The 246,704-nt window shown below is 29.6% G+C and overlaps 28 protein-coding genes, 4 long non-coding RNA genes, 2 other non-coding genes and 6 pseudogenes across 60 annotated transcripts; 25 read left to right on the top strand and 15 right to left on the bottom strand.

Annotated features, from left to right (window-relative positions):
- Positions 1-225: 225 nt before the first annotated feature.
- On the bottom strand, positions 226-3,935 carry LOC149885918 (uncharacterized). Of its 3 annotated transcripts, none has more exons than XR_016453831.1 (2): positions 3,588-3,935; positions 226-541 (listed from the first exon to the last, which is right to left on the bottom strand). It is a non-coding gene; the product is annotated as an uncharacterized LOC149885918 (long non-coding RNA). The 3 variants fall into 3 exon arrangements; XR_016453830.1 differs by having other exon boundaries at positions 237-541; positions 3,588-3,925; XR_016453829.1 differs by lacking the exon at positions 226-541 and adding an exon at positions 2,739-2,858 and having other exon boundaries at positions 3,588-3,830.
- Positions 802-4,981, top strand: LOC149885919 (uncharacterized). Of its 2 annotated transcripts, none has more exons than XM_090091980.1 (2): positions 802-1,418; positions 1,981-3,361. In XM_090091980.1, the coding sequence occupies exons 1-2, from the start codon at positions 1,401-1,403 to the stop codon at positions 2,701-2,703; spliced, it is 741 nt and encodes a 246-aa protein (XP_089948106.1). In that variant the 5' UTR covers positions 802-1,400; the 3' UTR covers positions 2,704-3,361. The 2 variants fall into 2 exon arrangements, with proteins under 2 accessions (XP_089948106.1, XP_089948105.1); XM_090091979.1 differs by having other exon boundaries at positions 1,119-1,496; positions 1,981-4,981.
- A 10,340-nt stretch (positions 4,982-15,321) lies between these two features.
- Trnal-uaa (transfer RNA leucine (anticodon UAA)) lies at positions 15,322-15,404 on the top strand. The gene has a single exon. It is a non-coding gene; the product is annotated as a tRNA-Leu (tRNA).
- A 3,468-nt stretch (positions 15,405-18,872) lies between these two features.
- LOC145184762 (uncharacterized) lies at positions 18,873-21,766 on the top strand (annotated as a pseudogene). Its single transcript, XR_016454468.1, has 6 exons — positions 18,873-19,466; positions 19,562-19,966; positions 20,088-20,265; positions 21,110-21,169; positions 21,285-21,379; positions 21,551-21,766. The product of XR_016454468.1 is annotated as an uncharacterized LOC145184762 (transcript).
- A 497-nt stretch (positions 21,767-22,263) lies between these two features.
- On the top strand, positions 22,264-25,258 carry LOC149885920 (uncharacterized). The gene is made up of 3 exons (XR_016454469.1): positions 22,264-22,437; positions 24,604-24,657; positions 25,148-25,258. It is a non-coding gene; the product is annotated as an uncharacterized LOC149885920 (long non-coding RNA).
- LOC145188636 (uncharacterized) lies at positions 22,444-24,596 on the top strand. The gene has a single exon (XM_080065112.2). The coding sequence runs from the start codon at positions 22,653-22,655 to the stop codon at positions 23,961-23,963; it is 1,311 nt and encodes a 436-aa protein (XP_079921238.2). The 5' UTR covers positions 22,444-22,652; the 3' UTR covers positions 23,964-24,596.
- A 2,164-nt stretch (positions 25,259-27,422) lies between the features above and the next one.
- On the bottom strand, positions 27,423-30,072 carry LOC145183894 (heat shock 70 kDa protein). Its single transcript, XM_080059387.2, has 4 exons — positions 29,787-30,072; positions 29,595-29,668; positions 27,900-29,396; positions 27,423-27,734 (listed from the first exon to the last, which is right to left on the bottom strand). Exons 1-4 carry the CDS (start codon positions 29,989-29,991, stop codon positions 27,546-27,548), a joined length of 1,965 nt encoding a protein of 654 aa, XP_079915513.2. The 5' UTR covers positions 29,992-30,072; the 3' UTR covers positions 27,423-27,545.
- A 3,634-nt stretch (positions 30,073-33,706) lies between these two features.
- LOC145188537 (uncharacterized) lies at positions 33,707-36,097 on the top strand. The gene has a single exon (XM_090094293.1). It carries the CDS (start codon positions 33,707-33,709, stop codon positions 36,095-36,097), a length of 2,391 nt encoding a protein of 796 aa, XP_089950419.1.
- A 3,453-nt stretch (positions 36,098-39,550) lies between these two features.
- On the top strand, positions 39,551-42,206 carry LOC149885921 (heat shock 70 kDa protein-like). Its single transcript, XM_090093036.1, has 4 exons — positions 39,551-39,842; positions 39,961-40,034; positions 40,233-41,729; positions 41,895-42,206. The coding sequence occupies exons 1-4, from the start codon at positions 39,638-39,640 to the stop codon at positions 42,081-42,083; spliced, it is 1,965 nt and encodes a 654-aa protein (XP_089949162.1). The 5' UTR covers positions 39,551-39,637; the 3' UTR covers positions 42,084-42,206.
- Positions 42,207-44,370: 2,164 nt separating this feature from the next.
- On the bottom strand, positions 44,371-47,355 carry LOC149885922 (uncharacterized). Its single transcript, XR_016454452.1, has 3 exons — positions 47,189-47,355; positions 44,969-45,022; positions 44,371-44,481 (listed from the first exon to the last, which is right to left on the bottom strand). It is a non-coding gene; the product is annotated as an uncharacterized LOC149885922 (long non-coding RNA).
- LOC149885923 (uncharacterized) lies at positions 45,031-47,182 on the bottom strand. Its single transcript, XM_090093939.1, has one exon. The coding sequence runs from the start codon at positions 46,971-46,973 to the stop codon at positions 45,663-45,665; it is 1,311 nt and encodes a 436-aa protein (XP_089950065.1). The 5' UTR covers positions 46,974-47,182; the 3' UTR covers positions 45,031-45,662.
- Positions 47,356-47,888: 533 nt separating the features above from the next.
- Positions 47,889-50,782, bottom strand: LOC149885924 (uncharacterized; annotated as a pseudogene). Its single transcript, XR_016454453.1, has 6 exons — positions 50,189-50,782; positions 49,689-50,093; positions 49,390-49,567; positions 48,486-48,545; positions 48,276-48,370; positions 47,889-48,104 (listed from the first exon to the last, which is right to left on the bottom strand). The product of XR_016454453.1 is annotated as an uncharacterized LOC149885924 (transcript).
- A 3,468-nt stretch (positions 50,783-54,250) lies between these two features.
- Positions 54,251-54,333, bottom strand: Trnal-uaa (transfer RNA leucine (anticodon UAA)). Its single transcript has one exon. It is a non-coding gene; the product is annotated as a tRNA-Leu (tRNA).
- Positions 54,334-57,785: 3,452 nt separating this feature from the next.
- On the top strand, positions 57,786-61,960 carry LOC145184756 (uncharacterized). 4 transcript variants are annotated; one of them, XM_090094097.1, is made up of 8 exons: positions 57,786-58,298; positions 58,402-58,540; positions 58,770-58,869; positions 59,168-59,822; positions 60,576-60,673; positions 60,893-61,162; positions 61,319-61,432; positions 61,530-61,960. In XM_090094097.1, exons 2-8 carry the CDS (start codon positions 58,461-58,463, stop codon positions 61,836-61,838), a joined length of 1,626 nt encoding a protein of 541 aa, XP_089950223.1. In that variant the 5' UTR covers positions 57,786-58,298; positions 58,402-58,460; the 3' UTR covers positions 61,839-61,960. The 4 variants fall into 4 exon arrangements, with proteins under 4 accessions (XP_089950223.1, XP_079916640.2, XP_089950226.1 ...); XM_080060514.2 differs by lacking the exon at positions 58,402-58,540 and having other exon boundaries at positions 57,789-58,298; XM_090094100.1 differs by lacking the exon at positions 58,402-58,540 and having other exon boundaries at positions 57,792-58,298; positions 59,199-59,822.
- Positions 61,961-66,024: 4,064 nt separating this feature from the next.
- Positions 66,025-74,247, top strand: LOC145184054 (hepatocyte growth factor-regulated tyrosine kinase substrate-like). 2 transcript variants are annotated; one of them, XM_090092445.1, is made up of 17 exons: positions 66,025-66,201; positions 66,462-66,546; positions 66,838-66,913; positions 67,041-67,133; positions 67,437-67,557; positions 68,214-68,266; positions 68,510-68,578; positions 68,826-68,953; positions 69,151-69,250; positions 69,367-69,453; positions 69,528-69,653; positions 70,066-70,104; positions 71,174-71,335; positions 71,474-71,599; positions 71,988-72,060; positions 72,160-72,435; positions 72,888-74,247. In XM_090092445.1, exons 1-17 carry the CDS (start codon positions 66,150-66,152, stop codon positions 74,102-74,104), a joined length of 2,883 nt encoding a protein of 960 aa, XP_089948571.1. In that variant the 5' UTR covers positions 66,025-66,149; the 3' UTR covers positions 74,105-74,247. The 2 variants fall into 2 exon arrangements, with proteins under 2 accessions (XP_089948571.1, XP_089948573.1); XM_090092447.1 differs by having other exon boundaries at positions 71,174-71,317.
- Positions 74,248-74,628: 381 nt separating this feature from the next.
- Positions 74,629-91,966, top strand: LOC145184094 (tectonin beta-propeller repeat-containing protein 1-like). 9 transcript variants are annotated; one of them, XM_090092437.1, is made up of 20 exons: positions 74,629-75,413; positions 75,580-75,720; positions 77,091-77,213; positions 77,381-77,428; positions 77,723-77,839; positions 78,361-78,538; positions 79,928-80,025; positions 81,317-81,418; positions 81,553-81,658; positions 82,105-82,310; positions 84,686-85,299; positions 85,549-85,719; positions 86,090-86,164; positions 86,288-86,344; positions 86,462-86,624; positions 86,809-86,944; positions 87,802-87,891; positions 87,982-88,088; positions 91,146-91,226; positions 91,459-91,966. In XM_090092437.1, exons 1-20 carry the CDS (start codon positions 75,138-75,140, stop codon positions 91,678-91,680), a joined length of 3,111 nt encoding a protein of 1,036 aa, XP_089948563.1. In that variant the 5' UTR covers positions 74,629-75,137; the 3' UTR covers positions 91,681-91,966. The 9 variants fall into 9 exon arrangements, 8 of the variants coding, with proteins under 8 accessions (XP_089948563.1, XP_089948564.1, XP_089948566.1 ...); XM_090092439.1 differs by having other exon boundaries at positions 75,086-75,413; positions 75,593-75,720; XR_016453960.1 differs by lacking the exon at positions 86,090-86,164 and having other exon boundaries at positions 87,462-87,891.
- A 2,067-nt stretch (positions 91,967-94,033) lies between these two features.
- Positions 94,034-225,925, top strand: LOC149885926 (E3 SUMO-protein ligase ZBED1-like). Its single transcript, XM_090092448.1, has 2 exons — positions 94,034-96,676; positions 225,585-225,925. Exon 1 carries the CDS (start codon positions 94,616-94,618, stop codon positions 96,662-96,664), a length of 2,049 nt encoding a protein of 682 aa, XP_089948574.1. The 5' UTR covers positions 94,034-94,615; the 3' UTR covers positions 96,665-96,676; positions 225,585-225,925.
- LOC149885927 (uncharacterized) lies at positions 98,132-99,197 on the top strand (annotated as a pseudogene).
- On the top strand, positions 99,099-100,093 carry LOC149885928 (uncharacterized; annotated as a pseudogene).
- LOC149885929 (uncharacterized) lies at positions 103,071-105,809 on the bottom strand. Of its 3 annotated transcripts, XM_090092450.1 has the most exons (3): positions 104,910-105,798; positions 104,643-104,704; positions 104,294-104,504 (listed from the first exon to the last, which is right to left on the bottom strand). In XM_090092450.1, the coding sequence occupies exons 1-3, from the start codon at positions 105,628-105,630 to the stop codon at positions 104,472-104,474; spliced, it is 816 nt and encodes a 271-aa protein (XP_089948576.1). In that variant the 5' UTR covers positions 105,631-105,798; the 3' UTR covers positions 104,294-104,471. The 3 variants fall into 3 exon arrangements, with proteins under 3 accessions (XP_089948575.1, XP_089948576.1, XP_089948577.1); XM_090092449.1 differs by lacking the exon at positions 104,910-105,798 and having other exon boundaries at positions 103,071-104,504; positions 104,643-104,893; XM_090092451.1 differs by having other exon boundaries at positions 104,385-104,704; positions 104,910-105,809.
- Positions 108,781-114,084, top strand: LOC145184408 (chitin deacetylase 8-like). The gene is made up of 8 exons (XM_090092452.1): positions 108,781-108,967; positions 110,706-111,044; positions 111,245-111,511; positions 111,621-111,679; positions 111,785-111,904; positions 112,132-112,252; positions 112,329-112,559; positions 113,724-114,084. The coding sequence occupies exons 1-8, from the start codon at positions 108,892-108,894 to the stop codon at positions 113,864-113,866; spliced, it is 1,356 nt and encodes a 451-aa protein (XP_089948578.1). The 5' UTR covers positions 108,781-108,891; the 3' UTR covers positions 113,867-114,084.
- Positions 110,887-113,778, bottom strand: LOC149885930 (uncharacterized). Of its 2 annotated transcripts, none has more exons than XR_016453962.1 (4): positions 113,684-113,778; positions 113,078-113,152; positions 111,240-111,325; positions 110,887-111,008 (listed from the first exon to the last, which is right to left on the bottom strand). It is a non-coding gene; the product is annotated as an uncharacterized LOC149885930 (long non-coding RNA). The 2 variants fall into 2 exon arrangements; XR_016453961.1 differs by lacking the exon at positions 113,684-113,778 and adding an exon at positions 113,298-113,444.
- On the top strand, positions 118,724-132,902 carry LOC145184398 (nucleosome-remodeling factor subunit BPTF-like). Its single transcript, XM_080060061.2, has 17 exons — positions 118,724-119,973; positions 120,107-120,279; positions 120,773-120,892; positions 121,043-121,408; positions 123,597-124,214; positions 124,350-126,782; positions 127,054-127,230; positions 127,936-128,072; positions 129,864-130,064; positions 130,162-130,357; positions 130,486-130,543; positions 130,687-130,957; positions 131,106-131,281; positions 131,563-131,739; positions 131,830-132,025; positions 132,184-132,268; positions 132,345-132,902. Exons 1-17 carry the CDS (start codon positions 118,868-118,870, stop codon positions 132,542-132,544), a joined length of 6,690 nt encoding a protein of 2,229 aa, XP_079916187.2. The 5' UTR covers positions 118,724-118,867; the 3' UTR covers positions 132,545-132,902.
- LOC145184915 (uncharacterized) lies at positions 134,504-162,031 on the bottom strand. 4 transcript variants are annotated; one of them, XM_090092432.1, is made up of 22 exons: positions 161,339-161,464; positions 157,570-157,724; positions 157,411-157,485; positions 149,242-149,333; positions 148,924-148,993; positions 148,330-148,468; positions 147,974-148,044; positions 147,599-147,744; positions 146,423-147,258; positions 145,589-145,679; positions 145,214-145,276; positions 144,946-145,073; positions 144,541-144,609; positions 144,356-144,442; positions 144,152-144,220; positions 140,780-140,893; positions 140,541-140,670; positions 139,977-140,029; positions 139,769-139,828; positions 139,446-139,610; positions 139,313-139,366; positions 134,504-138,623 (listed from the first exon to the last, which is right to left on the bottom strand). In XM_090092432.1, the coding sequence occupies exons 1-22, from the start codon at positions 161,342-161,344 to the stop codon at positions 134,673-134,675; spliced, it is 6,624 nt and encodes a 2,207-aa protein (XP_089948558.1). In that variant the 5' UTR covers positions 161,345-161,464; the 3' UTR covers positions 134,504-134,672. The 4 variants fall into 4 exon arrangements, with proteins under 4 accessions (XP_089948558.1, XP_089948559.1, XP_089948560.1 ...); XM_090092433.1 differs by lacking the exons at positions 148,330-148,468; positions 161,339-161,464 and adding an exon at positions 161,906-162,031; XM_090092434.1 differs by lacking the exons at positions 140,541-140,670; positions 140,780-140,893; positions 144,152-144,220; ... (12 more) ...; positions 157,570-157,724; positions 161,339-161,464 and adding an exon at positions 140,167-140,292.
- LOC149885931 (Na(+)/H(+) exchange regulatory cofactor NHE-RF3-like) lies at positions 161,339-162,764 on the bottom strand. 2 transcript variants are annotated; one of them, XM_090092454.1, is made up of 3 exons: positions 162,418-162,758; positions 162,062-162,147; positions 161,771-161,966 (listed from the first exon to the last, which is right to left on the bottom strand). In XM_090092454.1, exons 1-3 carry the CDS (start codon positions 162,707-162,709, stop codon positions 161,910-161,912), a joined length of 435 nt encoding a protein of 144 aa, XP_089948580.1. In that variant the 5' UTR covers positions 162,710-162,758; the 3' UTR covers positions 161,771-161,909. The 2 variants fall into 2 exon arrangements, with proteins under 2 accessions (XP_089948579.1, XP_089948580.1); XM_090092453.1 differs by having other exon boundaries at positions 161,339-162,147; positions 162,418-162,764.
- Positions 169,472-170,244, top strand: LOC145184174 (NHP2-like protein 1). The gene is made up of 3 exons (XM_080059789.2): positions 169,472-169,608; positions 169,709-169,930; positions 170,023-170,244. The coding sequence occupies exons 1-3, from the start codon at positions 169,606-169,608 to the stop codon at positions 170,179-170,181; spliced, it is 384 nt and encodes a 127-aa protein (XP_079915915.1). The 5' UTR covers positions 169,472-169,605; the 3' UTR covers positions 170,182-170,244.
- Positions 170,346-173,161, top strand: LOC145184173 (integrator complex subunit 15-like). Its single transcript, XM_080059788.2, has 7 exons — positions 170,346-170,506; positions 170,628-171,010; positions 171,192-171,459; positions 171,547-171,999; positions 172,379-172,471; positions 172,915-172,954; positions 173,028-173,161. Exons 1-7 carry the CDS (start codon positions 170,479-170,481, stop codon positions 173,056-173,058), a joined length of 1,296 nt encoding a protein of 431 aa, XP_079915914.2. The 5' UTR covers positions 170,346-170,478; the 3' UTR covers positions 173,059-173,161.
- LOC149885932 (uncharacterized) lies at positions 173,423-175,718 on the bottom strand (annotated as a pseudogene). Its single transcript, XR_016454248.1, has 4 exons — positions 175,470-175,718; positions 175,008-175,349; positions 174,667-174,859; positions 173,423-174,587 (listed from the first exon to the last, which is right to left on the bottom strand). The product of XR_016454248.1 is annotated as an uncharacterized LOC149885932 (transcript).
- Positions 184,831-185,446, top strand: LOC145184110 (anaphase-promoting complex subunit 10-like). The gene has a single exon (XM_080059693.2). The coding sequence runs from the start codon at positions 184,865-184,867 to the stop codon at positions 185,432-185,434; it is 570 nt and encodes a 189-aa protein (XP_079915819.2). The 5' UTR covers positions 184,831-184,864; the 3' UTR covers positions 185,435-185,446.
- LOC145184918 (GPN-loop GTPase 1-like) lies at positions 185,826-188,125 on the top strand. The gene is made up of 6 exons (XM_090093111.1): positions 185,826-186,042; positions 186,204-186,442; positions 186,588-186,807; positions 186,923-187,076; positions 187,249-187,338; positions 187,462-188,125. The coding sequence occupies exons 1-6, from the start codon at positions 185,911-185,913 to the stop codon at positions 187,695-187,697; spliced, it is 1,071 nt and encodes a 356-aa protein (XP_089949237.1). The 5' UTR covers positions 185,826-185,910; the 3' UTR covers positions 187,698-188,125.
- On the top strand, positions 189,507-199,508 carry LOC145184414 (cytosolic Fe-S cluster assembly factor NUBP2 homolog). Its single transcript, XM_090093112.1, has 8 exons — positions 189,507-189,686; positions 189,784-189,872; positions 189,949-190,058; positions 191,393-191,464; positions 191,593-191,675; positions 197,318-197,428; positions 198,431-198,500; positions 198,944-199,508. Exons 1-8 carry the CDS (start codon positions 189,579-189,581, stop codon positions 199,060-199,062), a joined length of 762 nt encoding a protein of 253 aa, XP_089949238.1. The 5' UTR covers positions 189,507-189,578; the 3' UTR covers positions 199,063-199,508.
- Positions 192,730-194,349, top strand: LOC149885933 (uncharacterized). The gene is made up of 3 exons (XM_090093213.1): positions 192,730-192,862; positions 193,224-193,276; positions 193,472-194,349. Exons 1-3 carry the CDS (start codon positions 192,730-192,732, stop codon positions 194,222-194,224), a joined length of 939 nt encoding a protein of 312 aa, XP_089949339.1. The 3' UTR covers positions 194,225-194,349.
- On the top strand, positions 203,907-209,753 carry LOC149885934 (uncharacterized). The gene is made up of 10 exons (XM_090094295.1): positions 203,907-205,948; positions 207,358-207,550; positions 207,704-207,814; positions 207,943-208,065; positions 208,153-208,218; positions 208,570-208,692; positions 208,873-209,045; positions 209,142-209,206; positions 209,351-209,445; positions 209,564-209,753. Exons 1-10 carry the CDS (start codon positions 204,059-204,061, stop codon positions 209,662-209,664), a joined length of 2,940 nt encoding a protein of 979 aa, XP_089950421.1. The 5' UTR covers positions 203,907-204,058; the 3' UTR covers positions 209,665-209,753.
- On the top strand, positions 212,505-220,603 carry LOC145184413 (uncharacterized). 2 transcript variants are annotated; one of them, XM_090093221.1, is made up of 6 exons: positions 212,505-212,627; positions 212,728-212,888; positions 213,111-213,300; positions 219,539-219,765; positions 219,916-220,067; positions 220,155-220,603. In XM_090093221.1, the coding sequence occupies exons 1-6, from the start codon at positions 212,621-212,623 to the stop codon at positions 220,231-220,233; spliced, it is 816 nt and encodes a 271-aa protein (XP_089949347.1). In that variant the 5' UTR covers positions 212,505-212,620; the 3' UTR covers positions 220,234-220,603. The 2 variants fall into 2 exon arrangements, with proteins under 2 accessions (XP_089949347.1, XP_089949348.1); XM_090093222.1 differs by lacking the exons at positions 219,539-219,765; positions 219,916-220,067; positions 220,155-220,603 and adding an exon at positions 213,459-213,555.
- Positions 213,541-219,135, bottom strand: LOC145184401 (metabotropic glutamate receptor 3-like). Its single transcript, XM_090093220.1, has 8 exons — positions 219,072-219,135; positions 218,947-218,994; positions 217,654-217,742; positions 217,354-217,463; positions 216,896-217,186; positions 216,092-216,226; positions 215,430-215,829; positions 213,541-215,293 (listed from the first exon to the last, which is right to left on the bottom strand). Exons 3-8 carry the CDS (start codon positions 217,730-217,732, stop codon positions 213,747-213,749), a joined length of 2,562 nt encoding a protein of 853 aa, XP_089949346.1. The 5' UTR covers positions 217,733-217,742; positions 218,947-218,994; positions 219,072-219,135; the 3' UTR covers positions 213,541-213,746.
- Positions 224,655-225,493, bottom strand: LOC149885935 (uncharacterized). Its single transcript, XM_090093895.1, has 2 exons — positions 225,114-225,493; positions 224,655-224,971 (listed from the first exon to the last, which is right to left on the bottom strand). Exons 1-2 carry the CDS (start codon positions 225,189-225,191, stop codon positions 224,690-224,692), a joined length of 360 nt encoding a protein of 119 aa, XP_089950021.1. The 5' UTR covers positions 225,192-225,493; the 3' UTR covers positions 224,655-224,689.
- Positions 225,926-227,273: 1,348 nt separating the features above from the next.
- Positions 227,274-228,894, bottom strand: LOC149885936 (uncharacterized; annotated as a pseudogene).
- Positions 228,895-229,490: 596 nt separating this feature from the next.
- LOC145185919 (protein ZBED8-like) lies at positions 229,491-230,237 on the top strand. The gene has a single exon (XM_080061961.2). It carries the CDS (start codon positions 229,491-229,493, stop codon positions 230,235-230,237), a length of 747 nt encoding a protein of 248 aa, XP_079918087.2.
- Positions 230,238-230,463: 226 nt separating this feature from the next.
- LOC145185920 (EPM2A-interacting protein 1-like) lies at positions 230,464-230,994 on the top strand. The gene has a single exon (XM_080061962.2). It carries the CDS (start codon positions 230,464-230,466, stop codon positions 230,992-230,994), a length of 531 nt encoding a protein of 176 aa, XP_079918088.2.
- A 2,788-nt stretch (positions 230,995-233,782) lies between these two features.
- LOC145184491 (large ribosomal subunit protein eL18-like) lies at positions 233,783-236,984 on the bottom strand. The gene is made up of 6 exons (XM_090092429.1): positions 236,751-236,984; positions 236,546-236,632; positions 236,235-236,342; positions 235,834-235,932; positions 234,091-234,284; positions 233,783-233,885 (listed from the first exon to the last, which is right to left on the bottom strand). The coding sequence occupies exons 1-6, from the start codon at positions 236,751-236,753 to the stop codon at positions 233,810-233,812; spliced, it is 567 nt and encodes a 188-aa protein (XP_089948555.1). The 5' UTR covers positions 236,754-236,984; the 3' UTR covers positions 233,783-233,809.
- Between the last annotated feature and the right edge of the window lie 9,720 nt (positions 236,985-246,704).

A 246,704-nucleotide genomic window follows, 5' to 3' on the forward strand; every position in this document is an offset into this window, starting at 1 on the left:
AGACCTAAATAATGAGTCATCTTACTTCTTATTTGACCCACTTCTCACAACTCAAAGAACCTAAAAATTATCTCATTCATAAAATATTGTAGGTCTTCGGAGAATTAGTCTTCTTTTAAGCTTTTGACATAAAGTAAGCAGACGTTTCAAAAGTTCTTCATTTGGTATTTTATAGTATACTATCAAATGGTGTAAACTATTTTAGACGATTGATAACTTTGAATTTTGTCTTGAACTAATCATTCAAAATTTTTTGGGAAATTTTCATCTATACACATTTATAACGATGAATTCTACAATATTTATTCAAAAGATCATAAACCATTTTTGCGATTAAGTTTTTGTACATTGCTTCCCATATAATAGCAATTAGCAGCTGTAGTTTCATCATCATCATTATCATCATCATCATCATCATCATCATCATCATCATCATCATCATCATCATCATCATCATCATCATCATCATCATCATCATCATCATCATCATCATCATTACTATTGGTGTTGTTGTTTTTAGGAGAATCTAAAGCGTTCATACCTAAATTCATTTTATAAAAACGAATGTCAATGAGCGTAAAAATATTAATTAATTTTCTAAATAAGCAGTTTGAGAAGGAAGTTCTTTTGCTTTAAATCTATTTAATTCATATTATGTAAGCCTCTTAGCTTAAAAATCACCGTAAGCAAATTTTAGATGCGACAAAAACTTTTTTATTCTAAAAGCGCATCAAAAAAAGGTTATTAAAAAGTAAAAAAAAGTTTAACATTTTATAAAGTAAAAAATGACTAAATAGGCGGGGAAAATTTAATAACTATTCACAGCAGGAAAGCTATATTCTTCCGTACAAATTCTCAAGAAAGATTGTTGCTTTTTGTTGCTTAACACGCCTAAATCTTAATTTGGAGAAATAAAGTATTATAGCAACTATTTGTTAGTTCATATAAAAGTTATGTTCTATCCAATTATTATTTCATTATTATCATGTAAGATTGATAAAGATTTGGTAACCTTTTTTTTTTTAAAATAAAAACTATGCAAAAAAGTATCAAAAAGATTGAATGTGTAAGAATTGATTGTGTGACACTAATATCCTTGTACAGTTACATTATCTTTATCATTACATTATGATTAAAAGATGTTTTCCACTCGTTCTTCGCATCACTGATGTGTTTTTGTCACCTTAAAGATGTGTTTTTGTCACAGAAAGCTTATCGGCAACATCTCAAGTCAAACAATCTTTGTTTCTTCACGGGAAATAGTCACCTTTTTACACAGTTGTTATTAAACATCGAAGACACTGCTTTAAAAGAAAATGTTTTAAGTAAAGAAAACTTGTTAAATTAAAGCAGCTGCAGTTCTTCAATAAAAAAATTAGATTCCAAGTATTGTGTGTGTGATGATGATGTCAATGAAGGTAAACACTTGTTGGATTTCTTGTTTTTATTATTTTTGTACTTTCAATTTTCATCATTCCAAGCTTACTTGGGAAAAGGTGGGGAGTATTTTTGTTTTAATTATTAGAATTTCAGAAAAACGTTTAATCTCTATATCTTTATTTAGATAACAAGCTTTTTTTTCTTTTTTAAAGCAAAATTCTTTTTTTACATAAGATTTTTCTTTTTACACATTGCTTTGTCCTGTTGTTCAAAACGTAACAAGGGGAGAAAAAAATTTGTGTTATCATAAAAGTTTCGACAGGCCAAAATAATGAAAGACTGAAAGTATATTTTCACGTTTTATCTAATTGTAATGTTGACTTAATAAATAGCACTTAGAGTGAATCAATAGAATTTTATCGATGTGTTTAATTAAACAAGAAACTTCTCAATAATCAACAATCAAAAAATGTAAAAATAAATATTTTTTTTTTTAACGTAAAAGTATTTTTTTATTGGTATACTGAGACTTTCTGTTAGGAGAACTTAAAACGTTGTTATTGTTTTACCTCAATTTTTGTATTTGATATTTTTCCATAGGAGTCCTCCTCTTTAAGGACACTTACAACCCCGCTTAAAACTTCTTTAAGCACGCATCTTACATCTAAACCAAAATTAACAACGCCAACAGCGATTTGTAAGAATTCATTGTTAAGGAATGATAAAAGTCTTCAAATAGAAGGAACATCCGGTTCAACAAAAAACATATTTAGTACTTCTTTTAATGAGGCTCGTAACTTATTTGTATCTCGGAATGCTCATAACATAATTCTAGAAAAAGCGCGACCACGATCGCGAACATGGACACAAGGTCAGACTGAGTTGAAAAAAGGTCAAACATCAAGTTTACTGTATACGCCTGTTGTATTTTCAACCAATTTCTCAGAAAAAATAAAACCTTTTAAGTTAAAAGTTGATCAAAAAACGAAGTGTCTTCGAAAACTCAACGAAATTGTCGGAAAAATATTAAAAAAGAATTTAGAACATTGGCGTTATGATCCAGATCTATCTAGAAAACGATGTACAGTGTTAAGTCAAATCATCGAGACAACGATAAAAACAACTTTAAATGTCGATCAAAATGTTTACAAAGTTGTTGCAATTATTTTTATAAGTGCTGTCCGCGGAGATGGAATGAAACATGCATGTCAATGCAGTTGGTACCCTGATACTGATTTATTTGTTACAGAAACCTTTCGTCGTGAAGACTTAACTGCAGTTGCAAATGTTTTTGCTACGTTAATTGAACGAGGAGATACTTGAACGCATTTTTTGAAAGAAAAAACAAAGCTATGTATGAGGGGTGTTTATCTAAACTAAAAGATCTTTGAGACAATTGTTTTTGTGAGCGAACTTCAGAACGAAATATTACAAGGTTTAACTTTGTTTAATTAAGATTTTAAAATCATCCGCGACAGCTAAAAAAATAGAAAGCAAAAAGTAATATAAAATCAGTATATCAGCGAATTAACGATTAACGTACGAAAAAGATCTCAGGGAAAAATCTTTCAAGGAAAAAAACTTTAAATGCGAAATTACTTTACTAACTTTATATAAAATATGAAGTTTGATGGGAATAAATAAAATCAAAAATCCTAATATCGGCTTCTATCAGCTGTATGTATGTATGTATGTATGTATGTATGTATGTATGTATGTATGTATGTATGTATGTATGTATGTATGTATGTATGTATGTATGTATGTATGTATGTATGTATGTATGTATGTATGTATGTATGTATGTATGTATGTATGTATGTATGTATGTATGTATGTATGTATGTATGTATGTATGTATGTATGTATGTATGTATGTATGTATGTATGTATGTATGTATGTATGTATGTATGTATGTATGTATGTATGTATGTATGTATGTATAAATTATATTCACATATAAGAAAGCACCTTGTTACTTAATCATAATAATATTTATTTTTGCTGCCGACTTTTAAAAAAAGATTTTTTCTAACGATTCCAAGTATGGTATGAGTTTCTTTAAACATTAGAAAAAACAATTTTTCTAATGTTTAACTACAAATATTCTAAGTATGAAAGTTATACTCTAGAAACATTATGTCCAATTCAGAATTTGAACAGCAAAGAAGAAGATGCAAAAATTTATATAGAAAATATTGTCTACCTGCAGTAGTAATCTCTTTAAGGTTTGTAATTCTTGTGATAAAAATCTATTTTTTTCAAGAAGTTCAATGTTACTTTTTCGATATTCTTGAGCTTTTTTCAAAAGATCTTCGTTACATAACTCAATCAAAGAGAATATTCTTCTATTTCCATTATCACCATAAACCTCCTGTTTTACAGAAAAACGTTGCTCGTCTCCCCAATTACTTTTAGGAGCAGGTTTTGATTGAGAGTAGACTTCCATTTCTTCTTTTAGTTTTTTACGTTTGCTTGAATTTACTTATGATAATAGTTTCTTAACTGAAAGCTTAACAAAAAAATTATCACTTGAAATATATTTTTTAAATACTTAGTTGTATATATATACTCATTTTTATAAAGTTAACCACAATGACGAGAAGTTTCGTCATTAAATTATGCAATAAGTCAAAGTTATTATAGGAATATTACATCACATAAGACTTTTAGTTGAAATATATAATTCCCGATAAATTACACATTTGACATGTTGAAACTTCTTTAATTTATTTAGATAATGTCACTGTAGATTTACTTTAAATTATTAACTAATAATTTAAAGTTCTGCCTCACAATCTTATATTCGTTGAAATTTTAAAAAACTAGGTTTAAAGTATTATAAGAAACGTTGCGCGGCAAAGTACAGTCAACAGCAACTTGAACAAATGCTTAGCAAGTGTCGAAAACTGCGAAGAAGTTTGGCAAAAAACACTTTATATTTTCAGATAACAACATTCCCGGAATGCCAGAATTTATTCATGCAAAAAACAAACCAGTTCACCAGATGCAAAATTTAAATGTAAGAAGTTTGCACCAAAGTTTCTTGGTTGACGTTATCCAGTTAAGGTTTTTCTCGCTATAAAGAAGACCAAAGATCCAGCAATCAATGCAGTATATATCGTCAAAATTCTTTGCCAAAGTTGTTAAAATTTATCAGCAAACATCATTTACAAGATAAATATTTTTTTGGCCTGACCTAACCATATCTCATTATGCAAAAACAACAAAGAATTGGCTAAATGAGCACTATACCTTTGGCTAAATTGAACAATATACCTTTTGTGCAAAAGCATATAAATCCAACGAATGTTCTAAAAGCCAGGCTAATCGAGGGCTTTTAGTCCATTTTGAGTGATATAGTTTATAAACAAGGTTGGGTGGCAAGGAATGCAAAATTAGCGAAGTGGATCAAATGACAATAAAAAAGATCGATATGAAAATTGTCCAGACCATGAAGAAGGGTTTTGAAGTAAATTACGAAAAATTGAAGAACAGGAACCTTTTTCTATTTTGTGAATTGTGAGCTGTTTTCATCCCTGTTTTTCATGCCGTTTTGATAAAATAAACAGAAAATAAAAGAGAAAAGTGACGTAGAAACAAGTGTTTTAATTTTGTCTCAAAACTTTGGGTTATAAATGACCCGTTCTATAATTTTTGAAATTCTGAACTCGATGGAATTTTTCTTGTGTATAACTTTCATACTTAAACACTTGTAGTAAAACAACAGAAACTCATAATATACTTGGCACCATCAGTAAAAATCTTTTCTTTTTTTTAAAGTTGGGAGTAAAAAAATCTGCTGTTGATTTCGGTGATGAAACTATTAGTATATCATATGATGATGTATCTACGGGGAAGTACCAACATTTGTCTTAAATTTCAGTGTATTAAAGTTATCACAGTATAAACGTTTTTTTTTTTTAATGTGTCAACATGTCTAGTTTTGTAGCAGATAAAGTGTTTTTGCGGGCAACTTTGTGACATTATTTTTTTCAAAAAAAAACAAAACTGCAGCTTAGGCGCACAGAATACTTGTCGAGACGTATGGTGAGCATTCTTCATTAGAAAACACATTCAGAAACTGGTTTCGACGCTTCAAAACCAATGTTTATGATCCGGACGATAAAGAACGCTCTAAGGCACAAAAAAAATTTGAAGATATTTGAGACCAGCTCTAAGGGATAAAAGGCCAGAATACCAACACAGGCATGATAAGGTGATTTTATTACACGATAATGCTTGGTCACATGTTTCAAAATCTGTAAAAACTTATTTAGAATCACTCAAACGGGAAATCTTATCCCACCAGCTTATATATAGTAGTAATAAGTAGTAATCACTTCAAGTGATTACTACTTATTCCGTTCGATGGCTGATGGCTGATCAACACTTCCAAACATATGCAGAAACTAAAAACTGGATCAATACGTGTATATCATCAAAGAACGTATCGTTTTTTCGTGATATACACGTACATATAATACAAGTTTTATTAAAAACATTTAAATTTATAACTATACATACAGACTTAACTAATATTTAGTGTGATCACCTTCATTTACAATAACATCTTGGAGCCTTTTATTTATACTTTTATACAGATTTTCAATAAATGGGATGGGGATATTATACCATTCTTCTTTTAGAACATTCCAAAATTCATTTACATTATTTGCCAACCTTTCCATAATCTTTCTGTCTAAGTAGTCCCACACATGTTCGATTATGTTCAAATCAGGGCTCAGAGGAGGCCAAAGCATGGTTTGAAGCACTCCGTTGGGATCTTTATCTTGTTGTAGGATAAAATAATCCCCGATCAGTTGTCGTCCAGAAGGCACAGTATAATTATGTAAAATATTTTTATATTTTTCACCTGTAAGCTTTTCTGTTATTCTAACAATATCCCCTACCCCTTTTATTGAAATACACCCCCAAACTTGAATATTCCCAACACCATGTTTGATAGTTGATGCTAGACATGGTTCCTTCGATGCCTCTCCCTTTCTTCGCCTAACATACTGACATCTATTCGTCCCAAATATTTGAAATTTAGATTCGTCTGTAAATAATACCTTGTCCCATTGATTTTTCTGCTGCTCTTTGTGCTCTCTGGCGAACTTTAATCTTTTTTCTTTATTATCTATGCATAACAAAGGTTTTTTAATAGCTACACAGCCTTTTAATCGAGATTTTAATAAAGATCGTCGCACAGAAGATGCATGTACTAAAGTTCCACTAGATCTTTTAAGATCTTGAACGAGTTCTGCGCTTACTTTCTTGCGATTTCGTAGCGCTGTTATTTTTAAAAACTGGTCTTCACGTAAGCTTAACTTCTTGGGATGACCAGACTTCTTTTTATCCACTACATCACCAGTTGCATTATATTTTTTAACTACTTTATGAACTGAGGCTCGCGAACAATTCACACGTTTGGCTAATTTAACTTGACTATAGCTCTCTTCATGTAAAACAATGATGCGATTTCTGTCATTTATTGATATTTTTGGCATTTTATTCGTACTGAAAAGTAATTTTATTAAAAAACAAAATTTTTGAAATAAGAAAAAAATTTTTTAAAAGAAAAAATCTGTAGTTAACACGAGAACTCAACAGTAAGTAAGAATTCTTCTCCACGTTTTTTATTTATCTAAAAACATTTAACAATAATAATTTTAAACAAAATAGATAAATAGTACAGTGGTTGATGTAATCAATTTCAAGTGTTGATCCTTGTCCTCAATAAGTAAACAAACATTATAAGTGGGTGAAAAATGATACGAGTTGAAACCATCTTATAAATATTAATAAAAAAAGTTATATTATTAACGAAATCATTAACTAATAATAAATAAATATAGCTTTATTTAAAACAATATCTTAGTTTAAAAACTCAATATTATTTACTTATATTTATATAAATGTACATTTTTAAAAGAATTTCTTAGGTGCTACTTTCTTTTGCACAGTACTGTATATATATACATATATATATATATATATATATATACATATATATATGCAGTATTGGACAAAACATTTGCAACCAAATAATGCTTATTTAGTTTCTTTATATAAAAGTGCTGCATTTTTTCAATTTAGAGAAATAACTATGTAACTGTTTAGAGACAAAGTTCTTCAAGTTTTATCCATCACAAAGCTCATTATTTGTACACAAAAATTAATGAATTAATCAAAAGTATTAAAAAAAGTTCATTTCCTTCTGGACAAAACAAGTGCAACTCGACAAAATGTTGATCAAGCTGTATTTCACTATCAATATTTTGTGGCGAATCCTTTGTTGTTGATCACAGCCTTGCATCTTCGAGGCATAGATTCAATCAGGTGATCAATGAAACTTTGAGTATCGCTGCCCAGGTCTTTTGGATTTGTTCAAACAGTTGATCCTTACCCAACTAGCACACAACGTTAAAACAACAATGAAACAACGTTGTAACAACGTTGATCAACGTCGATCAACGTTATTTCAACGTTTTTTCAACGTTGTGTGCTAGCAGGGTATTACGAACACTTTCACGATTAATTCTGCGGTTGACAATCTCCCACAGGTTCTCGATAGGGTTGAGATCCGGAGATTGAGGCGGCCAATCCATCACCGATAGGTGGTTGTCTTGAAACCACTGCTTGACTACTTTTGCAGTGTGTTTCGGATTGTTGTCTTGCTGAAAAACCCATTTTATTGGCATATTCCATTCAGCATGAGGTAACATAACATGTTTCAGGATATTTTTATACATGAAACGGTCCATTATTCCATCGTTTCGATGTATTGGACCTAGACCGTTAGCAGAAAAACACCCCCAGACCATTACATTGCCTCCATAATGCTTCATGGTCTTATGGTAGTAACGTAAACCGAGGCGTTTTCCGGCCGGTCGACGTACACGGCAAATGCCATCGCTCCCAATGATGTTGAACTTCGATTCATCGCTGAACAGGAAAGTTCGCCATTTCTGCACATTCCAGTCAATATGAGATGTAGAAAACAGGAGTCTTTTCTTCTGGTTTTTTAGTTAAATCAGCGGTTTCTTTGCAGGGCGTCGAGAAAACAATCCGGCTTCAACAGCACGTTGTCTGATTGTTCTGTCCGATACAGGCAGCTCTAATTGCTTTTGTATCTCGACTGATGATATCCAAGGATCCTTCTTGACGGATCTAACGATAATAGAATCCTCTCTAGAAGTGGTGGAACGCGATCTTCCACCTTTGTTATCTGCTGCCAACTTCCCCGTAGAACGATATTTGGAACATAGTCTTGATACGGTCTATTTTTTCACGCGATATTTATCACAAATAGTTTTTTGTGACATTCCACTTACGTAATCGCCAATAATTTTCTTTCTTAGTTCCAATCCAAGACTGTCGGGAGCCATTTTTGCACTTGAAGTCATAAAAATAATAAAAATAAATAATCACGCTTCTCAAGGCTTACCGTGTTATATTTACCTTGTGATGATACAATAATGCTCTGTGGAACACAACGTCTTGGTTGGATGTGGACTGTATTGATGTAATGAAACACTTGTTGTATTTCACTTCTTGTATTGATGTTCTTCGATAAAACACTTTGATAAAACTCACTTCGATAAACTGTCTTGAAAATATTGACTGATTGACTTCCATATACTGACTGAATTACATGTCGATTTACATGTCTCTTATATAGTAAAATGAACCTGTGTGAACCTGTTCTGGAAGATTCCAGATGCTTTTTTTCAATGCTTCTGGAAGCTTCTGGATTCGTCTGGATGCTTCTGAATGTTTCTGGATATTTCTGGATGCTACTGGATGCTTCCAGATGCTTCATCTGGAAACTTCTGGAAGCTTCTGCATGCTTCTGGAAACTTCTGGAAACATCTGGATACTTCCTTTAATTATTAAAAAACTTCCGTGACGTTGACACGGACCAGACTTAAGAAAATGAAACAAACCAAAAAAGTTGCACTTGTTTTGTCCGCTGCAAAATGGCACTTGTCAACGAAATTCTGCCTGTGTGCTGTCACCTGTCAGCTGATTACTCATGTCATGGCATGCTATGACTCCAGACTCCTGAACTGTTTGCTGTGGTAGTATAGTTCATTTCGTTTTTAAGACGTAAAATTAGGAACACTTTTTAGCATTGTTCGATGTTGGTTGCAAATGTTTTGTCCAATACTGTATATAGTATTGTAGAAATTATGTTAATATTTCCAGTAAGAGTGCTCAATACAGCGTAGAATAAGTAGAGCGAATATATTATTATTATTATTATTATTATTTTTATTATTATTATTATTATCATTATTATTATTATTATTATTATTATTATTATTATTATTATTGTTAATATTATTATTATTATTATTATTATTATTATTATTATTATTATTATTATTATTATTATCATTATTATCATTATTATTATTATTATTATTATTATTATTATTATTATTATTATTATTATTATTATTATTATTATTATTATTATCATTATTATTATTAATATTATTATTATTATTATTATTATTATTATTATTATTATTATTATTATTATTATTATTATTATTATTATTATTATTATTATTATTGTTATTATTATTATTATTATTATTATTATTATTATTATTATTATTATTATTATTGTTATTATTATTATTATTATTATTATTATTATTATTATTATTATTATTATTATTATTATTATTATTATCATTATTATTATTAATATTATTATTATTATTATTATACAAACTAAATAATTAGTTTGGTTTATATTACATTACTTAAAGTTTCACGCAATAGCGATCATCAGATGTTTTAAACCGTAAAAAGACGTAACGACAAAAAATACGAAAAAAAGTGCAATGGAGTGTTTGCTATGATGGCATTAAAGTTTTTTATTAAAAATTTATTTTCATGGCGGCACTTTGATGTTAGCTCGCTTTGTTTATTGAAAAAGCCTAGTTTCGACGTAATAATGTGGTACTTTTCGGTCAAGCACAAGTTGCAGTAATTTTCACCAGGTTTAAATGGTTCTGCCTGATCGAGGATGTTCCACGTAAAGATGGGTTCTAAACCTTTACTTTTACATTCCCATACAAATTTAGAAAGTTCAGTGGAGTTTGCCTTACTTTCATAACGAAAAGAATTCCTATGCTTATACCATCTGTCTTTAAAGATTTCTTCAGTAAGCCCAATATAATAATGCTTCTTGCTGCTGAGTTTTTACATTGCAAATATAAATAAGGTTTTTTTTAACACATTTTCCATTTAGTATATATAACCAAGTTAGAAAAAAACCGTGGTAGATCATTTTTATAGTGCTCTCGATCTAGACTTGTTATAATTTAACTTATCACCAAATACGGTATTAACGCAACACCAAACATGGCGATTGCGTAGTACCAAACACAACAAACAAGCTCTTAAAGTAGACTAAAATGTTTTTACGTAGCATAAACTAAAACTTCTTTTGCACTTTTCATGATATTTTAGAGATGAATTAGTTACATACGAGAAATTACGCAAACGATTGTTTTTATCTTATAATGGAATAATGATAAATTATTGAAAATAATGATTTCTCTATCAACTTGTCCACCAATTTTTATAAGGTTGATTTCTTATATACCTATGGTAAAGTAATTTCTAAAGTAATAAAAATCAAGGAAAAAATAAAAGAAATATCTCCAACACAAATGTGTTTCTGTACGTCACTACCTATGCACTCTTTAGCACCTTTGCATTATGGAGCATCAGGGGAGCAAAATTCTGAAAACCAACTTTTGGCAATCCTTTTTTTATGATTTGATTCTAAAATTTTAATAAATTTCTAGCTGAATAGATCCTAAAGTATTAGATTTTAAAATTGAATTTGAACAGAATAAATGCGCTTTTTGCTGCAAAAAAAACTCTTCCCCTAAAATTAATTTTTGACCAACATTATCAAAATAACCTTGAGGTCATAAATACACTGTTAGGTAATGCAATAGGCTTTTCGAAAAGAATTCCACTTTTTGTTGTTCAGTTTAGGGTGTATACTAACAAGTTACGAAGATAAACCCCGCCCCCCCGCCCCTGCCCCCGCCCCTGCCCCCGCCCCCTGCCCACCGTTTACGCCATTTGGAAATTAAGCAATTGGAAAACATTTGATTCTTCTTCTTTGATATTCTTTTTATTTCATTCCTTACCAATTTTACTCTAGCATAACATAACTTAAGGATCGTTTGCGAAAATCGCTATTCACTGTCGAAATGCTGAGTTACTTTCTACAAATGTTATCCTATAAACAATTCCCTACTTATATTATGATAGTGTTAATGATATTTTTTGAATACCTACATTAATACTGCTGTTGATGGATCTTAGTTACTACTAATCTCATTATCATAACCGACAGTTAAGTGTAAGCATTGATAATAGAGCAACTCTTTTTTTATGCAAATTTAACGCTCAGTAAAAATGTCCAAGAAGCTTACCAAAATTCGTTTATAAAAGCTTTTGATAAAATTAAAGGCTTTATCCCAATAGAAAAACAAAAAGTCTGAAAAACAAAGACTAAAAATTCTAAATGGTCGGATTCTAGTCCCAAATCAGACAGATTCGAATCATCTTTTTGGGAGTTGGGTTGTTAAAGATTTTAGCACCAAAGAATTCATCGAACAAGATCAAAACTTTGCTTTATCCTCGCCATCATCAGTGAAACAGGTGACCTTTAAAACCTTTATTTCTAAGCTAAACGAAAAAGGGAAGCGTTGTACAACTAATATTAAAGTTGTTTTTTAAAAAAAAAAACACCACTGAGAAAGATTTGCTAATAGCTCGGCGTGCCGCAAATAATAGACGGGATAATATCAGTTATCACATTTTAAAGAATTGAAAAAGTTCAACAAAAATGATTGCTCAATTAATTGATCAACGAGGGATGTTTATCTGAGCTTTTAGTTTTTTTTTTCGAAACCTGACTGAGTAGATCTGGATATGAAATATTACATCACGAATTACCTTCAAGATTTCCGCCTTTTAGTGTGTTTTTTTTTCGAAAAAGTAAAAACAAAATTAAAAAAATAGTCGAATAAAATTACTGGTACTTTTAAAAAGTACATTAAAACGAATCGTTAAAATGATTGATACAGAGGTAAATGAGGACAACAACCTGGGTTGTGCAAATCTTCTAAGTAGCTAGTGTATCATCATGCCCTATCAGAAGGATGTCAGGATGATTCACACTTTAACACAAATTCAGATGTTTATGTGTAACGATTGGAAAGACTTTATGTGGTACCATCCTATGCCTAAAAGTATTTGATTTTGTAGACCTTTCAATTCATCCTTCAATTTATCCTTCAATTCATCTTTCAATTTATCTTTTAATTCATCTCTCAATTCATCCTTCAACTCATTCTTCAATTTATCCTTTAATTCATCCTTCAATTGAATCTTTAATTCATAACTTAATTGATTCTTTAATTCATCATTTAATTCATCCTTTAACTTATATTTCAACTTATAAAAAGTGAATTTATACTATTGAAAGTTGAACTTTTAAATGACAAGTTAATATTTGCTGTTTTCAAGTTTAAACGAAGTATGAAAGATAGAAAAGTCCTCGCCTGTATTATTTGAAGTTCATCGATGTGGAATAGCCTAATCTGTGAAGCAACACCAAACAAAATAAATATATCTAGTATATGGTAGTTGGTGTAAAATTCTAGCAACTGTGTATAAAACTCTCACTCACGCCGAAGAAAATAATTCATTCACCAGCATCTCTTGCTATATTAACAGAAGAGATAGCAGTCAACATAAACAATTTGTAATTATCAAACTCAAAGTAAATGATCAAAATTAGACAACTAACCTGGGTTCGTGCCATGAATAGTTCGGACCATCAGTTAAATATGGCAAAATGGATTTGGATTTTATATTGATAAACTGTAACGTTTTATAATATTTGAAGAGTTTGAAACAATAAACGACAACTACATTAAAGAATACAGCTTTTTTTTGGTTTTAAAGATGTTTAAATTAAAGAAGGTTTTGTTTATGATGATATTAAAACAAAAGATTTTGTCTTATTTGTGCAAGTCTTTAACAATAATGATGGTATACATTTTCTTAATATAAAATCAATAATTACAGGGCAATTATTATGAATCAACTAAAGATTTTGGATTTTCTTTTACATGGTCTGAAAGATTAATTGGTCAAATTTAATAATCTACATAGATTTGTCCATAATATCTAATAAATCAATAAAAATTACGTTTTTGCCGAACTAGTTTTATTTCTTTTTTTTTTTTTTTCCAAATTTAACACTCTTAATAATGATGATTTTTTTAAATTAATATATGATTGAGTGAATGGTTACTACAATAAAAAGCAATAAAAAGATGTCGATATTCATTATGTACAAATATATTTAAAATAAATAAAAACGTTTTATTGAACTTTTTAAGTCCTTAAAAAAGGCTCAATTAGAATGAGAAACTTTAACTTTTCTGGAAAGTCAAGAGGAGTCAAAGACATTTTTAAAAAGTTTTAATATCAGTATATACAAACACATTTCAATAGTTTTTACTGGCGCATACTGGCGCTTTTGTCCAAAAAATGTAATTATTTTGTGAGAAAAAGAGTCTTTTTCTTCCGAAAATTATGGTGAAAAAATTTTCTGGCAAATAGTTTGTAAGTTTTCGGGAACTAAAATTGCTTTTTTGGGAAATTATTGTTTTTAATAGTTTAGTCTCTTGAATTTAAAATTTCATATAAAAAAATTAATAGTTAATCTAACAAAAACACAGTTTAGCATTAAAAGAAAAAGTCCTATTTTCATGGATTTAAAAATAAGCTCCTAACCATCTCTCTGGTTCCTAACGTCTTGCCGCAAAAATCTATGGAGTTCCTAGTCAGGTAGTCAGGAACTTGGCAACAACTTGGGGAGCTCTGGCATCTGGCTTTGCCCTTGATGAAGGAAAGTTTGAAGCTCTTTGTGAAGAAACCGAAAAAATCTATTTTGACTCTTTGCAAGGTATAGGGTGGTATCTAATCACTCCTACTCTACACAAAATCTTAAAACATGTTCGTGAAACGATTGCAAATTGCGTGCTACCTATTGGTCTTACCAATGAAGAGGCTGGAGAAGGAATTAACAATGTTTTTTGCGAGATGTAAGAATAGTTCACTCACGAAAATCTTAATGGTTAAATGGCATGTCTGATCTCTGTCATAGACTTATGGCCATAAGTGACCCAGTCATCCTTGAAGTTTCATACAAAAAGAAGCAGCTGAAAATGAGAAAGTGTAACCCCTGTCTACAGCAATGCTTTCGATCTTGAAACAACCAATGATTTCTCTAACCGAGGTTGAAACAGAAAGCGATGAGTCTGACATTGAAGATACAGACGTTTGAAAAAAGCAAAAAGAAAAATTTCAAAATTTTATTGATGTTTTCTGCAAATAGATACTATTTTTATTGTTTTTTTCTTTTTATAACATTACAGTGTTTTAGTACCGTCTTAGGTTTTTTTTCGCATTTTCGACCAAAATTGACCACTGTGAGCCTGTGAAAAAAAATTTTTTTTTTTTCTTTTATCTCTGTTACGAAGTTCAAATTATATTCAAGTTTCTATTCTTAGGAATCATAGTTGAGCTGTAATCGTTTTCAAGTTACTATCATTTTTTAAAAATCAACAAAGAGCTGACCTTTCTAAAAAGTTGGTACTGAAATGTTTGGAAAAAAAGTTCATTAACAGCGTACTTTGATCATATCAACAACAAAAAAAACTCCAAAAATCGTGAAAAAATTGCGGAAGCTTTTTTTGTAGGCCTGCGTGTATGAAAATCGCTCGTAGTGCTTTGATCTGGCAGTAAAGTGAAAATGATACAGCTGTTATTTTAGAATGGTATTAGTAAAATCTATTTTTGTTACACACGTTCACATGACCAGGATGGCCGAGTGGTTAAGGCGTTGGACTTAAGATCCAATGGACGTATGTCCGCGTGGGTTCGAACCCCACTTCTGGTAATTCGTTTTTGTTCTGAAGAGTTCATTAATAAAAACAACCTTTTATATTTCGCTTGACCTTTCTCCGATTTTGCGTACAAAAACAATTTTTGATCTAAAGAGGCTAAAAGAAATACATTAATTTAACACAGTTTAATTGTGTTTGGTTTAGAAAAGAAAATATTGACAGCAACTGCACCGTATATACAACAGGTACGTCGAGGTCTACTTAATCTTTTAACGATTTCAAGTTTTCCGAACTCTTCGAAAGTTTTCCCGTATGGAGTAAACGTAAGAAACTGCCAAGTGCTACTCCCTAGGCAATTTCTTACGTTTATCACACATTAGTTATATCCAGGCTTGGACTGGGCCGCCGGGATACCGGGAGATTCCCGGTGGGCCAGTTGGCATAAAAAGTTATATTATAATTTTAGTAAGGCTACATTTTATTTTTCAAATAAAATGTAAATTAAAATTAAACTAAAAATAGAATAAATTTTTTGCTGGCCTCTAATTACATCTAATTAAAGGCCATCTGCCGGCTAATTATATAAATTTTGGCGGCCATCTTGAGCTGATCGAAAGTAGTATTATGTTAATAGTGAGTTTAAGCATGCGCGCGTTATCTTTAGGCGGTGCTAGTACAAGCGTTAGCAAGTATGCTACCACTGGAAGTTTAAAAAACGTTAAGCACCTAAAAACTTCAAGCGCGTTTTAAGTCATTAATTATTCATAACTTATTTTTAAGTTAAAATTACTTCCGAAAAATATCTGTGCTATAAACAATTAAAACGATCTTACAAGAAAATTTGTATCAAATTTTACATTTAATTTAAAGATGACATGTTAGAGAGTTACGAGAGACACTCTTTTTAAAGCATGAGATGGAAATATTATCGATGACGTAGAATTTGATTTATTATACGATATTAATAGATCTAAAAATGATTACCCTTATTGAAATTACAAACATTTTGAATTAAATGAGCTAGATAACGCTGAAGCGTGGTCAGAGTTTCGATTCCAAAATATAGATATTTGGGTTGCTCAGAAAGTTTGATGCTAGTGTAACGAAAGATCAGCTTCAAACGGAATTATCGGAATTTGCAAGGAAATCGGAAAGTTTCGAAATAACTCTTTAAGATGAATATAATTTGATATTTGACACGAAAGTATCTGACTCTGTCTCGGACAACATGCAACAATATAAATCCGAAGAATCTGAAACTGTCTTTACAATCCCAGAAGTGGAAAACAGTGGCAGCCACAGAAATAAATGCAAATCTTGCAAAAAATGTATTGTTTGTTGTACTTTGTCCTCCAGAAGTTTAACTTACATAGTCTTGCGTATTCAAATTTGTTTCTGGCTTACCAATTTGTGCTGACACTATCCTCATCATAAGTTGCTTGTGAAAGGTCATTTTCGAAATTGAAATATATTTTGAACAGATTAAAAATTTTGATGAGCCAGTCAAGTTTACAGTCATTCATGCTGATGTCTTGTGAAAAAGACCTTCCGAGAATTAATAACGATGCAATAATTGATGTCTTGGCATTGACTAGTCAAACGATGAAAAAGTTGCTATACTAGTCAATATTGAATAGCGATTGTGTCTACTATTTCTAGACTCCAACTTACAACAGTGTTTTAGAAATATTTATTTTTATCAATATTTAGGCTGGGAAGTTTAAATTTTTTTTTATACTTTAAATAATAATAAACAATAATGCGTCTAAAAATAAAAAGTCCTTTACTAATATAATATAGGTAAATTTAGAAAAATAAGGGCGTTAATCATATTCGCTGTCATGGACGGCGTGAAAGCTCTCGGCGCCCCATATATATATATGCATTAAATATATGCAACATACAATGAAGTGGGCCGCTGTTACCAAATTTCCCGGGCCGTTTTTTCAAGCCAGTCCGACCCTGGTTATATCCTCGAACTTTCTTTGTTGTTTTGTGTAACTTTCAGTTTGATAAATGTTCTACGTTGATTATAGAAGTAGGTATATGCCATCAAATGATAACACAAAAAAAATGTATCCGAAATCTTTGGCTTAGCTTTTATTAATAATGCTGATTTTCTTTATAACTTTGCGTAGTGAAAATACGTTTTAGCGCAAATTTGACTATTTTTAATGCAATAACTTTAATAAGCTTCACCTAATTATTTCCTTTTTGGCAACAACTGGTGTTGTTACGACTTTGAAATTATTCGACTGTCGACTAAATCGATTAATGTATTCTTCAAAGTCGACCAAAATCGACTAATGCATTTTTAAAATCAACATATGATAAGATTATAACAAAATTTTTATTCAAATATTTTGTTATAATCATATACTTTAATGTTGCTTGACAATTTATTTTTTAGATGCTATGAAACAAATAGAACTTTAAGAGAGTAAACAAAAAAACTAGGTGGTATGTAATACTGTTATAACAACAGATGCTGTTGTTATAACAAGAACATTTTCTTCGATCAATCTGAATTCATCTAATCTCTTAGATGAATTAAAATCGAATAAACAAACAAAAACGGAAATCACAACGTAAAGAATAAAATACAGATGGGTATTTTATATCATTTTTCACAACAATTAAAGCAAAAAATTAACAAAAAAATTAATAAAAAACAGTGGCGTAGATAGGTAGAAGCAGATGGGGCGACTAAACTTATTTTATGGTGGCAGATTTATAAAACTTTTTCGCATCCTTAACTGAGTACCATGACACATTACTTAACATTTTGGTTTAAAAAGCATCAACTGGTTATTATAACGAGAAAAAGGAAACATTAATGAAGTGGTGCTACATACAGTAAGCTAAGAGTTAAGTTAATGCGTTACAGCAAATAACCCACCCAATAAGAAAAAGACGTCGCGCCGTTGTTGTAATTTAGTTGTATTTTTGTTGCGACGCGACGTAACCTAACTCCAACGTCGTTCCGATATCGGCATTACGGAGTTATTCCAACTTTGGTCTGTCTAACATTGGAACAACAACGGAAAGAAGTTGTAAACCGACGTCAGAAAAGCTAACAATAAAACGACGTTGGAACAAAGTTGCTTTTTATAACGTTAAACCAACGTCAGTCTTATTAACGTTAAAACAACTTTGGAAACCGCTGAAAAAACAATTTAGAATTAAAAATAAAAATGGCGGATAAATGCTCAAGCATGGCTTTAGTACTAGCAAACATCAAGTTTTGAATTCCATGCGTAGTCACTTTAGCGCAATTATTTAATGGTTTTAGAATATATAACATGGTTTTTAGGTTTATTAATAGTATTATAATTAAAATTAATTATAAACAAAGAGAAGCATTTAATGTCTGCTTTCAAGCAGACATTAAATGCTACTCTGTTTAGAAAAAATACAAACTAAAATACAAAAAAAGTACATTTTCATTTTTTATTAATGAGTAAAAGTACGTTTTCAAAGCACTTTTTTTTATTTTATAAAGGTGATAGTTTGTTTTGTTATATATAATTTGTTACAAAATTTAATTTCAAAAAATAATCAATATATTATATTGATTTTTTTTTGAACTTGAAAAATTAATATTGAATCAATATTTATTTTTCAAGTCATCATGAGTTGGTATATTAAACTGATATTATCAACTAACATTATCATCACTGATATTATCAGATAAAAAATATATAATTTATATACAAAAGCATAAAAAAATATATAATATATCTACAAAGATGTGCATTTTTTAACTTCAAAGTTGTATTAGTTTAACATTCTTTTTATTTTTCTCTTATACATTATATAGATTGCTATAATGTCTGAATGGTGTCGTGTAAAGTGGATTGAGGAAGACAAGGTGTACTCTGACACTGTTCCTTTAAGTTGGGTAGACGGTAAAGTTTTGAGATGGCCAAAAAAAGGGGCTGAAAAAAAGTTAAGGGAGCAGGTTGAACCTCAAGTTGATTGGTTTAAGTTTCCAATTCTTAAAATTAAATTAACAGATAAAGACTTTATGACATGCCATTCATATAATATTACAACTGATACTGACTCTTGCGATGTTGATTTTAAAAGCAATGAGTCTCAAATTACAAAAAAGGGTAATTTGTTTTTGATTGCATATTAAAATATTAAGTTTTCATATTTATCTTTTAAATTTTTTGTTTATTGTTTTTTTTAAATAAATTTTTTGTAGCACTTTGCAGTAAACTTCCTCCAAAGCCTGATATTAAATCTGGTTTTATGAATAAAAAAACATTTTGCCTGGAAACAACAACAAAGCAGCTTACTTCAACAGCAGAGCCCAATCAAAATAAAATAAATATTGATATGAATTACTCACAATCTCCATCAATATTTAGTTTTCGAAATGACTTACAAGGTATTATTTCCAATAATTCAAGAGAATCACGCTCTCGATCTCCTAATACTAGGTCTTGTTCATCTCCTCAAAGTACAATTAAAAGAAGACCAGAATATGGTTCTTTTTCTTACTCAGAAAGAATTGAAACAAAAAAGCAACCATCAGGTGGATTAGCAAAAAGTAAAGAGTTATCTGCTGCGGCTGTTGAAAGAAACAACTTTCCAATGAGTGAACAAAGTAAATATTTTAATTTGTTTCAGTACTTACATGTACACAAAAAGAATTCATAAAATTTATACACATTTTTGTATTTTGAAAATATTATTTAATATATTTTTATTAAACAATTTGTTTGTAGAGTTCCAGTATGAGGTTATTAAATTACTTTGTGAAATAAAAACAAATTTGAAAAGTCAACTAAAAAGTATATGATCACAAGATTCAATAGAAATTCCTCCTCAATTGCTAACAATTGAAAATCTCAATGAGTTCACACTACAAATGCAAGACAATGGTTTTTCACAAGAGTTTGTGAGTTTGATATGTTTTATATGATTTAGAGAATAACACATTAAAAACGAAATAGATATGAAACTATTTCTTTTTATCAGATTTTTCACAGTTAGATTTCTTTTCTTCTGTATGATCATCAGAAAGAATGCCTAAATAACACAAAATTCAAAATATAGAAGGAAGTTGGGAATTATTATAATTTTGATATCTGTAATTTATTTGTAAGCAGGAATTTACATTAACTTCAGTATTTTGCAAAAATTGTGAAAGTTCTTTAGAATAGGAATAATTTGGGTTTGTTTTTTAAACTTTATAGTATCAAGTTATTTGCAGGTTTCACATTTAGAAATAAAATTAATTTTAACCTATTTACAGATCTATAAATGTTTTTAAATATTTCAGGTTGCAGCATAATTATTGAAACAAGTTAGTTTTAGTGTTATATTTACACTAAAAGACATTTTAGCTAAAACGTTACTAAATTTTTATTATACTAAAAAAAAAAATCGTAAAAATATGTTTAATATGTACCTATGGTTTTGCTTAGGTTTGGAAATACCAGGATCTGGGATCCCGGTATTTTTAACAATTTATAGTTGCCAAAATACCGATATTAAAAATACCGTTATTACGATATTCGAAATTATTTCCCCATTCGAAAGTTTAAAAAGTTAAAAGTTTTAGTTGATCTTATAAATGGAAACAAAATTCATCATACAAAACCCTAGTTTTGCTATTATTTAACTAAAAGTATTTTTTTGCTCTATTTGAGCAAGATTTTAATATGCTATTTTCTTTTTTTTGAAAAATTTTGAATATATGAGTGTTAACGTTATAGTCTTATGTTTAAAACATTTCAATGAGGTTAACATTTTCTTTCCTTTCAGGTCAGTCTTCTAAACACATGGTCAAGAATTTAGTGCAAAGGTTATTTTTATAATTTTTCATCTGTGTCAAAAAAACTTTTTTTACCTTACTATTATATTATAATAAACATAAAATGTTTAATGAAGCTTTATTTGTTTATTTATCTTCATCAAAGAATGATGTCAAATGAACTTCAATCAAAGTTTAGTATGGTTGGTTTAAAAGGAAAGCTGAAGTTTGAGAACACTTTATTGTATAACGCAATAAATAGTAAGTTTATTTGCAGCATTTTGTTGTTTTAAAAATGTTTTGATTTTACAACTTTCAGCTTTTATAAGGAATAAAGTTACTATGATTTATGCTAATATTATTTGTTATTAATATTGTTATTCAGTACAGCACTCCATTATAATAACTATTTCATATTATTATTTATCTCAGAAGCAGTATTAAATGTCTTTTCTGATGCCACCACTGCAGCGGTATGGATAGAAGTGATGAATCATTTGAAATATGCTGCAGATCGTAAAAACCGAAGACCACTACGTGCAAGCACTTGTAATGAGGCTAAATCTGCCAGTTTGAATCTGGCTGAAACAGATAGTGAAACATAAATTATATTTACAAAAATATTTACAAATTATGATAGATAGTAAATTTTCTTGTTTTTCTTTAATTCTTGTGACTTTTTTTTTTTGTTATAACTTGATATAAACAAAAATTATAAATATAATCTTATGTTTATGTAATGTTTTGTTTATATTTAATAATAAAAAAAATAATATATATATTTTTGACTTTAACTCTGAAATCTAAAAAGTTACGAATTAGTAAACAGTTTTTGTGTCATCACTTGATCTTGTTTTTAAAATGACATATTAGTTAAAAACCTAAAATAACTTTATATATCAATAACTTTGTTAAATTTCTCAAAATATTTTTGTTTACTTGTATATAACTTAAATATATATATATATATATATATATATATATATATATATATATATATACATATATATATACATATATATATATACATATATATATATATATATATATATATATATATATATATATATATATATATATTTTTTTTTTTCTATTAAAGCGCTATCAGACGCACTTTTTCGATTTTTTTACAATCTAAAACAGCAATTAAATATTTTAAGTGCGTTTATTAGTGTTTTAGTAAGAATATATATATAAATAAAAGTCTTTTTAGATAAACCAATATAAAGAAATAATGACATCAAGATCAGCAATATGGAGAAAGACTAATATTTTAATGGCCAGCTTGTTAGAAAATGATAATGATCAAAGTTCAAATGGTGAGTTTAAATCCATCGAAGTTAATGATAATGTTGATGTTTTTGAAAGTGATTCTAATTTATCTATAACTACAGTCTCTTCATTAAATTCTGATTTTAATAATTCTTTTGAGTTGTTGCAGTCTGAAAGTTGCAGTGATTTAGTGTGTGATCTTTCAAAGTGGGCAGTTAACCATGCTGTTACACATTCTTCATTAAATGATTTGCTTGTATTAATGCGCAATCATGGGCATGCTAACCTACCAAAAAATGCTAAGACATTACTAAAAATGCCTAATCAAGTTAATACTGGAAAATTGTGTTCTGGTGACTACATCTATCTTGGTTTAGCTACTGGTATTAAAAAAATGCTTCAAGATAATGAAGCTTGTATTAGCAATGAGATAGATTTGATAGTTAATTTAGATGGGCTTCCACTCTTTAAATCTAGCAATATCCAGCTTTGGCCTTTACTTTGCCGGTTTGGTAGTATACCTCCTTTTCCTGTTGCTTTTTTCTGTGGTGAACAAAAGCCTAAATCTTCTATGGAGATTCTCAAACAGTTTTTAGAGGAATTTAATATGCTTGCAGAAAATGGTCTTCTTTACAAAGATAAATTTTTTAATGTAAGTTTAAAATTTTGGACATGCGATGCTCCAGCACGTGCTTTTATTAAATGTATAAAACCCCACATTGCCTACCATGGATGTGAACGATGTACTGATGTGGGTCAATGGCAAGGAAGAGTTATCTTTAATCAGGCTGATTCCTTTCTTCGTACAGATGAACATTTTGCTAAAATGAATTATAAAGATCATCAAGTATCGAAGAGTCCTTTGATTGATTTTACTTTACCTTGCGTTTCTGCATTTGTTTTGGACTACATGCACCTAGTTTGCCTTGGGGTTGTTCGTCGATTATTGTTATTTTGGAAAGAGGGACCAAATATATGTCATTTATCACATGTTCAAATTAAATGCATTTCAGAAAGGTTAAATGACTTAGCAGGTAAAATTCCATCTGATTTTGTCAGACAGCCTAGATCACTGCTAGAGTTTAAAAGATGGAAAGCAACAGAATTTCGTTTATTTCTTATGTATACTGGTCCCTATGTACTGAAGAATGTACTAAAACAAGATCTTTATATACACTTTCTATGTCTTAGTATTGCTATTCGCGTGCTAGATGACAATAATTCTTGTTCTGATGCCATTGGTTATGCATCAATGTTGTTGAAATGGTTTGTATCCAAGCCTTCTGAATACTATGGTCCAACATTCACATCATACAATGTACATAACCTGATTCATTTGTCTGACGATGTTATAAAATTTCGAATGACCCTCCTTGAAATTTCTGCTTTTTCATTTGAAGATTATTTGCAGAGTCTAAAACGATTGGTTCGTGGCAAGAAGATGCCACTTGTTCAAGTTGTTAAACGTTTAAATGAAATAGGTAATTTGGATAATAAACTTTTGAAGAAAAAACACACAAAAGTGGTCCCTGGTGGCAAAGATAGCTTCTTTTTTTTAAAAAGTGGTCTGTAAGCACAGGTTATCGAAATGAGTTTTGATTCTTTAGTTTGCAAAATATTTCCATCTCGCATTTTTAGTGACTTCTTTATTAAACCATGCAATTCAAGTTATAATAAAATAGTAGCTGTGCCGAAATGTGCTCCTGTAAAAAGAAGAAATGTAAAGAAATCTGAACTGAAACGCAAAGTTATTTATTTCAAGGGAAAATCAAGAAATATTTTTTTCCCATTATGTCATGATTGTGTTTTTTGAATTTTGGTTTGATTTTATAGGTTTAATATTATTTTTCAGTAATATATATTATAGTAATATATAATATGTAACACTTGTTAGTTTTAAGTTGCATTACTTTTAAAGCTATATCTACTAAACGTATTTTGTATAAATGCTGAAATTTATAGTTCTTTTTTATTATATCATTTTTGGGCAGTTATATTTGTTTTAAATGTAGCTTTTTAGAATCATTAGTTATGCAATATACAATATTGTAGATATATTTAACGCTGTTTGAAAGTTTAAGTTCAATATATATTTAATAACAGTTATTTTAAATTTTTGTTTCATAATAATGTATCAATTAATATATTAGAAGCATCATATTTTTAATGTTAGTTATTTTAAGTTAATTTAAAATAATATATTTATTTCACAGGATATCGCTCTACGACTTGTACCCAATAGTTATTCAAAAGAAAGGAAAACTCAGGTGAATATCAAATAGCAAGCTAGCTCATTTCCTGTATTTGTACTCTCAAGTCCTTAATACAGGGTGTGGAGTTAGTTAATTTTTGGAAATTTTTCCCATCCGTCTAAGGCTTATTAGGACCCCCCTAATAACTTATTTTTACTTGTTATCAACAAAAAACTTATATCTCAAAAAAAAAAAAAATCAGCAAAAATTGGCGTTAAGAATTAAAAATTATATACTAGTAACCGATAATAAATCTTTCAGTGTTAATCTCCCCCCCCCCCCCCCACCACCACCACCACCACCACCATATATTAGATCTGAACTTCCCACTACCCCTATTTATCTCCCCTCTTGTGTTATGAACTTGAGAGTAGTATTCCTTGTTTTTTTTTCTTTCTGAATGTATTCCATTTGTATTACTTCCTTGAAAATGCACGTATAATTGAATTTGTACAAATACAATCGTTTATATCTTCATGTTGCTTCAAATGTTTTTATATTTTAGTGTCAGCTATTGTCAAAACAAATCGAAATGGTTAAAATTTCGAAATCAAATCAAATCGCATTCCCAGTAAATGTATATAATTTTTAACATTTGAAATATATAATCTAGAAGTATTGCAAGGTTGTTTTTATTCAGTCTTTATTTTTTATACTCAATTATTGTTGAACTCGTACGAGTTCAAAAAATTAACAGGTTAAACGTATAATTGAACAACTTCATAAAAGAAAAACAAAGCATGATGTTGCACTATATAGCTTATAAGCTATATATATAAGCTATAATGAAACATCACTGCGCTGATAAAACAATCAAGTAGGATGTTATAAAATGCACATTTTTTTTTTCATCCACCTTTTTTTTCACGACGTTAACACATGTCCAAAATGACGTTGGCTGATGTTTCATTTCTGCCATTAATTAATTAATGGTAGAAATGAAACACCAGTATTAATTAATACCACATATCTACAATGATGGAAAAATGTTATTACAACTTGATTTCGCCGAAAAAACAACGTTTTCCTAACTTTTTTTTTCTTTAATTTAACGTTGGTCTTACGCCTTTCCAACGTCATTCAGCGCAAAATTAACGTTGTTATAACGTCAATTTGACAACGTTGTTATAACGTTGACAAAATGACGTTGGGCGCTGTTTCATTCATAACATCATAACAACGTTATTCTAACTTTACGGAAGACGTTGGAACAACGTTGTTACAACGTATTTTTCTTATTGGGCAGTAAGTACACAACGTTGAAACAACGTTGAAATAACGTTGATCAACGTCGATCAACGTTGTTTCAACGTTGTGTGCTTGCTGGGAAGGGGTTAAGGTTCAGATATTTTAGTTGAATTAAAAAAACCGCTTTGAACGATGTTCTTACGCATGGCTCAATCTTTATAAATAATTTATCTTTACAAGATAAACTACTAATAAAGATATCTGTTTACTAATTGGTCAGCATCATAACCGTATTAAAGATTGTTAAAAAAAGTAAATCAACTGAAAAAATAGAAGTAAGGATGTCAGGATGATTACCCGATTAAATCGACTTTTAGTCGATTAGTAAGAAATTCGTAGTCGATTAAATCAACTATTCGATTTTTCAAAGTCGACTAATTTCAACTTTCGACTAATTGACTTTTAGTCTATTTAGTTGAAACCGATAACAACACTAGCAATAACTGGATGCGTCCGTTACATCTTCTTACCAAGTTGCCACGTGTTGTATTTAGATTAAGTTTGATAAAAATTCTCCGTTCTCGTTTCTTGTTTTGTGTGGATTTCTTTCTAGTTATTTTTAACTGGCTCTCCGATGCGAATAATTCTGTCGTTTTACCGTATTTCCTCCTCTTCCTCGAAAACAATGTTCATAGTTTTGTAAATTGACGCAAATCCGTATATCGAAAGTTACACGAAATTTTTCCTGTACAAATTAGATACAAATCTAAAGAAATAAATTCTTTTTCTTTTGAAACAAACGAAGTTAGATATCGTGATTGCCAAGACGATTCGCTACGCTTCAATTCGGCACAAATTCTTCCGGTTAATTCTTCCAGTATGCTTAGAAATCTACTAAAGTGGTGGCATAGATAAATTTAAATTTGCCAACTGCGTGCTTCACGAGGAAGAGATATAATTGCATAAGGTAATCCAATACAAAAATGTGTTGATTTTCACGCTTGCGCGACATCTTTGTCTAAAGAAAGGTAATGACTATTACTTTTCACAGATTGATTGTTCGGAATTCTGCTTCAGTAGGGAAGTGAGCGGGGCTGGTTTCCTGCAAGTAATTTCTTGTGAAAAGTCGGCAATAGTAAAAAATTTTCAATCAAGGATAGGCTGTTATCTCCTAGAAAAAAACTTTTTAATTTGTTTACGTAGACATTGTCAGTATCGAGATTTAATCATATTTTCTCTGGCATCTTCCTAGTATTCTAGACTCTTTACTGCTTCTTGTATTGTTTATATTGTTGTATGCTAAGTTTAAGTTAGAAGCCTAATTTCCGAAAAGGTCTTTCCCATTTCGTACAGATGATTTTGATGTTGATTAGTTGATTGGGTACTGTGTGATAAGTGTAGGAGTGATCATAATAAGTTAAGCTCAGTTGAAAAAAAAAAAAAAAAAAAAAAAACGACTAGAAGGCAGCGTGAAGGAGCATTCAGATCTAGAATTATAGTACCAGAGATGCTGTATTGTTACGATTCAAAGCCAGCAGCAGACTAATCTTTTTATATCCAGTAAAAAGGTTAGAAAATGTAAAAGATTCAGCTTATATAAGATGGTTATCTTTCTAACTAAAAAAATATACATGCGTGTGAAATTATCAACATATTTACAATGTATATACTTTCAAAATAATTGTCTATCAGATCTATTGAAGTTCTATCTAATCTCAATCGACTTCTTCAATCGTTGGTCCACCAGAACTAGCCTTGTGTGAGCCGCCGCCAGGCATACCTCCGGGCATTCCACCTGGCATGCCTCCAGGCGCACCGCCAGCTTGATAGAGTTTCGTAATGATAGGGTTGCACACTTTTTCAAGCTCTTTTTGTCTGTGCTCGAACTCGTCCTTTTCCGCAGTCTAAAAAAATAGAACAAGTAATAACAAATATGACGCTCGCTACTCCCTTCAATCGCATTTTCGTTCTTTCAAAAAGTAAAAAAAAACCTCTCTCATTTTAGGATTAAGAAGTATTAAGTAGGTAATCGTAAGAAGTGACTTGTAAGAAGTGACCACAAAGCTTACCTGATTTCGATCTAGCCATTCCACAGTTTCGTTGCACTTCTTGAGGATTGTTTTTTTATCTTCGTCGCTAATCTTGTCCTTTACTTTTTCGTCCTCGACGGTTTGTTTCATGTTGTAGCAGTAGCTTTCCAAACCGTTCTTCGCTTGCACCCTGTCTCGTTGAAGGTCGTCGTCAGCTTTGTATTTTTCCGCCTCTTGAACCATTCTCTCGATGTCTTCTTTGGAAAGGCGCCCTTTGTCGTTGGTAATGGTTATTTTGTTTTCTTTTCCCGTACTCTTGTCCAGTGCGGAAACGTTCAAAATGCCATTAGCATCCACGTCAAAGGTTACTTCAATTTGAGGAACACCTCTTGGGGCAGGTGGAATTCCAGAAAGTTCGAACTTGCCCAGCAGGTTATTGTGGGCTGTCATGCTTCTCTCGCCTTCAAACACTTGGATCAGCACTCCGGGTTGATTGTCTGCATAGGTGGAGAATATTTGCGAGTATTTTGTCGGAACCGTAGTGTTTCTCTTGATCAACGGAGTGAATACGCCTCCAGCAGTCTCGATTCCGAGTGACAGAGGGGCGACGTCAAGAAGCAGAAGGTCCTGAACTGCCTCGTGCTTATCCCCAGCTAAGATGGCAGCTTGAACTGCAGCGCCGTATGCCACGGCTTCGTCTGGGTTGATAGACTTGTTAAGCTCTTTTCCGTTGAAGAACTCTTGAAGAAGGCTCTGCACTTTTGGAATGCGAGTGGATCCACCGACCAAAACCACTTCATGGATATCGGACTTGGAAAAGTTTTGTCCGCTGCTGTTTTTCCCTGCGTCTCTAATGGCGTCTGCAACAGGGGTGAGAGTGCCTCTAAACAGATCGATGCACAGCTCTTCAAAACGTGCCCGTGTAATTGACGTGTAGAAGTCGATACCGTCGAAGAGCGAATCGATCTCCACGCTCGCCTGTGTACTTGCTGAAAGTGTTCTCTTGGCTCGCTCGCATGCGGTCCTCAGACGTCTAACAGCTCGTTTGTTGCCAGAAATGTCTTTCTTATGCTTTCTCTTGAATTCCTCAACAAAATGGTTGACAAGACGATTATCGAAATCTTCACCGCCGAGATGAGTGTCGCCAGCAGTTGATTTTACTTCGAATATGCCGTCTTCGATGGCCAGTATGGAAACATCAAAAGTACCACCTCCCAAATCGAATATGAGCACGTTCTTTTCAGTACCAACTTTCTTATCCAGACCATAGGCAATAGCAGCTGCAGTCGGCTCGTTTATGATGCGCAGCACGTTTAATCCAGCTATAACTCCCGCATCTTTAGTTGCTTGACGTTGCGAATCATTAAAGTATGCGGGGACGGTTATCACGACATCTTGAACCTTCTTTCCAAGATATGCATCTGCTATTTCTTTCATCTTCAGCAAGACCATGGATGATATCTCCTCTGGGTAAAACGACTTGGTTTCTCCTTTGAATTCCACTTGTATCTTGGGTCTAGATCCCTCGTCTATAACCTGTAAAAGAAATTTCTAAGTTACTGCATGCGTTCTAAGCCAACTTTATCACTGCCAGCACAAAAGGAATGCATGCACAACAAGACACTCAAGATGCTCGTTGTCATCATGAATCCTGGCAATGCAGTTAGTGTTTGGTGTGTTTACACAATATTCTAAACAAAGTCAAAAAAAAAAAAAAAAAAAAAAGAAGTTTACTGTAAAAGGCCAGTGCTTTCTATCTGAAGTGGCAGACGAGTCGTTGAACTTTCGCCCAATCAGTCGCTTTGCATCTAAAAAGAGAACCCCATTTTTTCAGCATGCGTTTTTACAATTGGAAACTTCTGTTTCCCAAATATTACACCTATTTTCTTAACGAAACGTTGAGACAAGACTCTTTACAAAGCTTACCGAATACTGTGTTCGAAGGATTCATAGCCACTTGATTCTTGGCAGCATCTCCAATCAATCTTTCGGTGTCAGTGAATGCAACGTAGCTAGGAGTGGTACGGTTTCCTTGCTCGTTAGCAATAATCTCAACTTTACCATGTTGGAAAACACCAACGCAAGAGTAAGTCGTTCCAAGATCGATTCCAATCGCTGGAGCTTTAGACATTTTTTTTTTTAGCAAATTACACTTAGCTTCTACTTTTTTCTATTTGAGTTCTAATTACTTCGTCTAGATGTTGATTTGTTTATAATCACACTACAGTCCTCATTTATACCGTTTGAATTGAAGCCGTATGAAAATGGACGGGGGACAACGTACGCTTATTTTAACATTTAAAAAAATATTAGCATAATATTTTTGCAAACTAATAATAATTATGCAAAATACACATACCAACACAAATAAAGTGTATTAAAAACATATTATTTGTGTTTTTGAATGCTAAATGTGTTTATTGTAGTGTAAAGTACTTTCCCTGTATACAAAAACGTTCTAGACTTTTCCAGTTTTCTGTCGAATTAGCTAGTAACTTTAACATTGAGCACATTTTAACGTCCTCTTTACCTTGGTTTAGTTACTAGAGTCAATATCCTACTAATTCCTCGAATTCGCTCAAGAACGAGTCGCGATCAGACTCTCAAATCAAATAGCAACAAACTCCTAAACGTTTACTACACACGTCCACCGGGTATCTGAGTAGTGATAAGTCAGTCTGCTGTAAAATCTTCACAGGGGGTTTAGGCCTGCAAGAGATATTGGGTCTGCAGGTAACTACTTAGTGTAAAACACCAGAGAAGAAGTTTTTCGTAAATGTAAGACTTAATAGAGCTTCGTCTGGTTATAAACAAGACACGTGTTAACAATAGGAAGTGTGCTCTTTTTCTGTACGGAAAGTTTTTGAATAGAAAACATGTAAGAACCAGATACAAGTCGAACATTAGTTTTAACCTACTCTTTTGTGTGTGCCAATCTGATACTCTTAAAAATTGCATGCAGTTGCCTCAAATTTCTGGTCCATTCGATGTCGATGTAACTAGACAGTAACTACAGAAATTTAAAATAACTAGAAACCAAACAGTTTGCTAAGGATTATATTAATCTAATAAAATGCTACCACACTACTAAAATTAAATTCGTTTCATTGAACTTTATATCAGAGAGTTGCCTTTGATTTTCTACAATCGAATGTCTTGACTGAAACAAACAATTAAGGAAATAGGCATTCAAGTCAAACGTAGGCTGTCAATATTGTATTGTGAAACTGAAAAACAGCCAGCTGACAAATACAGCAGAAGACCCATGCTTGTCCATTAATGCTGCCATTTTATTTTGTTCTACCAATTCAATGCTGCTCTACAATACTAAGAATATTGAGTACCCTTTAAAAATTTGGCTTAAGGAACTTTGTTGTGAGGGAAACAAAGTTGATGAAAAATGAAAGTTGCCATTTTGTGATGATCTGTGAAAATAATTGGCATTTAAAACTGAATCTCAAAAGAGAACATTAAATGGAGAGTCTGACACCTATTTTTCACAAGTACCATACCAAATTCTCTACTGATTTACAGAGATTTGTCTCACTACACATAATTTAGTCAGTTTTTGAATTTAGGCCACATGTGTCTAAAATCCCACTTCCGCTTAGTGCATAGTCTGGTGCTATTCACTGGTATTCAACAAAGCGCATTTCTCTGAATGCAAAACAGTTTTGATCAGAACGAAGAGTTAGAGTTAGTAACAAATGAATGCGTTTTTCTTTTTTTTTTCTTTTTTTTTCTTTTTTCTTTCTTGAAAAGTACCAATAACCTTAAAAGTGTTTTATCCAACACAATTCAGTGAAAATTAAAAAAACCGTTAAAAAAAAGTATTACACAGGTTTCCAAAAAATGTTGTTGTCATTTTGAAACCTGCTTTATCTTTTTCCTTGTTTAAGTTTAGCCAATAAGTTCTAATGTGCTATAGACCTTGTAGAGAGCTTATAGCAAATTAGAAGTGGCTGAAATGCCAAGTTAAATACAGAGGTACAAATTGCTCCAGTATCCCATTTATATGAAGATATCAAATCTTTACCAAAACAGGCAACTTCAATTCTCTTCAGAAGTTTCAAAGCTTGTCTTAACAAGCTTTGAAACTAAAGTTAATCAGAGAATTGCTTGTGATTTTCTAAAAGCCAGTGTCTTGCCTCAAAATTATAATCGCGTTATTGCTGCAAACGATTTTAGGAGCTCAAATTTGCTTTCTTCACATCACAAAATTGTTGAGAAAAAAGTGCCCACAGTGTGGGGCAGCGAAAGCTAGAAAATCGAAAAAAGGATGCATAATAGTTTTATCTTCAATAAATAGCAAACTGATGTCAACATAATTTCAACAAATGTCTTTAGGACCAAAAAAAAAAACATTAAGTATGGGCGCCTTTGTTGTCCATTTCAGCCTGCACACGGCGTCTAAAGGCGTTTCAACAGTTTCAAAATAAAGTCTCTATATATTTTTATCCCACTCTAATCTCAAAACTTGCTTAAGATTATCGACACTATGATGAGATGTTCTACTGAGTGCTCCAAATTTTCTCAATTTCCAAAGTTCAGAGGTTTCATGTTAGGACTAAATATTCTAACTATCCCATCCTGTTTGATATCCAAAAAATATATTGCATAAAAATAGCTTCTTTTTTCCAAACATTTGTTGTCTTTATTATAATTAGCATAAGAAGTTACCTAAATTAATCTGTAATACGGTGTGGTATTTTAATTTATACTGTAAGTGACAACAATACTTTATTAAATAATTTTCTTTATTTATCAAATGGTGTTAAGTTTGACGTACAATGTAAATAATGTGACTTCCAATATTGACCAGTGAATATTTTTTGAAACTATTTCCAGAGTGCATGTGTGGACCCAGGATGGTGCTTGTAATTTCGGAAAGTTCTTGAACATTTGATGACGTTAGGGATTTAATAGCTTTAATAGATTTACCAATAAGAATTGTAAATATGTGTTTGTGGTGATTTATGACGGTTTGTGGAAGGATATTTTGGGAAAAGCATGGGGTATATATAAAGGAGAAAATTTGTAAAAAGGGAGAGTTAGTTAGAAGAGAAAATTATTGCTATTTAGTGACTTGTTGATTGCGAGAAAAAACTACAAGCTAACCGGGCCATGGAACCAAGTATGAGATTGTTTGATATGTTTGAAACGTATGATGGCACTTCGGATGCTGCTGTTTGGATTCAACGAACAAAAGTGATTGCTGAAATTCAGAACTTAAAGCTTGAACTACTTTTTCCGATTCTTCTCAGAGAAGCTGCTTATGCAGTGTACGATGCTTTAACCGCGGAAGTCAAAAAAGATGTAGTGGAAGTCGAGCGTGTGTTATTAGCGGCGTTTTCTATAGATGCCTACACTGCATATGAACTATTCACAAAACGAAAATTATGTGACGAAGAAAAAGTTGACGTGTTTTTAGCTGATTTAAGACGATTAGCCTATCTAGCTAAATTACCAGAGGAGTCTGTGCGTTTGGCGTTTGTTGTGGGTTTGCCAGAAGTCTTATCATCAAGATTTCGAGCCGTAATGGACCCGATTGATAAAATGTTACCCAGAGTGAGAGCTGCTATGAACTGTGCAAATGTGATTGACAGTGATGCTGTTGGCGCTGTGTCTAGACGCCATGCTACAAAAACTGCGTTAGTGTGTTACAACTGTAAAGGTTTGAATCACATTGCAAAGAACTGTTCGCTTGCGAAGAGCTTGTCTCCGAAGACTGTTAGATGTTTTAAATGTGGTGAGGAAGGACACATTGCATCGAAATGCTGGAAGCTGCAGGGAAACGATTGCAGGAGCGAGGTGTCTGCGCTACCTCGCTCCTGAACATCGGTGGAATGAGCGCATTATCTGTTATTCGTTTGAAAGTTAACGGTATGGTTGCGACAGCGTTAGTAGACACAGGGTGTTCGAAGACAATTTTGAATAAAAAATTCCTGCCCAGAAGTCAATGTAGGTACTCAAACTCTCAAAAGGTAGTAACGTTTGAAGGAAAGGTTCATCAGTGCACTGGGTCAGCGGTCGTGATTCTTGAGGTTGATGGCATTAAAGCACGTGATCAGGTTATTTTAGTGGATTTCCAACCGTTTGGAGTCGATATGATGCTTGGAATGAGTTCCATTAAGTTACTAGGAGGAGTATCCATCTCTCCTTTGGGAAAAGCGAAGTTCGGATTAAGTTACTGTGGAGCAACGGCTTTGAACAAGAACAAGGTCAAGAAAATCGAAATAAAAAAGAAAGATCATGAAGCAGTTTTTAATGGTGCTGAATGGAGAGTCAAATGGAAATGGAGAGATGGAGAAGGCCCCAACCGATTGTATAATAAAGTGGCACAGTACGGAATTCCACAATACGCTAGAGCAGACTATGAAAACGAACTACAGGAATGGATTGATCGGAAATGGCTGTTAGAGTACAACGAAAATGAATTGGGGCCGCCCAAAGGGCAGATTCCGTTAATGGCTGTCATTCAGAGAAACAAAGACAACAAAATCCGACCTGTTCTAGACTGGAGAGAAGCTAACGATTTAATTGAGGCATACACGAGAGATGCAGATGTGTGTGTCGAAAAGCTTAGAATATGGAGAAGGATGGGTAACAAACCAGCAATCATCGATTTACGCAAGGCTTATCTTCAACTAAAAACTGATAAATCTCTTTGGCCGTTCCAAACAGTGGTGTTTCGAAATAAAAGGTATTGCTTGACACGACTTGGTTTCGGATTGAATGTTGCGCCAATGATCATGAAATCCGTTGTGAGTGCCGTCATTGATCAAGACGAATTAGTGAAGAGGGGAACGTCCGCTTATGTAGACGACATTTTCGTAGACGAAAGTGTGGTGAGTCTTGATTATGTCAAGAGGCATTTTTTGAAATATGGTTTAGAGAGTAAAGATGGTGAGCAGATTGATGATAATGGAGTTCGTGTGTTAGGATTGTGTGTGCGCAAGGTTGGTAACAAACTGATGTGGTCCAGAGGGAATCGAGTTGATGCTATCTCGCAAAAGTTAACCAGGAGAGTTGTGTTTTCAATCTGTGGACAGTTGGTAGGACATTTACCCGTGTGTGGTTGGTTGCGAGTGATTTGTAGTCTCTTGAAGAGGAAAGCTGTCAGTCTGACGACGGGTTGGGACGATGGTGTTTGTGATGAGAACGTTAAGTGGGTGCTTCAGGAAGTATTTGCTGAGGTGGAACGCTGCGAGCCTGCTTGTGGTGATTGGGCTGTGCGTGGTGATGAGGGAAAAGTGTGGGTTGATGCCAGTTCTTTAGCGATTGGTGCTCTTATTCAAGTTGGGGAGACTACTGTGGAGGATGCAACATGGCTGCGAAAAGAAACGTCTGATGTTCATATAAACATGGCAGAATTAGACGCTGTGATACGGGGAATGAATATGGCTCTGATGTGGAAGCTGAAGAAAGTGACTGTTTTTACCGATTCCGTGACTGTGTACCACTGGGTTTCTGACGCCCTTACGGGAAAATCAAGGTTGAGATCAAAAGCGACGGGGGAAATGCTGATTCGAAGAAGACTGAGCGTGTTGCAACAACTAATTGAAGAATACGATGTTAGCGTCGAGGTGAAACTCATTCCTTCTAAAGATAATTTGGCCGACGCATTAACTAGAGTTCGCAGCAGATGGCTCAACAAACTGACTGTGCCAGAGTGTCGGAATAGTTGCATAGGAGTCGCAGCTACGAAGGCTGAAGCTATTTCCAATATACACAAAAGAACTGGACATTTTGGAGTGAATCGAACGTTAAACTTTGTTCGTAAAACAATTCCGACTGCTACTGAAAACGATGTTCGAAGTGTGATAAAAAATTGCGAACCATGTCAGTCAATAGATCCAGCGCCAATACGGTGGGAAAAAGGAAAATTGGATGTTAAAGGAAACTGGGAGAGATTGGCCATGGATATCACGCATTATGGCACTGACAAGTTTTTGAGTCTAATTGATTGTGGACCTTCAAAATACGCGTTGTGGCGACAATTATCGAGCTCATACGGAAGTGTTTCCATAGTCCGAATACTCCGTCTTGTTTTTTGTGAACGTGGAGCACCGTCTGAGATATTAACTGACAATGAGCCAACATTTAAGACTAAAGAGATAAGGAGTTTCCTTGATAGTTGGAGAGTGCAAATTAGATATAGAGCCGCTTATTATCCTGAAGGAAATGGAATTGTAGAAAGAAACCACCGTACGATCAAGAGAATAGCAGAACGATAAAAAATGTCGATACCGGAAGCACTATATTGGTACAATGTCTCAGCCGACAAAAATGGTGCAAGCCCGATGGGCAAAATATACAGCTACCCCATTGGTGTGAAAGGATTGAAAAAAGAGAATCTTCCTGCACGAAATGTCCTGAACGAGAGATTTCGAATTGGCGATAAAGTCTGGCTGAAACCACCAAATGCGAGGTGCCATACAAAGTGGCAACCAGCTAAGGTAACTCGGAATGCGTTAAACCAAACCGTAGAAGTGAACGGCATTCCGCGTCATGTGAAACATGTTAGACCTCGAACTGATACTCAGCCCTACATTATCCCTGATGAGGAAGTAGAGATGAATGTTGAAACTGATCAAGTGGACGCTGAAAACCAAGGAGATCCAATTAAAGATGTATTAGAGACGAACGAGGAAAATATCGACGCTGAAGATAGACCCCAAGAAATCGACATGCTTTTGCGACGGAGTGGTCGGGAACGGCGCATGCCTTCGAAATACCTTGATTACTATTTGGATGATCCGTAAGGATCAAGGAGGAGTGTAATTTCGGAAAGTTCTAGAACATTTGATGACGTTAGGGATTTAATAGCTTTAATAGATTTACCAATAAGAATTGTAAATATGTGTTTGTGGTGATTTATGACGGTTTGTGGAAGGATATTTTGGGAAAAGCATGGGGTATATATAAAGGAGAAAATTTGTAAAAAGGGAGAGTTAGTTAGAAGAGAAAATTATTGCTATTTAGTGACTTGTTGATTGCGAGAAAAAACTACAGTGCTCTATCACATACTGCGAAAAAAAAAAGCAAAAATTCTGCTTATAGAATTTTGCAGCTATTTAGCCAACTAACTTCTGGTCTTTGTCTAGTCCTGACAAGCAACTTCATTTTATAAATAAAGAATGATAATTAAAGAAAATTATTTAATAAAGTATTGTTGTCACTTACAGTATAAATTAAAATACCACACCGTATTACAGATTAATTTAGGTAACTTCTTATGCTAATTATAATAAAGACAACAAATGTTTGGAAAAAAGAAGCTATTTTTATGCAATATATTTTTTGGATATCAAACAGGATGGGATAGTTAGAATATTTAGTCCTAACATGAAACCTCTGAACTTTGGAAATTGAGAAAATTTGGAGCACTCAGTAGAACATCTCATCATAGTGTCGATAATCTTAAGCAAGTTTTGAGATTAGAGTGGGATAAAAATATATAGAGACTTTATTTTGAAACTGTTGAAACGCCTTTAGACGCCGTGTGCAGGCTGAAATGGACAACAAAGGCGCCCATACTTAATGTTTTTTTTTTTGGTCCTAAAGACATTTGTTGAAATTATGTTGACATCAGTTTGCTATTTATTGAAGATAAAACTATTATGCATCCTTTTTTCGATTTTCTAGCTTTCGCTGCCCCACACTGTGGGCACTTTTTTCTCAACAATTTTGTGATGTGAAGAAAGCAAATTTGAGCTCCTAAAATCGTTTGCAGCAATAACGCGATTATAATTTTGAGGCAAGACACTGGCTTTTAGAAAATCACAAGCAATTCTCTGATTAACTTTAGTTTCAAAGCTTGTTAAGACAAGCTTTGAAACTTCTGAAGAGAATTGAAGTTGCCTGTTTTGGTAAAGATTTGATATCTTCATATAAATGGGATACTGGAGCAATTTGTACCTCTGTATTTAACTTGGCATTTCAGCCACTTCTAATTTGCTATAAGCTCTCTACAAGGTCTATAGCACATTAGAACTTATTGGCTAAACTTAAACAAGGAAAAAGATAAAGCAGGTTTCAAAATGACAACAACATTTTTTGGAAACCTGTGTAATACTTTTTTTTAACGGTTTTTTTAATTTTCACTGAATTGTGTTGGATAAAACACTTTTAAGGTTATTGGTACTTTTCAAGAAAGAAAAAAGAAAAAAAAAGAAAAAAAAAAGAAAAACGCATTCATTTGTTACTAACTCTAACTCTTCGTTCTGATCAAAACTGTTTTGCATTCAGAGAAATGCGCTTTGTTGAATACCAGTGAATAGCACCAGACTATGCACTAAGCGGAAGTGGGATTTTAGACACATGTGGCCTAAATTCAAAAACTGACTAAATTATGTGTAGTGAGACAAATCTCTGTAAATCAGTAGAGAATTTGGTATGGTACTTGTGAAAAATAGGTGTCAGACTCTCCATTTAATGTTCTCTTTTGAGATTCAGTTTTAAATGCCAATTATTTTCACAGATCATCACAAAATGGCAACTTTCATTTTTCATCAACTTTGTTTCCCTCACAACAAAGTTCCTTAAGCCAAATTTTTAAAGGGTACTCAATATTCTTAGTATTGTAGAGCAGCATTGAATTGGTAGAACAAAATAAAATGGCAGCATTAATGGACAAGCATGGGTCTTCTGCTGTATTTGTCAGCTGGCTGTTTTTCAGTTTCACAATACAATATTGACAGCCTACGTTTGACTTGAATGCCTATTTCCTTAATTGTTTGTTTCAGTCAAGACATTCGATTGTAGAAAATCAAAGGCAACTCTCTGATATAAAGTTCAATGAAACGAATTTAATTTTAGTAGTGTGGTAGCATTTTATTAGATTAATATAATCCTTAGCAAACTGTTTGGTTTCTAGTTATTTTAAATTTCTGTAGTTACTGTCTAGTTACATCGACATCGAATGGACCAGAAATTTGAGGCAACTGCATGCAATTTTTAAGAGTATCAGATTGGCACACACAAAAGAGTAGGTTAAAACTAATGTTCGACTTGTATCTGGTTCTTACATGTTTTCTATTCAAAAACTTTCCGTACAGAAAAAGAGCACACTTCCTATTGTTAACACGTGTCTTGTTTATAACCAGACGAAGCTCTATTAAGTCTTACATTTACGAAAAACTTCTTCTCTGGTGTTTTACACTAAGTAGTTACCTGCAGACCCAATATCTCTTGCAGGCCTAAACCCCCTGTGAAGATTTTACAGCAGACTGACTTATCACTACTCAGATACCCGGTGGACGTGTGTAGTAAACGTTTAGGAGTTTGTTGCTATTTGATTTGAGAGTCTGATCGCGACTCGTTCTTGAGCGAATTCGAGGAATTAGTAGGATATTGACTCTAGTAACTAAACCAAGGTAAAGAGGACGTTAAAATGTGCTCAATGTTAAAGTTACTAGCTAATTCGACAGAAAACTGGAAAAGTCTAGAACGTTTTTGTATACAGGGAAAGTACTTTACACTACAATAAACACATTTAGCATTCAAAAACACAAATAATATGTTTTTAATACACTTTATTTGTGTTGGTATGTGTATTTTGCATAATTATTATTAGTTTGCAAAAATATTATGCTAATATTTTTTTAAATGTTAAAATAAGCGTACGTTGTCCCCCGTCCATTTTCATACGGCTTCAATTCAAACGGTATAAATGAGGACTGTAGTGTGATTATAAACAAATCAACATCTAGACGAAGTAATTAGAACTCAAATAGAAAAAAGTAGAAGCTAAGTGTAATTTGCTAAAAAAAAAAATGTCTAAAGCTCCAGCGATTGGAATCGATCTTGGAACGACTTACTCTTGCGTTGGTGTTTTCCAACATGGTAAAGTTGAGATTATTGCTAACGAGCAAGGAAACCGTACCACTCCTAGCTACGTTGCATTCACTGACACCGAAAGATTGATTGGAGATGCTGCCAAGAATCAAGTGGCTATGAATCCTTCGAACACAGTATTCGGTAAGCTTTGTAAAGAGTCTTGTCTCAACGTTTCGTTAAGAAAATAGGTGTAATATTTGGGAAACAGAAGTTTCCAATTGTAAAAACGCATGCTGAAAAAATGGGGTTCTCTTTTTAGATGCAAAGCGACTGATTGGGCGAAAGTTCAACGACTCGTCTGTCACTTCAGATAGAAAGCACTGGCCTTTTACAGTAAACTTCTTTTTTTTTTTTTTTTTTTTTTGACTTTGTTTAGAATATTGTGTAAACACACCAAACACTAACTGCATTGCCAGGATTCATGATGACAACGAGCATCTTGAGTGTCTTGTTGTGCATGCATTCCTTTTGTGCTGGCAGTGATAAAGTTGGCTTAGAACGCATGCAGTAACTTAGAAATTTCTTTTACAGGTTATAGACGAGGGATCTAGACCCAAGATACAAGTGGAATTCAAAGGAGAAACCAAGTCGTTTTACCCAGAGGAGATATCATCCATGGTCTTGCTGAAGATGAAAGAAATAGCAGATGCATATCTTGGAAAGAAGGTTCAAGATGTCGTGATAACCGTCCCCGCATACTTTAATGATTCGCAACGTCAAGCAACTAAAGATGCGGGAGTTATAGCTGGATTAAACGTGCTGCGCATCATAAACGAGCCGACTGCAGCTGCTATTGCCTATGGTCTGGATAAGAAAGTTGGTACTGAAAAGAACGTGCTCATATTCGATTTGGGAGGTGGTACTTTTGATGTTTCCATACTGGCCATCGAAGACGGCATATTCGAAGTAAAATCAACTGCTGGCGACACTCATCTCGGCGGTGAAGATTTCGATAATCGTCTTGTCAACCATTTTGTTGAGGAATTCAAGAGAAAGCATAAGAAAGACATTTCTGGCAACAAACGAGCTGTTAGACGTCTGAGGACCGCATGCGAGCGAGCCAAGAGAACACTTTCAGCAAGTACACAGGCGAGCGTGGAGATCGATTCGCTCTTCGACGGTATCGACTTCTACACGTCAATTACACGGGCACGTTTTGAAGAGCTGTGCATCGATCTGTTTAGAGGCACTCTCACCCCTGTTGCAGACGCCATTAGAGACGCAGGGAAAAACAGCAGCGGACAAAACTTTTCCAAGTCCGATATCCATGAAGTGGTTTTGGTCGGTGGATCCACTCGCATTCCAAAAGTGCAGAGCCTTCTTCAAGAGTTCTTCAACGGAAAAGAGCTTAACAAGTCTATCAACCCAGACGAAGCCGTGGCATACGGCGCTGCAGTTCAAGCTGCCATCTTAGCTGGGGATAAGCACGAGGCAGTTCAGGACCTTCTGCTTCTTGACGTCGCCCCTCTGTCACTCGGAATCGAGACTGCTGGAGGCGTATTCACTCCGTTGATCAAGAGAAACACTACGGTTCCGACAAAATACTCGCAAATATTCTCCACCTATGCAGACAATCAACCCGGAGTGCTGATCCAAGTGTTTGAAGGCGAGAGAAGCATGACAGCCCACAATAACCTGCTGGGCAAGTTCGAACTTTCTGGAATTCCACCTGCCCCAAGAGGTGTTCCTCAAATTGAAGTAACCTTTGACGTGGATGCTAATGGCATTTTGAACGTTTCCGCACTGGACAAGAGTACGGGAAAAGAAAACAAAATAACCATTACCAACGACAAAGGGCGCCTTTCCAAAGAAGACATCGAGAGAATGGTTCAAGAGGCGGAAAAATACAAAGCTGACGACGACCTTCAACGAGACAGGGTGCAAGCGAAGAACGGTTTGGAAAGCTACTGCTACAACATGAAACAAACCGTCGAGGACGAAAAAGTAAAGGACAAGATTAGCGACGAAGATAAAAAAACAATCCTCAAGAAGTGCAACGAAACTGTGGAATGGCTAGATCGAAATCAGGTAAGCTTTGTGGTCACTTCTTACAAGTCACTTCTTACGATTACCTACTTAATACTTCTTAATCCTAAAATGAGAGAGGTTTTTTTTTACTTTTTGAAAGAACGAAAATGCGATTGAAGGGAGTAGCGAGCGTCATATTTGTTATTACTTGTTCTATTTTTTTAGACTGCGGAAAAGGACGAGTTCGAGCACAGACAAAAAGAGCTTGAAAAAGTGTGCAACCCTATCATTACGAAACTCTATCAAGCTGGCGGTGCGCCTGGAGGCATGCCAGGTGGAATGCCCGGAGGTATGCCTGGCGGCGGCTCACACAAGGCTAGTTCTGGTGGACCAACGATTGAAGAAGTCGATTGAGATTAGATAGAACTTCAATAGATCTGATAGACAATTATTTTGAAAGTATATACATTGTAAATATGTTGATAATTTCACACGCATGTATATTTTTTTAGTTAGAAAGATAACCATCTTATATAAGCTGAATCTTTTACATTTTCTAACCTTTTTACTGGATATAAAAAGATTAGTCTGCTGCTGGCTTTGAATCGTAACAATACAGCATCTCTGGTACTATAATTCTAGATCTGAATGCTCCTTCACGCTGCCTTCTAGTCGTTTTTTTTTTTTTTTTTTTTTTTTCAACTGAGCTTAACTTATTATGATCACTCCTACACTTATCACACAGTACCCAATCAACTAATCAACATCAAAATCATCTGTACGAAATGGGAAAGACCTTTTCGGAAATTAGGCTTCTAACTTAAACTTAGCATACAACAATATAAACAATACAAGAAGCAGTAAAGAGTCTAGAATACTAGGAAGATGCCAGAGAAAATATGATTAAATCTCGATACTGACAATGTCTACGTAAACAAATTAAAAAGTTTTTTTCTAGGAGATAACAGCCTATCCTTGATTGAAAATTTTTTACTATTGCCGACTTTTCACAAGAAATTACTTGCAGGAAACCAGCCCCGCTCACTTCCCTACTGAAGCAGAATTCCGAACAATCAATCTGTGAAAAGTAATAGTCATTACCTTTCTTTAGACAAAGATGTCGCGCAAGCGTGAAAATCAACACATTTTTGTATTGGATTACCTTATGCAATTATATCTCTTCCTCGTGAAGCACGCAGTTGGCAAATTTAAATTTATCTATGCCACCACTTTAGTAGATTTCTAAGCATACTGGAAGAATTAACCGGAAGAATTTGTGCCGAATTGAAGCGTAGCGAATCGTCTTGGCAATCACGATATCTAACTTCGTTTGTTTCAAAAGAAAAAGAATTTATTTCTTTAGATTTGTATCTAATTTGTACAGGAAAAATTTCGTGTAACTTTCGATATACGGATTTGCGTCAATTTACAAAACTATGAACATTGTTTTCGAGGAAGAGGAGGAAATACGGTAAAACGACAGAATTATTCGCATCGGAGAGCCAGTTAAAAATAACTAGAAAGAAATCCACACAAAACAAGAAACGAGAACGGAGAATTTTTATCAAACTTAATCTAAATACAACACGTGGCAACTTGGTAAGAAGATGTAACGGACGCATCCAGTTATTGCTAGTGTTGTTATCGGTTTCAACTAAATAGACTAAAAGTCAATTAGTCGAAAGTTGAAATTAGTCGACTTTGAAAAATCGAATAGTTGATTTAATCGACTACGAATTTCTTACTAATCGACTAAAAGTCGATTTAATCGGGTAATCATCCTGACATCCTTACTTCTATTTTTTCAGTTGATTTACTTTTTTTAACAATCTTTAATACGGTTATGATGCTGACCAATTAGTAAACAGATATCTTTATTAGTAGTTTATCTTGTAAAGATAAATTATTTATAAAGATTGAGCCATGCGTAAGAACATCGTTCAAAGCGGTTTTTTTAATTCAACTAAAATATCTGAACCTTAACCCCTTCCCAGCAAGCACACAACGTTGAAACAACGTTGATCGACGTTGATCAACGTTATTTCAACGTTGTTTCAACGTTGTGTACTTACTGCCCAATAAGAAAAATACGTTGTAACAACGTTGTTCCAACGTCTTCCGTAAAGTTAGAATAACGTTGTTATGATGTTATGAATGAAACAGCGCCCAACGTCATTTTGTCAACGTTATAACAACGTTGTCAAATTGACGTTATAACAACGTTAATTTTGCGCTGAATGACGTTGGAAAGGCGTAAGACCAACGTTAAATTAAAGAAAAAAAAAGTTAGGAAAACGTTGTTTTTTCGGCGAAATCAAGTTGTAATAACATTTTTCCATCATTGTAGATATGTGGTATTAATTAATACTGGTGTTTCATTTCTACCATTAATTAATTAATGGCAGAAATGAAACATCAGCCAACGTCATTTTGGACATGTGTTAACGTCGTGAAAAAAAAGGTGGATGAAAAAAAAAATGTGCATTTTATAACATCCTACTTGATTGTTTTATCAGCGCAGTGATGTTTCATTATAGCTTATATATATAGCTTATAAGCTATATAGTGCAACATCATGCTTTGTTTTTCTTTTATGAAGTTGTTCAATTATACGTTTAACCTGTTAATTTTTTGAACTCGTACGAGTTCAACAATAATTGAGTATAAAAAATAAAGACTGAATAAAAACAACCTTGCAATACTTCTAGATTATATATTTCAAATGTTAAAAATTATATACATTTACTGGGAATGCGATTTGATTTGATTTCGAAATTTTAACCATTTCGATTTGTTTTGACAATAGCTGACACTAAAATATAAAAACATTTGAAGCAACATGAAGATATAAACGATTGTATTTGTACAAATTCAATTATACGTGCATTTTCAAGGAAGTAATACAAATGGAATACATTCAGAAAGAAAAAAAAACAAGGAATACTACTCTCAAGTTCATAACACAAGAGGGGAGATAAATAGGGGTAGTGGGAAGTTCAGATCTAATATATGGTGGTGGTGGTGGTGGTGGTGGGGGGGGGGGGAGATTAACACTGAAAGATTTATTATCGGTTACTAGTATATAATTTTTAATTCTTAACGCCAATTTTTGCTGATTTTTTTTTTTTTTGAGATATAAGTTTTTTGTTGATAACAAGTAAAAATAAGTTATTAGGGGGGTCCTAATAAGCCTTAGACGGATGGGAAAAATTTCCAAAAATTAACTAACTCCACACCCTGTATTAAGGACTTGAGAGTACAAATACAGGAAATGAGCTAGCTTGCTATTTGATATTCACCTGAGTTTTCCTTTCTTTTGAATAACTATTGGGTACAAGTCGTAGAGCGATATCCTGTGAAATAAATATATTATTTTAAATTAACTTAAAATAACTAACATTAAAAATATGATGCTTCTAATATATTAATTGATACATTATTATGAAACAAAAATTTAAAATAACTGTTATTAAATATATATTGAACTTAAACTTTCAAACAGCGTTAAATATATCTACAATATTGTATATTGCATAACTAATGATTCTAAAAAGCTACATTTAAAACAAATATAACTGCCCAAAAATGATATAATAAAAAAGAACTATAAATTTCAGCATTTATACAAAATACGTTTAGTAGATATAGCTTTAAAAGTAATGCAACTTAAAACTAACAAGTGTTACATATTATATATTACTATAATATATATTACTGAAAAATAATATTAAACCTATAAAATCAAACCAAAATTCAAAAAACACAATCATGACATAATGGGAAAAAAATATTTCTTGATTTTCCCTTGAAATAAATAACTTTGCGTTTCAGTTCAGATTTCTTTACATTTCTTCTTTTTACAGGAGCACATTTCGGCACAGCTACTATTTTATTATAACTTGAATTGCATGGTTTAATAAAGAAGTCACTAAAAATGCGAGATGGAAATATTTTGCAAACTAAAGAATCAAAACTCATTTCGATAACCTGTGCTTACAGACCACTTTTTAAAAAAAAGAAGCTATCTTTGCCACCAGGGACCACTTTTGTGTGTTTTTTCTTCAAAAGTTTATTATCCAAATTACCTATTTCATTTAAACGTTTAACAACTTGAACAAGTGGCATCTTCTTGCCACGAACCAATCGTTTTAGACTCTGCAAATAATCTTCAAATGAAAAAGCAGAAATTTCAAGGAGGGTCATTCGAAATTTTATAACATCGTCAGACAAATGAATCAGGTTATGTACATTGTATGATGTGAATGTTGGACCATAGTATTCAGAAGGCTTGGATACAAACCATTTCAACAACATTGATGCATAACCAATGGCATCAGAACAAGAATTATTGTCATCTAACACGCGAATAGCAATACTAAGACATAGAAAGTGTATATAAAGATCTTGTTTTAGTACATTCTTCAGTACATAGGGACCAGTATACATAAGAAATAAACGAAATTCTGTTGCTTTCCATCTTTTAAACTCTAGCAGTGATCTAGGCTGTCTGACAAAATCAGATGGAATTTTACCTGCTAAGTCATTTAACCTTTCTGAAATGCATTTAATTTGAACATGTGATAAATGACATATATTTGGTCCCTCTTTCCAAAATAACAATAATCGACGAACAACCCCAAGGCAAACTAGGTGCATGTAGTCCAAAACAAATGCAGAAACGCAAGGTAAAGTAAAATCAATCAAAGGACTCTTCGATACTTGATGATCTTTATAATTCATTTTAGCAAAATGTTCATCTGTACGAAGAAAGGAATCAGCCTGATTAAAGATAACTCTTCCTTGCCATTGACCCACATCAGTACATCGTTCACATCCATGGTAGGCAATGTGGGGTTTTATACATTTAATAAAAGCACGTGCTGGAGCATCGCATGTCCAAAATTTTAAACTTACATTAAAAAATTTATCTTTGTAAAGAAGACCATTTTCTGCAAGCATATTAAATTCCTCTAAAAACTGTTTGAGAATCTCCATAGAAGATTTAGGCTTTTGTTCACCACAGAAAAAAGCAACAGGAAAAGGAGGTATACTACCAAACCGGCAAAGTAAAGGCCAAAGCTGGATATTGCTAGATTTAAAGAGTGGAAGCCCATCTAAATTAACTATCAAATCTATCTCATTGCTAATACAAGCTTCATTATCTTGAAGCATTTTTTTAATACCAGTAGCTAAACCAAGATAGATGTAGTCACCAGAACACAATTTTCCAGTATTAACTTGATTAGGCATTTTTAGTAATGTCTTAGCATTTTTTGGTAGGTTAGCATGCCCATGATTGCGCATTAATACAAGCAAATCATTTAATGAAGAATGTGTAACAGCATGGTTAACTGCCCACTTTGAAAGATCACACACTAAATCACTGCAACTTTCAGACTGCAACAACTCAAAAGAATTATTAAAATCAGAATTTAATGAAGAGACTGTAGTTATAGATAAATTAGAATCACTTTCAAAAACATCAACATTATCATTAACTTCGATGGATTTAAACTCACCATTTGAACTTTGATCATTATCATTTTCTAACAAGCTGGCCATTAAAATATTAGTCTTTCTCCATATTGCTGATCTTGATGTCATTATTTCTTTATATTGGTTTATCTAAAAAGACTTTTATTTATATATATATTCTTACTAAAACACTAATAAACGCACTTAAAATATTTAATTGCTGTTTTAGATTGTAAAAAAATCGAAAAAGTGCGTCTGATAGCGCTTTAATAGAAAAAAAAATATATATATATATATATATATATATATATATATATATATATATATATATATATATATATATATATATATATATGTATATATATATATGTATATATATATGTATATATATATATATATATATATATATATATATATATATATATATATATATATATATTAAGTTATATACAAGTAAACAAAAATATTTTGAGAAATTTAACAAAGTTATTGATATATAAAGTTATTTTAGGTTTTTAACTAATATGTCATTTTAAAAACAAGATCAAGTGATGACACAAAAACTGTTTACTAATTCGTAACTTTTTAGATTTCAGAGTTAAAGTCAAAAATATATATATTATTTTTTTTATTATTAAATATAAACAAAACATTACATAAACATAAGATTATATTTATAATTTTTGTTTATATCAAGTTATAACAAAAAAAAAAAGTCACAAGAATTAAAGAAAAACAAGAAAATTTACTATCTATCATAATTTGTAAATATTTTTGTAAATATAATTTATGTTTCACTATCTGTTTCAGCCAGATTCAAACTGGCAGATTTAGCCTCATTACAAGTGCTTGCACGTAGTGGTCTTCGGTTTTTACGATCTGCAGCATATTTCAAATGATTCATCACTTCTATCCATACCGCTGCAGTGGTGGCATCAGAAAAGACATTTAATACTGCTTCTGAGATAAATAATAATATGAAATAGTTATTATAATGGAGTGCTGTACTGAATAACAATATTAATAACAAATAATATTAGCATAAATCATAGTAACTTTATTCCTTATAAAAGCTGAAAGTTGTAAAATCAAAACATTTTTAAAACAACAAAATGCTGCAAATAAACTTACTATTTATTGCGTTATACAATAAAGTGTTCTCAAACTTCAGCTTTCCTTTTAAACCAACCATACTAAACTTTGATTGAAGTTCATTTGACATCATTCTTTGATGAAGATAAATAAACAAATAAAGCTTCATTAAACATTTTATGTTTATTATAATATAATAGTAAGGTAAAAAAAGTTTTTTTGACACAGATGAAAAATTATAAAAATAACCTTTGCACTAAATTCTTGACCATGTGTTTAGAAGACTGACCTGAAAGGAAAGAAAATGTTAACCTCATTGAAATGTTTTAAACATAAGACTATAACGTTAACACTCATATATTCAAAATTTTTCAAAAAAAAGAAAATAGCATATTAAAATCTTGCTCAAATAGAGCAAAAAAATACTTTTAGTTAAATAATAGCAAAACTAGGGTTTTGTATGATGAATTTTGTTTCCATTTATAAGATCAACTAAAACTTTTAACTTTTTAAACTTTCGAATGGGGAAATAATTTCGAATATCGTAATAACGGTATTTTTAATATCGGTATTTTGGCAACTATAAATTGTTAAAAATACCGGGATCCCAGATCCTGGTATTTCCAAACCTAAGCAAAACCATAGGTACATATTAAACATATTTTTACGATTTTTTTTTTTAGTATAATAAAAATTTAGTAACGTTTTAGCTAAAATGTCTTTTAGTGTAAATATAACACTAAAACTAACTTGTTTCAATAATTATGCTGCAACCTGAAATATTTAAAAACATTTATAGATCTGTAAATAGGTTAAAATTAATTTTATTTCTAAATGTGAAACCTGCAAATAACTTGATACTATAAAGTTTAAAAAACAAACCCAAATTATTCCTATTCTAAAGAACTTTCACAATTTTTGCAAAATACTGAAGTTAATGTAAATTCCTGCTTACAAATAAATTACAGATATCAAAATTATAATAATTCCCAACTTCCTTCTATATTTTGAATTTTGTGTTATTTAGGCATTCTTTCTGATGATCATACAGAAGAAAAGAAATCTAACTGTGAAAAATCTGATAAAAAGAAATAGTTTCATATCTATTTCGTTTTTAATGTGTTATTCTCTAAATCATATAAAACATATCAAACTCACAAACTCTTGTGAAAAACCATTGTCTTGCATTTGTAGTGTGAACTCATTGAGATTTTCAATTGTTAGCAATTGAGGAGGAATTTCTATTGAATCTTGTGATCATATACTTTTTAGTTGACTTTTCAAATTTGTTTTTATTTCACAAAGTAATTTAATAACCTCATACTGGAACTCTACAAACAAATTGTTTAATAAAAATATATTAAATAATATTTTCAAAATACAAAAATGTGTATAAATTTTATGAATTCTTTTTGTGTACATGTAAGTACTGAAACAAATTAAAATATTTACTTTGTTCACTCATTGGAAAGTTGTTTCTTTCAACAGCCGCAGCAGATAACTCTTTACTTTTTGCTAATCCACCTGATGGTTGCTTTTTTGTTTCAATTCTTTCTGAGTAAGAAAAAGAACCATATTCTGGTCTTCTTTTAATTGTACTTTGAGGAGATGAACAAGACCTAGTATTAGGAGATCGAGAGCGTGATTCTCTTGAATTATTGGAAATAATACCTTGTAAGTCATTTCGAAAACTAAATATTGATGGAGATTGTGAGTAATTCATATCAATATTTATTTTATTTTGATTGGGCTCTGCTGTTGAAGTAAGCTGCTTTGTTGTTGTTTCCAGGCAAAATGTTTTTTTATTCATAAAACCAGATTTAATATCAGGCTTTGGAGGAAGTTTACTGCAAAGTGCTACAAAAAATTTATTTAAAAAAAACAATAAACAAAAAATTTAAAAGATAAATATGAAAACTTAATATTTTAATATGCAATCAAAAACAAATTACCCTTTTTTGTAATTTGAGACTCATTGCTTTTAAAATCAACATCGCAAGAGTCAGTATCAGTTGTAATATTATATGAATGGCATGTCATAAAGTCTTTATCTGTTAATTTAATTTTAAGAATTGGAAACTTAAACCAATCAACTTGAGGTTCAACCTGCTCCCTTAACTTTTTTTCAGCCCCTTTTTTTGGCCATCTCAAAACTTTACCGTCTACCCAACTTAAAGGAACAGTGTCAGAGTACACCTTGTCTTCCTCAATCCACTTTACACGACACCATTCAGACATTATAGCAATCTATATAATGTATAAGAGAAAAATAAAAAGAATGTTAAACTAATACAACTTTGAAGTTAAAAAATGCACATCTTTGTAGATATATTATATATTTTTTTATGCTTTTGTATATAAATTATATATTTTTTATCTGATAATATCAGTGATGATAATGTTAGTTGATAATATCAGTTTAATATACCAACTCATGATGACTTGAAAAATAAATATTGATTCAATATTAATTTTTCAAGTTCAAAAAAAAATCAATATAATATATTGATTATTTTTTGAAATTAAATTTTGTAACAAATTATATATAACAAAACAAACTATCACCTTTATAAAATAAAAAAAAGTGCTTTGAAAACGTACTTTTACTCATTAATAAAAAATGAAAATGTACTTTTTTTGTATTTTAGTTTGTATTTTTTCTAAACAGAGTAGCATTTAATGTCTGCTTGAAAGCAGACATTAAATGCTTCTCTTTGTTTATAATTAATTTTAATTATAATACTATTAATAAACCTAAAAACCATGTTATATATTCTAAAACCATTAAATAATTGCGCTAAAGTGACTACGCATGGAATTCAAAACTTGATGTTTGCTAGTACTAAAGCCATGCTTGAGCATTTATCCGCCATTTTTATTTTTAATTCTAAATTGTTTTTTCAGCGGTTTCCAAAGTTGTTTTAACGTTAATAAGACTGACGTTGGTTTAACGTTATAAAAAGCAACTTTGTTCCAACGTCGTTTTATTGTTAGCTTTTCTGACGTCGGTTTACAACTTCTTTCCGTTGTTGTTCCAATGTTAGACAGACCAAAGTTGGAATAACTCCGTAATGCCGATATCGGAACGACGTTGGAGTTAGGTTACGTCGCGTCGCAACAAAAATACAACTAAATTACAACAACGGCGCGACGTCTTTTTCTTATTGGGTGGGTTATTTGCTGTAACGCATTAACTTAACTCTTAGCTTACTGTATGTAGCACCACTTCATTAATGTTTCCTTTTTCTCGTTATAATAACCAGTTGATGCTTTTTAAACCAAAATGTTAAGTAATGTGTCATGGTACTCAGTTAAGGATGCGAAAAAGTTTTATAAATCTGCCACCATAAAATAAGTTTAGTCGCCCCATCTGCTTCTACCTATCTACGCCACTGTTTTTTATTAATTTTTTTGTTAATTTTTTGCTTTAATTGTTGTGAAAAATGATATAAAATACCCATCTGTATTTTATTCTTTACGTTGTGATTTCCGTTTTTGTTTGTTTATTCGATTTTAATTCATCTAAGAGATTAGATGAATTCAGATTGATCGAAGAAAATGTTCTTGTTATAACAACAGCATCTGTTGTTATAACAGTATTACATACCACCTAGTTTTTTTGTTTACTCTCTTAAAGTTCTATTTGTTTCATAGCATCTAAAAAATAAATTGTCAAGCAAGATTCAACTATTTAAACAAAATATTAGAATTTTCCATTTTATCATTTAATAACAAACATAAAAATTTACTTCCGCATTTTTTCTGTTTAACTAATTTTTTGGTCCTATCAGTCCACCGCTTCCTTTCTTTCAGAGTTTTTAAATAGACCTCATTGATGCGTAGGCCAAGTTCTTTAAACCGTACTTTCTTTGAGTGTAATTTTTTTATATAGTAATGTAAACGGTGAGCATATTTTTAAAATTTCAATTTTTTTTCGAAAAACGACCATAAAATAGTTTACTTTTATTCTTCTTGCTATTCACTCGTCTTACTTAGAACAACATTTAGTATATTCTTTCTAAAAAGTTAATTGTTTGAATGTTAATTAAGCCCTTCAAACTGAAAGTTACACAAAACAACAAAGAAAGTTCGAGGATATAACCAGGGTCGGACTGGCTTGAAAAAACGGCCCGGGAAATTTGGTAACAGCGGCCCACTTCATTGTATGTTGCATATATTTAATGCATATATATATATGGGGCGCCGAGAGCTTTCACGCCGTCCATGACAGCGAATATGATTAACGCCCTTATTTTTCTAAATTTACCTATATTATATTAGTAAAGGACTTTTTATTTTTAGACGCATTATTGTTTATTATTATTTAAAGTATAAAAAAAAATTTAAACTTCCCAGCCTAAATATTGATAAAAATAAATATTTCTAAAACACTGTTGTAAGTTGGAGTCTAGAAATAGTAGACACAATCGCTATTCAATATTGACTAGTATAGCAACTTTTTCATCGTTTGACTAGTCAATGCCAAGACATCAATTATTGCATCGTTATTAATTCTCGGAAGGTCTTTTTCACAAGACATCAGCATGAATGACTGTAAACTTGACTGGCTCATCAAAATTTTTAATCTGTTCAAAATATATTTCAATTTCGAAAATGACCTTTCACAAGCAACTTATGATGAGGATAGTGTCAGCACAAATTGGTAAGCCAGAAACAAATTTGAATACGCAAGACTATGTAAGTTAAACTTCTGGAGGACAAAGTACAACAAACAATACATTTTTTGCAAGATTTGCATTTATTTCTGTGGCTGCCACTGTTTTCCACTTCTGGGATTGTAAAGACAGTTTCAGATTCTTCGGATTTATATTGTTGCATGTTGTCCGAGACAGAGTCAGATACTTTCGTGTCAAATATCAAATTATATTCATCTTAAAGAGTTATTTCGAAACTTTCCGATTTCCTTGCAAATTCCGATAATTCCGTTTGAAGCTGATCTTTCGTTACACTAGCATCAAACTTTCTGAGCAACCCAAATATCTATATTTTGGAATCGAAACTCTGACCACGCTTCAGCGTTATCTAGCTCATTTAATTCAAAATGTTTGTAATTTCAATAAGGGTAATCATTTTTAGATCTATTAATATCGTATAATAAATCAAATTCTACGTCATCGATAATATTTCCATCTCATGCTTTAAAAAGAGTGTCTCTCGTAACTCTCTAACATGTCATCTTTAAATTAAATGTAAAATTTGATACAAATTTTCTTGTAAGATCGTTTTAATTGTTTATAGCACAGATATTTTTCGGAAGTAATTTTAACTTAAAAATAAGTTATGAATAATTAATGACTTAAAACGCGCTTGAAGTTTTTAGGTGCTTAACGTTTTTTAAACTTCCAGTGGTAGCATACTTGCTAACGCTTGTACTAGCACCGCCTAAAGATAACGCGCGCATGCTTAAACTCACTATTAACATAATACTACTTTCGATCAGCTCAAGATGGCCGCCAAAATTTATATAATTAGCCGGCAGATGGCCTTTAATTAGATGTAATTAGAGGCCAGCAAAAAATTTATTCTATTTTTAGTTTAATTTTAATTTACATTTTATTTGAAAAATAAAATGTAGCCTTACTAAAATTATAATATAACTTTTTATGCCAACTGGCCCACCGGGAATCTCCCGGTATCCCGGCGGCCCAGTCCAAGCCTGGATATAACTAATGTGTGATAAACGTAAGAAATTGCCTAGGGAGTAGCACTTGGCAGTTTCTTACGTTTACTCCATACGGGAAAACTTTCGAAGAGTTCGGAAAACTTGAAATCGTTAAAAGATTAAGTAGACCTCGACGTACCTGTTGTATATACGGTGCAGTTGCTGTCAATATTTTCTTTTCTAAACCAAACACAATTAAACTGTGTTAAATTAATGTATTTCTTTTAGCCTCTTTAGATCAAAAATTGTTTTTGTACGCAAAATCGGAGAAAGGTCAAGCGAAATATAAAAGGTTGTTTTTATTAATGAACTCTTCAGAACAAAAACGAATTACCAGAAGTGGGGTTCGAACCCACGCGGACATACGTCCATTGGATCTTAAGTCCAACGCCTTAACCACTCGGCCATCCTGGTCATGTGAACGTGTGTAACAAAAATAGATTTTACTAATACCATTCTAAAATAACAGCTGTATCATTTTCACTTTACTGCCAGATCAAAGCACTACGAGCGATTTTCATACACGCAGGCCTACAAAAAAAGCTTCCGCAATTTTTTCACGATTTTTGGAGTTTTTTTTGTTGTTGATATGATCAAAGTACGCTGTTAATGAACTTTTTTTCCAAACATTTCAGTACCAACTTTTTAGAAAGGTCAGCTCTTTGTTGATTTTTAAAAAATGATAGTAACTTGAAAACGATTACAGCTCAACTATGATTCCTAAGAATAGAAACTTGAATATAATTTGAACTTCGTAACAGAGATAAAAGAAAAAAAAAAAATTTTTTTTCACAGGCTCACAGTGGTCAATTTTGGTCGAAAATGCGAAAAAAAACCTAAGACGGTACTAAAACACTGTAATGTTATAAAAAGAAAAAAACAATAAAAATAGTATCTATTTGCAGAAAACATCAATAAAATTTTGAAATTTTTCTTTTTGCTTTTTTCAAACGTCTGTATCTTCAATGTCAGACTCATCGCTTTCTGTTTCAACCTCGGTTAGAGAAATCATTGGTTGTTTCAAGATCGAAAGCATTGCTGTAGACAGGGGTTACACTTTCTCATTTTCAGCTGCTTCTTTTTGTATGAAACTTCAAGGATGACTGGGTCACTTATGGCCATAAGTCTATGACAGAGATCAGACATGCCATTTAACCATTAAGATTTTCGTGAGTGAACTATTCTTACATCTCGCAAAAAACATTGTTAATTCCTTCTCCAGCCTCTTCATTGGTAAGACCAATAGGTAGCACGCAATTTGCAATCGTTTCACGAACATGTTTTAAGATTTTGTGTAGAGTAGGAGTGATTAGATACCACCCTATACCTTGCAAAGAGTCAAAATAGATTTTTTCGGTTTCTTCACAAAGAGCTTCAAACTTTCCTTCATCAAGGGCAAAGCCAGATGCCAGAGCTCCCCAAGTTGTTGCCAAGTTCCTGACTACCTGACTAGGAACTCCATAGATTTCTGCGGTTGTTTCTGTAATTATAAAAAAATATGTTTTTGTATTTTTTACAAAATTAAACTGTAAAGAGCTTAATATTTGAAAGGAATGAGTTTGGTTTGTTCTTTGTTGTTGCAAGGTATCAACTTTGTATTTTTGCACGCATAGATATCTACGGCAAGAAGTATAAAATAACTGCTGAAAAAGACAAAAATTTAAATAACATTTTTTTTTTAGATATAGTTAATATCAAAGACTTATTTCCATTATTGTAATTTTTTGTTGATAGCAGTTTTATTCTTAAAGGAAAAATTCCTAAAAGACTTTTTCCTGGCTGTTTTCTGTAGTCTATCTTTACTCACGAGCAGGCTTGGACTGGGCCGCCGGGATACCGGGAGATTCCCTGTGGGCCGGTTGGCATAAAAATTGTATTATATTTTTAGTTAGGCTACATTATATTATCCAAATAAAATGTAAATTAAAGTTCAGACTGGTTTGAAAGAGAAAAGAATCAGAGCAAATCAACTACTTGAAAGTGCAAAAGATAAATTTCGTATCAATGTTCACAACATGGTAATGAATCAAGTAATCAGAAGTTTAAAATAGAGATTCTCAGAGCATGGTAGTCTATATGCTGATTTATCTTGTTTAAATCCAAGGAATTTTGCAAAAATTTTGAAAAAAATGCCTAGTAGCAGATTGCAGCATCTGAGTGGGTTGCTCAGAAAGTTTGATGCTAGTGTAACAAAAGATCAGCTTTAAACGGAATTATCGGACTTTGCAAGGAAATCGGAAAGTTTCGAAATAACTCTTGAAGATGAATATAACTTGATATTTGACACGAAAGTATCTGACTCTGTCTCGGACAACATGTAACAATGTAAATCCGAAGAATCTGAAACTGTCTTTACAATCCCAGAAGTGGAAAACAGTGACAGCCACAGAAATAAATGCAAATCTTGCAAAAAATGTATTTTTTGTTGTTATTTTGTCTACCAGAAGTTTAACTTGCATAGTCTTGCGTATTCAAATTTGTTTCTGGCTTAAAAAGTTGTGCTGACATAATCCTCATCACAAGTTGCTTGCGAAAGGTCATTTTCGAAATTGAAACATATTTTGAACAGATTAAGAAATTTGATGAGCCAGTCAAGTTTACAGTCAATCATGCTGATGTCTTGTGAAAAAGACGTTCTTCCGAGAATTAATAACGATGCAATAATTGATGTTTTGGCATCGACTAGTCAAACGATGAAAAAGTTGCTATACTAGTTAATATTGAATAGCGATGGTGTCTACTATTTCTAGACTCCAACTAACAGCAGTGTTTTAGAAATATTTATTTTTATCAATATTTAGGCAGAGAAGATTAAATTTTTTTTTTATACTTTAAATAATAGTAAACAATAATTTTATAAAACGCTAATTATCACGTTGATGGGCTCAGTGACGCAACAGCATTTAAACTACTACTATAAGTTAATATAATGTTTTTTGACCCACTTTTTTTTAGTAATGATGAAAAGTTTACATTAAAATATATAATTTCTAAAAAAATCTCGCCTTAAAGCCTATTTTTATTGTGATAATTAAACTTTTTTAGCTTTTAGTTCAGTGACGCAACCTAATTTTTACAGATGTGTATGTGATAAAAAAACACTTGAATTATTTTTAAAGACTAAAGGTGTTTTCACTCAAGACATATATAATGTCAAAGATTCTTTCTAAACAAAAATATGGATATGTTTTGTTTAAAATATTGCAATAACTTACCCTCAAATTTTACTCACTTTTTCGAATAATAAAAAGAAAAAACAGTTGCTAACATTCATCAAATTTATCTACTCGGTTCAAATATTTTCTACTCAAAATATATTTTAACAATAATTTTAAGGTGTTTAAACTACAATTAAAGAAAAAAAATCTTTTGAAAAAAGAAATTTTTAAACACAAAATTTCCATCGTGGAAATAGCCATATGTGTGTATATATATATATATATATATATATATATATATATATATATATATATATATATATATATATATATATATATATATATATATATATATATATATATATATATTTATATATAAAATTTATGCAACATACAATGAAGTGGGCTGCCTTGACCAATTTTCCCGGGCCGGTTTTTCAAGCCAGTCCAACCCTGCTCACGAGACTGTAATTTCGAGGTTTTATTTAAATAAAACCCTTCTTTTTTCAAGACGCTTTTATTTAGGATGATTTTTCCCCGATATACCTTTAATTAAGATGTGTTAGAATGTTTTTCTACCAAAATAACCATCATACATTTAATATTTTTCTTTCCGGATGTATTTGTGCTAATTATAGCGTCCTTCATTACCATATAATAAGTTTCATTTGTCTTATTGTCTATTAATAATCGATTTGCACTATTTATATTTTGTGTTAATTATAGTAACGCCACATTATATGATAAACTATATTTGTCATTTCGACAAACAATTGAATTTTACTATTTATATCATCATAAGTCTATTGCATATTTTTACTAGTTATAGTGACGTTTTCATTTAACTATAAATGATTTTTGGTCAAACTCTCTTGATGGTTATGTAATTTTCCTTCACCCCATTTGCTTTAAGAGTCTTATAAGAGCTTTTGTTGAATGTTCTAATTTAATTTTAAACTGGGTTTTCACTGGGTTTTTACTGAGTTTTTACTTTTTTTAATTTTAGCTCCCGCATTTGTTTTATTTTAAGTTCTAACAAAACAAACAAGGAAATAGAATATATATATATAAATTCTATCTTGTATTAACTAAAACTGAATAATTTGTATGTTAGTTCTTATATTCTACGTTTAGGTGTTTCGTGTTTAAATGCTTTCCCTAATTGACAACAATCAAATTTAAAGGGGTTTAGTTACCTTGCCGGATCTACAGAGGATGAGGGTAAGCTATTGAACATATGCGCTGTATATACTATCCCAAATTTGTATTTAGATTCAAATTCTGACAGATCCTCAATAAAAAAGATTTAAATACTTGTTCTTAGTATTAAACTTGTGAGTTGTAAAAAAGTCAAATTCATTACCTCTATCAATCTTTTTGACGATGAGTAGTGGGAGCATTTCTGATAAAGAGCGTCAACCTTTACATTTAAACAATTATAATGTTTCTAAAAGAACTACAAGGTATGGATAAGTTAATATAAAATCTAGCAACTATTGAAAAGCTTTTGAGCATAATTCTCAACTAAGTTCATTTAGAACAAATGTCTATATTAATATTATTTATAGAAATTTAGGCCATATTTAAACCTAAGCATAAAGATTAATCCAAATATTTATCCTTCTATATCTAAGTTTATTTGGTTTTTAATAAAAGATCCTATTGTTTATGACAACAATCTGAATAATTTAGGTGTCATCAAAATTGTACAGATTGCTCAAATGTGTTTAAAGCATTTATTGGGTCAGCAATGGTTGGTATGCCTTTTGCTGTCCATCAAGCAGGAATAGTTGTGAGTTATTTTTATATTTATAGAGATAAGGTTTTTTAAAAAGATGGTTGAAGCCTTCAGCCTTTTTTACTGTTACTATTTGTTTACTAATATTTTTTGGTTAATAGTATCTAGATATCTATGGTTGATAAAATGTTTCTAGAAAAGAAATGTGAGATTATTACTAAATTTTGGTCTTTGAATAAAGCACTTATAAAATTTTATAATTTATTGTTTTTCTAAGAGTTAAGTAAATGTTTCATCAACTTTGCATGACTTTTTTTTAGTAAAAATTAGTTATCAAATATTTCATATTTAGCTCTCACTAATTGGGATTTTTGTGATTGCAGCTGCTACTGATCATTGTTGTAATTTGGTCATTCGATGCAAACGAAAAATCATAAAAAATATTGTTGAAATGCGTACAGCATCAGGTGTATGTTCTTCTCAAGTAAAAGAAGAAGAGCTAATTTTAAATGAAACAATGTCATTTGGTGTTATTGGCAAAACATGTCTTGGATTGCCTGGTGTTCTTGCTGTTAATATATCGATAATAATAACACAGTTTGGTTTTTCAGTTGGTTATTTTATTTTCCTAGGCAACACTTTGCGCTCAATTTTAAAACCTTACTTGATAAAAAATTCCTTAAATACTACATTTTCGAAAGAAATTTTGAACAACACTACTCTTCCTGGAAAATCAATACAAAATTTTTCATTAACTGAAAGTAGTGAGCATTCAGCAAAAAGTTATGTTCCACATCAAATAAGTTATTTTGATAAAAGCAGATTTGATCTATTGAATTTAACCTCTGACACATATGCTTCATTTGCAATCCTCATAATTGTTCCAGTAATTGTTTTAATATCAATTTCATTTGTTCGGAAACTTCGTAAACTCGGAGCTGTCAGCATGGTTGCAAATTTATCAATTATTATTGCATTTGCAGCAACTGCAAGTTACATGCTAGCTAGTAAGTTGTCATGTTATTTTTCCATATTTATAAAAGTATTTAATTTCAAACATTATACATCATGTATTTTACAGGTTGCAATTGCAAATTATTTTATTAGTGTATATAATACAATCAGAATAAGGTAGATGAACTGATGGTATTACATGTAAAAAAGAAAGACTTTAGCTTTTCCATACCAGATTTCAAATACAGAGCAAGTTCTCTAAATGTATTTTACAGAACTATAACAGAAAAGTTTGTTTGCTTTCTAAATCCTGACAGCTAGCATAAAACCGTTTTTTAAATTAAGTCTTTTTTAATTCAGCATACTTTAAAAAAACAAAAGTATTTTGATGAATCAAATATAAGCTCATTGTTTCCTTACTGCCATGGAATTAATTAGCTTAAATTTGATACCTCAACAAGTCCCTCCTCTAATTAAAAAAAAAACAAAACCTTAGACATGTAAAGTTTCAAAGATGTTATATTAAGAAAAAAATTTATTTTTTTAATAAACCATGTTTTTTAATAAACCATGTTTGAAACCTAAAGTTGCAATTTAAATGTAATTTTGTTTTGCAAAAAAAATTTAATTTAAAGTTTTAGGTAAAGATGATACCACCTTATTTTAAATCAATTTTTGTTTTGTAAAAGAGACATAAATAATATTTAATTAAGATGATATGATTTATGGTAATGATTTATCTAATGATAACTTTAATAATCTTTCAAAAACAATAAAAATTTACAACCTTATTTTTATTATTTTAGCTCTTGATCATATCAGTCCAGATATAAAATTCTTTAAGGTATCAACATTTCCTATTTTCTTTGGTCAATTAACAGGGGCATTTGAAGGCATTGGAACAGTAAGTTTCTTTTAATTTGTGTCTAACGCTTTATTTACTTTATTTAAACTAATTTTTTAAATAAATTTTTTTTTAACTTTTTTTTTTTAATATTTTATTTTTCTAATTTAATTTTTAGTTTTTTGATTTTTTCTTAGAAAAAATCTTACATTTATTTATACAATTACAACTATTATGATACCTGTTTATGTTATTTACTTTCATTATCTTTTCTGCAAGGTTATTCCAATAGAAGGAAGTATGGGATATAATCGCTCTCGTTATCCAATATTTTTACATTGGTCACTTTTTTGTGTTTCTATAATATTGGCATCTTTTGGAATTATTGGTTATATATCTTTTGGTGAAAACACTTGTCAAATAGTAACAGCAAACTTAGCTGGAGTAATGGCTACAGTTCTTCAGATTCTATTATTTGTGGGAGTTTTATTTACATATCCATTACAAATTTATCCTTGTATACAGATAACAGAGGGATTGTTAATTAAAGTAAAGTATACAATTATCTAAATGAAAGTATCTAAATGTTACAATCATAAAACATGCATCCAGTCCTAGATTAACTATATACTTGTCTTTATTTATAATTTTTGTTTTTGTACCTCAGAAAAAGATTTTAAATTTTAGAATTTTAAATCCTTTTAGTATCATAAATGGCGCCAGGTGCAGCAACTTTCTACAGGAAGATCAAATGAAGATGAAGTTTTAATTAAGAAGTCATTGAGTTCTAATGAAGAGAAGATTGAAAAGAAGATGAAGGTTTATAAGATTTTTTCATCAACATTTTTCTTTTCACACTTAAATATACATACATATACATCTGTGATTAAAAATCTACAAATTTGAATTTTTTTAGTTAAAAATATGGGAAGGAAACCTTATACGCGTAATTCTAGTGTTATTGACAGCTGTTATAGGGCTAGTCTTTCGTGCACAATTTGCTTATATTGCAGCACTGAATGGATCAGTAGGAAGCTCTTTATTGGTATATATTTTACCGCCAGTTTTTCATATGTCACTAAAAAGATATAAAGTTAAAAAAAGAATACTGTTTAAAAATATTGTATTAATCATGTTTGGTGTAATAAGTGGTGTTATTGGATTAACTGTAGCAATCAGAGAAATAATCGAGTCATTTGGAAATGGCCATTCTTCTCACTGTTAACCATGTACTTACTAATAGTTGCAACTTGATAACAAATAATATTTTATATATATTTACAGTATTATATATTTAATTTAAATAATTTAAAAGATTTTATAAGAGTGATAATGTTGAGCTGTATATATTTCTTCCTATAATTATAATTATAATATATATATATATATATATATATATATATATATATATATATATATATATATATATATATATATATATATATATATATATATTTTAAATCTTTATTTCTTTTTTTTTAAGGAAACCATATTTTAATACCAGTTTTTAAATTGCCTAGTTTGTGGTTTATTATCAGAATTTCAGATAATTTGTATACTTTTTTTTTTTTTTCATAGCTGTATTTTATTATTTTTTATTAGATTTTTGTAAACAAATCTTTTGGTTGCATACTTGTAAATTGTTTATTTTATAGTTTTGAAGAATGGTATTCATTGTTTTCAAAAAAAAATAGGTGCTTTAAAGTTTTATTGCTTAAAGCTAATTCAAATTATTTTAAAATGAGAATCAATGAAGATAATGACCTCAATTTTTTTTTTTTTTTATTAAAAAAAATTTCTTTTTTTTTTGGTAAGTCTTAGATAATAAGAGGTTATTTTCTGACTCAAAAGAAATCCAAATGAAGTTTTCATCCGGCCAGATTTTAAATTAAAAGAACCATACCTGATATCAACTCTTTTTTAGTTAATTCCACAGAAAATCTTTTATCGAGCGCAAATCATGAACAGTTTTCAATTTTCTTAAAATACTTTGAAACTCTTTACTAGATTCGAGAAACTCTTTACGGAATATTTTTATTCAAGATGCTGCAAAATCATACAATCCTTTAAAGCTTTTGAGCTGTCGTTTGATCAGAAAAATAAAAAGTTTTTTTAAACCACGGAGACTTTAAAACAAAGTGACTGTTGACAATCTATGAGATCTTAACAGAGCAGATTCATCGCTTCTACGTTCCTATTTTCCAATTCAGATTACAACTTGCGTTGGAGAAATCCTAACTGTTATTACAACTTACGTTGGAGAAACTGTTATTTTGAGGAACCTAAAATATTCATCTAATTTATCTCGAAATTTAAGATATAAATTTGAGAAGGAACACTTAACTTAATACTTAACCATAGAGGCCACTTAAAATGATCTCTATTATTAAAGAAACTTTATCTATGTGTATGTTGATGATGTGTATCTAATGCCAAGTTCATTTTAGTCAGTTTTACCATTCAAGCTACTGTGATAGATGGCAAAATCCATATTGCTCTAGTGTAACATGTTCCTGTGGATGTTGTGGTGTATGTGGATGTTTATTAAAAGAAACTAACAACATTGTCAAAGTTTTGGAACTTCTTTACTTACCGGTAGACTGCAATACGGATTATATACATTTTATGCATGGATAAGAATTTATAATGATAGAAGACTTTTATGTTTAGCTGATCCAGTTATTTCATCCTATATAAAAACATTGTAAATTACACGCGATCATAAAATTTTATTTAGCTTTAATAATTTGTGATGTAATAATAGATAAAACGCGTTTCAATTCAATGAATTTTTACTATATTTACAAAAACAAAACAACAGTCGTTAAAATATCGTTGAAAAATATCGTTGAAAAAGTATTTGTAATTGTCTTTACAAATTTGTTTATAATAACTATCCAAATGCAGCTTTTTTAATTTAATGGAAGCACAGAATCTTTTAGATACACCTCTGTCTCTGGAATGAGATACATCTCTGCAAATATTCAACATAAAACTTATGAATAACTTTACAAAAATATTTTACCAACTATACAGAAATACAGAATCTTTAGATGTATGGCAAAAACATTTAACTAAATTTTTATAATTTTATCTTTTTTTTTTTTACTCATTTTTTGGACAAGTGTCAAATTACAGGATGAGAAAAATTGAAACAAATCTTCTTCTGTATGTTCCACTGAGTTCTTATTATTTCTATGTCTCTTTAAAAATTCAGTCATTGTCAACTTCTTGGGCTTCCTTAACGAATAGTCCAATAGGCAAAATTGCGCGTTTTATTATTTCCGCACTATGTTTTATTATTTCCGCATCATGTAACATTACCTTGTGGACACTGGTTGGCGTATAATTGTTTGCAGCATCATGTGGAACTCCTTTATCAAAATTTCGTCCAACCCAGTTATCTCTGCAAATATTTTTGAGTTTTGATAAAAAAAAAAAAACTCGTGGCATGTTACTAGTATTTGTGGATCCGTTTCCAGGTGATTGAAAAGCTCCCAGCGGGTGGGGGCAAGTGTTCTAGTGCTGGCATTATGCTTCATTAAAACATTTTGTTTAGTAAAACAGTTTTTCCAAAATTGATAAATATTCTAACTAGCAAAAGACTAAAATTAAATGCTATTGATATTATGGTAATTATTATTTTATTGCCACCGCATAGTGATAAATCGTGGCCGAAAATAGTAAAAAACCAAAAGACGGAATAATAACAATAAAACTAGTGCTTACTTGCAGAAAACTTAAAAAAAATGAATGAAACTTTATATGTTTTTTTTCAAACATCTGAATCTTCAATGTCCGACTTATCACTTTCTGTTTCAATCTCTCGTAGAGAAGTTGTTGTTTGCTTCAACACTGAAAGTATTGTTGTAAACAAGGATTTACGTTTTCTCATTTTCAACTGTTTCTTTTTGTATGAAACTTCAAAGATGACTGAGTCACTGATGTCCATAAGTCTATGCAAGAGATCAGACATGCCATTTAACTATGAAGATTTTCTTGAGCAAAACATTTGAACATGTCTCAAAACTTAGTTGTTTCTTTCTTCAGCCTCGTCCATGCTTTAAGATTTTGTGTAGATTAAGAATGATTGGATACCATTATTACATTTTTTTCACCATATTTTTCGGAAGAAAAAAGTTCATTTAATCACAAAATAATTGTTTTTTTTGGATGAAAGCGCCAATTGCTACTAAAGATAATTTTAATGTAGCTGTAAATACTGAATATTATAAAAATTTTAATGTAGCTGTAAATACTGAATATTATAAAAATTTTAATGTAGCTGTAAATACTGAATATTATAAAAATTTTAATGTAGCTGTAAATACTGAATATTATAAAAATTTTTTAGGAATATTGTCTCCTCTTGATCTTCGAGAAAAGTAAAAGTTTTACATTAAAAATTTTTAAGTACTTAAAACATTCGAAAGAATCAAAAATAAGTTTTATCTACTTTGAATAAACTTGTCATTTGGTCATTACTTTGAGTAAATTCGTTCGTAAACTGGTCATTTGTTGTTGATTCATTTAAGATCGAGGGAAAATCTAAACAATAAATGTAAAATTTGACCTTTAAGTTTGACCTAAAATTTTAATCTTTCAAATTTTTTTAAAGAAAAAAATTCCTAAATTTGCCATCTCAAAAAAATTTTTTTTTTTTGTCTAAGTTCGTCGTACGAGCCGTTTTTGATCACTGTGTACCGATAGCAAGGTTCAATGTTATAAAGTAAGCATCAGAGTCTCGGAAGTCTGGTATGTTTGATACTGTTATCAACGATACTTCGAAGTTGGTATCGGAAAAGTCCGTCCTACCTAGACCGATGCCAATTCTGTACCGGGGTCGGCATTGAAGAACGAGTATCGTAAAAATGAACGATCCAAGTCACCACACAATACTTTTCGTACCGAGACTCAGATATTTATTAAAGTTTACACCTTCGTTAAAATACAAATTTTGTAAAAACGTAAAAATAATCACACAACGAAATATCTTCGCAATTGTAAAAGAAAATCACAAATTCTTAATTACTCACACTTTTGATTTTTAATCAACGACAAAGTTGTTTAACAATTTTAGGACTTGATTTTGATTTTTTCACCAAGTACTAGAAGGTTCGCCTAAACACTTATGTCATTGTTTTATAACATTAACCTATTGGCGCTTTCACTATCGACTAACAGTAATTAGTATCAGAACCCCCTCTTACCTCCAAAAATAATAAGAACGCCATTACGTAATGAATAGTTGTAATATAGATAATATTTTTGATGCACCTTTTCTAAATAACATTTAAAATACTGTATTAATTTATTTTTCAAACTTTATTTTGTATATTACATTGATATATATCTGCTATATACAAATAATATATTGCAAAAGTCAATACTTTAATGGACTGTTTTCATTGTATTTATAGCTATATATCATTTTGAAAATTGTATCCAGCTAGGGAAACTTAACCTTTGCGGTTGATTTATTGGAAGCTACAGGCATATTATTATTATTTTTTTTTTAAAAAAAAAAAAAAAAAGAATGAATATATTCAGTGGTGGAAGTGGAAAAAGTCGATTTGACAAGTTACTTGGTAATCATATATAATTCACTATAATAGTCAAATAATATATTTATCTTGAAATATTCTTAAAACGTTGTCATAAACACCTAATGATATTTAAAAAAAAATTCTTTCTGTTTTTCCAAATTAAGCAAGTATTCTGTCTCAAAGACATGTCATTCATGTTTATCAAGACATTTTGCTATCATCATAAAGTTTTAAAATTTTAATGTTATTTTTTTGTTGGCTCAATCCAAATAAAATAAAGAATTATTTTTTTCATAATTTAGAGGCTGCAACAAGTCAAATGCTACTTGAACCTAACTGGGCTATTAACCTTGAAATATGTGATTCCATTCGTCAAAAAGATGTGACGTAAGTATCTAAAAATTTAAAAACCAGCTTTCAAATTGAACACTTTATAATGGATGTAGATTTACATTATTTTTGATTTCTTGTGCATAAAAGCATAAAATTAGGTTTTCCTTGTCATATCTTGTTACTAGAATGTAAAAACTCTAACTGCAGATGATTTTGAGATTTCTATAAAAAAAATTATAGCAGCTCAGTAAAAAATAATTATAAGTAAAGTTTATGGATTTGTGTATATTCTTTGTTTAAGAAGTTAAGCAAATTAAAAGTAATAATAAATTTTCTTTTTCACAGGCCTAAGTATGCTGTTAAAAAGATACGTGATCAAATTCGAGATACTAATCCCAATATTTCAAGATTTGCACTTGTTGTAAGAATACTTGACTTTAGCTTATTATTGTGAATATCATTTAGTTTCATCAATGTTATTTTTAAGATAAAGTAATTCAAACATAATTAGAGAAAAAATTTTATTTTTTGAATTTAATCTATTTCAGGTTATGGAAACATGTGTAAAGAACTGTGGACAGCCTTTCCATGAGGAGATAAACAATCAAGAGTTTATGAGCGAACTAAAAACATTAGCTCAAGTAATATATATATATATATATATATATATATATATATATATATATATATATATATATATATATATATATATATATACACACACACACACATACATATACATATATGTATATGTATATACACATACGTCTATGTATATATATGTAAATATATACATTTATATACATATATATATTATATATATTATATATATACATATATATATATACATATATGTATATGTATATATGTATATATATGTATGTATATATATGTTTATATATGTATATATATAAATTTCTTTAATTTCTTTTTCCTTTATTAAGACTGGGACTCCACCTGTAAAAGAGCAGGTCTTGACTATGGTTCAAGCATGGAATCATGTCTTTCGTAATAAACCGCAATTTCAACCCATTCTTGGTACTTACAGCCTGTTAAAGATGGAAGGTGTGGTGTGATTTTTGTTTTTAATTTGGTTACTATGCTCTATATTTTACTGATTAAAAGTATTAGCAGTTTTTTTTTTTTTAAGAAAATAAAATCTTGTTTGGATGGAAATCTTTGTTGCTTAGATGTTCTACTTCAAAGTTCAAACATTTATTGGTTTTTATAAAACAAAAACAAACATTTGTTGTTGTAAAGCTTTTTATGTTATGTTAACAATTATTTAATGAAAATATCCCATGTAAAAGATTCTGTGTAAAATTATAAAAGGTATAAAACAAAAAGATTTTTGAAAAATTATTAAAACTACAAAAAAAAAAAATCAGTTTTTGAAATAAAAAATTGTACTGATTTTTAGCTTCATAAAATTACTATTTTCTTAATGAACAGTTCCCTTTTTTGCTTGTTTTAAAAGTGCTGGAGCAGTAAAATACTTAAAACTGGAATAAAATTTAAATTTTAGTTAAACAATTTTAATTTTAGTTTGGATAAAATTATCAAGTGCAAAAAGCAAAAAGTTTGAAATGCTGAAAAAGTTCAATATGATGTCTGAAAGAAGCTCAAGTTTAAAAAAAAAACAAACAAAAAACAACAACAAAAAAAAAAACAATACAGATTTTACAAAAAACGTTTCTGAAAAATATCTCTTCTTTCTTTAGGTGTAAAGTTTCCTGTTCTAAAGGAAAGTGATGCGATGTTTTCTGCTGATCATGTATGTTTTGTTTTTAAATTTTGAACATTTTTTAAAAGTTAAGTTTCAGGTTAAAAATTATTTTTATCAATAAAAATTGTTCAAAGTTTAAGGATTTCTTTTTCTTTTAGTTTTAGTTAAAGACTTTTTGTGAGCCATTCTCAATTAAAATATTTAGGCAATAATTCACACACATAGATGTTGTTGTTTTTTGTAAACATATTAAAGTGTGTTTAGGCTGTTTATATTGTGCTTTGTTTTCAGGCTCCAGAATGGAAGGATGGTGATGTTTGCCATTTATGCCGTACAAAATTTTCTACTTTTACAAGACAGGTAAGTTAGAAGTATAGTTTACTTATTTATTTTAGATTTTTAACATAATACTAATGCTATTCATGATGGAAATTCTACCTCTATCAAAAAGTTATTTCATATTAAATTTATTTAGAATAGCTTTACCTTCTTTTTTTGTTTATTTTTATTTAAATCACTTTCAGTTTTATAAGATTCTTATTGTCTTATTTTAATTTTATAAATAATGTTATTTTTGCTTTTTAAAATATTAAAAATATTTGTGAAGCACCATTGCAGAGCATGCGGTGAAGTATTTTGTGGTAAATGCTCTTCCAAGACATCTATAATACCGAAAATTGGTATGGAAAGAGAAGTCCGTGTATGTGACACATGCTTTGATGAAATCAATCCAAAGTTAGTAATTATTCTTAATTACTTCCTGCATATTAATTTAAAGTTTTACAAAAAATATTTTTTTTAAAGCTTGATGTATAGCTTTATTTATACACTTCAATTTTTATATCCTACATATATATCCATTTTTGATTTAATATGTTCATTTATTTATCCCTTTTCTAGCTTTTATTCTGGCATTAAAATTTTTTTTGTAGTAATGGAAAAGAGATGAAACATTTTAAAAATGAAGATGGTGAGAATGGTCTTCCAGAAGAGTATCTCAAATCAGATCTTTATAAAGAAGAGCAAAGAAAGGTTAACTTTTAAAAATTTAAGATTATTTATTAAAAAATTATTGATAGCAAAAAGGAAAAAATTTCAACATATTGGTTTGAAATTTTTTCATAAAATTTCTCATGCCTAAACTTTAGGTTCAGTCAAATCAAAGTGAAAGTCAAGAGGAAGATGAGCTGCAACTTGCTCTGGCACTTTCCCTAAGTGAAGAGGAGTCAAATAAGGTATTTTTCCTTCAATTAAAACTAAAATTTAGGAAAAAATAACAAAAATGTTAAAAGTTTAATTTTGGATTTAGAATGCTTCAAAAAGAGGTTGGTCAGCTGCTTCACAACCTTTATACCAAGCTTCATTCTCTAATGAAAAGGATGCTGTAAAAGATGTTAAGACAGCAGAAAACAAACCAAGCTTGTATTCAAATGCTGTATGTGTTATAATATTTATACTGACAAATTATTTTTCTATTTGAACACAACAATTAAAACTTTTTATATGAAATTCTTCACACTAAAATGGGCTTTTAAATAAAAAAATTTCAAAAAAAAAAAAAATTTTACTTTAAGGTATTGGCCTAATTGTTTTATCAGTTTTATTATGATAATTATATATTTTAATTTTAAGCAATTAAAAAGTTCTTTAACCAGCCAGAGCTCTATTTTTTTGTATATTTTAAGAGTAAAATCAGTTTTGTATATTTAATATAATATAAGCGCAATAATTTTACATGTAATTTAGGTTTCAAATTGTTTAAAAATAATAAGAACACAAGTAAATAAATCCAAAATATGTAAAATAAAATAATGTTGCTTATAATTTTTCTCTTCTAAACTTTACAGGCTGCAAGTTTACAAGAAGTTTATACTAATCAACCAGAGGTTATTTGTTTTCTTTTTTTTCCAGAGTATTTTTGTTAGCTAATGTAGTAGAGCAGGGGATGCAACTCATTTTGATTGCAAAATCATAATAAAATCCCCAATTGCAAGCATCTTCAGAACTATTTGTTTTTTACTGAAATAGTGAGAAAAATACCATTCTTAATTAAGGTTTTATACTCTGTTATCTTTTTATATCAGAAAGCTAAAAATTGTAACTTGCAAATACATCCAAAAATCAAAAGGAACTTTTGGAATTTCAATTTTTCTCTAAGGTTACTGGATCATCCTCAACCAAAAAATATTTAAATGTAATATTTTTACTTGATTTCTTTGTCTAAATATTTCTTTAATCAAATGTGGAGTGTTTTTGATAATTTGCCCAATTATCAAAAATACTCTACATTCAATTAGAGATGTAAGATTCTTTGGTTATTGATTCTTTTTAGCAATTACTTTTCCCCCTGATCAGTGTGTGAAGCACCTAGTTTTTTAAAGTAGTATCAGACAAAATTTGCTAAAAGCATGATGCTTTGATGCTAACTTAATTAATTTTCTAGGTTAAAAAAAAATCATCTATAAATTTTCATTTTTGTTTAGTAAAATAAAAAAATGCAATGGTTTTAATCAAAATATGAAAGAATTATCAAACATATTCCAGTAAAAAGAAACATTTAACTTTCTAAGGCTCTGTTGATTTTGGAATGTATTAAGTATTCTCAATCAATTCTTATTACATGTAGCATTTTTTAGCTTTTTAATATAAATAGTATATCAGAGAGAGATGAAACAAGAATTTAAAATAGCTGCTTTTTGTTGTAAAAAGCTAATTTCAATGAGGTGGTTGGGGACTAATATTTTGAGATTTGTGTTTTTGAGATTTTATTTAATAATATTTATAAATACCAAAAGTTGTCTGATTTTGAGACCAACATTTTCAAAAAATCTGTTTTTAAGTGGATTTAACCAATAGTTAATTATTGTAGCTTCTTTTTTGTATACATCTTTTTTTACACATCTTTTAATTTAAAGGTAAGTGATGATCCTCGATTTTCTAAACTTTGGTATTTAGCTTGCACAATATATGGATCGTACTTATTGGGAGAAAAAGAAAGCTGATATTCAGTCTCTTAAGCCATCAGCACCATCAGCTGTTGCACCTCCTCAAACTAATGGCTTGAAAGTAGCAAGAGAGCATACAGACAATGCAACAGTTGTACTGAGATTATGTTTTGTAACTTTTTTATTACTAAGCAATCTTTTTACAGTCAAAATTACAAAGCAACAGTTCTATAAGAAGTGCTTTTTAATAAAAGTAAAATATTAACTTTATTAATAAGAAACTAATTATGAAATTGTAATTTTATGACAGGAGGATGAATCAGAGGACAGTTCTGCATTTGTTCAAACGATTGACAAAAGTATATCTATGTTCATTAATAGAATGAATGAAGTATCTTCAAAAGGAAAACATATAGCAATGGATTCTACTGTGCAGGTTGTTGTTGTTTTTTTATAATTTGTTATTAATGGTATGAATTGTTCTTACTATTTTTGTTGTTATTTTTACATAAATATTAGAATAATTATAGCTGTTAGAATTGTTACTGTCAATCATAAATGATTTCACAAAAAGATTATTCTGTTTCAAAAACTCTGAATAATAAACTAAAAAAATTAGTATAATAAGAGTAAGGTAAGTATAAATGATTTGACAATATTAGGATTTGACAAGTTTTTAGGGTTTATTGCAATTAATTTTAATTTGTTGCTTATATTAGCATTTTCAAATTTAAAAGGGTTCTGAGTGCAGTAAAAGCACATGACTTGATATTTTAAATAACATTAATTGTTACCATAATTTCTTGTTTGTTTGTTTTTTATAGTCACTGTTTTCCTCGCTGAGTGCTATGCATCCTCAGTTGTTAAACCTTATTGAGGATCAAGAAGAAAGCCAAAGTAAGGTTTATACAATAACATCCATTTTTTAGTTTTTTGCAAAGTAAGTTCTAAAATGGTCTTTGTGATGTAATTTGCAATTAATTATCTGTGTTCTAGACAAATATGAAGCCATGCTTGCAAAGTTGTCAGTGATTCGTGAAGCTCGTGAAAGTTTAAATGATATGCGTGCTCAGTACGTGGAAAAAACACGACAGCAGGAGCTAGAGCAAGAAATGTTGCGACGTATGCAAATGGAACAGAAACTTGAACTAATGAGGCAGCAAAAGCAAGAGTATCTTGAATATCAACATGTTTTACAGCTTCAGCGACAGCAAGAACTTGAAATGTATCAACAGCAGAAGCTGCGTGAAAGACAGACACAAAATTATGATGGTAATAGTTTCTTTAATTGAGAAATGAATGTTAAGTTTTTGGTAATTTTTGTTTCCAGTCCTTGAATCTGATGTCAATTATTTTTATACAAAGTTTTGTCCAAAAAATTAATTGTTTTTTAATCTGTTCCATTTTTAAATTAAAATAATAATTCCCTGACTTTTAATCTAATAATTTAGAAAAAACTTAAATTAATTTGTATTCTAGATAAAGTTAAATTATATTAAATCTATTTTTACTATAAATATCATAGTTTTGAGAATTACTGGTATGAATATCTTTTATCTCAGAGTTTAGGTCTCTTAAATTGTTTTTTGTAAACCCCTAATATGTGTTTTTTGTAGTTTTCGTTTTGTTCATTTTATTTTACCAATATTTATATTATATTTTTTATTACTAAATATTATTCTTATATATCATTATTCATAGTATATATGTAGTTTATCCTGTAGGTGCTATTCCCCCACTTGTACAAGGAGTTTATAGTCAGGTGCAAAGTTTTAGCTCTCCTCCTTCTTCACTTGAATACCAATCAAAGACTAAATTAGCTATGGCTACTCCTCTTAGTGCAGTTGATTATGATGCCAGCATTCAGGTAGGTAGCAGAGTTAAAAAATTTGAGCAACAACCCAGCAGTTTCCCAAATCCTATTCAAGATGGCTCTTCACTGCAGCAAGTTCCTCAAACGTCTTTTCAAAACTTAAATCAGAACACTGTACTGACACAAACAGTTTCAAGAGCTCCAAATCAAATAGAAGTAGCACGTCAGTATACTACTGTGCCTCAATCCCTAACAGAGTATAATATGAATATGGCACCTCCACCTTACGAACAACCATCTAGAGTAACAGTTCAACATATTTACCAGCAAGATCCTTTGAAAGAGGACTTTTATCAAAAAAAAAAAGTTGTTGATGATGATGGCACTTCAGCAGTTCCACTAATGGGAAATATTCCTATACAAGGTGTTTATCGAAATGAACAGTACCTTCCTAATCAGTCCTCAATACAACCAACTTTAAGTTCAGCTCTTCCTTTACAATCTCAACAAGACCCTCAGTCTCTTACTTTTTATTCCTCAGCTAACCAAAACTATGGTCAGTATTCAGAAAACAACTTATACAAGCAACCTTATCTTCATGAATCCCAATTGCAACATATCAATCAATCACTTTATCAACAGCAACATCCTTTAACACAGCAGCAACAACCTTTTACGCAGCAGCAGCAACAACCTTTTACACAGCAGCAGCAACAACCTTTTACACAGCAACAGCAAACTTTTACCCAGCAGCAACAATCCTTTACACAGCAGCAACAAACTTTTACACAGCAACAACAACGTTTTTCACAGCAGCAGTCATTTACACCGCCACAACAGCCACCTATTACACAGGTGCTTGAATCCCAACAAAATCAGCAGCAACAGTTTCAGCATCAAGCACTGCAGTACAAGCCACAGCAACAACAAGAGCCGTTATTGCAAAATCAGTTTTTGCAAAGTCAACAAGTGCAGTATCACCAACCACTTAATGTAGCACAGAATAATCATACCTTTCAGACAAATGGACTTTCTCAGTCAAAACAGCAACTTGGTTATTCGACAAATTTACCAGTTCAGGAGCTAAATTCAACAATGAAAGATTTGCAATTGATTTCATTTGACTAGAAATTGATCAAATTTTATTCTTGGAATTTTACTGTAATTTCTTTAAATCTTATTCTTAAGTTCTTTTTAAAAAATAAATTTTTACTTTTTTTGATTGGGTTTAATCCTTTGGAAATAAAAATAAAAATTAACCAAAAAAAAAATCTTTAAGTTGCTTTTGTTTTTGAATTTCCTTTTCAATTTGCAATTTAGTTACAAACCAGTTTTTAGTTATAAACTGGTTTGCTAAAAATGGTTTGTGTTATTTTTGTGTATGGTAATTACTCTGCACATAATTTATGTTAAATTGTTCATATAAAATGTTTTCTTTTGTGCATTTTAGATTATACTAATTATTCTTTGCAAATAAGTTTTGTTTTATAAATTTTATTATTCAAATTAAATAATATTAACTATTAAACTAGTGTTTATGCACAAACACACAGAGTTTTTTTTTGTAATGGTGTTAGAAATCTTTACGTCAACATATTGAAGCAGCTAATTAAATATGAAAGCAAATAAATTTTTTTTGTAGTTTATTTTATTTTTGAGATCAGCACAGTTGCAGCGGAGACATTATTTGATGCTATTTTTAAAAATGTTTTTCAGTTATAAAGTATTAAAAAACTAATAATCTTTGTGTTCTTCAATATTTTATAATCTTAAAAAAAATCTGTTTTACTTAATTTTTTAATAAAGTATGCAGTTTATTGATTATACTGTAAGTTTTCTTGAGACTTGAAGTTACAATTGTTGGCAATTTTGAAAGATGGCATATGCCCAGATGAAAAAACTTTTATGACCTAGTAATATAATGTAATGTGATGTAAGGAATCTTAATTTTATTAAAGTAGCAGCAAGTATCCATAGGTTTGGTTGCACATTGGTTGAAACTTCATGATATTTTTTACAGTACATGGAATTATTGTAATGTAAGAATCTATTTTCTTTTTTTTATTTTTTTATTCACTTAAAAATGTTAATAGTTATTATTGTTGTTACAGGAGTATAGTTTAATCACATAATATTTACTCAATGTGGTTCTCAATTGCTAATGCTTGAAAAAGTTTTGCTTGCTACTAATTTCCAAGGAAAACTACACAAACTTTCATTAGAAACATTAGAATGTGACATAGTAGATAACATTCTCCAAATCTCAAAGGTAAATGGATTTAAACGTATTGTAACTACCCCTACTTGTGCATGGGCTGTCTGCGCAGACCAGAATATTTATTTCTGTGTATTAGAAACTGATCTTCCAATCAAGGTAGGAGAAAGTTGTTATGAGAATGAGAGGTGGTCAATGAGTTATGGATGGTCAGAAAAGTCAGTAAGTTGAATGTTCCTCTGTACAATATGTAATTTATTCTATTTGAGTTTATTATGTTTTTTTTTACTTAGCACTATCTTATATTATCTAATAATATCTTGAACTGTTTTGATCATCACCAATTAATTGCAGCAAATCAATAAAAAATCTGTTTTTATATTTTTAGCTACTTTTTTCAGATCGTTGGCATTGGAGTTCTAAAGATGGTAAAAATGAACGTAAGCCTGAATTGATAAATCTTCCTTCAGAAGACTGGTGTTGGGAAGGTAACTGGATTGTTGATAAATCAATCAACTGTGATTCAGAGGTTTTTATTTATTTATAAACTATAAAAGCATTTTTATTTTTTAATACACTGTTTTTTTATTTATTTCTGTTTTAAAAGTGATCATCTATTCTATGATGAAGTTGCTAAATTTTTTAAATAGATTTTAATTTTTTAAAAGCCCATTAAGAGTTACAAGTCATCATCATAATTTTCTGTAATCAATTGCATTCTTGTGGTGTGGTACATACTAGGGGTAACTTCTATTACCAGGAATAGTTTTTACTAGTTGAAACCTTTTATCAATGAATTTAAAAGCATCAAACAAAGTTTATACCCTTTTTGTGATCTTTATAAAGCAGATATATCAAAATGTTAAAATCTGATCTCTCCTGTTAAAATAGGACCTGCGATTGTAAACTAATCTCAAAAGAAAATCTTAAATGTGACTAATTAGGTTATCTTTAAATTTATGCAGTACTTTATAATAAATGATCAATCTAACATTAGTTAATAAACTAATTATGACTCATAGTTGAGAAGAAAATAGAATGGAAATCAGTTTATAAAGATTTGCACACCAGTTTTCTTTTACAGTATTATGTGACGTTTTTTTTTATACGCTTGTTAAAACTGAATTAACAAAAAAGTAAACTAGTGAACTTGTTTGTGGCATTAGTTGTAAAGAATTATTTTTCCTGTCAAAAGAAAAAAAGTGTTTCTTAATCGAGTATTATCACTTTTTTATGATAAAACAAATAATTTTTAATGCCCTAATTTTTTTTAAATTACTGTTTGTCATCTTAATAAATGAAAACCCTTGGTCTTCACAAAACATGTTCTCTAGTTTCAACATCAAAAGATTTAATTGAAGTAAAATCAGTTTTTATATCACAAAAAAAGTTATTTTCTTTACAATTCTAATTCTTATTAATGATTTTGTTTTTGATTAACTTAGATTTCTTTATATTGAATCAAGTTATTTTAAAAAATTCCATGTTTAATATTGATTGCAACAAGAAGAGTTTTTTTTGATAGCTCATAAAAGTAACTTGTGTCTCCGGAGAACATCGCTTAATTCCTCTAAGAACAAATTATGCTAACAGTTAATGCTAATCTGTGTTTTCAAAATTTAAAAATCAACTGATCAACTGAAGAAAAAAAAAATCTTTTTAGATGTGGTGTTTTTTTTTTTTACTTGAAGAAACATAGATGTTTTTTTTACTTGAAGATGTTTTTTTTTTATTTTTCTTTTTTTGATAATCTTAATGGGGCTGGATTATTAACTTAAATTTCAAAAACATCTCTAAAAAATTTTTATTTATTCTTTTTGTTTGACCCACAATTTTTTCATTTGAAAAAGAAAAAGAAATGAAGATTAAGTTCAATGTTACATTTACCTCTTCTTTTAGGGCTGGCAGTATGCCTTTGACTTTCCAGCAAAGTATCACAGTGAACCAGGAAAGATATCATTTGTTCGTCGAAGAAAATGGATTCGTTACCGAAAATTTATCTCTTATAATAAGTGGAGTGCTGTAAGTAAAATGTGGCTGATATTTTTTTGAATATTCTCTTGAGGAAGATTGTAATGTTTCAAATGATAAAAGTTTAAGATGTTAAAATTTAAAAAAGTTTTGAAATACTTTTAGAAACGTAAATTTTCAATTGGTTCACTGACCTATTTTAAATTTCTTTCAATTAGTTGACAGAAGGCTTTGTGGCTGAAAAGTCAGCAAAGAATATAACTGCGGTTAGTAATTTTAAATTTGTTTTAAATTTGGTTAAGTTTTAAAGATAAGTATTAAGAAAACATTTTAGTTTAAAATTTTTTTTTTTTTTTTTTTTTATAAATACAAATACATTCTACAATATAGTTTTGTAGAATATAAATAGTTTTTTGTTTAAAAAAAATAATTTTTTTTACAGGCAAACATTACAAAAGGTAGCATCCTTTTTATTAATAATAAATAGAAACATTTCTAAAATCTATTTTATTGCACTGTACACAATTATAGTTTTTAACCCAATTTTAAAAATTGCATAGATACCTGAAATTAATGCACCAGAAGATCTTTATCAAGATATAAGTGTAGGAGGTTTCCAATTACAAGGTCAGCAACCAGGATATCTAGCAGTGTGGGCAATCACCTTTTCTGGAAGAGTAAGCATTACTATTTGTTTAAAACTTATCTGTGCTTTTCATAAAATTGATTTATAATTTTTTAATTTTAATATGCAGTCAGGTCCCAAATACAACCCTTACAAAAAGTTAGATGGAAATTTGTTTAAGAAACCATGTTTTAGAAACCATGTTTTGCTTTAAAACATTTAAGGGTAAAGATTTGTTTTTTGAGGTGTGTTTCGCGGTATTCACTTTTTTTTATGAGAAAAATACTTTAGAGTACTTGACACAAGTTCTAACCATCTCACAAAACCTGTAAATATGTATTTAAAACCATTCTGAATAAAAATTTAACTTTTTTTCATTTAAGTGTAATTAAATTTTAATTTTAATCACTGGACCATTACCAATACCTGCAGATTTTGTGAATTAGCTTAACAATTATTTAAAATTAGCTAATAGAAATCATTCATATTAGTTATTTGAAATAAGCTTAATAGAAATCCTTTGTATTAATTATTTGAAATTAGTCGGATAAAAGTTTTCAGTTTGTACTTTAGGTACTTTATCGTGCTGGTATTACTAGAACGTGTCCACAAGGAGAGTTGTGGCTTGAAGTAAAATCAGATAATATTAATTTCTTACAAATTTCTGTGGGGCCAGATGGGCATTTATGGGGTTGTACCTGGGATGGTTATGCAGTGGTGCGGCAAGGTGTGTCGCACAAATGTCAAATAGGTTAGAAATTACTACTTTTAGGGTATTACTACAGGGAGCCTTATGTTATGCTGAAAGTTTGTTACATTAATTGAGTTAACAATACTTTTAAGATTACTTTTTACTGTTCTTTTTGCATTCTACAAATATTGATGCATGTAACCTGCCAATTTACCCATTAATGAACTAAATTTAATTGTATTAAAAAATGCAAATTAATTTAGTTGCAGTGTTTGTACCATATATACTGTTAAAGATTTAGAAATTATTCCTTTTTGAGCTTTGATCATAGCATCAAGGCATGATAAACTTCTTGCAGGTGTGCCGGATGTAATCAGCTAAGAGGTTGTCCTAAGACTAAGAAGAGGGAGTACCAGATTTCATCAAAGTTTGGGTATTTTTTAGTATCAGCCCCTGCTTGAATGTGAGCTTATATGGAGAAATTGGATAAGTTTAGGCTAAAATTTGGTTTTATTTTTGTGCCAGTCTTGAACCAAGTTTACTGTGTGACAGGGTGCTCCATTCTGCATGAAGACAATTTCTTTTTCACTATTAGAGCTGACTTGTATCCAAGGAATATCATATGATCAAAGAACTTTCTCTAGGTAATTTAACACACCTGAAGCCTGATGTTAGAAACACAGGTATTTTGAGGTCATTTGAAGCAGTCAAGCCAAAAGACCATAACCTGGTTAGGTTATTTTGTTTGACTAATTGTTTGATTATTATCAAAGATGTCCTCAAACTTCAAGGTAGAGATGTTCTTTCTCTTTGTTCTGCTGTTGTGGATCTGGTCAACAATAAAATACTTGTCATCTGAAAAGAAGATTGGCGGAGATTTTTTTTTAAAAATTCAAAGAGTCTTCTTACACTTATGAAGCCTCTGTTTCTTTAGATAAAGAGTAAGAAAAATTTTTTTTTTTTCTAGCTCAAGATTTGGGTTCAAAATGATTTTTGACAACCCTTCTGACAGTCTTCATGTACATATTCATGTCTCTGGCCATTTTAGCCTTAAGAGGGTCCCTCTTGATCCAAGCTTTAACTTTGATCATGAAAGGCTTGGTTACTTACTAAACATTTTTTGAATGTTTTAGACTACTGGATACATTTAATGCACAAGGTCATACCCCCTCAAAGGGTTTTGATTACTTTTTCCCTCTTACAGTTTTAGACTTTTAAGCAAAAGTTAATGTTTACATGCTGCAGAAATTGGTTGTAGGAACCAAAAAAATATTATTTTTTGAAATTAATATATCTATCAACCAACCTAATTATATAAATTATGATGGGTAAATTAGCACACTACATGCAATAAATGATTAAAAAAATGAAGTAAGAAAGATTTCTTTTTTATTATGAAAAAAGAATTTTAAAAGAGATTGAATTTATTGTGTGAGGTTTTTAACTCAGGTACATCTTGGAGGGAAGTAGATTGCCCAAAAGGTGAAGAATTTCAACAAGTGGCAGTGGGGAAGAATGTTGTGTGGGGTTTGTCTAAAAACAAAAAAGTATTCTCATTAATATTTTAATTTTTATTAAATATTTGTTAAATTTATTATTGTTCTCCAGGTTTTAGTTGATTTTTTGAAAAGAAGTTTACATCTATTTTATATTTGATTACTTTTGAATGATGCTTTGAAAAGTTTTTGAAGGAAAAGTTTGATTGTTTTTCTTTGTTTATTTTTTTCAAAGTTTTCTCATGGACTTTCCCAGGACAAAAAGTTCTATAATATTTCAAAAGCCTATTAATATACCTATTCTATATGAATATCAATTCTATATGAATACCAATTCTGTATGAGTTAAAGAAGTTCTATAAGTCTTTTATAGAATCCCAAAAGATTATAGAAATTCTATAAGATTTTCATAAAACATTTTGTCATTTTTAGACCATTTTTCACTTAAAATTCTCAAAATTGCAGAAGCAATAACTTGAAAGTTCAGTAAAAAAAGTTTTCAGATACTATTTTCTTATTACTTTGGTAAAAAAAAGCTTTTATTTTTGTTTCATTTACTTAAAAAAGTTAATTATTTTCTTTATAATTAATCTAACATTCAGCAAATATATATAAATACTGTTTTAATCACTATGAAATTCTGATGTGACTATTTAATGCAAAGATGGTGTTTGGTCAACATTGAGTTTATGAGCATTTATTTGCTTATTTTAACATGAAAATATCAAAATGTTCTCAGGAGCAATAAATATTCAATTTTTTATAGTTTTTTCTATCATTTCTTGATTTTTTGATTTCATTCCATACAAAATGGTAGAAAAAAATATTTTTGTCCTCTTTACGATTTTTTTTTTTTTTTTAAATAGGTCTAATAGATGACACAACTTTAATAGTTATCAAAATAGGTAAAGTGATCAACTATAATATAGCAGTAATGATTGGAAACAAACAACATAATGTAATATTGAAATTAGAGATTAGCTATTAAAAAGTCTACTTTTAATCAAACAAACTTAAGAATCCTAAGAAAAAACACTAACAGCCACATTGTAAAAAAAAAGTCACATGTTTAGATAAAAAATTTTTTAGCTTTTTAATTTGGAAAAAAATTTAAATCTTAATCCAGTAGGGATTTTAGAACTTGTGAGAAATATAAAGACTACAATATAAAATTCTCATGTTCCATCTTAACAATACTGTCCCCTAATGATGTATTTTGCACCTTTGGGACAAAGTAGCAAGACATACATATATTACATACATACATAACATAACATAACAGCATACTTAGTTGTTCTGACATTTCCTAAGACATCTCATTTTTTTAACTTTTTTTTTGCAGATATTTTTCAGAGGAGGATTGACTAACAAAAATGAAATTGGAGAGAAGTGGATTGAAATGATTGGAGTATTTTCTTTTGTTAATATTGGACCAAATAACCAGGTTTTTCATTTCATTTGTTAATAGTTTTTATTTTTAAATATAGAGAACAAAGTTACATAGTATTTATATAGATATAAGTAATATTTGAATAGATATAATAAAGTCAGTACATGGTTTAGCTTTACAATACTCAGGTATTTGCATTGAGCGAAGATGGTCATAATATATATGTTCGAACTAATGTTACACCTGATGAGCTAGTTGGTAGAGAATGGAAATTAATTAAATTTTCAACAAGTGGTAATTAAAATTATTTTTTTAGAAAACTATTACAGCTATGAAAATTATTACTGTAAATTATATTAAAACTGGTATAGAAACCAGCAGTCTGTTTGTATTTATCTATACTTTCCATGTGTATATCTGTGTATAAAATGACTTTTTACTTAAATATTAGCTTGATAAACAGACCTTGATATTGATAGAGTTGTTATAAACACTAACAAAGTATTTTTTTCAACTAGTGTTGAAACATGTAACAAGATTCAGAAAATATCTCTAGTTTTTGTGGCTAGTAATCCATTTTTCATAAAAAGATGATTTTAAAAAAATCTTCTAAAGGGCTACAAAGCAGATCAACTTTTAGGTCAACTTATACACAGGTGTACACCTTTTCTAAAATTTACATCAAATCTTGTTAATTCTTTATTATTTACATCAAATATTATTGAATATTACCTCTTTAGCTTCAACATGGAGGTCTTTTGACAGCGGTGCATGTAATATAGACAGTGCAGTTGTTGATAGCCTAAAAAGTGTCAATATTTCTCAAAGCTCTAGCATTTCCAGCTTAGCAACAGCTGGTGGGGACTGGAGAACAGATTTGTTGTATCAGTTAAATGAGAGGAATAGGAGAGAAATGTGCAATTTTGGTGAACTTGCTATCAATTATGTAAAGATTTGCTTTCTCGTTTTTCCAAGAGCTTTTTTTGACAAAATGTCTTGAAAACAGCCATTTAATAAACTAAGTCCATCATTTATTAATATCTTGTAAATGCAAAAATAAGGTAAACTGGGGTAACTTGGACACTTTTTGTTAAATAACTCACAGAACACATAAAACTTGTAACTTATTTAAAATGTATCTATAATAGGAATAGAGTTTGCAGTTTTTATTACAAGTGTCATTTTGCTTAATTATTGGGTATTTTCTTGAAATGTTTTCGCTAGTTCGATTGTGTTTATTAACTTGCTTAATTTGAACTTTAGCAAAAGTTCTGTTTCAGCTGTAATAAGCTACAAGTTTTCTTACAGTATTTGTCAATTTACAGCTGTCAATGCCATTTCTACATTATTTTTGTAACTGCCTGATTGTTTACAATATTGACATTTTTCAAAAATGGGGCAGCTTTGACATAGTATCAATGTTACCCCCAAATATCCCAAATGGTGATGAGCATTCGTTTCAACATTGCAAACCAGATATTGATTGGCTCTATAGGTTGGAGAATGTGAAGAAATGAGCTGATAAGATGAGTGTTTTAGCCACTCTCAGCAAACAGGATGTATGTATGCAATGATGTTCTTTAAACATAGTGCTAAAAACTCACACAAGCCAGTGGTAAACTTGACAAAATCCATGTACACCATAAAGATTTGCTGCTTAGTTGTTCATGAGTATCTGCTGATGTATGTGTTGTATAAAGGTAAACACCTACATAACAGATGATGTTCTGGTGGTCCTGAAGATATGTTCTATACATGTTCTGATTCTGGGTGGATGGAAGTGAGTAATTCATTGGTTGGTTCTTGAAGTTATGTTGCTGGAACTAGTAACCTAAATAGAACTAAACTGTTGATTTTTGATGGTTATAATTTGCACATATCTCCACAGATTTTCAAGCTCACAATACAAAATAACAGAGTTCTAGTGCTTACCAACTCATACAAACAGCATTCTGCAGCCACTTGATGTGGGTGTATTTAAGGCTGTGAAAAGTGTTTGGCAAAAATGCGCATTTACTTTGACAAGAGCTTTAATAGCAATGTGGATAAGCATTTCCTGGATTATTGAAGTGCATAAAGAATGCAGTACATCCTTTATAGTTAACTCCCTTAATGAATTTGAGGCTTGTGAAATGTACCCAATTAACAGAGAGAAAATTGCTAGCAACAAGACTTCCTCGTAGATGCCACTAACACATCAGAAAGAGTTAACTCTAAATGCTGACGAACATGTGCATGAAAATATTGAAGCCAAAGTTCAACTTCCATTTGTGTCAACAAACACAACACTAACTCTTACACATTTAAAGCAAATCTCTATCACATTTAAAGCAAACTACACCTCTAGATAAAAATGAAAAATGGGCACGTGTCAGGTGTTAGCTGAATGGCTTACCTAAGATGAGGTAAGAAGGTGAATGAGAGTAGAACAGGTACACAAATAAAAGAAGTATTTGAAGAAAGGTAAAAAGATCCTTATAGCTTTGAGGAAAAAACAACTTTGTTGAAAGTTGTTTTTTTAATGCTAGAAAGTAGAAGTGTAATTAGTAAATCAGGTAGCATCAGGTTTCAAGCAACGCAGCTTCTTCTGGTTGTAATCAACCAGAGAAAACGCCACTGCAACTTTCCATGCCTGGGGGAACATTGACATATTAAGTAGGTTTATAAAACTCTGTGTAGTGAGACTAATTATTGTTTTAAACAATCTAGAAATGCAAATGTAATCCAAAGATTCAACCATAGAAAAAAAAAACAATTTAATGATTTAATTTTTTTTTTTTTTTTGGCTGATAACTGTTTAAAAAATATGTCAAAGTTACCCCAGTTTACCTTATATTTAAAAAGAATGCAGATACATATTTGCTATGAGAGTATGATTTTTATGAAGATTTTGTTGTTTGTAATTTAAATGCTGCTTTCTGTTTCTTTATCTTTTTTCAAAGTGGTTATGATTCATGATGCTTACTAATTATCATAATGCCTATAAAATATAATGATGGTTCATATATAAAGTATCAAATAAAATATCATGATTAGGTTGATGATTTCATGATGCCTATAAAATATCATGATTAATGGTTGATGATTAATAAGCATTGTGATTATGAAGATTAGTGATAATAAGCATCACCATCATGGTGATGAATAAAGATTAATAAGCATCATGATGCTTGTTAATCATGATGTTAAGCATAGTGATGCATAATTATGTAATTATATAAGCTTATTAAACAATAGAAATTTTACTATCTTTTAAAATTTTTGTAAACTTTAAGGTTTAAATAATTTTCAAATTTTTGTTTGTTTTTTTTTTATTTTCAGAAGGACAAATCATGGAATAAAAAAGAGCAAGGTTACCTTCTCATTGATAGCAATGATTCCAATGTATGGATTAAATGTTCTCTTTTGTATAAACCAGATACTTTATCAGACAACAGTTCATATAACATTTTTATACACTATCAGCAAAAAAATGAAAGCCAAGAAATTCGGCTCCCTAAAAATATGATCAAATGTGCTCATCGTATTAAAGAATCATCCCACTTGAATTCATTTTCAATACAAACTCATGAAAATAATTATTTTGTGATAAGTCTAGAGACTGAGGCTTTACTTATTGAATGGTTGAGTTGCCTAAACTTCAGTTTGCATAATATACTTGATGTAAATATATGGTCCACATCAACATTAGGAGAGATTTTTGTATGTGCTGGTTCCCAACCTGATTTTTCTGATTTGCAAACCCAAAAATGGTTGTCAGTTCCAGGTCAGGTTTCAAGAGTTATATCCGGTGTGGATGGCATGATATGGGCTTTAGGAAATGATGGTCATGCTTACTCTTACAGCCCTAATCAATTATTTGAACAAAGACTTGTGGAAGAGCATTTTATTTATGAAAATAAAAGATGGAATCCTATAGAGGGTTATTCAGATAGGTAGAAACGTTTTCTACTGTTGCATAATAGTTTCAGAATTATTAAATAATGTTTAACATTTTGAATATTGCAGTATTTGAAATATTGATTTTCAAGTTAAATTTTAAGAGTAGTATTTACAATAGTTAAAATAGTATTTTTAATTTAATTACAATAATTGTAATTTGTTCTAATAACAATAATGATTAAATTTTATTTTAAACTCATTTTCTATTACATATTTATTTTTCTTGTATTTTTAAATTTAAGATTTTTACCAAGTGATCGTTGGCATTGGAGTGATGAAAGTGGAGTGTATGATTGTTCTAAAGATAAATACAGATTGCCCACAAAATCTAGTAAGTGGCTTAATGAATGGGAAATTGATTATAGTCATGAAGTAGATGAGATGGGTTGGCAGTATGCAGTTGATTTTCCAAGGTATATTGCAAGTTTAAGAGCAGGGGTTGGTGCTTAGTTTTTTTTATACCTTCTAAATTATTGTTTTAGCTTTTTTACAGTTATTTGATTGTCTTTAGGCATCTATTCAGCTTTTTTTGTTTTCTATTATAAATTATCTAGTAACATCTTAGATCATTGTTGTGTTTCAGTTTTAAGTAGTTGTCTTTTATTTTGTAGTTATCTTTTAGTTTTTATTTGTCTTACACTTTTTTACTTAACTCATCTACAGCCTTTGAGAACAGTTGTATGTTTTTCATTAGCTAAATACAATTCTTTGATTTCATTTTATCTGTTTGGGTCTATAATTTCTATCTTTTTGTTGTTACTTAATACATACTAATTAGTTTAGAATGTCTGCAGCATACCACAAGAACAAAAACAGTTTTTGCTATAGACAGAGTCTTAATGAGCAAACAATGAAAATGTAGTCTTGTTTTTTTTTTTTAATTTGAGTACGATATTTCGTTGTTGCATAAACCATCCTTTATTAATGTCCAAAAAATTTTCTTCTAACACATACAGATATTAATGATGATAAATTTTTTAGGCATTATCACTCTTACAAGGGAATAAATGACTATGTCAGGAGAAGAAGATGGAAAAGGTTTGCAGTTTTTAAAAATGTGACTTTAAACAGCCTGCTTTTCATAATTTTACTATATTTCACATTTGTTACTGGAAATGCATTCATTTCTAATGCATCAACAATGCATCATTATAGACTTTGCTTAATAACAACGCATGGTCCTTGGAAAGAAGTTCCAACTGATGCAACCATACGTGATCTTTCAATCAATATGCAGCAACTTAGTTGTTGCATATGGGCAGTTAGTTGTCATGGTGATGTTATGGTTAGATCTGGTATCACTAAGGAGAATCCTCAAGTGAGTGCTTTTCTTAAAATCCCAGAAAATCTTTTTAAAAAAAATTTTTTTAACGAATGTTTATTTCTTTAAATTAGTTTTGAATTTCTTGTGAATTGTTTTTATTACTTTTCAAGCAATAAATTTTTTTGTAATATATCTTAAATAAGTTTTGCATTAATAAAAAAGCCGTTCTGATCTTTAGGGTGATTCATGGCAAATAGTCCTTATAGACATACCAGCTGTATGCATATCAGTTGGGGTAAATAGCAAAGTTTGGTGTGTTGCAGAAGATGGATCATGTTTTTTTCGAGCTGGGTTCCATGAAAATTCTGCTCTTGGTAAGTAAGTTGTGAAATGTGACCCCTCTATAATTTGTGCAACGCTAAGTATGTTACAGTATATTACTTGCTAATTTATAAGCATTTAAAAAATAACTACTGCAGAATTTAAATAAATTTTTTAAATAAGTTTTTGTTTACCTGCAAATGGTATTTTCTATGGTACTTATTTATTCTTATCTATCTGGGATTGCAACTTTTTATTTACATTAAGATACTAACATTTAATTGATATATACTCTTGAATAGTCAAAAATTTATTGTTTGAAAAGTAATAAAAACAATTTACAAGAAATTCAAAACTAATTTAAAGAAATAAACATTCATTAAAAAAATTTTTTTAAAAAAGATTTTCTGGGATTATAGAAGAATCATTTTTCTAAAGAAAATTTGTTTTTGTTCCAAATTTAGCTATAACCTTCAGGAAATCAATTTTTGTGAAAAATTATTTTTGTTCACTTTGTCATATTTTTTGACCAAAAACAAGTTTTTGCTTAAATCTTCTGAATCATTCTAGTGAGAACCCAAACCTTCAATCTTCTGATTTATTCTAGTCAGAAACCAAATCTTCAATTTTCAACTATCTACAGCTTTTCAAACGTTTTGGGGATCATTAATTATATTGTAATACAGATTGTGTGTTACAATATAATTATGAAATGAAGAGAGACAGTAAATAAAACTTTCTTAACTAAATAAATTTGTGTTATATTTTACATTAATGAAATGTTTTGTAAAAACTTAGTTTTCCAACTTTGCCAGATTTTGCATCAAAAAATAATTTTGATGTGTCTTAATTCAAATCGCCAGCTTAGTTTGATTTAGTGACTATTTTTGTTCAAGTTGAAGTTTTTTAGGTACTCATTGGATTCATATATTAAAAGAAGGATTTATCATAAAAAGTATTTCGGCTGGAGCAACTGTGGTTGTTGTTCTGGATAATACAGGTATAGACACATTTTGCAATGACATCACTGCATATAGTTTTTAGGTTTTGGAAAGTTTTATAAGTTTTACATTCTTTTTCTCATTGTCAGCTTCAATGTACTATCGTGCAAATGTTTCAGAAATCTACCCAGAAGGAACAGCTTGGGTTAAGGTGTTGGATAACGTGACTTCAGTTTCTGTGAATCAAAATGACCAGGTAATTTCATCAGTAATTTCATATCTGATTGGCCTGCAGGGTTGTCACAGGTCCTAGGTAGTCTTTGATTTCATTATCGGTCCTGATTTTTTAAAGTTTCAAGCAGGAAATTGGTCCTGATATTTTAGAGTTTTGAGCAGAAAATATTTGAGCAGTGTAAAGTATGTTTACTCAATTTTAGCAGTTTTTCCTTTTTATGGTTTGGAAAAGTGACTAAAGTTCAAGGCCCAGTTTTGACCCAATTTTAACAAAATGATTCCATATTTTTAAGACGGTTCTTACAAATTAAATACATATTTTGAAGTGAATCCTTTTGAACTTTTTAGCCTAATTTATAAACTTTTTGTCACAAACATGTCTGCGAAAATAAGTGTCACTAAACTTAAATATAAAAAAAAATTGGGTTACCTAATTGAAATTTTTGTTGTTGAAAGTTTTAAGCCTTTTTTTAGAAATTAATTTAATAAAAAGTAGTAAATATACTATTTTTCTGCTCTAAAAATGCTTGAACTGAAATAGATAAACATATAGTTTAAAAACTGTTGCATTCTTGAAAGCAAACAAAGGGTTAATTAGTGTTTTTAAGAATTCTAACCATTTTTTTAAGAATTCTAGCCATTTTGGTTGATATTTTGTTGTGGCTTTCGCTGGATTAAGTTTATCTCTGTATTTTAAAATTCCAAAGTGTGTTAAACAGTAAATAGTTATATTATAAATAAACTGTAAATAATTATAAATAGTTGTGAAATATTCAAATAAATTTTTAAATGCTTTAAATAGAGTCGAAGTTAGAAGAAAGAGAAAATGTTATGCAGAACATTAAGCCAATTAAGTTTCTCAAAGTTCTGAAAGAAAGAAACATGTCCATAGAAAAGTTTAATATCGAGATATCGAGAAAAATTGAAAGGAGATCCCCATAAAAAATAGCTTGTTCGCCTAAATCAAAACTCTGACTTGAATTAAGCCGCGCTCTGAAACTTATGCGGTAAATTCGCATATGTTAAGTAAAATCAATCAACAATTTTCAAGAAATTTTAATGGAAAATAAATCTCAAATTACGGTAATGAACTGGGACTAAAAACGACTGCGGTAAAAATGCAAAGTGTTTCGATCAAAAAAATCACAAGTGGCTCGTTTTAGTTAAAACCAAGTTTCAATTATGAGTCTCGCACTCTGGCGCGTTGAGTTAAAAGCATTAACTATTTTTTTCAACTGATCATACAAAGTCTTCAGTTATACCATTCATCAACAAAATTCTTCCATTTACTTCTAATCAAATCAAAGAAGTCCATATGTTTAGCGACATGTTCAGTGACAATTTAAAACAAGGAGCTGTGATGAGCTTGTAGCTGTGATGATTATGTTGAGAGACATTCTAAGAAAAAAATCATATATATGCATACATACATACATACATACATACATACATACATACATACATACATACATACATACATACATACATACATACATACATACATACATACATACATACATACATACATTATCAATATCTGTATAGATAAAGATGTAGATATTTACAAGCGAAAAATTTACCTTCTTTCATTTATATGAAATTTGATAAAAGTTTTTAGTTAAAATTTAAAAATTTCGGAGACATTCTGGAGTTTTTTGTAAGGCATGCTATCGGAAAAATCTGCCCACCTTTTGCGGTGTGGTAAAGCTAGTTAACGATCGTTTTTTGGAAATTATTTTTTTGCGTGTGGTAGTGTTTGTATGATAGAACATTTTGGCAGAAAAAAATAATTAAAAATATTATTTAGTTTCAAAATGTCAACCGAGCAAACTAAACAAAGATTTTTGATTGTGGACAAACACTTAAAAAATCCAACTTTATTGAATAGAAAGTTGGCGAAATCATTAAAAATATCAAGAAGAACTGTAGATACTGTTCTTAAACGGTTTACAGAACAGAAAACTATTCTGAGAAAACAAGGAAGTGGTCGAAAAAAACGCACAGCAAATCCTAGAGCTCTCGAACGGTTGGAGACTTCATTGGAAGAACATCCTGATTGGTCTGATAGATATCGAGCGAAAAAACTGTCGCCATTTGTGTACAAAAAAATTGGAAACCTTCAGAGACTTGGATATCAAAGTTTTAAAGTAGTTAAAATGCCAAATCGAAACGATAAACAAAATTCAACCGCAAAGAGTCGAGCTCAAAAGTTGTATGACAACTTGTTAACAAAACATAATGGATGCATTTTGATGGATGACGAAAGTTATGTTAAAATGGATTTTAAACAAATTCCTGGGCAGTGCTACTATGCTTCTAAAATAAGAGGAAATGTAAGTGATAAATACAAGTATGTAATGACTGATAAATTTTCGAAGAAATTGATGATTTGGCAGGCACTTTGCTCTTGCGGCAAAAAATCGCCAATTCATGTTTGTTTGGGCACAATGAAATTTTCGGAATACGTGAAATGTTGTCTTTCTCGTATAAAACGACTAATTAAAGCTCATAGAAGTACTTCAGTATTGATTTGGCCAGATTTAGCCACAATATATTACTCAAAAGATGCTCAAATGTTTTCGATGATAATGGAGTGATGTTGGTTCCGAAAAAGATGAATCCTCCAAACTGCCCCGAATTACGTCCTATTGAAAAATATTGGGCCATCATAAAAAAGAAATTTAAATTAAGTGGAAAAACAGTAAAATCAGCTACAGATTTGAAGAAAAAATGGGATTACGCTTACAAAAATCACTCTGTCCAGAAACTTATGGGAGGCATCAAAAAGAAAGTCAGAGTTTTCTGTAAAACTTAATTATTTTTTTTTCCCTATTAATATGTAATCTTTACAGTCTTAATTTTTCAGAAATATATTGATTTAAATACATTTAAGCTTTCTTACATCCTTTTTTGATCAAGAAAGGTGGGCAGATTTTTCCGATAGCATGCCTTATAAAAGTCTTGAAGAGAAAAAAGTCTCGAAGTGCTTTAATTTTACATTTTTACTGTGGCAACCCTGGTTTAATTGAAGTTGCTGTATTTACTTTTTACATATTTATTTGATTTTCTGTTTGTTAAGATTGTTGTTGTCCAAAATGGCACTCTAAAAATTGTTGAGGGTCAAATTAATGGTCAATTCAAATTAACAGACGTGCTTATGGTAAGAAAACTACGTTTTTACGACTAAGAAATTCCAAAACAATGATAGTTTACTTGTATGTAAAAAATCTTTTAAAGTTTCTAAAATAATTACACAACATTTTGAATGCAAATTGTAAATGAAGTCATTGAAGAATAAATCTTATTGTTTTCAGTTTATTTCCGGGTTTTATAATTGTCATTTTTAAGTTGCTCGGCAATTTATCATGAATTTTTTCGTTTTGTTTGCTCAGAACGATTGGAACTCGGTATGCATTCGATCGATTCCAAAAATAAAAAGCGTAGACGACGATACAGACTACCGAACAGATTCGCCTTCTCATCTCAATAAGGAAATTACAACTCCAGCAAATAACGCTCTTGATAATACTTACGAAACTTACTCTGAAGAGACAACTGAAAGAATTGATCCGTACAGTGTTGATATTTACAGTTTTTACAAATCTGCAAAGTAAAGACTAAGTTTTACAATTTTGGATGAATCATTAATTTTGTATGCATCCTATAGGGAATTTCTTAGAATAAAATATTTTATACATTTTTGGTAACACCCTAGCTGTAGCTTCATGTCAGTAAAGGTGGTATTTTTAAATTTATTCTCCTTTCTGTGTAAATCCAACACTTTATTAAAATTAGAACTTTGAGAATTTATAGTCAAAAATCTAATTGTAGAGAAAAGATCCAAATCTGTAAGAATAAAGAAATATATTGTGGTATAGTAAAAAAAAATATTTCAAAGGATTGCTTCTGTTTTCTAATTGTTACAAGAGTAAAATGAACAATAGTTTTTTTGGTTAATAAAAACGTATTACATTTTCTATAAAAGTTTCCAAAATCACCATCAATAATCTAAATATGTTATTTTTAGTACTTTAACTTCAATCTCGAAGTGTACAATTTATTTTTAAAAAAAAAGCGTCATTTTTAAGCGACGTTTTCAGCCGCTGTTTGAAGTGGATGCTCGAAAAAATCAAAATAAAAAATTTTTAGTTTAAAAAAAATTAAAAATTGTTTAGGTTAAGAATCCGATAAAGTTTTTTCATCTTATTTGTCTAATAAAGAAAAATAAACAGCTTTATGAATAAAAATGCTTTTAATAAAAAAACATTCTTTGGATCATTTAATTCACAAAATTTTTTCTGCATTTTTTAAATAATTTAGTTAACCCTTTCCCATCCATTCCATTGCCATATGGTAACAAGTTATTCAAAATATCATAAATTTCGCGCTTATGAAAATTGGCTCTACAATTTTGTTTAAAAACTTTTGATTTTCATTTGTTTTTAACTAAATATTTTAATTTTTTATTGAAATTAAATAAATTGGACTGGAAAGGGTTAAGACAACATGAATACAAATTTTACGGTAAAAAATTACGGTTATGACAGTTTATATTGAAAGATAAATTTTTATATTTTTTAATCGTAAACGCTGAAAAATAGCTTCAAAATCTCTCAGCAAATCGGATATTATTGCAAAATTGGATTTTCTGACAACACCGACAAGATAAATAACGAAAAAAAAAAAACAATAAAAAAACAAAATTTAAACAATTTAAAACAGTTAACAGTAAAACAGTTAAATATGTAAAATACCTTCAAACGTTTCTTTTTGTTGATTATTCATCGGTGATATTTTCAATGTAATCATTAATTAAATCAGTTTTAGTTCAAATGATTTCATTCCACAAACTCCGAAGTCTTACTCCGAGGTGCAATCCATCAGTGTGTCAGCCTTAATGCAAAACAAAAATTAAAGAGCTTAGAAGAAAGATGACCAATAAGTAGTAATAAATCTTCTGAAACCAGAGGAAACTGGATCGTTGTCACTTGTGGAAAAAAAGAGAATGCATCTTAAAGTCTCAAAGGACACAAAATTTATAAGCTTCAAAGTAGAAGTAGAGATAATGTTCAAGTTTAACATTTTTTCTGTCAACCCTGGGCCAAAAAGACTGGATATAATGATCAGATCGAATTGATTCGACTATGGGTAACGATAGATAGTCGCTAGTCAAATTTGAATGTAAGATGGTATCGATAAGTAGGCATTTACTTGAGGTAATTAATTTTATTGCAATAGTTTCTGTATTTTCTTTGGGTTTGCCCAACCGAACCCAATTCTCGTATCTTTTGAGAAGGCGTAGATCGAAATGTTCTATAGTATCCTACAGCTCAAGTTTACTAGTAAATTTCCTGTTGATTTAAATATAGAAATTGCATTACCAAATGTAATTCCGTATGTAAACGTAGAGCCATATTACTAGGCACCGCCGATTCGGTTCGTAAAATCCGCAAAAAGCCAATCCGACTTATTTTGCGGATTAAAATAGCCAGTTCGTAAAAATTTTTCGGATTAATAATCCGAAAACTAATTTACGAACCACTAGCGAATTTTTTTTTTGCGGATTCACTTCGCTGTTCGGATTATCAATCCGAAAAATTTTTACGAACCACTAGCGGATTTTTTTTTTTGCGGATTCTCTTTGCTGTTCAGATTATTAATCCGAAAAATTTTTACAAATCAATTTAACTTTAATTTGTTTAGCGAATTATACGAATCGCGTTCCGTTCGCGTCACCATTAAATGGTGTGGTCCAAAAAAATTACGTTTTTATTATGTGCGCGTCCTATAAATAGTGGATTTCTTTTTTATTTTCAATCAGTTCTATTTGGAAATCTTAACATACAACAATTCGTTCAACAGATCAAGTCTACTATTCTTCACCTACATTTATTACGGTAAGCCAATATTATATTAATTTGATTTAAAAGTTAAGAATATTTCAAACTGAATTTTTGCGGGTTTTTTTTTTTTTTTTGTGGATCGAATTCCTTTGCGAATTATTTCGCTTTGCGGATTGCTTCAATTAGTGGATTGGTCCGATAAAATTTATATTGTAATATTTCTTCTACTTAAATATTAACAGAAATAAAAATAGAAATAGAGATAAAAACTAGTTTGAAAAATTGTTACGCTCATTTCAATAATTAAGGCAAATAATTAGTTCTTTTATTGAAAATTTTATGCATGCCTCTAAAATATCATTTATTGTTAAGACGAATATTAAGGAAAATATTCAAATAACTTAATAAATAATTAGTTTTTTTTCGGAAACTGTTTGTATGCATCAAAAACTATCACGTTTTATTAAGGCAAATATTAAGGAAATATTGAGGCAAGTATTTCAATAAAAAGTCAGTAAATCGAAAATGTGATTTGATCCGTGTTTTCGAATTTTTAATCCGAAAAGTAATCCTTATTAACAATCTGATCCGTTTTTGTGGATTTTAAATTCAATAAATAATCTGAAATATTCGTCCGATCCGATATGGCAAACTCAATCTGATTCGTTTCTTTTTTTTTTTTATTTCACTTTTTTTTTCTTTTCAGATGCCTAAGCTGTCTAATATTTGGGAATTCTTCAACAATGTGGAGGAAAACAAGGCAAAATGCAAGGGCTGTGGCAAAATATACTTAATCAATAAAAGCACCACAAGTCCTTTAAGGAACCATTTGAAAAGAGTCCACTTGAATTTATATAAACAATTAGAAAGGAAAGACAAGCAAAAATCAACAATACCAGACATTTTTGATGAGCTTGCCTCTGAAGATTCAGATTTTGAACAAACACAAGAAAGAGGAAAAAAGAGGAGATGTCCACAAACACAAAAAGATACACCAGTATCGCCACAGCCTGGACCAAGTGGAACTTGTGGCACTTCCAACACACAGACACTGCAAGGCAGAAAACAGGCTACCAAACCTGAATGGGAAGTTACTGACATCAATCAAATAAGAACTGTTGTTGACATTACTAAATGGGTGATTGAGGACACTCAACCATTTTCTATTGTAGAAACTGACGCATTCACCCGGATGATGAGAACTGCAACCAACGGTCAATTCAGAACCATTACAGCAAAGAATATATCTACAAAATACATTCCTCTCCTTTTTAAATTCATCAAGGAACAAGTAAAAAACATTTTCAATTCAGACAAGTCAAATCTTGATGGAGTGGCTTTTACATCCGACGTGTGGACCACTGATCACACCAATTTGTCTTTCATGAGCCTTACACTCCACTATATAGATTCAAAGTTCCAATTAAAGCGCTTCTTGGTAGAAATGTCCTACTTCCCCGAACAACATACTGCCGATAATATTGCCAAGAAGCTCAATGAATCTATCAACAAACTGGAACTTGATTTTGGAGTCAAAACCTGGATAACAGTCGACGGTGCAGCTAATGTCCAAGCAGGTGTTAGGAAATCAATTGGGGTTCAAAGTGCAATTTGGTGTGTCGACCACCGTCTAAATCTAGTTGTCAGTGGTGCTGTCGATGATAAAAGATGTCCAAAATGGTCAATTCTCAACCACAAAATAACAAAATTAGTAGGTCACTTCAACCAGTCCTCTCAAAAAGCTATGACTTTAGTTAATGCTGCCAAAGCCTTAAAAAACTCCAGAACGAAGTTAGTACAGAGATGCCCCACAAGATGGAACTCTGACCTCCATCAAATGGAGTCTGTGGTGGATCTTCTTCCGGCGATGCATTCTTTAAAGAATCCGAACCCTACTGTTTCTGGAGGTTGTAAGTTGACAGATCTTTTACCAACAGGTGATGAAGTGGAATCTATTCAATCTGTCATCCGGCTTCTGAGAGGCTTTTCAGAATTCTCTGAGAAATGCAGCAGTGAAAAGAATGTTAGCATCTGTTCCGTTATTAATTGCCTATACAACATCAGAGGAAGATTAGCAAGGGAGATGATCAAGCCAAAAACCGAGGTGTCATCAGAGCTTGCTCACTACTTCAATGAAGATCTAAACAAAAGATTCGAAGGGGAGTTGATGAATATTGAATTCTCTATAGCTCATTTTTTAGATCCTAACAGCAAGGGCATGTGCTTTGTGGATGAGGGGGAAAAATTTGAAGTAGTCAAAACTGCAGTAAAAAAAGCTATGGAAGAACTGTCAAAAAAAGAAATTTTGGCTAGCCAAAGCACTCCTTCCCCTTCAATGTTGGATGATGAAGATGATGACGACTTTGATTTCACTGAACAACTGAGGAAGAAAGTGTTTGGTGCAGGTTACATTAATCCTGGAGGTGAAACAAGCACCAAGAAAGCCATTTCTACTGAAATTGAGGGGTATTTGAATTCAAAACCAGTTCCAGCAAATACAAATGTACTGGAATTCTGGAAACAAAACCAGTATATTTACCCAATAATGTCAAGGCTGGCCAGAAAAAACCTCTGTATACCTGCTGCATCATCAACATCTGAAAGAGTTTTCTCAACAGCAGGGTATATATACAGCTCTAGAAGAACCAATCTTTCAATCTCAAAGGTTGAGATGTTGGTATATATGAAAGAAAACACTAAGCAACTCAGTAAAATTCAAGACATTGTGTGGCCAGGAAATGAATTTGGAAAATGATTAATTTTCAGTGTGATTTTGACTTTTTTTTATTTCTTAACAAGGAAATCATTTCGTTTCATTGTATATTTGAATATTATAAATAAATAAAAATGAATCTTAATTCGAAAGCTTTTTTTATAAATCCGTAAAAATAATATCGGTTCGGATTCCAATTCGAAAAAAATTTTTCGAATTGCAATCCGATCCGAAAGTATCGAATCGGATTGCAATCCGAAAAAATAATCCGAAAAAATTTTAACGAATTATTTTCCGATAAATTATTTTCGGATCAAATCAATCCGTAAGTAGTTTGAACCGTTTAGCATAGATAATTCGGTGCACAATCCGCAAACCGATAAACAGTAACGAATCGGCGGTCTCTACATATTACCAAATGTAATTCCGTATGTAAATGTAGAGCCATATTACCAAATGTAATTCCGTATGTAAATGTAGAGCCATATTACCAAATGTAATTCCGTATGTAAATGTAGAGCCATATTACCAAATGTAATTCCGTATGTAAATGTAGAGCCATATTACCAAATGTAATTCCGTATGTAAATGTAGAGCCATATTACCAAATGTAATTCCGTATGTAAATGTAGAGCCATATTACCAAATGTAATTCCGTATGTAAATGTAGAGCCATATTACCAAATGTAATTCCGTATGTAAAAACAATACAAATCAAGAAAAAAAAATTTTTTTAAACTGCTTCTCTCGATCAAAGGATGTTCGAGCATTCATTCGAGCAAAGTGTCTTATTTTTGTTTTTAAAAGCAAGAAACGTTCAATGCCTACAACAAGTAGTAGTAAACGTTCAATGCCTACAACAAGTAGAAAAAATGAGCAGCAAACTAAAATTTTTAACAACTTCTATACACGAGACCATTTGTAATAATTTTCAATCATTGATCTAATTTGAAAATTCATTAAACCACTCCAAAAATTCTTCAGTAGGCTTTTAAAAGAGTTTTTTTTGCCCTTTCGTAAACTGTGAAAGTTTTTTTTCCACTGAACTCTTTTCAAAGGATCCAAAACTTCTCCAGTTGCACTACACGTTGCAACAACTTTGATCTGTGGGAATTCTTTATTCATCACAATTCCTAAGTTGTTCACATTTTAACTCTTTCTTCTTCAAAATTTGATCTACAATTTCGTTAAAATCGTAAATGACAAAAGGATCGGGCGTATTTGCTTTACGATCTGCACTTATAAAAGTGTTTTGAACTGGTGCAATAAAACATATTCTGCTGATGGACTAAAACCTACAGTGCATAGCACTTAAATGCATCTGGTAAGATAATTTTCTTCTTTCTCGGAAAGAAGAAAAATATCTTACCAGATGCATTTAAGTGAAGTAAGTATAACAAAATATTATGTTATTCATCCTAAGAATAATTTATTGTAGAATCAATGAAAATACATAATGTTCGTTCAATTTTTTTATTTAGACACACTTTGATGCTGATCAATGGGAAAAGACCAGAGAAGATGGATAAAAAAAACTCAAGCTTAATGCCATTCCTACTATCTTTAACCACGTTAGTCCGAAACATAAGCGAAAAAATCCGGTCAAGCGCTTTCCAATACCAAAAAAAATGAAAATTAGTTGTATAGAAAGTGAAGAAGTCGTTGAAAATATTTTGATTGAAGTAAATAACAATGAAGTATCTGAATCACTTTGTGCTACTGACATTGATAAAAACTCACTTATACAAGATTTAAATGCAAAATTGGAGAAATTAGAAAAAAAAGTCATTATTCAAATGAAAAAGATAAATATTTAAAAATCTAAAGCAAGAATAAATGCTATTCAAAAGCATAATTTTAAAAAGAGAGATAAATTTAGTGTTCTCAAAACAATATTTAAAGAAGATCAAATTTAATCCCTTAGTAGAAAAAATATGAAATTCATTAAATGGTTAAATGATACTATAAATGAAGCATTAGAACTCAAATTTACATGTGGTCAAAGTGGTTATGAAAACTTACTTCATTTAAATTTACCATATCCATCATTACGTACCCTACAACGAAGATTAGAAAGACTAAAATTTCAAAGTGGCATTTTGACAGAAGTCTTTGACTTTATGAAAACTAAAGTTGATGTTATGAAAATTCACGCAAAAGAATGTGTTTTAATTTTAGATGAAATGTCTATAACTGAAAGTGTTGACTATGACACATCTACAAGCTCTTATGGATTTGTTACATTACCTGAACATTATGGCCAAGCTAACCATGCTTTAGTTTTTATGCTTGGAGGAATATCTACAAGGTGGAAACAAACTGTTGCATATTATTATACTGGAAGTTCTGTTAATAGGGGTGTTTTAAAAAAAATTGCCCTATCTATAATAAATTGTACTGAAGAAATAGGATTAAAAATTAATAGTGTTACTTCTGATATGGGTGCTATTAACCAGGCAATGTGGAAATCTTTTAATATTAGCTGTACTTAAAGGGGCATTATTTCTAGTTCAATTAAACACCCATGTGACCCAACTCGTACTATTGATTTTTAAGCAGATGTGCCACATTTATTAAAGAATATAAGAACATCTCTTTTACATTAATGACTTCACGAAGCCCTGGTATGGCTCTTAGCATGAAAAATAACAAATTTTACAATGAAACAATAACGTTTTTAAATGAGGTCATAGAGATATTTCGTGGTTTAAAAGTATTAAGCCAAAGTGGAAAAATAATGTGGAAACCTATTCAATTTGGTGTTATATTATCAACAACATCAGTTATTAACTTGCAAAATAAGTTTCTTCTAGAAAAAAAGTTTGATTTTCTAATGACATCACGATTTATCCAGGACTGCTTAGAAAATCTTTTTTCATTGGTACGTGCAAAACAAGTAGTTCCTACTGCTCTTCAATTCAAAAATAACTTGAAACTTATTTGAGTTGCCCAAAATCTCCAGCTTAATCCAAAGTGATGCTGAGAAAAATTGTTTGTTTAATATTGCAGGGTACATAATTTCTAGAGTTAAAAAAGTTGAAAAAATTTGACAATTTGTTTTGAATCTCTAGGTTCTAAAAATAGAGTAAATGCTGATTATGCAAAGTTTGTTATAGGCAAAGAGTACAAAGTGGGAAATTTATTTTTTGCAAATGAAACAACTTTTTCATTTTTTTTACAAATGGAGTTAATATTCAGATCATTTGAGCCGTGCCTTGTTTTCCAAAAGAATTGTAATACTATGCTTATAGAGAAAATGAATTCTGATGAACAAATTAAAAGTTTAACTTTGTATCCTAATTGTCATCAAATTAAATTGAAGCTACAAAACAGGTTTATAACATTTAGACTTAAAATGTTTAGCCTTAAAAAAAAAAGCGTTTATTATGTAAAAAGAAAAGAGATAAAAAAAGTTCTTGTAAACTTGGCAGCAAGAGTATGGCAATGCATGCATTGGCACTAAAAGTTTAAGTTCAACTTAAGAACTAATTTATAAAAAAAATTGTAAAACCTTTGTCAAGTTATTTTGTAGATTACAACTATTTTTTTGCTGTTTTTTTTTAAGTATTTGCCAAATAAATTTTTGTCAAAAAATAGCTTTGAAAAAAAACAAAAAAAGTTTTATTTTTTAAAACCTTTTGTTTTTTTTTAAAATAAAATTATGTGTTTAATTGTTTTTTTATAATGTTTTTAAGTTTCAATTGATTTTACTTGAATTCATGTGTCATACGCTAGTTTGGCAAAAACATGGCCGCCGTTTTCCGTATGTCCGCTCTCTGAGTATATAGGCTCTCTACGAAAATCGATTAAGTTAATTGCATTTTTTTTGTCAAAAACGTCATTATTTGATTCGTAATTTTCCGTATATAATTTGCGTTAAAGTTCGTAAATGACATCATGGATATTTTTATAAATGGTGCTTTATATATAGTGTTCTTTGTTTACAAAATTGTGTTTTATATACTAGATCAGTTCTGTCATTTTTAACCTGTTTGGTTAAAAATGACAGAATTCATTTAGTATATGAAACACAATTGACCGTATATGTACGGTTGGCCCATACCATATACCGTGACCGTACATATTCGTTCCCGCTTGTATTTGGTAAAGTACTGAATTCTTTTGAGACTATTATATAGAATAATTATATCTTTTATATTTTAAATATTGCAAAACTTACATAAATAACAAAATTAACTAATAATTCTTAGCAAAATTGACGACTAATTCTACACGTAAAATGGTATCCACAGAACAACCGCAGAAAAAAAACACTCTGCACCAATCAGAATTAAACAATCAACCTCGCGATCAAACAAATTCTTTACTAGAGAACCACACATGGTCCAAGGTAAAAGAGTTGATAGCTTCGTGCAAAACTTCATCTATCAAAAAACCCGTATTAAGAATAAACTTAATGATATCGCATTTAGTACTTAGTAACAAACAATATTATATACAAGAACCTATAGAAAAGCATATCCTATAGGATTGTAAAACAACATAAGATAGTAACAGCAAAACTTTAGTATATCAAAAAATGTTTTACGGTTATAACTTGCCGTAGCAACGCTCTCTGAGACTCAAAATAGGATTAAAAAATAGAAACTTGTATAACCAATCACCTGGTTTTCAAATAAAGTGGAGTGGCCCTAGGTATAATGAGGTCCTAGATACACGAACTTCCCCAATGTGTATAATTTTCTTTAATAGTACGTTAGTAACGAATGGGTTTGTAAAAAATCTTCGATAGTAAATATCGGAAGAATCGTCAATTACGAAATTTTATGAAAACTTGACGGGAAAGGATTGAAATGAATTTGTCAATGGTTCTCATAGTTTTAAAGGAAATTTCGAGCAAATTAATTGATTTACGTAAAATATTTATACAGATAAAAGAAAAATATTTTACTATTTACCTTTAGAGATAAATTACAAGAATAAGATTAAGACTGTTTTCATAAGTGAATAAGAAATATATTTATAAAAATAATTACTCAGCTATATGTGAGGCGGGTCTTTTTTTAAGAAAAGTATTTATTTTATTTATCATGTAAATATTGTGAGTCGGGGTTTCTTTACGAGGAATGGGGTTTAATGGTTTGTATTTACGGAGGATAGGGTGGTTCTGTGTAATGGCAGTACTCTGACTTGTGTTATAATACGCGCTTACTTTTCTTGGCGCGTGATATGTTTCTTCCCTATTTTCTTTATGAATAACAAATCTTTTTTTGTTATTAACAAATAATATATTCTCCACTTTAAACTATATAAAAAAACTGTTTCTTATTAATTCTTCTGTTCCTTCTTTGGTCGTTTATCATGTAACCAACTAAAAATCTCCCTACCCTAAATGCCCACCCGTATATCCCTAATGTCTATAACTTGTCTTCCCCAATTTAAACAATTTTCGTAACTTTCTCAAAGCCTTCTTGTAACCTATCTCTTAGGTTCTTTCTCCTCTTCTCTCCACTTCTTCCCTTTCGCTTGCCAACTCTCTTGCCCCCCTTTTCTCTTCGGGTTTCTCGTTTTTATATTTATTGCTTTGTTTTTGGGCGTTGGCATCTTTTCGTTAGATGTAAAATATTAATGGTTGATTTTGGGTGTTTTGATTGTTATGAATAGCATCTTGGTTATTTAGGTTTAGCTTCCTCACATACATTATAAAAAATCATTAAAAAAAAAAATATATTATGCAGGTTAATACGAAGCAATTAGGGAAATGAGGTGCGAACAAAACGCGCTACAATGTCTTTGTTGTATCTAAGAAAATCAAGTAAAAAGTGCGTCCGGTTGCACTCCATCCTTAGGAAAAAGCTTTTAAACCCATTAAACAGCGTGGCAACTTCAATTGTCTGAAAACCAGCACCAATGCTTGATATAAGCCAAACATCTGTTTCACATGAAAGCTACCCAGCAAACACACAACGTTGAAACAACGTTGAAATAACGTTGATCAACGTCGATCAACGTTATTTCAACGTTGTGTGCTTGCTGGGTAAATACCACGGTAAGGCTGCCAGTAAAACTTTTGATTAAATTAGGCACTTCAGTCCATTTTATGATCTCGTAATACAATTAAGCTAAAATGTTAATTTTAATTTTATTGCATTCAAAATGTTAATCTTGTTTTAAAATGGGTTTAACCAACTTTGTAGCACTTCTGGTTGTCAAGAAATTTGCATTTTTATACTACCTAATTTGACATTTTTTTAGACAAAAAAACGCGTTTTTTTATTTTAGTTTTTTTTAACATTTTTTTTTAGCGTAAAAATTTTACGCAACGACTTTAGGCAATAATCTATCTGTTATCATTAAACAATATACAAATAGAACAACTTTCAGTTCACAACTAATCTTTAGAAAAAATATATATACAGAAAAAATATATATAGCAGAAAAATATATATACATTAATATAGTCATAGACACATTACACATTTCTAATAAAATATTACTAATAATATATATAACTAGTAATTATTTCAAATAAATTGTAAAATAGGCTTTTTACAAAAGTATAACCTTTCCTTTTTCAAGGTCAACAAGCAATGGAAAAGCCCATACTTGATTTTCCTCAGTCTCATAGACCACATCAAAGTTTTTTTTAAGTTAGGAGTTGACTTGTTTACTCGAAGAACTTCACCTGTACACCAAAAGTATTTTTTAGTGTCGATTTTCATTATTTTATGTTGAATAAATTTCCCAACAAGATAATTAACATCATTTAGAATGACAGCCAAGATGTTTGTTTTTTGTTGATTTGCTAATTGAGACAGTCTTGCATTCTTTAATTTTTCACTTAACTCTTCTTTCTCTTTTGCAATCAAAATATCTCGTTCTTTTCTTTCAATAAGAATAACTCTTCTCTCAATGGGCTCTGGAAAAGTCCTTGTTCTAATAACTGATTGTAAATTACTGAACAACTCATAGTTTGTTAAGTCTTTTCGCTTACTACCATGCATTTTAGTTTTGTAAAAATATTTAGGTTCACATTTAACTTCCATAACATACCTATAAAAATCCAACTGTGCTCTTAATATTTTTTTGCTTTTAAATGTGTCAACTAACAAAACATATTCATCATCTGCTTCTTTTGAGGTCAACCACACCTTTGTCTTCAATTTTAACAACTCATTAACCGATTTAGCTTTTTTTAAGAAGGCTTTGTCTTCAGCTGTTTTTTTAGCTTTATGCTTTTCAGACAACCTTTCACTCATTTCAAACTTTAATTCTAAATGACGTTGTTTGTATTTATCTTTCATTTTATTAAAGTTTGTTGAAGCTTTTTTTAGCAATGAGTCACGCTCATCTAAAGTCTTTTTATTCAACCAGTCTAGTGTTTTGTTTTTATACCACATAGTATAAGCTTGTATAGTTTGTATTTTGGCATTTGGCTTTGTACGAATTAAAAGATCCAACACCGCAAAGTCACTTTCTGATGCTTTGTTTGTTGTTGGAACATTCTCTGCAGCCTTACTTATATTATCAGAAGGATGCCAATATTTACCTCCAGGAAGTTGATCAGCAGATTGTCTTTCCAGAACAACTAACAAAGAATGACAAATTACTTCTAATGTCTGCTGTGTTAAAATATTTAAATCAGTGTCATTAGTCTCTTCAAATAATTTATCATACAAAATATCTTTATGAATATTAACATCACTTGGACTGAATATAGGTGTTTTCGAGATCATAATCGATGATGCATTTTTACACAAATCTGAAAGTTTCATTTTTAGGGTTAACAAAAATGGATTCATATCAAGAATACTCTTTTGTGATTCAATTATCCGCCAAAGTGGACCTGTAATTATTTTATCAATTATTCCAAGAGCCCGCACTTCTGCTAAATATAATTTGTTGCTAATATCTTCTTTAACTGCAAGTAAAAGATTATTTTGATTTGGCCAATTTTGAAGAAACTCTAAAATATCTTTTGAATGAAAATACAAAGCTGCAGCAATTTAATATAATATATTAAATCTGTTACCAACAAAGGGTGCAAGCATACACTTACTTTGTCCTTTACCAGCAAGAAATGCATTAAAATACCCAGCAACTCCAGCTTCATCACTTCCCCTTACATGAAAAGCTTTACATGCAGTTCTTATTAATCTAGTGGCACCTGATTCAGCAGTATTGAATGCAAAAATATTTTCATAACTAGTACTTAAAACTAACTTTTCGAATGAGTTAATTGTTTTATCAGTTTCTGTTGCAAAGTTAGATAATAAATACAATTTACAAAAAAAATTAGACATTTTAATGAAATCTGCTTGCTCGCCTTTTTTTAAACCTTCCCAGTTCTTTATAACTTTAGGCAGTAACTTTTTCCTCATATCTTTAAGCTTTAAATTAAACAGTGGATTAACTGGCCCAAGATCAGACATGGTAGTTTTAAAAGAACATACAAGGTTAGAAAAATCGTTTTCCTTGCTGCTACTTTCTAAAATGTCACATATATCATCTGTTTTGGTTAACGCATTAATAGTACAATCTGCATCACTGCCAGCCATTTCACATAATCCAAAAGATAAAGTACTTCCATTTGTGGTAGTAACTTGGAAATTTTGAAAATGTCTATGATGTTTAGTGGTACCGTCACTGTGAAGACAATTGCCCGAATTAATTTCTACAGTGTTTATCATTTCTTCTGCAACTTGAAGTTGAGCAAGTGCTAAAGCCTCAGTCATAAATCGAGATTTTGTACCAATTGAGGGAAGCTTCTCTATATCTATCTTTGCTAGTTTTTTTAAAACAATTGTGATAACTTCATTAACTTTGTTCATGCTGACATTCAAAGAAACTAACTCCATAATAACTTCTCTTATATCATTAGAATACCTTCCGTTTTGAAATGTTATTATTCTGCGATCATGGAAAAGAGAACTTAAATTAAAATCTTTATTTTCTTTGCTTAATACTCTAGTGTCAGGAAAGTCTGTATCCTTTTCAGGATTATTTAAACTGTTAGAAGACAAATTTTCATGTTTATTTACTACCATGCTAAACTTCTTGTTTACATAATACAATTTTTTGCATGTAATTCTTTTTTTCTCATGAAGGAGTGCAACTTTATTGTCACTTTTTTCAAGCTTAACTAACAAAAATTTAACTCTTTTATTAAGATTTTTAATGACTTTATTATAAAAATCTTTTAATTCTTTTATTTCCTTATTTTGTTTCTTTTTTTAATTGATGAATCTTTGCTTTATTACTTGCATGTAATAGTTTATATGTCCTTCTAGGGTCGTTAGATGTAAATTTTTTTTTCATATTACTAATACGAACATTAGCAGATTTGAACTTATTTATACAACCAGATGAAGCAAGTTTCAATTTTTTAAAACAGTTTTTCGAGGTTTGTTGGTTCAACTTTCTTTTTTTACCCTTCGTTTTATTTTTTTCACTTGATATACATAATTCACAACTAGTTTCCGAAATAGGCGGTTTAAAGAGCATCAGCTTATATATATATCTCTTCTTTTATTGTTTTTTTTAACGATTTAAATTTATCTACAACAATTTTAATTTTGTTGTACAAGCTCAAATTATTTTCAGTTACTGAAAACAAATTGGAGAATCGGCTTCTGAAATTCGAGCAAACCATTTTCAAAGATTTATCACTCAAGCATAGATACCAATCATATAATTCTTTATTATTCATTATGATAAGGCTAATTTTATACAAATACTGTATTATACAATTAAATTGTTATATTGTTTTTGCAAATTAGTTACCGTAATAATTTTTGAAACAATATTAAGACGGACTGAAAGGAAGAAGAGGACGGGATTTAGCAGGTTTTAACTTAGACTTAAAATAAGCATGGGAATTTCGGCCTTCGAAATCGACGAAATTAAACGAAATTCGTGTTTCAATTTCGGATCGAAATTGAGAACGAAATTTCGATTTTTTGGATTGTTTAATTTCGCGAAAAAATTTCGTATAATTTCGGGTCATTGAAAGTAACGAAATTGACACGAAATTAAACATAAGCTTTAATTTCGAAATTCGTGAATTTGTAATGTTTAAAAATTTCGTCTTTCGAAATTCAATATAAATTTCGATACGAAATTGAAACACGAATTTCGTTTAATTTCGTCGATTTCGAAGGCCGAAATTCCCATGCTTAACTTAAAAATTAAGCTGAATACTCGAATATTAGCAAAAACTTAGTTTTTTTAAAGTTATTTTAGACCAACTTATTCATCACAAAACCAAAAAAAAAACAAAAAAAAAAAACAAAGAAAAATAGTTATATATTATTTTAAAGGATGCTAGAACGCAAATAAAATAACTTTAAGCTAAAATAATTACAAATAATTAATTGAAACCGCTCCTACAGCCAGATAAACTGATATTGAAAATTCTAGCAGATATTTTATGAAAGATTAATCATTTTACTTTTCGTAAAACGTTTTACTATGGCATAATAGATTAAAAAAATCGGTCTAAATTTAATCTGAAAAAGTCTTCTTTATATATAAAAAACTTCGCAAATTTTGTCTACGGAATTTGTCACGTGACTGAAGTGCCTAATTAAATGAAAAGTTTGTATGAAAAGGTTTGAAAGTTAATTTCGGCACAAAGATAGCTTTTTTAAATCAGATGTTCTAAAATTACTCGATAATTGATTTATTTTTGTTAAAATAAAAGACAAGATCTACTTTATTGGTTTTGGCAACAAGTTTCAAATGAATATAGGAACAATTGTTTAACTGATAATAAAACAATGTGTCAGTATTATTTACAAAATTTGATTCGCCATTTTTAACCGACCCATAAGTCTCGTTAAGCAGTAGTTTAAAATTTAAGTGGATTTTTCTCCAAAATGCGTTTTTAGATTTGCACTCTTGTTAATAGCAGCGGCTGACTGGGCCTAAAGTAGCCGCTAGGTTATTCGTCATAGGTTAAACGTCATAGCACTCGAATAAAACCTTTTTTGAATGATAGTACAAATCCTGTAGTAATAGAACAAAATAAATTTTGTTCTATTACTTCAGTATTTATACTATCATACTGAAATCGGAGCAAATTGGTAAGCTTAAGGGGACCCCGAGGCTTTTAAGAGCTTGGGTCCGTTTAATTGTGCTATTTTCTCTTTAAATCATACTATTGTAATTTACATTTATGACAAATCTATTATATAATAAATTTATGCCCTCATTAAACAGGGGGACCAATCCCTTAAAGGAGAAAGTAAAAAAAAACTTTGATGGATTGTTTTTTCTTTTTACAGACGTTATATTATCGTTATATTATTATCGTTATATTATTATCGTTATATTATTTACAGACGTTATATAATCAAAAGTTTTAATCAGAAAAAGAAGCAAAAATTAGAAAACTTAAAAAACCAGCAGGAACTTTAAAATGGGATCAAATTTATTTTCAAAATTTTTAATATTGATTTTATTTTTCTTTAATTACTCATTTTGCAGCTTAACGTTGATTTTAAGTTTTTATTCATTAAAATTCATGAAACAGAAAAATATTGATTGTAAACAACCCACATTTTATTGTAGAAAAAGAACTCGCTGAATTTAACCTGAAGTCGGATTATTTTAAAGAAGGATTGGTGCACAACTAACAGCTAAAAATGGTTTCTTTTTATAGCTAGAGATGTGCATGCCCATAAACAATTACTATTCTAGTTAGTGTTCTTGTTTATAAGCGATAATACATCGATAAAAACTGAAAATATATTATAAAAATTACATTTTATTTTCAATATTTTCCTGAAAAAAAGTGCTTGCATTTTTCCAGTTCAAAGATTTACTTTTATATGATTAATCTATCCTCTCTTTTAACACACCATCATCAACAACTCTGTTACAACTTTTAACACGACACATTTTAAAGCATTTGCCACACTTTCATAAAACAACTCATTCTTTTTGCATCACAGGTATTCATTACATTCACTTCCTTATTTTACGTGATTAAACTATGAAATTGTTAAATTTAAATGAAAAATTTTAGGAAGCCTAGGAAGATCTATTATTCTTATAGTTGTAGATTATTACTAAACTAATGTTTAACGAATTTTCCATAATGAGCTAATTGTTCAACAAAATGATGATATAAACTGAAATTTTTTATAAAGGTGACAAAATACCTTAAAGCCATGCTGTTACGTATGATTCAACACCTGTTTAACGATTTTAAAACAACACGATAAAAGCATCGACGAACGAAATGTTTCATTGACTTTTGTTAAGTTCTTTGGTGGGAAAATAGAATCATTATACGAAAACAAAGTATGAAGCTTTTATGGTTTTATTGTTTTTACCTACTTCAGACAGTGTTAAAAGTTGAAACAGCACCTCTACCGCAAAGTAAGTTTTTTTTTACCAACTTCACACTGTTAAAAATCTAAATAATACCGCAAAGTGAGTTTGATTTTGACGTTAGCGAATTCAGCAAACATCACAAATCTGTTACAGGCTTTTTTTGTAGTAGGGTGGCAAGGTTTTTTACAAATTTATCTATTAAAAAAAAAACATAAAATAATCGACAAAGATTTTGTAAAAAAACATTTTTTTCCATCACCTTAAATGGTGGGTTTTACAACGACATTATGTGCCCTGTTTATGCGTAAAAACCAGAATTTAGTAAAAATTGCTGGTTATAAAAAGCTAAAGATGTGTTTACTGTTATTCCATAAAATTAGTTACTTTTTAAAACAAATTTCTGAGTCAATGGAGAAAAATTTAACAAATTAGAAATCAAGATATAAAATAATGATATAGAAATTAAGCCGAGTACAATTTTCAAAGTTGTTTTTTGCCTGTATTTTATACACATAAATTAAATTAATAAAAACATTTTACATATACTCCATACATTTTACATATACTCCATACATTTTGTAGGGAAATAAAAATTTCAAAAGTCATTAGCTTCTTTTAGTAACTATTAACGAAATTTTTATAAAATTACGAGGTATAAAAATCTATGATTATTTACAAGGAATATCAAAAAATAGTTACTGTTGAAAATCTCAAAGCGCAGAGTATAATTTTCGAGTGATCAACTGTCATATATATTTCGCATGACAGTCTATACTTTTTTTTGAACATAACACACAATACAAGTTATAATTTTCGAATATGAATATCCTTTTTGAATCAAAAAATTTAACTTCCTGACCACGAGTTGATTTAATTTTGTGGTGTTTTTATAAAATTGTTTGTTGATACGCTAAAACCCTAGAGTATTGAGTTGTTACCGCTAATACTTTAAAGATAGCGAAGGCAAAAATTTCAAACTTTTTTTTCAAATACATTTTTGTGGCCGTCTAATAACAGTGTTCCAGGAAAATGACTGAAGTTTTTAAATATAAGAAGTTTTAAGAAGAATCGAATTTTAGAATAATTGTTCAATTTTTTTAAAATCATTTTCTGAATTAAATACTAGGAGTTTTAGACAAACAAAGATCCTGTTAAAGAAATTGATTTAATGTATTCGCTGTAGAATCAATTTTATTAGAAGAGGTTAATTATGATGAAATTAAATCCATCGATCAATCGATATCACCCAAATATAATTGTATTAAATTTTTTAAAAAGAAAGTTCATGTTAATCTGTATTTCATATTAAATATGCATATAGAAATTATAAGATTTAAAAATCTTATAATTTCTATATGCATATTTAACATGAAATACAGTAGAATTGATATTTTGTAAATAGCTCATCAACATACCAATTTCAGATAATTTAGTGTGTCAGATCACCATTTAGTTCCAAAGTGAAGCTAACAAAGTATTCTATAAAATCTTTTCAACCAAAATCATAGTAATTTCTAACATATTCTAAAAATCTTTTACAATTAAAACATGTTAAATTTAAGTAAATATAAAAGTAGATGCTTAAGTCTACATAACAGTTAATCACTTTTTGAAGTACATTTTTCATCAGAATTAAAATAAATAATTCTAACATAATTTGCTTGTATAGAACGCAGCAATTTGCCTTGTTCGGCCATGCAGTATACTTTGAAGTATGAAGTTTTTTTATATTTTGTGTTGTAACTATATTGTATAATTTATAGTTAAATATTTTATCATACAGTTTCAAATACTTGTGAGGCTGGAAAATTTTACCCTGATCCTGGTAACTGCAGTAAATATTTTATCTGCAGCAACGGTCAAAAAGTGCAACTTTCTTGCCCTCCATCATTAGTTTGGGACAATGCTCTACTTACATGTTCATGGAGTTCAAGCTCATGTCAAACTTTCTCACAACTTACCACTCCCCAAACAACTGTTCAGCTTACTACTGAAGTGCTTTCAGTTTCCACAGTAGAATCACTTCCACTAACTTCATTACCTGCAACCACTGTTCCTGTAACAACTCCTGTCCAAGCTACATTACCTGCAACAAACAGCAATAGCAAACAAAAAAGTTATGGTTAGAAACTTTTTTATGTAGTTTGGTATTACTAAGTAGTTAAAGTAAAAAATTAATTTTTTTTTGAGGATTTATCACTGTTTTATATATTGACAAATTATATGACACAATATCTTTTTGATTAGAATTATAGTTAGACAAGAAAATATATCTTTTATTCAAAATTCAAAAAGTCAATTTAAGTAATATTTAAACCTTAGAAAAGGCTTCTCCATGTGACCAAAGTAAATGTAAACTTCCCAATTGTCGATGTGCTAGTGAAGAAATTCCAGGAAACCTTCCTAAAGAAGATGTCCCACAAATAGTTATGTGGACAATGGATGATGCGGTAAACGATATAAATTACAAGTTTTACTCAGAGCTATTCGATACAATGAAAAATCCCAATGGTTGTCCAGTTGGTACAACATATTATGTTTCTGCAGAATATACAAATTTTGCTAATGTTAAAAGCCTGTTTCAAAAAGGTTTTCATTTTTGTGTTTTTAATAATATTGAAAAAGTTTACAGTTTTCATCAAACAAAAAAAAATTAAGTTTGTGTCAGTATATAGTCTATTTCCCATTTATATTGCAGGTCATGAAATTGCTGATCATTCGCTGACACATAAAAGTCCAACATTATGGTGGAGAGATGTAAGTTTGTTTGTCCTGTTTGTTACAGTTTATTTTATTTTAATGGTTAAACCTTATTTCAGTGTTATGTTTAGTTTTAGCTAAAACATTCATACTTTTTTCCAGAGTACATACAGTGAGCTTGAGAACGAAATCATTGGTGAAAAGAATGAGCTTGAAAAAACAGGTGCAAAAGTTAGCGGTTGGAGGAATCCTTTTTTAAGACCGGGTGAAACAACATATAGGGTAGGGACATCAGAAACTAACATTCAATTGTGTTTATTGTCTTCAATAAACCTGTATTCCCTAATGCCGAAACAGGTCATTCTTAATAAATGAAAAGTTTGTGTGTTTCAAAAAGTGTTTAATTTTTGTACTTGCTTCTATTTTTATATTCATATAAGACGTAAATGTGTTTCGATTGTAAAATATTTTTAGAATATTTTTTTACTATTATTTAATTCACATTAAAGATTTTGGCTGACAACAACTTTTTATATGATTCCTCTTTGGCTTCACATGCTGGAACCAAATGGTGGCCTTACACACTAGATTACCTAACTCCTTCATGTGTTGATGAGCCATGTCCAGAATGTAAGTTTTATTGCAGTTAATGTTAATTATATACAAACTATAAAATAAAAATTGACATATTTATTTTGCATTTTAGTGTCTTACCCAGGATTGTGGGAAGTGCCTTTGAACCCTCTGTATGATGGTGAAAATGGGACAGAATGTTCCATGTTTGACAGCTGTGTCCGTAGTTTAACTGATTCACAAAGTGTATACAATCTTTTTATGTATAATTTTAACAGACATTACCAAGATAAAAAGCAACCATTTGCATTGTTTGGCCATGCAGCATACTTCTTACATGAAAGTTTTGTGTATAGACAGGAAGGTAAAATCTGTTATTATATTTGTTATTAGTTATTAATGTTGAAAAATGTATGTAATATATTTATCAAATTACAGTGAAAACTTTGATAAATGTTCTGTACTGGTTCTATACTGTTCTTTATGCATTAAAAAACAACCTGTTAAAGAAAAAAAAAAGTTGTAAAGGAAAAGTTTCTTTTTAATAAAAACAATCTGATCAAACCTAAAAAAATTGGTGTCCTTATACATTCAGATTTTTCACAGTTTTTTTAAAAATAAAGAAGTGCACTGATATGCTCATATGAGTTGCCTTACTAATACTTTGTTATTGCTTGTAACTTCTTCATTGAACCTAACTAAATCAATATTTGGCTAAGAATTTCATTCTTTATGGATCTAAACTGTTTGGTTATCATTAATGTTATGTGAATTATTCAAAGTTTTTGTTATGTCAAGGTAATTGGTTGATTGTTTTTATATCAAAGTTGTTGCATGTTAAAGTTGATAATTCATTGTTGCATCATTTATATTGTATATTACCTGCACAATCATTATGTTAGTATCCATTTCTTCTTGTTTTTTTCCCTTCAGTTTCTCATTAACATCAAATGTGGCCTAATCAAGTACAATTATTAAAATTTCTTCACTGATCAATAGAAAAATTTATTAGTATAGAAAATAAAAAATTTGCACTTATCCTGGATGAACCAATCATCTGTCAAATTTTGTGTAATCTTACATTGATTAAACTTCAAATTACCTCTGTATATTATTATTTACTTTGCCTAAAATGATTTGTCTTATTTTCCCAAAATATGTTTTGAAAGATATTTAAGCTGTGCACTCGACTTTTTTTTCTGTATTCATTAATTGGTGTATATTGGAAAGACTTTAATCTGCATGTGACGCTATAGAGGTCTAGTATCGCTTTGTGTGTTTTTAAAAGTCACGTATCTTAAGTTTTCGTAAATTCGGCTGAAAAACAAATTCATGATGTATTTTAAACTATAATACATCGTGTATTTAGAGTTTTTCTTCTCCACAACGTTTTTGTAAATAGAGTATGTAAAGTTTGCAAGTTACTCGGAAAGAGTGTATCATGGATTATTGCATAAAATAAAGATTATAATGAAAAAAAATATTTACCAAATGTTTATTGGTCAGTTATTGTTTACATATCATTTAGGTTTTAAACAATTTCTTTCCGAAATTTCTCGCTTACCCGATGTTTATTTTGTAACGGTGGAACAAGCTATTCGTTGGACTCAAAACCCAACGCCAATCAGCAAGTTGAATTCGTTTGAACCTTGGTCATGCAATAAAAAATGAATCGTTTATAATGAAGTTGTTATAATTTAAAAATTTCATATTTTTTTGATATTGACTTTTACGTAAAATATTAAATTATTTTTTATGAATTTACGAATTTATGATTTTTTTACGCTAAATGAATAACATAGAAATGCTTTTTGAGAATTTTATCAGCATTTTTTAATTTTGTAAGTCATAAAGCCATTATAAGACTTAAATTCGCTCATAGATTTGTACTATCAGCTTTTTCCATTATTGTGGAAGATTTTTCAAAATAACAATTAGTTGTCCCCAGAATCTTGGGTAAAGTGAGACTTATTAGGGAGAAATTAAAATTAGATTAGAAGATTAGAATACGATCAAGCAGAGAGAAAACAAATTTAAAGTAATCCAAACAAGTCATACTTTCAGCTTTTGCGCTTTCTTTATCACAGTGAAGCAAATTATCAAATGTTTTTCCTAAACTTAACTTTTATATAAAAAAAGGCCGTCAAAAGGGGAACACACAAATGGTTCAAAAATCATTAAGATCTTTTTTTAGTTGAAAAGGTATTACTTTTGATATTCTCCTAATTATGAACTTGTGTTCCGTTCAGTTTGATAACATCTCAAACTTAAATAGGAGAAACGCGGGGCAAAATGAGACAGCGGGGCAATATGAGACAGTTCGCGTTTATCATGATGCCAGCCCTACGAATTATTATTTGCAAGATTTTTAAATATGCAGTTGTGTTCAAAAACTATTTTGTGTCAAGAAAAATATATTGAGTCACTTTGACATAAAAAAGTTGAGTGGAAGGGGAATCATTTCATCCCTCGGATTCGCGAAACTTACGAATTTTTGCGTGTTGTTATTATATTTTTTCCTAGCCTTTTTTGATCTCACTGAGTGGAAAAGCTTTTTATGTTTAAAGTTTTTTTTTTATTAGAATCTTTAGGCCTTTTTCTATCATTTCCGTTCTTTGGTATTCTATTTCTTCAATAAAATAGTCAGGAAATTAGGCAATTCGATGCCAACATTATGCGGGGCGAAACGAGACATTCTGTTTATATTTGTTTTGCCAATATCTAATATTATGTTTAATTGATTTGATTTGCATTTATTACAGTTTAAGTAATTCTCTCTATTGAATTATGAAATTTTACCTTTAATTTGATAATAGAAATATGGCTTCTAAAGTTTTTTGTCTGCAAAAATTTTGTTTTTTTTAAATTCTCATTCAACATAAACCTGATAAAATCAAAACACAAGTTAATTCGAGCACCTTATTACCATTGCCCTCAGGATCTTCAGAAAATATTGATTTTAATAAAACACCATGCTTTTCTAATATTGTACCAATTCCAAAGATCATTTTACCACCAAAAAAGGGAGAAGAATCACAGATAATAACAACATCACATTACAGAAAATCACTATTTGAATTCTCTGAAAAATCAAAAAAGTTAAAAGAACGCAAAATAGAAAATATAAGTGCATTAGGAAAGGGTAAAGAAAAAGTTAAAAGTTTAAGTGTTGAAGACTGGGAAAGTTATGTTTGTAATGGTTTAAGGAGTAAGGCTGCAAAAGAAGAGAAGTGGAGTCAATGTTCAAAATGCACAACCTGGGCTCATTCGGGCTGTTGTTCGTTTCAAAATACTGGTCAAGCAATATGTGATATATGTGACTAGTGACAGTTTGAGTATAACTGTAATATATTATAAAATGTATTTCTTACTAATTCTCTTAAAGATCTGTTTTATTTATCTATATTTATTTAAATTACTAAAAAAAAAATTGGGCCAAAATGAGACAGGTTAGGTGCTGTCAATAAATGATCTCTGGTGACCAAACCACTGCAGTTTTGCAACTCATATTTTGTAAGCTTCAAATAAGATGGTAGAAGATTTGAAAAATATCAAGCTATTTTTTCAAAAGCTATTTTTTCAAAAGTATTAGATAAATTAGTGCTTAAGTTTCTCATTTTGCCCCTCGTTACCCTACTGCTTTTCTTTTGCGATATCGGCCAAAAAAAGTCAAAACACCATGTTAAAAACACAAAAAGACTCATCCAATTACAGACCAGAGTCGAAAAACTCGACTAGAGCAATACACTCTAGTTTGAAACTAGAAAGGTAAACTGTCTCATTTTACAGCTGGTTATTCTATGACTGTTCAATGAGATTGGTACTATAATAAAAATAATCATCGCGCACATCCAGAAAAACCACAATAAAACCAATTTTTACATTACCAATAGTGGTAACAATACTTTCTTCAAAGATTATATTACAAATGCTATGAATACAATGTTTAAAAAAGTTGAAACAACAGTTTTTAGACATCTTAGACATCATGTAAACAGAACGTCATGGCTCAAATATCAAAACATTTGATATTTGAGGCATGACGGGGCGGGGCTAAGTAGTCTAATGCCAAAAAGTAAAATATTTTTTTATACACTAAAATGATCATCCCAATACAGTGGAAATATATCTAATTCCAGGAACTAACTCTTTATCGTAGAATAAAAGCATCAACAGATGAAGCTGTCTGTATGTCACTTTCTCTAATTGATCTTAGTCCATTCGCGCCATTACAGTTATTAGGCACGCATTGTTTACTTTATACAATTTATTAGTCGGTTTATTGATACAATTAGCTGTCATTCTTATCAATCAAGTTATTATTATTATTTCATGATTTGCTTTTTGGTTTTATTTGCCATTGAAAATTTAAAAAACTAAAGTAAGAGAAAAATTGAAAATGAAAAAAGAATGAGCAAAGATGCGTGATTGCACGGAGCAAGGGGAGAAGAAGAGAGGAGAAGAATCTCAGACAGAAGTTCCACCTCCCCTTGGGATCACAAAGTTCTCTCTGAGAGACTTTATGAAGCAGAAAAAGTTCACTCTAAGATTTTTGTAAACCTTAAACCTCAAATCTAACTTTTTTTTTATCGGGAATATACGAGCACGATTTCTAGAGTCTGGATTCGCTCTTGCTTTAGAAAGAGTAAGATATCAATTACATTTTGACATCAACCATGGAAACTTGAAAACATTAATTTTTTAAAATCATAATTATTTTTATGATAAATATTTTATTATTTTCATGAAAGATAACCAACATGATAATTTTTCTACTTTTCCTTGCTTACTAATTTTTAATTTGTTAAGATAAAAGTAGTAAACTTTGTCTTCTGGATATTTTAATAACAACTCACTTATTTAAACTCGCTTACTTAAACTCACTTACAACCAAACTTAAAGTAAATTAAAATAACTTAACTTATAAATAATGGATATCAAGAAATAATCCCGAAGTTCATAATTTTAACCCCCATTGTTTTATTTTTTCATATAAATAAACCAATTTGTTTTATTACTTTTGTTTGTTTAATCTTAATACTAAAATCAATAACAATGTAAATCTAAAAATAATAAAAAGATTTGTTAATTCAAATTTGTAAGTTTACATTACGCTTTTTTTTCTTGCAGATTAAGAATGATTTTTGTATAAAATGAAGAAAAACTGTAGCTTTTTTTTTTTCACAAAGAGCTATAATTCACATTTAAAGTTTTAGTTTGCTTTATAACACTTAAACCTTTCACCTTCATTTTTTGATGCAATGTTTACTTTTGTTTCAAAAAAGTTTGAATAGAGTAGTTTGATCAAACCTAAAAATGGCTGCTATATTTTGTTATTTTAGGCAATCCTTTAAAATCTTTCAAGTTTTACACTTTAGGCGATATATAAAAATAATACAAGTGGGGTAAAGGGGTTTGGAGAAGGAGATTGGGAGTGGGGTGGGGTTGAGCTAGTGCAAAAGTACTTTCACCAATATCATTGAAGAGCCCTTTAAAAACTAATTAGGTAACTGAATTACATTTAAGTTGCTGGATTATTTTTATTTCACCTTTTTTTAAGAATCGTTCAACAAAACAAAAAACCTAGAAAATAATGGTTAATATTCAATGGTTACATTTTAATGTTGTGATTTTTTAGAAAATGAGCTCAAGAACATCAAAATGGAGAGAATCAAAAAAACATGAGAGGATAAAGAAAATAACAACAAAAGTAACGGGTTTATTTGTTACATCAAAGAAATTAATCGGAAAGTTCTGATTGAAAACACCTCAGATTTATTATCCTCCAGCTTGTTGCCTTGTGGACATGCACACCCACTTCCTTTAGAAGAGGTAAACTCTGGGATAACATTCCCTGTGGAATGAAGGTAAACTCTGGAATGAAGATAAACTCTGGAACAAAGGGAAACTCTGAGATGTCAATCCCTGCGGGATGTCATCCCAGAGTTTACCTCCCTTACAAGAAGTATATGAAGACATAGACTTCAAACAGAATGCCTACGTCTTCACCTACTTTAGTATGATGAAGACATTAAGTTACAGTTGGGGGTGGTGTAATAGAACTTCGTTTACTACAGGATTTTTTTTGCAATAGAAAGTTGCTTAAATTTCCTACTCCAAAAAGACAATTATAGCGGTCACTACTATTTGTAAATAACCGCCTTTTGTTTCTTTGTTGTTGTTTTTTTTACATTTGCTAAAGAAAAAGCTAAGGCAATTTTTTATTCAGCACTTTCATCATTTTTCATTAAATGAATATTTTTTCATAAAATGATTTTTTATATAAATCAATTTATTAGTGATTGTGATCAGTTGTGATATTATTAATAACTTGATATATTAAAAATATTAAGATTAAATACCACACTGATAATTTCTATGAAACGGCTTTAGATATTTACGTTTTTACCGACGGCGGGGATATTACGTTTTACTGCAAGTGTGTCCATAAAAAAAATCTTAAAATCCGTGGTTGTACTTACTACCGCATGCCCGATTCGCGCTAAGCTTGCGAAGAACTCTGGGGTCATTAGTCACGTGATACAGACATCCTTTTGAAAAACTTTATTATGGCGGTGAAATTTGTCAGAGCTAAAAAATTGCTGAAAATTTAGCATCTTTAGAGATACTAATCGCATTTTCAAATTTGGGTACCGTTCTAAAATTTTACACATGGTACGCGCAAGAGGTGGGAGCGCTAAAAATAACAATCTTTCTCGAGCTGGTAAAGGAAAATATGGCGAGAATGCGGAAAGTAGCTATTTCACACCAACTAAAACAAAGAAACGTCGTCGAAGTAAGAAGCCGCAAAAATTCGCGGAGTATGCAAAGAACTTTGTCTTTCAAAATGACAGTGACTCAGATGAGTCTAACAACTCAGTTAAATCTTTTGATTCCTTGACATCATTAACAAGTGCAGCTTCCTTAATAAATGATGACTTTCCACCTATATCTTACAATAAAAATCAACAAAGATCATCAACCCCAGATCCTGAACCACTTATACTTTCCCCATTGTTTCTTCCACCATCATCTGGTGACTTGACTATTGATTCACAATATTTAATGAAATCTTTAGAAATTTTTGAAGTTGTGAGACATTTTGGAAGAGTTTTAAAGCTTTCACCTTTTTCTTTTGAACACTTTTGCAGTGCTTTACATGAAGAAGTTCAACTTCCATCAGTAATTACAGAAACATATATTTCATTTATAAAAGCAATATTTGCAGAAGATGAACGCAATCAGGTGATGTATGGAAACACTGATGAAAAAGACATAGTAAACCTCCACTTATATTTAATTGATGAGTTCACATGGCCTGAAATTATTAGGTCATATATAAACTCTGATCCAGGCAGATTTTCTTCTAATATTATTGAAATAGTTGAAAATCCAAATTTTCCTTTTGTTCCTATTCAAGATAAGCTTGACGTATTATGCCATCTAGCAAAAGAAGTATTGAGTTTAAATATCATCAGAGAGGAAATACAAAATGAAGGGCTTTTTATTTCTGATGACTATTGCCGTAAATGTGGTAGAATGGGAGATTTGCTGTGTTGTGAACTTTGTCCTGCAGTGTACCATTTAGAATGCTTGTCTCCTCCACTTCTTGAAGTTCCTGAAAATGAGTGGTTCTGTCCCATATGCACAGACCAACATGTTAAAGGGGTTTCAGATGTTTTATTTGAACTTGATCGAACTCAAGTTTATCGAAATGAGCAACTTGGTGTTGATCGTCATAAAAGAATATACTGGTTTATGGTTCGAAGAATTATTGTGTGAGTCTAATGAAGACTTTTTATAATTTGTATGTTGTATTTATGATTAATGTTTTTGGCATGGCCAATAAATAGGTGATATAGAGATGAATATAAACATAAAAGGTTTTCATATTCATTCTTATGGTTTCAGGGAAGGTGTGGAGGATATTTTTTACTATAGTTGTCAAGAGCATTTAGATGAGCTTATTGCTGTGCTGCGAGAAGAAGAAGATGAGGCTGATCTTTTAACAGTTATAGAAGATCGTTATGATGAAATAGTACGTCATATGAAAGTTACTGAAGAGTTATACAATGAGCAAAAAGGTCACATGAAAGTTTTGCTATATTTTTTGTAACCATATTACTTGCATAATGGAAAAAATAAGGGTAGCAGCTTTTCTAAACAATTTCTATATGGGAAAAGTTTAGTACATTTTATACTTACTTTTTTTACCTTCATTAAATGTTTAAAACTGTTGAAATTTTTTCTTTATGGTTGAGAAAATTATGAAAAATAAAAAGAAAAAAAAAAATTTAGTTAAAAAAAAAAAAAGGAAAAGTAGTACAAAATTGCTTTTTGAGAGAATTATCTTTTTAAACAAAGTTACATACATAGTTACAACTTTTTTTTCTATAAAAATACAGAAAAAGCAACCAAATAAACAAAAATAACTATTATAACGAATGCAGTATTTTATAAATTATTTATCAAATAATATAATTAATAATAGTGTAATATTTTGTTTCAAAGTTAAGATTACTCATTTCTAACAGATCCATAGTCAAGAATATTAAATTCTAATTTTTTTTACTTCAGGAGAACTTGTATCTTATTTGGAGCGCCCTAGGGAGTCAGGAAAGTTAGTTGAAAGTAAAGATTTCATTCAATATCAGTTAGAGAAAGACCAAGAAAAGCTGGAAGAAGAAAAGCAAAAATGTATACTTATTATCTTGATAATAAAATTGTTTGCAGATTTTTATACATTTTACATTAATCTAACTTTAAATGTAAAATGGAACATAATTATGTGTTTTGAAAAAACTTGTTCATAATAATAGTAATGAAGTTCAAGAAATTCTTTTTTAGTTGAATTTGATGACAGTTCTCATTTAAATACTGCTTGCCCAGCAGTAACATTTGTTTCTGATGAAGATGTTCCATTTAAAATAAATGTATTCACAAAAAATCTTTGTATCAATGAGCAATTACTGACTAGAAAGAAATTAACAGTATTAGAAGAAGAAGTATTAGATGTTCTTACCAGATGTGTAAAGCTAGTCACCCACAACTGTGATGGAGATAACCTGTTTGAAGTTGACATTAATGCAGAATTAGAAATTATTCAGGAAGGACAAGACAACTCAAACTTGAAAGATAAACTAATTGATGAAATAGACAAGGAATATGAAAATTTCCAAAATGAAATAGAGATTAAAGATCCAATTGAAGCTGGTATAACTATTAGTTCATTTTTAAAGAATTTTATTACATATTTAGACCACAAATTGATTTTTAGGATAGTTATTTGCATTTTTCCAATTTTTATTGGCACAAATAGGTTATTAATCAAATGCTGTATAACATGATGTATACGTCAACTAAGCAAATTGATTCTCAATTTCTTTGTTTAGAAATGAAGTATAATGGTTTAAAACTGTATAAAATTTACATTTTTAAAATGTGATTTTTATACAGTTTTGAGATCAAGATTTTTAATGTATGTTAGACAATTACATAGAAGATTTAAAATATTGTCTTAAAAAGCATAAGTAATGTAGTGATTTATCATTTATACTTAGGTTTTAATGCATTGACAAATTTTGAAAAGCCACAATTTCTTATTAAAACTTACTTGCATTTTGAAGCCAGTTATAACTTTCTGTACTTGACAAATAACTTATTCTATACTTGACAAATAGCTTCTGTACTTGACAAATAATATTTCAATCATAGTTACAATGGAATTCCACCTTGTCTTGCAATCATGTATTAACTTTATTTTCACTGTATAGTTGTAATTTATCATTTTTAAACGACTTCTTAAGATGTTGTTAACAACTGTTTGAACTTTGAAAATAATTGGCAGTAATTCAACTTTCTTCTTCCACTTTAATGCCACTTTCAATAACCAAATTGCTCATCAATTAGTGCCATCATCTTCATCAATTTCACTTTCATTGAGCATATTTGAATACTCAGATGAAGTACTAACAGGTGCAAATTTTTTTTTGTCTTTTTTTGGAGTACAACACAAACTACAAGGAGAACACTATGTATAAAGCATCCTTGGTAAATGCTGGATATTAATCTTTCAACATTTTGATATAAATAAAACAATTTCTTTTTTTGTTTAATTTTTTCTGTTTTTTTTTTTTACCATAATTCATAACCTTTTCTTGTATGGTATTGGGTGATCTCAAAAACATCAAGACCAAAGTCTTTTAAAGTGTGAGCAAATATCAATTTGTGTTGTGAATGTGTTAAAAGATAAACCATTACTAGTGCACATTCATAACACTGTAACCTCCAGTGAAAAGTCATTTTTTGTTGCCAAAAAAAATCACCTGTTTTATGTTTTTTAACCTCTTGAACTAGAAATTAATCAATTGATGTTGACAATTAAGTAGTAGTTTTAGATGCATTTGTTTTTGACAATATTTGCTTCATCTTTGTGTATTTTCTTTACATGCATTTTTAAGCCTGTATTTCCTTGAATAGTTTTAATGTCAGTATTCCATTCCACACATTTTGGATTACTTGTATAAATTTCAGAGACGTATGCTTGCAGCCGATAAAAATAAAAGTTTAAGTAAAATTTTTTCAATAAACACTTTTTTAATAAAAATAATCTTTTTAGTTCAAATTTTGATTCAAATTTTTTTGGTAGTTTAAAAGAAAAATTTAGAGATTTTGAAATTAACAAAAAGATTGCAACTACGAAACTAGATTTGAATTTTGAATTATGGGGAACATGTAAATATTTTGTATGTCAAAATTGTTATGATCAAAATATTCACACAATGATTATTGTTCTTGGTCTAAAAGAAATCAAGATGTTTAACAAGAATTTTAAAAAGCACTTTGAAATAAAACTCTTGCTAAAAAAATGAAGCCCTAAAATGTTTGTATGTAAGAATGATATTTCCTAATTTTTGTACTTAACAAGTGCAAATAAAAGTATCCTAGTTGTTTTGAGCATATGACTACTTCCAGTTTCATATTATTGAAGTCTTCCCAGCCTTTTTTAATTTATTTGTGGAGTTGTAGAAGGAAACTTAACTTAGATTTAATTTTTATTTGCATAACTAATGATCTGTCAAATTAAACATAGTAAGTATGGGAAGAAGTTTAGTGCTATTTGTCTAGGATAGGTGTAAGCAAAAAAAATAATAAATCATCAGATTAAATTTCATTTGTTTTTTACGTGAAATTTTAAATAAGCAATTAATCTCTTTACTGTTAATGCCATATCAAGTATATATATGCAATCAAATGTCTTTATGAAAACCCTAGTGTTCATTCAGAGTTATATTATTATCAATAGCAGAAAACTATAACAATAAAACTATAAAGATTTCTAATAAAAGTTTATTACATAATATTTGATGTTAAATGATAACTTGTAATATTTTTTATGAAGCTGAAGAACTCGACAAAGCTGTAGCGCCATCATTGAATTCAGAAACTAAAGTCAGAGAAGTTAAAGCTCTTTTAGATGACAAATGTTACTACAAACTTGGGACAAACTCTTGTTTTTCATCTTATGTAAATCAATATTCCAGTAGTATGATGGCAAAAGGCAAGCAAGATTTACAAGTTGAAAAAGATAAACGGAGGATCCTTGGCAACAAATTCTGTTTAAATGCATTTAAGTGGTATGGAGATTGTCAAAAGGGAATTGCTTCTGTGATAAGTACACTACGCAGTACTTTATTATCATTTGAAAGTTCAATACCTACAGCTTTCCTTCATCCGTCTTGGTACATGTTACTTCCTTGTTGGATTAAAGCAGTTCGTCTATGTAACACTCCTAAGGAGTTTGCAGTGCTGCTTTTACTTTTGGAGGAAATGATAAAGCCAGTCATTATGGTTAATACATGGAAAGAATCTTTTGGTGCTCTTAAATTGCAAAGAAAAGTTGGAGAAGTAAAGGCTATTAAGGTAAAACCCTCCTCAAGTAAAAAAGCAGAAAAAGATACTCAATTTCTCATTGATGTTGAAGATTCTGACAGTGAAGATGAATTATTTAAACCATCATGTGAGTGATATTAGGTTTACATAAATAAAGTTTAAAAAAAAAAAAAAAAAGATGTTTATAATTTACTCTTTTATTTGTGAATTTTTCTTGTGATTTTTTGTAATTAAATTTGCAATATGTTTTTCCTCTTTTTAGCATGTGTTCCGGTTAAATTTAGTTGGCCTCCAAAACATAAACTTTGGGAGGTAAAAGGTGAGGAGTATAGAATAAAAGGATATGGAGCATGGTGCTGGGAAGCTTCGTGCTGTCGAGGATTTAAAAGAAAATCTTCAGATGATCCAAGAAAAGTTATTAATAAGAAGCAAAAAATAGAAATTGTGTTACGAAAGGTTAAACATAAAAAAGGAACACAGTTTGTTAAGAAGGATGCTTTAAATGTAATAGAAAGTCTCCCATCTGAGTTTGATAAACGAGATGAGCATATAGATTCTTTTAGTTTATTAAGAGAAGAAGACGATTATGAAAATGATGAAGCCCCAACTACTCCACTAATTTCAATTAAGCGTGTTCAACCTTGGTTATTATCAGTTGAGAATGAAACTTCACTGTTTAAACTTGGGGATAGTATTTCAAATTGGTCAGAAGAAACTGAGATGGAAATAGTTAAAACAAGTGCAGATGTTTTGCCACTGAATACAAACTTATCTGCAGCATTAATTAATCATATTTCGCCAGCTTCTGATGTCATATTAACAAAAACAGAGCAAAACTCAATTGTTAAAACTGTAGCAATTGAACAAATTTCTTCTGTTATGAAGCCTACACTGTTTACTGATATACAAGTAGCATCAAAACCAATAGACAGTATTATGAGTAATAATTTGATTAATTCAGACTTCCAAGTGTTTGTGCCAACTGATATTTCAGTATCACCTTCTGTAACTGAGAATCTAGATGTGTCGTCTATTATTTCCAAACCTGTTTTATTACAAAAAAATGTCAATCCAAGTAATGCAGCCAGTATTGAAGATAAATCTATATCATCAACAATATCCTCTGGAATTACATTTTCATGTAGTAGCATACCTGTACAGCCATGTTTGTATTCTTTATTCCCATCTCCATCTCCTGTACCTAAAATTTCTCTCATAAGTAGTCAGACTCTAATATCAGCATCTGTTCAGTCAGTAGCTGGGTCATTTAGTGTACTAAAAAACTTAGTTCTACCTGCTGTTTCTAAAGACATAGATGTTCTATCTGTTGTTTCGTCACCCAAAGTTACTACAAGACCTTCTGTATTCAATGTGAATGCAATTTCAACTTCATTATCTTTGAACAATGCTCAGCAGTCTGTTTTAGATAGTAAATCTTTATTAAATACCACTATGCCATCAAGTTTATTAAATGTTTTGCACAATTTTGCTCCTCATTTCATTCAATCTAAACCAAGTCCTTCAGTTCCAACTCCAGCTTCTGATAAACCTGTTTATATATCTGGACCCAGGCTATTATCAACTTTAAATAATGGAAATCTCTCTATACAGGCTAACCAGTTTCTTACAGTTTCACCCAAAGTGCAGTTACCTGTTATGAATCATTCTGGATTATCTCAGTTCAAGTTGCCTGTTTCTTTGCCCAATAATAGCAGTGAAATTTCTTCAAAGACAACTGTTTCTCCAATTGTTTCATCAATAACTACTGCAAATAAATTACCTTCTATAGTTTCTACACCTACTGTGTTAAATAAACAGCCTATTATTATAAATGGAGAAAACAACATTCCTTTATTAAAAGCTCTTGTTGATGCTGGCATCAACAATCAAACAGGTGGAATAATGGCAATTAAGACTAGCACAGGACATTTTATTATTAGAACAAGAAATAAAGGTAATTACACTTTAGACCCAAGTAATATAACATCTACACCATCTGGTATGTCTATTACCCGCATGTGTTCACCAAGTGGTGTAAATATTTTGACAAGTAAGCAAATGGGAATGACTCCAGTGAGGCCAAAATCACAAGTTCTTGCTCCTCAAGTTGCAAGCTTAACAAAGTTCCAAACAGCTGTTTCTCTTTCACCATTACAATCAGTACATCCAAAGATCTCAGGTTCTACTGTATCATTAAGTAGTACTTCCTCTGTAGATAGAAATTCTAACACTCCAATGAATGTTCAACGAAAGATTTTAACAAAAAATACCGACACAGTGAAGCTGAGTTACAATGAAGATTTTTACAATAAAAATCATGACAGAATGAAGCCATTAAGAGTAAATTTTGATAAACCTGAACTTTTGTTGCAGCATGAAATAAGGCGTTTACAACGTCGTCGAAGAGGTATAAAAAGTATTTTCTTGCTTCCAAAACATTTAGTTAAAATGCTAGCACGAAGGGGTGGATTTATAGAATCTCCTCAGTTTATATACAATTCAAAAGCATGTTCAAACTGGCCAGAATGCTTACCTCGACCTACATTCCAAGTTGCTTGGAGATATCGTTTAGCTGAAGCTAACCATATATCAACAGTATCACATTTGTTACGTATGCTTCATTGCTGTTTCAAGTGGGATGTTATTAATAATAAACCTCCTAAAGGTGTCAATAGATCAATTACTTCTAACAAAGGTAAAGTACAGCTTTTTTTTTTATCAGTTTTGGTTTATTTTCATTAATTTACAGTAAGATTACAATATAATTATTCATTATATATTTATATATTATATATTAAATATTTATGTATGATAATTAAATAAAATCAAATAATTAAATAAAAGTAAATAAATAATTTATATATAATATTTTTTTAAGTATATATTTCATATTTTCAGCATTATGAATTTAACAAGAGTTCCAAGCTCATGTGATGATTTGAAATTTCTATGTTATTTATTTATAGGGATTATTACAATAGAGATTGTTGAGGGTAAACCTGCTCGAAGTGATGGCTTAGTGTACAATTACAATGTTCGGAAGATGTATCAACCATTTAAAACACACAAAAAAATAAAATTAGAAAAACCATTACCAAAAATTGAAGTAGATACTACTCCAAAATCTAGAAGCTCAGCCACAGGTAAAAGTTTTTATTTTTGTGCATGGTACATTGTTTGTGATTATGTTTACTCAAGTAAATGACAGCTTGTAAATAGAAAAAAAAATTACACATTTCACATTATAATTGCAACTGAGATTATAGCCAAAAAGTTCACAAATATCTTGTCATTTAAATAACTTAGATATTTAAACATAGAAAGATTCTTTTTAAGAAACTTGTGATTTCACATACTTTGTATTACTTTATTTTTCAACTTTTCAAGATGTTGTGCAATAATGCTGTTCAATTAAATCCATTAAACATGTTTTTCAAAAATAAAAAATTTATGTATGAATGTAAATTTGTCTCACAAAAACTAAGCAGTTTTAAACATATTAAATGTTCTACTTTGATAAACTTGAAAAAAGTTGATTTATCTTGGTTGATCAAGATGTTTGTACTTGATTGTTGTCAACAGAAAAACCAAATCCTAATGCTTAATATAGGCAATATAATGTTTTTGGACTAAAAAAGTAGTTTTAGAACAGAACATCTTAATCTGTAATTCTATATAATAGTATTTACCCTTCATTTTTTACACATTTTTATAGATTATTCTCTATTTAAGTTTTTGTGAAATTATGAATGATTATCTTGTTTTTTATAAAAGTTATAAGGAGCCAATGATATTAGTTTATAAATAAATTTTATGTATAAATAATATTTAAAAATTTGTTATAATAGGTATTCAACTTAGAGAACGAACAGCACCTTTAAAATACACAATTGATAATGACTACAACTCTAGTTCAAGTGAAGATGATGATAATGGAGTTCCATTCCCTAAAGAGCGAACAGTTACTCACAGCTGGCTTCCAGAGGTTATTTATATTTATCAGCTAGACTTTTCTTTTTTACACATATCTTTTCTTTGAAATATGAATGTTAATTTTAATTTTTTTTTGCTTTGAAAAAACTTCAGCCAAAAATTTAAAAACACAAAATAACAAGAATAAAGGAGACCAGAGATGGTTTTTAACATTATTTACATATTTATCTTCTGCAATAGAAGTGTCATGTGTTCACAGGACATAGTTAATATACCAAACCGAGTTTTCCTTGGTTTTGAATTTTTTAATATTTCTATACTCATAATACAAAATTTTAATACAAAAGTTGATTTGTATTGCTTTTTGGACCTTTTTTCAGGAAAACTTGTCTTCTTTTTCACCTTATTTTGTTATCTTGGTTTGCAGGACCTTTCTGTAAAAGTCCTCGTTTTTTCTTTTGCTTAGAATTGTAAGTTAATTGACTAAAGTTTAAATAACTCTTTAGCACAGTATTTCTTTAGTATATCTTAATAGAGCAGTGACATTAGTCACCTAGCTTGATCAGGTTAACTTTGACATGAAAATGCAAATTGATTTCCTTTAATATGCCTGAATTGTACAGACAATTTTTACTTAGCAACCACTTCTATCTATAGCTGCACATTTAGCTAAGCTGAGCATAAATTGTGTTTTTTCTAGATTCATTATTATCACACTTCACCAAACTCAGATCCTTTAATCTGGTACAATCTCACCTTTTCAAAAAATTCATAGGTTTTTTAAAATATATATAGAGTAAACTGTTAAATCAGAAAATGTTTGCATCAAGATTAGTGATATACTAAGTTTTCTTAGTTTTTAAAAGATAAAGTTGTAAAATTTTTTTAAATTTCCCATAAGTTAACTTAAATCAAAATACAATTTGCTCATCTAACATAGAAAAATAAAAGTACTGCTTATATGGCTTTTAAAATAAAAAAACAAAAACAAAAATAATACTTGGATTCTGCTGCAAATAGCAGTTTTATGTTGTGACTATCAAAATGCAATATTTCTTAGGATTGGCAGTGATGTGACTTACCTAATGATTCAGAAAGAGGACAAAATCGATTTCTTACATCTCTTCTGAATTTAATTTCTAATAAAAATGCGCATTATACAGGTTTTTTTTATGAGATTATTTCTTTAATCTCATAAAAAGTCTGCATAATGTACACATATAAGCACAAACATTAGAAGAATTATAAATAGATTTGGCTGCATATGCATTTCTATTGCATGTGAATCCCTTTCTTATAATGGGTTTAAACAGTTGTCCAAAGTATAAATAAGTAACCCTCATTCTATGTTTTTGTCAGTTCTCTTGTTCATCAGTTAAAACCTATTGATCATCTTGTAAACACTAACGTAATCTGCATATGTAAGTTCTCTTGATCATTTTTTATAAAATTTCTATTCTTTACAGATATTGCACTAAGTTGCAACCATCACTGCTCTCTCCTATTTACAATTGTTGAAAATGATAACCTTGAGATAATAGAAGATTTTAATTCAAATTAAAGTATTGATTTACAGTTGTTGAAAATGATAACCTTGAGATAATAGAAGATTTTAATTCAAATTAAAGTATTGATTTACAATTGTTGAAAATGATAGTCTAGATATAATAGATAATAGTTCAAATAAAAATATTGATTTCAAGTAAAGTATTGGTTTTTTAGGTTTTAATGACAAATTCTTGCTTCAATATAGACATTTTACTGTTCTTTTAAATGCCTTTTCAAGTTATATAAATTACACAGTAGCTAAAAGTTTTTACCATATTTCACATAAAACCTTTAGTATGAATTAGATCTATGGGAAATTCGACAATTTTGGGAACGTGTTGAAAATGAGAGAAACTTAAAACGGCAACATGGCCCTGCTGTTAATCAAACTCTTAGACAAAAAGTAGTGGATGCTGTTGAAAAACAACATGAAGAGGAAAATGAAAGTTCAAGGTGGTCTCCAACAATCTCACAAAAAACTCCTGTAAATATAAAGGTAATAAAAAAAAGTGAATTTCAAGCTTCTTTTTCAGTCTGTGAAATGAGCATAAACTTCTAATATATTAATGACTTTTAAAAATGTTTTTTCTTAGCTGCAATCTCCTATAAAACCAGCTGTTCTAGCTTTAACTAATAATACACCCACTACCATCCAGAAAGGAGTTTCTATAGCTAGTATGAAAGCAATGCAAAGTACACTAATTAATAAGTACTTATCATCTCAAAGTAATCGATTGGTTATTAAGACTCATCAGAAATCTCCTGTGCCATTGATAAAACACAATTCACGTAAGTGCTTGTGTAATTTTTGATATATGCATATATTTTTAGATTTATTGGTAATTAAGTAGCTTTATATATCAAACTTTTTTTTATCTTTATATTTCATTAAACTATTTATTTCTTTTTAAACATAGCTGTGCCAAAGAAAGCACAACAACCAGTTATTCGTGCAAAAATTGTAACAGAACCTGAGTAATCTTTCATTATATATTCTTTTAAAATTTGATTTTTTTCTAGATAATTGTTATTTCATATTCTTTTAGTGTTACTTTTTTATTGGCTGCAAAAGTTAGTTAAAATAATCCTTCATTTTCTTCATTATCATTTTCTTATAGTTATGTAATAGCCAAAACTGTTCTGGATGGCATTATTAGAAAGATTGAGGTCCAAGAACGCAAAGAAAAACGTAAACATGAAAAGTTAATGTCTGTGGTAAATAAACAACGTGCACAGGAAATTGCCAGACTTCAATCTAATCTTATGATAAAGCGTAATAACCTACGGCTTGAGGTGATGAGAAAACGCGAGATACTAGAAGAGCTAATGATTCAAGAAGTAGAGAAAGAACTCTTTCCAGAACTTGCATATATTCTAAATTTAGAAAAGGTTGTCAGATCTTACTGTGATTTACATTCTGTTATAATTTTGCTGAAATTGTTTGTTTTTTTTTGTTTTTTTTGTGTTATAAGTTCATCACATATTTCAAAGTATTGTAAAGTATTCTCTTTTTTAATGCTTTTTTTTAAAAAATTAGCCTGTTGAAGAAGAGGAAGTAGTTGTTGACACTTCTATTAAAGTTAAAAAAATTGCTGAGCGCAAGCGAAAAACATCTGAAGCAGAAGTTCCAGCAGTGATTAAAAAGAAAAGGGTGTCAGTTGATACTAAATTAGACTTGTATTGTGTTTGTAGAACCCCCTATGATGAGACTCAGTGAGTATTTTTATTAACTGGTGTTTATTTCATAATTACTTTGAATACTCATAATAGACCCAATGAAATGTATTTTACTTAATTAGTTAAGTAGCTGGTAATTTTATAAATCCTCCATTTCGAAAGTCAAGTTTGAATAAGTCTTATTAGTTAATGATTTTTACAAATTTTAAATTGATCTAAGCACTAAATTTGAGTTATTTAAAATTCTATGAATTAAATTTTTTAAATGCATTAATTTTTTAAATATATTTTTACCCTTCTATTTTAATAATCTTTAGATTTTACGTTGGTTGTGACCTTTGCAATGGTTGGTTTCATGGGTCGTGCATCGGTATTACAGAAGAAGAAGCAGAAAGTATCGATGAATATATTTGCGATGAGTGCAACAAAGAGAAAGTGGTTGTCGAGGAAAGGGAACTGTATTGCATTTGTAGACAGCCGTATGATGATAGCAAGTTAGTATAATGTTTTTTTGTTATTGTTGCTTGTCTTTAAGTACCTCGACAAATTTCTCTGAAAGATATGATCCTTTGTTTTTAATACAGGTTTTATATTGGCTGCGATTTCTGTCAAGATTGGTTTCACGGCACTTGCGTTGGAATGACACAAGCAGAGGCTAGTCTAGTTGAAGAATACAAATGTCCTAATTGTCGAAAGAAAACAACAAATGAATTAGTCGAGTTAAAACCTTTAACAAATAAAGAACTAGACGGATTGAAGCGTTTGCATAGGTCTTTAATAGTAAGAAACATTATCGTGTGTTCTTGTAATCTTGAAATTTTGCTATATCGATCAATTATATTGGTCATTTTTAAATGTAATTGCTTTTTTAAATACATTCGAAACCTAAATTAAATCATTTTAATGATTTTGTGCTCTTTATTGCTGTTATTTCGTAGAATCACAAAATGGCGTGGCCTTTTATGAAGCCTGTTGACAAAAAGGAAGTTAAAGACTACTACGAGAAAATTAAGGAGCCTATGGGTAAGAAAAGTGTGGAAATTTACAGTAAATAATTTTAAAACAAGAAAAAATTACTTTTTTTCTTTCTCCCTTATAGATCTACAAACTATGAGCACAAAATTACGTGATAATAGTTATTCAACCCTAACAGACTTTGTAGCTGACGTTTCCAGAATATTTGACAATTGTCGGTATTATAACCCGGCAGATTCATCGTTTTATCGATGTGCTGAAGTACTGGAGAATTACTTTGTTCAAAAGTTGAAAGGATTTAAAAACACTTTGAAGCAGCGGTAATTCCACAGTTTTTTTAACAACGACGGCTGTCTTTAATAAAAAGCATGAAGACTACCATCTAAATTACGATATTAAAATGGTCAAAATTAGGAGTGGTTATAAAATAATTGAGCATCACGAAGGTTTTGGTTATTTTCAGATTTCAGTGAAATAATTGAAGGAATTAACGGAAAAATAAAGACTTCGTGTTTTATTGTGAATAGTACCGATGGGTTAAAAATTTGTGAACAGGCTTAAAGAAAAAAATCCTGTTTTCGTTTGTACTCAATTTTACTGGATACAAAAACTCAATTTACTGGATACAAAAATTATTTATTTGTACTTTTTTTTTTTTAAAAGTTAACAGTTCTAGTTTAAATTTCAATTTTTTTTTTCCAATTGAAACAATTGTGCGCCATTGATTCGGGTAATTTTGACCCAAAATTGTGACATTTTTGGAAATAACTCTGTTGCCTTTACTATTCAATAACAAACAAGATTTTTTTTCAATTATGTTTAGCTATACCACAAATATTTTAATAGGATATTTGAAAAATATATCAAGGTATTGTTTTAATTAAAAAATTTGGGATACTTGAAAGCAGGTTACTTAGTTACAATAATGTGATTTAAAAGCAGGATACTTTGTCACAATAATATACTTGAAAGCAGGTTACCTTGTTGCAAAAATGTAACTGTGCAGTGTGTGTTGGGATTGAAACCAACATGTTGCACAGGAATACAAGAAAAATACTTTAAAATCAAAATGTAAACTAAAATATAAAAATGAAATGAAATATAAAAATGGGTCAAAAATAACAAATAGAACAAATACAGTCATGTTTGGTACTTATGTTTCATGCAAAACTGCAATCTCTTTTTCTATCATGTAATATTTCTTATTCTGTTTGAAACCTCGGATAACACTAGATCCTTTGATAGTATAGTGGAACATTTTTTTCTCAGATCTAAGTTTTTTAGATTTATAATTATTAAACTTTACAAATTTTAAAGTGTAACTAATCCAGGTAGGAATATTGTAAGTGTCCCTTGTTAAATGAACACTTTCGATATTTGTAACGAGCCGAAAAAAATTTTTTATAAATACAATATAGCAATAATGGGAGGATATTCCTTTGTTATGTCTTCCTAATAACATGGTTACAAATGTGATCGAGTCATCGTTGAAACGATAGAAAAAGGAATATAAGGAAAATTTACAAATATTCTAATGCAGTTTAGTATAATTAAATTGTGCCAGATCAGTGATCCGCAAACTGCTTTTGTAGCGCAGTTCTTCTAGCAATAGATGACAAGGAATCAAAAGAACAAAATATTTAAATTTGATCAAAATTTTAAAAAGTGTCTATTGTTCGACTTTCTTAAAATAACCTCACTGGAATTGCAATGGTCGGCTTGTAATTGAATGTGAATTCACTGTCTTCTTACTCGCAATCATCCACTAAAGCATGAATTTTTTTTTGTTTTTTTTTTTCTCCTAAAATTGACTTTTATAATGGTATATGAATATCGAACCTACTTTTACGTTTTGGATGAAAACCATTTTAATAAGTTACTCAAGTAGTTATTCTTCTTTATACTAAAGAAAAGAAACTTTAGCTAACAATATATTACTAGTAATTTACAAACTGCATTTTAATAAGCACCTTGAATAAAGTTGCGATAGAAAAATACTTAACATAAGCCATAAGTATGAACCTTTCATCTCAAGAGATGCTCATCTTTAACAAATCTAAGTTATATAAATTATATATATAAAAAAAAAGACTTGCGTGTAAGTCTATTAATATTTATAAACAATTTCAAACCGAAAATATATTTTAACTGAGAAAGATATACATAGAGTTGATAAATGAAGAGGTTTTTTTTTTAAAACAGAGTTATCCAGCGTTGTCGCAAATTTTTAGGTTGTAAACTAACTATAAATTGCTTCACAATACATAGAAGACAAAGGGGATAAATACTGCTAGAAATAAAATTTTAAAGAAAGTTTATACATCAAAAGATGGGTAATAGATCCTTTAACAAAAGTGAAAAAATATTACAAACCAATAATTATGATTATAAGCCAATTTTTTATCGCAGTTATGTATTAAGTTTTTATCACAGTTATGTATTAGTTCATTTGTTATCTCGGAACAGGACTGAACTGCACGATTACTAACTGATCTTTAGAACTCGGTGAGCGTGGTAGAGGAGATGCTATTATCGGGGTGCTAACTAAGCACGGTTTTTTAACGGGTTTTTTAGAGCGATCTGGTATATGAGGAGGAAGGACTTTAGAATGACTTTCATCGTTATCAAAGATACCATCAGGATTATGATCATTACGTGCAATAGTTTTAAATAATTGATTACTTAGTACTTCAGGCCGAAGATGGAGGTCCGTAATGTCATTTTTGACGGATTGGTCAGTTTTCAAGATAACATTTTGTGGCGAGTTCTGATCTCCATAATCTCCATACTCTACCAAAACGTTCATCATTTTTTTCTCAGTTGGAGATGAAATATGTTGACCAGGTGAACGGAAATCTTCATTTTTAACTTGCCTAATGCTAGTTGACTTGATGAAAACTCCGTCATCTTCTTCAGAAAGTTTTTTAGAAGTTATTTGGCTAGCTGAATCTGAATGATTCCCTAAGTCTGAATCAATCTCATTACCCGTTTGTTCAACGAAATCAGAGGAAGATTTGGTTAAATAATCAGGAGAGGGAATAATAGTCCGGAGCAAATTTTCTTTACCGTGCCTTATGTCGACATTTACGTTCGTTGGAGATATGTTTGAAGAAGTATGACTTTTCTTCGTAGAAATGTTTCGTGGTTTAATTGATCTGTTTACGAGCGGTGGAGGAGTGTTAGCATCAGGTAAAACTGAAACTTTCGATTCTCTTAGTTTTTCTTTAAGCAATATATCACTTACAAATTTTTCACCCTGTCCTTGCGGAACTAACTTAGTTGTAACTCTACCATTCGGATATGTTGTCGTAACAAGGTCAAATACCAAGTTGTACATCAAACCTCCACCTTTTACATCTTCAAGAGAAATGTTCTGTTCTTCAGAGATCTTTAGCAAATCTTCCTCCGTAAGTTGCACTGATTGTACAACCCCAGTAAAGTCAGTACAACTAATTACAGGCTGGGTTGCGGTATGTTCAGCGGGCGTTAACTCGTGGCATGTTAAATGAGATCGAGCTTTAGTGTCGTCAGAATAGCAGCTCTCATTGTTGCTACTGTGGTCTACAAGATCTGCCTCGTGAACGTCTTTATCTACCGGTGCAATGTTTGTATCGACTCTATCTATTGGTGCAATGTTTGTGTATGGAGTTTTCTTGCGCTTTACGTTCCTCAAATCACTTTGAGGCGATCCTTTAAGTGGTTCTTCTCGACGAACAACTCCGTCTTTGTTTAATTCTTCGAGTTCATCAATGACTTCGACGTTTTTGAAAAACGACACCGAATTAGATTTTGCATCCGAGTTTTTCTTTTTTAAACTAGAGCGTTTAACTTTTTCTCCCTGAAGTGGTTCGTTGCTAACTGCTTCATTCCAAAACGGCCGTTCAATATGATACGGATGAGATTCAAAGCTGGACTTTATTTCATCCGGTTTCTTCTCATTGCTCAAATTGCTAGCTTTAAGTGAATCTTGCCCTGTTTTATCAGTATTCGTCTCATTATTGTTTGGTACATCATTATGATTTTCGCTTGGTAATTCATTAATACTTACCTGTCTCTTAAAATCGCATGTATAGTCTGGAGAAGGAATCCTCGGTAAGGCTGGTTTACGATTTTCTAGACATGTTTGGGGTGAGCTATTTGTAAAATTTGTATTAATTGCTCTGACTTCCTCGCTTGTAGAAGAGGCATCAGATGGTGATCGACTAAGATTCGAGACGTTTCCTTGCCCAGCACTAATCTTATTAGAACCTTTGTGAATGACAGTTTTGCGGTACCACTTGAGAGCCAATTTTATCACAAGGGCACAAATTGGTTCATTCTCTTCGTTAAAAGAATCGCTTTCTTCATTAAGTAACAAATTATTTTGTAACATGTTGTCTTCAAGAATGCCTAAAAAACTTGGAGAAGATATTTCTATAGTACCATCGTGTAAAAATCTGTTTTCAGAAAGCCCTAACTTTCGGATGCGCTCTTGTTTTTTTTTTTCATTTTCATAATCAAGCAAGGTTTTTTCTATAACGTCTGCATAAATAGGCTCAGACGCAACGGCTAACGGAGAAAATGGACCTTCGTGCATAACGTCGTGAATATCTGGCGCAACTTCAATGCACTTTCTTTGAAGTATATCCATGAAATCTACAGGTGTCAATGGTAAATGCTCAAGAACTGATAAACTTTCATTTTCTGTTTTGATGCTAACAGCACATTGTCGTTCATATTCTTGTAAAGTTTCCTTCATGACCATTGCGTACATTGGTTCCTCGTGTTCCGTTATTTTTCTTTTCAACACAGGTTTGTGTTGATCTGCATTTAATTTTGTCTTCATAAGATTTAAAAAGTTTGAATTGGTTTGATGCAATCGAGAAGCATTTAATGCAGCTCGATGTTCTGGTGAATCTGTTTTAGGAGCATTAAGTGAAGTGTGTCCATTCAAACCCAATTTTGCTCCCAATGTAATTCCCGTAAAATCCATTCCAGAAACTTCAGAATCAGGCAGAGTTTGGCATTTGTTTTCACAGCTCACAACATCATTTTCTATACTTTCACTAAATTTTTCAGATTCTTCAAAACATTCGTGCGAAGTCATCTGAAAATTTTTTTCTGAAAAAGGTTTTATATACTTTTGGAATTCAATATCCTCATGATAATCTGCAATATCTGAAGCGACATATTTTTGTAGCAAGCTTTTGTTCTCGGTAGCTGGAAACTCTGAAGTTGAAAAGATATCCTCCTCCTTTGATATATGTGATTTTTTTGTGTTGGTTTCATCGTGATTACACTTCTCCTCCTGAAGGGAAAAAAGTGACTCTTCTTGCAGGTTAAACTGATCGTTATTCTTAGGCAAATCATTTACATTACGTTTTATGCCAATTGAGTTTAGCATTTCGCCACCCGATCGAAACGGTTTTCTTTGCCCTAAAGGTGAATTATGAGGAGAAACCCAAGGCAAAGGAGAGATAGCTACAGCTTTTTTCAAAGCTAAATGTCCAGCAGATGAACCATTTGATATATCGGAGTGAACAGTCATTGAGTCGCTGCATGTCTCAACAACTGTTGAAGACGAAACAGGACTGTCTTTAGCTTTATTTTCATCCATAATGAACAACTTTTCTTCATCGTTTAAAACTCGATTTTCTTTAAAAGCAGAGTTCTCTATTATCCGAAAGTCAGCTTCAAATTTATCAAGTTCTTGGTGTGAGTCTTCACCATCAGGGTTTATACTTACGGCTACTGGCCACGCATTCGTCGTTAAAGGGGGAGCTTGTTTCATTGTACCACGAGACAGAGATCCATTCATAGGAACAGTAGACAGTTTAGCCGCAATCCCACCAATTGAAAACTTGTCAGCATCCATATCAGAAACTTTAATGTTGTTTGCAGCAATATTAACTTTCTTTTTACTTTCTACACCTTTTCCTTCCTCTTTTGAGTCTCTATGAGATTTTGCTGGAACAGATTTTACTGCTGTGTATACTATTTCGTAATTGTCACACGCTTCATCGTTTTTAAAATTCGACACTGAATCGAGGTCCGCGACTGCAGCACGTTTGACAACAGACTTTCGATTTGTTTTTATTTCTTTTAAGCAAACAAACTCGACGCTTTCTTCGTCGCTTGTAAAGCTCGAGGTTTTCATTATGTAGCTATCGTGGTTTGTATCGCTGTTACAATCCATATTATGTAATTCACTGTTAATTTCTTTAGTTAATTCTTGATTGTCGATTAATTCTTTTGCTTTGCGTTGTTTGTGTGGAGAATTACAATCATTACAAAACTCGCCAATATCGCTCCCAGATTCATCCGACGAACTTGTAGGTATTTTTATTTCAATTTTATCCAATATTTTTTCTTCTTGCTTTAAGTTCGAACTTGGGTTCCAAATTTCAGGCGATTCTTTTAGTATCTACATTAAAAAAAATTAAAATGTAAAAGTTTAAAATCTGATCGATTAGTTTTCTTAAGGTGGATTTTCATTAGAAAGGTTTTTAGCTCAGAGGTCTTTCATTATCTTATAATTCTTTATAATAAATGTAAGATAATGAAAAACTAAAACCAGAAAACTTTAATACCAGGAGGAATATACCAGGAAGAAAATCAACTAGAGAGCAATAGCATTTCTTTATCTAAAAGTTTTTCATGATTTTAAAATTCTTAATTAAATGTTAAATTCATGTTTAAAAAAAAAGTAATGTAAAATAAAAGAAAAAGGTTTGTTAATAAGGGAAGCAGTTTTATCACACGCGTACTTAGAGTATATAAACTTACTTGTAAAATTAGTACTCGTTAGTAAAGCTTAACCCCTCGCCGATAATCCTAGGTGCAAAAGTAAACATATGATTCTTAAATTCAAAGATTGTCTCGAAGCTGTTAAAAAAGATGATAAATAACGTGAAAAGTTTGACGCCTTAAAAATTTTTTAAAAAGTTTTCAAAACTTGCTCCGTAAAAACTCGTTAAATGCTTTAACTTGAGAGATCTTTCTAAATCTATAATAATTACATAGCCAAACTTATATTTTTATCTAATCCATATGAGGAACCTATAATGGTACATCACTATTAAGAGTACTTGCGGAAAAAAAATAAAAACATACATTCGGATTTGAACCTTCAACTTTTTCTTTCTGCAGCAACAAGCTTTTAGTCGTCTAAAAAGATTTTTCAGACAATAAAGAAAAAAAAAAAAAAAAAAATATTACAAAAAATCCAAAAAAAAAAGACGAGTACCGCTATGTGTTGTAAAAATATCGCGAACGATCCGAAGAAATCTTCAGTTGTGACTTTCGTGAAATCGTCTCCGAAAAATTCAACAAGCTCTTGGAACTCGCACTGCATACGCGTATAACTCGTCAAAAGTTCATGAAACGATTTATAGGCTTTGTCAGAAAATTGCTATTCCGTACCGTCAAAGAAAACTTAAAAATAATATTAGGTTAAAAGAAATAGCCTGTTCATTTAGAACTCTATTCACATCAACTCGATGAATATCAATCTTCAATTATAGTGCAAAAAAAATAGTAATAATAATAATAATGACCATGAAAAGATACAATAATTGCGCGCACAAACTGATCTTCGTAACTATTTTCAGAAACTATATTTTCGATCTCCTACAAGTTAAAAAAAATCTTTAACCAAGGGTTAGCATTATTCGAAATCATAAAATTTATCTCAAGCCATATGATTTTTCAAATTTGATATAGACTAACGGGGAATTTTTTGAGCGAAATAAAATTATGCTTTCAAGATAATTCTTACTTTCATTCCGCATTTTATTTCTTCGGTCTCTTTTTTTACCATCTGACTGCACACTGAAATAAAATTTAAAGATGTCGGTCAAAAATTTCTTGACATTTATAGAGTGAGTAAATTCTTATTCTATGACAAAAGTTAAGTATCAAATAAAATAATATTAATACTAAAATTAATTAACAAGAAAAAAGATTACCATTACACAATATCAAAATAAATAATTTTTTTTCCCCACAACCGTTAAAAATTAAAATTCTTCACACTAACATATTATGTACGCTCTTTTTACGCAAACCGAAAACGCCGACAAAAGAGCTGCACAAACAAGCAGATAAACTCACGTTAAGTTATGTTCAAACATTGTTCTTCTCATATATGATTACAATAAATATTTGAAAGGGAAAAATGTCAAACAATTTAATGTCTTATTTATCTTTATCTGTTCTAAATAAATCTTTAAGTCTTCAATTCATTTAATTAAAATATTTTTATATTGTTAATATGCTGTGCATATGTTTATATTGTTGCTATGCTGTACGTAAATAAAAATTTTTTTTACGTAAAACTCACCTTTTGCTGCGAGTGGCACAGAGGATAATTCCTCGTGGATCTCCAAAACAAGTGGTTTTTTTTTTAACAAGTTACCAACCATTACGTGAAGCAGAGTAGATTTGCTATCTGAAGTTTTTGTGCTAATCAGCTGAAAAAACAATCATTTGCAAAAAAAAAAACTGAGATTTTTTCCACTTTTTATTTTGCTTATGACTGTTTTTCACAAAATAAAAATTGTAGTTAAAACAAAAATATACCTTCGATAAGAAAGATATTTTAAATCCATTTGCAGTGGGCATTTTGATTAATCCAGTAGAATTGGGTAGTTTAACGGTGCTTTGGTTAATGTAGTTTCCAGTGGTTAAAATTAACTGCAATAACAAAATCATTTTTGTTTGTAACTGAAAAAAAGTTTCCTTATTTTGTTTTTAATGCAAGATCCTTTTAATATCTGACATCTGCAGTGGCAACCGCACTGATGATATCAACAACATTTTAAGCGGATGATTTGCAATTTATGTAATTTATGTAATTATGTACAAGAAGAGAATACAGCGTTTTCTATGGAAATAGAATGAAATTTCAAGCTGTGAATCTTCAGCCAAATCGAAGAGGAGTAGTTGATAAAGTATTTAAAACCTGATTTTTAGATTAAATAGAAGATTAACTTTCCAAAAACTAATCATATAGGATTTTTTTATACTTAAGTACAAACGTTTAAGTATAGATCTGGTTTTAGTTGGTTTCCAAATATGGTTACTATTTATTTTGAAAAACTATTTCATTAACTACCAGCATAATAATTTTTATCAAAACTTAATTCTAAATTAAAAGAAAATTAATTTTGTGTTTAAGTAGAAATTCTATTTATCTTTACAGTAAAAACAACTAAATAGGTTAATTCAAAGATTTAAATTAATTTTTTGTAGTGGTTATTTTTATCCTTAGAACTTTAAAAAAAATTGTTAATATACAATATTTTACTTGGTTACAATATTTTGTTAGGCAAGATTCAAAGTTAGCCAACTATATCTTTGTATGACAAACAAAATGTATATTTAACAGAATGTATGCACAAATTTAATACATATTTTACAGAATGTACTCTAAAAATTTGCAGCCTGTCTCTGTTTGTACCGACAGAGACAGGCTGCAAATTTTTACAATAATATAACTAAAAAATAATAGCTTAAATACAAAACCAATTTTTATCTAGGGTTCGGACTGTATAATTTATCTGCGCCGACAAAATTTACTGCTTTGCAGACGATTTTTTGAAATCAACAAAAAAAAGTTTTAAACTTAAAAAATGTTTTAAGTTTAAATTTTTAAACTTAAAAAATGTTTTAAGTAATATTTTAACTTTATTATAAATTCAGTGATTAGTAACAATAGGAGTTTTCAAAGATTCTTACAGTAATAAAAAAATATAATGCCGGAGCCTATTCGGTGATTTCTTGACATTCAATTTCATTGAGAATTGCACCTTCTTCAAGAATGTAATCAGTCTTGTCATTTGTGTCCATCAGCACGCTATTGGTATACAAGAATACCAGCTTTTCAACTCTCTCATTCGTAAGACGATTTCTTAGTCGCGAGTGAATAAATCGAAAGGTCGACCAAGCTCTTTCTGCTGTAGCCGATGAGCAGATCATTTCGTTAATAGGCTTAGCAATTTCGTAAAGAGCAGGATATTTATCGCGACCGATAATGTTCCAATAATTTCGCGCGTTCATCTTGAATATTGTTTCCTTTCTTCTCTCAGGCAGCGCAGCCATTTCTCCTATAAAAGCAATCAATTCAACCTCAGCAGCGTCAGCAATTTCAGGTTTGATTTTTTTGGCGAATTCAACTGTTGTAGAAACTATGTCCTTCACAAGCAAGTTGACTCCATGAGCTCCGCATCCGCTAGCCGAGATGTGTGGATATTTCTCCTCAATGATCCTCCACGCTGATTTCATAACAGGAGCGTTGTCGCTTATGAAACTGGTAAATTTTTTGTGAGCCAATCTTCTCAATAACTTGTAAGATTGCCGCGGCAATTGCAGATGAATTTTGAATGATTCCGAGTGTATTTATCGAGGTGTAAAAAAAAGGCTTCTGATTGGGCGCTTTAATACAAAAATTCACTATGTGATCGCCTCTTATGTTCGTCCAGCCGTCAGACATCAGTGTTAAGTTTGTTTCAGAATTCAAAATTTCATTTATAGAAGTAGAACATTTTTTGTATTTTTTGTCGAGCAGAGATCCTGATAAGGCTTTAGCATTCGGGATGACAGATGCGATGGATTGAGCGACTTAACGAAATCCTTAAAGGCCTCCGATTCGACTAAACGAAATGATATACCCGTACGGTAAAAGAAATTAGCAAGCTTCGTATCGATATCATTTTTGAGCTTTTCATTAATTGGTGGATGTACACGCTGCGTCAGTGAATCAGTCGTAGACGGAACTTACTGAGAATCATTGATTAGATGTGACGATTCATAATTACGCTTTGAAAACAATCTTTTTTCCTCACAACACTGGCGTTTGGACATGTTGATCTTTTATGCGCTGCAAGGCGTTCCTTCGACCATTGAACAGTTTTGTTACGTGCTAAACAAACCTCTGATTGATTGAAGCGCCAGAACGCTTCTCTCGATCAAGATTTGTCAAATAATTCGAAATTTTAATGTTTCCCTATTTAAATATTTTGAATGACGAAAATACACGATTTCTTGATTCTAAATCACTTTATGTTGTGGTAAGAAACACAAAAGCTTATATTGATTGATTATACGTAGCTCGAACCAAAAAGAAACAGATAAGTATTGAAAAACTCGTAAAAAGTAGATAATTATACAAAAATAATTTCAGACATTTGATTCAGATAATTAAAATTTTTCTTTTCCATTAAAATGTCGGCGCCGCATATCTGCGCAGAAGTCGGCGCCGACGTCTGCGCAGATATGCGCATATTTTTGTCTGCGCAGATCTGCGCAGACACATTTTCCGAACCCTACTTTTATCTATCTTTTTTTTAAAACATACTAACAAGATTGTTTAAAATTACTTTGTAAAATTACTAAGTTTTGGATTGCAATCAAATTGAATGAACCTCAATTCCCTGATCTTAATCCAATGATTAAAAGTTACAAGAAAAATGAAAATCCCAAAATTTGAAAATAAAAATGCAAAAATTTCAAAAACTAAGAGAATGCATTCCAAAAACCTGTAATGCTGTAATCAAAAAAAAGTAAATGATTTGTTTTGATGAGTTAAAGATTTGAAGAATATTATCATTATTATTATTATTATGTAATGATATGATTTCTAAAAGAATATTTATTTTAAATATCCACCTGGATTCTAAAAGAATATCATAAAAAATTCCTGAGTTTTCATATAATGACATGATTTCTAAAAGACATTTTGACATAATCTAATAAACATAAAGAATAATTGAAATAAGTAATCAAGAGACTCTTAATCCTTTGAATAGTTTTCAATAAGATGTTAGATTGCAATGCTTCTATCAATTGTGAGGCGAATCCTAAATGTTTTTGATTGTTAATGCAACAAAATAATTAAAACATTTTATTTCATTCTATTTAAAACAAAAACACACAAAAAAAATGTATTCAAACCTCAAGGATCTTTCGCAGCCGTTTACTTTCGCGAACCTCTTTGCATGCTTTTAACACAACATCAATAGACTGAAAATCATAACAAAGTCATAACAAAGAAAAGCAGAATAATTAGTTTACAAATGAATTATAAATGGAATTTTAAATATATAGGCAGTCTAGAATGCAAACATTTTACAAATCTATCTAAAAAAGACGACTTACAGAAATTAGTCTTTCAACTTTTTCTTCAAACTCCATTTCAAAGTGCATAAAATTCAACCGTTCTTTGTATAAGGGTATTTCCAACATCTGAATACCAAAAACTTTTGAGAAGGGTGTATTTTAATACTTTTTTTACAAATAAAATAAAATATCAAAATAATTTTTATGTAGGAATCATCTTAAACCTTTTTAGAGAATCTATCAGCAACATTTAATTTATCTAATGTCAGGTTGTTAGACTTCAACTCTTGAACCTGAAAACAATAAAAACATTAATATTGAATGATTAGCAAACTCATCAATAACAATACGATAAGTAAACTTTCAAAAAGAAAAATCAAGGAAGCAACTTTGTTATCATTAAACAGTTTGAAAAAAATCGAACCTCATTAAAAAAAAATCGAACCTCATTAAAAAAAAATCGAACCTCATTAAAAAAAAAACGAACCTCATTAAAAAAAAACGAACCTCATTAAAAAAAATCGAACCTCATTAAAAAAAAAATAAAACCTCATTAAAAAAAAATCGAACCTCATTAAAAAAAAAAGAACCTCATTAAAAAAAATCGAACCTCATTAAAAAAAACGAACCTCATTATCGTCTGGGAAACAGCTGATCATTGTTTCAATATGAGATGTGGAAAACTTTGAGTGGTCTACATTTAGAACTAGTTGGTAAATATCTTCCACTGATATTTTCAAATGACCTAGAAAAATACCTAAAGTAAAAAATAAAAACTCATCCTCATTCACCTGCATGTAAAATTAATTTAACTGTATAATTTTTGGTATAGTGATTTAAAAGTTTAAATAAGGATAAATGAAACTCTTTAACACAGAATTTTTTATATTAATTTACCAATGTTCAATTCTTTCTTTGAGCTTAATATTGTTGAACTTCTTAAATCTAAACTTTTTTTTTCTGCATAGAAAACAAAAGAAAAGATTATTAATAAATAATAATAGTAATAATAGTAATAATAATAATAATAATAATAATAATAATAATAATAATAATAATAATAATAATAATAATAATAATAATAATAATAATAATAATAATAATAATAATAATAATAATAATAATAATAATAATAATATTAATGATTTTAAAATAGGCTTTTTAAATAATCACTAATAGCTTTGGTGCAAAAGATCTTGAAGTGAAAAATGAAAGAAAAAATAATCAATAACACAAGTCACATCTTTGGAAATATTACAGATAAACCCATACCAGATTTTTCTGCTTCAATCTTCCTCCCAAATAATTTTTTCAACTCATCAAAATTAATTTCACTTCTTGCACTCCCAGGTTCTTGTGCTAACTTTTTTTTTAAAAAAAAAGAAAGGTAAGTTGCTAATAACCAATGCTAATTTAAAGTATCACTAAAAATATGCTCAGCAGAACTATGAATATATGAATACTGACTTAAAATAAATGAATGCTTTCAGATTATTTGGAAAAAAATAACAAACCAACATGTTTTAAATTATTGTATGTTTTTACTTCTACAATCAGTTTATGCCTCTTACCCATGTACACAATCTCTGAACAAAATACTTACAAACAAATACTTACTTGCAAATAACCTACTGTTATTTACTTTCGCTTACCATTTTATTTCCATTATTTTGTGTAATTTATAGCAAATTTATTTTACATTGTAAATTTACCTTGAAAATGATCAATAAAATGATCAGTAAAATGATTAAAGCTTGTTGGAAAAAAATTTAAATGTTGTCATCTTCTTAAACTTCTATGTCAATGTGTTCTAATAAGAGATCCTCTTAAAACTTCTGTCAGTGTGTGCTAATAAGAGATCCTCTTAAAACTGCTGTCAGTGTGTGCTAATAAGAGATCCTCTTAAAACTTCTGTCAGTGTGTGCTAATAAGAGTATTTTTTTATTACTTCTATGTGCTAATAACAGATTTTTTAAAGTAATTTTTTAAAAGTGCTTTTAAAAGTTTCATGAAAGATTTATCAGAAATTAAAGGAAAAAATGTTAAATTAATAATAATAATGATGGGGAAGAAAAAGATAATCAAATTAAAAAAATAAAAACAAACCTCAGCCCACACTGTATTTTCAATTTTTGACTTAGGCAGCAGTTCCCAATCAATTCTTTTCATAAACAGTGGTTTAAGAATGGAACTGTTTTGCTGGTTAATATCAACTGAACCAGTATATATAGGTGGAGGTGATGGGATTGGCAAAAAAACCTTCAATGGGGAAGTGGTTGGTGTAAGTGGTAGAGACTCTTTTCCAGCAATTTGCATGTTTTTTTTATCTTCATCATCATTTTTGGCTTCAGAATAAAAGGTTTGATGGTGATGAAGTGAAGATGGTGATGAACCATGATTTTTTGGGATAAGTTGAGGAACATGTTGAAGAGTACCAGACAAAAAATCACTTTGAAAACTTTTAGATGATGGCCCATGTTTTAAAGAATAATTAGCTGGAGCTTTTTTTTTGGATAATCCTGAGAGAACTGCAAACTCACGTGGCGACTCAGGTGGCGTTTCATTAGGAGGTAATGGATATTCAAATGTTTCAGAATCAATTAGATCAGGAGGTAGAAATTCATGGATTTCAAGGGGAAATTTATATTTAGAAAACATTTCAGAACTTTTGTTTATGGGTTTACTTGGAGTCTTTGGACTTAAATATTGATACAAACAATCTTTAGATGCTCTTTTGATATGTTCTGCAGATGTATTATTTAACACATAATCTGTGAAGAAGTTTTTTTCTTCAGGACAGCAACTTTGCTCAGATGTTAAAAGGTTGCAAGGTGATACCCAAATACTTTGGTTATCTCTAGATTTATTTAAAGGCTGTACAAGATTGTTATGTTCACACTTAATCTGTTTTGTTTTGATTTGCATGCTCTTTTCTTGCTCAGCTGCAAATAAAACATTCATTTAAATCAAAATAAAGGTAAATATGTTAAAATTGAAAAATCAAAAAGAAAAAAAAATACAAATTAGAATTTTTGTGGTCTAGTACTCTATCAATTTGATCAGTTTTTTTAACAAAATTTTAGGGGACAAAATGTTCAGTGAAAGCTTTTTTTATTAATTTGATAAAATCAGGTTGTCAATCAATCAGCAGTTTCTTAATTTGATAAAATCAGGTTAAAATAAAAATAAATGGTGTTACTTGTCTGTTTTTCTGTTTGGTACAATTATTTTAAAATACATAAATTGAATTAATCATTTTAGTTTATTAAGTTACTTTTATACCTTGGGACATAAGAAATTCACTGGCATATCGTTCAAAGAGTGGGTGATCACAATGTGGTAGTATTTGACCAATGTAGAATATTAACTGTGTTTTATGTGGTGCATCAATCACTTTTTTTAATGAATCAAACATCATTCCCATATTCCTGTAAATTTAATGAATCAAACATCAATCGCATGTTCTTGTAAACTTAACAAACCAATTATCAAATATATACCCTATGTTCTTATAAATTTAAAACATCAAACATCAACCCCATATTCTTAAAATCTTAACAAATCAAAAACATGAGTAAACTGGTAAATTCTATTAAATATAGATTCAGCTGTTCTATTAACAATTCCACTATATGTAAAACAAAAAATAAGATTTACCTGTTCTTTATGTAGTTCATCAGAGTTTCTTTCACAAATAGCTGATCTTGTACTGACAATCGCATCACTAGCTAAAATGAAGAATCAAATATTTAAAAACGTAGTTTATAAACTTCTTTTTTAAATACACTTTAAATTTAATATTCCAGGAAATTTTTAACTTTTATATTAACAACATTTCAACAAGAGGTATTTTTTCTACACTTTATATATTAAAGTAACATTATATTTAGATTTACAATATAAATTAGTAATATGTTACAAATACAAAATGACAATAAAATTATAATTATGAATGTTAAAGTTATGTAATATATTTAAATTAAAATAATTATTTTTAATTGTTAATATTTGACCTGCTCTTTGAATTCTTTTGCTACCAATTTTGTAGTTATGCTATTCTTTATTTTATCACTAATCCCGCTGTATATGCAAAGTAAAGGATCAGGGCCACTATTTATCAATAAGTCAACAACATTTTGGTATGATAAAGATCTATTTGTAAGAAATAGAAGCTCCAAACTTAACTGGTTTGAAAGATATGACTATAAATAATTTAAAAACTATTAATTATAAATTTACTCAGGAGACTAAAACAACCACAAAATGACTGTTGATAAAATAATTACTATTAAAATGGCTTCCATTGAATGACTGCCATAAAATCATTACTAACAAAATGACAACAAACTGACAATCAAACAAATAGTCTAATCAGTAAAAAGTTCCCAATCTTAAGTTTTGCAAAATTCATTTCATAAGCAGTTGTTTTTTTTTTAAAAAATAGTCATTTTGTTAGCAATTTATTTTTTGACATTTGTTGGTAGCTTTTGTGTTTATTTTGTGGCAATCATTTTACAACAGTCTATTATTGTAGATCCATTTTAATTACAGCAAAACTGTCCTAAAAGCATTTTTAAAATGATAGCCAACTAATTAATAAAACATACCTGATGTCAATGTTATTGATTTCCAATAAACGGTCACCTGCAATTAATCCCGCTATAGCAGCTGGACTTCCTTAAAAAAAAAATAGAAAAATTATTTAAAATAAACATACTGCATTTAAAAAAAAGTCTTTATCTAAAACATTTTTGTATCAGCATTGATTTATGTCAAAAAAATGAACAAAGTAAAATATTTGCAAAAAAAAAAACAAAAAAACATTTTTATTTATTTCTCCTAAATTCAGTTTTCTAAAGATTTGTTTTACAGGAACTTTTCTTGAACAAATCTTAAATACTATATATTTAAAAAGGAATATTTACCAGTAATAACAGAGTGTATAGATACTGGCTTGCTTTCAGACAATATTATTCCTAATGACATAGATTCAACTGTTCGATGAAGTTGAACATATCTAAAAAAAAAAAAAAGAAATATTTCTACTTACAACTTTATATTTAAACAATTGTTAATAGAAAAAAATCATTTATAGAGCTTTAAAATATTATTATTCAAGACAAATAGAAGTTTAGCTCTATTATAAGCACACATTTTATGATCACAATTTTTCGCAACTTGATCACAATTTTTCTTATTTGATTTTAATTACCAAAATATAGCATAAAAGGAGACAGCAGGACAGCTTAAACTTTTGCCTTCTTATCTAGCAGTTATTAGCATTATTCAATATCTAAGCCTTTCATCTTGCAAATTTAGACTTATAGTCTGAAATATCTTTTAAAAAACTGTGCCATTTTAAGGTACTCAAATTTGTTGCAAAAAAAAAAAAAAAATGCTAATAATCTTTTTTCAAGAATGATCTAATTTTCTTTAATTATCAAAGAAGAATCACTTAAGGTTGCAAAAAAGGGTTGTAACTATAAGTGATACTATTTTGAAAATTGATAACTTTCAAAATACTAAACAAACTTGGATGAAAATTATATTTGTTTGTTAAGTATTTAAATCATGTTTTAATTTTAACCAATAAATGATTTGAGAAAACCTGATTGTAATTCTAATGTTTTAGAAATGAACTTCATCAAAAAAGGGTATTTTGATCCCAAGATGCTTTAAGTTAATGAAACAAGAAGAACAAAAATCTGTATTGTGATGTAATCATTTGACTTTTATTTTACAATAAATTCTCAATTATTTGCAAAAAACTTTTATTTGATTTTATTTAAATTTCTTTAGGCTATTGCTTTTATAAAAGGTGGCTAAAACATTTAGTACTCTGTTTTTCTTTATATTGTTTATTACTATTACATCATGTTTTTTATTTCAAAATGTTGAACAAGTTTAACAAAAATAAGGATGCCAAATAAAATGTTTTTCAGTGTGGGTTTGAAAACTTATAGTAATTGGTTTAATAATGGTTCATATCATATATCTAAATCATTTAAAATAAAACATTACTGTTCTATAAATAGTCATTTAGTCTGCTAAGGAGCCTTCTGCAAGGAAACATGACTAAATACCTTTTGATGCTGATCATGAGTGCTTCTTAGTTGCAGTTATAAGCAAAAATTTAAAAATTTAATTTAAAAAATTTGCTATAGTGCTTCACTGTCTGTTACAAGAAAATCTAGAAGATTGTAGCTTTCTAGAATCTTTTTAGGAACAAAGCAGAAAACATCTAAAAAGGAATCTCTTTAATGTGGGCTGATAATGATGCAAAGTAACATATATAGTTGCAATAAATAATCAAATTGATCAAGTGAAGTTGACTCAGTTGAAAGGACTAGAAGCAAAAAACTTTGTGCATTAAAATTTCCCACTGCTGAGAAATTTGACTGCTAAGTTTCAGCATTGTGTTAATTAGAAAATTCTGATTAAAATAGTCTCTACTAACATATAATGTAGTAGTAACTATAGTAATGGGAAACAATTAGGTTTGAAATATTTTTTCCAAAAGCTGCAACTTTTACTGATTTAAAAGCTTTCAAATAGTTAACTACAAATAAATATCAGATGCTTATATTTTGGGATTTCCTTTATCACGCCTTGTTGAAGATAATCTAATTTTCCAAAGATTTTGTTGGAGCTATTTTCGTCCAATCTAATAGCCTCGATAAGTAATATGATAACAAGACAACCAAGTCTAAAACCAGGTTTCCAGAGGAACAATAATATTTTGCATTGCATAAAACTCCAACCCCCCTGTCATTGAGTGCAATTCTGGTGAAGTTATCTTATGAATACCTTCAGGATTCTCATCCAATTAAATCATTCTTTCAGGATTCTCATCCAATTAAATCATTCTTTCAGGATTCTCATCCAATTAAATCATTCTTTCAGGATTCTCATCCAATTAAATCATTCTTTCAGGATTCTCATCCAATTAAATCATTCTTTCAGGATTCTCATCCAATTAAATCTTTCTTTCAGGATTCTCATCCAATTAAATCATTCTTTCAGGATTCTCATCCAATTAAATCATTCTTTCACTAATTACATTGTAATAATGTGAGATTTTTGTGAGTGGGCATCCAACACCTTTACATTTCTAATCCCAGTAATCAAGATTTCCAAATGCCCTAAGATCTTCAGAGGTTAAAGAGCACAATCCTGTACAATATAAACAGGCATATTTTCTAGAGTGCATATACAAATCCAGCTATCACACATTTTAAATCAAAGGCCATATAATAGTTTACTTCCTCCAACTCTAATGTAATTAGAGTTGGAGGAAGTAAACTATATGGCCAAATATATTTTTGCCAAATATAATTAGTCCTAAATTTCAGTTAGATTCAGGAATGTCCTCAACTATAGCTTAAATCTGAATATACTAAACTCCATTACCTTGATAATTTGAAGAAAAGGAATGCAGATTTTCAGATTTACATGTAACATTTAGGAAACCTCCTCCTCCATCTACAGTTACATTCACAAATGCTTTACAAAGGTTTAATTTCCTTTCATTTATAATATGCATTATAAAATCACTTATACTTTTGACAAAAACCAAATTGCAGTCTATTTTTGACCATGCCTTTTCGCTTAAACTCAATTAACTCTGCATTGTAGAAGGATTCAAAATATGACTGGAGCTCTTCATATTTCCGAAATATATTTTTGGTAATACAATTTGTCCCAACTGAACTCATTAAATTGGAAACCAAGACTTGAGTTCTTACATTGGAAAGTTCCAAAAACAGTCCGTAGAGTTCACAGCATCTAAAGGGTCATCATATTTGCAGATTTGGTTCTTTCTGATTTTAAACCTAAAATTTCTATGGTAATCTGAACTGGGTTACCACCTGTTGAAATGATATTGATTGAATGCTGCCCCTTATATTAAATTTTCTTTCTCCATTTTACCTTAATATTTTTAGCCAACTGCTCTGCCTGTAAAGCGCCTATACTAAAGGCTAAATCAATAAGGTTTGCTGAGTTTTAAAGCAACTATGTCATCTTCAGCACTTTAAAAAATAATTTGACAAGAATAGATAAATAAAGAAGTTCACATACAAAATTAGAAGAATACAAAAAATATAAAATATAAAAATGTAAAAATTAGAACAATCAAATCATTGAAGATTACCTCTGTTTTTTTATATCTTTTTTTTTTTCCTTAGATTTTTCATCATATTTACAAATATATGAGATATAAAAATAAATGAATTATCTTGCTAGGTAAAAAGGATTTAAAAAAACTAATATTATACAAAGTTTGTCATTTATTTTTAAGAGCTATTGTCTGAGAAATGTAGGCAAAATAAGCAAATTTTGGAAGTGATGTCTTCAAATTGTACTCATTTTTAGATATTTTGTAAAAGACAATGAAAGTAGGCCACTGGTAATTTTTTTTTCTAAAATTTTTATTGATTTTGGAGATATTGGGTCCCAAAATTTGGCCCGTTTTGAGAAAACTTTGCGCATTGAGTGCAATTGCTACTTTGAGGAGTAGTTTTAGCAACATGAATATGACAGAAACATTTCTTTTTAATTTTTTTACTAATCTGGGTAGGTTTCTACAGTAAAAGTAAAAATTCAACAAGATTACATTTTCAGTTGTCTAGAAATCGTGGTCCGAAACCACAACATTTGAAATTTTACCCTAACTTTGAGCTCTAATATCTCTTAAGGCCAATACTTGTACGTAGTTTTTTTAGGTGTTTTTGAAAGACACTAAGACATACATTGACTTTTTGGAACAAAAACCATGTGCATGCAAGGACCTGGGAAGAAGTAACCTGCCAAAAATCACTTTTTGCGTTCAACGCGCTTTGATAGATTACCCATAACAACCGTGGCCTTAGGTCCACCATGAACAGTATAAGTTATTTATTTTCCATAAATATGCATCTTCAAATATCTGAAAAAAAATCTATGTGCTCGAGTGATAAAAAGCCTATAGATGTCCTAGAAGTAGCCTTATTTTGCCAATTTTTTAACTAAAAAAATACCCTAGCAACGGTATAGATATACTTAGCAATGGATACTTTACAGCCTTATTAATTAGTACTGCTATTAAAAATTTTAACATGATACTCTTTTATAAAGGAACTGTACAAGAGAACTTGAAATAAATACATATCGCACTTAAAATAAAAACAAATAAAAATTATATATAAATAAATACAATGTTCTATCTAATATAATATATTATATCATACATGACATAAATGTCATGTATGATATAATATCATGTTACATGACATAAATTTTTTTCAGTAGTTTTCAGTAGAAGAATTAAAATTTGTTAGTAAAAACTGCATTTTTTTAATATTAGTCAATAAATAATTAACAATAATCAAAACATGTCAGAGAGCAAGAATAAAGTCAGTCCTTATGAGAAATGCATATATTTTAATAAAGAGAAGACTTCTTGTGGTCCTTTTAAATGTTGGAACAAAGATGGAATCTTTTAAGTTAATGAATTAACTGCTGACATAACTAATCATTTATAAGCTTTAAAGGTATGAATAATATTAGAGCATTATTTGCTTTTTTATTAAAAGAAACAGGATTTCTTAATCCATAGGTGGAAAATCTAACGTTACTGTTTTATAGCTACTACCGACAAACCAGTGAATGAAAAATCTTTATTGATAGCCGGCTACAAGCTTATCTTTTACGCTATGACTCATTATGTGCGTACTATCATTTTTCTTTTGGTATTGGCTGGAAGCAGACAAACAGTTGTCAACACCCAAGACATGAATTTCAAATCGGTAAAAAAGCACCAAAAATTAGATCCGTCCCTTTGAACACCCTTGCTGCTTATAGTGAAAAGAATTTATCACTTCCTGTTGGAGCCGTATTTTGCTTCAGCCACCTAAAAAGTATTTCTACAGGTAACAATATTGACATGTTAGAACCAGCTCCAACACCAATAAAGTCTTGCTTTCCTGCTGATGACATATATGTTCCAGATAGAACAATCATTTCAGATGAAACTATCAAAGAATCAAAAAAAGCAGCTAGCTCTTTATGTGAAGCATTTAGAGCAAGTCCACTGTTCTTTTAGATAAAGCAAGTTCACCAGCAGCTGAGTACAATTTTAAAGCCAAGTGAATATGTGACAACTCAACAAACTCGATCATTATTCTGTAGGCAAGTAAATGAACTTGTATATTTACAAATACCCAAAGTAATTATGCTAAAAATTGTGATTTTTTTTCTTTTTTTGGGACTTGAGATAAACATTTAGCAATTTCCTTTATCCTTTAAGTGTAATTTTTTAGATGGAGTAAGCAAAAAAGAACAGGAAGGTTGGCAACCACTTTTTGTGAAGAGGTTAACTTAACTGATGATATGATTGATGAAACTGTTGATATGAAAGATGCACCTGAAAACGAAGATGATTTAAACAACGATATTCAGTTGATTGCAAAGGAGTTAGCAGCGGATTTTCAAATTGGTGATTGGATTATTGTTTCATACTTTATGCAATGGTATCCTGCAATAATTAAAAATGTAAGAAGTTTTAACACTATAATATTGTATTTTTGTGTATTGAGATCTATTACAAAATTATTGGTTTATTAACCATATTAACTAATTTCAAGGAATATTTAGGAAGCAGCAATGATTAGACGTTACTTTACCTCAACCATTAGGTCAATGATAATGGAATATATGTTTCTTGTATGGAAATGTCTGTTACACCTGGAAAGAACTGCTTCAAGTGGCCAACCAAAGAAAATATTCTCCAATGTTCGTCTCTTGACGTTTTTTGTAAGATTGATGCACCAACACCAACTAATGAAAGAGGTGATTATTCACTCTAAAAAGACGATATTGACAACATGGAGATTCAGATCGGCCTTTAATAAATTTATTATATATTTTTCTTAATTCTTAGAAAACTGCATTTCCCATCAGTTTTAAACGGAAAAAACGATCTTGAAGTTTAATGGTTCTTTCTTTCATTGATAAAATTTAAAAAAAAATTTTTTTTCAAGTTCTCTTGTACAGTTCCTTTATAAAAGAGTATCATGTTAAAATTTTTAATAGCAGTACTAATTAATAAGGCTGTAAAGTATCCATTGCTAAGTATATCTATACCGTTGCTAGGGTATTTTTTTAGTTAAAAAATTGGCAAAATAAGGCTACTTCTAGGACATCTATAGGCTTTTTATCACTCGAGCACATAGATTTTTTTTCAGATATTTGAAGATGCATATTTATGGAAAATAAATAACTTATACTGTTCATGGTGGACCTAAGGCCACGGTTGTTATGGGTAATCTATCAAAGCGCGTTGAACGCAAAAAGTGATTTTTGGCAGGTTACTTCTTCCCAGGTCCTTGCATGCACATGGTTTTTGTTCCAAAAAGTCAATGTATGTCTTAGTGTCTTTCAAAAACACCTAAAAAAACTACGTACAAGTATTGGCCTTAAGAGATATTAGAGCTCAAAGTTAGGGTAAAATTTCAAATGTTGTGGTTTCGGACCACGATTTCTAGACAACTGAAAATGTAATCTTGTTGAATTTTTACTTTTACTGTAGAAACCTACCCAGATTAGTAAAAAAATTAAAAAGAAATGTTTCTGTCATATTCATGTTGCTAAAACTACTCCTCAAAGTAGCAATTGCACTCAATGCGCAAAGTTTTCTCAAAACGGGCCAAATTTTGGGACCCAATATCTCCAAAATCAATAAAAATTTTAGAAAAAAAAATTACCAGTGGCCTACTTTCATTGTCTTTTACAAAATATCTAAAAATGAGTACAATTTGAAGACATCACTTCCAAAATTTGCTTATTTTGCCTACATTTCTCAGACAATTGCTCTTAAGTGCATAAAGAGTAAACTAAAGGATAATAATTGTTTAACTCTTTAACGCTTAATTTTTTGTTGCAAATATATACTTTATATTTATGGTATATACTGTATAATTAAATACATACATTGTAATTCACAAAAACATTTATTTTTTGAGTGATAGGTTCAGAAGCTGTTATAAATTTCTTTGATTTTGTTCTTAAATATATGTGCAACACTGAATCTTGTCACCATTTTCTTTGTTTTTAACTATGTACTTTGTAGCTCCCAGGGATTTATCTAAACTGTTGTTTAAGCAATAAAGATATATATGCATTAGATAAAGATATATGTATGCATTACATCCAAACAATTTTTTTTTATTTAAATTTTTGTTTTAAGTAAAAACTTACAACTTCAAACTTTCTGCCAGTACTGTACAACTTTTATTATCAGCACATTTTGCAAAGTTAAAATAAAAATTGAGGATATATAACATTTATTTTTTAAAAATACACCAACGTAGCACAAAATTTTAATTTCAAACCTAATTGTTTCCCATTACTACATGTTAGTAGAAACTGATGGTCAATTTTCTTAGGGGTGTTTCCCTTTATTCACCCAAGATTTGTAATGTAAGCCTAGAAAACTCTTTATAACTAATTTGTAATTAAATTTTACTAAAGAGATGTCAAAGTTGTATAATCTTTTAGGTGTAGATACAGTTGAGTTTCGAATTATTACATGTTATCAGTTTCCCAAACTACATAACATGCAATGTCACTGATTACTGTTTTGATCCTATCCTCTTTTCTTGCCTTAAATTACTAAATTGAAAAATTGAACACAGACGTATATGTAATAGTGATAACACTAAAATTTAAATATGGCATCTTTATGGTAGTCTTATTCATTGTCTCCATTAACGAAAACTAAGTACTTTATAAGTATATTTAGATTAATCTTTATAAAATATCATAACTTCCTGTATCTTGAATGCTCTGTAATAATTAGTGCATGATTATATGATTGAATCATATAATCATGCACTAATAATTGAGTGTACAAAATCTGATACAAAAATTATAACATAACAGTTCATATTTAAAAAGATGTAAACAGCAATTTGTGTTTAACAAACTGCATGAACTCAGTTTTATAATTGATTTCATCAACTTGTTAACTTAACTTCCAAGTTTTAGACAAAATTATCCAAAAAAATGATTTGTTTTTTTGTAAAAAAAAAAAAAAAAAAACTTTTAAAGTAACTCACTTGATTCTTGTGCCAGTAGAGTGAAATTTTAGTAACAGATCAAACTTTGCTCGATCTTCTATTTGTATCAAAGCACTAAAGTATCATGAGAAGTATTCATCAGAAAGATTTTCATTAAAAAAAGATATATAAAGGAGAATATTTAAACAATAATAATACCGCAATTTTTTAATTAGCTTCCTATCTTCATCTGATGACAATATCAAACAAATATCACTAACAAAGTTTGATATATCTTTGTGATGTAGATAACCTTCTAAAGCTTGAACAACTTTTCTTCTCTTTTCAGAATTAAACATCAAATGTGTAGCATGCTATATTGAATAAATAATAATATACTCAAAGATATTTTAATATAAATACACTATAGGCAATATTCATAAAAGCACATTTTCATACAAAAGTATTTTCATAATTTTTTTGCAATTTTGAGTTTGATATGATCAAAATATATTTTTAATGAAAATTTTTCAAACACTTCAATGTCAACTTTTCAAAAGGCCTTTTTCTTGATTTCAAAGAAAGGATAATATCTTGAGAAAGACTTTCTGCTGTCTTTTCTAATAAACAAGAGTTACTGGTGAATGAACAATTATTTTTCTAGCATGAGTGAGAATTTTTTCAACCAGAATAGGATAAATTCCACAAATGATTTTGAAAGCTTTTTGGAAATTTTCATTGTGGGTTAATTTTGCATAAAAAAAGAGAAATAATTGCTCATCACCCATGCTAATGTTTAACTGTCAGTTATGATAATAAGCTTTTGAATTACACCACAGCAGTTTAAATACCAGTACAGGAAGGAAAAAAAAAGGAAGTTGGTAGAGCAATTATGTTATATAGTTAACAGCAGCATGACATAAGTAAGGAATTATTAAAATTAAACATGAGTAGAATTTGCAAAAATTAACCATTATCAAACTGACACAAGATTTTTCTTCTGAGCTTGTTACTATACATTCTAAACTTGACTAAGAGCAAAGACCTAGCCTGAGGAAGTGTTGGGAAAAAAAGTTACTAATCAATAAATTTGAGATTTCTATTCTTCTTTTTTTTTTTTTTTTTTTTTCTTATTTTGATAATTTTGGTTAAAAATTGATAGAGGATAATTTTCATGTTACAAGCCTCCATTTTGATAATTTTTTTATTCTTTTGAAGCAAATTTATCTCCCTTTCAAATAACATAACAGCAGTTTAAAAAAATTGATTGTAAACAAAGAAAATGTAACTGGATAAATGTCAGTTGTATTATCAAATTGTGGAGTGAACTTTTGAATTGTGGAGTGAAGGTCAAATTGTGGAGTGAAGGTCAAATTGTGGAGTGAAGTTTTGAATTGTGGAGTGAAGGTCACAGATTGAAAAGAAAATCAAGAAATCAAGAAAGAGGTCAAATTTAAAACTCAAACAAAAAGAGATCAAGGAGATAAATGCAAATCCAGAATACTCTAATTGTAAAAAATAATGTAAAAAAAAACTGCTCTGAAGTCGACAAGAAGTCAAAAAGAGATATGGTTACAAGACATACAGGAAACAGAAATTCTCTAAAAAACCCTAACAACAATTAATTGAAGGCCAAAAACAAGGTCTAAAATTGCACCAAAAAGCTTCAAGGAAATCAAAAGTTCATTATAATGGATGATGAAGCCAACTCTGAAGTTTATGTGAAAGAATATTTAAAAAAAGCAACTTTTGCCTATGATCTGAAACCATTATGATCCACCCATTTTCTGGCCTGGTCTTGCATCTTTCGATTACTCAAGAAGTGTGATCGAATGGTGCAAAAATGGCATCAATTTCATCCCAAAAAATATGAATCTATCAAACATGCCACAACTTTATTGAATAGAAAAATTTGGGGCAAACATGAAAGATGAGCTGCATAAGGACAAAATTGCAGCAGACATCAATCAATTCTACTGAAGTTGGACTGTGGCATCATGAAATTTTACAAAAGCTATCATCCAAAAGCTCATTAAATGGAAAAAATATTGTGATTAGCTTGAATATATGTTTTCTGATAACTTTACTGTATCTGGAGATAAATTTACTTTAAAACAATAAAAAATCATCAAATTCAACTAAGTAGTTTTTGAAATGTCCCATGGTAGAAAAGATCTTACAAAAACTGTTGTATATGGTAAATATTTGGGTGGTTATAACGCTAAAGGTGAAAAAAAAAATTCAGATATTTCACTTTCAAAGATATCAACCAATTATGGTACTTCAATCTAGAGCAGGTTTCTTTCTCGCTATTCAAAGACTCTTTAAGTCACTGTATAAAAAGAAGAGTGGTGATAAAATTAATATCTCTAGTAGAAGATGAAGAACTTAATGACTACTTTGATATGAAATCAAATCAATAAAATAAAACAAAATACCTGAAATATTAGAAAAAGATGTGGCCCATTTTATTTCACCACATTCAACTATTTCTTTTAGGAGATTCAAGATTAGTATGGAATTTTTGCATATTAATACAGAATTATGGTGTAATAAGGAAGGCTATTTTAATGGTAAAAAAGTTATATATATGTTAAGAGTTGTAATTGATACAGCTGAAAGAAGTGTTAAATTAATAACTGATTATAACATTAAAGGATGAAGAACAGCAATAATATTTCTTACAAGCAGTTTTTGAATGTCATGTAAAATCTCCTGGTTCTTAAAAAGCCTCCTTATCCAAGCCTCTGCCTTCTCAAGAATAAAATAAAGTGTAAATTAAGTTTATGACAATTACACAGTTAAAACTTCACGAACGTATTTTTTTAGTCAAGTGGAGCAATATAGGGGGTTCCGCCATTAAGATTTCAAACATTAATTTTTCTTAGCCACTCTAGTGAAGATGGTAAGCCAAACCAAAGGGAGATTTTAGAAGATCTTATTTGTTCTGAACCTGGCAAAAAGTATTTAATTACTTATTGAAGTATTTGTACAAAATGTGTAGCAGTAGCATCAGGTATTTTCCCTGACCATATAAAGTAGATTAAAATTAGCACACACATATGCCAGATAGGTGAATCTTGCAAGCAAACATCTTAGAATTTGGTGCTCTGATCATGGATTGCTGTTAGCAGAGTTCACTATGGGAGTTTATTCTGTCATATGTTTTGATATTAAGGTAATATACTTAATTTAGTATAAAAATTCAAAGCTATACACACATTTTAATACATTTGTGTAACTTACATTTAAATGTACAACTTACAAAAATATACTATATGGATGTAGAAATATACTATAAGATAAAAATGCCTACTTATAAAAAAAACACAGCTGGATTCAGGGTCCACTACATATTGTTAAACAGATAGCCCTGGTGAGAAAACATTTTCAGCTTGTGCAGAATATTGTACTGTTGTATGTATACCTTGAACAAACACATTGAAAGCTTGTGTCTTCAGAAAATACTTTATGGTTGAGATGAAGGAGAAAAAAGATTTGCAGTGCAGAAAGTTCTTGAAAAGAGAAAAAGACAAGGTCATTTGAGACAGAAAAGGCAGAAAAAGAAGAATACCAAGAAAAAATCTTGGTAAACTGAGGAGATCAGTAAACCAATTATTACCTGTCTACAAATTATTAACAGAATATTTATGCAAACATTCATTTTAATAACAGAATATTTATGCAAACATAATTTTATTATCTTATAAGCACTCAAGAGTGCTTTTCACTATGTAGTAGAGCAATTATGTTCAGTTTTCAACTTTGTTTAAAAAATGAAACCATTTTGTTGGTTTTTCAATAATTCTGTCCTTACGGTTGAACAACAAAGCATGATCTTCAATACTAACACTTTAAAACTTAGCTATAGTTGTATGCTGGACTTGAAATATGTAGCAAACACATATAATCACAAAATTATCAAGGAAGTTGCATGCTCAAACAAGAAATTTTGCAATTGCATCAACAATCAGCAATGCCAACTTACCAACATTGCCTAATAGAAAGCACACTATAAAAAGCCTTTTTTTTTTCTTCTCTTCCCAACCACATACATGAAGTATATATATGTATAAGTGAACCATCATTTAAGTTATGTAAACCATCTTAAGTTGTTTAACACAGTGAGGTACAAAAATGGTACCGAATCATTCAAGGAAGTGTTGTATATAAAAGAAAATAATGGAAAACTGTTAATTAAATGAAATGTCATCAGGAAGTGTCAGACCAACAAAGCAATTTATGTATGTATTAATTTATTAATTTGTTAATGTATGTATGTATGTATGTATGTATGTATGTATGTATGTATGTATGTATGTATTTATGTATGTATGTATGTATGTATGTATGTATGTATGTATGTATGTATGTATGTATGTATGTATGTATGTATGTATGTATGTATGTATGTATGTATGTATGTATGTATGTATGTATGTATGTATGTATGTATGTATGTATGTATGTATGTATGTATGTATGTATGCATGTATATATGTATGTATTATAGAATCTTTTATGCAAAAAGATTACACAAAAAAACTAAAAATACCATATTATGTAAGGTTTTTAATGCAGCAGAGAATACTTTTGATTCCTCTATTTTTAGTGACCTAGAAATTAACAAAAGTTTTAGCTTGCTCAATGACTTTTCCACCAACTCTTGAACTTCCTGAAATGGAGTGTTTGCAACATAAACATTGTTTACTTGGAGTAAAACATCTCCAGCACAAACACCAGCTTTGCTAGCAGAGGAATCATTTAGAACTGAACTAACATATACAGGAAAACCTCCTGTAAAAATAAAAAAAAGTCAGTAATTGTAATATATAAACTGAATGTGCAATAATAAGCAGACTGTACTTTAAGTATAGATTTACTTTAAATGGTGCTTTAACACGAACTTTAAAATACTACACACACATACACACATATACTATATATATATATATATATATATATATATATATATATATATATATATATATATATATATATATATATATATATATATATATATATATATATATATATATATATATATATATATATAAACATTAAAACCTTTTAGCCATAATCCAAAGGTCCCTTTTTTCTTCAAATTTTTATTCTTTAAACAAATTTTTTTAATCTTTGAAATTAGCATTAACTGTTCACTAGAAGATTTCCTTGTAATTTCTATAACTTGATTTTTGATAAAAAGAAAAACATCCTTTTTTTTTATATCAAGAATTTCATCTCCTGGAAGAACACCATCTTTATGGGCTAATGAGTTTTCATGAACTGATGTAATAACTACTGGGAAATCTCCCATAATATCAATACCATAAGCCTCTGGCCAAGACATAGATGTCATTTTAAAGATATCTGATGATTAAACATACTTTTATTTATCTCAATTTCTAAAAACATTAAAAAGTTGTTACTTTAAAATATATATTTAAACAATACAAATATACATACATACATACATACATACATACATACATACATACATACATACATACATACATACATACATACATACATACATACATACATACATACATACATACATACATACATACATATATGGATAGAAAAACAATCTGGGAGAGTGCCACCCTAATATATATATAATTTCAACTAGAAATCTGTGCTTAATGACATATATATATTATCTTTTAGTGCTATAAGCTAAAAATATTAACGTTATGTGCTTTTGTATGTATAGATTGGGCATAAGTAATACTTATTTATCTTTTTTATTGATATGAGACTTTTTGGAACTACAATCTACAGAGTTTGCAAGAATGCCAGGAAAGAGCAAGTTGAAGCAATCATGAATTTATATCTGATTCTCAATTGTTGCTTTACTGGGATGGGAAAATTCTTCCTGTGCTTGTTTTGGGTGATGGCATGGATAAACTATTTGGTGTCCCAAACTTAGCCTCTGGAACTAGCCACAATGAATTCATCACAATATACAATCTTGTAGAATCATGGATATCCACTGATAATACATACTGAATGACCAAACAACTGTATATGAAGATATATGAGGTATATCTGTGATCAGCACATAATGCATTTAATCTCACAAATAAGGAAGAAACCTAGATTCATTGGTTCATGTAGTTTTTACTCTTCTTTATAGTGAGGCTTGGGGAAAATTTGCAAGACCTATCGCTGTGGATTAATCATGATCATGAAATAAGCATTTCTGACAACAACTTCTTAATTAGGCAATATGCAATTAATGTTTTTCATGTGTCTAAGACCTTTTCTAACTTTTATAGAAGTGTGCAAAAAGTCTTAGACACATTCGACTATAGTTGGATTTATAAATCTATTTTATAAATAAATCTATTTTATAAATAAATCTTCGACAAAAAATATTAATGATGCTCTTAACATTAAAAAGTTAAACTTTTCCCTTTTCATCGAAAAACAATATAAAAAAGTTAAACTTTTCCCTTTTCATCGAAAAACAATATAAAAAAGCGCGTATGAAATAATACGATATGAAATGTAGTAACTAAAAAATCTCTCAATAAAAAACAGTTAATATTTGATATTCACGAGAAATGCAAAATTATTAGATAAGTTGTTGTTCATTTAACTAAATGTTTTTGCACGTTTGAATCCACGTGCTAAATTATTGATTTCGATTTGTTTTCTCGTAATCGCTTTGATATTTGTTTCGTGCTATGCGCACATGAATTGAATGCTTAGTAGAAAAAGGCAAATTTTTCACGAATACAAAAAAAAAAAGTTAACCTGGGGCTTCTAGTGTTTATGAAGTTTCTATGAAATATTGTATTTTAAACTTTCATATAATGAAAATGCCACCTTAGTTTATTTTCCGTTGTTTTAGAGTATTATCTTTTTTCCACTCAGTTGGTGTGCCATAAAAAATCGAAAAAATCTACTAAAAAGTGGTTTCTGAAGGTTTTTTTTACATTTTATTTACTGAAGAAGTCAAAATTTTCTCACCTACAAACTTTATAAAATGCCTTTTTGTGGGTTTTACATTATGAAAACAAGGATTGTTTGAGAACTCTTTTCATCTCGTAGGTGAACTAAAAGCACATTAACGTTTAAACTTTTACTCATATTTATATTCAATTTTTTTCACTTTTTATATTTTATTTATTTGTTTGTTTATTCAGTTATTTTTATTATTTTGATTTTTCAAAATGTTTACTTATTTATCAGGGTTATGTAGAGATTCGTAGATCTTTACCACCTTTGTTGTCTTCTCTAAACTTAATCGGTTTCTGATCTTTATCCAGATAAAAAGCTAATTTTTGGTGTACAGAAACTTACAAATTATAAATCTTAGGTAGAACTATCAACCTAAATGCTGAAAAATTTGAAAGTATTTTAGCATCAAATTTTATGTGATTGTTTGCTAATCCATCTATATCAAGCAGAAAAACGAAAAGAATGTGCCAAAACGATTATAGTCGGTTTTTAAAATAACGTGAAAAAAGTTGTTGCTCGGATTTGGGATGGGAAATTTTTACCAACCTTTAATATTAGGCTCACTGAAGAAGAAAATTTTCTTACTGTAATTACCAATGAAAAGTGGGCACAAGCTACTTAAAATCCAATTAACAAATGGAACCCTCCTTCCTTCCATATTTCGTAACTACTTTAACAGTAGGACAACGTGTGGGCATAACCTAAGATCAGTCACTTTTAACAGCTTAACCATCCCACAAAAACAGACAACTAAACATGGAATAAATCCCATTACATATCAGTGTATCCTTTCTAGGAACACCCTTCCGTTCACCCTAAATTCAGATTTTATCCTTAGATCCAAGAATCTGTTCTTAAAGTCACTCCATCATTTTTATCTAAAAAGTTACGCTTAACTTTATTCTTAACCTCTATAACTTTTTTCTGTACATTTTATAATTTCTTATTTGTGTATATGCGTATATATGTATGTATAGGTGAATACATTATAATAACTATTTGACCTATATTTTAATTCTTTTAAAAGTCTGTTTTATAAGTGTTACTTATAAATTTTTGTAAAGTTCTATTTTTACTATGTGACTAGTTTATTTCTTATGTTTTTCTCTTATCTTTTCTTTATATTATTTAGGTCATTGCGTTTTATTAGTGAATTACTATTTGCAATGACCTGTGTTTTTTGTAACATCCTTAACACGAAATATATATATATTGATTGATTGATTGAAGATAAAGTGTAGAAGCGCTATTATGATTTCACGGCTTCGAATAAGGTCGAACTAAAGGTGTCTGCATGCTTTTGAAACAGTAGTTAGAAGGGATTTACAAATTTTCATCACATTTACGTGCTTGTATTGAAAAGTGTGTTTGAAACTAAAATTGACCAAGTTACAATAATTCTAGATATTCTATTGAAAGAAAATTGGAAAACCTTATTACGAAATTTAATTCTGTAACGAAATGGTGAAAAAGCATTTTTAAAATTTCAAAATTAATGGATTGGTACACTTATGGAGCAAATGCAAAAAAGAAAAAGTGCTGCTAGGGCGGTGATGTTATTGGATTTGGATTAAAAATTAGACCTCCAGCTGTAATGCGACAAGGTTGTTGTTGCAAGGCAGCTGGAAGTCTAATTTAATGGCTACTCAATTTTTGCAATTCCTTTCCTTTCTTGGTTAATTTTAACTTAAGTTAAAATTTCTTGAGAATGAAAGATTAATGAAATTTTAACTTAAGTTAAAATTTCTTTAATCTTTCTTGGTTAATTTTAATTTAAGTTAAGTTATTTTTGTAGTAAAAGTACCCTACCAAGACCTTTTTTCCAAAAAGAAATTTAGAAATGAAAATGTTGATGAAATTGTCTCATGTAGAGTGAATTATAAAAAATTTAGACGGGTTTCAGATTTTGTTAAATGTAAGTACCAATTACCACATGATATATGTGGATTGCTACATAATATATGTGAGTTTGAAAATAAAGTAAACTTATGAATTTGTCATAAATTCGGCACGGGTTGCCATTATACTAGAGACCTAATACTTCACTAATGAGTTTTTATGGTCAAACCTAAAAACTTTAAATGATATGTCTATATAAAATTTTCATTAGGTGTCTGAAAACTAAAATTGTAAATTTATTTTTTCAATACAGCTTGCAGAAATATTTAGATACAAATAATTTTAAAAGAAAAATTTTTGGATCAAATTCTCATAATAAATTATCAAACTTTTGATGATCTGAATTTGAAGTGTTTCAGTCAAAATATTAAACCGTAATAATTTTATCATGATGAGCTAAGCGGCTCTTGCTCCCCAAATCTAGAGAGCTAGATTTAGAGATTTCTTTAACTTAAAATTTGAGGATTGCATGTCTGTATTCTATTTGTAACAGTTACTTAAGCAAAGAGCAGGTCTTCCTCTCTGATTGAAAAACCGGAAATCAGGAACGACTCAGTCTTTACTGGATAACTGAACTTACTGCTATTAATGTTAGTAACATGTTGGTGAAGTAACACATCACAAAAAAGAAAGAAAAGCTAGTAAGGAAAAAGTTTGAAGATTACTTCACTGTATTAAGACAAATTAGCAATAATAATATTTTCGCAGTTTTTCAATAAAACAACAATGTCGTTGTTTCAAATGTTATTGATGATTGTTGTCAATTGTCTTGAACTCTAAAATAATAACAAAACTGAGAAATCAGAAATTCAAAATATTACTGATTTTACAGTTTTTTTATTATTTTTGTAAATAGCTTATTCAATATTTTGGGTTTTTAGGGTTTCAAAAAGTAAAAGTTAAGTCTCTTTAAAAATTGTTGAATAACGGGTGATAACTAAAAATCCGGACAAAGTTTAAAGGATCATAACTTCCTCGGTTTTTAATGTTTTATAAAAATAAAAAAAGTATTTTATAGAAAATTATTTAATTCATTCAATATAATATTCAATTTTATTCAACCACTCCATTTCGTCTGACAAGGTCAATCAAACTCATAGTACGACTAACTGTTTCTTGGATAACATTAGGATCAACTTTGGTCAAACAATACTTAATTCTTTCTTTAAGTTGTGAAAGTTTTCTTGCATGTCAATTATTCTTACTCACAAAACCTTTCAATATTGACCAAAAATTTTCAATAGGCCGGCATTCGGGTAAATTTGGCGGATTATCTTTTTTTTGGTACAATTTCAATATTTTTAGCCTTTATATATTCCAATACGCTTTTGGCATAATGAGAAGATGCAAGATCTGGCCAGAACACAAAATTATTATTTAAATGATGTTCTTCTATAAACGGGATAAGTCTCTTTTGAACACAATGCTCTAAGTAAATAAACTGGTTGATAGCGTTGCTAGATTCTCGAAAATATGGTTTTGCGGTACCTTTGGCCGAAATAGCGATTCGACCATTGTTTTTTCTGGAAACTTCTCTTTTTGGCTGTATTTTACATTCGGTGGAATCAATAAAGTATCACTGGAGTAGTAATTAGCATTTCCATTTATCGAACTGTGATTTAAAGTAAAATACGATTCATCGTCAATGATCCATTCAAAGTCTCGGTAATTTTGGTAAAGCCGACTGCAGCATGTTCGAATTCTTAGCATCATTTGCTCATCTCGCTACGGAATCTTTTGCTTTTTATAACATTTGATAGCAGACTGATTTCTAAGTATTTTATTCACAAACGGTTGCGAAATACTGAATTTACAAGCTATTTGCCTCTGTGAAATACCATCTTGATGGTCAAACATGGTTTTAAGCTTAGAAACCTTACTTTTTGGCTTTTTTTTTTTGGCTATTCGACCACTTCCAAGCTTTCTTTCATGTCCAAATTTGTTTTCAGCGCGTTTTATTATGTCATAAATGGTAGTTCTTGGAATATTTTTAGCAAGAAAATGCTTTACTGTGTATGTTTTGCCGAGATTTATATTTTCCAAATAAAACTCATTCACACGTTTCCGCTGCTCATCTTCGTTTTTTGGTTCACCTTCATTTTTAAATGATTGATTCAAATACTTTTTATGTTTTTCTAAAAAAAGAATATGTGAGCTAAATAAATATATTTTAATCATTATGTATACTTATTTTAACACGAAGCAAAATTAACTTTAACTTTGTCCGGATTTTTAGTTATCACCGGTTACTAATAGGGCAGATTACGGTGGCTAGCCATCTTCCTCAAAATAAAAAAATACGAATATACGCAAAACATCTTTCTACAATATTTTGTTAAAAATGGTTGACATATTTGATAAACAGCTGAATGACCATGAAAAAACTAATATTGCTAAATCTCCATGTCTTTGCTGTGAATGTATCTAATTTAGACAAAAAAGATTTTTCGTGTGAAATTAAAGATTGTTTTTTATGATAAATTTAAAACTATAATGATAACAAAATAGTATTTTTTTTTTAACAGCAGAAGTTGTGATTATTTTTTTTTATAATTATTTTTGTCATAGTTGGTTTTCAAGGGTTGTATTTCCAAAGCTATAGATTCAGTAACTTTTACTTTAGTTTAAAATACTTTGAAAAGTTGCTTTTCAATTTAAAAAACACTTTGGTTTCAAAAATATTCTACAAAATTTGAGCGAGGGGACTAATTTAGTTTTAAATATTCTACGAAATTTGAGTGAGGGGACTAATTTCACTTTGCTACTAATTTTATTATAATCAATTAATTGATTTATTATAAACATATCACGTGAGCTGTCCACGTCAAAACGTCTTGTCCACAAGTGTTTAGCTGTTTTAGATATTTGAATATCTAATAGAATTAACAATCAAAGTCTATCGAAAAAACAATCAGTGTCCTCTTTTCTATTTAAAATAAGTTTTGTTTAAGATTCTTTTCTATTTAAAAGATATTAACTATTAAAGCAACTCAATAAGAGTTTGGAAAATTTGCTCTTTTTAACAAGAATTCTTTTTTAGTTCCATTCTTTTTTTTTTTTTTTTTTGCATTACCCCCGGTACAAATAAAACTCATTTTATTAAGTGTTGGAGCATTTGCATACCTTTTTAAGCTCTAATACTTAAACACTATTTTTTAAGTTATATGAAACTTTTGTTTAAATATGTAAAACAACTATAGCTCAGTAAACTAAAATGAGTTATAGTTTATCAAAGCTACCCCCATTCAAAAAGTTATTTCTATGCATGTGCGTTTTCATAATGGTGCTAAACACTAAGTAAAGTCCTTTACCGGCTGCTAATGATCATTTCTGACGTGAAGCTGACCGTTCAAAAAAAAAAACCTATATCTCTAAAAGACTTTCACAATGGTAATTCATGATATTATTTATTTCTTTTATCATTTATCTGAGCTCTTAGTAAACGTCCAAAAAACTACATATTTATGTTTATATATTCCGTTGCTTTTAGACTGATGAAGTAAACCCTAAAGCTTATCCTCTTGCTGATCCATCATTAACAGCAACAATCCTCGATCTAGTGCAACAAGCTGCAAATTACAAACAGCTACTAAAAGGAGCAAATGAATCAACAAAGGCTTTAAATAGAGGAATTGCTGAGTTTATTGTTATGGCAGCTGATGCTGAACCGTTGGAAATTTTACTTCATTTACCTCTTTTATGTGAAGATAAAGTAAGAGACATTTTTTTTTTTAATTTTAGTATTTAAAAACAACTTATTGCTCATATCGCATGCTTTTTTTGTAATTGTTGTTGATGTTTTAGAATGTGCCATATGTGTTTGTTCGCTCAAAGCAAGCACTTGGTAGAGCAACTGGTGTCTCACGCCCTGTTATTTCTTGTGCTGTTACAATAAATGAAGGATCACAATTAAAAAGTCAAATTCAGACAATCCAACAAGCAATTGAGAAACTTCTCATATAAATTTTTTCCCTTTAAACTTGTACTTACTCTTTATATGCTATGTATAAAAACAAAACCTAAAAAGATTTTTTTTTTTTTTTGTCTAAAATCCACCTATTAGCTGGTGTAACTTAGTGAAATGAAAAATTTAATACTATTATCAAAGAAATATAGTGTGATTAAATTTTTCTTTAAAAATAATAAAAGTATATTTCATACAGATGTAAATGAAAGATTTTTCAAACAACAAGCATTTTATTTTAAAAAATTGAAAATAAAAACAAATAGAAGTTGAACCTCTGTAATGTGAAGAGAAATATGTCAGAGTTTGGTGAAAATATTTGGGGTGAGAAATTACTTTTTTCAAAAAAGTTTTTAATATTATTTACACAAAGAAATTAGGTTGAAAAATTTATGTATGATAATGCAGATGGTTTTTTCTCTAACTTTAATGATTTTCTTTAAAGATATCAGTAGCTGGACAAGTGACATTGTTTGGAAAGATGCTCATTTACATCGTTATTTTGATACACTTTCATTTAATGACTGCATAAAAGAAGTAATTGATCTTGCTCAAACTTACTTTGAGTCCATTCACAGTGTTTATGATGATGAAGAAGAAGGAGCTGCTGAACCTGATTTTCCATATTTGGACATTTTAGTTCTTATAACAGAAGAGTATTTGTATGGGTTTTTCTTCCAAGTTGTTACTCCATTGCAAGAACTTCAGCTGTTGGAAACACTTTGTCGGTACTTCCAAGATAATAAGCTGGATCCTGTGAGATATCTTGTGTTTGATTGTCTTTTTGGTCTGCCCGGTGAAAATCTTGATCTTCAGATAGGGATATTGGTGTGTTAACCTTTTTTTTTTTTTAATTTTTAAGATGTTTTATGATAAAATTCAACTTTTTAAATTTGTGTTAAAACAATTATTTCTCATCTCACTAAATAGGATGCATATCTTGAGTAAAGATCTAAATGACTCAAAAATTTTCTTGCAAATACCTATTACATTCTGTTTTATTTATCAGGAGCACAAAATGTCGCTGATGTGTAAGCTATCATCAATGGCAGTTGGAACAGCATGTGGAAATGTTTTAAACTGTATTGCAGTTTGGATGCACAGCTATGGATCACAGCTAGGAAGAGGAGCTAGAGTGGCGTACTTTATTGTGAATGATTATTGCTATATATGTCCCAAGGCGATTGACGCAGTTAAAAATGTTGTCAATGTTTCCCCTGTTTTTGCTTATCAGTTTATTGTTGCTTTATCTCGTTATTATGTTGATGCAAAACATGGTATGTGTGCTCACTGTTTGAATTTTTCTTAAGATTAAACAAGGCTCATTAATGTTGTTGTTGAAACATGTAAAAAAAAATGTTTAGATGATGATAAAAATGATATGATCCCACCAGCGTCTCTAATAGAAATTCTTGCAACTTGGATAATTGAGCAACCAAATTTTTGTACTGTCAAGGTTCCTGCTGTTTTTCTTGAACTGCCATCTATTCATAAATTTGCATATTCTGATAGCGAGAAAAACTTTGATCTCTGTCCAGTCTTTTCCTACATTGAATGGTGTCTTTTGGAACCTTTATTGCGACACACAAACTCAACTGATGCAGTAATAAAGAAAAAAAGCTATTCAATGTTACATTATAGTTTTTTGAGGTATATGTCAGCAGAGAAAAATATTGAAGCAATGGCCCTAGATGATTCAGATGGAGAAATAGAACCTGGAGAGCTTTTAGAGGAAAATGATGGTGTAGACTTATTAAAGAAATCTGACATTTTATACTTATTGAACAATTTTAAAAAATCCGTTAAAAAACACTCAGGTAAAATTTGATTTATTAAAAGATGTTTTTGATTAACAAAAAAGTTTTCTATGAAAGTTTAAGATACAGACATAAAAGATAGAAATATAGTATTATAACAATAATAAAATCACACTTTTGAAAAAAACTTATTTATTTTGCTAATTTTTACATAAAGAATAGTGAGAAAAACAACACTTAACCTAGATTACAGTTGATTAATGTATGCAATCATAAAATTGATTGGTTCAGAATTTAATTGAAAAAAACACCCTGAAGTTTTTAAGAAGAATTTGTTATTGCAGGACTTTTTAGTTGAAACTATTATAAAAATATTTTAACACTTTTAATCTTCACAGAATAAAAATTAAAATGTTTTTTTCTAAATGTATATTTTCAGATGCTTCAGAAGAGCATAAACAAGAAGCAGTTGATAGATTGCTGCAATTATTGCAAGTTGCAAAGTGGTCAGGATGTTATGACTTCCCTCCAAGTAAGATTTTTTTGCAAACTGTGTTTCAGGCAGCTGCAAATTTAAAACAGGGTTAGATTAATGTCTGTCAGCTTCAAAACTGAATGTTGTTTTTTTTAAAAAAAATTATTTGCAATTTTTTAAATACCCTAAAAAAAGTTAAATTATGTTCAAAAATTTATTTATATTTATGTAAGGACCAGAAAATAAACCCTAGGTTAATTTTTTGGTCCTTACATAAATATAAAGTATTCATCAAAATATTGAAATAGCAAAATGCAAGAATTGAAGTTGAATGTTTTAGAATTAATAATTTTTAATGCATGTTCTAAAAGCCTAACTTTAAAGTGAATGGCACTAAGGGAAATACAACTAGTTTACAATAAACGTAAAATTAACTATAATCACCAATAATATGTATTTATAAAGCTGTTCTTTCATAACGATTCTTAATAATTTTTTAGAACAAATTGGAGCTCTACTTGTAGACCTTCCTGAGACAAGGTAATATTAAAAATACAGATTTTAGTTGTTAATAATTCTAAATACTACTAACACAAGTAATGTTAATTTGCAGGTTGTTGAAACTGGTCGTATCAACATGGTAATGTTATTTTGCTGTGATATTGTATATACATGTATTATAAAATTAAATTTATTTATTTGCCGTTATTTGTGTTTTTTAAATCTTTGTATTAGTATCATGTATTTTAGTTTTGTTTTTTTTTTTGTTTTTTTTTGGATTAGTATCCACTGTGGACCAAAGAGACCGCCAGGTTTTATGTTGTGTTAATCAAATGAAACCTTTTTTATGTAAGAGTATTTGCCTTAATAATTGAAAAGAGCGTTTTTAAAATCTAAACAAAGTGCTAAGGGTCATAAATGGAGCAAAAGGGTAAAATTGAGGGGCCCAAAGCCCATTTAAGAATTTTGGAGGTCCATTACGAAAAATAAAACTTTGTTTTTTTATTCTTAACTAACTCTTCTTCCGTTAAAGTCAATCACAGATGAGAGGAGTCTTCCTCCATGGTTTTTGTTTTCTTGTCTTTTAAACCTATTCCATGTTGGTTTGAATTTAGAGTGAATTGATTCACCACATTGTTCAGCAAATTTAGACAAGCCACAATTGTGGTACTCAACAAAGGGTTGCACATGACACAAGAGTATGTGTACTTTCCAACTTACTGAAAGTTTTTTTCCAAGAATACCTGCAATTTCTTGAGTAGATAAAAATGAGTTTTTAAATTTTATTATTGCCTGCTGATATCCAGGCTCAAGTGTTCGACCAAAACAAGAATCTTTTACAGCCTTGAAGTCTTTCATACATTGAACTATTGGAACAAGACCAGGAACCTCAGATAATATAATATTTTCCAACTCATCTAAACACTTAAGTATCTGGTTTGAATTGTTTCCATCCCAACCTCTGCCTTGATATCCTCTCTGTAACACACCTCTAACTTTCAAAAAATTACCAAACTCTGGCCAAAGATTCATTAATAAGCAACCTAGTGTGGTTACTATTCCTATCAGGATATGTAATTCAGGAGGAGGTACTAAATATTGGATTAGAGTATCTGGATCTTCATCAAGGTAGAGAATTCTTGGACAAATCATATTCATAAAATGATTCATCTTTGATTTCCTGGAATTTTCAACATTGTACCTTTGATACCAATAGTCAAGGCTTCCAAGTGTTCGTAGTTTACCACATACTTCACTTGAGTGTCCTTCACACCAAAGACAAGCCTTTTTCCTGCATGACTTGATATTCCAAAAACTGCATTAGCACACTTCAAATCAAAAGCTGCTGAAAACTTTAGATTTTGCAAAGTGAGTTTCTCCAATATCAGTCTTAAATTGAAGTTTGATTTTGCAGTTCTTCAACTATGGCTAAGATTTGGCAACGTTGTACGACACTATTTAAGTATAAATCTGAAGTAGTATTTTCATTTTCATCAAAAGCATTTACAATAACCTTCATGAAACTACCTCCTCCATCCATAGAAATCCGAACAAAAGCAGACTGGGGGTTTAGATGACGTTGGTTTATCAAATCTAGAACAAAGCTAGAAGTGTCTTGAACAAAAACAAGGTCTTTTGTCATTGTGCCATCAACACTGTCAAGGAAGTTAACCTGAACAATAGCAATAATAACTCAGAAAAAGGTTTTTCTCTTTATCTAATTTAAATAACAAAAGATATATAAATGTTACCTTTTCTACTTGATAAAAATGTGATATGGACCCTTCTAGATCACTCAATTTTCCAAAGATGTTGTTCTCTACTGCAGACTTACTTCCCATTTCTTTCCGAAGAATAGATATTAGCTGGCCTGTTTTATTCAGGGAAAGTTCTAAGATAATCTGAAGTTCCTTAATCACCTGAAGAGATACTTGTTTTATAGACCTAGGTATAAAATGTATGTAAGTATATATATGCGCTTGTGTGTGTGTGTTTGTGTGTGTGTTCACATACAAATACTATACATATAGTTATTTTATATCATATATATAATATTTTATATATAGTTATTTACATAGAATTGAAAAGGTACCTTCTCTTTGCCTTGTTATCAGGACATCAAACTGTAATTGTTAATGGGTTTCCACCAGAAGACAAAGTAAATGATTCCCCACTTGCAATTTCATGTCTTCATTTTTACTTTAATTATTCCAGCAGCAACTTGCTCTGCTTGCAAACTTCCTAGACTTAATGCTAATAGGATCAGGTTTGCAACTGAAGATGAAGAAGAGCAGTTGTGTAAATGTCCTTGTGCAGCAGTTGTAAAACACTTACTACAAAGTTTAGAAGCCACAATTGAGGTTGATCTATCTGGAGTTTATTCAATTTGAATCATTGTTGATGAAGCTGTTATTGTCATCATCCTCCATTCAATCTTAAAACAAATTTGGAAATTCTTTACATATTTATATATATATATATATATATATATATATATATATATATATATATATATATATATATATATATATATATATATATATCATTTACACACTTGGGCAATTTTTTCTCCCCATGAACCTCTAGCAGGTTTTCCATTCCTCAACAAGTAGAGATTTCTCTGACATCCAGAACATATAACATTTGGATAGCTACACACGTCTAGAGAATACCCTGGATAATTAAACAGCTTTATAATATCTTCAACAGTTGAATTAACAATACTTAAAGATTTAGACCTTGCCCCGAACATTTGCCAACAACAGCAGCACACAGCATCTCGTTGAAAAACAATATTTTCCATTTAAATGTTTAAGGTTTTTGTAAATAATTTACTTTATGCGATCTATAGTAAATATAGTAAATTACATTCTAGATGATATATATATATATAGATATAGATATAGATATATAGATATATATATAGATATAGATATATAGATATATATATAGATATATAGATATAGATATATATAGATATATATAGATATATAGATATAGATATATATAGATATATAGATATATATAGATATAGATATATATGTCTGAAAATTAATGGAAAGTGCTCTTTCTTAAACTTGAAATAACAAAAATTAGACTAATATTCTTTAATAACGCTAATGTTTGCCATCTTTTCAAGAATCTTTTTGTAACTATTCCGCTTGGATTTTATTTTTGTTATTAAAAATGTTATTAAATTTTATTGCTTTAAATTGACTAATGGTCAGCAAACCATAAAGATAGGCAGAGCCATTCCAGAGGAAAGGGGGAACAGGACATTAGGCCCACGCCAATTAATTCTGCTTAAATCACTAATCTTAACAAAATAAAAAATCAAACAACTTTACTCTAATATTAGTGCTAAATGGAAATAGAAACCAGCCTTTTTAATTTCCGTTAAGTTTCGTGAGTTATGAAAAAATTTTCAACAAAATGGCTAATACTACAAGTGTTTCGAGAAAATCTTTTAAGACTTCAAATTTAAATTAGAGTAATTTTTATTGATTTTCGGACCTATGTTTTTATACAAATCTTGACCTGCATAAAATTTTCTATAATAATTATAAAAAGAGGAGGGGTGAAAACTATATTGGTGCCCCATTTTGGCCCTTTTTTGGCCCTTTGCACCTAAAAAGAATTTTAAAAGCCCTTTTTTCTCTAAGTGTATACATACCAACACTCTTATAAAAAAAAAGTTTCAACTAATCGACACGACATAAAATCTGGCGGTCCCTTTGGTCCACAGTGTATCATGCATATAGTGCCATTTTCAATCCCTTTATGTAAAAAGTAGTTGTCTGTTAGTTTTAATGTCAAATCTCAGATGAACTGATCGTTCAACGCAGTAATACTATTCTGAATTTTAGTAGGGTTTCGAAAGAGAAAAAAATTTCGCGTGAAATTGTGTATAAACTATATTGAAATTAAAGTTTATCTTTACTTGCTGTTTTTCTCTAAATATGGAAAAAACCATATTTAGAGAAAAAAAGCAAATAAAGATAAAAAACAATTTTTTCTTAACTTAATCCTTGATTGAACAAAATAAATTGATCACAAGTTGCAATATTGCAGTGTTATTTTTGTAAAATTGACTCAAACCTGTATTGGTTTTAGAAATGTTTTTTTAACGACTTTTATGTAAAAAAAACTACTTGCAGTAAATAAAACCATAAACCACCTTTTGTTTCAAATCAACAAATTAGGAAATTAGCAAACAAAATAATTCAGTGTAAATCATTAGAAATGAAAGTACAGGGTGTTCGTAAAGTCCGTTTAAGTCTTTGATGAAATATAGTTAAATGAAGAAATAAGGTAATTGGTTTATATGTATTTTATTTTAAAGTAGAATTATTGACAGTATATATAATTAGAGAAAATTTTCGAAATGAGTTCCTACCGTTATGAAGAGTTTCAATTGATCAGGTACACTTTTGCATACTTTCTCGCATATCGATGGCTGTAGCTCCAGACTTGCTCGAATCGGCTGCGTAGCTCAACAAGTGTAGAGGGTTTGTCCTATATCCTTCAAGTTGCTCCAGAGGAAAAAGTCTAGTGGAGTTTGGTCAGGAGAACGCACAGGCCACTCGATAGGGGCTCGTCTGCCGATCCAATGACCAGGGAATTTTAGATCGAGCCACTCACTACGAGTGAATAGTGGGAAGGCGTTCCATCCTGTTAAAAGTAGAGACGACGCTGTTTAACTTTAGGCCATACATTTGTCTTAAGCATTTCCAGATAGGACTCGTAAGTCCAATTGAAGTCATTCCACACCATAAGTCCTTCTTTAGATGTTCTGACCTGGAATATTTCATGCAGGTTAGAGTAGACCCAGTAGCAGCTATTGTGACGATTTATAACTCCAAAGTAAACTGACTCTCATCCGACCACAAAATCTTGTCAATCATACCTGGGTTTTTGGAAAAATTGTCTAATAGTGTTTCACAAAACTGCACTCGTTTATCTAAGTCGTCTTCTTGGTTTTTGCTTGATCTAAAGGGTCGAAAGCCTGGCTCTTTAACGGCATTGTAATAGCTGGTTTGTTTCATACCCAGAGCTGCAGCGCCCTTTCGAATTGAGAGATCGACTGCCTCTTCTGTCACACTTGAGCGTGGCCGGCCGATCTCTCTCGATCGTGAACGCTGCCTTTCTCTTTGAACTTGTCAACTAACTTTAGAATCGCCGGCTTGGAGGGTGGCTGCGCGCCGAGCTATTTTCTCCCCTCTTCTCGTTGAACTTCCTCAGAACTCTCGAATTTGGCATAGAGAAGAACAACTTTATCTCTCTCTCTTCAAGAGATAGTTGGTTGCTCATTTTTTTCTGAAATTAAATTTCCTAGAATCAAACTTTAAAACATATATTAATATTTAAATGGATAAGTTATTATAATGAGTAGAAACTTTTAATGAAAGAATAAACTGATTTTACGAACACCCTGTAGACAAAAAAAAATAAAAAACAATTTTAAAACAAAGTTTCATTCTTTGATTGGCATTTGCAAATCCTCTACGCTCGGCTCGCTTTTTTCTTTTTTTTCCGATTTAGCTTGTCATAAGATGTTTTTTGGAGATAAATTCATTAATACACAAAAGGTTGTTAGAACAACATGGAAACTTTCCTATTTCTCTCATGGCAATAACGGATCTCATAAAATACTATATCTATCATCAATTTCTTTACTAGAATGAATTTATTTACTCAATGAGCAGCCAGAGGCTGTACCGCAAGCTCCATTAAAATATGAAGTCTTTTTTCGTGAAAAATCTGAAGAAAGTTTGATACCCCTTGATTGAAATTGAGAGCACTCAGCGTTATTGTTAATAATATTTTGTAAACTTGAGCTATACAGCAGGATGTGACAATGTGGAAACTTTAAACTGTCATTAGATGATGAAACTAGGTTTGTTGGTGTTGCTTGATTCATCAAAGTATTTTTGATGATACTGAAACATTTACAGTACTATTGTTAGAGATTATTTACAGTGTTTGTGTCAGGAGCCTTCAAAACAGAGCTCAAACATTGGCAAAAGCGTCTTTTTTTGAATATTCCTTAGTCACCAATCTTATGTTTTTCCAGCATCAAACTTTTTACTAGCACTCAGAGTAAAATATTTAAAAATTTGAAACTTTTCAAACTTATAGGTATAGTATCAGCTTAACATAATTAACTAAGTCTCTCACAAACATAATGATCATTTTCAGCATCAGCACACAATTCATGTGCTCTAAGCACATTTGATAAATTGCGTCAAGAAATGACAGCCTTTTAAAAAAGGTTTCGTATTGGAAAAAAATGTTCCAAATTTTTTGTTTGTTTGCTTTGCTCCAAGCGGAATTTTTTTTCTACAGATAATGATGGAAGTTAAAACATGTCTAACCACAATTTAACTCAGGGAGGAAGTCCTTCAGTTGTCACACCCAGGCTGTTCAATGCTATTAAAAGCTGGATTGATAGGAACCCCATTAGGTCATTAAGAAAGATGACAAAAGACTTAAATGTTTCTGAAGCAACTGTGAGAGGGCATTCTGCACAGGTCAAACATTTCGGACACATTGCCTCTTCAGGAGAACGGATACCATCTGTCTTTTTTTAAGATAAAGTCTGAGGATGGGAGCTAAAGAGTATACAGACCAACCTTTGAAGGCTCTTGTTCTTCTTTGGATTATTGCCACCTTCCCTGATTATTGCCACCTTCCCCGATTTTAAAAATGGTTAAAAGCTCTAAAAAGATTTAAAAACTGTCTTTTTTTGCGACGTAGTTGGTACGAACTAACCCCTAGTTAATCATCTTTGTAATTTTACAGAACACTAAATTAAGAAAATTGTTGTAACTGATTTTACAAACCACTAAGTTAAAAAAAGTCTTATAACTGATCTATGGTTAATTATAACGATACGCGCCATCGTTTGTTTATAATTAACCATAGATCGAGTTAGTCGAATTTAAGTCCAAACGAATGCAATTCTATGTTTTGTATAGATGCATCTCGTAATATCGCTAAAACCATTGCACACCGTATTACACTTCGAATTCGGTTCCATCCTCATTAATGCTCATTAATGCATATATTTATTTTTATATCCATAATAAAATTGAAAAACTTGCTCATATTAGTCTTGCTCATATTAGTTGAAGAAATGTGTTGAAGAAAAAATGTCGATATCGCTAATAAAAACATTTAATGAAAGATATGGATTAAGAAATCAAACACTTTTACTTACAATAAATCAAACATAAACTTTTAGTAAATTTATTATTAAAGAATAAAACTCAACAATAAAAACACAACAAGGAATGAAGCGGTGGATAATTTTTGGATGTTTGGATGTTTCAAACCAAAAATCAAACGAAACTTAAAGCACCCAAAACAGAGTTTTGGGTGCCACAACTTAAAAACTGCGTTTACCAGTAATATTACTTTTTGTTAAAATTTGGTTAATTGTTCTCACGATTAAATGAATAAAAATCAGCTGCATTTCCGATACCTTACTAATAATAAAAATCAGCTGCATTTCCGATACCTTACTAATAATAAAAAACTCAAAAGACTTAAAAAAAAAATTCTTTTAAAAAAACTCCATCCGAATGTTCACGCCATCCATTCCTGAAGCTTCAATGAAAGTTACAAAAAAAAGTTACAAAAGAATAAATAAAAAAGTTACAAAAGAATAAATAAAAAAGTTACAAAAGAATAAATAAAAAAGTTACAAAAAAATAAAAGAAGTAGAAAGAAGCAGTTAAAGAGTATACTTACCGAGTTTACAAAAGAAAACGTCGATAAAGAACTAAAGTTGAAACAATAATTATTGCAAAAATCAGTCATTCCCAAATATTCTTGAAATAATTTTCATACTTTCAGCTTTAAAGGTGAAAAGAGAATTTCATCATAGAACTTCCCCTAAATTGTAATTGTTGAAGCTAAAATGATCACCAATAACGCGTTCACCTTTATTTTTAAAGAACTTTTGAGATATTTTTATGATTTTTTTAAAGAAATGAGTAATCTTCGTTTTAATAAAGTAGTAATCCTGCAAAAAAATTAAAGGTCTTATCCTGCAAAAAAATCAAAGGAATTTTAAATGAGACAAAATGTGCTGCATTTGATGTTTAGATCATCGTGCGTTTCTGATCATTATGTGTAAATGCTGTTTTAGTATGGATGTAAATGCTGTTTTAGTATGGATGTAGAAAGTAATATTTAAAAGATAAAGATCGAAAGACTCTGGAAAGGGTATATTCATCAAACTTTTTAAATGTTATATTTTTCTTTAAAAATAAAGGTAAAACTATGTTTTTATAAATTTATTATTAAAAGCAGGCACAGATAAAGGAAACGTTAGATGGATGGAGACTTGATATTGTTTTAGTTGCAGAGAAAGCTTTAGACAACCTTACTGCAATCGGATATCCTGAAGTTATATCTTCTGTAAACGAGACTAAGTACACTTGTTATAATTCAACTGTTTACAAATAAAGTCGTTTACAAGCCTAAAAATTAGTCATCGATGATTTACTTTCCTCTCTAGATAAAAGACCGCTGTTAAAAAGCATGATAATAGTTCTTTTTTGAACCGAGATGATGAATCAACTAATGAGACTGAAAGTGGTTCTGTATCATTTGAATAAAAAATTATTAAGAGTTAATTCTTTCTCTCCCAAATCTTTCCACAGTTGTAACAAGATCTCGGAATACCTGTAAAGTACATCTTGGAAAAATACGTGACCTTTTCTCAACAGCCGAGACTTGGCATCTACGGTGAATATTTAATTCTTCTTATTCTAAATCTTATCACAAATGAAACGCTAAGACTTTTAATAATACATTCTGCAGGATTCTCAAGCAGGTGGAGCAAGCCTTCGAATCAGTTCGTATGGACTTTAATAATTATGTAGAACGATATTTTTTCAGGTTAATCTGAAAAAATATTTTTCTTTCAAAATGGTCTTGTTATCCATTATTTTTAAAGGTACGTCAACATACTTGTACTTTTTAGGATTTTGCATTATTAGGGATTATTCTAAATTCAATTTCATCGTTAAAAATTGTTTAGTGCGAAAAATCTGAAAACAACAGAAAAAAATGGTTTGTGGAGTTCACCAAATTACTTCGTAAAGCTCGCTATATTAAGCAAGAGCAATAGAGATTATTACTTTGTGTCACTATATTAAACATGAGTAAGAAATAATCTCAAAATAGGTTTACAAAATATAAAATATTTTGCTATCTGACATATTACAAGTTGTTAAATAACTCTATCAAGACTTTTTTACAAAACCAAAAATCAACTAAGAATTCAAATGCAACACAAGCTTAACTGTTAATTCGCCCTTTAAGTGCAACACAAGCCTAATTGTTAGTTCGCCCCTTTAAATGTAAAAGAAGCCTAACTGTTAAACATAAAGTTGTTTAGAAAAAACTTTTTTAAATTTAAATTTTAAAATGTTCGAAGTTAAAATTTAGGTTTTAACGGCTCTATTACGATAACACATTGTTTTTTAAATATATCAGTTCGGTTTTTTCAGATGTAATGTAGATAATTGAAACTTAAAAATTTTGGTGTACGTAAGCCATTTTTATAAAAAAAATTTTGTTTCATATGCATTAAGGGGGAGAATTTTTTGAAAGGTTTAAGTATAACTGTATTACTATCAGTATTTTGCTGAGAACAATGAGTTCATATTCCAAGATTAGATTCAGTCTTAACTTTTATCGACGGATAAATATTTTTCTTGTATCCAATAAAGTATTTGTCTTATATCCAAAAAAATATACATCAAAACTCAAAATAGCTTTCAGTGTGTATTCAACTGTTTTATTCTAGATCATCATTTATGGTGCCGACACGAGAGGCTAATTACTGGGTTCCGCTTACCAACCTACTTACCACTAAAATAATATTTGGTCCAAATTATAGCATTCCAAAAACTGCAACGAACAAAGTTTAAAAGATTTTTATTTTTAAAACAAAAATTGTTTAATGAAAGCTCCAATCTGTTAATTAAAACCTGCGGAAAATATTTCTCGATAAATATTTATTTTGAAACTACCTACTTTTTTTTTTTTTTTTAAATAAGCAACTTCACAATTACAAAAACATGGACAAAACATCGATCTTTAAAGAACTAATTTTTAAAATATAGAATTTCTTAGATCGCCTACAAAATGGCCCTAAAGAAACTAAAGTCTCACATCTTATTTCTTTGACAACAGAAATTTTTGTTCGTGCAACTCATTAACGTGAAAAAAATTCCAGGACGGGGGTCGAATTATCAAAAAATTTACACTGAATGAACCTTGTTATTGGATTAGAGGAGTAGTAGCCACCGTGGGTTCTTGATAAAATTAGACGGAAAACTCATGGGGTACGAAAAGTGAAGTGTTTTGGAGTTTCCATTTCTTAACAATATAAATATATATTTCGTGTTAATAAGAGTGTTACAAAAAACAAACAAAAAAAAAACAAACGAAAAAACACAGGTCATTGCAAATAGTAATTTTCTAATAAAGCACAATGACCTAAATAAAATAAAGAAAAGACAACAAAAACATTAGAAATAAATTAATCACATAACTAAAGTGGAATTTTACAAAAGTTTAGATCAACCACAAAACAGACTTTTAAAAGAGATAAAATATAGGTCAAATAGTTAATATAATGTATTCAAATATACATGCACATATACACAAATACACAAATAAAAAATTATAAGATGCACACATACACAAAGAAAAGAGTTATAGAGGTAAAGAATGGATATCAGCGTAACTTTTTAGGTTGAAATGATGGAGTGACTTTAAGAATAGACTCTTGGACCTAAGGATAAAATCTGTTTTAAAGAATACACTGGCATGTACTGGAATTTATTCCGCATTTAGTTGTCTGTTTAGTGGGATAGTTAAATTGTTGTAAGTGACTTATCTTAGTCTATACCCACACTGTCCTAGTATAAAAGTAATTATGAAATATAGAAGGAAGGAGACTGCTCTATTTGAAGTGAAACCGTTTTAGAAAGACAGACAGTTTTAGATTTTCTCCGAACTTAACATCAACATTGTAAATGTGAACCAAAAATTGAATGATATATAAATAGTAGTGTTTTGAAACTAACACAGTGTTGAACTTTTGCTGAATTAAGAATAAGGTCATGTATGAATGATAGTTTCTCATCTATTGCAACACCAAGATAAGTTCTATTACTAATCAAAGACAGTTTTATATAATAGGTATATCTGATATACCATCTATACTACAATAGTTAAGCTTGATTTTGGTTTAGGAAGTTGTATATTTTGTAATGCAAAACTTTTTCAAAGGTTTTGCTTACATTTGCTCACATCTTTTTGCTTACATTTTGCTTACATTTGCTTACATCTTTTTTTGTGGACTAGAATAACTTTGGCTAGTTTGAAGACATCAGAAAATATTCCATTGCAAAATGAATTATTTAAAATGATACTTAGTGGTTTATATAAAATTTTTGAGATCAATTTAAGAGGTTTTCAATTCCAAGATAAAGGCAACTTGCACTGTCCTGTTAAAGGTGTAATCTGCCTATATATTGAAATTGATAATTTATTTAAATTAAATTTTTATGTACTTATCTATAAGTACTTAAAAATCTATAAGTACTATCTATAAGTACTAATTTATTTGAAAGTTTTATGTACTTATCTATAAGTACTAAAATTAAGTTTTACAGTTTAAACTCAGTTAATAAATTTATATTTTTTTACAGTTTTGTTATTAATGTTCATCTTAAATCCAAAACAGATTTCATATCCATTTTTACATGGTTATGATTAAACTCTATTGTTGTCAAATGATGTACAAAAATGTTTAAAGATTTGTTTCTATTTTACAATTATTTGTTTCTGAAAATCTTCAAATAAACTGAAATTTCTTATTGTTTTATTTTTAGTTAGTCATTATGAGTTTATAAACTTCTATTGATGGCTGATGATTCTAAAACAAATACAATTCCCATCAGTTCAATCTTTTCTAGTGATCTCCAGGATCAAGTAAGGGAGATTGGTGAAAATGCTGTTTGGTCTTTATCTTCATGTAAACCAGGCTTTGGCATATCTGAGTTACGTGATAATAAATTAACTACTTACTTTCAATCTGATGGGCCTCAACCACACCTCATAAACATTCAGTTTCCATGGCGACAAGCTGTACGATTTGTATCAATATACACTGACTACAAGTCTGATGAAAGCTACACTCCTAATAAAATATCAATTCGTGTTGGAAATGACAAGCATGATTTAAAACAAAAGGAGCTACTCGAACTTGATGAGCCATGTGGCTGGATAAATGTTGAATTGGATGATAATGGAAGCATTCTTAAAGTATTTATGATTCAGATAGCAGTTTTAGGTAACCATCAAAATGGAAGAGATACACATTTGCGGCAAATAAAAGTTTTTGCACCAAAAGTGAATTCAGCAAGTGAGAAAATGCCATCTATTGAACAGTTAACTGATCCTGCACTAACTGAATTATGTTGCATAAGATGACTACCAATAATATTTATATAGTTTTACTGTGTGTGTGTGAGTGTGTGTGTGTGTGTGTGTGTGTGTGTGTATGTGTGTGTGTGTGTGTGTGTGTGTGTGTGTGTGTGTGTGTGTGTGTGTGTGTGTGTGTGTGTGTGTGTGTGTGTGTGTGTGTGTGTGTGTGTGTGTGTGTGTGTGTAGACACACATAGTATAGAATTTACCTCCACAAATGATCGAATTGAAATATATTTTGATTGGGCACAAAATTTATAAACCCATCTCTTTTGGCTAAAGGTTACATCTGTCGTATCAGCATTATTGTTTTATATTTTTTAAAGAGTTGTTAAACAAATAAACAAATTATGTAAATTAATTCATATGTATATAAATACGTATTTTAAATAACATAAAGTATGTACATTTAAACAAGTATATTAATTTAGGTATTAATGTATATATTGCATATAAAATAAAAATTTGAGTTTAAAAAACAAAATGGCTTGTGCTGTTGAAAGTGAAATATCAGATCAATTGCTTAACATTACAATGAGTGAAAAATCAAAACCAGAAATGCCATGCATTATAGTTCTGGGTATGGCTGGTTCTGGCAAAACAACTTTTGTGCAGGTTAGAATAGTTAAATTTTAAAATGATATACTTTAATTTAGGAAATAATACATCAAAATACTTAATGCAGGTTTTTTTTTTAATGGTTACTGCAAGGTTTTCTGACTAGGAAATGAAATACTTGAATATATTGAATCTAGCATAAAATTAAAATTTTTCAGCGTTTAACATCATACTTGTATTCAAAAAAACAACCACCCTATGTAATCAATTTGGATCCAGCAGTGCATGAAATACCTTACCCTGCAAACATTGATATTCGTGATACTGTTGACTACAAGGAGGTAATGAAGCAATATAATCTCGGTCCAAATGGTGCAATTATGACTTCATTAAATTTGTTTGTCACAAAGTTTGATCAAGTATTGAATTTTATAGAAAAGAAAGACAATGAATACAGGTACAGTTTTTGTTTTTGTTTTTTTTGCCAAAAAACTGATATTTTAAACACATTATAATACTTTTTACATAGACAATGTTTCTTTCATATATTTAACTTGTATTCTGCAAAAATTACTTATAAATAGTTATAATTTATTTCACAGTTCCATTATAATAGACACCCCTGGACAAATAGAAGTATTTACTTGGTCTGCTTCGGGTGCTATTATTACAGAGTCACTTGCAACAGCACTTCCAACCATCATTGTTTATGTTATAGATACAGCTCGTAGCACTAACCCGGTGACATTTATGTCAAATATGTTGTATGCATGCAGTATTATGTATAAAACAAAACTGCCATTTATTGTTCTTCTAAACAAAGTAAGTTTCATTAATTTTTTTGCTATTATACATGATTATTTTTTTCATAAATTTACCACCCTTTTATCTAAATATTAGAATTTTATTGTTTTAAATTTAGCAATATTTTTCATAGATAGATATTGTGGACCATTCATTTATAACAGATTGGATGACAAGTTTTGACTCTTTTCAAGATGCTCTGAATATGGAAACTTCATATATCTCAAACTTGACACGCTCTATGAGTTTAGTTCTTGATGAATTTTATGAAAGTCTAAAGTGTGTTGGTAAGTAAAAGATGGTGGGAATACTAGCAATTATAAACTACTTTTTGTTTTTGTTGTTGCTTATGGATATAAATATTGTTAAGATTTTTTATTGTTTTTGCTTCTATTGTTTTTGTTTCTATTATCACTTGTATTATTAAATAATATTACTTCTGCTAAATCATCTTTCCAGGAGTATCTTCAGTAACAGGCATGGGTATGGACGACTTTATGTCAGCAATAGATAAAGCAATCATTGAATATAACACAGAATACAAACCTGGTATATTTTTTTTTTTTACAATGTATTTACCTTATTACAATAATATAAAAAACCTTATTATAGTAGTATAAAAAAGAGAGAAAATATACAAATGAATGATAATAATGGAGTAAATTTTTTTAGAGCTTGACCGAAAAAAAGTTGCAAAAGAAAATACTGAAAATGTGCAAAATACTTCTAAATCCAAAAGTTCGCTAGAAAGTGGTTTGTTTAGTGCTCCAATACCACCTGATATTCCTATTAACTATGCATCAGGTTCACTGATTGAAGAAAGCGATGAAGAAAGTATTGAAGAATCAGAAATTCGTGAAGAGCATTCATTTGTTCATTTTTTAGGAAACCAGTCCAAGAATTCATAGTTTTAACTGATGATGAATTTAAAATATCTATAGAATTTCAGAAGATTATCTACAATCTAATAAAGCAGAATTGCCTAAGAATTGGATAAAACAAAGTGGATACTCATATAAAATTAAACCATTGCTTCATGAGTTAGTTATTAGCAAATTGCTTATGGTTGACTGTGCTGGTTTTTATCTTATAAAATATCAGTGACCTTTTTGTAAGGTTTGTGAAAATGGCATTTATAATTAGCATGAGTTTTTCTGCTAACTGGACAGGCAACTTTATTAAACTTTTGTTTCACAAAGTTTTTCAAGGTTTTTTCAGCTTTCCATTTTTATGAAAATTTAAAGTAAGATGTAAAAGAAATTTGAGTTTTCTCAAAATTTCTTTTTATATAATCTAGCAAACTAATGTAATATATTTGTAATAACAATGTCCATTATTTCTTGTTTTAATTCTAGTGTTTGCAAAATCAACTAATCTGGTATTTTTGAGTAAATGATTAATCTATAATTTGTTTTTCTTTTCTTTTTAATTTGATCATTACATTAAACTTCGCATAAAAAAATTAGAAATAATAAAAAAAAAAAAAGAAGAAAAAATGAAACAAATCCTGTTACGTGATAAATATATTTCTTATCCCACTGGGTAGTATTATGGTTTTCATCTATTATTACTCTAGTTATAGACTTTTTCCCAAAAAAAAAAAAAGCAATTTTTTTGCAGTTGTTGCATTAAGGATGACATCAAAGGTTTAACTTCCACTTTCAATATGTATACAGCAAAAATACAAATTTAAATTGAGAAGAAGTTTCATACTATAAAAAAAGTATTAAACCAGTAGACTTTAATGTAGAATCTGTTATCTCAAAATAAATACACACTCAGATTCTCCAGCCAAATTTTAGATTCTAAGTCTCATCGGAGTAATTAGCAGCTTATTAGCAAAAAATGTTTAACATAGAAAAAGTGTAAAATAAGCATATTTGAAAATAACATAGCAACCATAACCACAGTTGGGCTGCTTTTATGAAGAAGGTAGGCAAATAGTTACAGTTTCACAGTAGCAGTGTTTTTTTGAACAAACTCTATTTGAAAATGATAAAACTAGGGGAAAATATTGAAGGTGTGCTATGACACTTTAAAGTCTATTCCTATCTTGATTACTGGCAACTTGTATACAAAGCTCAAATCACTGCTCAAGACAAAATCAAAGATGATTTATGCTTTATGTGTACATATTTTATTAAGAGACAAATAAAAAATAGTGTATCTTAGTTGACTTGAATTTTAACACAATTACATAACTTATCTTTTTTCTTTCTCTCCTTTTTTTAGTATTTGAGATAAAACTAATTATTTCATTCAAGTTTTTTTTAACAAATTAAAATTCTTTTAAAATTTTTGGATTTACAATTTTCTGCAAAAAACAGCTAAAAATTGATGAATTGATTATGGTGCTAACAAAAACTGAAAACTGGTTTGGGAAATGATTCTGAGATTTGCAATCACTTTTTATTATATTATTAATACTATTTTATTTATATCCTCTTGTTAATTACAAGCCTTAGTTTTAATTTTAATATTAGAGTTATTTTTATTTAACAAGACAAGAAAAGCTAAAGCATGGAATTAATGGAACTAAAACACTGAATATTTGCATTTATTATTATGTAAACTTTACATGGTTTAGCTTTGTCATCTACTTACTTTGCCTCTGTTAATTGTATGCTTTTGTTTTGTAATTTACATGCTTTTGTCCTGTGTTTACATCCTTTAATTTAAGCACTTTTTCAAGTGTAAAGTAAAAGTAGGTTGATTTTTTCTTTAAGTAAAAATGTAAATTAGGTAAATTTAACAAACATAAATTTAACAAAAATTTCTTAAAGGTGACAATGGATTCTATAAAACATATATATTTGGTGTTATCTGGCAAGGGAGGTGTTGGTAAAAGTACAGTAGCCACACAAATTGCACTCGGACTTGTAAATGAGGGAAAGAAAGTAAGTCTTCTAATGGTATGAAATAACATGCAGAGAATAGTTATATTTGTGTTTTATTTTTCCAATTAGATTCCCTAAGTTTTGTTGCTAAATTTAGGTTGGTATTCTTGATGTTGACCTATGTGGACCAAGTGTTCCACATATGTTAAACTTGAAAGGAAAGGATGTTCATCAATGTTCAGAAGGGTAAATGAAGTTACATTTGAAGCTGTATACTTAATTAGATTTTTTTTCAAAATTATTCTGTTCTTTTTTTTTAAAGTTGGGTTCCTGTTTATACTGATGCATCACAACAACTAGCTGTTATGTCTATTGCTTTTCTGCTAAAAAATGAGAATGATGCTGTTGTGTGGAGAGGGCCTAAAAAGAATGGTACATTAAAGCTATTTATACATAAGTACAACTGTACTTGAATTTTACAACTTTCAAAATTGTTAAAAAGGCATTTTGCTAAGTATCTTAGGTGTGAATATGATAAAAACTGTATAATAAACATCCTTGATGTTTTAGTTACAAAAAAAAGTAGTTTGTACAGTCAGGGAGATTCTTTCACAATACTATTGTTATGCAAAAAGTAGAACCCAGTCTGTTTGAACACCCTCTAGTTTTGTAGATAATTTAATTTATAGAGAAAATTAGTAAAATTCTACTAAATTGAATTCTGAGCTCCTGTTAGATACTAACAATTAGCAGACACATTCTAATATCTTGGATACTTTTATCAGTTTGTAAATCTTAACCACAATCTTCTGCTTTGGATGCTCCTCATATGTGCAAATAATTTGTCTCTTTCAAACTTAAATGAATCCAAGAATAGCAATAACATTTACATACAACATTTGCAGATTGATTTATGATGAGAAATTTTCTCTGATTTAAACATAAAACCAGTTTTTCTTCTAATTACAACTTTTTTTGAAATATTTAGAAAGATTCTACTTACTGAATAACAATTTGAATTACATTCAGAAATAAATTCCATATAATACCACAATTTTTTGCCTATTTTCTCAGCTAATAACAATGAAGAGATTCATAACTCAAATGCCAACCTTTGCTGTTATGGATTTTGAAATGAAAAGTACCATATACCACTTATTTAGCTGACTATACCATTATCTTTACCTGGAAAGAATGCAACAACAAATTTGTTTATCAAGGTTAAAATCTTTATTGTTAAATTCTTTTTAGTTTTATATCAAAAAACTTTCTTCTTGGATTAATTCAGAAAAGCATTCGCCTTTGATTATCACATCAGGACTTTTTTTTGTGAAGATTTGGAAATAGAAAAACTGAAAAATAAGTCATGGTAGGAGTGGTAGGTCAAAGAAGAGTATTTAGAGATATCGTGTCTGGTCAAACCCTCTGATTTAAAGATTTTGGAATAATTTTGGTGGAGAAAATGTATTTCAGAAGATTGTTTTTTTGTTCAAGTGTTTCAAGGAATACATAAAACATAAACCTTTTGAAACATGTTTCTCTCCAACAATTTAAAATCAAATAAAACATTCTATTCCAATTATGCATATTTTTTAATTTGTTAAAAAGCACTTTATTTGATTAAGGATTGAATTATAAATGTGTCACTCTTTTTACCGTTAGAATTTTATTTGGCTTTTTCACATGTTAGTAACTTTATTATTATAAGTTAATTATCTTTTCTTTTTTCTTTTTCATCTCGTTTCCTTTTTTCATCTTGTTTCTAGCTATGATCAAGCAATTTGTGTCAGATGTTTATTGGAAAGATGTGGAGTATCTAATAATAGATACACCACCTGGTAGTAAATTTTAACTTTTTAATTTGTTGAAAAAGTACAATTTATTTTTAAAAGAACAAGTTATTTCAATCTAAATTTAGTGATGCAATGCTAAGCTTTTTTAAGTTGTTATACAACTTTGTTCTCAGGTACTTCCGATGAACATATCACTACAGTGGAATGCTTGCAATCACTACATCCAGATGGTGCCATCCTCATTACTACACCTCAGGTATAAAGATTAGTAAATTCTAGTATGTAATTATGATTTAATCTTATAATGTATATTATCTAATTTAGTGATGTGTGAAACAAAGGTTTTAAGTTCGAAACGAAACTAAGCCACTTTCGTTCAAATTCGATTCAATTCGAAAGTACGCTGTACTGATATTGAAATTTGGTATTTAAATACTGATAATTTATAGCGTGTGACAGAACACAGAACAGAAACGAAGCATTATACATTTTATATTCAATAACCAATCATGTTGCAGTTTTACAATGTAAACAAAATAATAAGCAACACAGATTAGACTCTAGAGTCAAATAAAAGTGAATGAAATGAGACTAGTATCATACAATACAATTACAATGTGTAATAATTCAAGTTAAAAAAAAAATCAAGTCAAGTGCTTGCAATGCAGTGCATAGAGTAAAGACCAGGACTAGTATAACATTTACAGTTATAGTTTAACAGATAATACAATACAAATAAAAGTACAATGCTATAATGAATGCAAATGCAATACAGTAATGTAAAGCAGTAGTAGGGGAGACCAGGGCTAGTTGGCAGCAAGGGTAAGTTGATGAATTGCGTTTGTCTGCAAAGCCTTTCTCAGAAAGTGCCAATAATCTCAGGAAACCTTCCTAGTTGACCATTTCATCTTTCACTGTAGTATTGTAAGGATTTGCGCATGTGCATAAAAGATATTATGATTTATGTGTTTTTTCCACATTTTTGTAACTTTTACAACTTCTTTATTTTTTCGATTTTTAAAAGCAACTGCATCAATTGCACATAAACTTGATTATAGTTATATCTTGCATGGTTCAGTGAAACATGTCCAACCATCCATTTTTTACTATTTACCTTTTTCAGGGATCGGTAGGGGAGTTTGTAACCAAATAGCTGTCAGGGTTAGTTGGCAAAATAGTGGCAGGGCAAGTTGGTTGTATATTTCAACTAAATCTGATTGCGATCAGACATAAATTTCAAGAGTTCTCCATTTTTAATTTTTTGAAATATTATAATAAAATCGATTAGATAGATAGATCACATAGATCACATGCGAAACTATAAACGAAAAACAGAGAGGGCTATAACTTCTCAAAACGTTATAAAAAATGCTGTTGATGCTGCTTTATTAGAAGGAAGATCTATACGAAAAACAGCCAAAGACTTTAATATCCCTGAAAAAAGTTTGTCCCGATACTGCAAAAAGCAACAACATCATGGTTAGGAAATATCAGGTTATATAAAATCTAGACAGGTCAGTATATATGTGTATATATATATATATATATATATATATATATATATATATATATATATATATATATATATATATATATATATATATATATATATATATATATATATATATATATGTATGTATGTATGTATGTATGTATGTATATATGTATATATATATATATATATATATATATATATATATATATATATATATATATATATATATATATATATGTATATGTATATACACACACACACACACATATTATATATAAAAATTATGTTAGTGTTTTTATTTACAAATAGAGTGCTCAATGGTCTTGAAGAACATATTAGTTATATTTTATAACTGTGTTACTGTGTGTTAACCAATGAGTGTTAAAGAACATAGCAGTTATATTTTGTAACTAGCATGTGTATTTTGTGTGTGTGTGTGTGTGTGTGTGTGTGTGTGTGTGTGTGTGTGTGTGTGTGTGTGTGTGTGTGTGTGTGTGTGTGTGTGTGTGTGCATATATATAGTGTTATTTATTTTAATATTGGTATTGTTCATTTAGGTCTTTACTGATTTACAAGAAGATTTGTTGGAACAATATCTGACTAAAGCTTCTGATATTTATTATGGACTTTCTCCTAAGGAAGTAAGGAAACTAGCTTATCAGTATGGAAAAGCGAATAGCATAAAAATGCCTCATAATTGGAGTGCAAATGAAGCAGCTGGAGAGGACAGTGCTTACCTCAAAAGGCACAAAAAACTGTCAATAAGAAAACCTGAGGCAACAGGTATTGTGGGTAACTCATTTCCATTAGCATGTACCCCTAATAATATCAAGGCTGGTTTTGCAAAAACAGGAATTTTCCCTCTAAATGTTAACATTTTTAGTGAACACAATTTTATGCCAGCCTATACCACAGATAGACCATCTCCAAAACAAGACTGTGCTGTGGAAAGTACAGTGCTAAATATAAGTAATGTAACTGATGTTGACTTTACAATATCAGAGAATGACATGTTAGAAGCTGGTTGCTCAAAAGATACAGAACCACATCATGATATTCAAGCAATAATGATGTACAATGCATCTACAGAGTCAACTGTAGTTCTATTGGCTGAAGATTTAAGACAATTCAAAAAAGAAGAACCAAGAAAAAGAGTTAGGGTTAGTAAAAGAAATAGAACCACATCAATTCTTACAGATTCACCAAATATGAATGTTTTAAAAATAGAAAGAGAATCAGCTAAAAAGAAAAAGTTAGCAATTGAAGAGAGAAAACAAACAAAAAAGTTAAATAAAGATAATAATAAGTAAAAGATCAACTAGTAAAGGAAGTATACACTTAATGGGAAAAAGTTTGAATTGTAAATAGCTCTGTAATAAATAACTCTGTAGAATAACAAATAGCTCTGTAGAATAGGAGTGTTTTTGTTTGGTTTGTGTTGGAATATTCTAAAAGTAAACCAGAAGAAGTCTGGGTTCAATGCACCCAATCAGAATAAGTCTGGGTTCAATGCACCCAATGTCACCTTTGGGCTCACAAGTTATGCATAATCAAAAACTCTTTGTTTTTCATTTGCAATAATTGCTGCTAGCCGATTTGAAACTCAATTAGTTGAAAATATTCATATAATAAAATAATATACGTTTTAATTCTTATTGTATAACCATAAATTGGGAACACTGATTTGTTTTCACTTTTTTTCACTTTTTAATTATATTATACTTTTTAATTATATACTTTTTAATTATAATTACTCTTTTGCTTAAAATGTTTCAATGACTTGACCCAAAAGTTAGATGATATTGATAAAAGTATATTTTAGCTATTATTTCTTTAAAAAAAAAGGGATGGGGGGTTAAAATATTATTGGAATACATATAAATAGGACCTTAAACTTTAATTTTTATTATTGTGAGTCAACTTACCCCTTGAGTATAAGCAACTTAACCCGTGATGGGGTAAGTTGGCGTAATTTTTTTTTTTTATGAATGAATTTTTTTTGTAAATGAATGCAACTTTTAAAAGTTACCCAAATTCATACTCTTCGGGACTACACTTTAATATTTTCAAAAAAGTGTGCTGTTAGGGCTAAAGTGCTTATAGAGTAAAAACCGAGTCAACTAGCCCTGGTTTGTGTCATGGTTGCTCAAGGCAACGTCCACCTCCACCAACACCAGTACCGCCACGAATTCCTTAGAGTACTGATGAAGACTGTCTACAACAGTAGCTTACTGTTGTTCAGAGAAGAAGATGGATTTGTAGCGTGGATCAAGAAATGTACACGCTGCATCAGGCAAAGCTGATATAAATTGCTGAAATTGTCGGTCTGGTTTTGACTTTAATTTTCAAGCAAGAAGTACACCACAACCCTTATGTGAAGGATCATTGATGAATTGCTGCAATTGCTGATTTAAGCCATGCAAAGCCGGAATTTTCATAGACAGCGTTGGGTAGTTCTTGCCACATAATTCTCTACTTGCTTGTTCAAATGGAGCAAGAATTGTGTGATAGCCTTCAGCAAGCTTCTATTCTCATTAGTCAAATTATCAATTTTTTCACTTATTGCTAGCTCTGCAGGTATAACAATTTTTTCTTCGCATAATCTCTTCAGCATAAAGTAATCCGAGTTCCACCTGGTAGCAACATTGATTATCAGTTCTCGTTCTGCCTTTCCTAATCGCTTCTGCTCTCTGTGCAAATTCTGTGTAGCCTGGCAGCTATGGTGATAATGTGACAATACGACGGCTTTTGGAAAGGATAGTCTGCATTCCATCATTTTCACTCATGGCATCATTGATGGTTAATTGTAAAGTGTGATCAAAAAAAGAAAGATCATAAAATGATTGTGAGAGATTCATGACGCTCTTCATTTTACTGCCATTATCATGCAATGCATAAATTGGAACAGTCCGAGGAAGTTCCCAATTATCAATAGTCTTGTCTAAAGATTTAAGAATGCTTTCGCCGGTATGTTTTCCTGGAAACGGCTTGTTTTCTAATGCAAATGTCTTTAATTCAAATTCAGGATTTACATATGACAGACAGAAATAAATAAATGGATCTTTCGCCCTCAAAGTCTACAGGTCAGTCGTGAATGAATATGAAGGAATATCTTCAAAATTTTGATATTTCATTAGCAGTTTTCTGTTTTACACTACAACATAACTCAGGTACAACTGATTAAGAAAACGTAGTTCTGCTTGGCACCAGATATTGTAGTTCCATTAATTTCATCAGTTCTTTGAATCATCTGCCATCTACAAAGTCGTATAGCAACATGTCTAGAGCAAGCATGCGACCAATCGAATTTGTTATAGCGATGACACTTGGATGGCTAAACAACCAATGTACTTTCTTATTAAAAAAATCATCAACTTTATATTGCTTCTTATTTTCATTTTTCAGTTCTTGTTCTGTAAGTTTTCTTTTACGATTCTTTTCATTTCTCGCTACACACTCTTTATGCGCTTTTGGATGAACAGCTTGTAAGTGAGCATAAAGACCTGTTGTTGCTTCAGTTATTCAGCAAATGCCTATAATTCTATTGCTGTTCGTTTTTTGTCTACTAAAAAATTCCCAGACAATACTTCGACAATTACCATCGTTAGTATCCGCCATTGTGGTACTGTTTAACTTTTTTCTTTCACTTTTAAACGATAAAATTCAATTAACCTTGGGTTCGCTTCAAAACCAAGATACTATACTTCGAAAATTCGAATGGTTCGAAACTAAAAAAAAAGTTTGATTCGAAATGAAACTAAAAGTCAGTTTCGAATTCTCAATCGAAGTTTCGAATTTCGCACCTCACTAATCTAATTATAATATATTATTATAAACACCAATTATATTATGAAGTTTATGAAATTAAATGTTGTAATAATGCGTATTTGTAAAGTTTGTTATACATTTGTATTATTTAAGTCTATAACAAGAGCCTATTCCAGTTAAAACAATGGTATTTGGCAAAGCACTAGATTTTAGTGCAAATGATATTATGTGCTTCTTTTTTTTTTTTTTTTTTTTTTTTTGATTGTTAGAATCCTTTTCAAAGAATCATCAAAAGGATCAATGAATCTTGCATTGATTTGACAGAAGAAAAAAAAAGATTAACAATCAAACAATAATTGTACTAAAAGCATGTTTGTAAAATGCACTGTAAATATAATATATATAAAATATACACTTAAATATGAGTATTTACATATAAAATACACATGTTAGATCTATACCAAGATATATATTTATCACTTATTTTGAATTTTTTTGCCAGTTTGGTAAACTTTTACTTTTTTTTGTTGGTTTTGTTTTTACATGTTTATGTTTATTCTGTTTTGCTTTTGTTTTTTTGTTGTTGTTTTTTGTTTTTTTTCTTATAGAGATTAAAAAAACTTTGTTTCATTTAGAATGTTGCTACTGCTGATGTTCGAAGAGAGATAACTTTCTGTCGAAAAACTGGGATAAAAATCATAGGTATTGTTGAAAATATGAGTGGCTTTGTGTGTCCGTCATGTTTGGTAAGAATTTTTAGGAAGTTTAAATATTTTATTACATGTTATTCCAAGCTAATAATTTATAAAATTTGGTTTTAAAGAGTTATAAATTTTTTTGGGCATACAGTGAGTGATGGTTGTTAAAGGAAATACTCTCACGAAAAATCAAAAAATATCAAAGTTATAACAATTATGATTTCTATTAAATGATCAACAGCGTTAACATGTAAAATGGGGAACATCAGTTGTTCCTGTTTCATGCAATTAAGAATGTTAAAACCGCCTCGCCTAACTGCAATGCTCAAGTTAAAAAAGCAATAAACAATCATAATAACCTTCTTCGGGAAAATTCTTTTAACTCGAAAATAATCTAGAATATGAAATGTTGTCTCACATCCTGCTAATTAGAGAATTTTTTTTATCATTATTTTGCCTCTTATAGTTAAAACAGTTAAAAAGAAAAGCAATTTCTTTAACTGACTTAATGTGGCAGAGACCAAAAGATCCAACCAAAAAAGCGTAACAAATTTCGTCTATTGCATGTTACAAAAGTGTTCGTTGAAACACAATTATAGCATTTCAATTTTAATGTTTAGATGACCTACCATCTAAGTTATTGAAGATAATGCAACTTAATCTCAGAGGGCTTATTACAATCGATCGTGTTATTCTGAACTAGTCCCCTAAAACTTATCCTTCTAAAAATTATTGGTCCATTTCAGTGCTCCCAATACTTTCAAAGAGTTGTAAAAGTCCATAAACTAATAGCATATCTTATAAAAAGAGTTAATACCTTATAGAAACTTTTTATGAGACTTTTTATGAATGTTTGATTTTTACATTTTTATAGGCTTTTGCTCCTTACTTAAACTTCCTCCCGCATCCTCACTAGTAAATGATCTACTTTGCATAGGCTTAAAGAGTTTATTGTTTTGTTATCATCTATATATTTAAAACTTTACGTGAGATATACAGTTTTTTTGTATTTTCTTTTGAAATGAACTAAATTATATTCATGTATTTAAGGAATGTTCAAATGTCTTTTCAAGTGGTGGCGGAGAAGCGTTAGCCAAATATGCAGAGGTTCCTTTTCTAGGTCAGTAAGATCAAAGTTGTAATCTTTTTTTTTTGACAAATCCATCAGACATTTTTAATTGAGGATTTAACAAAAAAAAAATGACCATAAAGTTAATAATCATATTCCAATTAGAGTTTTATTTATTATCTTGAATCTTTGTTGCATTATTTTGTACGTAAAGCTGTTTGAGTTATGAAAACAAATATTTTTTAAGCATCGGCATTACGTTTTTCCGTTGATAACCAATAATGAATTAAGTACACATTTCCAAATCAGTCTTTTTATGTAATTTTCTAAAGTTATTAAAATTGATCTTTTTATGCGTATAAATTATTTTAAATTTGATTTATATCAAATAACTGATATAAAAGTGTGTACTTTTATTCGTTATTGACGGAAAAACAAAACGGCGATGTTTAAAATATTTCATTCGTAAGCGTTTTTATTGTTTTTTTTTTTAGGAAATATCCCAATTGATCCGTCACTCAGCGCCGCTTTAGAAAAAGGAGAAAACTTCATGAAAACACAAAGTTCACCCACAGTTGAAGCTATCATGCATATCATCAAAAACCTTGCGTAGTGTTTTGTTGTTTTCGATTAAACAGAAGTTCTATTTGTTCCTGTATGTTTTATCAAATCGAGTTGACACTGCTAAAATATTGACTTTTGAATCGACTGAATCGACTCTCACTTTTTTTTTATGGCAACTGCTGAACCTCTAGAAGGGATCCTAGATCTAAAAGTAGTAAATAAATACGATCAAAATTGCTATTTACTTTATAAAAGAGCCTGCTATGTCTTTGCTAAAAAACAGAATATTAAGTAAAAATATCTTTTGTTGGTTATAATCTTTAAGATTTTTGATGGCTGTGGGGGGGGGGGGGGGGGGAGTACTCAAGAACTGCTAGAATACAGATTCTCTTCACCTAATCTATTGTAAAGGTGATTTTCTAAAAAAATATTTTTTACGAAAAAGTAAAATGTCTAAAATTATACCTTTATGAAAATATATTTTCGAAAATTAAATAAGTTGTGTTATATGAATTATAGTTACTATTTCTCATCTTTATATTTGCAGATTTAACATAAAAGCAAAATGAACTTAAACCACGGTCTGTAAAAGCCAATACATGGCCTACTTTATACACGGCCGGATATGTTGCATAAATAGGCCGAAAATAAGAAGGCCAGTTTTTCAATATTTTAAGTTTGTGTTTTAAAACGTAAAATAGTTTTAACAGTAACACTTAATGTTTCCTAAGTTTTAAGTTTATTAAGTATTCGTTATTTAAATTTTTTTAGGTTAACTCATCTGTGTTTTGAAATTTTGAATATTAAATAAGTAATTAAATTATCAAATATTAAATTAGTAAAACCATATTTCACAGTTCATTTCAAATATATAATTAACATTTAAAATATAACAGATGCATTTATAAGATAGCATTTGGAGTTGAGATGTTAATGATATTTAAATTATAAAAAAAAATTGAAGTTAAAACAATTTATTTGTGTAAACAATATATATGTATGTATGTATATATATATAAATATAAATATATATATATATATATATATATATATATATATATATATATATATATATATATATATATATATATATCTTCACAACATTTTGTTTTTTCTTCTTTTTCTCTTTGCCTCCTTTTGAAAGATAATACTTTGTTGATAATCTTTGTGTTTACTACCACTTACAATCTTTTGTTCATTATCATAAAAAATATTTATTACTGTTTGATTGACAAGAGAAAATTCCCACTGAAAATGAGTACCACAAAAAAATTTTTGGTTCAAATTTTATTTATATGCAATATTTTCGCTAACTTTTCTGATCTTAAGAGTTTCCAATGTAAGTAGACTTTCTTTCACTGCATCAAGCATAGCAAAACAACTAATAACATGACTTCCAGTTAACTTTGAGGGAGTTAAGAGACCTCCTCTGGATAGTAGGTCAATATATTCTGTATTTATGTCAATGACATCACTTTTTAGCGTACGTAATTTACGTTTCAATTTTTTAAGTAACTTTCTGCATATATATCCAGCAATAAAATTAGCAACCTCTCTACTGTTTTCATCTAACTCACATTCCTAAATTTCATTATTAAAAAGTTCTAAAATTGAATTCAGATTCACATCTGAATAAAAAGTTTTTAAATCCAGTTTTCAAAAGTCAAAATTCTTTTTTAATAATGATCTCATTTGCGAAATTATACCACCAAGTTAAAATCTACCACTGTGGTATTCACAAGATTGCTGCAGATACATTTCATCAAAAAAAGTAACACAATAATTGCTTATTTTGTCCTCATTTAACAATAAATTTAATCATCTTATTGAATCAATTCCACCTGATACTAACTTCTTTAATAATGACTTTGACGGTAAAGGACGTTGTTCCAAAAGATGCGAATAAGCCTGAGATGATGAATACCTTTGCATCAGTGCAAAACGTAACACTTTTGAAGAATATGGAGGATCACCTTTAGATTTGAAAAAGATTCGTTTTGAAAGTTCATTAACAAAATAATTCCCTTCAATAAGGTTATGCATATAATACACCAAATTATTTAAAATAGATAAACTTATGAGTTTACAGTTGTTGATAGTTTTAAACCAACGAGGAATTGGACAACTTTTATAATGTAGTTTTACATGCAAATTGTTATCAACACAAATTGTTATTGTTATTGATTCGATAAAAGGAGTGAGAACATTGACATCCTTTAAAAAATGCCTGAAAATTCATTTTTATCTTTCAAGTTCAAGCTTCAAATAAAGTTGAAAGGGTCTTTTTTTAGATAAATTTTGGATAACATTTTCCTCAAATAAATAGATCAATTCATTAAATCATATCTCAACTTACCTATCACTGACTCTTAAAGCACATGGTATTTTTTTCCATGTACCAGAATTCATCGAATACCATGGCATTTTACTTGGATTGTTCAGTGAATATGCCACAGAAGCAAACCATTCAAAGTTCAAAGACCACTGAAAAAGATGCAAAAAAAGAAACAAATTGCATCTAGAAAATTGTTCTAAACAAATTGGTTCAAAGTTTTTGCAGTGAATTCTCGACAACAACTACTTGTAAAGTCATTGAAGAAACTTAGAAGTTTTTTAGTAAGAAAAAACCCCACTAGTAGAAACAAGTTCATCAAATTGGAATAATTTGCAAAAATTCATGCTTAAATGGCTGTGTACTTATTATCTATTTAGATTTTTAATATAAAAATTCACTACTATTATATTATTTAATAAAAAAGCTATTTATTTTTGTACTTTAATTTTTGTGACATTATTTGTGAAAAGTTTATGGTTAAAAAATAGCTTTCTTAAAACTTGTGAATGGAAGGTGTTTTTTTAAATCAATATCTTAAAAATGAAATATCTTTTTCGGAAAAAGCTAATAGATTTTGATATTATACATCGTTACTCCAACATGAGTATATATTTATACCTCAAAAAGGTTTTTTTGAATCTCTGTAAACCCTGAAATTTACAGACAGTTAAACCATTTTGAGAAAAAAGAAGAAAAATTGGATTTAATCCGTAAGAGGTCGATAAATGCGAAAATGAAATATACAACTACATAATTGTATATTTTGATGCACAATTGTCATATTAAATCTTTAATATAATTTAGTGCTAAAAATAGAGAGCAAAAATATCAGTGCTAAAAACAAACAAACAAAAAAATCATTTCATTATAAATTTTTGAAATGAAGAAAACCTTGATTTTAGCAATTACTTTTGATTACAAGAGCATACATTCAAATTAAAAAAAAGAAGATGGATGACGTTAAAAAAGATGAATCGTGGTTTAAAACATGTTTTTCCTTTCATCGTTTTATTCATCTATCATTTATAAACGGGCTCTTACTAGTTAAAAAGTGCAAGTTTTTATTTTTCAACACTGCTGGGGTTTTTGCATGTTTTGTTATTAAATACCCAAAGAACCACTCTGGTAAAAAATAGGATGCAAGTTTACTACGTAATTTCATCAGTGTCAAACTTTTTGGGAGAAAAATCATTAAGAAAGAAATAATTAATCAAGCAATTTTTTACCGTCTTCCAATAAACTTTTTTTTTTAATGTGGCTGTATGTCTGCTTTAAACTGAATGATTTTTAGGATATTAAAATGAGTCAATCAAATATTTCTAATATTTTAAAAACTCGTATTTTAACAAAATTTATAAAAGAATAAAAATTGAAAATTAAACAACTACATGGAATTGAATGGAATTGACAAAAATCATCTGTTGCAAAGAATGATGATAACAGCACCTTGTGACTAAATAAAGAAGTTTGTAATTTCTATCAAATTAACAAAGAATTTTTAAAAAAAAGTATGTTTGATATGGTAAAGGAATTACTCAGACTGTTAAGCAAGTTTAATGAAGTTTTAGAGGTTCTGGACAGAGACACACTTTGACATGACGTCAGAATAGAATTATTTTGTTCTATCTCCAATTTTAAACGTTGGGAGAAAATGAATTGTTAATTTTACTAAGTAATGATTACTTTTAAAATAAATTATTTTTTGAAATTTTTTTATTAAATAGTTTCTTTAAATATAAATTATTTAAAGAATAAGTTATTATTTCTTCAAAAAGTAACAGTAAAATTTTAAATAATTTTTACTTATAGAAAAAAATCAAAAACTTTCTTTCAACGTATAAAATGGGAGATAGAACAAAATAATTCTAACCTGACGATGAGCGTTTAGTTAGTAGCTATCGTGAGTTTAATTAGTAGCCATCGTGAGTTTATGGAAACAAGGTTCCATAAACTCTCGATTACTACTAATAAACGCTTCCATTTTTTTGAATACTTTTGGCATATTTCATACAGACTTATATTGAAGAAATGAAATTTGACTTCGGGAAGAAGAAAACCCAAGAGGAGTTCTTTCAAAGACTTCACTTTATAAATATCTCTACGTGTGACCAGGAGGTGCGGGAGCTAACAATGATGAGAATACGGCCAGAAGATTTTTTACGAACTATCTGCTGATATATCCCGGCAAACATAAGACGTCTTAAGACCGTCTTATTCAGGTCTTTAAATGGTCTTGTCTTCGATTGACGTCTTCAAGATGTCTTTAAGACGTCTTTTAAAAGACTGTATGGTCGAGAAACATTGCGCGTCTTCGTAAGACGTCTTCAAGACGTCTTTTAAAAGACTGTATCTTAGTGAAAAATCGCTCGTCTTCGTAAGACGTCTTCAAGACGTCTTTTAAAAGACTGTATCTTAGTGAAAAATCGCTCGTCTTCGTAAGACGCCTTAGAGACGTCTTTTAAAAGACTGTATCGTAGTGAAAAATCGCTCGTCTTCGTAAGACGCCTTAAAGACGTCTTTATTTTTCGAATAATTCTACCAAACAAAAAGACGTCTTTTAGTCGTCTTAAAGACGTCTTTAAAAAGACTTTCGGCGTGAATAAACTTAGTGTCTTTTAAAGATGTGAAATTTTTCATAAAAAGTTTTATCTCGACCAATATTAATTCTCTAAATCATTATTCTAGAAAAAGGTTTTATATAGGTATCATTATGGAAACTGAAAATAGAATGAAGCGTCGTCGCTTGAATAAAAGTATGTTGAATTTTATAATGACATTTGAAGATGAAGATATTAATGATAGTACATCGAATTTGAATCCTGATTTTAATGCTTCTCAGGCTGAGCCTGAAAATCCTTGTAAAGCCCTAAATAATGTTTTTAAAGAAGAAAACAATAAGTCTTTGAGTTGTAATTATGAGAATTTTGAATGTTTTAATGCAGCACCACTTTTGACAACAGAAACATTATCAGAAGATTTAGCAATGTGGTCTTCGAAAAGCAAAATTTCTCAAAACCAATTAAACGAGCTTTTGAGTATTCTTAAAAAACATGGTCATTCAGAGTTACCAAAAGATGCAAGAACGCTTTTAAAACCCTCTAAAGTTGTTACAGTAGATAGGAAGTGTGGTGGAACTTATGCTTACTTTACTATTGCTGATGGCATAAATAATTTTTTGAATTTGAAAAATGATTCTCAATGTACTGGGTTATCAATTACTATTAATGTTGATGGGCTACCTCTTTTCAAATCTTCTAATCTTCAATTATGGCCAATACTTGGTCTTATAGAGAACTATATTTTTATCATTGCACTTTTCTGTGGTGATGGTAAACCAGACTGCTTGGATGGTTTTCTTAATGATTTTCTCAAAGAATCTTTATTGTTAAGTGGTGAAGGTTTATACTATAATGATAAAAAAATTGATGTTACACTTAAAGCATTCATATGTGATGCACCTTCTCGCTCTTTTCTTAAATGTATACAAAGTCATACAGGATATTACTCCTGTGAACGATGCCAAGTTAAAGGATTTTATGAAGAGCATAGAGTGGTTTATATTGATAACAACGCATCAACTCCAAGATTAACTGAAGAGTTTAATTCCTTTTTGTACACTGATCATCAGAAATCTCTTACTCCTCTAGCTCAACTTAAAATATCTTGTGTTTCTGATTTTATTTTGGATTACATGCACATGGTTTGTCTTGGTGTAGTAAGACGTATACTTACTTTTTTAAAGTCTGGTCCAAAACATTGTAGACTTTCAAATGGCCAAATAAAAAAAATATCTGATAATCTGTTAAGCTTACGTGGTATGATGCCATCTGAATTTGCTCGACAACCACGTTCCCTTTTAGAGTTAGATCAGTGGAAAGCAACAGAGTTCAGACAATTTATCTTATACACTGGTCCCTTAGTTTTAAAGGGTGTTGTTAGCAAAGAAATTTATAATCATTTTCTAACATTGCATGTTGCAATGGTAATTCTCTTAAATGAAGACAGTGAATTTAGGAAACATTATCTTGCTTTTGCTAGAGAACTCATTAATTATTTTGTTATCAACTCAAAACATTTATATACAAATTCATTCTGTGTTTACAATGTTCACTGCTTACTTCATATTTGTGATGATGTTGTTAAATTTGATTGTTCACTAAATGACATATCTTGTTTTCCCTTCGAAAATTATATGCAGACATTAAAGAAAGCAGTAAAAAACTCAAAGAGTCCTGTTTTTCAAATAGCCAAGCAATATCAAAGTATACAATCTATGTTAAATACAAAATCTCGAAAACTAAAAGTTTCAGTGAAGCTGAATAATTCATGTTTTTACATAGGAGAAAATCAATTTTGTTTTGTTGATGAGAAATTATCATCTGGATTTTTTAAGTGTAGAATATTTAGACTTGATTTACAAAATGATTTATATACACAACCTATTCAGTCTAAAATCTTTCAAATTTTCTTCATACCAAGTATTGATGAAATTGGAGTTAAGTTTGTTGAGTTAAAAATGGAAAATCTTTGCCGAAAGGTTGTTGTTCTACCTTGGAAGGGAGGTCTTGCATGCTTTCCTTTATTGCATGAAATAGAACATTAATTGAAAGGTTTTTAAGTTCAAATTTCTTTTGATTAAATATTTTATATTTATTATGTTTAATTAATTTGCATCTTGTATCCAAAGTTATATATATATATATATATATATATATATATATATATATATATATATATATATATATATATATATATATATATATATATATATATATATATATATAATGATTTATTTTTAACTTTATTTTTCCATTTTATTTGTTTTTTACAGTTAATATTTTTGTATTAAAAGATAATTTTTAATTGAAATTATCTATAAAAAAATAAATATAAAAAAAAAGTTAAATTATCAACAAAAACCTAATAATAAGTTGGAATAACAGAAATAAGTAGCAATAACAAAAGACAACTGTCTTTTAATTTAAAAAACTTATAAAGGAATGAAAAGGAACAAAAAAAATCATTAGGTTAATAATTATGGTGATAATGACAAGGAAGAGCACTAATTTGTCTGAAAAAACAGACAAATAAAACGAAAAAAGGAATTAAAAACAGCGTTAAAATAACTGTGTGGGCAGTTTAAATAAATCTGTTTAATATTTTAAATATTTAAGATATTTTACTTCATCACTAACTATTAAAGGTAGTTTTAATAAATAATCTAAATAATAAAGAAATGAAACAATTTTATAAAAAATTAAATCTCTTAGATAATTTTTTTTTTAATTTTACTTTTTTAGCTCTTTAACTTTATTTCTTTTATTTGTTCATTTACTGAATTTTACTTAAAAAGTGGTTTTTTTAAATTTCAAAAAATGATAAATAATTACATTTAAATACATTTTTAAATAAAGCAAAGATAATTTCAATTAAAGATTATCTTTTTAAACAAAAATATAAACTGTAAAAAACAAATAAAATGGAAAAATAAAGTTAAAAATAAAGTTATATATATGTATATATATATATATATATATATATATATATATATATATATATATATATATATATATATATATATATATATATATATATATATATATATATATATATATATATAATAACATTATTATAACATTGTTTCATTTCTTTATTATTTAGATTATTTATTAAAACTACCTTTAATAGTTAGTGATGAAGTAAAATATCTTAAATATTTAAAATATTAAACAGATTTATTTAAACTGCCCACACAGTTATTTTAACGCTGTTTTTAATTCCTTTTTTTGTTTTATTTGTCTGTTTTTTCAGACAAATTAGTGCTCTTCCTTGTCATTATCACCATAATTATTAACCTAATGATTTTTTTTGTTCCTTTTCATTCCTTTATAAGTTTTTTAAATTAAAAGACAGTTGTCTTTTGTTATTGCTACTTATTTCTGTTATTCCAACTTAATATAAGACTTTTGTTGATATTTTAAATTTTTTATTTTTTTTTTCATGATTTAGTTTTACACCATGATTTGGGCAAGAGCTGTTTGGATAGAGAACTTTGAGGAAATAGAAGATGTTGTTCCTAGAAGGTGGATAGATACTGATAAAAAAATATTATTCTGGCCTGCAGGTGCAGCTGTTAAAGATGAATTGGATGTGGATGAGACATGGGACAAATATAAACTTGTTAAAATCAAATTTGAGAGTGGTATGAAATATTTTATAAGAGCTATAATATATATATATATATATATTATAGCTCTTATAAATCCAATATAAACATCAAATATTTTGCCACCATGTATGTGCTGGCAAAATATCTGATTTTATATTGGATTTATAAAAGTTTTGATTCTTTTAGATAATATGGAAGAACTAAAAGAATATTGTTACACCACAGCAACAGAGGAAGAAGATGAAATCGATATTTGTGTTTCCAAAGATACCTTTAAAGTGAAAAGTAATGTTAATGGTATAATTACATTTAATTATATTTATGTTAATTATTTATTTTTATTTGTTTAATGTCAAATCTATATTGTAAATTAATATGTTTGTATAAATACTAAAAGAAAAATAAATAAAACTATTATGTTTTAGAGTTACTTGACTTTCCTTTGCCTCCGCCAGTTTTTAAATCTGTGTTGAAAAAACCATTAAAAAGATCTTTTGACTCTAATTTGTCATCTGGATCTACTTCCAAACAATCTAATCTGTGTTCTGGTACATTTTGTCTCTTAATTTTCAATTTTTTCAAAATTAGAATTTATATATTTTTAATCTACACTATTACTGAATTCCTATTTTTAGCTGAAACTTCTTTACCTCTACATTCAACTACAGAGGAACAATCACCTTCATATTCTGGTGCACTATGTATGTATTATTTTTGATATTTCTACTATATTTTTTGTTCATTAAAGTTGGAATATTCTTTTATTGTTAACTTTATCTTTGTCTCACTTATTTTTACATTCACAATCAACTGAAATGGAACAATCAAATTTTTTTTTATATATAATTTTTTTTTATAGACTCTAAACTAAAAAATATTATAATCCCCCTCCTCTTACCTATCAACTTTTGTGGTCTCGAGGAGCTAAAGCCTAAAATAAGAAAAAAATGTATTAATAATAACAAAGTACCAAAAATTTTTTAAAAAGATTTGTTGCAGATTAAAAAAGTAACTTTTTATTATTTATATACATAATTTTTTTTTTGCTTTAGTTATACCTCATACATCAGAACCAAACAAAAAGCTTCAGAAAACAGACATACAAGAAAAAACCATGATTCAAGCGCTTGGATCTGAGAAGTTACTTAAAAATAAGTTTCCTATGGAAGTTGGAAGTAAGCTTTTTAACATTTACTTGATTTTTTTATTTGGAGTAAGTAAAATGTGGAGAGTTTGTTCTCACATTTGGATTTTTTTTAGGTATAAGAATAATACTTGTAAACAATTTTGAAAATGTATTAATAAATGTTTTGCATTTTGTATATTTCTTTTTTCATTTTCTTCATATAATTTAGAATACCAACACATGATGTTCAAGATGGTTTCAAAGGTTCTTGAAAACCAGGAGCTTATTTTAGCTATAAACAAACAATCCAATAGTAATTTTGCAATCAAGAAATTAGACACTATTGCAGAGTATGAGGATTTTATCAAAAGTTTAGAGGATGATTGTGTTCGACTTGATTTGGTAAATCTTTATCCATATGTAAATCTTTATAATCCATATAAATTAAAAGTGAAAATAGTTATTTTTTTATAATTATTTTGCCAAACTTTTATTTAGGTTAAACAGCTCAGTTTTTTAGGTGCAGAAGATTTTAAACAACTGACAAGATTGGTCATGAATAGGTTTTTTTATTACATTTTGCATAGGAATCATTTTTCGTATTTGTGGTAAATATATTTTTCATGTATAGTAATTATGGAAATCAATAATTATAAATTGTTTAATATTTTTCATAAATTTTATCATTTATTCGATATGTTTTTAAGATTATTTACAAATAACCTGTTGACACAGTTCAACTTAAAAGGTTCTGGTGGAAAGATTGGTTTGTTATCAACTAAACTGTATGACTTAATAGAAGGTAATCCAAAATAGGTTTAAATTATTCAACTTTTAATTTAGTTAAAAATCTATGTTAAGTTAAATTTATTTCCAATATATTTGATAAATATATCCTACATGATTAATTTGATTTTTAGAAGTTATAAAAAGAAGATTTGAAAAGGTTTCAAATGCTGAAATTAAACAGCAAATTGGACGGTATTGTAAAAATGCTCCTTCACGGCAAAAAACAAAATAAAAAAATATTCTTTTTTATTGTTATATATTGTATATATTATTATATGTTGTATAAATTGTTAAATAGAAAGATACTTGGTAACAATCCAACTAACTGTATTATATGTACCTTTTTAAATTATTTGCGTTGTTTTTTTTTTTTAATAATTTTCTTTTTCTTCTTTAATAATGTTTCCAAAAAACAAAGTAAGAACTTGAACTTGCTCAATAGTGTTTTTAATGTTGTTAATACAATAGGTAATCGCAACCTAAATATACCATTAATACTACACAGTTTTCTTAATACATAATTAAATAAATCTTTAGGCCGTCTTAAGTGAGACGCCTTTAAACAATCTTAAGCAAGACGTCTTTGCGACGGACAATGTAGACCTTTTTAAGACATCTTTAAGACGTCTTTTTTGATCTTTATAAGACGTCTTTAAGACAACTAAAAGACGTTTTTTGTGTGCTGGTTATATTCAGTAAACCGTCTTGAATAAAGCGTCTTTAATCCGTCTTAGACAAGACGTTTTTAAGCTGTCTTCAGTAAGACGTCTTTAAACAGTCTTGAGTAAGACGTCTTTTCGACGGACAACGTAGACCTTTTTAAGACATCTTTAAGACGTCTTCCTCGATCTTGAAAAGACGTCTTAAAGACGACTAAAAGACGTCTTTTTGTTTGCTGGGATCCTGCTAATATAATTCATTTAAAAGGTCTTGGATTATTTTTCAAGCTTCGTCGAATAAATACCAAATGTTAAGTAAACTTCAATAAATATTGTACTAATACTTCTAAATTGCTTGTAAAGAATATGGTTGGGATTTATATACCTGCCTCAGTAAAATATCAATTAATAGTGCCAAAGTCATTGCAAATATGAATATTCTTATTGGAGAAACTATCAGAGAAGGCTTAGGAGGTTCGAAATTCTTTTTTAAGCAATATCAGTAGTTTCACAAGAGAAAAACATTGAAACAGTTGGTAAACATTTGAGCTCTATTTGTAAACATTCCTTGCTACATCATAATCAAAATCATCATCATCTAAATCTAAATCTAAACATCTTCTTAACAGCTTGAAATCTTTTGTTTCCTTTAAAAACTTTGAGGAAAGTTTTACTGACCAGGACGTGTGATATTACTAAAACGTTGTAAGGACGGTCTTTCTTCAGGTTTCCTTAAAAACATCCGCTTATACAAATGAATTTTGTTCGAGGAAAATGCGAACCACTAGTGACAATGTCATAATCGCTATGCGACAAAGTTACTTGCGAGATTACTCATTTTGATTTATCAGTAATACTACTTATCGGTTATTTATCAATAATGTATACATGTGTGTGTGTATATATATATATATATATATATATATATATATATATATATATATATATATATATATATATATATATATATATATATATATATATATATATATATATATATATATATATATATATATATATATATATACAGTACTGTAAATAAGTTTTAGCCAACTTATTAAAACTCGTGTTTTTTTAACAGATTTTTAATAATAGCTTCCGATTATTTCTTTATATAAAATAATGTCTAACTTCAAACAATACTAAACACTATTTTAACAAACAAAAGCAATGTTTATCAAAATTTTACAAAGATTTTTGTATTTAGATATCTAACGTATTTATTTTTATTGTATGATGATCTAAACCCAATTCGTATCAGCTCGTTTGTTTTTAGTTTGCTCTTGCATTTTTGTTTATTTATTGCTGTGAAGGCTTCATTAGATGATAGTACAGTTTACAAAGATTTCATAGATACTTCGTTTCATAGATACTGTGTGTTTAATCTTATTTTTTTGTTTTTTTAAGAGCGAAACTTCTAATTTACGTTGTTTTTTTTTTGTTTTTTTTTTGTTTTTTTTCTTTTGCATTATTATTTTTATTGTTATTTAAGTAATAAAATGGGTAAAGTTCCACTACTGGAACGTAAAAAAATTATCATGCTTCATGAAGAAGGTTATTCTCAACAACAAATTGTCCAAAAAACAAAATATTCAAGGACAGCCATTAGAGAAATTATAAAAAAATTTAAAAACACGGGATCTCTTGAGGATAAAATTTGAAGTGGAAGACCTCCAAAGCTTACAAAACATGACATAAAGTATTTTAAAAATGCGTCTCTGCGAAATAGGAAAAAAACCTCCAGTGAACTAGCCCAAGACATTCAGGCTGCAATTGGGACAAATGTTTCCTCATCTTGCATTTGATGATATTTGCTAAAAGCTTGGTTAAGAGGGTGTGTTGCAGTTTGAAAGCCTTTTCTACGTCATGGCGATAAAGAAAAAAGGCTTAAATATGCAAAACAGCATAATAATTGGATGCAAGGAATGTTAAACCGTGTACTATACACAGATGAATCAAACTTTGAATTGTTCGGTAGCAGAAGACTACAGTATATAAGAAGAAGGGTAGGAGAGGCTTATTGCCCTGATTGTCTACATATGTCAAAGGCGGACATACGAAATATTAATTGTTCTTTCTTTTTGTATCATATTTTATAAATTTGTTTCTAGATATTTTTGTTTATAATATATGTGTCTATAATCCTAATTTTTTTTACTTCATTTTACTTCATTTTAGTTCAAAGTCCTTTATATTTTTACAATAAAATCAAAAATATCTATAAACTTATGGTGGGCTAAAACTTGTTCACAGTACTGTATATATATATATATATATATATATATATATATATATATATATATATATATATATACATAAACATAAACATAAAACCAACTTCTAAAGTTTTATATACACATACACGCATGTATACAAACATATATGTATGTATGTATGTATGTATGTATGTATGTATGTATGTATGTATGTATGTATGTATGTATGTAAAAAAAAAGCTTTAGAACTTAGAGATATAGCTGCTATTTAAATGGGAACTTATATTATTGTGTTATAAACAAGTAGTCAACAATGGCAGGTAAAAGTGGTTTGTTTAACCTTTAGAAATTTATTCTCATTCAAAACATTCAATTGCTTTAGTCAAAAGGGTGGAATTTAAGTTTTTTTATTTTTGTTAGATGATGTACCGCCTTTAGAGGATTTAACAGAGATGATTACCAGATTAAGTCCTTTGTACTCAAAGAGTACAAGTCTTAGCAAAGAGTATCTGGAAGTATCAGAAAATGAATCAAGGGAAAAGAAAATTATTGATTTACTTGAGACTTCATCCTCAAAAAAGGTAAATTGTATAAATATAAAACCAACTTCTAAAGTTTAAAAAATTTTTCCCTTTAAATTGACTACTGCATATTTATTTTTTTAATATAGTTTAAAATATTGTTGTCTAACAAAATGAACTTTGGCAAGTCCTAAGTATTTGATAAGTGTATGTTTAGATTTTGTTGCCATAATTTTGCTGAATTTTTTTTTCAATTTGAAGCTGAGTTTATTTCATCTTTAGAATTTGAGGAATAAAGATCTTAGAAATGAAAAATCAACTTATTGTGGATTTAAGAAAGGTTTCCTTTTGAGTGACAATAAAATATCAAACAGAGATGACGTTGAAAAGAAAGACGTCAAAGACAAATATGTTTTAGCAGAAGTTCAAAATGCAATGACAAGCAATATACCACCAATCTTCAATTCTACTGGTAAAGTCTATAATTAAATCACTTTTTTATAATTGTTTAAATTGTTATAAGATCTTTTCATATCTTTCATTTGCTCAAGTAGCGCAATTCTATATAAATGTTAAAATGACATGATTTTAAAGTTCTAAATGGTAATCAAGCATCTATTTGCATTGCAGGGTGGTTTCTAATAAAAGTAAATGAGCTCCTAGCTTTAGAAATTATTAAAAAAAGAAACACACACACAAAAAAAACAAGTTATTAACCTATTATCTACACCTCATCTAAATTCACTACATATCATATTATATATTATTAATTGCATAGCTATCCTACAGAATGTGTAAAGTTAGTGCAAACTGGTGAAAATAATGCATTTTAAATGCTTATGCTGTTGTTTTTTCTAAAGCTATTTTATCTCTTAAGCCTTTCTGTTTACTAACAAGTATAGAGATTAAATTCCAATTTTATGCATGGGTATTGCCAGTTTTCAACTCTACTAGTTGTGACTCGTTTGAATGACTGATTGACCATGTTTTTGGGTTGTTAGCATCTTCATCTTTAAGTCTTGGGATTGTTAAAAGCCGCACTTTTTGACCAAACAAACCAAACAAATTTACAAAACCTATAGTGATGCATAAAGTGCAGAGAAGATATTCTCGCAAAAAAATACCTTTACCAGTTGTTAAGTAATAGGTGGGTAAGAATACTGCCCATATCACACAGGTAATGTATAATGTAACCCCAATAAATTTAGCTTCATTGTAGTTTTTTGGAAAATGTCGTGTTTTAAATGCAAGTATTGTGCAAGCTACCATAAATATAACACTCAAAGTTAGATTTATAAACATAGACACAGGACTTTCATTTCCAGAACACTGAAGGGTAATGAAATCACTCTTTTCAGTTAAAGTATATGAAGCTATGGGTGTTTTTTCTGTAAACCAAATGCCTGCTACTAATATTTGAACACACACAATTGCTAGAACTGCTATCACATGTGATTGCGCACTAATCAGTACAGGGCTGTAAACTGATTTTTTTGCATAAACAAATATTCTATATATTCGACTTATTCGAAGAAACAGAGGTGCATAACATATGAGAAAAGCCATCCCAGGGAGAGCACCTCTAAAAATACACACTAACATTGAAGGATATACCATAAATGAAATTGGGCATACAAACAGCAATCCTATGCCCAGTAAGATCAAAAAAAATAAATCTTTTCCACATCTCTTCATTATTTTACTATCAAGGTGGTAAACAAACAAAGCTGTGAATGAAACCAGCAGACAAATTCCAAGTATAGCAAAAAGTAGTAGTACTAAAAGTAAGGAATCAGGATTTTTTCCGCCAACACTTAGATGAATTTCTGGGAGTTGATTACAGGAATTTTTTTCAAAATTAACGTTTTCTGTGTATTTACATTTTACACATGTATTGTTTACAGAAATGCTGTTTGATGGACATTTTTTACAAGTCCAGCAGCATCTTTCTTTTTCTAAGTTTAAATCATTTATCTTAATGTACCCTAAAGGACACTCATTACTGCAGGTTATGATTGGTGCTAATTGTGTTTCATTTGTGTAATTTAAGTAAAATTCTGGCATATTCTCAGAAAGTACTCTATCAGGTTGTAAATGCAACTCAGGCCTTTTAAGAGACCAACTAGCTCTCAATATGTTTGTGGAGTTTCCATCTACAACCATTAGTTGATGGATATCATACTTGACAGTCTCATAAATTCTCTTATATGGTACTTTAAAATCTTCTAGCGTACCATCAATATAAGCCATTCTTATAAGCATGTCATAAATATGGTTAGAATACATCTTTCGATCTTCAGCATCAAGTACACAACTTTCTTTTCCTTGCATCCAATTCATGGTATCTTGACAGACATAACTTAGATAAACGTGTATGGCATCAGCAATTGCGTACACTGCATCCATAACTGTGAAAACTGGAGTGTTAGGGTAGTAACCTACTCCCCGTGAAAATTTTTCATCGCCTAAAAATAGAAAAATAATGAAATTAGAAAAACATTTACTTAAATCTTGTAAATTTTGAAACATTCTGCGCTTATTGAATTTTAACCTAAAAAGTGATTTCTTTGTAAGTCTTGTTTTTTTATGAAAAGTACCGACCTGTACATTTTTTCCTATTAAAATCTTCTCCAGATAAAGAGCAGTTAAACACTTTCTGCCACGCTAACTTAAAATATAACTCAGAGTTGTTAGTGGGCTTGAGATTGGTAAAATATTCTTCAAATCCTGGCATTTCACGATACGCAATATCAATGCTTAATGTTCCATTCAAGATATCTTCTAGTCCTTCAATAATTTCAACATAATTTGTGCAACCATAAATGCAAATTAATACGAATCTTTTGTACATAAACTGACTCTTCATAATTGAGAATAGTTTTTTCGTATCTTTCTTGTTTGTGAAAATGACCACTCCTTTTAATCGTTTCTCTTTGTCTGTATTAAGTACATCCAGAGTTTTTTCGTAATGTTTTAAAGAAGGGTTGTTTGGTAAATCGATCTATCATATTAAATGTATAGTTTTATGTAAAAAAAGAAAAAATATTCACGTTAATTCATCCTATAAAAGTTATAATAGTGACATAGAAATATTGGGAGGAAAATTGAGAATTTCTCAAAAGGGAGTAACTTTTCTATTCATAAAGAGATTTATAGATTTTCTTTTTTTTGGTCTTTTTCATAAAAGATGCAAAAGGGCTGATCGTTGTCTTATTTTTTTAGCCAAGCAATTATATTGATAATTTCCAAATAAAATTTCTTACTTTTTCTGCCAAACACACACCAATTGTCGGTAATTTTGCAATAAAATGTCTTGCATCGCTTTCTCCGTCATAGCCGTAAGAACTTACCACTGCTAAGTAATTCCACTTTAAGTTCTTGATAAGATCCAGTGCTACCTAAACAAAATCAACACAAAATGTTCTCTAACGGTTTCCGGTTGTTTTTCGAAAAAGGTGGGATAAATATTAAAGTTTGAAATGATTGGACTTCAGAAAAAGATTTTAAATTTCTTGGTTTTGAAAGCTTTAGTTTCAAATTAGAAACTTGTTTTTAATGATTATCTTAAAACGAAAACACTTTTTTTTTTCAAATCTCTGTTAAAGTCTCTGTTTAAATGTCTCCGGTTATTCAAGACCTAAAAAGTTATTTTTAAGCTATCCCGAGTTAACAGTATAAAATCAAGTTCGCCTGATGGAATTACATTCACTTTAAGAGTCATGAGTGTTACCGGTAAAACTGAAATGAAGCCTCGAATCCACTTCAGTTTTATTGGCAGTTAAATATCAATCATAACCTCTAGAAACTCACCCTGGGTTTAGCACAATTTTTACAGGAGGGTCTATAACCAAATAAAACGTTCATTTAATAGACGTTGAAATTTATGGAACTTATAAGTATATTACTTAATTTTCGAAATGAAATTTATAAGAATAAGTATTAGTTCCAAAAAATATGTTAAATTTTTATGAAGTAACACTTATCTATTCATTTTCTTAAATCCAACTTGCGTTGAGTTTAAGAGAATAAAAGAACTCGTCGCAACTGAAATAAATTTAATGGCTTACCTGAATGCGGAATTTATCAGAGGGAACTGTTCTTAGCATATTTTCATGATTATGATCACTAGCATCAAAGTCGCTGTATGTTGCACCATAACTGATTGTTATTTGACTAAAAGTACCGGTTAAAATGCTTCCTATGTATGAAGTTTCGGACGAATATGGACCGATCAGAAATGGTACTTTTTCTTTGAAGGTTGCCAAAATTTTCTGACGTACGTCATTTATTTTATCTACATTAAATATTTTTTTGATGCCCAGCTTGTAGCCGTGAAGGTAACTGGGATCGCTATTGACCTATTTTTTAAATAATGCAAAGAAAATAGGAAACGAATTCATAAGATAATCAGAGAGAAAGCTTTTAATATTATAATAGGTTCATTTGAGTTTTTCTGCATTACTATCATGTACTAGTGAGGTATATATCTATATTCGTCGATCTTAAATGTAATAATTTGACTAACCGTTTTTATAGCATACTTCATTGCCTCAACCATCATTAATCCTGATTGTATATTTGTTTCTTCTTCGGTAGTAACTGGGAAAATGCCATTAAACATAAACGTGCCATTGCCTGAAATGTGAAAAAATTCAGGTAAATAAAAGAGCAGGTAAATGATTCTTGCAAAAGCAGTATAAATGTAGTAACTTGTGCAGTGACTTGTGCAGTGAGCTGTGGTATCGAGTCGTATAAGCCGTTAAAGTATATGTTGATTAATGAGAATAAATGTAATTGATTTTTTTTTAACGAAAAGCATCAATACCAAGAACAATCCTTCCAGCGACAAACTGTGTAAGGGTTATGATTAAGATAAACGCTGAATAAATTGTGAAGCCTTTCATTCTTTGATAACTAAAAATTTAAAGTTATTTTGTTAAAGCAAAAAATCAATTCCTTTAAAAACTTTAAAGAATTTTTTATTCGTGTTTTTAACTTTAAAAATTTTTTTTTCAATTTTCATATAAACTTTCATTGAAAAGAGGATCGTTTTGCTTGTTAAATTTTATTCTTTTACTAATTTATGTTGTGAGGAGGAAGAATTTAGTCAAAAACAACGATTGGGAAAAGACGTGTACATGAAGATTCATCAACCCCTTATGTAAATAAATGATAAGATAAGAGCAGAATGAAGAAAAATTAAAAACAACTGGGAAAAGACGTACACACAGAGACTTAATCAACCTGTCATAAATAAATGAGTAATAGGTATTACTACCAAAAACAAGCAAAAAATATAAAAGTTCAAAAAAAAAATGAAGTTTTAAAGAGAGTTTTTAAGGGAGTCTTTTAAAGAGAGTTTTTAAGCTTTTTGTAACTTCGTTAACGTAATGAATAAAAGAGTGTTAACACTTAGAGCACAACCTTAACCATTTAACAATTAAACCTTGCCCTTTCCTAACCAAGTAGTCCCCAGACCCTCAACCTTAGCCCCAACCTCTACGATACTTTTATTTAACACTAGAGCCTATACCTCCCATACCTCCCTTAAGCCTCCTTAATCCATACGTAACCCTCAATAAAATGAAGCATTATATAAAAAAGACGGCCCTCACAATATCAATGTAAGTGATTAATGTTCTTTCTGTAAAGAAAAGTGTAATTGGAAAAGTTGAATAACATTGAAAAATTGAAAAAATTTGAAAAAAGTTGACATCTGAATAACATTTGAATAACTTGTTCAATTTGAAGACAGTTTTATAGTTTTAAGCGGTAACACATTGCCTAATCTTTTTAATATCATTTAAATGATCAGTGAGCAAACCTTATCCTTCTACATCTTTGCATCTTTCATTACTGTTTTTTTTTTCTTTTTTCTCTTCTAAATTAAAAGAATGACAATCTTCGTTTGTTTGGAACAAATAGAAAGAGGGAGTTGTTTAGCCGAATGATCACTTGGCTTCTTTCTTAAAATTCTCGAAAGTGACATTTCTTTACCTCGTTGGGATTTGAAGAAGAAAATTGATTGAAATGTGAAAAAAAGATTTATTTGATTACAGCAGGATAAGCAAACAGTTCAAATTAATTTTATTAGTCAAAAAAATTTTGAAAAGCTTACCTTGTTCAATCGTTGCTCGAATTTGTAGCTGCGAAATTAATAATAACCCTAATAAAAATAAAATTTTAAAAAAACTCAAGAAAATGCAAGAAAGTCAAGATTAAAAATTACATTTATTCACATACGTCAAAATGCATGCAGAAAAATTCATTTGACATTCAGTTTACGTTTTCCAATTTCAATTCAATTCTTAAAATTTTGAATGACTGGTGTATATATCGATTATATGACTTACCAATGCTGAAAGATGTATGACTCAAACTGCGTTTTTTATGAATTGTGTAGTCATTGTTTTATAGAGAATGCCGCGCTTTTATTATTGTTATGGGTAATTGCGACACTCCTTTTTAATAGATTCATGTCATTTCAACTGTAATGATGCATGTAAAAGTTCTTTTTTTAAAAAAAAAGACATTGCTGCTGATAAATTTTTTTACAGACTCCTAATTAGAAAATTTATTATGGTCTCTTGCATTAAAATTAACCTTTTGAACGGACTTAGTGTTGCGAGAGATTGGAAAAAATTTCAATCGCTGAAAAAATAGTTTTGCATTTATTAGTCACTTTCCTTGTAGCTTTATTTTCGATTTAGAATGGGTTACTGAGGACCTACTTGAGAAAATTCGCTCTCATCCAAATCTTTCTAAAAAGTTTTTTGATCCGCAATTTGGTGAGCTTATCGCTCAGTTTCATAAAAATCCCAACGAAATAATGACTAAGTGTCAAAGTAATGCTGAAATGCATCATTTTTTTCAAGAATTTTCAGCAATTATGAGCAATCATTTTATCAGTTTAGCAAAAGAGGAAAAGAAAAGAAAGGTTATTTTTTTTCTCTTTTCTGTTAGAGTAGTTTATAATTATTACTTCTCCTATGAAAATTATCTTTCTTAAATGTATAAATTAAACTTTTGGAAATACTGAGAAAAAGAAGATGAAAATCTAATTAAAGTTGTTTTTTGAATTTTACAGACAGTGATTAAAGAGCAAAAAAAGTACCAAAGTGGTGACGATGATAAACTAAATTATATACTATCAGATCCGGAAATGGTATCAATATTGCAATCCAGAGATATTCAGCTTTTGTTTACGTGTCTCAAATCAGATCCGACGAAAGTTGAAAAGTAAAAAATTCGTTATTTCTAACCCATTTTCTTCTACAACTATTTTATATTCTCGTTTATTACATTTTAAATGAAATTTCTTTCTAGGTTACTAAAATCTGCAGATTCTGTCACACGGTACAAGATACAAAAGTTAGTCGATGCGGGTTTGCTTGTAATGTCTTAAATTTATAAAACCTTGCAAGTACTTAAATCTCAAAATTTTGAAAATCCAGTTTTAAAATTCCTTTAATCCATCAAAGTTGAAAATTTTTAAAAAACGATTATTTATGTAAGTAATGTCAGCTTTTTTTAAAATGTTCATCTTTATTCCGTACATACAAAAACCGGATGTAAAGAGCTGCTCAGTTTTTCATTTTGACGAAGTATGATTTAAGTATTTTAAGAACTGAATTCTTCAATTTTAAGTAGAAGTATTTTCGATTATACTTATATTGAAACAATATTTTTAAAACTTTATATTTATAGAAAATCATATCTATAAGAAATGTTTTGTGCAAAAGAAAATAAGATATATCAATACGAATCTAAGTAAAGCTCTTTCATTATTTTTTTTCGGAAATTTCTACTTTTCTCTACAGTTAGCGGACGCCTGGTTAAAAAAAATATGAATAATAGATCTTCTTAAAGCATTTCTTTTTTTTCATATTTTTAGTTAAATTTAAGAAGATACGCTGAAGCAAATGCTTTAAGTTGTACGCTATTACAGTTTTAGCAACCTAGCGGCATCTTCACTGCCTCAAGAAATGAAGATATCACTGAGGTTGATCAGTGAGATCCTCAATTTTTCAATTAAAAATTTCATAATTGCTAAACTATTAATAATTAGTAATTATGAAATTGGTATTTGACGGAGAAGAGTTACTAAAAGTAAATTTCACGTGCAAACAAAATTTAATAAAATTTAAAAACAGTATTTCACAAGACTTTCAAAGACGCATTTATGATCATTAACACCCATCCCCTGCCCCAAAAAAGACACATTTGAGAAGATTGAAACCCATCCCCCACCCCAAAAAAAACGTATTTGAGAACATTACACCTATCCCCCATCTAAAAAAGGAAATGTTAGAAGGATTCTAGATTTATTTTTTTGTGACATGCGAATATTCATTGGGGATTCACACTTTTTTAATTTCTGAACTTTTTTTTGGATGATTTTGTTAGTTCAGCATTTAAAGTAAGAGCTTCAAATCAAAGCAAATTGTAAGTTGCAAATTATTTAAGAGGTGTTTATTGAATGGGCCGTGAGATATCGTCCAACCTATGAGCGTAATATTTATTAAGCATTTTGTCACGATCATATCATAATTGCCTAAGTCCTTTTTTCATGTTTTAAGAAAACTAAAAAGAAAAAATAACATTATTATTATTCTTGTTATGTCACTTGTTGCTCTTATTATGTCACGTGTCATGTCTTGTTATGTCACATGTAAGAAAGGAGAATTTTAAAAAAACAGCGATTAAAAAAGACATACACGCAGAGACTTTTTTACCCTGTCATGTAAATTAATAAGAAGTAGATTTAGCAACCAAGACAAGCAATAATAGAAAACTATAAAAATCTCAAAAATAAAATTAAAACAGTTTTTTTGGATGAACGAAAAAGAAAAATAAATTTCTAATGACCAGAGAGAGCTAACCCTTCCCTTTCTCAACCTTTAACCCTCGAACCCATACCTCGTTAAATCTCTATTAATCTTCGTCGCACATAAACTACACACCTCATACTAACAACGTCAACATAACCTAAAAAAAACCACCCTAACATAAAAAAACCAACCGCCCTCACACTTTATCATCATAAAAAAACCGCTCTTACATTGTTACTTCTTGTAGCAAAAATCTAATTTCTCATTGGTTCATGATTTAGACGAATTTACCATAATATTGAAGAATGTGTAAACTATACATTTCAACTACTTATTATCAACTCCTAAGAGATGACTTAGGTTCATTTAACTACTTACTCACTATTTAACACTTAAAAGATGTTTTAGGTGGTTGTGACATTACCGTGACGATTTAGGAATTATTTTTAATATACACATTAAGCTTACGCTGAAGTTTCTGCTTTAGAAGGTATCATAAATATTTTGAAGGCTTCATAAGTAAAATTGAGTTGTTCGCTAAGAGTAACTATTTAAAAAAAACTTTGTAGAACAACCTAGATTTGTTATTACATGTAGAAATCTTGTTTTTTTTTTAAAGTCAGAAATATTATATTTTTTTCATATTGCGCATATAAAAAAATCAAAAAATCATTAAATTTTTTCTGATTAAAAGTAATTTAAAGTATTATAAAATTAAAACTAGAAATTAAAAAAGAAAGTATTGACCTTACTATAGCATCATTTTCAAAAAATTTGTCCTTAAAAAATCTTGCATTAGGATGTAACACTAAAACATTACAAATAAAGATTAAAATGTTGTCAAACACAAAATAAATCAAAACTACGATAAACCAAACATATCCAAATGATAATTAACATCAAAATTAGTACTTAGAATATCTCCAACTAGGCACCGCCGATTCGATTCGTAAAATCCGCAAAAAGCCAATCCGACTTATTTTGCGGATTAAAACAGTCAGTTCGTAAAAATTTTTCGGATTAATAATCCGAAAACTAATTTACGGACCACAAGCGAATTTTTTTTTTGCGGATTCACTTTGCTGTTCGGATTATTAATCCGAAAAATTTTTACGAACCACTAGCGGATTTTTTTTTTTTCGGATTCTCTTTGCTGTTCGGATTATTAATCCGAAAAATTTTTACGAATCAATTTAACTTTAGTTCGCTTAGCGAATTATACGAATTACAATCCGATCGCGTCACCATTAAATGGTGTGGTCCAATAAATTACATTTTTATTATGTGCGCGTCCTATAAATAGTGGATTTCTTTTTTATTTTCAATCAGTCCTATTTGGAAATCTTAACCTACAACAATTCGCTCAACAGATCAAGGGCCAATGCTATAAACATAAAAAACGAAGTTTTTTCCGTAAAACACGAAGTTTTTGCCGTAAAAAGCGAAGAAAAAAAAAGTCCATTGCTATAAACATTCAAAAAACTCCGTTTTTAAGATAAAAACTTCGCTATTAAATCCAATGCTATAAACGAACAAGGGAATCGCCTTTTCAGATAAAAAATGCGTTTTTTCGAAAAAAAACTTCAGACAGATTTTTGATCTCAATTTTAGATATTTTCTTCGTGATTTTTGGCGGCCATTGTTGGAACAACGTTAGCGCTTCAAAATCATTGAACATTCTTTGTTTGTGTTTTTATGCAGATATTTTATAGATAAAGCTTAAAAGGATTTTGGTAACTTCATAATAAACTAATTACTTAAAAACTGCATTTAATCTATTATTCAGTTCCTTGTTGTGCTTCGCTAACAATGCATGTGTGAATTTAAAATTCCATACTTATTTATGAATGTTTTCGATAGTAATTCTGGTTAAACAAATTTTTCATAGTGTTTGACTAAAGAAAAGTATAAATAGTCGATAAATATGCCATATAATACACAAATACACAACAAAATAATACACAAATACACAACAAATAAAATGCTGTCTAAAGAACTTAAAATGTTACTAGCAATATAAATAAGAGAAAACAAAGAGGTTCTTCTTGGGAAGCTTAGTATGTTTTAATTAGCAAACTATTTAAATAAAAATATGTATTGCTACATTATATTTTATATATATGTATATATATGTATGTATATATATATATATATATATATATATATATATATATATATATATATATATATATATATATATATATATATATATATATATATATATATATATATATATATATATATTTCATGTTCTCAGAGACTGTCATGGAATTTTTACCAACACAATTTATAGTATTATACAGTGTAGGAGAAGCTATTTTCAATGTTAGTGTATTAAGTTAATAAAACTATTGGAAGTATATATATATTTACATATATATATATATATATATATGTATGTATATATATATATATATATATATATATATATATATATATATATATATATATATATATATATATATATATATATATATAAAATTGATATATACTATACATTACATCATGTTATCATTGTTAATTTTATATACTGTAATATATCTCTGCTGTTTTTGAATAGAATGATTAAATTGCCATTATTATTACCCTTGTTATATATCATTAGCACTGTTAGTAGTTTACTTTACATTAGTTTATAACTATTTGTATATAAACTTGAATGTAAAATCTTTATTTAGAAATATGATTGATTACATACTTATATTATGTTAATATATACTATATATTACATACTTATACTATAACATTTGTAAATATATATTTAAATATATATATATATATATATATATATATATATATATATATATATATATATATATATATATATATATATATATATATATATATATATATATATATATATATATATATATATATTTAAATATATATTTACAAATGTTATAGTATAAGTATGTAATATATAGTATATATTAACATAATATAAGTATGTAATCAATCATATTTCTAAATAAAGATTTTACATTCATGTAAATATATATATACTTCCAATAGTTTTATTAACTTAATACACTAACATTGAAAATAGCTTCTCCTACACTGTATAATACTATAAATTGTGTTGGTAAAGATTCCATGACAGTCTCTGAGAACATGAAAAAAAATATTTGTGCCAATAAAATGAAGAAATACCATTATTTGGAAAAGTACTGAAATGCTTTTATTTCGCTTAGTATAATGTTGCAAATCATCTTTAAGCCTAGTTTCTAAAAAATCTAATACAGCTCTTGGGACTCGATACTGCTCTCGAAAAACGTTGTCAGAAACATCTTCGTTAAAAAAGCGACCATTAAACTAAAATGATATTGAAAAACAAAACAAAAATATAATTTCTGCGCCTATTTAGTATGATTTCTGATTTTGTTCGATAAAAAATCATTAAAAAATATATATATATATATATATAGTAATTTTAAGTAATGTTTTAAACACCAACCTCTCGAGGCAATCGGTGGCGAAGCTCATTTTCTGCAACTTCGAAATCTAAGTCTTCATCCGAAAAAATTAAATTCATGTTTCTACTTTAATTTTACACAGATTTTTTAAACACCAAATACTAGAATTTAAAAATATTCATAAAAATAGAATAGACAGCACAGCATACTTAATGACTAATTAAATTCATTAAGTAGGCCTAATAAATAAAAGTTACAATAAAAATTACTATTATATTACTACTATATATTACGGATAAAAAAAGTTCGTGAATTTTAGTGACGTTTACGTTTTATGCTTTATAGCAATGGGCGAAAAAAATACAAACAGCGATAAATTCTTCGAGATTACGAACTTTTTTTCGTACGTGAAAAATTGCGTTTTTACGAAAGATTTTCTTTCTCGAAAAAAACTTCGAATTGTTTATAGCATTGGCCCCAGGAAATGAATTTGGAAAATGATTAACTTTCAGTGTGATTTTGACTTTTTTTTATTTCTTAACAAGGAAATCATTTCGTTTCATTGTATATTTGAATATTATAAATGAATAAAAATGAATCTTATTTCAAAAGCATTTTTATTCTGAATCCGTATAAATCCGTAAAAATAATATCGGTTCGGATTCCAATTCGAAAAAAGTTTTTCGAATTGCAATCCGATCCGAAAGTATCGAATCCGGATTGCAATCCGAAAAAATAATCCGAAAAAATTTTAACGAATTGTTTTCCGATACATTATTTTCGGATCAAATCAATCCGTAAGTAATTTGAACCGTTTAGCATAGATAATTCGGTGCACAATCCGCAAACCGATAAACAGTAACGAATCGGCGGTCTCTATCTCCAACGTGTTTTATTGCAGATTATGCACCTCATTTGCATCGATTTAACAAGATTGTTTTAATTGTAGCCTTATCTTTTTGAAACTTCACCATTTGTTTGATCACTGTCTACTTATAGTTTTCTTACGCCTCTATATAATTGTTGGTTGACTCCACCTATATCAATTTTAAACAAAAGCTGTTCCATCAAAATTAAACCAGTCTAAAATTCCAACACTTTCACAGCCACTTTACGACCCTTTTACGACAAAGCGATTGTAATACTCTTCAAATTTAAAGTTTTTAAAAAGAACTTTACTTCTCTTACTTTTTGCTTACCACACTGAAAATTAATTACTCCTTATTATTCATTACCAAGCAAATCAATTTTTCGAACCTAATTTTGAACGTCATCATCAGTTTTCTAACGGCTACATTATCATTGTTTTTCCTAAGATGTTTTAAAATGTATTCAAAGAAATAGGTTTCTCGTAGGTTAGATGATAGTCTTGGATTACATCATTCTTAACTAAAAAACCACCGTTCTCATGTCACGTAATTTTTTTTTACTTCTCATTTGTGTATTTATTTTTCGCATTTCAAAGTTTCAAAGAAAAACCTGAAATTTTTATAGTTTCAGTCCAGAAATAGTTGTTTTAAAATATTTTTTTATCATGAGGGCAGAAAAGAAAAGTGAGTTTATCAGACATGGTTACCGTGGAGTGATCTAACAAAGTCCTATGCTTTAAGAAAGTCCAAATTTAAGAAATGACAAATTTCGTATATATAAAAACATTTGCGGAAAATAACTTAATTGCTTTAACCCTTTCGCGACTGACTGCGCGTAAAATAACGAATTCGGATCATGAAAAATTGAAAGGCCATAAAATAAAAACTACACGTCAGAATACAACAAACGAGACCTTGTTTTTTTTGTTAGAGAATAGACCTTTTCATAGATATCTGCGACGGAGAATGGAGATTTTTCAAAGCGAGGCAGTGTTTGTAACAATCAAAACAAACTTATCTTTTACCAAAAATTTTGTAGGGTTTAGAGGTGATAAGTGGTGGTGGTTTCTCTATTTAGTTTCTAAAATTTAATTTTCATTTACTATGTTATTGTCTAAGGTTAACCCTCCATTTCTGGATTCTTTTCTTTTCTTGAGAGGCACTTTATGTATAGTATTATAGTTGTTGCCTAAGGTTAGCCCTCCATTTTTAAACTCTTTCCTTTCCTTCTTAAGGTAGTTATGGAATAACTTTTTAGTTTTTTATGTTTTTTTTTTTTAATTTCTTAATAGATATAAGATAAACTTAAATATAAAATAAAATACACTAATATAGTCAAAATAAAAAGGTAATTATTAAAGTAACATTAAGTAAAAAACACTAAATCAGACAAAGTATTTAAAACTCTTTCAACATCAGGAGTTATTTTTTGATATATAAGATATTTTTAATTTTTTTTATCTGTTTTCTAAATTCTTAGCAAAATTGCTGTAAAGGTAGTATGCAGCATCTTTACGCTTCTTCGCTTTACTTTACATGTCAGCTCTCTGGTACTTCCTATATATAATCAAATATATGATAACACTTTAACCTCTGTATCATTCTCTCCATATGGATTCTTTCATTTCCAATTTGTTGACTTAAAACTGTTTCCTCAACAGTAAATTGTTCTCTACCCCTTAAAAATGATGGTAAAACAAGATTAGCACCAAGTGGTCTGAAGTATTCTGCTTATGTAAAGCCATGGTCACTCACTACACTTTCACCTGGATTCCATAATGCTTGACTTAAAAATCCACTTTAATAACAATTTCTTTATCAGAAATACTCCCTGGGTAGGCATTTGAAATAAATGTAAATCCTCCCCCAGGTGCAAAACCTACTAAAACTTTAACTGCTGTGTGACTTTTGTAATCTGAATACATAATTTTGTGCATAAATAATTTAGATGGTGTTTCCACCTTAAACTCTACACAATCAATGATACACTTCACAGTTGGGAACTTTTCCTTCATTGATTGCAGCGTTGTTTTCGTAACTTGCTCCATACTAGGCCATATGCAGATTGATCCAAGTCTTATATACATAAAATTTATCCATGTATTTACGGTATTCGAGACTGTTCCTTCTGAAATGTTGTATAAAAACGATAAATGATGAAGATCAAAATTCCTGTGTAAACAAGTCAATGTTAAAATAAATGTATCAAGTGGCTTTGATGTTCTTGGACGTCCAGTGGATGAACTTATCTTTGTTTTTTTGTTGTTGTATAAAATTATGTTTCTTCCATTTTCACCAGGGTCTAAAAATTCTAAAACAACTTTTAAAATGTAATTGATGGAAAACCAGTATAATGATTACAACTTTTATAATTTTCCATAATATGATCAGTGAAACAAATGCAACGTACACCTAGAAATTCATTACTCCTTTCTAAATCAACCTTTAATATGTGGTTCTCCTTTTCCAGTTCATATATGAGCAATAAAGAATCTACTTCTATAACTAGCATTAAAAATGATGTTGATAAAAAGGAATTTACTTCATTTAGCGGCGGTAACAATAATGTTGATGCAGACGAATCGTCATCAAATCTTTGAAGTTGAGGCCTGCATATTTTCTTTAAACATTGACTGAAACTTGGTGGTTTTCTAGATGTATCTTCTACTAAAAAGTTATTCCATGAGTGCAATATCGGCCTAGCACCTTTTATAAGTCTTATCCGTGTACCACCAGGGGTTCTATGGATCATTTCTTGTAAGAAATCCTTTTGACATAATCGAGTAGATTTTGTTATTTTGAAACTATCTTTATTTTCTTGTCTTTTTATCAAGTTGCACCAAATATTCTTATCTCCAGTTTCGGCTGGAAATGTGAAAGAACTAATATTTGTAGGAACTCTAATTCCATCTACAAAATCATAGCTATATGAAAAACATTCATAAGAAGCACATTACAACCCAGATGATATTGCCATTTTTAAATATCGTTCATTTGTTATGATTGTTACAAACACTGTCTCGTTTTCACGGAATGCTTTATGAAAAGGTCTATAGCAGGGATGGCCAAAACGTGGCTCGTGAGCCGCATGCGGCTCTTGGAATTTTATTTCGACTCTTTTCGTATTAACTTTACTTAATCGCAAAACTTATTTTTTTGAAATGGACAAAGTAAATACTAACAATAATCCACTTCGCTACAACAGTAAGAAAAGAAAAATTGATGACGAGAAAAGAATATTTAATGAAGATTGGACAGAAAAATTTGCATTTATTGAAAAAGAAAATAAACCGATATGTTTAATTTGTAGTAAAGAACTTGCTCACAACAAGTCAGGGAATATTAAATGCCACTAAACGAAACTAAACATAAATTTTTCCAAGGAATATCCATTAAATTCAGATTACAGGAAAAATAAAATTGAGTTATTCAAAACAATAATTAACAATCAAATGAATGCTTCATCTTTCAGTAAAGAATCAACTATTTCTACAGAAGCAAGTTTTGTTATAGCATGGAACATTGCAAGAGTAAAACATTCTTACTCTGATGGAGAATTTTTTAAAGCAAAATATTTCAGATGTCCTCTTAGTTTTAGATCCTAAAAATAGCAAAATCCAAAGGTTAATTTCACAGATTCCTATTTCTCGACATTCAATTGAAAGAAGAATATCTGAGATAAGTGCTGATATTGAGCAGCAATTGTTGAATGACTTAAAAAACTGTGAAGCATTTAGTTTAGCTCTGGATGAATCAACAGATGTTCAAGATAAATCTCAAATGGCAGTATTTGTTAGGTATGTAACATCAGATGCAATTGTGAAAGAAGAATTACTAGATTTGGTTGAGCTAAAAGATACAACTCGTGGAGTTGATGTAAAGGAAGCTCTTGAAACAGTTCTACTAAAAGCCAATGCACCTATCAACAAACTTGTTAGTGTTGCTACAGATGGTGCACCAGCAATGGTTGGCAAACATGTTGGACTTATTGGTTTATTAAAAAGTGATCCTAAGTATCCAGAGTTCATTCCAGTTCATTGTTTGATTCATCGAGAACATTTAGTAGCAAAACATTTTAATTTTTCAATCGTTCTAAAGTCAGTGACAGAAATTGTAAATTACATTCGATCAAATGCTAAAAATCACAGACAGTTTAAAATCTTTATTGATGAATTGGATCTTGCTGACAAACCAAATGACCTATCATTTTACTGTGCTGTACGGTGGCTTTCAAGTAGTGATGCTTTATATAAGTTCGTAGAATTATTAGAACCAAATGAAATCTTTTTTGATTGAAAAGAAAAAGACTTTTGAAATTCTTGATGATATGAACTTTTTGCAAGATCTTTTGTTTTTGACTGATATAATGCAACATTTACAAAGTCTGAATTTATCTCTTCAGGGAAAAGAAAAAATTATATCTGATCTTGCTCAGACTATTTTTAGTTTTTAAAAAAAAATTACCCTTTTTCAGAGAGATCTTACTTTAAAAACCTTTAACCATTTTCCTCAAATGAAGAAGATGATTATTTCTAATCCTTCAATTCAGTATGATGACCATAAGATTGAATCATACAGGGAAAAATTACAGAATTTACTAGAAGACTTTCAAAAAAAGTTTGTAGATTTGCATGCACTTAAATCATCTTTAGGATTTATGATAAATCCTTTTTTAATTGATATTATTGGTGATGGTTGTCCAATTCCATCAAACATAGTTAAAGAAGTATCTCAATTTGAAACAGAACTATTAGATCTCCAAGAAGATCAAAATCTTCTGATGCTGCATAAAACACTAACTTTATTGGAATTTTGGAAGATAGTGCCTGAGGTTAAGTATCCCCTACTGAAAAAGATTAGCCTAAAATTTATTTCAATTTTTGGTTCAACATACACATGTGAATCTTTATTTTCCACTATGAAATTTGTCAAATCAAAGTATCGTGCAAATCTAACCACTGAGCATTTGTCAGAATTACTTAGAACAGCAACTACAAGTTTGAAGCCAGATTTTAAGAGACTTACCAGTAAAGTTCAGAATCTTAGTGCCTGATTGGAAAATTTATAACTTTGTAATTTTATTACTTTTTTAAAAACTTATGACGTGAATATGCTTCTTAAAACAATTCTATAACTAGTTTTTCTTGTGTGAGAGTAAAAGGGAATCAGATTTTTATTTAACTTGATTGAAATGAGTTTTTCGAACCACTCAAGACAATTTGAAATTCTAAACAAGCTTACATTTAAAGTAAAGTTTTTGACTTTGAAAAATTTTTTTTTTAATTTAGACATAAAAACTAGTTGTAAACATAAAATTTGTACACAAAAAGTTTTTTAGAAAAAGTTCTTTAGAAAGATTTATTTCTTTTCATAAAAATTTAAGTTTAACTTTATAGAGTATTTTACAGCACTTTCTTGCCACCAGTTTCTTATTTTTTTGTAAGGCAAAATCAATGATATATTAAGAATAACTAGATGTCTAACTGCCGTAAATCGGCAAAAGAAAAAGTGAAGCAAAAATCGGCCATTATGGGGGGCAAAGTCTTTACGCTATTTATAATGGCCGATTTTTGCTTCAAAAAATACGCGAAAGTTAGACATCTAGTTATTTTTAATATATCATTGGGCAAAATATCTTTAAGAAAAGAATGCAGAAAAATTTTCTTAACGAATTATTTAATGCGGCTCTTCGGTTCACGTAAGTATTTGAATGCGGCTCTCGTGCTAAAAATTCTGGCCATCCCAATGATATATTATATATACTAGATGTCTAACTTGCGGGATTTTATTGGACAAAAAGTGAAGCCACTTTTTTTGTTTACAAATTGAATCCGCCATTTGTAATAAGGGCAAAAACTATATCCGCCATTTGTAATAAGGGCAAAAACTAATCCGACGTGCTAAATAAAAGTTAAAAATACACGTTTTTGCCCGAATTAGAAATGGCTCCTACGGCTTCACATTTCGGATCGAAGTTAGACATCTAGTATATATAATATATCATTGGGCCATCCCTGCTCAAGTGTACTAAGGCGGCAAACCAGTTTTTTTCTAAAAAAAAAAAAGCCGATAGCTTTAGTTAAATTCGATTGCTTGTTTCGTTAATAACTTATGCATACCGCGGTAAGCTTCTGTACCGAGATTTTTATAATTTAAGATTATGCAAACCGTATTTGGCGCCAATGATTTTTATAACCAACTTTTTAAAAACAGTTCTGTTGCGAATGACGCGTAAGATAATTTATATAATAAATTTACCGAAAACTACAGCCGAGAATATTGAGGATATATAACCGAGTAAAATACAACCGAGATTCATTTTTATTACATTTGTCTTTGGCGCAACCGAACCATAATTTATTTATAAACTTTTATTACTTTTTAGTGAATACGATTGCAAAATGTTCTCATAAAGTACGTGACAAACGTTTTCACTTAAGCGTTTGTTATAAAAAAAGCAAAGTTTTCTTATTGTAAAACAGAAAAAATTGGGTTTTTTTTAATTTGTGAGTTGCATGGTAACTTGAAAGACTTTGTCACGATGTGGTTATATGTATCAAAGCTCAACCGATTTTCTGAAGTTTAATTTAGGCAAAAATGAGCCCTAGCCTTTGTGCGCGAACATGTGTTGCAGAAAATATTGGCTTTATTATAACCCCAACTCTGTCCTGGAGGTTGCTTATAAAATATATATTTTAATTGCATCAAAAAGTGCATTGAAAAATCTTTCCAACGATACCAAATATGTTGCTTTTTTTTTGGCTTTTGAACGAAATATCAACTAAAGCATAAATGCAGTTTTCGCTGAAAAAAACCTGGTTTCCCGCCTTAGAACACTTGAGTGGTCAATAGACTCTAATTTTTTTTATTTAAAAAAAACAGTCACGTGATCGAAAATATTGAATAAACAAAAGTATATAATTTCCTTATTTAATCTTAAAATATTAACATATAAATTCATAAACATATAGTTTTTAATATTAAATAAGATAGGCATTTATAGTGGTGATCAAACAAACAAAAAAAATCAACATCAATATCGCTATCTACATCACTATCATCAAACAAAATATCAAGGATCTCATTCATGTCAGTATAACTTGTTCGCTTTTTAGCCATTTTTCAAAATTAATTTTTGATCGATATATAAATGCAAATGACAAACGGTTCGAAGTATCAACTTAAAAAAATATTTCTATTTCAGATATATATTTAATGTTTTCTCAAGCCCATATATTCAGGAAAATTTAAAATTGATGAACCGCCAGGCGGTTCACACGTCATTTAGAAACAGATTTTATGCACCGTGGTGCGGGTCACGCGTCAGCAAAGGATTAACTAGATATCTAGTTAGATTAACTAAGTTTTTTTCTCTAAATGTTTTTTTATGTATTCGAAATTTGTCATTTCTTAAATTAGATCTTTCTTAAAGCATAGGACTTTTTAGGTCACCAAGGTACTTTCTTTTGAAAGAAAATCTTTCCACACCTTATCTCAATATCTTAATGTGGCAAATGTTAAAGCGGGGCATCGAAATAAACCGGCACAAGCATGGACACTAAAGGAATAGCCATGGTGCAAAAAGCATAGTACGCACTTTAATGTACATGTTATCTTAATTGATTAGACTCATTCTTTTAACTTGAGGTTTAGAAGTTTTTTAGACGAAATGTGATTTTTTTATTATTCTGTTGAATATTTAAGTAAATGTTGTATATACCTGGACTAAAATAAATCCTATTAAAACTTTATTATACAACTGTTTTATCTTTCTTTTTTGGTCAGAATGCAAACCACAAAACATATTGCAAAGTATTTTGAAAAATAAATAAAACATAAAATTTCTGGGCTTTGATTTATATTTTCATTTAAACCTTATATCCACAAGATGCACGACGACCTCGAGCTCTTTCAAATTTTCTTCCCTTTGATCGAACATATGGTCTAAAAATGATAGTCACAGAAAAATTAAGTATAAAATCATTTGATTACACATTATACCAATTGTTGATGAAAAAAGAAAAATACTTTGCTCCCTGATCAGGTTAACGAGATATTAAAAACTTCAGTATAAATCAGAAGTTTATGATCATTGCTCATCAAATCAGGAGTTAGCATTAATTAAAAAAGATCACAAAAAACAACTTACTTAGTTGTACTATGAGGAACACCAGGAGCACGACCCATATGCCTGCATGCTTCACGGCTCTTTCTTGGTCCTTGTAAAAGCAATGTATTTTTACCAGTTGGGGCACAAAGTGCAAGTTGATCAAAAGTAAGAACTTCACCACCACTTTTTAGGATTCGAGTACGAGCACCTTCTGTTAAACGAAGTGCACACACCTTAAAATACAATTAACTCCTATTACATCATAGCTCCTGACGTTTAACAAGTAAAAATTAAAACAAATTCATTAAATTAACAAAATATCAAATTGTAAGATCATTAAAAACAACAATAGAAAAAAAAAAAAAAAAAAAAAAAATCAGTTTTCACAATCTTCAGCATGCAAATTATGAAGACCGTCGTGAAAAATATCATCATTTTTTATAGATAAAATTCTTAATTCATATTCCCAACGATTAATGATTAAATCAGTTTTCACAATCTTCAACATGAACTTTATGAAGACCGTCGTGAAAAATATCATCATTTAACAAATATTTATTAATATAAGATTTTGTTTAGCTCACTTCAACAGCTGTAAGTTGTTCTAACAGCTTAGAAAGTTTCTAAAGTTTAATATCTGCATAATGTTCACTGTTCATTTCAGATATTCCATGACAGGCGATTAATGCAAGGTTGAGGTTTAACAAAAATATCATTCAAAAAAACTTAACTAGTTTGTCACAAGTTTGAAATAAAAGCTTTAGTTGTATCTTAAGTAAAATATTTATCTTAAGTTCATTTTAATAGCTGTAAGTTTTTCTAACAGTTTGTTAAATCTTCTTAAATTCAATGTTTGCATGATGTTCACTGTTCATTTCAGGTATTCTATGACAGGCGATTTATGCAAGGTTTAGACATCTTAGAAAACAAAACCTCAAAGTTGGAGTATTAACAAAGGAACAAGTGATTTAATACTAATATTTTTAAACATTTGTTATTTCATAGAATAAACTTTTTTAGGTAAAAACATTAGGTATAGAAGTCGCCATAACTTGTGAAGCACTGACCTATCAATATTAAGGTAAATATATTAATTAAACTAATGTCTTTCTAAATACACATTTTCCATAAAAAGGAATTAACTTGTTCAGATTATTTTCTGCTATTGATGATCTGTTTTAAGAAAATCAGCAATAATATGAATCACATATCTCTTGCTTTTAAAAATTACAAAACAAATTACTAAACAAATATTAAAATATGTAATTGTTTTAAGAGATTTGATGTGTACAAACATAAAAGCATGTGACATTCAGTATCTTAAATCAATATATGCATGAAATTTTACTGTCATTTCAATCAACTCAATAACAGTTAATTAATGCATAATGGGCAACTACTATGACAAAATAGTATACAAAAATGAGATCTTCCTTTTAGAAAAAAATATCACTATGCTAACTTCAAACAATTCTTTTATAACTTTTCACAATGATAATATGCTAGTCAACATTCTGACTAAAACAAATTGTACAGTTACAAAATGAAAATAAAATCGAAAAGCTATTCTGAGCAATTCTTAAAAAATATATTACATGCATTTGATATAACAAATTTTATCTACGTAAGTTGGTATAAGTGTAAAAGCTGAGTAACTTAGCTTAAGAAAAGAATCAAATATTAATCTCTAACTACAAGTCCACATAAAAGACATGAAACTAAGAAAACTTACACTATCAGTTTCATTTTTAAACCGAGTGATATAGTTTTTGGGACACTAACCTTCAACTTGGGAACCTCAACAAGTCTCACATCATCAGTAATTGTTCCAACAACAACACAAATCTTGCCTTCTACCCCTGGTTTTCTCATCCTTCTAGCCTGTAAATTTAGAATTTAGTTATCAAATACTTTAAATATTTTCAGAAAGTTCTCAAGTTTGCTTGATTAACATTAACTATAATTATCAAGGAAAATAAATCATTTTTAAATTTTATACCAAGACATCGAAATAAATCACACCTCTAGATTTACTATGAGATTGTGATGAAATCATGATTAAAACTGATAGCATTCAGAAAATATTTAAACACAATTATTCACACACTTGACTGCTTTAAAGATTAGACAGCTAACAATAAACTTCAACTATTTTAACTTAAAAAATTAAACTAATAACTTACGATTCTGGAAATAGATACTGGAGGTCTATTTATCTTGCTCATGAAAAGTCTTTTAAGAACAACTTGGTTAAATTTTGCATTCGTTCTTCGTGCAAGAAAACGATACAACTGAAAATATTTAAAAACACTTAGCACCCCATTGCAATAACAGGTGACACATTTATGGATTGTATATGCATGACATAAGAGTGAACCACAATGTGACAAAGGATTTTAGGTCATAGATTTTAAATTAACCAGATTTATATGCATTACATAAAATAAAGAGACTATAAGACAAAGAAAGTATAGACCCTATCAATTTGTCTCACCTTTACAAGTAAACGAAGATAAGGGTCTTGCGAGACGGGCTCAGTTCTTCGCTTTTTTTTGTCATATCGATGGTTAATGTCGATACCCTGAATACAATGAATGAATTTTTTATATGCGGAAAACTCAACTTTTTAACATCTGATACCTAAGATTATAATCGATACCAAAAGATTTGAACATTCACGCAACTACGACAAAACTCACCATTTTGACCCAAGTAAAGAAATAATATAGATACGACGACCGCAATTTGTAATTCCGCGGCCTGATTTCCGATAAGCTATACTTCAAACCCTCAAAACATATTCATACCAAAATAAACAGCTTTTGACTACTTCCAGGGGTGGGCTAGAGCCGGGATAGGTCCTGTTCGGTCCGGCTCGCGCGAGCCGGTTGTTAAATTTTTTGAAACTCGGCGAGCCGCTTGTTAAATTAACCCTAAAACCAAAAATAAGCCATTTTAATAGTATGTTTATGCAAAATAAATATTTAATATATATTTGAATAATTTCAATAAATATTTTGTTCAGTTGTTTTGTGCAATAAATGTTTTGCTTTGTTATATATAATTTATACTGTACAAAAATTAATGAAGACAATGTACGCATTTCGCGAGGTTAGAATTATTTTGTTCTATCTCCAAGTTTTAAACGTTAGGAGAAAGTTTTTGATTTTTTTCTTAAAGCAAAAATTATTTAAAATTTTATCTTTAATTTTTAAAGAAATAATAACTTACACTTTACGTAATTTATGTTTAAACAAATTATTTAGAAAAAAATTTCTAAAATTAGGGAGCTTAGGCAATTTTTATAACCAATGTAAATCTTTTTTATTTAAAATGCATCGGATTCCTTAATATATTTAATTTTCAAAATGGTTTCAACCACTTCTGTAGCTTATTTAGTTCCAAAGATATTCGTGTTTTAATATTTTCAATTCATATACATTTTATGAAATATTTCCGTAAAGTTTCTCGTTAAACTTTTGAGACCGAAAAAAAAAACTTTATCTTTTTTTTTTTCTTGCATAAAAAGTTGCGTAAACAATAAAATATCTAAAGACGGGGGAGATTTATAAAATTTCCACTTAGAAAACAAAAACCCCACCCTATTAGACTACCAAAAACAAAACAAAAAAACTGATTGACATAATAAATAAATAGTTGCAGAATCTATTTTTATGTGGGGACGAAAGAATTAGCTTAATTTACTTGTATATAAACAAAACTGAAACATTTAAAGTTAAATAACTTTATCAATTCTAAAGCAAAACAACGTCCCCAAAAAAATTATTGTAGTGCAACCTTTTCTAAAAAAAATAACATCTATATATACATATATACTATTTATTTTCATGGGTGGGTTTTCATTCTTCGACACCTACATAAAATCATTTGTTGCGTTTTTTGGACGAAGTTTTTCAAAAGCGTTCGGTATTTTTTTTCCGCGATAAAATGTCACGTGACAAAACTCCCTACTAAAATGTAGCGTATTTTAAAAGTAATCATTACTTACTAAAATTAATAACTCATTTTCTCCCAACTTTTAAAATAGGAGATACCCAGCTAACACAAAACGCTCAAGAAACGTTCGTAGAACGTTAGAAACAGTCGGGCACGTTGTACGAACGTTGTAAGAATGTTTCTAACGTTCTTTGAACGTACTCGAACGTTTTTTGTTAGCTGGGTAGAACAAAATAATTCTAACCTCGCGATTTACCGTTTTTTTTTTTTTGTAATAGTAGCGAGCCGGTTGTTCAAAATTTGGCAGCCCACCCCTGACTACTTCTTTTATGACAGTAACGTCTTTTATTACAGTAACGCACGTTCGTCAAATTTGGCGAGTTCGATTTTTTCAAGTTTCGATCAAGTTACACAAATTTATCAAGTTTATAAATTTTAACGAAGTTATTTAACAAACACAATTTATTGAGAATATTGATCAATCCAATACTAAATAGCCATGTTATTAACAATATGTTTACATCATGTTAATATCATGATGATTCAAAAAGTTATTTGTATAATGTTAAATTAAAAATAAAAATCGGCTTGGCTGAAAAACGAATCAAAAAATACTAATAGTTGATAATTGCAATGACAGTTCACTGGAGCTGTTCTTAAAGTTAAAGAACATTATTGTTATGGTCAACTTTTTTGTCTTAGCGAGTCCAACATTCAAAAAAAAAAAAGTTTTTAATATAATCAACATAGCTCTTTTCGTTTTCCTTTATTTATATTTTTTTGTATCTATTTTTTTAACTAACTTACCTTCTAAAAATATTGGACAAATATGAAAAAACTAAAAATATTAATGATGAAGTTTATGAAATATTAAACTTGAACAGTTCTAAAACTGTGTTTGTATTTTTTGTCGATAGCTTTTTGCTTTAAAGCCTTTGTCACACTAGCAAACTTTTGCAGCTTTATGTAAGCAATGTTGAAAAACTTGTTTATATCCGAAAGTATATTGACTTTGTCAGTCTTTAAATTTTCAGTATTGGATTGATTAAAAAAAAATAAATGATAATAATTCCAGTTTAAAATTCCCTATCACTAGCTAGGTGTACTTTACACTTTAAACTCAGAGACACCATTTTAACACCTTCGTAATTTTCTTTGAAAATTAGGGAATAAACCAAAGTAGATGGAAATTTATTTCCATTTTGAAGAAGGATTGCTTTAAAATAATGTATACTCTAGAAAATCTTAAAAAAAAAAATAAATCTGTAAAAAAAAAAACAACTTAGAAGGAATGGGTGAGAATTTTATTTCTTCAGACAAGCCTTCATCATCATTACAATATGAAACTTAGTCTTCTTTAAAGCATGATACTGTCTTTGAACACTTATTAAAACATTTTTATACAAATTCCACTATTTCAACGGAGAAGCTAAAACGAAATCATATTTACCTCAAAACTTAGCTTGAAAAATATTTCTTTCTGTTTCCCTATTCCCTTTTCTTCATGTGCATTAACTTATTTTAGAAAATTTTTTAAATAATTATTTTTCAATTTTGCTAAAAACTTTTTTTGCTTTCAATTATATTTTAAAAAAAAAGTGAAAAAGTAAGATAAGTCAAAGTTCATGAGTTTATAATTATATTAATCAGCAATTTACATTTGAGGCATTAAGTCGACGAGCTTAATTAGCTCGCCTCTAGGCATATTTTTCCATTATTGGTGTAAAGTTCCCTATAAATCCTTTTTGATAATAAAATATTTTAAATCTAACTTGATGATTAATCTCCTCTCTTAAAAGATCAGGAATTTGGTAGTCCAAATCATGGGTTTTGTTAGAACCTGTGTTTGCAGCATGACAAATACTATCCTGAATCCATTTTTGCATTAACATGTTGTAGGATATAAATTTTTATCAAACTGGTTAGTATTTAGCATCCTGATGCCCTCAATTCGAACTAATTATTATCACAAAAAAAAAAAACAATTCCACATCAAAACATTACTGCCCATATATTTTACGCATGGCACAATGTACCGAGGGTGGGATGGAGTTGAGAGAATAACATACAGTACTTAATTTTTTTCATCACTCTTTTTAATAAATTTTTTTCCACATTCTTTTTAGTAAATTTTACTACACATCACTCAAATGCTATTTAGTGAATTTCACTCAAGCCACCCGGTACTTTCTTGAAAACAATGGTTCTTGACTATAACGTCTTCCAAATAAATTGTTTTCACCTGTTGTTCAACGCATTTTAAAGTCATTTTTTGTTTCTAATATATTTATTACTTGTCAACAACCTCAACCTCTTTACAAAAAAACTGTTCGCTATATATAGCATTTAAACATACAACTTGTGACTCTTGTCAACAATTAATAATCGTTATAAAAACCGTTGTAATAATAAAGTTATGCAACGTGTGAATTTTGTCAATAATTAGCTTTGCAACGATGCTGCAGATGAGAAAAATGTCGTGGCAACGTATGCCTATTAACTTCAACTTCAGCCGTCAAACCATTACGCAGTGCCACTATACTTCCTTTTAACCATTGCTGTGTACACGGTGTTATATGCTTGGGCTTCACCCACACTTTATCGCCAACTTTCCAAACTTGAAACTTAGTCAGGGGTTTTTGTGTTGATTCAACTTTATTGATTCCAGGAATTCGGATGCGTTTGTATTGTTGGCAAAAGATTTTAAAAGGTGTGCCGTGTTTTGATGGAACGTTGTTGATTAAGAATACAGACATGGGTATACCACATTTTGCTCTCGCATTTGTTCTTTTTACCGTCCGATGAACTCTTTCAACAATTCCATTTCCAGATGGTCTTTCAACAGCTCGATAAATAAGTCTTATTCCCCACTTTGACGCCATAGCTTGCATAGTCTGAGATCTAAACGACTTACAATTATCTAGGAGAACTTTGGAAGGAGGTCCAAGCAATGACCATATTGTTTCTAACGATTGAACAACCATTGTTGCACTTTCATCGCTTAATGGTGACCATGACGTGTATCTGCTTTTTCTAATTTCAACAGTCGCAACGCGGGGTGTTGATGACGACTTAATTAGAGAATTACAGAATTTTAATTTTCCAGTGCCAATTTTCAGCTCATCACACGACTTTATTAGATCCATGCCCATGAGCATGTCGTATTTGTTTATTACTTCATCCACGCATAACACCAATGCATTAAGCAAGCACCAATTCGTCGGGTGGTGTATTTTAGCAACAACTTCGTCACATCGAATCATTCCGCCCATTGTTGCAACATCCACTACACGAATCACTTTATAGTCAGATGACAGTAGCTTCTTTTTTGATGATTGATTGCGAGCAACCAGTATCTACAAGCGCTGTAGCTTTTCTTCCGTTTATCACTAAGTCGATAGTAGGTAGTACTGTTTCGGGACGAGTTCTTGTATAAATACCTAATGCGAACTCGTCCCATTTAAGTTTTCCTGGTTTTGTTGACGTTTGTAACAGTCCTTCGCAGCATGTTTATGCGAGCATTTCTTGCATAAAGAGGTACATTCACGTGCAAAGTGATTTAATGATTCGCAGTTAAAACATCGCATTTCTTTCTTTCTCAATATATGACTTGTCATTACTGTCCAAGTTGTTCGGTAACTTGCATTTACTTCTTCATTCACAGATAAACATGCCGCATCCAATCTAGCTTGTTCAATTGCGGATGCAGTCTTGACGCAATCGTCAAAGCTCAACGCATCCTCTCCCCGAAAAATGGCACGCAGAACAGCGCCATCGTTAACCCCCATAATGAATTGATCACGAAGTCGACCGTCTCTCTCTGAAGACAAGAACTTGCATTCTTGAGCTGTATCGACTCTTCATTGGCACGATAAGTTTTCCCAAATTCATACCGTGAGATTAACGATGATTTTCTTATTTCCAACGTTTCCAGTTTCACCACCAACTTCTCGTACGAAATTTTCTCTGGCAGTTCAGGTGCTGTTAATTCTTCCATGGTATTGTAGATTTTCGACGGCAGAGCAGCAAGTAAATACGCTACGTGTCAATCTGCAGTAATATTGTTTATCACGAAGAAAGAAGTCATCTGCCGAATAAATCGCTTTGGCTGTCCATCTTCATATTGCGGAGACAATAGACACCCCCGGTTAGCTTGATGTTCAACGCATTTTAAAGCCATTTTTTGTTTCTAATATATTTATTACTTGTCAACAACCTCAACCTCTTTACAAAAAAACTGTTCGCTATATATAGCATTTAAACATACAACTTGTGACTCTTGTCAACAATTAATAATCGTTATAAAAACCGTTGTAATAACAAAATTATGCAACGTGTGAATTTTGTCAATAATTAGCTTTGCTAATTATTGGCACATTATTGACGCATATTAAAATCACAGCACGTATTTTAACAATTGAATCAAAAATATTTTTACTTCAGAACATTTGTTGCATTCCAAAATAACCAGCGGTGCAGTAAGGGCAGTGTAACCCAATGATATATTATATATACTAGATGTCTAACTTCGATCCGAAATGTGAAGCCGTGGGAGCCATTTCTAATTCGGGCAAAAACGTGTATTTTTAACTTTTATTTAGCACGTCGGATATAGTTTTTGCCCTTATTACAAATGGCGGATTCAATTTGTAAACAAAAAAAGTGGCTTCACTTTTTGTCCAATAAAATCCCGCAAGTTAGACATCTAGTATATATAATATATCATTGGTGTAACCTAAATATTTTTCATTGCTGACAATCTTCCTTTAGTACTTCTTCTTTTTTTTTTGGTCAAGTGGTCTGGGATTTGTTTTTTTGAGAGATGGGAGACGCATTTTTAAAATACTTTATGTCATGTTTTGTAAGCTTTGGAGGTCTTCCACTTCAAATTTTATCCTCAAGAGATCCCGTGTTTTTAAATTTTTTTATAATTTCTCTAATGGCTGTCCTTGAATATTTTGTTTTTTGGACAATTTGTCGTTGAGAATAACCTTCTTCATGAAGCACGATAATTTTTTTACGTAGAATTTTACCCATTTTATTACTTAAATAACAATAAAAATAATAATGCAAAAGAAAAAAAACAAAAAAAAAAACAAAAAAAAAACAACGTGAATTAGAAGTTTCGCTCTTAAAAAAACAAAAAAATAAGATTAAACACACAGTATCTATGAAATGAAGTATCTATGAAATCTTTGTAAACTGTACTATCATCTAATGAAGCCTTCACAGCAATAAATAAACAAAAATGCAAGAGCAAACTAAAAACAAACGAGCTGATACGAATTGGGTTTAGATCAGCATACAATAAAAATAAATACGTTAGATATCTAAATACACAAATCTTTGTAAAATTTTGATAAATATTGCTTTTGTTTGTTAAAATAGTGTTTAGTATTGCTTGAAGTTAGACATTATTTTACATAAAAAAATAATTTTTACATAAAAAAATAATTATTAAAAATCTGTTAAAAAAACACGAGTTTTAATAAGTTGGCTAAAACTTATTCACAGTACTGTATAAATTATAACATTAAACTTTTAAATGCAAAATACTTGTTACAATAATTATTTAGATATGGTTTTATTAAACTTAGACATTCATAATTTTCTCCAAAAAAACAATATTAGTATTTCAAAACAAAATATTACTGAAGATATATTGAAATTTATTCAGCCAAAACTTGCTGATTTTAAAGACGTTGATTTTAGACATGCTGTTCAACGATTTGTTTACTTGTATAAAAAAAAAGTGGAAATCTGCAAACTATACTGTCAAAAATTTTGAAAAGAAGTTTGTGAACTGGCTTAATAAATATTTAATTGTCAGAAAAAAAGACAATGAACCAACTGCAAGTAGACGTGGTCGAAAAGCAGTTGCATTTGATAATAGTTCTAATAAAACTAAAAAATGGCGTGTATCTTGTTTAATTGAATCTCATTCATCCAATGAATTATTTTTTGCTGCTAATTTAAAGATGAATCTATTTTTATTGCTGCCAGGAACGTTTTAAATATTTCAAATACAGATAAAGTATATAGGTGAGTCAAAATATAGGTGGGTCAAAAATCCGATAAAATATTCAAATATCAATTTACCACTTTGTAACTAAGAAATATAAGTATCTATAGCAACTAAATTAAAAAAATTATCACTTTTGTAAGAAGTGTGATCTCATATTGGTACTCATGCCAAATTTAGTGAATATAGCGCTAATAAAATATCTGCAGATAACAAAAGTAGGTTGTTGCTAAGCAAAATAAAGGTATCCCTAGCAACGAAAAAAAAAAATATTACCTTCATAAAAAGCGCAGGCATCATATTAGTACTCATACTAATTTTAGTGAATATAGCTCTAATATTAAATTAGTTACGAATTTTGTCCAGTAAAAGTGAATTCTGGCCCACTGTGCGTCATCTAAATACGCAACGAAAATCTAGCAAACTTTATTTTTGTAATAAGCTGTTTTGCATTCTGAACAGAAATAGTAGGTCGGGTGAAAAAAAATGAGCAATTGCTTTTACTCAGTAATTGGTCAGCTTTACGTGAATAAAAACTTAAGTAAAGTTGTTCAAGTTTTTATTCACGTAAAGCTGACCAATTACTGAATAAAAGCAATTGCTCATTTTTATTCACCCGGCCTATTATTGAAGGAATGATTATTATACAACTTTCTATTAACTGAGGCACCGATATCAACGTGAAGGTCTTTAAAATGATGGAATTTCCCTTAAATCTAAACCCTTTTACATAATTTAATAAAAACCGAGAGATCGAAAACTAGACAACAAAAATTTTTAAAAGCAGTCTTTTAATAATACTGATCGATCATGCTTACTATTTCTGTTGGTAGTTCGTGCTTATTAACTTCCAATAAATTTTTAGTAACAAATAAAAGCTTATTTATAGTTTTATCAGTAGTCACAGCAACAGAAAGGACACTCGGATTAGAGTCTGAATTAAAAATTTAAGTTGTTATTTTCTGCTTCTGTTTGCAATAACTTAAAAGTGAAAAAACTTTTTTTAAAAATACGTTTCTTAAATAAGATGAGGGATAAGGAATAGGGCGGTCACATTAAGAATATAACATGCTACTTAGAAGTATTTCAGATTTACTGAACTTGTGGTTCAGAAGTTTAAAATACTTATTTGTAAATTAAACTTTTACAACTTGTAATATATAAGTACCTTGTTTCTTATTAAGAGTTTTAAAATATGCTCTGACTTCAGCTTTATTACCTACGACAATATTGTTACAAAAGCTATAAAAAGTCTGCAGAGTTTTAGCTTTAAAAAAGTGAATGTAATTTATACTCCACATTGTCTTAATATTTCTGAAAAATGCGGAAATATTGTTTTTGAATTCAAATTTAGATAGATAACTTAAAAATCTAAGACATTACTAATTCACTTTTAATATGTAAATGTAAATTTTGAAAATGTATATATTAGCAGAGTCCTCAATTATGAACCGTCTCCTAGTGTGGAACACTACTTGATTAAGAAAAAAACAAAAAAACGAATGTTGCATTGACAACATCAAAAACTAACATCCCTTTAAGTGCAATTTAATTTAAAAAAAATTATTCATTGCGCATGCTCAGGTAATTAATTTTCCCATCCCTTTCCCGCTGCTAAAACGGATGAGTAGAAACTCACCTCTAAAGTAACATTCTAAAAACTTAAATCAACATATTTTTGTTTAATCTGAAATGATCCTTGTGGTTCTCCCAATACAGATCACCCACTTTGCTTAATATAGACCAGTTACCTATGAGTTTTCAAATGATTCTTCAAACTTTTTTCTTTTGAAAATTAGAAGTTTGATTAGATTTAATGGCTATTCTAGTTTCTTGAAGAGAATATTTTTATACTTTATAAAAAATCTACCACTATCAACTTCAGATATTGTATTCTTCCATAATTACTGTGAAAAAAGGTAAGTTCAAATGAGTGAGTTCGGTTAGGGCTCTTTGGTAGTAAGATTTCCTCCAGTAAATTTGGTACATACTACTATTAAACTTTTAAAGTTTCATAAATTCTAAATTGATTTCTGTTTCAAGAATAAGCGCTTTTTTACTTTTAGATATGGTTTTCTATTTAACTGGAATGACATTTACTCATGATCTCGCTTGTTCTATTTTCAACACTTGAAAATTTAGTTTTAAGAGCATGGCATGATCTTAATTCAAATTTGTCAACTTAAAAGGAAAATGTCGATCAATTAGAAGTAATGGTGCCGTGACTAGAGGTAATTTCGTAAAGCTAGTCTTCTCTCATTTGTTACATTATTCCGAATAGTGAGATAAAATTTATTTTAAAGAACATTGTAAGAATCAATCATAATCTTAATTTAATCAGTGAATTACGTGCTGTAACTTAAACCGTAAATTAATTTTAAACAATGCATCATAAGATCTAAGTACATTATCACTCACAACTAACTTCTTTACACAAGATTTTTCCACGTAATAGGCATTAGGTAATAAAAACCTTTCGTATAGTAGAGCTGTTTCTGAATGAAATCAATTCTGACGCGTAGGATTAATTAATCCTTTTTTTTTTTTTTTTTTTTTTTATCAGAATGACGAGGGTAAAAATTTTTTGGTGAGAACATTTCTCGAGACAGATCTCCTACAGCTAGTGCAAGAACCGACAGCCTGTCAACACCCAAAGTGATTGATTTACTTGAAG

This window comes from Hydra viridissima, unplaced genomic scaffold (genome assembly GCF_058129835.1).
Source record: "Hydra viridissima isolate aposymbiotic clone 2 unplaced genomic scaffold, HvirCarnegie_v1 scaffold_7, whole genome shotgun sequence".
NCBI classification, from domain to species: domain Eukaryota; kingdom Metazoa; phylum Cnidaria; class Hydrozoa; order Anthoathecata; family Hydridae; genus Hydra; species Hydra viridissima.

Bases quoted from the DNA above. Each gene is read 5' to 3' on its own strand.
- LOC149885919 (XM_090091979.1), top strand. From the start codon at position 1,401: ATGATGATGTCAATGAAGGTAAACACTTGTTGGATTTCTTGTTTTTAT. The intron at 1,497-1,980 runs GTGGGGAGTATT...ATTTTTCCATAG, and splicing joins CCAAGCTTACTTGGGAAAAG to GAGTCCTCCTCTTTAAGGAC.
- LOC145188636 (XM_080065112.2), top strand. From the start codon at position 22,653: ATGCGCAATCATGGGCATGCTAACCTACCAAAAAATGCTAAGACATTA.
- LOC145183894 (XM_080059387.2), bottom strand. From the start codon at position 29,991: ATGTCTAAAGCTCCAGCGATTGGAATCGATCTTGGAACGACTTACTCT. The intron at 29,669-29,786 runs GTAAGCTTTGTA...TTCTCTTTTTAG, and splicing joins TCCTTCGAACACAGTATTCG to ATGCAAAGCGACTGATTGGG. The intron at 29,397-29,594 runs GTAAACTTCTTT...TTTCTTTTACAG, and splicing joins GAAAGCACTGGCCTTTTACA to GTTATAGACGAGGGATCTAG.
- LOC145188537 (XM_090094293.1), top strand. From the start codon at position 33,707: ATGAGCGCATTATCTGTTATTCGTTTGAAAGTTAACGGTATGGTTGCG.
- LOC149885921 (XM_090093036.1), top strand. From the start codon at position 39,638: ATGTCTAAAGCTCCAGCGATTGGAATCGATCTTGGAACGACTTACTCT. The intron at 40,035-40,232 runs GTAAACTTCTTT...TTTCTTTTACAG, and splicing joins GAAAGCACTGGCCTTTTACA to GTTATAGACGAGGGATCTAG. The intron at 41,730-41,894 runs GTAAGCTTTGTG...CTATTTTTTTAG, and splicing joins AATGGCTAGATCGAAATCAG to ACTGCGGAAAAGGACGAGTT.
- LOC149885923 (XM_090093939.1), bottom strand. From the start codon at position 46,973: ATGCGCAATCATGGGCATGCTAACCTACCAAAAAATGCTAAGACATTA.
- LOC145184756 (XM_090094097.1), top strand. From the start codon at position 58,461: ATGAGTAGTGGGAGCATTTCTGATAAAGAGCGTCAACCTTTACATTTA. The intron at 59,823-60,575 runs GTAAGTTGTCAT...TTATTATTTTAG, and splicing joins TGCAAGTTACATGCTAGCTA to CTCTTGATCATATCAGTCCA. The intron at 61,163-61,318 runs GTAAAGTATACA...AAATCCTTTTAG, and splicing joins CAGAGGGATTGTTAATTAAA to TATCATAAATGGCGCCAGGT.
- LOC145184054 (XM_090092445.1), top strand. From the start codon at position 66,150: ATGAATATATTCAGTGGTGGAAGTGGAAAAAGTCGATTTGACAAGTTA. The intron at 68,954-69,150 runs GTTAGTAATTAT...TTTTTTTTGTAG, and splicing joins TTTGATGAAATCAATCCAAA to TAATGGAAAAGAGATGAAAC. The intron at 69,654-70,065 runs GTATGTGTTATA...TAAACTTTACAG, and splicing joins CAAGCTTGTATTCAAATGCT to GCTGCAAGTTTACAAGAAGT.
- LOC145184094 (XM_090092437.1), top strand. From the start codon at position 75,138: ATGCTTGAAAAAGTTTTGCTTGCTACTAATTTCCAAGGAAAACTACAC. The intron at 77,214-77,380 runs GTAAGTAAAATG...TCTTTCAATTAG, and splicing joins CTTATAATAAGTGGAGTGCT to TTGACAGAAGGCTTTGTGGC. The intron at 85,720-86,089 runs GTATATTGCAAG...TAATTAGTTTAG, and splicing joins TATGCAGTTGATTTTCCAAG to AATGTCTGCAGCATACCACA.
- LOC149885926 (XM_090092448.1), top strand. From the start codon at position 94,616: ATGCCTAAGCTGTCTAATATTTGGGAATTCTTCAACAATGTGGAGGAA.
- LOC149885929 (XM_090092449.1), bottom strand. From the start codon at position 104,886: ATGTCTAATTTTTTTTGTAAATTGTATTTATTATCTAACTTTGCAACA. The intron at 104,505-104,642 runs GTAAGTGTATGC...TTTTACTTGCAG, and splicing joins TCTTGCTGGTAAAGGACAAA to TTAAAGAAGATATTAGCAAC.
- LOC145184408 (XM_090092452.1), top strand. From the start codon at position 108,892: ATGAAGCTTTTATGGTTTTATTGTTTTTACCTACTTCAGACAGTGTTA. The intron at 111,045-111,244 runs GTTAGAAACTTT...TTTAAACCTTAG, and splicing joins TAGCAAACAAAAAAGTTATG to AAAAGGCTTCTCCATGTGAC. The intron at 111,680-111,784 runs GTAAGTTTGTTT...ACTTTTTTCCAG, and splicing joins CAACATTATGGTGGAGAGAT to AGTACATACAGTGAGCTTGA.
- LOC145184398 (XM_080060061.2), top strand. From the start codon at position 118,868: ATGGTACGCGCAAGAGGTGGGAGCGCTAAAAATAACAATCTTTCTCGA. The intron at 130,544-130,686 runs GTAATCTTTCAT...ATTTTCTTATAG, and splicing joins AAAATTGTAACAGAACCTGA to TTATGTAATAGCCAAAACTG. The intron at 132,269-132,344 runs GTAAGAAAAGTG...TCTCCCTTATAG, and splicing joins GAAAATTAAGGAGCCTATGG to ATCTACAAACTATGAGCACA.
- LOC145184915 (XM_090092432.1), bottom strand. The intron at 145,074-145,213 runs GTAAATTAATAT...TTTTTACTTTAG, and splicing joins AAAGAAAGAATTGAACATTG to GTATTTTTCTAGGTCATTTG. The intron at 144,221-144,355 runs GTAAGTCGTCTT...TATGATTTTCAG, and splicing joins AAGTTGAAAGACTAATTTCT to TCTATTGATGTTGTGTTAAA.
- LOC149885931 (XM_090092453.1), bottom strand. From the start codon at position 162,709: ATGACATCTATGTCTTGGCCAGAGGCTTATGGTATTGATATTATGGGA. The intron at 162,148-162,417 runs GTTTTAATGTTT...TTATTTTTACAG, and splicing joins CTTTGGATTATGGCTAAAAG to GAGGTTTTCCTGTATATGTT.
- LOC145184174 (XM_080059789.2), top strand. The intron at 169,931-170,022 runs GTAAGAGACATT...TTGATGTTTTAG, and splicing joins CTCTTTTATGTGAAGATAAA to AATGTGCCATATGTGTTTGT.
- LOC145184173 (XM_080059788.2), top strand. From the start codon at position 170,479: ATGTCAGAGTTTGGTGAAAATATTTGGG. The intron at 170,507-170,627 runs GTGAGAAATTAC...TTTTCTTTAAAG, and splicing joins GTTTGGTGAAAATATTTGGG to ATATCAGTAGCTGGACAAGT. The intron at 171,011-171,191 runs GTGTGTTAACCT...TTTATTTATCAG, and splicing joins ATCTTCAGATAGGGATATTG to GAGCACAAAATGTCGCTGAT.
- LOC145184110 (XM_080059693.2), top strand. From the start codon at position 184,865: ATGGCTGATGATTCTAAAACAAATACAATTCCCATCAGTTCAATCTTT.
- LOC145184918 (XM_090093111.1), top strand. From the start codon at position 185,911: ATGGCTTGTGCTGTTGAAAGTGAAATATCAGATCAATTGCTTAACATT. The intron at 186,043-186,203 runs GTTAGAATAGTT...AAAATTTTTCAG, and splicing joins GCAAAACAACTTTTGTGCAG to CGTTTAACATCATACTTGTA. The intron at 187,077-187,248 runs GTAAGTAAAAGA...TCATCTTTCCAG, and splicing joins TGAAAGTCTAAAGTGTGTTG to GAGTATCTTCAGTAACAGGC.
- LOC145184414 (XM_090093112.1), top strand. From the start codon at position 189,579: ATGGATTCTATAAAACATATATATTTGGTGTTATCTGGCAAGGGAGGT. The intron at 189,873-189,948 runs GTAAATGAAGTT...TTTTTTTTAAAG, and splicing joins GTTCATCAATGTTCAGAAGG to TTGGGTTCCTGTTTATACTG. The intron at 197,429-198,430 runs GTAAGAATTTTT...CATGTATTTAAG, and splicing joins TTGTGTGTCCGTCATGTTTG to GAATGTTCAAATGTCTTTTC.
- LOC149885933 (XM_090093213.1), top strand. From the start codon at position 192,730: ATGCGAAACTATAAACGAAAAACAGAGAGGGCTATAACTTCTCAAAAC. The intron at 192,863-193,223 runs GTTTGTCCCGAT...ATTTACAAATAG, and splicing joins CTTTAATATCCCTGAAAAAA to AGTGCTCAATGGTCTTGAAG. The intron at 193,277-193,471 runs GTGTGTTAACCA...TTGTTCATTTAG, and splicing joins TATTTTATAACTGTGTTACT to GTCTTTACTGATTTACAAGA.
- LOC149885934 (XM_090094295.1), top strand. From the start codon at position 204,059: ATGGAAACTGAAAATAGAATGAAGCGTCGTCGCTTGAATAAAAGTATG. The intron at 205,949-207,357 runs TAATTGAAAGGT...TTCATGATTTAG, and splicing joins TATTGCATGAAATAGAACAT to TTTTACACCATGATTTGGGC. The intron at 208,219-208,569 runs GTATGTATTATT...TTTTTGCTTTAG, and splicing joins TTCATATTCTGGTGCACTAT to TTATACCTCATACATCAGAA.
- LOC145184413 (XM_090093221.1), top strand. The intron at 213,301-219,538 runs GTAAAGTCTATA...TTTTCGATTTAG, and splicing joins ACCAATCTTCAATTCTACTG to AATGGGTTACTGAGGACCTA. The intron at 220,068-220,154 runs GTAAAAAATTCG...ATTTCTTTCTAG, and splicing joins GATCCGACGAAAGTTGAAAA to GTTACTAAAATCTGCAGATT.
- LOC145184401 (XM_090093220.1), bottom strand. From the start codon at position 217,732: ATGAAAGGCTTCACAATTTATTCAGCGTTTATCTTAATCATAACCCTT. The intron at 217,187-217,353 runs GTTAGTCAAATT...TTTAAAAAATAG, and splicing joins TGAAGTATGCTATAAAAACG to GTCAATAGCGATCCCAGTTA. The intron at 216,227-216,895 runs GTAAGCCATTAA...GATTTTGTTTAG, and splicing joins CTGATAAATTCCGCATTCAG to GTAGCACTGGATCTTATCAA.
- LOC149885935 (XM_090093895.1), bottom strand. From the start codon at position 225,191: ATGAATTTAATTTTTTCGGATGAAGACTTAGATTTCGAAGTTGCAGAA. The intron at 224,972-225,113 runs GTTGGTGTTTAA...ATATCATTTTAG, and splicing joins GCCACCGATTGCCTCGAGAG to TTTAATGGTCGCTTTTTTAA.
- LOC145185919 (XM_080061961.2), top strand. From the start codon at position 229,491: ATGGAGAATTTTTTAAAGCAAAATATTTCAGATGTCCTCTTAGTTTTA.
- LOC145185920 (XM_080061962.2), top strand. From the start codon at position 230,464: ATGATTATTTCTAATCCTTCAATTCAGTATGATGACCATAAGATTGAA.
- LOC145184491 (XM_090092429.1), bottom strand. The intron at 235,933-236,234 runs GTAAGTTATTAG...CTAAATTTACAG, and splicing joins CAGTATCTATTTCCAGAATC to GCTAGAAGGATGAGAAAACC. The intron at 234,285-235,833 runs GTTAGTGTCCCA...TTGTATTTTAAG, and splicing joins TTGAGGTTCCCAAGTTGAAG to GTGTGTGCACTTCGTTTAAC.